Here is a 288,358-nt window from a genome sequence, read left to right on the forward strand (position 1 = left end):
GATGAGAGCTTTTGCATTGTGGGCCAGAATGACCTTACCCACTAAATTTTGGATAGTGGGCAACACTAATTCTCTCTCACACACACATGATGGGCAGGGGAGGTATAAAAATCAAGACACCAACCCCCTCTCCTGTATAATCTTTTTTAAAAAGTTCATGTTTGGGGTGTCTGATTTATGATCTCTCGAGGGGGGTCCAACTCAGGATGTTTGATCTCTTGAGGTTGGCAATACTATACTTCTTCTTATTGCCAGATTACTATCTTTCAAATACCTCTTAAAAATGTTTCCATAAAGCTAGTAATCTGGACCATAATCATTATGTGATTGATCCAGTGCTTTCCTGAATAGTTGGTTAAGGGTTTTTATGACAACTGCTCCCACACAGCAAACTTAAGACGACCTAGTGTAACAGAAAACCAAGTCCATGATGTTTACAGCTGCAGGCTACAAACTTCTTAAAATCCTTATCAGGACCCCCTTCAAACAAAATCCTTAACCAAAATGGCTTCATTTTACACCTCATATGCAATGGGTAGAAGGTCAGTGTGGGAGGTTGGCAGATTAAGGTTTTTAGGTGATCATTGCTGTGTATTTCCATGCTTAATGGAGCTCTTTTCTTTTTCTTTGAGCATAAACGTTGAACTTCCAGGCTTTTCAAGGGTTTGTGTTTTGTAGACTAGGACAATGGGCTCTGAGTACATTTCTTATTGACACATATTTCCGGGCTTACCTCTAGAATCACAGAAAGTTTTGGCTGAGGATTGTGTATTTTTGGTTGGCGAGGCAATGAAAGCACTTTGAGATGAACTCTTATGTGTAGTTTCAGAGTAGCAGCCGTGTTAGTCTGTACTCGCAAAAAGAAAAGGGGGACTTGTGGCACCTTAGAGACTAACGCATTTATTGGAGCCTAAGCTTTCGTGAGCTACAGCTCACTTCATCGGGTGGGGTTGTGGGAGGCAGGCTCAGTGTGGTGCACACCCCCCCCCCCGCCCACCACACACACACACACACACACACACACACACAAAAAGAAAAGGAGTACTTGTGGCACCTTAGAGACTAACAAATTTATTAGAGCATAAGCTTTCGTGAGCTACAGCTCACTTCATCGGATGGGGTTGTGGGAGGCAGGCTCAGTGTGGTGCACACCCCCCCCCCCGCCCACCACACACACACACACACACACACACACAAAAAGAAAAGGAGGACTTGTGGCACCTTAGAGACTAACAAATTTATTAGAGCATAAGCTTTCGTGAGCTACAGCTCACTTCATCGGATGCATCCACACACACACACACACACTGTAGCTGACCCGAAAGCTTATGCTCAAATACATGCGTTAGTCTCTAAGGTGCCACAAGTCCTCCTTTCCTTCTTATGTGTAGGTTTCTGTAGTTGGGAGCGATTATTATTATTCATTACACTTTGCGGGGCCGGCTTGTGTCAGACAGCAAGAGAGAGACGGTGTGTGTGTGTGTGTGTGTGTGATGGAGTGGCTGCAGTGAGCCGGCTCCACTCATTGGCCAGGTCCCTGCCCCAAGGGGGCGGGCAGTCTCTTGGATCGGGGGTCCTGGGATGGCCAGGGACGGAGTGAAGCTGGCACGCTGCTCCTCGCTTCCCCACAGGCTGCGGGAGGGGCGGGGGCGAAGAACCGCCCTCGCCCACCCCGGCGCAGGCAGCGAGCCGAGAGCGAACGCCAGAGTGCAGGCGCGGGGGAGCCGGGAAGGGGCTGCGGAGCGGGCAGCGTTGGGAAGGAGTAGCGGGGAAGCCGGGAAAGGAGGAGACAGCGCAGGGGGCAAGGGTGGGCGCCAGTAACATGAAAGAGCCGAGCCGTGCGGGGTCGGCCCAGCCGGGGGGCGGCGGCGGCGGCGGCTGCTGAAGCGGGCGGGGGCTCCGCGGCGGGGCGCCCCCGGAGTGAGCCATGCGGGTTGCGAAGTGGCTGGCGGGTCTGCTGTGCCCGCTCTCCCTTCTCATCACCAAGTCCTGGGAAGTCCGGTTTCACCCCTCGCAAGGTAAACAGGCGGCAACAAAGAAGGCTGGGCTCGGCCGCGAGCGGCGGGGCGTCCCCGGGCAGCTGGGGGTGACACCGCGGCGCGGCGCTTTCGAGGAACGCGGCGCCTCGGGGGGCGGCGGCGGGGCGAAATCCTGGCTCCCTGGAAGGCGCTGGGAAGGGTGCCGCTGATGTCAGGGGGGCCGGGGTTTCACCCCCCGTTTGTGCAGGGAAGGAGGGAGGGGGGGGGTGTTCCGCACGTGCCAGGGTCCCGGGGCTTGTGGGGGGGGGGCGGCCCTGCGTGTGAGTGCGGAGCGCATATTCGTGTGCGTTTGTGCGGTGTGTGTAACTGGAGTTGGGGCGTGTGTGTGTGTGTGTGTGTGTGAAAAAGAGGGGTTGTGTGTGCCCTGAATGTGAGGGGTGCAAAACGGAGTGGGAGTGAATGTGTAGTACCTCATGTCAGTGGGGGGCATCTGTGGGGAGGCTGTGGTGCCTAGGTTGGCGGGGTGGGTGAATAGGGGCTGTGTGGCATAGGGTATGTGAGTGGGGTTGTGGGAGGCAAGCTGAGTGTGGTGCATTGCCCCCCCCCCACTCCCACCCCCATACTGTATGTGAAGGGCACTGACTTGCACTTCTGCTTTGACCGTGGGCATGCCAATGGAAAGGAGGCACACAGGGCAGTCTTCAGCCTCCTGCTAAGCGTGCTGGGGGAGGCGGGGGGGGGAGAGACACACAGTGTGTGGGGGTGTTTGGGGCTGTGTAGGCGGCTGGTCGTGTGTACGGCAGTGGGAGCAGGTACTTACAGTATGTACGAGTGTTTGGAGTGTGTATGCACTGATAGTGTATGTCTCCTGGAGAGGAGACACAGGAGGGATTCCTTTGGAGACCCAAAGTCTCCTTCCTGACCCATGCCTCCTCAAGTAAAGCAGCTGCATGTTAGTGGGCAAATCTGGGATAAAAGTATGGCTCATTTCCACACTATTTGGTAAGGATGGCTCTCTTTCTTCCTGTTGCAGAGACCTTAGTGAAGGAACTCTCTTCCTACGAGATAGTCACACCCACCCGAGTGAATGAATTTGGAGACGTTTTCCCTCACACACATCACTTCAGGAGGAGGAAAAGGAGCTTGGAGGCACCAGGGGAGCCTGCTGCTTTCAGGACACATTACCAGCTCCATGCTTATGGGCAGCTCTTCCAACTGAACTTGAGCACTGATGCAGGATTCATTGCTGCTCATTATAAAGTGATGCATGTGGGGTCCTCACAGGAGCAGCCCTCCTCTGACTTGCGCCACTGCTTCTACCGGGGGCATGTCAATGCACAGGAGACACATACGGCTGTCTTCAGCCTCTGTGGTGGCCTGGTAAGCATGCTGGTTATTGCTTCCTATTCTCCTTCATTCATTTCTTTCCCTGTTTGAAAGAGGCTCCTTTGCAGCAGAGCTCAGTCTGAAATTCTCAAGCACTATTTGAGTTAGCTGGTCATGCCAGGAGTAAGTGTAGGTGTTGGCATTGGCATTGTGCTGTATTGATGATTCTTTTTTCGTGAGCTATACACATGCCATTTTCATAAGATCTGCTACTGGCATATTATAGGATTATTTGGTATGGCATTTTAACACAGAAAAAACTCTGCCTTAGAAACACAGTAAACCAGTGTTTTGATTAAGTGATGCTGTAAATCAGCATTAGACGTTATATATGTACAGACGGGTAAGAAGTCAGGACTAGTGATGTGGTGTCCTGGGATAGCCAGAGAAAGGCTAGTGCCTGTACTATTTCTTCCTCTGCTTCCACAAATGCTGTAGGATGAGAAGATGGAGAAGAGAAGCTCCCAGTGTTCCCTGTGCCACAATCATCCAAATCTTCTGCATTGAAGCAAAAAAAACCTTCTGTTGGCTTCAGTGAGAACAGAATTAGGCCATGTATATACTGAGCTAGTGACAGCCATAAAGCTAAGTAGATTTGTTTTATTTACTCTTCTGACTCCCACCGTGGGCTACAAAATATGAGAACTGGCCTTTTCCTCTTTATTTACAAAACACAAACTACCCAACACTCTTTGAAGATGTATACTGGCTTCTTCTTTTCCCACTTTTATCAATTTCTTGTTTTTTCAGTGTGATAATACTGCTTCATATTAAAACGAGGATGACATTATAAAGCAGTTATTTAAGTTATCCTGTCTAACATTTGATATTTTATAGATCAAGCATTCTAAACTTCTAATGATAAAATTGTATCTCAGAACTGTTTAATATCATGAAGTACGTATTGACACAGAGTATATTTTCGTTTTAGTTAAACCAAATCAAAACAAAAAAAAACACTTAAAACATATTGCAGATGTGGTAAAGGAGTAAGATATACGGTTTATCTACACTTAAAACACTACAGTGGCATGCTGCTCTTCAGTGAAGACACTATCTATGCCGACGAGAGGGATTCTCTCATCAGCACAGGTATTCCACCTCCCCGAGAGGCGGTTTAATTGAGATGTTATGGGGTCTGGATTTTTTTACACCTCTGAGTGATGTAGTTATACCAACCTAATTTTCAAGTGTAGACTAGGTCATAGAGTGAAGGCTGTTATGTTCATTAGACCTGCCATCCAAGCACAATGTTATAAAACATTTCCCTTTAAAAATATTATTGTGTAATTGTTGCTATGTTAATGTAGGACTAGATTGTGTACAGGCCTAGTCCGTGCAGCCATGCATGCAAGTAAAAGGAGTAAGGCTTTTAGGTCTGGGCATTGGGGGCACAAGGGCTGCATATACTATACTCTTCCCTATGAGCACTTGACCAAGGAAGATGCAGAAAATAGAGCAGAGCTAGCTGGATGTGAGTGGGAGGATTATGCAGCAACTTACAAAAGGCTGACAAATAGCATACTTCCTTCTGTGACAGTGTTAAAAGGGGAGCCACAGAGGAAATTGTACTTCAGAGGGGTGTCTTTGCTCAGTTCCTTCCATGTGCTCCTTTTGGGATGGTGTAACTATGTGCTATTGTATACTCAGACCTGAGCCTGCAGACTCAGTCTATCCCTAAAACATTGACTATTTGAGCTGAAAAAGTAAACAGTCCAGACCAGAGACTGTTTTAATGTGCATATCCAATCTTGCTTTTGAAGCATCCCTAATGTACATCATAAAAAATGAAAAAACAACTCTACCCAAAACCCTACCAAAACAAAACACTATACTGCACATACAATTCTCCCCCTTGGGAGAGGATGAGAAGTTCATCATGTTTAATGTTTTATTGAAAGGTGCTCAGATTAGATTGGTATAATAAGGTGCAGCAAATAAATCTTTCTCCTTTTACAGTTTTCATTATCTAGGAACTCCCATCCCATGTAAAGCAGTTTTTCACTACTTGAAGGGACATCATTAACCTAAAAGGCACAACTATCTGAAATTTTTGTACTTATTGTATTTATAAATAATATGTAAGCTTATTGGAACTAAAAGAAGTTAGTGAAAAATATTTTTCTAAGTTTTTTAGTTTATTTGCCTTGTATATTCAACAGCCAGTCTTTGTCATGTATAGTTTTAAATGGGACTAATCATGGAGAAAGTAGTACTGTGAGTAAAGACAGTAGAATCTAGCCCTTAGTTATTTTATAACCCTTTATTGTAATTATATTGGGGCAAATCCCGTCTCTTAGTGGGACCCATTTTCTCCCTGTTAAATCCAGTTACTTGAGCCTGGCATGTGGAAGTGAAGGGTGGGGGAGGATTTCCCTCATTGCAATTCCCAAGAAATCAGAAGTGAGTGAAGTTTGAGAGGCTGTTTTGAGCCAAGTGATGACAGTTATGTTCTCCAGTTTCATATGCTTCAGGGGAACTGCTATGGACCAATGCTGTAAAAGTTAAGGGGAAAAAACAGGACTTAAAAATGCTACAGGAAAATTAAAAATAATGTTTTAAAAATTGCTCTGGAGATGTATACAATGTACCCGAGAGTGATCAGAAGTTTAGTTGGTAAACCAAGTATTCAATACCCACTTAATCTCTTTGGCGTCTTTCTCCACTTCCCTGACTTCATCCACATCCTTCACTACTGCCTCCTAAGTTCCTAGCCTCTTCCTGTTTGCATCCCTGACTCCAGTCACCCTTGCAAGCTTCTGCTGCTCTCTCTGACCTCAGTGTAAGCTGCTCCCAAGAGCATATATGGCTGCACAGTATCCAGGGAACATTGCTTAAAGGCTGTTGACAAATTGTATGCACTTTTGATGTGTTACATGGCAGAGCTTTCACTAGGTTCAGGGATGTAAATGGCAGGGGGAGGTTAAGAGGTTATTAGGGAGCTTGTAATAATTGCAGGAGGGAATCTATAATTAGGAAAGTTGGGGATGCAGTCAAAGGCAGGAGGTTAAGTGGGCTCACAGTTGGATTTCTGATCACTTGCAAGCAGACAATTTACATCTTTTGAGTGATTTCTAAAATTTCAAACTTTTTTTCGTAAGTTCTATTTGTTTTTGTTTTTACTTTTACTGCATTAGTCAATTTTAGCTTCCTACAAGAGTGGGAAACAAGGTCTCCTGTGGATGTCACTGGCTGCATGTGGACCAAAGTGGCCTCTCAAACATTATCCAGACAGGAAAAAACAAAAGAGGTAAAACATTCATTTAATTTTACAAGCTGATTGAGAAATACAGGGAAATACTATTGAAAAGAATATTTCAATATAGTAGATGACACAGTTATTTAATAATCAGGATTGAATTGAAGACTCACTCCAGTCATATCTAAAGAAAAAGTGAGAATTAAAAAAAAATTAAAACTATTTAATGCTGTAGAAACAATAGGCTCAGGCCCTTGAGGAGCATTGTGTTGTTCTTGAGACAGACACAGGGATATGTTGTTGGACTCTAGAGAGATATAAACCATTTTCCGCAGCTGGAAGGATGGGTTGGCCAAATGTTATCCCCTTCTTTCATTGCTGCAGAGCACTCCAAATCTAGCATGGTTCTATTGTGGGGTTGCATGTGTGGGAAGGGAGTATGTGTAGGGATACGTGGAGCCTTTTTGCAGGTGCAGTCCTTGTAGGTAGTACAGATCCTAGCTTGTCTCTGTTCAGCAGAGTTTGGGTGTAGCATGAAGCCACTGGATCTTCTGTTACATGAAGCACAGAAAAACAGAAGTGGTAAAGACTAAAGCAGTGTCAGGAGTGCAATAGTCTTCAGAGTAACTTAATTGTCACCTCTGTCGCTTAAGCAGAGAATTTTTTTCAGACCCTTTTGGTAACGCCCCTCTTCTCCACACTAAACCTGGCTATTCTGATTTTGGGAGAGTGGGCAGAATTTGGGCCTAAGCGTTGATCTCCAGAACTTCCTCAGTGCAAGAGGTTTTGTTTTAATATGGGGTTACTGGATCACCTTTCTGGGGATTCTGAAAACAATTGTGTCTGCTATTAAGTAGGAGTGTAGTAGCTTCTTTTCAAGAAAAGTAAACAGTCCTGGAATTTGTTTTACTGAAGTGTTATTTTTAATTATATTTGATTAAAAATTGGATGGCCGTCAGAAAATGGTACTAATATATGCCAATGGTTAGACTCATCTGGAATTACATTATACAGATAACAGCCCACTGGTATTTGTTTTTGCCCTCTTTAATGTAGTTAAAGTACAGCAGTACTAGTGAGTTGGAATAAATTGGGGTTTCAAAGAAAACTTTTACAGTGCTTGTCACTGGATGCTAAATTTTCCTTTTAGGTAACATTTAATTTTAACTAACAGGCTAGGCTGTCTGTTGAAAATAGTTACTTCCTAACTCTGAAGAAGAGATCAGTGTGCAGAAGCTCAGTTAAGCATATAACGTACATAAGCATCAGTATTATATCATGTAACCCTTCTACCCATCAGAGTTGGCAGCAACAAGGGCCGGGTTCAGTATCTAGGGGTTCCTTCCAATAACACAATGCAAAACTGGCTCGAGCCCCCACCCAGTGACCTGGGACAAATATATACCACCCCTGCTGGGCGCCTCCAAGAGGCAATACTTCCCCTCTCGCAAGTACAGAGTCTGAGTGTAGCAAAAGCCTTTTAATAACAGAGAGAAACAATGTGGCATTATGTTGGGGAAACACCATCAACAGGATTCATAACACAACCCAGGAGCAAAAAAATCCACCCCAAGCAAATTGGGGTGTGTCCTTTCCCTTTGGTTCTTGAGTCCTGCAAAGTCACCCAGAGTCCCAGAAGTCCAACAACCCAAAAGTCTCTGTCCCTTGTCAATGCAGCCCCAGAGTTCAAAAGTTTATCTGCAGAGTTTTACCTCCTGACCTGGGTGGAGATGGGGGGGGGGTGGTACGGGGCACCTTTCGGGGTCCAAAGCCGATTGCCCCACCTCTCCATGGGGCTCTGCTCCACCCCGCCAGCCATTCCACAAATTGCTCCGCTCTGCCAGCCACTCCCATGAGCTGCTCCAGCCATCCCACAAACCGCTCCACTCCACCAGCTGCTCTGCTCTGCCTGCCGTCCCATGAGCCACTCCAGCTGACCCGCAAACTGCTCCGCAATATATCTTCAGGCTCCCCCACTACTTAACACTACATTCAGTGATTTCAGCTCTTAGTAAGTTTAGCTTTTTTGTGATTTCAACTTGTAGTAGCGGAGCCTCAGTGCTGGTGCACCATTAGCCCAAAGCAAATTCAGCTCAGTAGCCTGTAACTAGACTGCTAATAGAATCAAAATTAGCTCTGATATTCTACAGTGGAGAGAGGACAAAGTGCAATTAGCATGTAAGGCTCTCACCATGGGGCCAATACCACCAGATATTAATACCTATCCCCAGCCTCTCACAATTCACTGAGTTTTGGGACCCATGTCCCTTGCCTAGCGAGTGCTACGTAGTTGATGGCAAGTCCCTCCATCATAACAAAAGGCCAAGTATAGTTCCACTGTCCTTGATTCACATAATCAGGATAATAATTTATTCTTCCTGCCCCAATAACAGAGAAACTGGGGATCCCACAGCAGCCAGAGTGACCATTTGGGCAGCTATGGGCTCAAGCTAGGCGGGGTGGGTGTGCCTATGCAAATGAGATCAGCCCCTGATGTTCTTTTCTACAACTTGCCACAACTCACCACCAGATGTCAGGGTGGAGCTCATCGTGACTCTGCTTACAATCAGATGGGGAAAAGATAGGAAAAATGTTACAAACTGTCAACAATTGACAAACAAACAATCACTCTTTGGACAAATTTAATTGCTGCTGACAAACACTTAAACATTCTGGGTTCATTAGGATAGATGGTAGGATTCTGGTAGATGAAGCTGTAACCCCAAATCTCCATAATATGTCACTGAAATACTTCAGTACTACTAGTATTATCACCCCTCACCAACACAAATTGGCATAAGAGACAAGAATTTACTCACTGAGTAAAACTTAAGTATTGTTATGCTTATATGTAAGCAATAAAGACAGGACAGGAATCTGTTCAAACTCTCCAGACACTCAGTGCAATGAGAGAGAACTGGGAGCTGAATGCTTTATTTTTTCACTTGGATTTTTCAGTTGATTTTTTTCTCTGCTACTTTCTCCCTGACTCTCATGGTTTTGTCTTTTGTGTTCTCGCTTTTCCTTTCTTCAGCATGATTTCTCACTGACACTACTTCTCACATACTCTGGCCCGCTTCCTGTTAACTTTCCCTCACTGTCCATTCTTGTATACCAGGCCAATCTCTAATTAAATGGGTTTTGCATATGTCACACTTGAACAGGCATTTGTAACTAAAAGAATATTTTATTGACAACACAGTTGTCTCAAGGCTCCTCAGTCTCACTTTGCCTGTCATAGAATGAACAGCAAAAATGTTTAAGCTCTTGGTTTTGCTTTACAATCTTTTGTTAGGCTTCCCCCCCATCCCCCCCAAGTTTAGTCAGGCATTCTACCTAAGGGGACATTTTAAATGTGTGAAATAGAAGAGTAGGAAAATTATTTAGTGCTCTTTATGACCATATCATGTGAGCATGTCTAACAGGATCTCTCTGCCTCTCATGGCAAAACTCAGTCATTGTGTATGATGGCTTCTGAGTGATCAAAGGTATCTGCCTCAACTGAAATCAAGGAAGAGCAGCCATCAACAGCTGAAGAACCAACAACTCATATGAACCTGGGACTCTAAAGTGAGACATGCCCTTAGAGCAGGGGTGGGCAAACTTTTTGGGCCGAGGGCCACATCTGGGTGGGGAAATTGTATGCAGGGCTGGGGCAGGGGGTTGGGGTGCGGGAGGGAGTGCGGGGTGTGGGAGGGGATGCGGTGTGCAGGAATGGGCTCAGGGCAAGGGATTGGGACAGAGGAGGAGTGCGGGGTGTATGAGGGGGCTCAGGGAAGGGGGTTGTGCAGGAGGGGGTTCAGCGCAGGGGTGCAGGAGGGGTGTGGACTGCAGGAGGGAGCTCAGGGCAGGGGGTTGTGATGCAGGAGGGGTGCAGGGTGCTACAGGGGGCTCAGAGTGGGGAGTTGGGGTGCAGGGTGCAGCAGGGGGCTCAGGACAGGGGGTTGGGGTGCAGGAGGGCTGCAGGGTGCAGGAGGGGGCTCGGCGGGGGTTGGGGTGCAGGAGGGCTGCAGGGTGCAGCAGGGGGCTTAGGGCAGGGAGTTGGGGGGCAGGGTGTAGAAGGCGTTTGGGCTCCAGCCTGGCACCGCTTACCTAAAGCAGCTCCGGGGTGGCAGCGGTGCGCACAGGAGCTGGGGCAGGCTCCCTGCATGCTTGCCCTGGCCCTACACCGCACCACTTCGGGAAGTGGCCGGCACCACGTCCCTGCGCAGCCCCTGGGGAAGTGTGGGGCACAGGGCTCTGCGCTCTGTCCTTGCTGCGCCTCCAAGTACCTCCCCCGAAGCTCCCATTGGCCGTGGTTCCCTGTTCCCGGCCAATGGGAGCTGCGGGGTGCAATGCCTGGAGGCAAGGGCAACGCATGGAGCCCTCTGCCCCTCTTCCCCCCCCCCCCCCCCCGGGCCGCAGGGACCTGCGGCACCACAAGGGGCAATCCCACGGGCCAGATCCAAAGCCCTGACGGGCCGGATCCAGCCTGCGGGACGTAGTTTGCCCACCCCGCCTTAGAAGCATGACTTTCTCCTCTTTTTCTCCCAGAGTTGTCTTTGATAGTTCAAGCCTTTGGTGCCCAGAATGCAGGTGAGCTATCTCTTCTCCCTCACAAACAAGAAAAAGATTTATTGTTAAAGCCACATCAGTCTTGCTAGTCAAAGCTAAAATAGTGCCCACTCCTGTCCTATATCTTCTTAAATAACATAGGTCTCACTTCCAACTACTCATTTCAGAGAAGCTAGGCATCTGTTATCCAAGTTATTTAAGATAAACCTCATGTGTCCCCAAATGCTTCATGTAATATGGATTTATCTGAACCTGATTTCTTTGAAGAGGACTCCTGTCCAGATTAGGTATTTTTCCCCATCAAAATATACCTATCTTATACGAAAATATCTCTAAATTCTTAGTACAATGAATTCTTAGGACAAAATTTTACTTGATAATAGGTGGGCTGCATCTAATTCTTGTTTCACCCTCAGGGATATAAGCTAACATTTTAGAAAGTAAAGTTGTGGACTCCTTACCATAAAGTAGATGCCATAGTTGCAAATTGCTCTCAAAAATTCTCTCTCTTCTGATTGAGGGGAATGTCACACTCCAAACTCTCTAGGACAAACATGGACATATTCTCTGCAGAGATCCTATTAATTTTACTGTCGCTGTCTATTCACCAGTTTTATGCAACCACAACCTTGACTATGTATTGTTGAGCTTTCACCTCTGTATGTGACCCCTCTGAAAGTACACAGAGGGATTTCCACATACGTCTTGTATTGTGACACTTACATGATATACGTATTTATTTGGATTTGGACACCTATCCCAGGCTCTGAGTGCATTGACAAATCATTGTATACACAGTTCATAATAAAAACAACAAGAGCAGAACAGCAGCAAACCTCATCAGCCAGTCACCAGGAAACAAAACTTCCACACTTCAGTTTTCCCCAAACTCCACACACCTTCTGCTCTCCCTGGACACGTATGCAAATAGATAGGCTTTTAAGCATGCCCCAAAGGTCAGCAAATTCTGGCAGCTATTATTATTTCAAACCACGAGGTGTGTGTGGGAGAGTGAATTCTACATCTGAGGGTCCCTCACAGAAAATGACCTGTCTGCAGCCCTGCTCTCTTACAAACCAAAGGGATTTCAGCCTGAGTGCTACAGGTGATCTCAACTGCAGCATTTTCACACAGGAGAGACGCTGGCTCTCATACAGGCAGGTCCCAAACCTTGTAAGGCTTATAGGACTAAACTAACACGTTAAGTTTCACCTGCAAACCAACTAGTAGCCAATGGAGAACATAGAGGGTTGGTCTCGTGTGCTCTTGGGGAGAGAGCCGCTTATTAAGCGGTCTATAACACATACTTCACTCACTTTAGTTTCCAATTGATTTTAGATGTAGCCTTATGTAAAGTGTATTGCAGCAGACTGGATTATGGTAGCAAGGTCTGTAACTGTGAGAAGAGGTCATAATCTCCGGACTCACTGTATATTGAAAAAAGCAGTCCTAGTCACCACTGCTGTTTGATCATCTAAAAACAACTGAAAAGCTACTAGGACCTCAGAATTATGTACTGGAGTGGCACGGGGTGGATTCACATCCTATCTCTCATCCCTAGCAAAAGGATCAATATAATCTTTGTCAAATCTTCTGGTTACTTTGCCAAGTTTATCATCGTCGTCATCTCAATTTTATTAGTTTTGAACCACAACCAATTTGTGCTCCGTGACACAATCTCTACCAGATACTGGGGGGAGATACTTAATCATACCCTATGGGTCTCACAAACTGGAGATATAAAACTGGTTGTGATCAGCATAATAAGACTTTAGAATCCAGTTCTTCTCACTAACTCTCCTAATAGTCCCATACACACAGGAGAAAGCTCTCCAACGGTTAGCCATCAGGATAGGGCTGTGTTTCTGTATTCATCTTCCTCTAGTGAGAATGTGAAGTGCCTCCACACAGATCCAGGAAGTTCTTGTTAAACAGTATTTGGGATATTTGAGTTGGTGACAGTTTATTAAATATTTTTGAAGGACAGAAGTCAGGGGTATAAGTTCCACCAAAACATAAGAACATAAGAATGGCCATACTGGGTCAGACTAAAGGTCCATCCAGCCCAGTATCCCGTCTACTGACAGTGGCCAATGCCAGGTGCCCCGGAGGGAGTGAACCTAACAGGTAATGATCAAGTGATCTTTCTCCTGCCATCCACCTCCACCATCTGACAAACAGAGGCTAGGGACACCATTCCTTGCCAATCCTGGCTAATAGCCATTAATGAACTTAACCTCCATGAATTTATCCAGTTCTCTTTTAAACCTTATTATAGTCCTAGCTTTCACAACCTCCTCAGGCTCAGAGTTCCACAGGTTGACTGTGCGCTGTGTGAAGAACTTCCTTTTATTTGTTTTAAACCTGCTGCCCATTAATTTCATTTAGTGGCCCCCAGTTCTTATATTATGGGAACAAATAAATAACTTTTCCTTATTCACTTTCTCCACACCACTCATGATTTTATATACCTCTATCATATCCCCCCTTAGTCTCCTCTTTTCCAAGCTGAACAGTCCTAGCCTCTTTAATCTCTCCTCATATGGGACCCGTTCCAAACCCTTAATAATTTTAGTTGCCCTTTTCTGAACTTTTTCTAATGCCAGTATATCTTTTTTGAGATGAGGGGACCACATCTGTACGCAGTATTCAAGATGGGGGCGTGCCATGGATTTATATAAGGGCAATAAGATATTTTCAGTCTTATTCTCTATCCCTTTTTTAATGATTCCTAACATCCCGTTTGCTTTTTTGACTGCTGCTGCACACTGCGTGGACGTCATCAGAAAACTATCCATGATGACTCCAAGATCTTTCTCCTGATTAGTTGTAGTTAAATTAGTCCCTATCATATTGTATGTATAGTTGGGGTTATTTTTTCCAATGTGCATTACTTTACATTTATCCACATTAAATTAACATGTTGTTGAAATGGATCAGAATGTGTATCAGTGATTTTATAAGGTTTCTTTTGGGTTTATGGCTCATTCCACATGAAGCAGCACCACCTCCTGATGTGGGAGAGAAAAATAATCTCATGGTTTGTATCTTGTTATATTTGACACACAAGTGCATCTGAACTAAGACTGAAAATGGAAACTGATCTCCATTTGCTTGTAAATGCCACTGAATAGCAAAAGAACTACCTGATTTGCTGTCAGGCTTACTACTTTGATATTTTCTTGCTCTGGTTTGAGTTGGGCAGTTGTGTCCCATACTGTACTTTGGAAAGTTTGGGGAAGAAGGTGATTATATGTGTGTACTCACCGAAGTGCTATATGGGTCATTAACCATGCCTATCACTCTTCTTCAGGTGTTTAAACTTTCCTTGTGTCTTTGCTGGCCTATCCCAACTTCCTTTCAGAACCATTTTGTGGAAGAGACCCTGGGTTTCCTCACTTTTCACAGACTGCTGCAGTAGTTCTCTTCTGTCTCAGCCTTCCTTAGGATCTTAAGAGAGTTTTGTTCATCTTGTATCTAACAGTGCTTGTTTACAAGCAAACCGTTATCTATCACCATTCCAGATATCTTAAACAGAACAAATTTTATTTGGCATGGAATTAAAAATAAATAAAAAATCAAAATAATAAAAGGTAAGTCCATACAAAATATTGAAATAATTAGGCTAATACTATTGTAGAACTCGTTAGCTAGGCTCTGCATTTAAATACAAAATATGAGTTAAGCCAGTAGTTTTCACCCTGTGGTTTGTGGACCCTTACAGTGAAACTAAACTTAGACTATGTTTAGGTCCGCACCTTCATTAAAATTTTTTTAGGTGTCCACAAATGAAAAAAGGTTGAAAACTACTGAGTTAAGCTACATAAAAACCTTATGTGCTAATAAGACCTTTCATCTTTGCTTCCAAGCTGATAGCTTCCTCAGAGGCCTATCCTGTCCTTTTCTTTGCAAGTTTGTATGATATGATGCAGCAAAATGTATGCAAGATCAAAATCAAGATCAAGATCGATGGATCGATCAATCTCTCTCTCTCTCTGTAGTTGGTATATCTTTGAGCCCATTTATATTGCAAATGCAACCAATTTACAAAACCTGATTACACTGCTTTTGATTTCCAACCTAGTTACAGTGTGGTTGCTATTTATACTGTAGATGTGTTAAAACTTCAGACATGTAAAAGGTTATGTTAACTGTTTCATATCCCAAGCTTTAGCAAGATTGTGCAATATGGTTATCATCTACACTGCTAATTGCAACAGTGTTGTAACTAGGTTGTCTGAATTGGCTGTATTTGAAGTGTAAATAGATCCTTTGTGTAACTAGCATCCCTTTGTTGATAGTCTTTGTGGCTTTATATCTGTATGGTAAGAATCCAAGTGTTAAACATTAGCATATTGATCACTACCTCATCAATTAGCTTAATACTTAATATACATTGAGTTAACTCAAACTTAGTTTAAACACTGTATTGTGAAGTGTTAACATATTTGATTATATATGATTATATTGTTTATTCTTTGTTTCTTGATACACCAACTTATAAGGGCTCCTAATTTGCATGGTTCTGTTTATATATTGTTTCATTTAATTATATATTATTTCAAAAGGAGTTTGTCTGTTTCAGGCATGAAAACTCCCAGTTAACTCAGTAAGATTTAAGCTTGTGTAAATATGGGGAGAATTTGACTCCATGGTATGTCATTGGGTTTGAGGCAATCATTGATAGAATCTAGTCAATTGCTATACAGAGATATTTGGCAGATTCAGTTTGTTTCAAAATTAAATTGAAGTCTTATGTTAAACAAGTTTATTATTTTTGTTTTTATGTAGTATTTAGTAGTCTTTACCATTCCATTGGGAAGTGCTGAGAAACATAGTAATTAATAAGTAATAATGTTGAAATCCCATTTAAAATAAAGAAATTGTTCAGAATAGGATGAGTATTAGGAAAATGACTTACTGTATGCTATTTTGGTTAGACTGAAAAATATGCAGTTTCCTTAAATATTTTAAGGAGTTTTTATAGGTTATTCAGGTATTGGTATATATTACTGTGAATTTCCCATGCCTTATTTCTATTTAATGTGGAAGGTGTTTATTCATGTGCATTGTAATGCACAGCAATATTGATCTTTGTGATAATTCATATGAGCTGACACTTGAGTTGTCCGCTTCGATTTAGTTGACATAATATATAAACAACTTTGTTCAGACAATTGGACTTGTAGATGAGATTATCTGTTTAATGGTCATATTTAAGGAAAGCTTAATGCTGTTTAAACTAAGTTAAATCAGTGTTTAATCAGCAGTTAAATTAAATTTTCCTCTCCTGTCCAATCATATTCACATTTCCAAGCGCGCACAATATCTTGGATATAGAACTTTAAAACTGTTTATACATTAATGGGAATAATCACCGGTTGCATAATGTGACCAAATAACTTTTTATCTTTGTGCGTTGAGTGGTCCTTACTAGACTTCTAAATATTGTCATATTTGTGTGTGGCTCATTCTCAGGTAGCAACAAATAGAGCTGGTCAAAAAGAGGAGAGGGGAAATTTTGGAAAAAAAAATCCCCCTTTTTTCAAATTTCAATATTTAAATGAAATTTTAAAACAGTTTGAACAGGTTTATAGTTGATCAAAAAGGGAAAAATGAGTGGAAAAATTTGTTGAAGCATATTCTGTTTGATTTTTAAAATTCAAAATTTCATCAGTCTTGAAATTCAAAATTTTTTTGCCATCTCTAGTAACAAGGGACAGAAACTTATGTAGCAAACTTTTTTTCTTGTTTCTCAGAGTTGAACTAACCTGGGTGTAGGCAGTTTCAAATTAGAGTGACGGAGGGGTAGAAATATAGATTCTTAGCTTTTATTTATTTCACTGGGTTTTAAGAACAAATAAGACAAGCTCCCTGTCCTATAAAGTCTTATAGACTCAATTTACAATGAAAATGTGCTATAGTGTACAGTACATCTTCCCGTGTAACACACATGAATATTGTTTTCCCTCATAAACTAAATATCACAACTTTCTATCAACACAAGATGCAAATCGCATATTAAGTTGTAATTTCTGAATTCCACAATTGCATAACAGGCATTCCTGTTAGGATATGTTTGTTATTCTTTTGTACGCGTTCTGGTACTTTTGGTAAGATTGGAACATTTGGACATGTTTCCAATGTATTTCACCAGTTGAGTGGGAACTTTCTGTGGCAGTTACAGTACCTGAGAGACTAGTCAATTCAGTACAAGTCAGCTTTCCAAAGATATAGCATTAATATCTCATAATGAAGATTCACAAAAGTTGGACATGTTAGATCATCAAGCCCATCTTGCAAATGAAAGATTGTTCCTTGTAGTATAGTTTTAGTGTTTTGTCCAGTTCATTTTTAACATTCAAAATGGATGGCTTCCATCAGTTCTCCTAATATCCCCATTAGATTGTTTTAGCAATTTGAGCTATTGATGAATATCGGTTTAGGGACTTAGTACTATCTTTTGATATTAACATTCTCCACATGTTGTTGTTAGAAGTACACGGAACTGTCTGCTTTATCTTGTGCATTGTTCTTAGGCGGAATTCATTTGCCTATCCAGAGTCCATTTTGGTAGGCCTGTTCACTTTTGAAAGCAGATAGAAGCAGCACAAATTTTTTCTTTGCTGGATGCAAGGATGTTTTGCTGTGAAACAGCTCCATGATGTGGGACAGTCCATTATCTCTCTTGAGAGCAACATCCATATTCTTCACAACAGTAGCCATGTGGAGATTTTCTAAATTTGAGGATTCTGCTTTTCTTGCCTTCCTGTCTCTCCAGCCTTACTAGTTACTCCCACCCACCACCCCCATTTGCCTCAAGATAAAAACTGCAAAATTGGAACCTGCCAGCTGGATCGCCTCTCATTGGATCACTAAATGTCTGTGCCTAAGCTGTCTTTCCCTTTTTCTGTATTCCTCCGAGTCAAGCTATTAACTTTTTACCAGCAGGGCCTTCCTGCCAGTGCAGATTACTAATGATAATGGCAGAGTGGTGGTGTTAATAATTATAGAGAATCAAAAAGGGTACTCATCATTTGTCAGGCACCATGCATCCTGAAGTCAGGCCTGTAGGGTTGCCAAGCAGGAGCCTTATTCTTTGCACCACCTTGCTGCAAGGCTATATAGGGAAACTGCAACTGATATCTTGCAAGCAGAGTTTATACCCACTGACACAGAGGAATCAGTTGACTAGCAGCCAGCTGCTGATTGGTCCCTCCTACCATGAAGCTTCCTGTTTCTTCACCCCATCCTGTGAGGCCCCCACCTGGGTGGAGCGGAGATGGGAAGAGGAGGAGTCTTGAGGGAAGAGTATGAGGAGGAGCCAGGTGGAGCGCTGACAGGGCTACAGCTGGGGTGCCCACCCTTTTGGTGGCAGTGCTCCAAAGGTGTCGGGCCAGCTGTTTGGGGAGGCTTAGTCTTCCCTGGCCTCTTATACCGGCCACCTATATTGCCATGTCCTTAGGTAAGTTGTTCCTAATTGCCTTCACTGTTAAAGACTTGTGCCTTATTTCTAGTCTCAATTTATTTAGCTTCAGCTTTCAGCCACTGGATTTTGTTTTTTTCTGCTAGATTAAAGAGCCATCTACTGTCAGAAATCTCTGTTCTATGCAGATATTTGTGGGTTACGATCAGGTCACCTCTTAATCTTCTCGGATAAACTAAATACATTCAGCTTCTTAAGTCCAAGGTATGTCTTCCCAAACTCCTATTCTTGTAGCTCTTTTCTGAACCCTTTTCAATTTGGAAACTTAGGTTAATTTCATGCTTCTGTAGCCTCTGCTGCTATACTTGCCCATGTGTTGTTCAAAGGTGCCATTAAACACCAGGTTGTAACTTGTGTATTCTTGTATACCTCATCCATAAATTCTGTAAGGTTTTCTTAATTTCTTCCATTACTCTTGTAGGGTAGCAAGTATGTTAGTTAAGCCTAATGAAATTTTAAACTATTCAAACAGGCTCCATATAGTAGACAGAATTGTTCATCCATATAACCTAAATTTATTTTTCTTTTGATCTAATACAGACAATTGCCTAACTCATGCAGAACATCTTTGATCCATGGAATGGGTTGTTTGTCTGATGTGGATTTTTTGTTTAATTCACTCTAGTCTAGTGGGTAGGTGAGGTTCCGTGGCCTGCAATGTGCAGGAGGTCAGAGTAGATGATCATGAAGGTCCTTTCTGACCTTAAAGTCTATGAGAATCACAGAGCTATGTGTTAGAGAAGGTGACTTTGATTTTGTAATCTTTTTCTACTTATGAGATCTGCTTATAAGATCTATCTACTTTTGATATGCCTTTACTTCTTATGGAAGTGTTTTAGACAGATTTCTGCTTATATGATTTGACATATATCTGCAGAATTTGAGTCAAGCAAATTCCATCTTCATCTCTTGGAAAAGGCTTGAACTTCTATTTCAACATGTATTTGGCAACTTGTCTGTGTATATCTGCTAAGTGACTTGGGTTTTATTGGTTTTCTGCTATTCTTTTTCATTTACTGTGCTTGGAAAATGCTGTGTTTTTCTTTGGGCTAGTCCATTATCTACAATTACATCATATCTCTTGTAACATTTATGTCTCCTACAGGAATCTCGCTGTCTGGCAATGCACTGGAATTTCATATTTAATCTATTATAAACTTTGCAGTAAAGTTTTTGCATGTCAGGATGATATGATGTTTTTATGGATTATTGAGTTTGCCATTTATCTGATATAACATTCTGATTCAAGCATTTTGACTAATGTTGTCAGTTGTGGGAAATGAACTAAAAGTCTGTTTGTTTTTTTGCAAAGCAGAATGTTCCAGTGAAGTCTAAAATAAATTTTCATATTCATAATCACGCTGTATGGAGTTCTTCATGACCACGAGTGCCAACCTTAGGGCAGACAGTTGGAAAAGCAGGACAGATGTCCCCAGATGGATGGTTGTTCTATAATTTAGACTCCACCAACCCAGTAACAAATGTGAACTTCTGAAGCACAATAACAATCTTACCATGGAGTCACAGGCAGTCCCCTTGGGCATGCCAGTCTATATTGTCACCCAGACAAGTTGGACTTATTGATAAATCATTATGTACAATAAAGACCACAAAAAATTCAGGTTGCTTCCAGTCTCAAGAGACTAGTCAGTTAACCCAGTTCATTTTGTACCTCAGATTTCACACCAAAGATAATCATAGGGTTAGAAGGGACGGCATCAGTCATCTAGTCTAACTCTCTCTAAGAGGCAGGATTTGTTGTGTCTAAACCATCCAAAACAGATGGCTCTCCAGCGTCCTTTTGAAAATCTCCAGTGAAGAAACTTCCACAACCTCCGGAGGCAGTCTGTTCCATTGTCCTACTGTTCTTACAGTTAGGAAGTTTTTCTTGAGATTTAATCTAAATCTGCTATGCTGTAGGTTGAATCCATTGCCTCTTGTCCTACCTTCTGTGGCAAAAGAGAACAACTTTTCTCCATCATTTTTGTGGCAGCCTTTCAAGTATCTGAAGACCGTTATCATATCCCCCTTTAATCTCCTTTTTTCCAAACTAAACATACCCAGTTCCTTCAACCTTTGCTCATATGGCTTTTATTCCATCCCTTTGATCATCTCTGTCACTTGCCTCTGGATCATTTCCAGTTTCTCAACTTCCTGTCTATACATTGGTGACCAAAATTGGACACAGTACTCAAGCTGAGGCCTAATCAGCACCGATTAGAGCGGTGCTATCACCTCCCGGGATTTGCATGCTATACCTCCGTTAATGCAACCTAAAATTGCATTTGCTTTTTTTGCAGCAGCATTGCATTGCTGACTCCAACTGAGATCCTTCTAAGCAGTGTTGCCAAGCCAGTTCCCCCCCACTCTATATGTGTGCATTTAGTTTTTCTTCCCTACGTGTAGGACCTAACATTTGTCCTTGTTAGGTGCTACACTTTGTCTTTGTTGAATTTCATTTTGTTGTCTATAGCCCAGTTCTCCAATTTATCATGATCCCTCTGAATTTTAGCTCTATCCTCCAAAGTATTGGTAACCCCCACAGCTTTCTGTCAACTGCAAACTTGATCAGTATGCTTTCTATACTTATCATGTCATTAATAAAGATGGTAAACAACACTGGACCCAGAGCAGATGCCTGTGGAACCCCAGTTGAGACCTCCCACAATCTGACATAATTCCATTAATAGTTACGCTTTGTTTGCAGTTGTTTAACCTATTTTGTATCCACTTAATGGTGGTTCAGTCAAGCCCACATTTCTTCAGCTTATTTATCAGAATGTCATGTGGGACTGACATAATACTATGAGCCAATCCTAAAGCAAACTAACTAAGGATTTATTAACTAGCAAAAAGAAATGAGTTATTTATAGATTAAAGCAAGCAACTTGCATACACATATGAGTTATAGTCTGTGGTTTCAAAAGGTGACCGAGTTGTAATAATCTGTCAGCACTGAATGTCTTTTAAGGCTTACGCAGGATGACTGTGGATCTCTGCTTTTGTTTTCTAGTTCCAACCCTGTGAGACTCCAAACAGCAAAGAGATGATGAATTTTCATGTCAGATATATTTATTTCCTTCTTCCAGAATTCACATTAATGGGACAGGTTTCAGAGTAGCAGCCGTGTTAGTCTGTATTAGTAAAAAGAAAAGGAGTACTTGTGGCACCTTAGAGACTAACAAATTTATTAGAGCATAAACTTTCGTGAGCTACAGCTCACTTCATCGGATGCATCCGATGAAGTGAGCTGTAGCTCACGAAAGCTTATGCTCTAATAAATTTGTTAGTCTCTAAGGTGCCACAAGTACTCCTTTTCTTTTTACTAATGGGACAAGCTTTCTTGCATGCAGCACATTTAGAGGTGTGAGAGGGCCATCAGCTGAGTCGCTGTATTGTGATGCTTTACAATGGCCCATTTACTTGTAATAGTTCTTCTTAATGGGCAGGGGAACCATTCCTCCTGCCTGAGTTTGCAAGTTCAGAGCAGGCATTTTTACAGTTATAAAGCAAATCTTACAAATTACACTATAGTATGGGATACAGACATTACAAGTAAGATTAATGCATGCAGCAACTTACGAGCATTTTGTAGAGTCTAAAACACTAAGCATATCCTTACAAGTGTAACACCTATAAGAACATAAGAATGGCCATATTGGATCAGACCAAAGGTCCATCCAGCCCAGTATGCTGTCTACCGACAGTGGCCAATGCCAGGTGTCCCAGAGGAAGTGAACCTAACAGGTAATGATCAAGTGATCTCTCTCCTGCCATCCATCTCCACTCTCTGACAAACAGAGGCTAGGGACACCATTCCTTACCCATCCTGGCTAATAGCCATTAATGGACTTAAGCTCCATGAATTTATCCAGTTCTCTTTTAAACCCTGATATAGTCCTATCCTTCACAACCTCCTCACGCAAGAAGTTCCACAGGTTGACTGTGCACTGTGTAAAGAAGAATTTCCTTTTATTTGTTTTAAGCCTATCCTGAACAATACTAACATGCAGGTGAGCTGGTCAGGTTTTCAGCTATGAATTTGTCAGTGCTAAGCTGACACCGACAGTGTTGGCAAGAGTTTGCATCTGGTTCACCAGTGTCACATTCATAAATTTGGGCGGCGGGGGGGAAGAGGCGGGAAGCATGGGTTGGTGGTAATGAGGGATATATTCAGAGGACTCTAGAGAAGCAGCTTTTGAATCAGGAATACACATTGTGAACTGGAAGACTGGATTTTGATATATGAGCAAGTTAAATCTCTATCAATAAATACATAGGGTGATAATTTTAATATTGAAAAATAAATAATATTTTACTTAAAAACAAATAGTCTATATAACTTAATTTAGAAACTCTGAACTAATTGTTGCATATGGCTTGGAAAGACAAAGAATTGTCAACTTTTGGTGGAAAATTTTGGTTTATTTAACCCAGATATTTCCATTTGAAATAATTTATCTGTTATAATCAGACATCAAAGAAAATCTTATGGAAGTAGCATTGACAACAGCAAAAATATGCATAATAAGATATTGGACAAAGGAATTTTACCCTCAGTGTTGGGTTTATGTGTGTTAATGCGTATAGTCCATTTTTTTTACTACAATTTTTTTACTAATTCAGTGGTCACCCAAAGACATGAAAGAAGATATGGAACTGGAATTTGAATTTAGATTTGATATACTTTCATATGTAAATATGGTACATTGTTTTAATGCTTACATTCTAGTTCAGCGGTTTTCAGACTTCATTGCACCAGGGCCCCCTTCTGAGAACAAAAATTACTTCATGACCCCAGGAGGGGTGACCGAAGCCTGAGCCCTGCAGCCTCCAGTGGGGTGGGTGGGTGGGAGGGGGTGTGTGTGTGTGTGTGCGTGCAAAGCCCAAGGATTGCAGCACCAGGCAGGGGGCTGTAACCTAATCCCTGGTGCCCAGGGTTGAAGCTCTCAGGCTTCAGCTTTGGCCCCAGGTGGTGGGGCTTGGGCTTCGGCCCTCGGCCTCAGCAAGTCTAACACCAGTCTGGGTGACCCCATTAAAATGGGGTCGCAACTCACTGTGGGGTCCTGGCCCACAGTTTGAGAACTGCTGTGCTAGTTAATTTTAGGATACTTATTTGAATTGCTTAACTGTAAATGTTTCTTTTTCATTCCATATTTTAATGTATTGAAAAAGTGCAGGGGGTGTTTACAAGAACCTCCTTTTCCACCCCGCATTACAGCATGCTATACGCTTCATGTTGTGGTGCTACCTCATTTCATATTGGTGACACTGTACTATTGATTGGTTATCCCATTTGATAAGGGCTGGAGCTTGCAGCTCTTTTGCTTTATGTGAATAATCCTTACTCATATGAGTAGTTCCACTGGAATTAATGGGCTACATACAGAGTAAGGATTACTTCCATGAATAAAGGATTGCAAGACTGGCTACAGTATTAAAACCTATGATCAAATTCTCTTTAGATGGACTGACAAGTATAAGAACCTAACAGTCTAAATCAGGGGTTCTCAACCTTTTTCGTTCTGAGACCCCCCCGCCACATGCTATAAAAACTCCACAGCCCAGCTGTGCCACAGCAACTGCCAGGGCCTACATTAGGGGGTAGCAAGGAGGGCAACTGCATGGGACCCCACGCACAGGGGGCCATGTGAAGCTAAGTTGCTCAGGCTTCAGCTTTAGCCCTGGTTGGTGGGGCACAGGGCAGCGTGGCTTTGGCATTCTGCCCTGGGCCTCAATGAGTATAATGCAAGCCCTGCTTGGAGGACCCCCTGAAACCTGCTCACAGCCCCCCAGTGGGCCTCGGACCCCTGTTTGAGAACTGCTGGTCTAAATGATGTCACCACTTGCAACTAATGAAACCCAGACTTCAGTCTTTGTTAGGGATTTGAACTGTACTGGTGGCTTCAAATCCGAGACTTTTTTCCACTCCAATAACTCTGGTCAAGCTTTCTTGGGTTACGTCTCCACTATGAGCTAGGGGTGTGATTCCCGCTTGCATATACATACTGGTGCTAGTTTGGTGAGAGCTAGCACAAATATAAATAGTGTGGCTATGGTACCATTGGCTGCAGCAGTAGAAGCACAGCTTAGCTGTGCCAAGTACATACCTACAGGGTTCAGGTGGGTTTGTACTCTTCTTGGCTAAGCTCTGCTGCTGCTGCCCATGCAACATAGCTACACTAAAATTTATATTTGCCTTACTCACACTAGCTTGGTGAGGGCTACGTGTATATGAGCTTGAAATCAAACTCCTACCATGTAGCGTAGATGTAGTCTAAGACCTGTGTTTGAGAGATTAATTTCCTACCCATTAACTTGACACTCTGCACACCATCTGCTTTTCTGTCCCCTAAAGCTGGGATTTTTACTTTAACAGCACACTTATGAATTTCTTTCATTGCCATTTGGATATTCTGGGGTCTGCGTGGGCATTAAATGACAAATGCAGGTTCTTTCTGTTAAACTAGAAGAGTGTTTTTATTCTTGCCCGTTCTCTTTTGTGATTCTCATGCATGATATTGAGGTTTTATTTAACCTGGACTCTGGAGAGGATCTATTATGTGAATTACCTTATTGGTGAAATTTTCACTTTGGGACTCCTCTTGGGCTCATAGAGGTAATCTTCGGCTCATATCCCTCTTTTTTTTTTTTTTTTCTTGAGTAATCCTTTTGGCATGACATCTAGACAGGTAGTAGTGTTTGCTTCTTCATATGTAATGGGGGTCACAATTACTGTCTTTTCCAAATTCCTACAACTAACATACTTCTCTCTTTCTTAAAGCCTTGTCTTCCTTTCTCCTCAGACCACAAGCTCTGGCACGTTACAAAATACTGGGTCTTAACTCATGATTGTCACAAGCTTTACTAAAATACATTTTTCAGTATGTTTGCTATGTTGTTGACTGTTAACTTTAATTATTTCACAAGAACTTTTATACTGCAGATTACTTTCCCAGCAAAGGTTAGAGATAATTTCAATCCATGCTGTTGCTTATATCACAGACAGTTTATTTTCCAGATTCAATGGGAAATATAAGAGTCCTATTAAATGGAGAAAATATCTGTCAAAGGGAAAAATAGCAGATAACATCCAACATTCTTTCCTTTTAACTTATTTGGGTCATTGAAACATCTTTTGAATGTAGAAAAAGGAACTATTTTATGAAATCAAACTCAAATGTATCAGAGATGTAACCACATTGGCCACTCAAATATAAACTTTGTTTTGTTTAACTAGAGAACTTTATAATTTACATAATTCACATTTGGTAATAAAAATATTGATTATTCTGATTCCTGGTGTGCTTCCTCTCCACACTTCAATTATGGCATAATTGTAATAGTCCATAGTTCCATATTCCCCTGCAGTTAAGAATTCAGATTCTAACCTTTTCAAGTGGTGTACATCATTTGTACTAGCTGTTTTCAAGACAACAGTGATTAAATTTGGTTAGAAATTAAACGGGGAATAGAGGCAATTTGGTAATAGGAACAATGTGATGAAACGGTCTGATATTCAGAGCAAATATACAAAGCAGAAATTTCTAACTTTCCAATGGTATAATTGCAAGTATTCTGGCCTTGATGGTTTGTGAGATATTGTATTTTAAAAAGCTCACTGAGCAGGGACCACTCCAATTTTGTTCCAAATATTATTATTTAATATTTATGTTATAGTAGATCTTATAGGCCTCAGCCACGTCCAGGTCCCTTTGTAATAAGCACTATATAAACATATAGTAAATGACAGTCCCTGTCCCAAAGATGTTGCAGTCTAAAAGAAAAGACATAACATGTGAATTAGACAAACATATAGGCAGTGGAGAGGGGATTGAAGATGGGGTAGGTAACTCAAATAATTGGATATTTCATCATAGATTAACTGTAGATACAATTCTTAGCTACCAGTGGTAGTAGTCACTACTTGTCTCCTTTCTATCCTTTACCAGTTGGTAGTTTTCTGTGTGTGTGACAGCAGAGTAGAGTTTTAAGGTGAGATTGAAAGAAGGATAAAATGGTGGCTTTATGGATTTTGTTTGAGAGTTTTTCCCATATATTAGATATGTTGTATTGGAGAAAGCATGAAAGTGTTTATGGGGAAAAAAGCAGACAAGAAGAATGGAATTCAGGTAGTCAAGGTAGTGGGCATCAAGGTCGATCTTGAATATATTGTGTGGCAAGAAGCAGCAAGATTTAGTTGTTGTCTGGATGTGTGGGTCAAAAGAGAAGGCCAAATCAAACATGAAGATGAAATGAGATTATGGGTCTGAGCAACATGGAGGATTGTGGTGTTGTCCACTTTGATAATAGAGATAGTAGAAGTGAGGGCTTTGGTGGAGAGATCAGGAGCTCAGTTTTGCCCATGTTAAATTTTAGTTGAGAGCTGGTCATCATGTTGAAATGTCAGGAAGACAAGCTGAGTTTTTCTTATGAATAGAGGAAGACAGATCTGGAGCAGAGAGGAAGGTTTGTGAGTCTACAGCATAAAGCTGATAGCTAAAGTAACATTTACAGAGAAGATCACTCAGAGACAGGATGGAATGTTTTAAATCTAGGCAAGTTAAATTATTTATTTAAATCACTTGATTTTTTTTAAACAAAATAATTGATTTAAATTAGATTGAGGATTTGTAAAACTGATTTGAAAACATGTGCTATTGTAATTATAAATTGAAATATATAATTACCTAAATTGTAAATGTTGCTGTTTGTTGTTTGGTTTTTAAACTCCACTAGAGGCAAGGTATCTTATTTGAAATTTACAAAACTGGCAGACAAAATCCTTAATATTAAAAATGAAGGCTCTGATGATACAAAAATTTTACGTTAGCTGTATAACGTTTCCCACACCACTTGTCTCATTGACTTCAGTAGAACTACTTAAACCAAAAGTTAAGCATGTACATAAGTGCTTGCAGCATCAGGAGCTTAAACTCTCTATTTTTTTATTAATAAAATCTGCTAATTCAAAAGAAAATAGCTTCAATGTTAACAATGGAATGCTATTTTGATTTTGAATACATTAATAAAGTTACTGTGAACTTTGCTATACACAAGCCAAAATTTTTAAAAATATAAGCCTAATATTAGGCTCTTCAGGGGAACCCATATATATAACAGGTTTCAGAGTAGCAGCCGTGTTTTGTAATCTCAAAAAGAAAAGGAGTACTTGTGGCACCTTCGAGACTAACAAATTTATTTGAACATAAGCTTTTGTGAGCTACAGTCTCTAAGGTGCCACAAGTACTCCTTTTCTTTTTGCATATATAGAATATGCACCTAAGAATGGAATTTTCAAAATTGTTTAAGTGACTTAAGAACACACCTCCTATTGGTTTCAAAAAGCAAACTCTGATGGAGGAATATAGCCTGGTCCAGGCCTTTCAGTTTTCTCGACTTTTGAAAGTTCAATATATTGCAAGATGTTGGTTACAAATATATCACAAGCTGTTTGCTTATCAACTGAATTCTGTGTTTGAGTTTGTGTTCTTACTGTAAGATATTAAGGAGACACATGACTGGGCTTATCTTTTTGGCATAGACAAGCATTTTAAGTGTGAAACTTCTTAGTAGAAAACATTTCTATGTAAAATCTTAAATTCTGTTGTCAACTGGAAAACTAATTAAAGAAACAATTACAAATTATCCACTCAGGTAATTTGAAACTATAAAATGGGAAGAAAGAAAAATAGTAGCAACATGTAAATAAAAAATCTGGTTTACATTTAAAATGTTGATTTTTATAATTTTTGTCTTTCCTGCCCAGAGGTAAGGTGTAGAGTGTAAAGAGAAGGGGCCACAGAATGAATTAATGAATAAATAAAGACTGTACACACTGCATAAAGTCAATCTTACCCCTTTCTTAGGGTTGACTGTATTGGTAATTCAAATAATGAAATAATATAAATCTTAACAAAAGCTTTCTTCCTTAAGTCTGAGTGACAGGACCTCCCTCTCTCTGCCCCTAGGACTTTTGGACCAGAAGGTCATGCCCACTCCAGGCTGTCTCTGACAGGCTGTAGAACTTCTGGTTGCCGGGAATCCCAGCTTCTGAGCTGCTCTTCCCGGCCCCTTCCCCACTCCCCCAGGGACGCAGATAGAGTTTTCACTGTTCCCTCAAAAACCACACAGCACAAAAGTAATGAAAGTTGAGCTGAGCGTATGCTGTGCCACATAGACCTGAAGGCTGCTTGTGTGCCCAGGCCTTGCCAAGAATTTAGATCTACCTGACACCAAGAAAATCCTACCTCTGCAGAGTGAGGCATAAGAGGAAGCAGTGGTGGGGAAATGGATGTATCAATTATGGGGGGTGTTTTGTCTTTTGCTCTTTACACAACATACATAATATGAAAGCATCAAACAGGCACAGTGGACTCAGGTAACTGTGTTTACTTACATCACATTCAAGGCTTAGTTACATGTGGTGACATAGGGTAGGTCTATACTGCAATTAAAAACCTGCAGCTGGCCTGTGCTGGCTGACTTGGGCTCGCAGGGATCGGGCTAAGGGGCAGTATAGATGTCACTTCATATGATTAAAAAATATGACCATGCGTAGATCATTGTTGCTACCACCGTTACAGAATTGCAACAAATCTTGTACAAAGTATGTCATGTAAGGTGTCAAAGGAAAAGTTATGATTTGCTGAATGATTATCCTATTTGTATGCAAGTATCATTTTTGTATCTTAAGTTATGAATATTGACTATATACCTGTATTTCAAATGTGTTCGCTCCTGTGGTCACACTCACAAGGCAGACTTGTAGTCTAGCCAGCACATTGTGAAGGGACTATTCAAGTTGAATTGCCCATCAAAGAACACTTAACTCACAATGGACTATATGTAATCGGGGGAATAGTCCCACTATTGTGGGGAACTTTCCTGGCTTCTGTACTACCCCGGTGAAGTGGGCTAGTGAAAGGATCTGAGTCCTCGCTCCCACTTCCTTTACCCAGTGGCCTCCCTGCCCTTGAGGACTCCCCTTCCACTCTCCTGTCTGGCAGAGTCCTCATAACCGCAACAAGGCTGGGCCCAGGATTCCTGGGGGGCTCGACCCCCAACCCTGCTGTGGTCACCTAGGACAGGAGCTAGGGTGTCCCCACTCTGGGGTACTCTCTCTGCGCTAAGCACCTCTCTGACCATTACATACAAGTTAAAGCAAATGCAAGTTATTTAATCAACAATTAATTTTAAAAAGAATAAGGAAAAATGGGAATGGTTAAAGGAAACACATCAGCCCACTTGGTGGCAGGGAACATCACAAACAGTGTCTCTTCAATGTCAGGGCAGTTCAGTCCGTTCCTTGTAAGTCTCAGGCCTTCTTTTCAGGCCCTGGCTGTGCTGTAGGGATGCTGTGGGTTGAACGTGTTGGCCACACACACTCAGGGTCTAAGTGGTAGGACCCTTCGCCCCCGACCTGTTGGGGTTACGATCCAAGCCTGGCCTGCAGAGGCTCCTGGCAGAGGCGTCTCCCTGTGCTGGGCCTGCTGCCGAGGGTCCCCGTCGCTCTCCCCAGCTGCTCACCTCACCCAGCTCCAGACTGCTCCAGTCCCAGCTCCACAAATCTGTCTCTGCACTGCTGCTGAGGCTGCTCTGCCTCCAGCTCCCTGGGCGCTTCTTTAGCCCCTCTGCCTCTGGTTGCTGCAGCTCTGCTCCCAGGAAAGGTCTGCTCTGCAGGCTGCTTCTGTGACTCTGCTTCCAGCACTGACCTGCTTCCTAGGCTGCTTTTCTGGCCCTTCTGGCTCTGGTTGCTGCAGCTCTGCTCCCAGGTCAAGTCTGCTCTCTCTGGGCTGTGCCTCTGGCTTTGGGGTTGCAGCTCTGCTCCCAGGACAGGGTCTGCTCTCTCTGGGCTGTTTTTCTGGTCCCTCTGGATCTGACAAAGCTCTGCTCCCCAGCTTAGTTTGGGCCCTTGCTTTCTCCTTAGCTCAGCCCCACTCTGTCTGACCCAGGCAAATCCAGCTCACACAGAGGATGGGACCTCCCTGGCCTCCTGACTCTCTGATTAGCCTGCCCACCCTGTCATTCAGGCTGACCTGGAGCTTGGCCTCTCCCCATTGTTCCTGGGGACTGTCGGGCTCAGGGTCCTGATTCCCCATCAACCCTTCCCCCTTTTTAGTACTGGGAGCTAGCAAGTAAAACACCCCCACTGAATGTTAGTAAGGAGGCAACAGTCCCCTTACATAAAGAAGAGGTATATACCTACCTGATAAACCTTCCTGTGAATGCTGTAACTAGAATATGGGCAATGGCCTCTGCTATGACTTTTTTTCAAAGCATGCAAGGGCATGTGATGAGACCATGTGGTTCTAAACTCCATGTTGTTACCTGTATTTTTCTACAAGCTGTGCTGAGGGCTTTGTTTGGAACAATGGGTTTCCCTCCACATTGGCAGAAGCTATAAAAGGCCCTGTAAACATCTCCATTTTCCCTCTTTCCTGCTCTGATCTCTGGACTATGGACTTATACTAAAGAGAGCATTCTAGCCAAGGGACTGAGGACTTTCCAATTATTTGGGAGCAATCAGAGACGTAACCAGTTAGCAGTTTATGCCATCACTACTTTGTCTGATCCGAGAATTTTGCAATTGTATGTGTTTGATTCCTTTAACCAATTCTAACTCTCATCTTTCTTTTTATAAATAAACCTTTATATATTAAAGGATTGGCAATAGTGTGATTATTGGGTAAGATCTGAGTTATATATTGACGTGGGTATGTGGCTGGTGCTTTGGGATCTGGAGAACCTTTTGGTTGATGAAATTGGTTTTAAATAACCACTGATCATTAAATCTGGTGTCTGGGTGTTGAATTGAGGACTGGAATACCTAAGGAGGCTGCATTTCTGATTTGTTCTGTTTCACCACACTGGCTAACAAGTTTACTTTTGTCCTGAATTTGGTATTCTCAGTTGTCATTCTACATCAGTGGGTCACAACAGACATTTGGGCTTGCACTGGAGCCCATGCTCAAGGGTCCTGTGAGTTAGAAAAGCCCCAGAGCTCAGGCTTCAGCCAGAGCCTGAACATCTACACCGCAATTAAACAGCCCCGCAGCCTGAGTCCTGCGACCCTGAGTCAGCTGGCATGAGCCAGCCTGGGTGTTTAACAGCAGTGTAGACATAACCATAAAATATGCGGCTACTCTAACAGATTACTAGACATAGTATGTTGATCACCACTAGAGGGCTCACCTAATATTCGAAAGGATACTACCCAATTCCTGTTCACCTGATCTTCCCAACGAATAGGTGTAACTTTCAGGAGGGTCACAAAAGGCAATCAGGGGAATTGTAACGTGTTGAAAATTTTATTATAATATAAAGCAAAGAAAATCTTACTCCTTGCATATCGTTACCCTTCAAGGCCAAGTATTCTCTGTCAACCTCTCTAAACATACACAAAAATAACTCATATTGGCTTATCATTATTATCACTGTTACATATTCTGTAGAACCTCAGAGATATGAACATCAGAGTTACGGACTGACTGGTCAACCGGACACCATGTGAAACTGGAAGTAACCAATCGTGCAGCAGCAGAGACCAATAAAAAAAGAAAAAGCAAATACTGTACTGTAACTGTATTGCATCTAAAAGTAGGCACATCTGGGCTGCCTGTTTCCATTCCCACCCCCACCCCACATGGGGGCAGCCACTTACAGCTTGGAGATGAAGATACTGGGGCTGCTAGCCCAAGGCAGCTGGAGCCAGCAGAGCAGGAGCAGCACCAGGGTCTGCACTGCTTTCACCCTGCGGGGAGGGGGATTGTTTTTACCTGCCCTTCCTCCTGCTGGGAGGGGGATGCGCTGTTTACACAGATGGGAGAGGGACAAGCTTGCAAACTCAGTGCGATCCAGGGAAGGAAGCTGCCTGTGTTGAGGGAGCTTAGCTGCTACTGAAGCCTGGCCTGGAGTGTCAGCTGATGGATCTGGAGCCTGAACTGTGTTTTGTTCAGAGCAGGGGTTGGCAACCTTTCAGAAGTGGTGTGCCGAGTCTTCATTTATTCACTCTAATTTAAGGTTTTGCATCCCAGTAGACCATTTTAATGTTTTTAGAAGGTCTCTTTCTATAAGTCTATAATATATAACTAAACTATTGTTGTATGTAAAGTAAATAAGGTTTTTATAATGTTTAAGAAGCTTCATTTAATATTAAATTAAAATGCAGAGCCCCTGGACCAGTGGCTAGGACCTGGGCAGTGTGAGTGCCACTGAAGATCAGCTTGTGTGCCACCTTTGACACGCATGCAATAGGTTACCTACCCCTTGTTATGGACACACTCCATACCCAAGGTATCAGTAACTCTGAGGTTCTACTGTATTACAGAAGAGTAAAAAAGTAAGGGGGGGGGAGGTTCATGGAAATGTTTGACTGTGAAAAAGGGGTTTCCAACCTGAAAATTTTGAGAAAAATTGCTGTACACTACCAGAAACAGTAGTGGTAAGATCTGGAGGGGGAAGTCAGTGTCCTTGTTTTCCTGACTATCAGTTATTTTCACTGCTGCCACCTACAGGGTGTTTACCCAGGCCCCCCTCTTCTACTGCTTCATACTGCTCCTATATAGGGGCTTTCTTCTATGTTCCCCACCTTTCAGCTGCCTTTGTGAAGCTCTGATTGGAGCTTTCCTGTGGACCTCCTTTCCAGGCCATTCTAGGCTCTCTCTGAGAGGGGCTTTCTCTGGGGCCTCATTCCTGGCTGTTGCTGACTGGGACCTCTTAGCTGTTATGTTCTGCCCTTTCTTGCGTTTCCTCTGAGGTGTTCTTCTCCTGCCTGCTTTTTCTGTCCTGTCCTATGGATTATGCAGAGGGTCCCTGAATGCTGCTGCTTCATGCTGCCTAGTGCTTCCATTTCTTGTTCTTGAAACTGTCTTCCCTCTCAGCCAGCCAATCCCTTGTTCCTGTCTTCTGTCAACACCTAGCCAGTCTGGCCTGTGACTCCATGGTAAGAATGTTTTAGTGCTTTAGGGGTTCATGCTTGTTACTGCATTGGTGAATTCTCATTAAAGAACATACAACTAGTTTGAGGTTTTTGCCCTGCTTTTTGATGGTCTGTCCTGAGGTTGGCACTCATGGTCATGAGCCACTTCAGACAGCATGATATTTGGTGTAATCTTGGCAGGATTCACATGCCACAGATCAATTGGATTAATAGATCATAATCCAGCATAGATTTTTAGAGGGTCCATTGAATCTCTCCACCAGACCATTTGTCTCTGGGTGACAGGGGACAGCTCTTATTTGTTTCAACCCACACAACTTCCATAACTCACTGAAAAGCTGAGACATGAAATTTGACTTCATGTAAGACAAAATCTCTTTAGGGAAACCCACTCTGCTAAAAATAGTGAAAAGGACTTTTGTCACAGAATGAGTCTCTGTTTATTAGAGCAACTGCTTCAGGATATTGAATGGCAAAATCCACTATCACCAGGATATATTTCTTCCCCCTTTCGGTAGAACATGGCTTAGGGCCCATAATGTCCACTGTTAACCTATAAAATGCCTGTTGTATCACAGGCAAGGGATGTAGGAGAACTTTCTGAGACCCTGTAGGTCTTTTCCTTTTGGCATAATGCACAAGACCTGCAATAATTTTTCACATCATTCTATATCCCTGGCCAATAGAAATTTTTCTTTAATCCCTCATAGGTTTTCTATGCCCACAAGTGACTAGCAAAAGGACAATCATATGCTAGCAACATTGATTCCCCACAATGTTCGGCAGGAACAAACAACTGCTTGTGGGGTTTTCCAGGGCTCTCTGTCCCAAAGGACCAGTCACTTACCCCAAGTCATTTCTACTCAGATCTCAAACCAAAAGCAACTCCTGTTGCCAATCCTGTAATAAATTAACTAGAGATTTATTAACTAAGAAAAGAAATAAGTTATTTACTAGATTAAAGCAGAAAACTTACACACATGAGTTACAGTCTCAGATTTAAGAAGGCAACACTTTTGTGATGACCCATGCCAAGCAACATGGGGATCTCTTACTTCTGTTTAGGAATCTCTGCCCCTCAGAGTCCAGAGAGCATAAAGAAATGGAGTTTCTCCTTGTCAGTGATTTTTATCCCCTTCAACTCAGAATCCAAGTTGATGGGATGAGTTCATGCATAGGTCTCGCCTTCCTGGAGGGAGTTAGGAATGCAATCAACAAGGTTTGTGTCCTTGGATGCTACACAATGCCTCATTTGCCTTCAGTGGGACATCTTGTGTGCAGGATGAGCACTTTACCTTATTTAATGCTTTCCCTCTGCCATACAGGAGTTGGCTTCAGCCCCTCCCACACCTGGAAACAGACTAATTTCTTCTGCTGCAGTGGAGGTGGAGGGTCCTTCCCCTCCCCACTTAGCAGTTTCTGGCTCTTTATCATTTCTCATTGGGATCCCAGCACAATGTTTGTTTTTACTACAGGTTACAACATGAACAGGCTTAGTCATATGCAAAATATTGCCTACCAGCATTTCCATGGGTATACTGTGTAGTACCCCCATTTTCAGGTCATGCTCTAAACTTCCGAATTCCAAATGAACCTTAGCCAAAAGCATAAGAATATTGTGTTTCCCCACTGCCAGAAGCTCTACCTTCGGGTGTATACCTTCCTTATGTGCATTTACTTTTATAAAATAAAATAACCAAAAAGTTACAGTTATAATTATAAGAAGGGTAGAAGAGGAAAGATGCTGTATAAGGTGTCTCAGTTGAAGGGTCGGCAGGGGACTTTTTTTTTTTTTTGCTTACTTTTGTGCATGTCTCTGATTCCCCTATATGCTCAGTCACTTTCCTCTGTTGTTTGTTTGGTTCTTCCATTCAGCAAAAGGACAGAAAACCATTATAAGAAAATGTATTAAAACCTTATTTTAAATAAATTTTTGAAGTAGATTAGTTTTCAAGAAAAGTGTCGCTTTACTATACCGTAAAATTGAAATTTTAAGAGAAAATAGTTATATCTGCAAAAAACAATGGGCAACAGCTCAATACAGAAATGCGACATGCTGATAAAACCCTGTAGTTAAGATTGCCCTGCTCCCCAAATCTGAGCTGACCTGGGAGCAGAATATTCCAAACTTCAGCCCCAGTCTGGAAGTCAGTGGGACTCTGAGTGGGCTCAAGGGTCTGCATATGTGGAAGTACTTGCAAGATTGGGGCCATAGAGACTGAGGGTGGAGGGTGGTGGTATAGATTTGTGTATAATACACAATTCAAAAAAAGCCCAGAAACTTCAATGACAGCATAATAGAGCATATAGTACATTTTCATTTGTAGTTAATTTTGAGTACTTCATACAAATTTTACTGCACATATAAAATCACTGGTGTAAAATATAATTTTCAGAGGAAAATACATTGACTGCCTCTGTCTTATTTTCAGATGGGCACCTTTAAAGCACATGATGGTGAATATTTTTTAGAACCTTTGATGAAGGCAGATGGAGATGAACATGAAGATGATTATAACAAACCACATCTTATATACAGACATGAAGATTTAAAAAATGACATTTATCAGAAATCCCATAAACCTTGTGAAGTTTCAGGTATAGTTATACTTTAAATTCTGATGTCTATGTCTGTTCATTATGGTTTTTAGTGTTTTAACAAATTGTATGTTTAAAAAATGTTTTTCCATAGTGGTATTAATGACTATCGCTGTCATTGAGGCCTTAGAATTTATTTTATTTATTTGTTTCACATAGACCTAATAAACATTGGTGAAAAACAAATGTCCCACTTTAAATGTAAGAATAAATTAGCTTGCAAAAATATGCATCAGTCTTTCAAACACTTATATACATGCTTTATTTTTCACAATGATTGTTCCATAGATTAAATTTTTCAGCATCAGGAACATATTTTCAATTTTTGTGTAGATTCACAAAATAAATGAAATTTATTGCAAATAAATCTAAACAGTAATACATTAAATCTTCCTGTCCTATAATATACTGTATTATCTAATATTTACTATTAGTGTAGGTACTGTTCTAACGATATACATTTTTAAAATATTATATTCACATTATATTAATACAGTAACATTGAGAAACAGAAAAAGGGGTACTTGAGGAACATAGAATTAGGATATGTCACAACACATTGGCAGTAATTTTCAAAGCTTCACAGTTTAGGAGATGATTCACTTGAATATGAAAAAAAAACACTACTAATAGCATAAGGACAAATAATGGATGTAGCGCAGTGCTTTAAAACAGTTATATTTTCATAAAATTGTAAGACTAGAAGGGACCTCGAGAGGTCTTCTAGTCCAGTCCCATGCACTCAAGGCAGGACTAAGTATTATCTAGACCAGTGCTACTCAAAGTGGTGGTCCGTGGACTGGTGTCGGTCCACAAGCTATTGGCTGTTGGTCTGCGCGCACATTGGGAAAAAAATTGCCGGTCCCCCACATCACACAGCTTGAGAAGTACTGATCTAGACCATCCCTGACAGGTGTTTGTCTAACCTGCTCTTAAATCTCCAATGACCGAGATTCCACAATCTCCCTAGGCAGTTTATTCCAGTGCTTAACCACCCTGACAATTAGGAAGTTTTTCATAAAGTCCAACCTAGACCACCCTTGATGCAATTTAAGCCCATTGTTTCTTGTCCTATCCTCAGAGATTAAAGACAATTTCTTTCCCTCTTCCTTGCAACAATCTTTTATGTACTTGAAAACTGCTATCATGTCCCCCGCAGTCCTCTCTTCTCCAGACTAAACAAACCCATTTTTTCAATCTTCTGTCATAGATCATATTTTCTAGACCTTTAATTATTTTTGTTGCTTTTCTATGGACTTGCTTCAGTTTGCCCACATCTTCCCTGAAATGTGGTGCCCAGAACTGGACACAATACTCCAGTTGAGGCCTAATCAGCGTGGAGTAGAGCAGAGGAATTACTACTTGTGTCTTGCTTACAACATTCCTGCTAATACATCCCAGAATATTTGATTTTTTTTGCAATAGTGTTACACTGTTGACTCATATTTAGCTTGTGATCTACTATGAACCCCCTGCCTTTCTGCAGTATGCCTTCCTAGGCAGTCATTTTCCATTTTGTATGTATGGCACTGATTGTTCTTTCCTAAGTAGAATACTTTGCATTTGTCTTTATTGAATTTCATCCTGTTTCCTTCAGACCATTTCTCCAGTTTGTCCAGATCATTTTGATTTTTAATCCTATCCTCCAAAGCACTTGCAACCCTTCCCAGCTTGGTATCGTCTACAAACATTATAAGTGTACTCTCTATGCCATAATATAAATCATTGATGAAGATATTGAACAGAACCAGACCAGAACTGATCCCTGCAGGACCCTACTTGATATGCCCTTCCAGCTTGATGGTGAACCACTGATAATTACTCTCTAGGAATGCTTTTCCCACCAGTTATGCACCCACCTTATAGTAGCCCCACCTAGGTTGTATTTCCCTAGTTTGTTTATGAGAAGGTCATGCGAAACAGTATCAAAAGCCTTACTTTTAGTAAAGTCAAGATATACCACATCTACTGCTTCCCCTCTACCCTGTCAAAGAAAGCTATCAGGTTGGTTTGACACTATTTGTTCTTGACAAATCCATGCTGACTGTTACTTATCACTAGGGTCCTACCAAAATCATGGTCCATTTTGGTCAGTTTCATGGTCATCGGATTTTAAAAATAGTTAATTTCATGATTTCAACTATTTAAATCTGAAATTTCATGGTGTTGTAATTGTAGGGATCCTGACCCAAAAAGGAGGTGTGTGTGTGGGCGGGGGGGGGGGGTTGCAAAGTTATTGTAGGGTGGGTTGCGGTACTTCTACCCTTACTTCTGCACTGCTGCTGCCAGCGGTGCTGCCTTCAGATCTGGGCAGCTGGAGAGCAGTGACTGCTAGCTGGGAGCCCAGTTCTGAAGGCAGAGCCACCGCCAGCAACAGCACAGAAGTAAGGGTGGCATGGTGTGGTATTGCCACCCTTACTTCTGTGCTGCTGCTGGTGGGGTGCTGCCTTCAGAGCTGGGCGCCTGGCCAACCGCCACCACTCTTTGGCCACCCACCTCTGAAGGCAGCGCAGAAGTAAGGGTGGCAGTACCGCAACCACCCTAAAATAACCTTGCAACCCCCATGCAACTCCCTTTTGGGTCAGGACCCCCAGTTTGAGAAATTCTGGTCTCCCCTGTGAAATCTGTATAGTATAGGATAAAAGCACATAAAAGACCAGATTTCACCAAGGGAAGACCAGATTTCATGGTTCATGATGCATTTTTCACGGCCGTGAATTTAGCAGGGCCCTACTTATCATCTTCTAGGTGCCTGCAAATTGATTGCTTAAGTATTTGCTCCATTATCTTTCTGGGTACTGAGGTTAAGCTGACTGGTCTGTAATTCTGAGTTGTGCTTTTGTAGTGTACTGTACATTTTTCAACAGTTGTGTGCGTAGACATGCATGCATCTTAATGGTTTATTGAAGACGGCAACATGATGTAACAGGGGGAAAAAGACATCTGCAGCTACCCTCAAAGTTCAACATCTAGACCAAGGAGTGGGTTTAGAAATAATTTATTTGAGATTCTAGGAGTCCATCAACTTTAGTTCCAAACAGTAGGATATCAATTTACTATTATAAGAGTGCCATTTTAGAATTCCTCATTGTGTCTAAGTGTTTTACACCTATTAACATAATAGATGCCTTTCTTGTGCTTTTAATATGAGCATAAGGGCTTTGTTTATATGACTTCAAAGAAAACACAAATGTGTGCAGCTTCATAGTAGAAAACTGGAGAAAGTAGTTTATGATGTTTGGTTTGACCTGGCATTGAGAAGCATCCTGTTTAATGTATTCTTTAGCTTTGAGATTAAAAACAATGTGTGCTCATTCTGAATGTACATGCATTTCATGAATGTTTATGCAACACTGAAAATTCACAATTACCATCTTTTCTCAGGAGGATAGTGGTCAAAAGAAAGTCAGACTGTACCCTTTCCTCTTAAGGAATATATGATTAAATATTTGAAAATATCAATTCCCTGAAAATATGTAGTGGTGTGGTTTTAGTAGTTTGCGCTTGTGATTTTAATCTTGGAAAACGCTAATCACATACTAGTAGTTGAAAGCCCATCCTCTCACATGGGTTTAATTAGTAAGACCAGGTGTTTGTAAAAATATAACAATCCTAAAATGGCTCAGAACTTAAAAATTGGACGGTAACAGACCACAGATATTGCTGTTGTGTGGGTGGTTGTGTTGATTTATGTTTGAGGTTGTGTTGGGAGACTTGTGCTGGTGATGAATGGGACGTGTGCTGCAGTAAGGAGCTATGTGTGGGGTTATTCTGTGTGCTGGTTGTGTTGTGTGTGGGTTGTAGTGTTCTAGGAAAGTTATGTTTCAGAGTAGCAGCCGTGTTAGTCTGTATTCGCAAAAAGAAAAGGAGTACTTGTGGCACCTTAGAGACTAACAAATTTATTAGAGCATAAGCTTTTGTGAGCTACAGCTCACTTCATCGAATGCATCCGATGAAGTGAGCTGTAGCTCACGAAAGCTTATGCTCTAATAAATTTGTTAGTCTCTAAGGTGCCATAAGTACTCCTTTTCTTTTTAGGAAAGTTATGTGGATTTATATGAGTGGCAAATGAGGGCGGTGTGCTGCGGTAAGGAGCTATGTGTGTTTGGGGTTATTGTGTATAGTGGTTGGGTGATTGTGTTGATTTAAGTCTAGGGGTGTTGTGCTGGGAGGGATGTGTGGGTGGCAGTTGGGCGCATAGGTGTGGCAGTTGAGCCAAGTAATCTACCATCTATGCAGTTTCCCCCATACAGTCAATGAAATTGTAAATAGATTAGCTGTGGAGGAAGGGTGGTGATTAGTTGAGTTACCTCTAATCTGACAGTGATCCAGGACTCTTGGCATGGCATAGATACATGCCTTACTATAACTGTACATCTCACCAGTATAATTCATAAAGTCAAAATGTTGTAGTCATAAAGTCATAATGTAAAAATTGTATGGTAACAGACTGCAAAACTGAGTAATGATTCAAGTTGGTTATACTCTGAACAAAAAGAACTCTCAGTCATGCTTGTAGCTGCTTCCATCACCTCACACTGACTCAGAAGACATTTTAGGCTTCAGAGTGACACAGTGACATTCCTAGAATCTTGTTAGGTGGATTTTAAACTTGGAAGCAGTAAGCATAAGGTAAAAACTCTGTGTATTCATAGATTTTAAGGGCACAAATGGACCATTATGATCATACAGTCTAATCTCGTGCATTACAAATGCCATAGAAATTATATTTCTATATATGTATTTTGTTGAAGGTTACTTTAAAATTATGGTGATATCCATTGATTGGTATTGTCTATCGGGTAGTTTGTACTTTATTTGAAAATCACGGAAATATCAGTCCTCAGATTATTCCTTGTATAAAAAAAAAGTTTCAGTCAAATTCATGTAAATATTACATCGCCAGTTATAATTTTTGAGTTCTGATCTGAAATTGTCTTTTATATTTCTGTTCAATGTCTGCTCTTGCACTAGGTTTGTATAAGGCCCCATTCTTGGTTAGTTTTAGGTGCTACTGTAATAAACAAAATTAATAATAATTGCACTTTTTAAAAAAACTACACATTAACCTTTATCCAAATCATGGTCATTGCCATTTCACTGGTCTGTCAGATTTTGCAGTTTTTCTAATCAAATCCAAAAGAAAACTCATTTCATTCTCTACCCATTCCATCATATCCACAAAATGAACGATTCTGGGAAACTAGCTTTGTAAAAGTAATTGTGAGAGTGCTCTGAGAATCAACAGCTGAGCCAGCACTCTAGTCACTTAAACACCAATTAAATCCCCCCAGGATGGACCTGATGGAGGCCTAATTAGTGGGTTAGAATGGGCTGGGGGAGGATTAACGAACAAATTGGCCCATTAACACAGAAGGAATAAGAAGGCAGAGGAAGCAAGTGCAGGGGAGAGAGAGGGAGTCTAGCAGGGTCAGAATCAGGAACATTCTCTGGGTTGCGAGCTCTTCCATCTTCTCAGCAGAGAAGAGCGGTGAAACTGTTAATAAGTTATGGTGTATGGATCAGTAAGGTGGTGGAAAGAGCCAATGTAAATAAACTGAAGTGGGGTGTTTAATGGCTGAAGCTCCCTGTGTAGACAGACAGAGCAGAATATAGGAGCAGACTAGTTCACTGTCACATTAATTATTTCACTTAAATCAGAGATTCTACAGGGCCTTGTCTGCACACAAACTTGCTCCCCCGTCTCCATAAAGGCTTTGGTTGATGTCTGTCCTTCCAACCTCATCTAAGGATTGGAGCTCTCCCATTGGACAGAAGGTTCTGTTTGCTGGATTAGAAAAAAATCCCTGAGTCAGTTTAAACTAAAGTTATTTATCCAAAAGTTCTTTCTTTGTCTGTTGACCTCTTGAAAATCCAATCTGAACTAGTACAGGCAAGCCTCCTCAGGAGGTGGTACCGCTCTGTAGATATTAAAATCTGAGTGAATTTGCCTAATCACCCCCCACTGTTCTTAGTTCTTGGAGGACTGTAGTTACCTTCTCCCATGGAATTACATAAAATTCCTGGCCCACAATGATGCATAAACTTAATATAGTAAGATCTCCAAAAGAGATTGCAGGAAACTGCCATATCTGTTACAAATATATTCATTATTTTTCTTGAATTGTAATTCGGTAGCATTGTATGACATAGCACTATTGAACAATTCCTTGAAATGCCAAAAAAAAAAAAAAAGAGAGAACGTTGAATCATAAAGAGCAATATTGTTAGTGAATGGATATGAATTAACATGAGCATAAATGAGATCAAAATCTGATTTTTTCATGAACATTTATATATGTGCAGCTGTGAACAAGTATCCCACATCATAACTGTGTCTCCAGTTTAAAATAAAGTTTTTCAAAGCATTCATACTCCAAAACTTAAATTTGCCCTAGATTTTCAAAGATTAAACACTTAGGCATGGTAAGCCTCTCATGATATGTCTACACTGCCACAAAACCCTCATGGCAATAAGTCTCAGAGCCCAGGTCAACTGCCTGGGGCTCATGGGGCCTGTTCTATAGGTCTAAAAATAGTAGTGTAGACATTCCTGCTGGGTTAGCGCCCAGGCTCTGAAACCTGGGGGTCTTAGAGCCCAGGCTTCAGCCCAAGCAGAAACGTCTACGCTGCTATTTATAGCCTGTCATTTGACCCGGGCTCTGAGACTCTCTACTACTTTTTGTAATGTAGACATACCTTCACAGATCAGATCCATCGACAGCTTAACTTGATAATTGTAAGTTTTCTGAAAGCTGCCAGATTCTAATTTTAATAGTTCTTTGTTGATATTGTTCATTGTATCCCAATCCCCATCCTCTTGTAAGCTCTTCCTGGTTCTGAAGGCAGGACAACATATGGCAACACATAGTGGAGATACTGTGACCTCCTGAAGGCACATTACTGGACATTGTCCAGTGACTGGTATACCAATTCAATTACATACTATTTCACCAGCTTGTTTTCTCTGGAGTGTAATGCTCTCGAAAATGATACCTTTGTTATCACAATCAAGTGAATTATGATACTAAAACCCAGTTAAGCCCCCTTACATGTAGCCATGTGGCTGTGCATGGGAAATGGTATGGTAATTTTTCTTTTAACTGTGGGCATATAGCCCACATCCATCCAGCCCAGTATCCTGTCTGCCGACAGTGGCCAGTGCCAGGTGCCCCAGAGGGAGTGAACCTAACAGGCAATGATCAAGTGATCTCTTTCCTGCCATCCATCTCTACCCTCTGACAAATAGAGGCTAGGGACACCATTCCTTGCCTGTCCTGGCTAATAGCCATTTACAAGTAGATTCACAGCTTTTGTATTCTGTAGAAGATGCCTTCGGAAAATTGCTGTTGGATGCCTCTCCTCATTTACATTGATTTTTATATCAGAATAACTCCACTGACTTCAACAGAGTTAATCCACTGTTAGCTTCTGACAGGCAAATCAGACTTTGGATTATTTATTTTGTTTGGTTTGCTTTAGACACCCAGAGTGGGAGTCACAAGGGGAACTAGGAGTCTTGGTGCTACTTTAGCACCTAAATCCAGCACTTAGGCCCTACTGGCATTTTCAAAACCCCTGTTCAGGGGCCTCCTAATTATGCAGGGGCCTGAAGTCCCAAGGTACTTAAGGTTCTGCTGCTGAGCATGCGCAAAGTTGCCTCAGTCCTGACAGCACACAGCAGCTCAGCACCTCACTCACTGATAATTCCGAGTAGGATTCAAAACATAGGCGTTTTCCACCTATATTGCATTTGGGGCCTGATCCGGTAGACGTTCTCAAAGCACGTCTAAACCAACACAAAACAGCTGGAGGACAGAAGGGAGGAAGAGTAGCAGCAGTTCCTCCCTTATGACTCGGCAATTAGGGCACTCACCTAGGATGTGGGAGACCAAGTTCAATTCCTGCCTCTGCCTAATGTGAGATGGGATTTGACGCAAGTCTCCCACTTCCCAGGAGAATACCCTAACTACCAGGCTATGGGGATATTCTGTAGCAGGGCTCCCTGTCTCTTCTGTTGGAACTGTTCCACTGTGTATAAATGCATAGATATTACGGTCAGAAGGGACCATTATGATCATCTAGTCTGACCTCCAGCACAATGCAGGGCCACAGAAGCTCACCCACCCACTCCTGCAATAAACCTCTCAACTATGTCTGAGCTTATTGAAGTCCTCAAATCATAGTTTAAAGAATTCAAGGAGCAGAGAATCCTCCAGCAAGTGACCCATGCCCCATGCTACAGAGGAAAGTGAAAAACCTCCAGGGCCTCTTTCAATCTGCCCTGGAGGAAAATTCCTTCCCGACCCCAAATATGGCGATCAGCTGAACTCTGAGCATATGGGCAAGATTCGCGAGCCAGATACCCAGGAAAGAATTTTCTGTAGTAACTCAGATCCCACGCCATCTAACATCCCATCAGAGGCCATTGGGTGTATTTACCATGAATAGTAAAAGATCAATTAATTGCTAAAATCATGTTATCCCATCATACCATCTCCTCCATAAACTTATCGAGTTTAATCTTAAAGCCAGATAGGTCATTTGCCAGATAGTTCATATGCATTGGGCTAGAGCAGGAACAAGAATGACACCAGCCCAGACTTAGGTGCTGAGTCTCTTTGAAGGCAAGGCTTAGGCCAAGTTCCTCTCTTTGGTATTTCCTTCTGGCTAGCTAGGCAGCTCCTTGGTCAGTGTGCTGGCTTTTGTGAATCCCATTCTCTGGGGCCTAACTCTCCCCAGGTATTGTATAGGGAGTCTGGGTGACTTAGGGTATGTGTGAACTTCAAGCTGGGAGTGTAATCCCATTTGAGGAGATATACCTGCCCTAGCGCTGATCAAGCTAGTGTGCTAAAAATAGTGGGTAGCCCTGGCGACACAAGTGATGGATGGGGCTAGCATGTACCCATAGGAGACTCTTGGGACATAGTCAGGGTGGCATGCCCCTCCTGGAGCTTGTGCCGCTAAGGCTGTGCTCTATCAGAGCTAGCACAGGTATGTCTCCTCAAATTGGGCCTGGGGGTTTTGGGTGCACAAAGAATTCAAGCCCTTAATTAATTAAATACAAAAAATTATGTTTAAATGACAGTAAGGACATAAAAGTGTAAACAAAACAAAATCCCTGTAATGACCTGAGTTAAGTCTTCAGTGTCAGCCTTGTTTATAAACTTCCTGGCTTTTGTTGGTTTGTGTCACAATTTTACTATTGAAATGTAATTTTTTGTATTTAATGTCCCTGTTTTATTTTAAAGAAAAACAATTACAACCCTTTCATGGAAGATTATAAAACATACATTATTTACCTGAAGAGACCAGAACTGGTACCTTTCCAGTCTTTCAGGTAAACACAGACTTAAGCAACATTATTGCTAACGTATTATACATTTTTATTTATCTAAAGTTGTGTTATTTATTTGATTGTACAAGAACAGTTTCTTCTGAGTTGTTTGAATATTTGGTAAACATTGATTGTAAATGTTTTAAATGTGTATGTTATTTGCTCACTAGATGATAAATGCCCATTATTGTCATGAAAATACACTGCTCATTTTGACATTTAATAAAGCTTATGAAATATATGTGAAAAGCAGCACCTGTACATCCGTAAGACTTTTCTATGCTTAACGTATCAATTACTGTAGCGGTAACTTTTTGTTTTGTGCTATAGTATCAAAATCATTCAGATCATATTATGGGCTAAAGAACATTGGGGGTGGGAGGGGGGAAAAATTGATGGCAAAGGCATGTCAGAAGGAATCCTGGCTGTGGCTAGCTATGTGCTGCAATGGCACTGCAGTTCCATCACCCTTTGGAAGTACAGATCATGAGTTCCTCCTCCCTGTGCTGGCTCAGCTTAGTTGGCTGAGGGGGGCAGAAAGGAAGGGCAATGGCCCCGACTTCATTCTGTCTTTCCTACCTCCCTTGATGAGACTAGTGGAGTTAGCTTGGAGCAGGCCTTGTAATTGAGGAGCACAAACTGGGGAGACTCCACAACCTGGCCCTTGATTATGTATTCCTTTGTCCTCTCTTTTTCTTTCTCCTCTGTGTGTCAAATTTCTTGCTTCTTTGACTCCTACACATACATTTAATGCAATTCATCTGTGTCCTTGCAGAACCCCTTTGAACATGTGCAGTCAGAGTCTGGGCAGAAACAGCAATTGGGTAGCAGTTCTGAGATCTTTCTTTTATGTGTTATTTCCATGTTTCGTGTAAGCCTTGATGGTGAGTGTAGCTATTACAATGAGTTGTTGTCTCGTCTACAACTGCATTGTATCAGATTTCCCCCCTTAAACTGAGGTTCATGCAGGTGGACATCACACTGCTCTTGTCCTTCCAGCTTGTCAGTTTGAATTTTAAAATGATTTGCATTCTAAAAGGTATGTAATAAGTCTCTTTCCCCTGTTTGGGACAAGAATAATGTTTTTGCTCTGTGTTTGTACAGCACCTAGCACAATAGGGTCCTGGTCCACATTGACTAGGGCACTTAGGCACTATGGTAATACAAATGTCATTTCTTACAATGACACCATATATGGGACAGCTGTATAATAGTGTACTGTAAATATCCAATTTGATATTCCTGTTTCAGGCTTCCCTATCTAATGTTTTGTGCTTACATTGATTCATTTTGGAAGCAGATTGTAAATATTACAGCTTTCTCACTTTATTTTGTGCAATCTTTTTCCTTACTCTCTTTAAGTTTAGAAACTGCATGCTATGGTAACTGGTTTTTTTTATCTTACAGAAAAAGAGATGAAGAAAATCACTTTACCATTTCCAGACTACGGCAGTTTAAATGAAAACCTAAATATTTTACAAAATGCCACAGTTTTAGAGTATGCTTTTAAAAATCTATCAATAGAGGATGATAGAAGCAATCCACATTCCCGGAAAAAACGTTTTCTTTCCTATCCAAGATATGTAGAGGTGATGGTTACAGCTGATACCAAAATGGTTCGCCACCATGGACGGAGCTTGCAGCACTATATATTAACACTTATGTCAATAGTAAGTAACCCTAAGTGATGTTGCCAATAGTAAGTGAATTTATTACTGTTCTGGTATTTTCCCTTTAAATTTTACACCCTTTAAGTCTACTGGACCATCTGCATCCAGTCAGATGGAATTCTGTATTGAAACAAGGAACTTCTGTAAACATAGAAGATCGGGGCCAGAACCTTAGCTGGTAGCTCTGTTGACTTCAGTGCAATAAGGTGCTACTTACCATAAGTGAATGTGGTAAAATCTAGCCCTTAATTTGAAAAAACATTAAAAAAAATTAGTAATAGGTGGTAATTCACTGTAATATTTAAGTAAAATGAATACATTTACAAAGCAGTGCTGTTTTTGAAAACATATTAAGAACATGTAGCTGTTGTGAAACAAAATGCCCAGGTTATTTTATATTGGTGCTTGTAGCATTTTCAAAATAATAATCAGATTCTCAGATGGCTTCAGCTAATGGAACTACTTCAGTTGTAAACTGTTTGTGTCAGGGACTGTGATCTTCATTCTGTGTTTGTACAGCACCTAGCACAATAGGGTCCAGGTTTGTGTTGACTAAGGTTCTGAGGCATTATGGTAATAAACAACAGTAATAATAATAATAATTAATAATAGTAATACATAATTAACACCAGCTGAGGATCTGGAGGGAAGAGAAGACTCAAATGCTAGAGCAGCTTAGGGATAGTGTCTCTGTATCTGCTCGTCATCACAAAAGGGATGAGGAGGAGGTGGAGGTTTGGTTCTGGTCCTGCTCCTCCTCTCCTGCACACTGACCCTCTGGTCAGCTGCAGACAGAAGCACGTGCTGCTACTTTTGAAGGAATGGTGCAGTGGTTGCACACCCTAGAACTTTGAGATCTGAGAGATATTGAATTCCTCCTACAGCCCACTCTAGTATGTCCCTTAATGAAAGAATTTGTTCCTTAGCATACTCAACCCGTTTGCACTGAAGGAAAACCAACTGGTGCTGAGCATTCAGATTGGACAAAAAGAGATCTGTGAGTGACATCAGTAATATAAAGGTAACTTTATATTGACCTGGGGCAGATATAGGTGGAGATCAGAGGTATGTTCCAGCAACATAACAGGGTGTCAGATAAGACTTAAATAAAAATAGGCAAATGTTCAAAATAAAATACTGTACACCAGATCCTCAGCTGGTGTAAATTGGCAAAGCTCCATTCCAGTCCCAAGAAGGAAGCAAGTAAGACCACAGGCTTTCTTCAGTCAGTGTCCCTCTGCACAGTACGTTGTCAGCCTCCGAGTTGCCAAGACAGAGAGGTTCCACTGACAACGACTCTCCACCTCTTCCTTTGTTGCTGCAAAGTCTGCATCCTCTACTAGGAAGCGGTTTTATACTGGTGTCAAGAGCCTGACAGCCTCTCAAGGTTCACTTCCTTTCACCCCCCTTCATCAACTAACTCTTACTTTTTGGAAGCCTAGACTCAGATGACCTTGGGCCACTGGGTCCTCGAAATTGTCAACAAAGGCTGTTTTAAGGAAAGAAGGGATTCAGTTCTGTCCATACCTAGATGACTAGTTCATCTGAGGAAGATCACCCCAATAGTCTCCAAATAACATTAAAGGTACTCGCCACTCTGAGCCTCAAAGTCAATAGAGAAAAATCCACACTTTCTCTGACTCAAACAGAGAGTTCATAGGAGCTGTGTTAGATTCCAGGTCAGTGAGAGCCTACCTTTGTCAAGATAGAATCTCCTCAACCAACTTCAAACTCAATCAAAGACATCAGTGAATATGCCTCAGGCTCGTGAACATATGACCTCATGCACCTATGTGATACAGTTTGCCAGACTTCACCTGTACACTAGACGGGGTGGTTGAAATCAATGCATCTACACAGCAGTCATCACATAGACATAATGGACACAGTCCAATACCACAACTACGCTTTATGTCAGCAGACAGGGAGGAACCAGATCATCTCCACTCTGCCAGAAAGCCATTTGGATCTAGATTTGTGCATTCATCACTGGATCATGCCACTGGCCTTGCATCTTGCATGTATGCAGGACTCACTAGTAGATCACCACAACAGACAATTCAGACAACCATGGGTGGTTGCTCAAGGACCCAGTGCTGAAGATCATCATTTGCAAATGGGGATAGCCATCAATGGAATTATTTCTCACAGACCAGAACAATTATGCCAAGTTTTCTGATCTAGATGGTGCTTCAGTTCAGGCTCCCTGAAGTTGTTTTTTTCATCCCCTCAATATTGGGACTGAGGTCTGATGATACTGAGGATCCTGAGACAAGAGGCAGAGATGATGATCATGATGGTCCCGGTCTGGGACCCAGGCAGTTCTGGTATTCAGATCTAGTGAACCTCTCAGTGCAGCCTCTGATCACTTTACCTCCTTTGCCTGATACAACCTCACAGAACAATGGTAAGATCCTAATCTAGACTCATCATTGTTACATCTGACAGCCTGGCTGCTGACTGGATGACATCCACCAAAAGAAGCTGTTCAGCTGAAGTTCAGAACATTCTGTTCCAAAATGGGAAATCCGCAACTAGACTGATTTATAAAGCTAAGTGAATAAGGTTTTTATTTGGATGTCTCAGCACCAGCTGTCTCCCTTGAGGACACCTATTTCATTGATATTGGGCTATTTACTAGGCCCGCAACAATTTGGGCTTTCGGTTAGTTCCAAAGGGAACTAGCAGCAATAGCTGCACATTACCCTCTTATCCAGGAGCACACTGTATTTTCTCACCCTACAGTGCCTGGATTTCTTAAGGGCCTCAGTCATGTTTTTTCTGCAGTTCAGCAGCTACCTCCCTCTTAGGACCTCTATAGTATGAACAGGATTCATGTGTCTCCCCTTTGAACCCTTAATAACATCTTCACTTTACTACCTATCAGTGAAGACTACCTTTTTAGTAGCCATCACATCAGCTCAAAGGTGGGGAGGGGAGAGATTCATCCCCATATTATGAATCCCCCTTATACAGTATTTCAGAAGGCTAGAGTTACTCTCAGGCCTCACCTCAAGCTCCTGCCAAAAGTAGTTTGAGTTCCATAAGAACCAATTTATTCATCTCACAGTTTTCTTCCCCAAGTCTCACCCAATCCCAGCGGAAGCTAAACTTCATACATTTGATGTGGTAAGGGCATTGTCATACTACCTTACCAAGACACAATTATTTAGAAACACACCTAGACTGGCCCAGATCCTCAGAGGTATCTAGATTTTTAACTTCCATTGGTTTCACTGGAAGTTAGGAGCCTAAATGCCTTTTGAAGATCTTGGTTTTTGTGGCCTTTGCTGATAGGGTTAAATATCAGGCAGTATCTTCACAGAAATCTATCAAAATGGGTGTCCAACTACATAAGAACATGTTATGAGCTGCCCAAGTTGGATCCACTTGGAAACATTGTATCTCATTCCACTAGAGGTCAGGCAACCTCTGTGTATTTGAAGAATGCCTCTATTCCTGAGACTTGTAAGGCAAATACATTAAGCTTGGTCCTCACATTTACGAGACTCTAATCTTTTGGTCAAAGCTTCCAAACAGGATGCCCATGTTGGTAGGGCTGTCCTGCAATCATTGTTTAGGCAGGACTCTTAGTACCCATCTCCAAGCAATCAGACTACTGCTTGTTAGTCAGCAAGAATTGAATCCATGTGGACAATCACTTGAAGAAAAAAGAATGGTTACTGAAGTACCATAGAATAAATGTCATTCTTTAAGAAGTGTTGTCCACATGGATGCCACAACCCACCCTCCTTTCCTGCTACTATATATTCCTTCCCACATCGGGGTTGGGTATTGGTGAAGGAACTGAAAATGGTTGGGCCTGCCTCTTTATACTGGGGTGGTGTGGGGTGGGAGGGAGGATGGGATGGTATCTAGGGCACAGGTGCAGCTCCGATGGACACTTCTGTCCAAAAGAAGCCAGTCTAATACACATGGGATGTACATACACAAAGAGTGGCATCCATGTAGACAACACATCTTGAAGAGGAACAGTTTAGGGACGGGGTGTTGGCAGTCAGGCCTAGTGGTCAGAATCAGGGTCAGAAGCCAGCAGTCAGAGTCAGAGCCAGAGACAGGGTCAGGATCATACCAAGGGTTGGGGCCAGAGTGGGGGGATCAGGACTCATGCTGAGGGTCAGGACTGGAGTCAGATAGCCATGCCCAGGGTTAAGTCAGAGTCAGGAACCAGGGAACAGTGCTGGGGGTGAAGCCAAAATCAGAATTAGTAGCAGTATCAAGGATCAAACTGGAGTCAGGTAACAATGCCAGGATCAAACCAGAGTCGGGGCTTTGGATCCTGTAGTCCGCTGATTAGCAGTTCATTCAGTTGCTTAGACCCCAACTTCCTGTGCCTCCTTCTGGCTTAGGTAGTGTGGGCCAATCGGTAGGGCTGGATGTCCGCTCCAATCAGGAGCTTCATAGGCAGAGCATCTGGTGGGCCAGAGTTCTGCTAGCACCTATCCCTAATGATTCTGGAGAGCTGTCTTGTGACAGGTGTGGTCTGGGCACTGCTTGGAGACTTATAGGTCTGTGTTTGAGACCTGCGATTCCTCACACACAGTTACTTTTCTACATGAAGGGTAAGCTTTCAATATGGCTTCACCCTGGTCCATGGGTTTAGCCAGTGAGCGCTGTGGTCTAGCTACCTGATTTATGTGCAGAAATGCCTCTTTGCTTATGCAAATGTAGGTTTTGCATGTGCAGAAAATATCTTTTGCAAAATATTTGGTGCAGTTTTGAAGCATGCTGTGAAACTAGTCTCTTAAAGCTTGGTTCTGCTCTCACTAAAGTCAGTGGCAAAGCTTCCATTCCCCTTAATGGTGTGTCTCAGTCCCTGCTGTATTATTCCCTGGTCTTTCAAAGGGATCTATGTAGGCTGACTGTTATATTGGAATTTGGGAAAGATTTCTTTCAGGGTACCACACCCTAAAAGAAATCTTTCCCAAACTTCCTCCTCTGGCCTTCAAATAACCCCCCAAACTCACCAAGATCATCATCCAAAGCAAGATCCCCATAGACCAGGACACACCAACTCAAAGCAGCACCAGACACTGCCAGAACAATAGATGCAAAACTTGCAGACATATCTTCACTGCTTTGATGATCAGTACCCCCACAACACACCTTTCAAGATTTATGAGTCCTTCACACACTTGTGATGTACCTTATCCAATGCATCAAATGCCCCAAAAACAACTGTGTGAGTGAAATGGAACAATCACTACACTCTCGAAGGAACTTGCACAGAAAAATGATAAAAGACAAACATCACCTGTGGGTGAACCTTTTCCACTGAATGCATCTGATGAAGTGAGCTGTAGCTCATGAAAGCTTATGCTCAAATAAATTTGTTAGTCTCTAAGGTGCCACAAGTACTCCTTTACTTTTCACAAAGTGATCACTCCATATCTGATCTTGCAATACTTATCCTCAGGGGAAACCTGCACAACACCTTCAAAAGGCGAACTTGGGAATTTTAATTCATAACTCTGCTAGACACCAAAAGCCATGAACTTAACAGAGACACAGGTTTTCTGGTTCATTACAACAATTTGTAACACACCAGAATGCCTGGTGCCCTAAATTGCCCATTTCAGACCCTCTGTGCGTAATAATCTAATGCCCAATTTCCCAATTCATTTCAAGTGACTGCCTCCAACATGTTAACCCTTCTGCTTAACAGTCTGTTCCAACTTATATTTAGCTCAAACACTATTCTTCCTTTGCCAAACCTAAAGAAGCGCTCTGTGTAGCTTGAAAGCTTGTACTTTCCATCTACAGAAGTCAGTCCAGTACCTACCTTGTCTCTGTCATATCTGTGGAGAGTCCGTTTGACCTTAGTCTTATTCAGTGTTAATCATTGTTATAGTAAACAAGTATATTCAGTTACAGTGAACAAATGACAGATTGTAAAAGGTGTAACTGAGTATAATCTGTCCATCTTCTGGTAACCAATGTGGTATTTGAATGCTTATAACTGAATATAAAAATTTAACTAAATAACTGAGTATGAAAATACTAAGAGATCTCAAGTTTGCCATATTGTTTTAGCAGTCTAATCCTATTACCTTTTTCTCTCTAGGTTGCAGCAATCTACAAAGACTCAAGTATTGGAAATCTCATAAATATAATGATTGTAAAACTAATTGTAATTCACAATGAACAGGTAAGAAAAATATATTGATTAATAGGATATTTTCCAGCAGATTAGGCACAAAAGATTTGTTTGCAGGCTAATGTTTAAAAATAAAATAATTTCAACAAAAGCAGTTTATTTTTTAAATGTTAAGGTCAGTTATACTTATCTTTACTATGACCATCACTTTGTTGATATAAAAACAAACCCTTCAAACAAAAGCTCCTCCACCAAAACCAAACAAAACAGAGAAAGAATGTAGGTGTCAGGGTTAACTATAGCCCCAAGTGGAATTAGTTTACACACACAGAGAGGTTTAGTGCAGAGCCTTTTATTTTTATTGTGGAACTCCTCCCATCCTTTCTTTTAGGAATTCCCATTGACTTAAATGGCCTTTAAGTAAGACCCTCATAAGGGCTTATAGGGCAGCTACTTGCAGGATAAGTCTCCTGGGCGCAGCTTCATTAATACCATGTTGCCAGAGGAATGAGGGAGTTCCGTAAGGGGTCATGCAACAGGGTGGCAGTATGGAGGCCCTAGCTGCTTATGGATCCCCTGAGATCTTTTGTTTTGCAGGGTTCATGGGAGATGGTATTCCCTCCCCTCATACAATCTGCTGAAAATGCCACGAAGTGAATCTTACAAACAGTTCCTCCTTCCCTAGTTGTCAACTGTGGTCTGCCAGTAGCACAAGATAATCTGGCCTCAATTATAGCAGCATTGCAACATAATGAGAAGGAGGAAATTATATTTACCATAAGACCCATGTGTTTCATTGTCCAAACTTTAGTGAAATTAAAAAAATAAACACGAAAAATTAGATGTTATAAATTATATTAGTCCAATATAGTGTGCATAACATGGATCTGAATTTTTAAAAACTATTTTTATGTTGATTTATTTTGTTATAAATATTTTTCTAACAGTGTCTTTATAATCAGTATATGACACAGGGTTATACTTACTGATTTAAAAGACTGGTTACGTTACTGTCTGTCTGATTACTGTCCACGTTACGGCTCAGATCCTGCAAATTAATCTGTGTGGGTGGACTCCTGCATAGAGCCCTATTGATTCCCCGCCTGCTGTTCACCCACACAGATCAGCTTGCAGAATTGGATACCACATGACTGAAATACTGCAAGTGAATGAGTCTTTGTTGTGTCTTGGCAATTTCCTATACAGGAAGGACCAGCCATCAGTTTTAATGCAGCTACCACTCTTCGTAATTTTTGTTTATGGCAACAAACACAGAACATTCTGGATGATACTCACCCTTCTCATCATGATACTGCTGTTCTCATTACAAGGTACAGCCTCTGAAATAATCATGTTTATTGAACTATGTCAGACAAGTAACAGTTTGTTTCTGACATTTTTAACTGTTGCACTGAAATATTTCAAAGTTAATTAAAGTAAATGAAGAAATCAATAGTGGAATAAAATTAGATGTTTTGTACTCCAAAGATACATCTACGCTTGAGTTGAAGGTGTAGTTTCCAACTCAGGTAGATGTATACACGCTAGTTTGAGTGAGCTAGCATGCTAAAAATAGAAGTGTATCCGTGGTGGTGCAGGTGGTAGGGTTGGCTAGCTGCCCAAGTACAGTCTTGCCAGGGACTCTCAATACTTACTCTGATGGCTAGCCCATCCCACTGCCTGCACCTCTGCGGCTATGCTTCCATTTTTAGCATGGTAGCTCAATCAGAGTTAGCGTGCATATATTTATCTGAGCTGGATACTATCTTCAGCTCAAGTGTAGTTGTATCCTGAGACCACAGAGAAACAATTCATGAAAAATTACAGTGACAATGTTGTGTTGGTAACAGACCAGCTGATCGAGTTCCCATTAAAGTCAGTGGGAGCAGGATCACCGCTGAAATTGTGATCTGGTGAAATGAAGGTTCTATCCATTCTACCAATACAGTTTAGTCAGTGCTAGGGTGCTGTACCAAAGCAATAACGCTAATGGAATCCATTGCACTGACTTAATGATGGTCTACTTTTGAACAGCAGTTTACAAAATTAATACTTTACAGGGGGGAAAGCATTAGATTTAATATATATTCCTCCTGTCTCCACTTCTCTCAGTCTTTCTGGTGTTCAAGCATAAGATATACCCTCCCTAATTGTTCTTTCTCTTTCAGTTTCTCTGATATTTAAACCTTGTTTTATATCCACTGGGAAAAAAGAATAAGCTGCATTTAGATCTTGTCCTGAATTTTATTTTCTTAATTTCAGCAGTGTTGTTGGTTCCTCTGCTTAGGGCAGTTTCAAATTTCCAGAACAATACTGCACAATTTTCAGCAGCATTTCTATGCTTGCTGTGCATTGTGAAACCGCCAGGGAAATAGCATAAGCTGAGATCCACAAAAGGGACTTAAGCATTGTGATGCTGAGTGTCATGACACCTAACTTTTAGCTCCCTAGAAAACCACAGGAGCAACACTGTGATCCATAGAACTGGAGTTAGGCCCCTAGCCTCCTATACAATGAATGGGAATCTAAGGATAGGCACCTTAGAATGTGATCCACAAAGCCAGCATGCTAGATGGAGAACTGCCTAACCCAGTGAATGGGAGACCCAAGAAGAAGGAGGTGTATTAAGACCCACCCTGCCCATCTTATGGAGTTCAGTGTCTCAATTTGGGCTGCAGAGAGGTGCCTAGCTCTGCTAGCAATCCACAAAATGGGGGAAAATAGGCATTAGGGTTGCCAACATTTTAATCCCACAAAACTGAACACCCTAGCCCCGCTCCTTCCCAGAGGCTTCGCCCCCTGTCCTGCCCTTTCCCTGAGGCCCTGCCCCCCGCTCACTACATTCCCTCTCCCTCGATGGCTCTCTTTCCCCTACCCTCAGTCACTTTCACTGCCCTGGGGCAGGCGGTTGGGGTGCGGGAGAGGGTGAGGTCTCTAACTGGGGGTGTGGGCTCTGGGGTGGGGCCAGAAATGAGAGGTTCAGGGTGTGGGAGGGGGTATGGGCTCTGGCTGGGGGTATAGGCTCTGGGGTGGGGCTGGGGATGAGAGGTTCAGGGTGCGGGAGGGGGCTGTGAGTTGAGACAGGGGGTTGCGGTGCGGGGGGTAAGGGCTCCATGTGGGGGTGCGGGCTCTGGGGTGGGGCCATGAATGAGGGGTTTGGGGTGCAGGAGGAGGCTCCAGGCTGGGGGTGGGGAAGAGGGTTTCAGGGTGTGGGAGGGGGCTCTGGGCTGAAGCAGGGGTTGGGGTGCAGGAGGGGTCAGGGCTCTGGGCTGGGGTGCAAGCTCTGGTGTGGGGCATGGGATGAGGGGCTTGGGGTGTAGGAGGGGGCTTCAGGTTTGTGGGGGGGTTTCAGAGCTGGGGCTTGGGGTTGGGCGCGGACTTACCTCCGGTGGCTTCTGGTCAGTGGCGCAGCAGGTGGGGCTAAGGCAGGCTTCCTGCCTGTCCTGGCACCACAGACTGCACTGTGCCCCGGAAGGAGCCAGGAGGTTCGGCTCCTAGGTGGAGGCACTGTAGGCAGCTCTGCACGCTGCTCTCACCTGCAGGCACCGCCCCCGCAGCTCCCATTGGCCATGGTTCCTGGCGAAAACCAGACAGTTAGTCACCCTAATAGGTGCTCTTCTGCCTAAGTTGTATGTGGAGCCCAGTCCAGTAGGTATACTCAGAGGCTGCCTAATTCCACACAAAACAACTGGGAGGAAACTCTCATAACTTTTATCCCAGTGGTTAGCGCATTCACCCGGAATGTGTGAGATCACTAGCTCAATTCCTCCCTCTGCCTGATAAGGGGAAGAGATTTGAACAGGAGTCTCTTATTTTTCAGGTGAGTGGCCTAATCACTTGTCCATAGAATATTCTGGTGTGGGTTTCCCTCAATCTGTCCTATTGAAGTTGTTCCACTTTAATTAAATAATTGAATAATTAAATGTTATCTGGGGGCAAAGACAGAGTGGGGATGACTTTATAGCCCACTAATTAAGACACTCACTTGAGAGGTAGAAGATTCTGTTCAAATTCCTCCCTGTCAGCTGGGTGGGGAGGACTTGAACTGGTTGTTTCCCAAATCCTAGTGAATTCTTTTACTACTGGGCTAAAGATTATAAGGCAGATCCACCTTCTGTCTCCCCCCCCCTCCTGCAAGTTGTTTTGTGTGCAGTTAGGTGGCCTCTAAGCCTGCCTACTGGACTGGGTCCACATGCAAACTTAGGCAGGTGACCACCTGTCTTTCCCCAACTCGTGGATTGCTCTGGCACTTAGGCAGGAGGTGGGCGCCCACTTAGGCAGGAGGTGGGTGCCCAGAGGCCTAGAGTGAGGCTGCAATGCGCAAGCTCAGAGGCAGGAATGTAGGCACCTAGGGAACTTTTACTACAAAAACTTAGGCACTGAGTGAGTTTTGATGCCTACAGGGTAAGGTGGCAGCCAAACAATGGGAATTCTGTGGGTTGCAGTAGCACCTAAAAACAGGATTCAATTACCTAAGTATCTTTGGGGATCTGGTATGTAGCATTTAGGCTTCTTGTTCAATGCAAGTTTGAGAGACAGTGATAGTGTGGGCTAAGTCTGTTGAGTTTAAATTAACTTGTTCACAAGAATTTAAAACTGCTCTGTACATTTAAATATTAAAAATTATGCCACAAATCCATATCTGGTTTAAATCAGTGTAGCTCAATTGAAGTCAATACAGTTACATCAGTTTATACCAGCATGAGATCTGGTCCTCTGTGTTTTTTGTTGTTTGGAATACAATTTTGGATTCTCTTTTGGATATTATAATAGTTTCAAATAACATCTTTTTCTTCAAGGGAAGATATCTGCAGAGCTAGAGAGAAGTGTGATACTCTAGGTAAGCTACTTTGTTAAATCAGTACAATATTTTTAAGAGAACTTGTAAGAGAATTGTATTACAGATATGAGGAAATCATACTGTAAATGTAAAGTTTACAATGTGCATCTTAGAAAGTCAACCTTTATGGTATTGCATCCTTGGTAATGTAACCTTGCCTTGGTATATATTCTGGGAATGATTTTCTGGATCAAGGTAGGTGCTTAATTTGTGTGCCTCTGGCTATCCGTTAGGCCTCACTTTGAACATGTACCCCCTTAATATTAATTTATATAGTCAATACTTCTACATGAATATTTTACTGTTAGGCTTTTATATAAAAATTCATTTTTCCAGGCTTAGCGGAATTAGGTACAATGTGTGACCCACTGCGCAGCTGTTCTATAAGTGAAGAAAATGGATTAAGTGCTGCATTTACTATAGCACATGAACTTGGGCATGTGTAAGTATATATTTTCCAACGGAATAAATGTTTTGATTTTTTTATATATATAATGTCCCATTTCCCCTGGTGTTCCCTCTTGCTCTGTGAGGAAGTAATCTGCTAAAGCCCTTTACAGGACACAACATTCTCCCTGCCCCCTTGCATCTTGCCACCTCTGCTGGCCAACAGGTAGGGGTAATAGATTCATAGTTTAAGACCAGAGGGGACCATGATATCATATTGTGTGACTTCCTGTATGTTACTGTCCATTAAATTTCACCCAGTTACCCCTGTATTAAGACCAGTACCTTGTGTTTGACTGAAGCACGTCTTCCAGAATAAAACTGTGGCTCTGTCACTCCCCATCCACCTGCTCACAGTGGGCGTGGGGAGCATTGGCTGCAAAAGCCCCTGTTTGTTCCTTGTGCCCAGAATTGTGATCGGAACAGATCAAACACTGCATTCAGGGAGCTTGGGATGGGTACCGCCTGCATCCACCCACCTCCCAGGGTAGCCATATTACCCTAACCACAATCTAGCTTTAATAAATAACCTCAGTTTAAATAAATACCAAGTTGTTAATATAACTTAGAAATATTCTTAAGTGTGTTCGCCATTTTAGAGCACCATAGGAATACACAACCAAATAAAAATATCTTATTAAAAATATGAGAGGAAGACAAGGACAACACATGGTAAATGGCATGCCTATCATTGAAGTAAAAGGCGTGTCATGCTCTGGGTCTGTGAGGCATGCCATAGTTTAGGTGATGATGGCATTTCACAGCCTAGAAGCCAGCTTGTGAATTGGATATGCCTTTCATGTTCACTTAGATGCATGCTACATGTAACAATGCTTCAACTCAAAGAGCAAAATATTGCACTTTGCTGGTTGCATAAATTTAATAATGCTGGGCTTTATGTAATTTGTGTATTTAGTAGTCACAATTAAGGTGTGTGTATGGGAGCATATATTATGTGTATCCTATTTATTAATGTATAGTACAGTATGTTGGATAAACCATTTGTCTAAAACTACATGTTCCAAAGAGGCTGACATTTTCAAAGGCAAGTAGGGTGTTTAGCCACATAGCTTATAGTGAAATTAATCCCCATTTAGCAGGGGTGCTGGAACAATTTGCATAGTGGGGGTGCTGAGAGCCATTGAACCAAACTGTAAACCTTGTATGTGATGGAAACCATTTCAAGCCAGAGGTTACGGCAGCATCCCTAGTTCAAGCACTTATGCCAGTTAGCCTTGAAAATCTGAGTGGTTCTTTCTCTGAAAATGTAGTACTAATCTCTATAACTAATTTTATCTACATGTATATTATACATAGTGTAAAAAAAACCTAGTAAGACTACATTGGACTGAATATTCAGAATAATTCTCATTGCAGATAAAAATGAATTAATAGACTCATACTTGATCGTAAGTATAAGTGAAAAACTGAAAATATAGGTGGAAGATGAATGCATAGTGAAACCCCACTCATAAGAAGATTTTTATACACTTTTATGTTAAAACAAATAGAGCAATACAAGGTGTAAGTTTTGGTGTGTTTTTAGTAAGACAGCTGAAGCCTTATTTGAATATTTAAAGGTAGAATTTGGTCATAGTGTGAAAATATACACCTACATTTTTTTAGATATTCATTTTTTCCGAACAATTGTAAGAATTAATATATTTTAGGATCCTTTTGGATGAAAGATGCTACAGAATCTGTCTAAGGCATTTCTAGGGCATCTATCACCATATTAGCAGAGAGCCACAATTACAGATGAGTCCTGTTATACACGAAAGGCATTTTGAAACTTTAGACTTGAACTTTTGGTGATGTAATAAAGTAAATTTAAAATGAATTTTTACTGAATTTGTTTCGGAGTGTGTTTGTTTGTCGTTTAGATTTAATATACCACATGATGATAGTTTTAAGTGTAAAGAAGCTGGAATAAAATATCAGTACCATGTAATGGCCCCAACTTTAAATTATCACACAAGTCCATGGACCTGGTCAAAATGCAGTCAAAAATATATCACTGAGTTTCTTGAGTAAGTATCAATATAATGTAGTCTGTTTTTTCAATTGTAGTCTCTTGAAACTATTTACAAAACATTGCTTAAATATAACTGTATGCTATTTTAAAAGCACTTTGTGTTCCTTTGTATTTGTCATATGCTATATTGCCATGGATTTGCTTTTCAATTACTGAACAGTTTAATATTTTAATATTCATTCTTAGAAAAGTAGTTCTCAGTCCTCCAAAGACTGATGTAGGTGCTTACCTTTACTTACTGTGAGTAGTCTCATGACTTCAATTGAACTACTCACAATGTGTTAAGTTAAGGACATGCTTCAATCTTTTCAGGATCAGAGCCTTGGCAACACAATCAAGTACATCAATATATTTAACATTGTGTATTTAGATCAAAATGCACACCCTCTTCTTTTTATGAAAAGCTTCTTTTTAAAATGAGGAATGCTGGTTATAATTAGATTTTTCCTGAGTCAAGACCTTCTGATCATTTCCTTTGCTATGACAATTTTTTCAATTCTCATTTTCTCAAAAATTCACAAAAGAGAGCATTGTTGATGAATTAATTGTAAGATAATCTTAAGAAGAATCAAAAAGGGGAATTTTTCATCCATGCCTGTAATTTTCATTTTAATATGCAGACTTGTAGATCAGCATCTAAAATATCAATTACTCTAAACAGTTTGCATGAAACAGTTGAAAATAAATAGAAACTTCTATAATTTTATTTTATATTACAAAAAATGCATATTGCTTTGCTGCATACTTATAGTGGGGATTGTCCTAAAATCGTAACAGCTGTCTATCCCTTATGGTTTATTTTGGAAGTTTTATGTTTGTTGTTGCTCTGATGTGGTATTTTAGAAAGGCAATTGTGAAGCTAAATATATGTGCAAACCCAAAGCTTACTTTGTTGGGAGTTATGCATACGTAAATACTGTAATCTGCCCCCACAATCAATTAATTTGTGTTTTACATTTTGTAATATAATCACAAAGTGGGATTATCTCCAAAGTTCAATAAAAACAATTTATTTACATTTTGTTAATTTTATAACAGTACTGGTTACGGGGAATGCCTTCTTGACAAACCAAATGGAAGAATATATGATCTTTCATCACAGCTGCCTGGATCAATGTATGATGTCAACAAGCAGTGTGAACTTATGTTTGGTCCTGGGTCACAAGTATGCCCCTATCTGGTAAGCCTCACAACACAGGAAAACATCTTTAACATTTATTTAACAATTTTTGAAAAATATTATTTGCAGTTTCTTCAAAATTGAAATGAAATCCCACAGACTCTTTATCCTTAAAAAATGTTTTTTTTCCCTTGAGCATGTGGAAGAGTTTAAAAAATCAGCATGGTAGAGGACAAGAAACTTCAGTGGAAAGCTTGGTAGTTCAAGGTGCTAGGAGAGTTTTATGTGGCGTTGAAGAGTAAGTGGAATAAGGTGATTTACATCTGTGCATTTATGCATGAGGTGATTGTTGCTGGAAACCTGAATTTATACAGATGTATTCTGACTTCAGTATTTTTCTCTTATTGTCTTACAAATGTATTCAATAATTATTCATTTTTACATTATCCATACAATAACCTAGTCACTACACAGTTTTTAATTAATTTTAAAAGTGTTCTTAATTGTGAGTTTGGTTTTAAAAAGTAGGCTTAATTTTTACATTAAATAAGTAATTCATATACATGCTGAAATGAATGAGAAGGGGTTCTTTTCTTTATTTTATAACTCATGCCTGTTAGAATTGCAGTGCTTAGAATAGCTTTCATGATAAGCTTAACCTACAGGTCAAGGTCAGCAGTTTCTTAGTAGCAGAACAGTGAACTGGAAACAAAGCTATACACAGCTTGATAAATAAAAAAATGGAATTTTGGTTGTTGGATTTCTGTACAACTTTAAAATGTCATTATGGATTCATTCAGTGCTAATAATTAAAGAGCAAGCACTGCCAATATGGCATAAAGGCTCTGCTTGCACCTGCAGAAGAAAATTTTATTAGCATTACCTGTTGGAACTAATTAGATATGACAATTAACATAGGATCTGATTTAGGCAAACTTCAGTGGGAATATTTTTGGAGTAAATTGCTATTCATTGTAAGGCAGGGAATCAGAATCTGGCCCATAGTGAGTGTGGAATAATTTAAGAGGTCAGGATTTGTATACTCAAAGGTAGTGATGTTCAACAGTGATTGTCCGGTGATTTTGATATATTCATCTAAGTTGTCAGTACAGCTGGAGAATATAACTTTTATACTATGCAGTAGTAATTAGGAAGACAGACTCTTTCTATTATTATTATTTTTTAGATGAACTATTGGTTAATTCTTAGAACAGTCAGTTTTACTGACAGAATTAGGGTATTCAGTTTCCTTTCTATTGCCCTGATCCAAATCCTACTGAAATCAATGGAAGTCTTTCCATGGACATCCTGGGATTTTGGACAGCAAGTGTGAAAAATCGGGACGGAGGTGGGGGGGTAATAGAAGCCTATATAATAAATACTGGGACTGTCCCTATAAAATCGGGACATCTGGTCACCCTAATTTTGGATCAGGTTCTATGTTTCACATACCCAAACAGATCTGTGAGGTGGAAAGTCTAGAAACTTGAAACCCTCTTTTGCAGTATAGTATAGTATAGAATATTAATTTTAAAAAATCTTATAACTTCTATTTAACTATATTTAATCTATAAAATTAAACACCCAATAACCATTTAATTTTTAGGCTTTCTCATTCACAAATGTATAGTGTGACTCATGTACTCTCTTACTGTGAAAACCACTCAATATTTTTTAATACTCAACGCCAAATGTGCAATAACTTCATTGTAATCAATGATAATTTACACCTGAGGTTGAATTAGATTGAGGAGCCATAAATGTGGTTAAAGCCATCTTTTCCTGTTCATCCCCTTGGGGACAACTAACCCTAGTCTGGTGGCAGTTGAGGATTGAGTCTGCAGTTTTGACAGAACTATTACAGTACTGTATATTGCATCTGTGAAATCACATTGAATAAAGTTTTCAAAAGTGCCTTCGTGATTTTCAGTGGGATTTAGGCTCACTGAGGCACTTTTGAAATTTGACCCCTTGTCAATACATTGGTACCACTATGTGGAAATAGTAGTTAATGGCTTTACATGGTGATTATATTCAGACCTTATGATATGTAGTAAATAACCTGAACCTCTAATTTTTTTTATAAAATATCAAGTTATGATATGAAGTTGACTGATTTTGCTAATCCAGTGAGTTCAATCAAAATATTCCATATTACTTGTTTTTCCTTTTCTTATTTTATAAGGAGTATCATTTGTGAAAAATATTTTTATGATAGCTTTTAGAATTCTCCTATTTGCAAATATTACAAGGTGCATGTGGTAAGAGAAATGTAATTAATATGTAGGCCATTGAACAAAATGATGTTACAGGTGTAGCAAAGGAAATGAAATATTTTGTTTTCTTTTCAGAAACAATGCAAACGCTTATGGTGCACAAGTGCTGAAGGAATTCACAAGGGCTGTCGTACTCAGCATATGCCATTGGCTGATGGAACGGAATGTGGTCTTGGAATGGTAAGATTTAACCTTTGCTATTTCTCAGTACTTACACTAGTAAAATCATGGAAGTAGTTGACAAGAAAGTCAACTACAGTGGCTATGTCTACACTATAAAGCATAGGTGTGGGAAGTAAGGATGCAGGGGGTGTGCAGCACCCCCAGGTTTTATGTGGTGTCTCGGCTGCCAGTTGCGCACGTGGGGTCCCAGCTGCCAGACCCGCTCCCGGCTGCACATGTGGGATCCCAGCTGCTGGCCCCATGCCTGGGGTTCTGCTCCTGGCCCTGCACGCGGGGTCCCGGCTGCTGGTACCACACCCAGCTGCTCACGCGTGATCCCAGCTGCTGGTCTCGCGCCCAGCCCCACACGCAGAGTCCTGGCTGCCGGCCCCATATCTGGCCATACATGCAGGGTCCCAGCTGCTGGTCCTACATGCTGGGCTCTGCTACTGGCCCTGTGCCTGCCCCCAGCTGTGGCCCTAGCCTTGGCTCCCTTATCCCTGTTCATGTCCCCCCCCATCCTGGAGACATAGCCCTGCTCCCAGCCTCAGCTCTGGGAGGCAGAAGGGGGGCATAAGGTAAAAAGTTTGGGGATAGTTTTGCTGGCTTTCAGCGACACTGCTACAAAGTTAAGTTGACTTAAGTTACACTGATGTACAGCCACTGCTGTAATGAATCTGCTGTTTCATGTTCACGCTATGCTCCTTGTGTTGGTGGAACGCATCCACAGTAGCAGCTCTTGCATCAGCACAGAGAGCAGTGCACTGTGGATAGCTATTCCACTGTGCAACTGGACTACTGGGTGATTTGGGAAGGGTTTACAATGGAGGCAGGTTCAGCATCACATGATGCAGGTTTCTCATCATTCCAGCTGCTTTTCAAGTGCCCTGGTAACTTGTGAACCAGCCATCTCTGTCAGAAAGCAGGGATCCTGCACTGCTCTTCAGTATTGTGCTTTGCATTATGAACACAAGGCTATAAGAGGAACTTAACAGAGGGGCTCTTCAGCGGAGAGAAGCCCTGAAGGAGCATTTTAACAAATGAGCCACAGTAACGTGTGTTGCTATAGTGTGCTGACCCTAGCATTGTTTGTTTGCACCATGCTCTGAACCTTGAAATGATTGCTCTGTGTGCCCGACTATAGCAATGCACATGCACCTATTGTTGGTGAAATTAGCAGCAGCCACTCTATGATGGAGAATTTGAAGATAAATTCAGTTTCCATAAGTAGATTTTTATTCCACAACCATGGAAACATACCTATGTAATGCTGAGGTAACCTTCATACATGCAGGGGAAAGTATCTTTAAAGGGGAAGGAACAGGGAATTCACAAGTACATACACCAATGAGGTTCTCACAGCTGGGTGTATGTGCGGCTGTTGTGTTTAATCTCCTACGGAGTGGAGTGCCTTGGGTACTGCTCCGGCCCCAGAAGATACATAGAATAGGGGTGGGGAGAGTGTAAGGAGGTCCTGGAAAGCTTTTTCTTTTCTAATTAAGCTTTGTATTATTGGAGAAGATTTCAGCCACAATTAAAACAAACCTCAAACATATGATTAACTTATAGAGTCATAGATTCATAGATACTAAGGTCAGAAGGGACCATTTTGATCATCTAGTCTGACATCTTGCACAACGCAGGCCACAGAATCTCACCCACCCACTCCTGAGAAAAATGTATCACCTATGCCTGAGCTATTGAAGTCCTCAAATCATGGTTTAAAGATTTCAAGGAGCAGAGAATCCTCTAGCAAGTGATCCGTGCTCCATGCTACAGAGGAAGGCAAAAAACCTCCAGGGCCTCTTCCAATCTGCCCTGGAGGAAAATTCCTTCCCGACCCCAAATATGGCGATTAGCTGAACCCTGAGCATATGGGCAAGATTCACCAGCCAGATACCCAGGAAAGAATTTTCTGTAGTAACTCAGATCCCATCCCATCAGAGGCCATTGGGCTTATTTACAATGAATAGTTAAAGATCAATTAATTGCCAAAATCATGTTATCCCATCATACCATCTCCTCCATAAACTTATTGAGTTTAATCTCAAAGCCAGATAGGTCTTTTGCCCCCACTGCTTCCCTTGGAAGGCTATTCCAAAACTTCACTCCTCTGATGGTTAGAAACCTTCGTGTAATTTCAAATCTAAACTTCCCATTGACCAGTTTATATCCATTTGTTCTTGTGTCCACATTGGTACTGAGCTTAAATAATTCCTCTCCCTCTCCGGTATTTATTATATATCCCTCTGATATATTTATAGAGAGCAATCATATGTCCCCATAACCTTATTTTAGTTAGGCTAAACAAGCCAAGCTCCTTGAGTCTCCTTTCATAAGACAGGTTTTCCATTCCTCGGATCATCCTAGTAGCCCTTCTCTGTACCTGTTCCAATTTGAATTCATCCTTCTTAAACATGGGAGACCAGAACTGCACACAGTATTCCAGGTGAGGTCTCACCAGTGCCTTATATAACGGTACTAAAACCTCCTTATCCCTACTGGAAATCCCTCACCTTGTTTCAGATAGAGATTATTTACATTTTTATCTAATGATTTGTTGCAGTGTGCTGTAGCTCACATGCAGCACACTCACATGCAGCACAGTATGAGGTGTACAGAAAACTCCCTTGTGATTCTCTCCCTCTGCCTCCCTACAGTGATTTCTGTTTATATCAGGACTTGTGCACCTGTGAAAAGAGGAGAGGATTTGATCCTCTTTGCTTCTGATTTTTCTGCAGCTACTAGCTCTTATGAATTCTGTTAAATACATGTCAATACTACCACTTCAATACAGAATTGAGGCAATAAATTCAAAAGAGCATATCAGAGCAAAAATAACTACAGGTGAAGTGGAAAGGCAGAGATTCTTGTAATTGGAGGCACTGGTCCAGTTTTTTTCTGAAAACTGATTGTTTTTGAGACACCTCCCTCCTTCCTTCAACAGAGGTGAGAGTGAAAAGTATACCACTGTGCATCTGTGATCACAGTGGAGGTAGAGACCCAAATCATATTGCCCAGATAACAGAAGTTCATTCCAATTCTGAATATGTGCAATGTAATGGAAATACAGTATTGGTCCATATGACACTGACTCGCTTTTAATAATACTATACAGAGCCTGTAATGCTGCAATTTATGTTAACTTAATGTATTTACTAAAGTAAAGATGTCTTGAAAACTGGGATTTATTTTAATACAAAAACCTTCCTCAGGAAAAGTAAATCTCTTCTCTTTAATGAATAATCTACAATAGGTGTACAAAAATTTTACCAATTTCCCATCCTCCATCAATAATTTAACCCTGCACAGTTTACATCTATATGAAAAAGTGAATGGCAGTGGTGTCTGTTTTTACTTATCCAGGGAAAGATTTAATTCTATTTCTTTTCATTCTTCTTTAAAACCCTGGCCTTTTTTCCCCACAACCTGAGGCTAAGCACCCTGATCCCCACGTGCTCCCTCGCCCAGTCCTCTACCCATATACCACCATCCTGACCCCACCCTCCACCTTCCCCCACAGCCTCCATCCTGACTGCTTCTCCCACCCATATACCCACACCCTCCCTTGCCCCAGCTCCCATATTCCCCCACAGCCTCCAGCCTGCCTGCTTCCCTGACCAGCCCCCCACCCATATACCACCACCCTGCCCCCAGCCCCCTCCTGGTAGAAGTGATATATCCTCCCTTTCTTTCTGCTATGCCTGCCTCAGCTCTTTTATTTTTTACACAGCACTGCTGCATGTCCCTATCATAGCTCTTGTCCTTCATACCCCAAGCAAGTTCCTGCATTTGGAGCTGAGCTGTGCCTGCACAGCGTCCTCTCCCCACAGAGCCAGGAGATCCACCATGGCCTGTGTACTCCAGGCAGAAGCGCATTTGCTGCATAGAGCTGGCATGCTCAGCTAGGCAAATGCTATGTGAGCTCTCCATGCCAAGCAAACAGGAAGAGCAATTTCAAAACTTCCGGGGCTTTAAAAGCGGGGGGTGCATGCCTGTGTACCTGGCTGTAAGGCAGCAGAGTTCAAACTGGTGACAAGAGCCGTCACGCTGCACATTGTGGGACAACTTCTGTCTAGGGTGATATAAGCAACTGAAACTATATTGCTCCAACGGTGTCACCCTAAGTGCTACACCTCTTGTCGAGGTGTTTTTATTATGTCATTATAGCAGGAGAGTAAAACCAGCAGAAGGAGCACTGCAGTGTGTACACCTCGATAGTTAAGTCAACGTAAGCTCTCTTATGTTGATTTAACTTTGTAGTGTGGACAAGCCCAGCGTCTTTAATTGGATAGAGCATAATGAAGCTGTTACAAGATCCATGCCGCAGTTCTTCTGAGTATTGACAAATCCTTAGAAGTTGCACTAGTTTAGTTTAAATCCAAAACTGAATTAGTTAAACCAATGAAAACTTCTGTGTGGACACTCATAAATCAGGTTTAAACTGATATAAATCTTTTGTCTTACATCAAGCACAAGCTAAACCAATGTAAGTCAGGCTTACACTGTCCAAAGGGTGTCCACATGCAAAATTGTATTGGTTTAAAATTCTACCTTTAGTTAACCTGGTGCAAGTTTTGTGTGGACCAGGCCTAAACGAACTTCAGAGCCATGCCAAATTAGATTTACATGAATTGAAATGTAGATGCCTGCATTTGTTTTTATTTCTTTAAATTTTGTGTACTAAAAAAAATTGTTAAAAAATATCTATCAGAAAGAAACATTGTTATGCAGACTTTAAAAGTATGAAAAATACAGGTAAGGTTTGATTTCATTTTACAACTGGTCAGGAATTTTCTGTTGAAATGTTTTTTTCAATGAAAAAGATGCTTTCCTCAAAATCAAAATTTGCTTTGGGAAAATTTAAGTTTTCCTAATTTTTTTTTCAATTTTCTGTTGGGAAAATCTAAACAAAGTATTTTACTATTGTCTTGAATCAAAACACTTCAGTTGGTTGAACCAAATCAATATAGTCTGAGATAGTCTGATAAGAGAGCCTGCCCATGGATGAGAATGAAGGTATGAGGTGCCCAAACCACAGCTTCAGTGAAGCATAGTGGCAAATCAAGTGTGTGCATTTTAATGTTGAACTGAGCATAAACAAAACATTTTGATTCAGGAATGTCTAAATGTTTTGTTGAGATCAAATATGTAAAAACAAAAAGTTTCAAGTATATGGAACTTTCATTCTACAATAATTTAGACATTTCTATATTTTGTTCCACTTTGGGATAAAAACAAATTTTGAAATATTGGAATTTCCAATGGGACATATATTTCATTTTTGAACAGGTCTACTTAATTTTTAATTAGTTTGGATGTTCGTAAGTGGTGGTGTGCTCTGGGGGAAGATGCATGATATAGCATATGCCATGTGGCAAAATGTGGTGATTTTGGGATGGATGATGGCCTACATTTTTGTTGTTGTTGTTGTTTTGGGCCCCAACCCTACATATTGGTGTGCATATGTGGAGTGTTACACTTCCACAAATCACCAATGGATTCAGCACCATGGAATTTTCAAAAAAATAAACATTATATATATACATATAAAATGTAGAAAATTTTATTTGTTATTGACTAAACTTACTGCAACATTACAGTATTGTTATTTGGTTGGTGCCTTTGTTTGGTTCAGCTATCCTCAAACTTCTGAAAACTCAGAAATGAAGAATTAAGGTACATGTCACCTCCACAATGGAACCTTAACTCTGCCTCTTGGAGCTGGCAGTAGCCACTGAGAATGATTCAGTAAGTGTGGTGAGATTTATATCAGTTTCTACTAAAAAAGTTCAGTTTCTAAGTAGAAATGGGGAAGGACTAAGAGAATGTGCTGCTGTTTGTGTTGCGTTTTGTTCCACAGATTTGAATTCCAGCATTCACTCCAACTGCCTTTGTAGCATTAGGTTTAGCTGCACTGAATGCTGGAGGGATTAGTTGGAGCAGGTTGGCATAGTTGTTACTGTGATATAATGAGAGATGGCTGTATACTTCAAAGCAGAACAATAGTGGATACAACTTCATTGAAGAAACTATTAAAAACCTCAGATGTGAACAGGTGTTTACCACTCTTTGTGGGGAGAAATAATCTTGATGTAGACATAGGATTTCTATGTGCAACTTTTCAGAAATCTCCCATGAAGTTATTGTAGCCCTTGTTGTTTTCTTTTTAAATTTTGGCTTAGGCTATGCTGTCAGATATCTGTAACAGTTGTACAGTAAAAATTTCATATTTGAATAAAGTACTTTTTTAAAAAAAAAATAGGAGCTAGAATTTTCAATCCACTGTATTCATATTTGATTTCTGGTCATCCTATTGGCAAATTCTGCACATACAGGAGCTTTGTTTCTTCATATTCCCATTTGAGGTCTCTGACAGTATCATCACATTTTCATAATTTGGAGGTACTAGAAGACTGGGCTACGAAGATGGAATTGGACCCAAAAGACATCAGATATAAAATGAATATTTGTACACTATAATAGACACCACAGCAAGAAAGTGATATGCACAATACAGATATCTATGGAAATAAATATGCTGTCATGTCCTGCCACACTGAGAAACAGAAAGCCACTAAAGAATGAGTTCTGATGAAAATGGTAACTTTTTTAGAAGGGCCATGCATTGAACAGTGTCAAGGGGGGCATTTTCCACCATCCTTGCTAGTGGGGTTAGGAAGGCTTACTTCTTTACCACTCAAGGATATGAGTAGGTGGGATGGAACAGCTTATGGTACTCTAGTATCTTTTGTGGTTGTTTCATTTGTTACAATGATTATATCAATACCAAGGTGACCTGTGAGGATGATACAGAGGGAAGGAATGTTCAAGAGCCAGTTTTTCAATAGCTATCATCATCATAATGTCCTTCTAGGCCATTGACATAATCCAACAACTCAATAGTCATATCCTTTAGTGTACTGAAAATGTATTAGGTCCATCATTTTGTGAGATCGGACTAATGAAGTAGGTCCTTTAGTCCTTTTAATTTAATGTTAATCTAGGTTTTGATCCTAATAAGGGGGTGATGGTCTGACTATAAAATTGCTACACTCTCTGTATCCAGTCCTAAGCTAAGATAAAATCCAGCATGTGCTCTTCTGTTTGTAGGCCAAAATCTACCTTGAGTAGACCCGTCCTCCCATGTTCTGGAGGATCCATTGGACTGATAGGATCCACAGGATCCAATGCTCAAAATATACCATCAGTGAGCACATTGAGATGACCCAGGGCAAAAAATTTAGAGAATTTCAACCAGATAAGAGATCAGTCAGCATTCAATATGGAGAATCTGATTAGTGAATAAGTTCCAATATCCAGAGCAAAATGTTTATTAAACATGTGATGTATTCGGTATTGGCTGACTAACAAAAAGGGTAATTTTCAAGATCCATTTTGTGTTGTATATGTGGATAATAAACCCATAGCATAAACCTGTGTTGGATGTGATATATTTAGTTCTATTGAGGAAGACTGGGCCCATTGTTTCTATCCATTCTGCAATAGTTATTTTAATTGCTAGATCTCCAGAGCCAATCTAGAACCTTCCCTACCATGCTGACTTGGGAATTTTTATATAGTATTATCGTTAGTTGCATTCTTTGTGGTCCAATGAGGCAATCACTGGGAGTCCTAGTGTAGGATTGATGCTATGCCCATATGTAGAGACCAAATGTGGGCTGGGATTTTAAAGAAATTAGTCCCCCAGTTCCCATAGTTAGTCGATAGGAGTAGGGCTCCTATCTCCCTTAAGTGCTTTTAGAAAAATCTCACCCATGCACAAAATCCTGAGGTCCTTACTCAGTTTTTAATAATTGCTTTTTCAGGAAAATTCCTAGTGACTTCAGTAGGGCTACTCATGTGCAGGATTGGGAGGTTAGATTGTACACTCTTAGAAGTAGTAATACTGTCTCTCACTTGTCTGGAATGTACCATGCGCATTCATGGCTTGTATTAACAATAATATGTTAGTTACAGTTATAAGGTGCCAAATCTAATAACTGCAGTGGCCCTAACAGAATATACAGTAATTGTGTTATCTCTATCTTAATGTAACCCCCAGCAGCTAACATAAAAGTTGTACTTTATGCCATAGCTGAATTTGGCCAGTTCCATTCGCAGTATTTTTTGCCAGTCACTCTCATCTGCAAGTCTTCAGGCCCATGCACACATCAGATCTAGAGTGTCATAAAAATGATATCTGAGATTTCGCTGTGACTCTCTACCTTTCCCAGACCTGAGGAAGATCTCTGTGTAGATCTCTCAAAAGCTTGTCTGTCTCACCATCAGAAGTTGCCCATCTTGTCTCTCTAATATCCTGGGACCAGCATGGTACAAGAACACTGCATACATCATAATGAAATCAAATTGTTCTCAATGTTACTTAATATTTCCTTTAGCTTTGTTTGCTTTTGTAGAATACTTAAAACACTTTGAATTTCTTGGTGGCTTGGTAACATGGTGGAATTTTTAGGTTTGCTTTTCATTATGAATTTTCAAGGCAAACAGAAGGGAACTTATAAGATGAAGACTGCTGCGGATCTAAATCTAAAGTTTGTGTGTAAAATATCAGTAAGCATTTAGGGTCAGAATTTCAAAAGAACTTGGCTCCCATTTTGGTGCCTAAATGAAATGGCCATCTTTTCAAAAGTTCTCATTAGCTTTTGTGGTTCTCAATGCAAGCTGTTGGTTGCAAAACACTCTTGAAATTTTGGCACTTCATTTACGTTCCTAAAATGGAAGCTGAGCCGTTTGGAAAATCTGATGTTAACCATTGGTGCTGAGCCTTAATTTTGTGTGGTTTTTTTTTAATAAGATTTTTTCTCTTTTGTTTCTGTGATACAGTAACCTTGCAATAATAAACTTGGTTGATTTCCATTAATCTTGTCTCACAATATCTTTTTTTATATATATAATTTTTCTACTATTTCCATTTTGGTTTTCAGATTTTAAGCACACACAGCTAACTTTTAAATTTTATTTTTGTCAACTGAACAGCACTGTTACCATGGGATTTGTGTAAGCAAAGAAATGGAAACACGTCCTGTAGATGGAGAATGGGGACCTTGGGGACCTTATAATTCATGTTCAAGAACCTGTGGAGGTGGTATCAAAAGCACAACCAGGCTGTGTAATCGACCTGAGTATGTTGTTTGTTTGTTTATATCAACATGTTTTTGATATTGTTGTATCCCAGCAAGTTAGTTCAAGGCAATAGCAAAATAAATAGCCATTTCAATCATTTCTAAAGCTAGAGAAAATCAGTCTATAATCTCTGATATTTAGAAGATTTCTGAGTTAATTTTATAATTTCTCTCAGTTGAATTATATGTGTTTTTCAGATATTTTAAAATTGCATGTATAGACTTGTCAATGTGACTTGCCTCTTCCAGTGGTAATGAAACGGATGTTAAAACTTTGGAGAATAATGCTTTAGGGCTTGAGTCTGCCTCCTTTACTGCAAGTAACTTCATTAGAATGAGGTTCCTCAGAGCAAGGACTCTCTCTCACTATATGGTTGTACAGCACTTAATAAAATGGGCCTCTGATCCTGATTGTGGCCCCTAGGCACTACTGCAGTGTAAAACTAATTACTAATTCTTGCAGAGTAAATTACTGCAGCTAATAAGGGTAATAAATTGTGGTTCTTACAAATTATTAGATGTTCATGTTATTCAGATTATTATAGATTTGAAAGGCCTGTTTCTAAAATGTTAGTATTATACACCCACTTTGCATTCATTATTCACTGCACAAAGTAGTGGAGAATCAGGTCTTAATATCAACGTATGAGGGAAAAACAATGCTGAATGGTTATGATAAAAGACTGTTTTGAAGTTTTGCCATTAGAATCAACTGCTTGTTTTAGAAACAAATGATGGAAATGATGTTGATCCTGTATACTTTACTTTGAATCATTTTGATTAGGCCGAGAAATGGAGGGAAATACTGTGTGGGTCGCAGGATGAAATTTCGATCATGTAGTACTGATTCATGTCCAAAGGGCAAACAAGATTTTCGAGAGCAACAGTGCTCTGATTTCAATGGTAAACATTTCAATATCAATGGTCTTACATCTGCTGTACGCTGGCTTCCAAAATACAGTGGCAGTAAGTAAATACAGATTTTCTTTGCTAACTAAATAAAAATGTTCATTTACTTAAAGCTTTACAACAGACAAAAATCATGCTGGATTTTCTTTGCAGTTTCTATGAAAGATCGCTGTAAACTTTTTTGCCGAGTGTCTGGAACAACTTCCTACTACCAGCTGAAAGACAGAGTTGCCGATGGTACTCCCTGTGGAACTGAAACCAATGACATATGCGTTCAAGGCTTATGCAGGGTATTTAAACTTAACTTGGATATTATAACACTGATATATGTACAATGTATTAACATACTAAAAATATTTATCACATATATATGTATACTATATATATTTTATATAATATACTATAGTATATACTACATACAGTTTTTATAGCACAGGGGTTCTCAAGCTGGGGGTCGGGCCCCTCAGGGGGTCACAAGGTTCTTATATGGGGGATTGAGAGCTGTCAGCCTCCACTATAAACCCCGCTTTGCCTCCAGCATTTATAATGGTGTTAAATACATAAATAAGTGGTTTTAATTTATAAGGGAGGTTGGACTCAGAGGCTTGCTACGTGAAAGGGGTCACCAGTACAAAAGTTGGAGAACCACTGTTCTAGCATTTGCAATGCTTGAAGAGCCCCCTGACAGCAGCGTCACCAGCATAATGAAGGGCCCTACAGCCATCATGAAGTCTGTTTAGTTGACACATATTGACAACATGCGCCATAGACTGACAGAGACCACACTGACAAAGTGGGTCATACGTAGATCCTTCTTGTAGAGGTTGGCTGTGCATATTCCTTGGCCAGTTTGGAACCTGTTGAACAGAGTCCAAAGATGATGTGGCAGGTCAAATCCCTGCAGTTGAACGGTTAGATCAGTGACAATGAAACTGTTCCAGATCTCTTTAGCTGACCACTTATTGCACCAGAGGGTTGCTGCTGAAAAATTCTGATCTGGCAATTAAGACCATGATGAACGTGAATCATGCTCTGTGGTGACTGAAGATCTCTGTGTACAGTGGTAGTCCTGGATTGGCATGTAGCTTTTCCACCAGTTTGGCTGTTGATTGTCTGTGATGAATGTGTGGAGGAGCTAAGTTGCTCAGAACTGGTAGCCATGGGAATAGGAGTCAGGCATAGGGTGCCTGTGATGATGTGCATGGTTGAGTTCAATTCGGCATCAGCCAATTTACTGTGAGATGAATAACACCAAACGGGTACTGTAGTCTGCTGAGGAATAGCACAGTGCCAGAGCTGATGTGCGAAGTCTTCTGTGCACCTGTGCCCGTGTCAAACTGGCTAATTTGCTGATTTGATTGTTCCTGGTCCTGACTTTGGCAGCAATCTGTTTTAGATGCTGTGGTAAATCAAATAGCAGTCTAGTGTGACACCAAGGTAGACTGGTTTGCCTCGTGTTTCATTCGTTATCCAGTGAGAAAGATGTCTAACTTATATTTAGCCCTTGCATTGTGGAGGTGGAAGACACTGAAAACTGGCTTGGTCACACTTCATTGGAGGCGCCAAGTGCTACAGTAGTCTGCCATCTTGGGCAGGTTGGCATCAAACAACAACCTTGTTCTTGTCCGTGACCGAAAACAATGGGGTACATTTCACTCAGCCAGATGGTCACGTGACTGCTCATGTGACCTCTGCTGGGTGACATCACTAGTTGGTCATCTCCAACCAGCATCATATGTTTGTCCTGGACAGCTTTCCACACAATCAACACAGACAAGCACTTAACCATGTCAGCCTTCAGCTGCCCATTGTTAGAAACTTAGACAAAAGAAGATGCAATTTCAGGAAACCTAATTGGGAGAAATTTAGCTAAATCCTGGAATGAAGTATCATTACTATCCAATCATGCTTCATGCCAGTCATTGAAACCTACAATCATTTCCATGGAACCATCTTGAAAGCAGCGTGAGAATCCATTCCACAAGGCTATTGCTGTGTCTACATTCCTTGTTTTGATACCATATGTTCAGAACTATTTATGCAGTATGAATTGTCTGGAGATCCAGATCTTGCTGACCATTTAATAAAGTCCTTAGCTGCTGTGATATAAACAAGATGGGAGGAAACAACAAGGGATATGAATTTCATCCATTCCAGCAAGAACCCTGGAACCTTTTTGTGTTGACTTGGCACAGCAAGTGCTGCCCCATGCTCCTGTCACTCCAAACCAAGTTGCTAGCCACTTGTTTCAGGTTGCAAAAAAGCTTGTAAAAAGGCAGATTTGTGATTAATGGCGGCAATTCAGATGATGTGATCTGCTTTGTTAGTGCATAGCACAATTCACAAACACAGAACTAGACACTGTACTGTGCAACATCAAATCTGGACTTTCACCAGAATTCCTGAATCATCTTGGAACCAATGCTTATCAATGATTATCCAAATTCCTGATGCGAGTGTCGGTAACCTGTCAAGGATTTGGAGAATGTCAAAAGTAATTATCCTTTTAAAACCTGAAAAAGACCCACACAATGCAGCAAGCTACCAACTGATCTCACTGCTATCTGTCAGATTCAAAGATTTGGAGTGGCTTATCCTCCAGCATATATCTCCAGAGGTGGTGGCAATTCTCAGTGTTGACTGAGCTGGCTTCCAGAAGGGTCTAAGCACACGTGACCAACTCCTAGTTCTCACTACATATATAGAAAACAGGTTTCAACAGAACTTGAAGACTGGAGCTGTTTTCTTTGACCTGACAGCAGCCTACGATACAGGATGGCACACTGGTCTTCTGGTAAAACTGTCAAGAGCTCGCCCAGCATGAGTGATGGACATTGCTGAACTTCTACTTCCTGACAGGCATTTTCATGAGATGGAACAAGTGAATGGAGAAGACAATCCAACATCTTACCCCAACACTATGTGCTTGCGTCCACCTTGTTCAGTCTGTACACAAACGACCTGCTACTGACTCAGTCCGCAAATTCATCTATGCAGATGACTTCTGCTGTGGTACCCAATTGTGCTCTTTCATTTTATATATAGTATGTATACCTTATATTATATAGTATATGCTATAGTATACTACATATTATTATATACATACTATACACTACACACACAGTCTCTCTCTCTGTGTCTCTGTTTCTGTCTCTCTCTCTAAATATAAAAATATACGGCAAAGCAAATCCTCTTGAAAACTACTAAAGCAAAGTTGTTTGAACCGATTTTAATGAAGTTCTGATCCCAGTCAGCTTAGTGACCTTTAGATAGAGCTCACATAAAATAGAAGCCCCAGATTTGAATCATAAGAGCCTAATTCTTCTCTCATTTAAACAGGTGTAAATTAGGGGTAACTCTATTGAAGTCAGTGGAGATACACTGATGTAAAATTGGAGTAATGGGAAGTGAATCAGGCTCTGAATGTGTGTTTTCATCCCCAGTCAAATATCAGAGAAAAGGCTATTACCTCTATGGAGAGAAGGTTTTACATCACATTTCTCAAAATCAGGAGGCAATTTAGCTCTGAAAGGGATTATTTCAGTTTTCTTAGATGGATGAAAATTATGGTAATGCCACAGGCCTTTTTATAGGGAGAGGGAAGCTAAAACCACCCAGAACTTTGAGCCAGATTTTGCTTTCCATCCCCAGGCAACCTTACTGTTGGCAGTGGGTTGCATAATTTGAAAGTAGAGGTAAAATTTGACCCTTTATTAGGGTAAACCACAGGGAGGAATGCCAGAGAGCAACTGTACTTATGTGGAGGAGGGAAAGGGAATGGTGTGAGTTAACAATTTAAAAATTAAAATAGTGATCTTGGGTTTTATTATTCTTAGTATCTTAGCTAAAGGTCATATAAATACTCAGTAAATCATATCACAACTATAGAGTTTAAAAGAATTGATGTTCATGTGCACATAATACTAAAGGAATTGATTCATTTTAACATTACAGAGATTTTTGAACAAATTGTCTTTAAAATTTATAGTGAACATTCAATATTGTAGATAGAAAAGCTTTATAAAATGTTAATGCATCAAGAAATGTAGAAATATTAAATAGATTTGTATTGTTCTTTTTTAGAATAACAGAACTATTATACTTTGTCCTTACATCACAGCACCTAAGATCATATAAAAGACTGTGATTTGCCAATGAAGATGAAGATAGTCCATTGATATATATGTATTGAATAAAATCTTTTTGAGGAAAAATCTTAAAATGTGCCATTTTCACTGTTTTCTACTGAGCTGAATGACTTATTACAGTATATTCAACACAGATTTATTGTATTTCTTGTAGCAAGCTGGCTGTGATCATGTGTTAAATTCCAAGGCAAGGAGAGATAAGTGTGGAATCTGTGGCGGTGATAATTCTTCATGTAAGACACTTGCAGGTACTTTCAACAGTGCTCATTATGGTATGTTTTTCTCTTATTTTACATTTAAGTTGTGTTTAAAGTATGATTTCAGTGAATGTTCTTTAGGGCCTCTGCCAACAGAAAATATCCATTATTTGAGTCACAACAGCTCTTTCAAGGATACAGAGACAAACACTGTGGTATGCTGACCTATTTAGGAAAAAGTCAGTTGCTGAGTAAAATCAAAGCAAAAAAGAGGGGGGAAATGGTGTGGTGAAAAGTTGCAGAGCTATCTCTGGAAAAGAGTGCTTCCTGCCTCCTGCACTTTGTGATCAGTCTGTGCTGAAACTACACAGCCCATGGGGCTCCAGCATCTCCTGCTGGGCCCATGAGGAGAGAGAGGGATGAATCCCAGGTATGAGCTCCTAGCTGATTTTCTTTCTTTTATTAAAATGACAAATATAGACCCATAAAATGTGATGCCCTCTCTTATCCCAGATTACCAGAAGATGTATGTCCTTCTGATCAACAACAATTAGTGGGAAAACCTCTTACACAGAGAATCTATTACCTCAGTTTCTTCATTAACACTATCTGTAATTCTTACATCAGTGTGTAGGAGGGTTTGAGAGACTAGTATGTATATATAAATAGAAACTCTTGTCAAGCATAGCATACAGAACCATAGCTTCGTAGTAAGAGCATGGGACAGAGGGTCAGGAGACCATGGACATCAGTTTTCCAGTGGCCCCTTTAGGCTGTTCCACTAGTTTAAATGGGCAGCAAACTGGGTGGAGATGATCCTTGGTAAAAAGGGGAGATTCTTGGCCAATGTAGAGTTGCCAGAAAGGTTCTATGCTGGCACCTTTCCCATTCTCCAGGGGACAAGGGGAAGGGTATGTCCAAAATGCTGCTGGACTTCGGCTATTTTTTGCCTGGCAGATGGTCTGTGCTCATCCCAGGGAATGAGGCAAAAACATCAGAAGGCGTAAAAGTGGCACACAGTCAGTCTCCCCTCTCTCCCTTCCCTCCCACATGTGTATATACACACAATCCCCTCTTGTTTCTGTGCTGATGGATGATCAAAGGCACAGTAAGTGCCTATTATTAAATCAGAAACAATATGAATTTGTAAATGTACATTTAAAATTGTAACAGTGAAAGGATGTAAGAATTTGATAAAACTGTAAAGGAACTGTGGGCTTTTTTATCACCATTAATGATCATGTACTGTACGGTTAGCACATGAATTGAATTAAGAATGTGTCTGATACCAGTCTTCAAATTCTGATAAAAATGGCATTAATGCCATTGTCAGCAAGGCTAGTTAGTATATCTGTTACCACTTTGCATATTTTTGAGTCAGTTTGCTCTTTATTAAAAGCAAACATGCTCAAGCATGGAATTTTCCATTTAAAAATAGGTTTTCTTTTTTAATAAAATTTAAAAATTAAATTGTTAATTTAGTCATTTTTATTTTAAGTCTGGTCTTGAAAATTAGTAAATTATGAAAAATAATGAAGTTTGTAGCTTCAGGCACTTTTTTCTTTCTATGGTGGAAGTAAAAAAGGGGGTTTTTTTGGATGTTTTTTCATTTTCAGCTGACAGGTTGCAGGACTTCGTATTTTGAAGAAATAACACAATTAAGACCTAATCATTTTGGTTAGGAAAACAAATCTGTGCATATGCCTGAAGGGCTAGGGCATGGCAGTTATTTCAGTGCCATCCATAGTTGTGGTGCAGTGCCTTGTGCACAGGGTGTGTGCACTTTGAACAACCATTTATATATACTGCTATAGATTGTTTTCCCTGTGTTTACTGCACCCCCCTTCCATGAGCCTATGTAAAAGGGCTTACTATAAATGAGAATAAGACCCATTATGCTTTGTACCTCCCATTAGGCTTCTCTCAACAACACAACATGGTATGATGTAGTCTTAGGGCCAAATTCTACTACCCTTACTTATTTGACTAATTCTCTGACTTTGCTGGGCTTGCAGAGGGTGTTGGTCAAGGCAGAATTTGACATGGCAAGATTATAAAGCTTCTTTTGGGGGAAGTAAAATTGGTTCTTTTCTTCTATTTTACAGTTAACTGTAAAATTTAAATTGTGTTTTAATTATTAAGCCCCTAAATCATCATACATCCTATGTGACTACACTAGGTTTTCCAGAAGACTAAATGTGTGGTGGCAAGTAGTGAGGCAACTACCTGCTGCATGCACGATCAAAGGGAATAGTCCATGGCTGTCACTAGCTCTGCCCACTGTTACTATGACATGGCTTGGCTCTGTAAGAAAATGGGGGTGGAGTCACTCAAAATGGGCAGGGTTATGCATATGAGGGCATGTCTACAGACCCTAAACCAGTATCAGGTAGTAGCACATATGCCACAGATATTCTAGCCTGCACTGCCCGCACAGCTCTAACAGTTTGACAGTCATGTTCAAGCAGGAATGCGACAGCCCGCACAGAATGTGATGTTCAATTCATCCGTAGCATCTTCCTAGAAACAGAGAGATGACCCCAAAGATACCACTAGCACATCTCCAGTCACACTGATGAGATAAGTTTCAGAGTAGCAGCCGTGTTAGTCTGTAACGCGATGCTCTCTCAAGGCTGTATTGTACAAGCAAATTGATTTTACCAGGAAGTTTGGTATGTGTAGGCTTCATCAGCTTGTGATGCAATACTCTGTCTCTTTGATATTCTCAGGGATGTGCAGTAGTCACTCTCACTCCTTATGTACCCAGGGACCAATTTGAGATTTGGCTTATGCTACTGCAGGAGCAGCCTGTGTGATCACTCATTGTAGCAGTGCTCTGCATGCCATGTAATGTTAAGTTATAGTTTTGCCCTGTATATTTAAATGTTAATAAAATAGTCATCAGCAATTCATTGCAACTAAATGCAAATGTACTGGCATCCTGGTTTGAGGAGACAGCTACCTTTAATTACTTACACTTGGTATTTTAACTGTCTTTCTATTATATTGCACTTTTAACTGAAGTATCTGAGTACTTGACAAAGAATTGTCCCTTCACCCATAAAAGTCAGAGATGTAATTTTCCAATTACTTGTCTCATGTCAGCATGCTAAATGGCAATGTTTCTGTTATTTTAAAATTTCTTTCCTCCCAATTTTGTCTTCTCTCCTCTCTCCTCCAACTACCTCTTTCTCTTTCCTCTCTCCCTTTTTAGCTTCTCTTGGGTGTGAATGATAGGGGGCTTTTTGGGTGTTTGTTGTTTATTCCATATTGGAAAGATATATTGTGTAATTGACTAAAGATATATTGTGTATTGACTAAAGATGTGCAAATTGTAACAGTTTGCAATTACCATGCTGCCCCCAAGTGGTAGACATAATAAATCTGTGCTAACACTAAGCTGTTTGTGTTATACACATTGATTATTATGTGATTAATACAATACTGTACAATTAGTGGATAATGAAATTGAGGGGGAGAGTATTATAGTTATATTTTAGCTTATTACCCATGGATGCGGGCTAGCCAGTTGAAGCTTAGTGCTAATAATAATCCTGAGGTAATGTTAGTGGATAGAGAAGCAATTGGAGGAGTTATCAAGAATTATATTCTTCTGACTGATTGTGCTACCATGTGCTAAGCAGGTTCACAATATAGGGTTCTTAGATTGTGTGGTGCTCCTGGATGTTCAGGTAGCAGCTGTGAATAAGCATTTTAACTGTACATGTGAGAAGAGTGTGACTGTTTCTCTCAAATGTGGATCTGGCTATCTATTATTTTGTTACCTCAAAACTATGCTGCTTCAATACCTATTATTTGGGACTAGCTGGAATAATTGTGGAATGTGGTGACTCGTTTATGAAGAATTGCTTCTTGAAGGGAGCACATTAAACCTGTTCTCTAATGAGTAGCCCAACTCACATCTGGAAGATTGCAGATCCAACACGACTAATTTATCTAATGTATATAACTTACTTACCTGCCTGGCCTTCAGACTGTACTATCTGAGCACCTAGCAGTCATTAATGGATTTTCACCTCACAGCACCCCTTTAAAATAGGGAAGTATTATCTCCGTTTTACAGATGGAGGGCTGGGGCACAGGGTAGATTAAGTGACTTGTCCAAGCTCTCACAGAAAGTTTGAAGCCAGGTCCTCCTGAGTTCCACTATATGTCCTATTCAGTAGACATGTATATGGAAAGGATTTTATTAATAGAGTCCACTAACATCATTCAGTTTTCATAAAACCAGAAAAAATAATTTTCTTTGTTACATATGAAATCAATAAGTATTATAACAGTTCAGTTTGACTAGATTTTATATAGCTTAATTTCTGTGTTTTAAAAGAAGCTACCAGATTTTCCTTCCTGCCAAAAAATGAGTTGGTTTAATAGCAGGCCGTCCCTCACTGGTTGTCAAAGTATGGGAAGAAAGCTGATTAAACAAATGTTCAGAAACTTACTTTTTACAAGTATATGAATGTTTGTGGTGGTTAGAAAGACCTAATTTATGTACAATTATATTCCAGGTTATAATGTTGTAGTAAAAATTCCCATGGGAGCAACAAACATTGACATTCGTCAGCACAGTTATTCAGGAAAACCAGAAGATGACAACTACCTTGGTAAAGGTTTCCAGTAAACAACAACTTATAGATGGTTTGTGTGTACTTTCCCAAAGGTCTACTGCAGACATAAAATATAAGAAGTCCGATAAAGTCCTCAGAGCAATTGTGTAATTATAATTTACCATCACCTGGGTTGCCTGGTTCCCTCTGCAGAAGTTACACAAGTGTAATTTCATCTGGAAAAAAACCAAGAACTTTAATAGGTTTTCGGGATTCAGAGATTCTCTTTCTGGAAGGGACCACTGTGATAATCTAGTCTGATCTGAATAACACAGGCCATAGAACTTCCCCAAAATAATTCCTAGATCATATCTTTTAGGAAAACAGTTTTGATTTAAAAATTGTTGGTGAAGGAGAATCCACCATGACCATTGGTAAATTGTTCCAGTGGTTAATTACCCTCACTGTCAAAAATTTATGCCTTATTTGCTGTCTGAATTTGTCTAGTTTTTCACTTCCAGGCAGTGGATTGTGTTATGTTTTTCTCTGCTAGAATGAAGAGAGCTTTATTAAATACCCATTCCTCATGTAGGTACTTATACACTGTAATCAAGTCACCCATGAACATTTTCTTCTTTAAGCTAAATAGTTTGAGCTCCTTGAGTCTATCACTGTAAGACATGCTTTCTAGTCCTTTGGTCATTCTTGTGGCTCTTCTCTGAACCCTCTCCAATTTATCAGCTTTCTTCTTGAATTGTGGACCCCAGAACTAGATAAAGTATCCTAGCACTAGTTGTACCAGTACCAAATGCAGAGGTAAAATAACCTTTCTACTCCTTCTTGAGATTCTCCTGTTTATGCATTCCAGGGTTGCATTAGCTCTTTTGATGACAGCTTCGCACCGGGAGCTCACATTCAGCTAATTATCCACTATGACCTCCAAATCTTTTTTCAGAGTCATTGCTTTCCAAGAGAAAGTCCTGCATCCTATAAGTATAGCCTACATACTTTACTCCTAGGTGTATGCATTTACAGTTAGACATATTAAAATGCATATTGTTTGCTTGCATCCAGTTTACCAAGTGATCCAATTTGCTATGAATCAGTGACCTGTCCTCTTCATTATTTAACATTCCCCCAATTTATGTCACCTGCAGACTTTATCAGTGATTATTTTATGTTTTTGTCTAGGTCATTGGTAAAAATGTTAAATAGTGTAGGGCCAAGAACATATACCTGTGGGACTCACTGGAACAAACCCGCTCAATGACGATTCCCTGTTTATACTTGCATTTTGAGACCTACCAGTTAGACAGTTTGTAATTAATTTTATGTGTGTCATGTTAATTTTATATTATTCTGGGTTTTTTTAATCAAAATGTTGTTTAGTACCAAATCAAATTAGAGCAGGTATTGGGATTTTTTAAAACGCATATTTGTTGAAAACATACCATTTATTTATAAGTTGAAATCTGTTATATCCAAACTACATAGTTATTTAATATGATGTAAAGTGGAAGAACGAGATTTGGACAGAGTAGAATTGTTGTAGAAAACATTTATTTTCAATTGTGTTATGACATTTTGCAGTTAAATGTTTCATTAATTTTAGAGAGACAAAGTAGCTGAGGTAATATCTTTTATTTGACCAACTTCTGTTGATGAAAGAGACAAGCTTTTGAGCTTACACATTTCAAGCACATTTCAGAGCTTTTTGTCAGAATGTTAAGCATGCACAGAGAGCAAGCTCAGATGGTCACCTATACATACATTACACATACATTCTATCCATGAATGAAAACTACTAGGAGAAAAGAAGGATAGTTTTCTAAAAGCCTATCTTACAATATTAAAATATATCATGTAATGCTAGAATGCACATTTCAGTCTTGCCAATGAAGGCCTAGGACTTACCCAATTTTAACCATGTTACTGAATAGAACTATAGCCCTGTAGAATACAAGACTGTAGAACAATTCAGTAATACAAACTGTTCCCAGGTATACTGACAGGACCAAATCATTTTTAAAATATTTCTGGTATTACTACGCTGTTGTAATCAGGTCCCCCAAATTTTAATAAAAAGAAAAGGAGTACTTGTGGCACCTTAGAGACTAACAAATTTATTAGAGCATAAGCTTTCGTGAGCTACAGCTCACTTCATCGGATGCATTTGGTGGAGAAAGCAGAGGAGAGATTTATATACACCATCATACATCATTTATATACATCGGAATGCATCCAATGAAGTGAGCTGTAGCTCACGAAAGCTTATGCTCTAATAAATTTGTTAGTCTCTAAGGTGCCACAAAATGCATCCGATGAAGTGAGCTGTAGCTCACGAAAGCTTATGCTCTAATAAATTTGTTAGTCTCTAAGGTGCCACAAGGTGTATATAAATCTCTCCTCTGCTTTTTCCACCAAATGCATCCGATGAAGTGAGCTGTAGCTCACGAAAGCTTATGCTCTAATAAATTTGTTAGTCTCTAAGGTGCCACAAGGTGTATATAAATCTCTCCTCTGCTTTTTCCACCAAATGCATCCGATGAAGTGAGCTGTAGCTCACGAAAGCTTATGCTCTAATAAATTTGTTAGTCTCTAAGGTGCCACAAGTACTCCTTTTCTTTTTGCGAATACAGACTAACACGGCTGCTACTCTGAAACCAAATTTTAATGATGTAGATAGATCCTACTGAATAGAAGTATGTTACTAATGGTATCAGTTCTTACTGATGTTTCCAAAGATGTTTGTCATAAATAAAAAAATACCAATTATCATAATGAATAACAAATGCAAACAAAATATAAAAATAGTATTAATGTTTATTATACCTTTTAATTGGGATAGATGTTTATTCCCAAATTTTTACTTTTAGCATTATCTGATACTCACGGGAATTTTATCCTGAATGGAAATTTTGTTGTAAGCATGTCTAAAAAAGAAATCGGTATACAAGGAGCCATTTTTGAGTACAGTGGTTCAAACAACACTGTAGAGCGAATTAACAGCACTGATCGACTAGAAGAAGAGTTAATTTTGCAGGTGAATTTTTTATGTTTTAATAAGTTTGTAAAGTTTATGTGTTTATATTTTTATAGTCGGGCCAATTTATTGAAAAAAGTATTATTTTTATATCTTTAAAGGTATTGTGTGTAGGGAATTTGTACAATCCTGATGTGCGTTATTCATTCAGTATCCCTATAGAAGAGAGAAGTGATCTGTTTACCTGGGAGCCATATGGTCCCTGGCAAGAGTGCAGCAAAATGTGCCAAGGTATTGTGAATTCTTTTTGAAATCAGAATTCTGTTTATGATGTTATTTCATGTGATGTTATATGCAAATTCAGAAGTATTTAATATCATGTCACATCATGCATCTCAACCTGTGTATGCCCAAATGTGGCACGTAATTTGGGATAAAGTCCTGAAAACCAGGTACACCAATAAATGCAGGAAACTTTAAATGGTGAGGGATTCATTTCGTTGGTGTAAATAGAGTTCTGTATCTTCTATTCTGGATTCTGAAAATAATTTAAATGTAATGTCAATAATTTTCAACTGTACAAGTGTAAAATTTGCATTAAATTATAGGTAATTTAAATTTAGAGATTAAAATGAGAGATACTGAAATTAAGGTACATGTAAGATATGTGTCATCCAGAAAAGTGTGACAACATGGATTGGGTTCATCAAGGGATTATTTCTATTAGTCCTATTTAGTTTAAAATTTTATATAGAGAGAAAGGTATTTTATTTTATTTTAACATTTTCACAATAGTTCTAGCAGTAATAATTGAATTTCTATATTTATGGAAGCAGTTTGACTCAAAAATGGTTACATTATATAATCTCATAAAAGACTAGCCACTTGCCTTACAAGAATCTGATTGATACGGCTAGTGCTCTTGCTTGACATGAACTAAGCCAGAGCGCCAACAAAAGGAGCCATTTGTATGTTTTCTAAACCTTAGCTGAATCTCCTAAAAGTCAGAGAAAGCTCAGTAAAATTTTTCAGTTGAAGAAACCTATCACAGTGGATTAAGCTTCATCTCCAAGCTTGTTATGAATAATCAGGAGGTCCACACAATAGACATTGCAGAGGATAACAAAAAGCTATGTTTCATCTGCATATGCATGGCATTTGAATCCATGATGTCTCGCTGCTGCGTGTAGATGTTGCATAGAACTAAAGAGAGAATTGATCCCTTTGGATATGGCTACACTGTAAAGAAAAACCCGCAGCAACGAGTCTCAGAGCCCAGGTCAGGCTGCAGCTCAGGCTGTGGGGCTAAAAATAGCCGTGTACATGTTCTTGCTGGAGCCCAGGCTCTGAGACCTTACCCCCTCACTATGTGTCAGAGCCCAGGCCCTTAACCTAAGCAGGAATGTCTACATTGCTATTTGTAACCCAACAGTTAAGCACAAGTCTGAGTCAATTGACTGGGCTGTGAGACTCATCACTGTGGGTTTTAATTTGCAGTGTAGATGTATGTCATGGCTAAGGCTACAATTTAGTCATAGGTATTCTTAGTAAAAGTCATGGATAGGTCATGGGCAATAAACAAAAATTCATGGCCCATGACCTGCCCATGACTTGAACGAAAAATACCCCTAACTAAATCTTAGCTGCTGCGCCCCACTCCCCCCCACAGCTGTTCCCGCTGTGACTTCCGCGACCTCCTTGAAAAGACACGGAGCCCTAATCATGGCACTTCACAGGTGGAGAGGCAGTTTCTCATTGCTACCCTTTGGGTGATTCCCTCCAGGAATTGCATTCTCCTAGACTCCTGCTTCCTCTTTTAGGCAGGACAGCAGGTTCACATGATTGATAGTACTGCTGTAGAGATCCAGGAGTATGAGATTGGATGTCTGCCTTCCATCTGTTGACATCAAGAGATAATCCATCAGTGCCATTAATGCTGTTTCCATTTCATGTCCTGGCCTCTATCCAGATTATGCTATGTCTAGGATGTTGGCTGCAGCTAGATGAGTTTGAAAGCCGCTTTTGGGTAGCTTCTCTGTGAGCTTTCTCAGGAGTGGAAAGTTTGATATGGTGTGGTAGTTAGTCAGTTCTGAGATACTGCCACGTGGATTTCTTCATTATCAGTATGACTGTTGTATGTCTGAAAGAATAAGGGACATTGGTCCTTTCAGTCAGGAGGGGTATTAGTTGCTTGTGACTCTTTTTCACGAACCAGGAAGGGCCTGGATTAGACTCACAAGTTTTTGGCTGAGTCTCCTTCAGAATGTTCTATAGTTGTGGAGTGAATGGGCTGAATTTAAGGAGCAGAAGTGCTGTTTACTGTCTGGCAAAGAGATATTAGCTACATGAAGCCTAAGAGACTTCCTGAATATGTGTGATCTTTTTATGAAGTGTTTGGTGCTAAGTTCTGCTTTGGACTGTAGGTGGTCAGAATTGATGGTGCCGTTTACCACCTTGAATACCTCATTTGGGTGAAATTTGGCAGCTTCTGCAGAGATAAAAAGAAAAGTTCTCTTGGCCTTTTGGCAATTTGGGGGCCAGAATGTTGATAGCTGTCCTCATGCTATAGTTATCATACCTCTCCAGATTCTCAACTCCTTGCCTGTAGGTGGAGTACTGTGGTCTTTTAACATACTTTGGAATTTGATAGGGTTGATCAGCTAGGATTGTGGGTATTTCTAGTTGCCTGGAAGTAAGCAGTGCTCTGGCCACTGCCTTAATCAGGTGATGCTGATGCAGTAGCTGGATTGTGTTGTCTTCTACATCAAGATAAGAACTGATAGGGAATTTTTTTGACTAAGCATTTTTGTCAGAAAATGCTGATTTGTCAAAACCTAAGCTTCTTATGGAACTGTGGCTGTTTCAATGAAACTGTCTTTGGGAAGGCTTCTCAGGTCCAGGCTGGAGTTTTTGGTCAAAAGGAGAGAGTGAGCAACTCCAGATAGGTACCTGGGAACCAGTTTCAGGAGCTTGAAGCTGGGTCTTCCATATCTCAGGTGAGTTCCCTAACTACTGGAGTATTGGTTATTCCGGGCTAAGGAGTTCTCTCTCGCTCTCTCTGTTCCTCTCTCAGGTTGTTCCCTTTTTTTTGTGAAAAAAAATTCAGGTTTGTTCTGATGAGAAACAAAAGTAAATTCTGAAACCTCAAAATTTCTCACAAAATGGAATTCTTGTTTGTTGGCCAACCCTAATCAACATCTTTTGAACACCAGCTTTAGGGTGTGACCAGCTGTGTGGGTTGGACCAGCGATGACTTGTGAGACTCCTAGGGAGGCAAATGGAGAGAGATGAATTTTTGTCTCATGTATGTTAGCTTTCCTATTCTGTGTAATTATTTTGAGAAACACAAATGAATATTTAATTAGAGAAAATATGTAGCTAATTTTAAAATAAACAAAAATGGCAATAAATAATCAAAAACACTTTTTTCTTAGCTCTTTAAACTTTTCCAAATGTTTTGTTCAAGGTCTTCGTAGAAGAAAAGTTACATGCATACGTAAGAGCGATCACTTGGTAGTGTCTGACCAAAGATGTGAAAATATACCTCCTCTACCAGCAGTCTCTGAAAAGTGCAATACAGAGTGTGAATTAAGGTAAAAAGATGTTTTTATGAAAAGGCTCTTTTAACACTTAACTATTTTGTAACTGTAGATCTAAACAAAGTATTATACACAGGTGAGCTTCCAGCCTTTTAAAAAAAGAGAATGAGTTGATTGCATGGAGTCACACTCTGGATTTACACTTGTGAAACTAAGAAATATTGTATTTATTTTGGTTCTTGGTTGAGGGCCTGAATTTCACCTCCCCAGCATCCAAAATACTCTGACTTTACTGAATTTCACCAAGAATTATACTCTCAATAGGAAATCATTTGGGGCCCAGTCTTCTATTGCTGGTGCACCAGGAATACCCAGGTTGCAGTATTCAAATAATACAGGGTTAGAATCATGGATTGAGATTTTCAAAATCACCCAAGGGATTTAGACACAAGTTTTGTTAATTAAAAAAACAGTCTAGAAGTCTTTCGGGGTATGTCTATACAGCATTATGGAGCAAGCAGGAGTGAGCCTGCCAGTCTGGGTCAATAAACTTGGGCTAGCAGGGCTAGTACTAACGCTCTAAAAAGAGCTGTACAGAGATAGCACTTTGACGTTGTGGCTTGGGCTGGAGCTCAAGCTCGGAAGTCCATCCTTCTCCCTAGACTTCAGCGGCTGAGCTCCAGCCCGAGCCACAATGTGTAAAACGCTGTCTATGCAGCTATTTTTAGAGCACTAGTACAATCCCTGCTAGACGGAGTCTGTCAACCTGGGCTGGGAGGCTCTCTCCCGCTCATTCCAAAATGCTGTGTAAGCAAACCCTCAGTTTGTGTGTTTAAATCCCCATGACAGTTTTGAAAATTTCAATCCTTATGTTTACTTCCAATTTATTTAATCTGTTGCCTAAAATCGATTTTATGCTGCATTCCTCACTATAGTATCTGAGTGCTTAATGCATTTATTTTGTATTTATTAAAATATATTTAGTTTTATATAACAGTTTATACTTGTAGGTGGCATAATATTGGCAAAAGTGAGTGCACATCACGGTGTGGCCCAGGGTATCGGTCTTTAGACATCCACTGCATGAAGTACTCTGTTTCAAAAGGACTGAGTGTTCCAGTGGATGATAAATACTGCGCTGATCAGCAGAAACCACCAATCAGAGAACCCTGTCATGGTGACTGTCTGTTAACAAGCTGGCACTACACGGAATGGTCAGAGGTACAAATTCAAACCCTTGTGATTGTACGATTGCAGTTCTTCTGATTAGTGCTCATACTAGATTTTGATTTTTTTCTGGTAGTAATTTGCTCTGATTTTTAAGTAACCGAAAGAAAAATATCTTCGGAAAATCTGAGTTGTTATAGGGGAACTGGTAGCAAACCCTATCTTTAGGTTTCCTAACACTGTCTATTTTAAAAGATTATTGAAACTTTTTTTAATAGAAGTTCTAACACCTTGATTGTTTGAAGCTGACCTTTGAAATTCAGCAGAAAGAAGAGCATTTTCTTTGTCCCAGTTTCATTTCCATTCTGGTTTAGTTGAGTTATAAACAGTTTAAAAATTGCCATTTTGCTTCTCTTGCTTTCATTCTTCAGGAAAATCGTGGCAGGATGCCAAATCACTGAACACAACCGCATCATCACAGCACCAGCACAAACTACATTAGAAACAAGTGGGAGCTGCCAGAGCAGCTGTAGTGCTGGAGTCTTCCCAATCCATACCCAATGAATGTGATACATAGCCCCAGTGTCACATCCTCCTCTAAGCAGGCATCACAAAGGGCAAGAGCTCCCCTAGCTCCCAATGCAGGTGGGGGCGGGGGAAAGAGCTGGACTGATCTTCATCTGTAACCCCTCTGAACCCAGCATATGGCTTCAGAAACCCATCCTCCCCATCCCCTAGGGCAGGTGCTGCTCACTTCCTCTGGAGAGAGAGGCAAGAGAGAGAGCCAGACCAGGCCAGTCTCCCGTAAGAACTCCTTAGACCTACCCTAGGCTAGGCTTCTCCAATAACTCCTTTAGTATGAGTGATACTTTAACATTACCAGTAAATGAACTCTCATTTATATTCACATTTTTGTTGCTGGAGAAACACTAATGAATCATTGGACTGGCATATCCTTGAATTGGGCATTGGTTAGAAAACAAGAAGAAGAAAAAAAGACCTACCACATGACATCAGTAATTTATTTCCCCTTCTGGGATAACAGCCTTCTCCTTCTGCCAGCTAATGTAATTAGTTTTGTAGCTCAAGTGCTAACAGTTTGTGATATAGCGATGCTGAATGTTCAGTATTCAAACCCTGCTGATGATGTAGAGTGGCAGGGGTGTTGTTATACTCATGTAAGATTATTTTTTTTAACTTTTTACATTTTAAAAATACTTTAGAAATTACACACACAAATTATGTTTAAAGAAAATTATTTTGATGGCAAAGTCATGCACTTGAAAGTTAGGAAATGCCAGAATTAAGGTTGTCCTTGCAACTGTAATTCTGCCTCCTTGTGTATATGCATTATGTTAGTCTTTAATTGCATGATCATATACTATTTTTTCCACAGAATCCCTGCATCATTCAATACACAGGATGGATGCAAGAGGTTGGGACAATCATAAATCTGGCATTTCCTAACTTGGAAGTGCTTTATTTTGTAACTTAAATTGCTTTCTATTAACATAATGTTTTATATGTATTTTAAGAAGATAAGGTATAAAGTTGCAGCCTTTTTGATTAGTTTATGAACTATATCATGGAGCTAAACAGCAAAGGAACAAATTTATCTCTGAGATATTTATTGGAAGTCTATAGAGTTACACCAGGGATAAATTTGGCCAAATGGATCTATTTTTAATGTAGCTTGAATTGGTCTTTGTTACAGTATATTTCTTGTGCTCTGTTTTACTTTTTTCTATATTCCAGTGTTCCAGGAGCTGTGAGAGAGGCATAAGAACGAGAGAAGCTTTTTGTATGAACAACTTTGGTCGTCGGCTAGCTGATAGAGAATGTCATGAGCTTCCAAGGATTGTAACGCAGAACTGTAATGAGTTTTTATGTCCAAACTGGGCTACTAGTGATTGGAGTGAGGTAACACTAATCACGCAAAACTTCAGGCTCCTTTGATATTATTATACTACTTTAAAAATTACTTTAAATGTAAGCAGTACTTTTTAAATGTTCACAGTTTTGGCTTTACTAGTTATTTTCATTGTACATTAAATATAGCATATTCTAATGCTAGAATTTTGCAAAGCTCTCCTGATAGCTTGCTTGATGTCTTGTGAAAAACTTACCAGTAATTCAGTTTTTCCTGGAAATATTATTGCAAGACTGAGGGTTCTTACAGGGATATTATCTAATATCTTACCACTAATTTTTGTGAAGTAATAAAAACTATGCAATCAAGCAAAGAACATTTATTATTTATATTTTCATGTAGATTATACTGGCTTTCTCTGAATTAGGAATGGGCTAAACATGTTTCCTCTGGAAGTTAAGGCATATATTTTTCATAATTTTGATAAGTATACGTTTTATGATACTTTAATTTAATATTAATGAGTAAATTAACTTTAATTTGTATTCACATTTTTATAGCTGGGGAAATGTTTATAGATCATTGGACTGGTATATCCTTGAACTGGAAACTGGTTAGCAAGCAAGAAAATAAAGAATTGGTTGTATTAAACTATAAAAATGTTTTTGTGATTAGCTGTATATTAACTGAAGTCCAACAAATAACTGGAAAAGATGAAACTATTCATTGATATTTCATACTTTTTATCAGCTGACAAATTTAATGTTATCACTCTGCAGTGTCCTGTGACATGTGGGAAGGGAATGAGGCATCGACAAGTATGGTGTCAACTGAATGATGAAAAACTGAGAGAGAACTTCTGTAATCCAAACTCTAGACCAGAATCAGTAAGATCATGTGAACTTCATGAATGTGCATCTTGGCAAGTAGGACCATGGGGATCAGTGAGTACATATGCATTTTTGCTTTTTTCATCTATTCCAGACTTTTGAATGATCATGCAACAACAAAGTTTTAAAATATTTTCTGTTGGAATATAATTGCTAAGGTTGTAAGATTCTGTCACACTTCAGCATGTTTTATGTGTGTTGAGTAAAAAGTGTTGCTAACCTAAAATTAATGAAAGTAGGTGCAATTCCCAGAGCAATCATATTGGTGGTAAATGTCTAGCCAGTCATTTCTAGACAAATCTGTACTTCTAGAGGCAGCCTTGATTTAAAATATAAGACTATATATGCCAAGCTAATGATACTGTTAAGAATCTCTGGCTGCTTAATATAATATAGAATCTTTAGGAAAAATGCACAGTTTATTTATTTTAATTAAAATAAGTGTATTTACAATTCAGGAGTGTGCTTTGTTTCTAAAGGCATATATCCGGTATACATCCAATATACCGCAAAATTCCAAAATAGGATGTATTCGTTTGAAAGAGGGATATTTCTAGTAAAGTAGTTGAAAAATAGTTCAAAAGAAGATTCCTTAATTTGATGGAGCCCTGTCTGAATAATCAAACCAGCATTGTTTTCAGGTTATTCACAAGAAGTCTCTGATATTCAGTGAGAACTTGCAGCTAGGGAGCTGGAAAACATATGATAATATTTCTTTTACCTGTAAGATGCAGAGACCTTGTGGAGAAGAGGCCTATAAGCACATTCTTGAATTATACTTTTCACTTCTATAGAACTTTTCATCAATCTAATCTATCTAATCTCTCTCCATCCAAGGAAGAATTCCTCAAATTTAGTGTAGTGCTGGGAGTCTGCAGAGCAATTGCTAATGATCTGTCACCGGTGCTGGTTTCTCTTCATTTCCAGAAGCTAAATTGCATTAAAATGAGCTCAAAATCCATTAAATACTTTCATAATATTACTTTTCCATGTAAGCAGTTGCTGTACTTGGCATTTCTGATACAACACCTACAAGAAATTTGCCAAATTAGAAATCCATGAAATAACAACAAAACAAAACTCTCCATCCTTATTACTCCAAATTCCATGCATTGGCATCTACTGATAAACTGCAATTTTTACTGTCAACTTCTTACTTAACAACATGTGCATATTTCTTAGAATACAGGATTTTTTTTTGATAACTCAGAGTCCTGAAAGCGTAGATAATGAAATAAAAACTTTGAGCAAAAGAACAGCTTTAATAGCCTCTACAACAGTGGTGGGCAACCTGCAGCCCATCAGGTAATCCATTGGCAGGCCGCGAGACAATTTGTTTACATTGACCTTCTGCAGGCACAGCCTCCCGCAGCTCCCAGTGGCCATGGTTCACCGTTCCCGGCCAATGGGAGCTGCGGAAAGCATGTGGGCTGCAGGTTGCCCACCACTGATCTATACTGATTTGACTTTTCACTTCAATCCCTACAATGTTTATCACACTGGAAGCTTATTTCACTGGACAGTTTATTCCTAGTACAGCAAGTTAATACTGCTTGGTGTACAATGGATCTTAAACAAAAATTTTGAAGCTATAAAAACCCAAATGTTTTGATATGATCCTGAAATAATTTCTTGGGACACTAGATGAAAAACCACAATGTATGGTCACTCTGCCTAAGGCCAGCATAGACAGCCCTGGAGGATTCCTAGGGGTATGCTTGGGGTGGCATATATCCATTGTGGCTTTTAAATGACGAGGACATCCCTGTGTCTTGTAATCTCTGAATGCTGTAATGGCCTCTGGAGCTGCTGCCTGCCTGTGTAAATTAGAACATCCTGAGGGCTGCTCTGATCTATGTCTGGAGCAGTCTGAAGCCTGGATGTTATCAGGATTAGAGAAGCACAAAGGGTGTTTTTGCATATTCTAATACCGCTGCTTTTCTTTTTTGTCCTAGAGAGAGAGGTTGGGGTTGGATGGGTGAGGTTTGATATCCAGTGGGATCTCAAAGGGGCACTTCCTGTGACTTGAGTAATGTTTGGAGGGGACATGATTGTAGATAAAGATGGTTATCAGGGATATAAATTTACTGTATTTGCATTAGCCATAGTTGTTGAGCAGGCCAATTGCTGTAAAATGATTTTCAGAGTTTTAGACAAGCAGTTCTCTGAAAATAGATTAAATAATGCTAATTGTGCATAAAATGGCAAGTTATGTGTAACTTTCCATTTGTAGATGCATTGAATACAATTATTGGTATGTTTCAGAGTAGCAGCCGTGTTAGTCTGTATTCGCAAAAAGAAAAGGAGTACCCGTGGCACCTTAGAGACTAACAAATTTATTAGAGCATAAGCTTTCGTGAGCTACAGCTCACTTCATCGGATGCATTTGGTGGAAAAAACAGAGGAGAGATTTATATATACACACACACACACAGAGAACATGAAACAATGGGTTTATCATACACACTGTAAGGAGAGTGATCACTTAAGATAAGCCATCACCAGCAGCAGGGGGGGGAAGGAGGGAAAACCTTTCATGGTGACAAGCAAGGTAGGCTAATTCCAGCAGTTATCAAGAATATCAGAGGAAGAGTGGGGGGTGAGGTGGGGTGGGGGGGAGAAATACCATGGGGAAATAGTTTTACTTTGTGTAATGACTCATCCATTCCCAGTCCCTATTCAAGCCTAAGTTAATTGTATCCAGTTTGCAAATTAATTCCAATTCAGCAGTCTCTCGTTGGAGTCTGTTTTTGAAGCTTTTTTGTTGAAGGATAGCCATTCTTAGGTCTGTAATCGAGTGACCAGAGAGATTGAAGTGTTCTCCAACTGGTTTTTGAATGTTATAATTCTTGACGTCTGATTTGTGTCCATTCATTCTTTTACGTAGAGACTGTCCAGTTTGGCCAATGTACATGGCAGAGGGGCATTGCTGGCACATGATGGCATATATCACATTGGTAGATGTGCAGGTGAACGAGCCTCTGATAGTGTGGCTGATGTGATTAGACCCTATGATGGTGTCCCCTGAATAGATATGTGGACAGAGTTGGCAACGGGCTTTGTTGCAAGGATAGGTTCCTGGGTTAGTGGTTCTGTTGTGTGGTGTGTGGTTGCTGGTGAGTATTTGCTTCAGATTGGGGGGCTGTCTGTAAGCAAGGACTGGCCTGTCTCCCAAGATCTGTGAGAGTGATGGGTCGTCCTTCAGGATAGGTTGTAGATCCCTGATGATGCGTTGGAGTGGTTTTAGTTGGGGGCTGAAGGTGATGGCTAGTGGCGTTCTGTTGTTTTCTTTGTTGGGCCTGTCCTGTAGTAGGTGACTTCTGGGTACTCTTCTGGCTCTGTCAATCTGTTTCTTCACTTCAGCAGGTGGGTATTGTAGTTGTAGGAATGCATGATAGAGATCTTGTAGGTGTTTGTCTCTGTCTGAGGGGTTGGAGCAAATGCGGTTATATCGTAGAGCTTGGCTGTAGACAATGGATCGTGTGGTATGATCTGGATGAAAGCTAGAGGCATGTAGGTAGGAATAGCGGTCAGTAGGTTTCCGATATAGGGTGGTGTTTATGTGACCATCGCTTATTAGCACCGTAGTGTCCAGGAAGTGGATCTCTTGTGTGGACTGGTCCAGGCTGAGGTTGATGGTGGGATGGAAATTGTTGAAATCATGGTGGAATTCCTCAAGGGCTTCTTTTCCATGGGTCCAGATGATGAAGATGTCATCAATGTAGCGCAAGTAGAGTAGGGGCAGTAGGGGACGAGAGCTGAGGAAGCGTTGTTCTAAGTCAGCCATAAAAATGTTGGCATACTGTGGGGCCATGCGGGTACCCATCGCAGTGCCGCTGATTTGAAGGTATACATTGTTCCCAAATGTGAAATAGTTATGGGTGAGGACAAAGTCACAAAGTTCAGCCACCAGGTTAGCCGTGACATTATCGGGGATACTGTTCCTGACGGCTTGTAGTCCATCTTTGTGTGGAATGTTGGTGTAGAGGGCTTCTGCATCCATAGTGGCTAGGATGGTGTTTTTAGGAAGATCACCAATGGACTGTAGTTTCCTCCAGAAGTCAGTGGTGTCTCGAAGATAGCTGAGAGTGCTGGTAATGTAGGGCCTGAGGAGGGAGTCTACATAGCCAGACAATCCTGCTGTCAGGGTGCCAATGCATCAACCTCAGCCTGGACCACCCCCTGCTGCTGGTGATGGCTTATCTTAAGTGATCACTCTCCTTACAGTGTGTATGATAAACCCATTGTTTCATGTTCTCTGTGTGTGTATATCAATCTCCCCTCTGTTTTTTCCACCAAATGCATCCGATGAAGTGAGCTGTAGCTCACGAAAGCTTATGCTCTAATAAATTTGTTAATCTCTAAGGTGCCATAAGTACTCCTTTAATTATTGGTATGGTAATTAAGCATGTAAATTAGCTCCTGTGCAGTAATTATTCAGAATTATTATTCAATATTAAAGTTATTCCACCTGTTAAATTATCATTAGAATATTTTTAGAGCGAGAATAAATTTAAATTTATAAAAGGACTGTGCAAAAAAATTTTTCTAGATTATTACGTTCCTGTTCTTGTTACATGGATGTTGTTTAAAAATAGAAATTTTATCATTTTAAAATGATGACCAAGTTTTAAACTATTTGAAGCAACTAAAATTGTTGTCTTTAACAGTGTGCTGTGACATGTGGACGTGGATACCAAATGCGTGCAGTCAAATGTGTTACTGGTACTTATGGAGTTATTTTAGAGGATGACAGAGAGTGTAATGCTGCTACCCGTCCTAGAGACAGTCAAGTAAGTCAAACAAATGCATTTCAAGCGAACAATTGTTTGTTTTTTTATTTAAATAAACCCAATTATATAAATGTAGCCTCATTGCCATTTGCGGGGAGGGGCCTTCAGAGAAGCATCTCACAGTAGCCTAGAGCTGGGAATATTATACTGAAACCAAGTGTTCATACTGTGTACTTCAAATCTGGATAGTGGAGGCTGAGCAAAAGAAAAGGCATTACGGGGCAGGAGCCTGACAGACATTCCTGGACAGCCAACCGCTCCCTGAATAGCCTGCACATGACTGGGACTGCCCAGACTTTTGCAGACAGTCAAAAGTACCTTTGATTAATAATAAAACGCTCCAGTGCATGGAGCAATATGCATAGGCTGACCACCTGCAGGCTGGGGCCAGACTCTGTTGTGGGATTCTGATCATGTTTAGTTAATAGAGGGGGAATATGACTACTTGTGGGAGGAATCTCTGAGGTTAATATATTTTAGTTGTATAAGCTGGTATAACTTGATTCACTGCCCTTTCCTTTTATTCCAGATTCCTATCCTTCCCTTTCTTTTAATTTTAATCCTATCCTTTCCCCTAATAAAGTGTTTCTTTGTTACACTCAATTGTTCTTTGATTACTTTTCATAATATAATGCAAATGTTCTGGAGTCCATAGGGGTTGTCTATTCATATGTACATCCAGCCACTGGATTAAGTACCCAGTACAGCTCCAGAACACCAGCAAGCTCCTAGGGCTGAGTCCAATCATCAGCCCATGGAACACAAAGAACATAGGGCTGATTGATTGTAACGTTGGCGAAAGAGTTTTTTAAGAGGAATCAGTGAATTAATTTGACTGCTGTTGGGGATCAGGCTGCTCCAGAAGAGGGCTACTTAAACAAGCCTTGCAAATGTATAAGCATGTAATAAGTGATTGAAATGTGGAAATAAAACTGCTGCTTCAAGTAATTGTCCCCACAGATTCAACTGTTGGTGCACATGCACCACATACAAAGGAGATCAGATTCTTCTGAATAATAGTGTCCGCTGAGACCATGCCTGTGCCCTGTAGCTGAGGGCATAAAGGACAGGGCAGCCACAACTCGTACTCGGTTTCTTCTTATTGCCCATGGTTGTGAGATAGATCATGTCTGCCTTCCTTCGTCTGAGCAAGTTAGCTAATACAGTTCTAACTACTAATAATGGAGAAGTTACTGCTAGTTACTTCATTATTAATTCATTGTTAATTAAGTGTTAGCCTTAAATAAGTTGTCTTTGTCCATAGGCTCAAAATAAACAAAACAAAAATCTACAGACTAAGGACTGTGTAGAGATAGGTTTTCCCCTTCCCCTCTCTACAAGGGTCATTGGAGTAGGAGGATTAGATCCTGGGTCTTCCACCTCTCAGAAGAATGCCCTACCCATCAGCTATGGAGTTTTTCTCTCTTTCAGGCCCAATGACTATTTAATATTTTATCCAAATTGTAATAGCTTCAGCAGGAGAATTGAAGGAGACCTGCACCAGAATATCCCATAGGCTAGTGATTAGGGCACTTATCTGAGAGGTAGCAACTCCTTATTCAGATCTTGTCTCATCAGGCAGAGTGGGGACTTGAGCTGGTGGTCTCCCATATCCTGCATGATCACCCTCACAGCTAGGCTAAAAAATATCAAAAGCTCCTGCTCCTAAAAGAAGCTCCTGCTCCTCCTCCTCCTGGCTGTTTTGTATGGAGTTAGGTGGTCTCTGAGCATGCCTACCAGATCAAGCCCCAGAGATGAGTTAGCGCCTGTCTTCCCCTAGTTCGTGGATCATGCTATTGCTTAGGCACCCAGATGCCAATAAGGCAGAGAAATAGGCACGTAGGGAACTTGTACTGCAAAAACTTAGGCAGCAGCTGAATGGAGGTTTTGTGAATACTAATGGTGCCTAAATCTGGTACTTTATGAATCTATCCTCAAAAGTGGAATCTGTATGGACAACACATCTTGAAGAACCATAATTAATATGGGGTAAATGTTATTTTAAACACCATTGAATAAGGCTATGGAAAAGTAGAGAACAGTGTTACTGAAAAATAGTGTTACCATAATATAATGGTGATTTGCTTTGCTTTTTACAGTTCTGAAAAATATGTTTAAAGTTTACATTGTTCTTTTTTGCAAAGGACTGTGAACTGCCTCCTTGTCTAGAAACCGAAAAATTATGGACGACATCGCTTCCTGTCATAGGGAAGGTGACTCAGTGGAGATATGGATCATGGACCCCAGTATGTAATATATTACAGTGGGCATAGTAGCTAATTATATAGTTAAGAAAGTTCCCATTCTGTCCCATTTTTCAGTGCTTAGAACTTAAAATTTTACCTTTTTGTCTGAAATTTTCTAGCTGAGTTCTCTCAAAAGAACTTTTGGGGGCAGTTGTGCAAAAATGATTCACCAGTTTTTAAGCATAGGGAGAGTGAAAATATATATTTTTCCCATTATAAAAGGATTATTGATGCCTTTGGTTTAAACAGCTGTACTGCTGAACAGTGGTGCGGTTAAAGTTGTAATTTTCCATATAAATAAACTTCATTGCAAAGAAGTGTCTGAGTACTCTGGTAAAAATTGGCTTTGATTTATCTGAGATATGAGCATTTGAAAAGATGCACTGATCCTGTGTATTTTTTTGTAAGTTCATAAAGTGTATAACTGAGACATGCTTGCACGTCTAATTTAGCTGTGCAGCGAAAAGTGTACTGAAATTGAGACCGGATTGAGATGATGCCTACTCAAAAAGCCTTTGACTCAATTCTTGGATAGTTTTTGAGATATGAACACATCAGGGAGGGCCTGATAGATTTATGCTGGTGTCAAAAACAGAGTAATGACATTGTAAATCAGTCCCTAAATATACTTTATCATTGTCAATGAAATTAGTCTTAGTATAAAATAATTGAAAAGTGTAGGAAGAAGCTACCTATAGATATCTAAACTGTAGAAAATAATAATAATAATTACGTGATAATGCAATCATATATTTTACAGACTACATCTTAACACATACACTCATGTGAAACAGTTAAGGTTGCACATCCAAACCCCATAGCCCTTCTGTGAGCTGCGCATGTCAGGCCCATCTACCAGTACTCTATCCTTCGTTCCCCAATAGCACAGCTCTGGCTCTTTGTGTTTAATTTATGGATTAAAACCTATATTAAATCATGTTAGTACTAAATATGCTTATGTTTGGAAGTTAATTTTGGATTTTTTGATCTAATAAAATATGATTAACATATATTGTTCTGCTTCATAGTGCTCTGCATCTTGTGGAAAAGGTAACCGTGCTCGCTATGTGAGTTGTAGGGATGCTCATGGTGGAGTTGCTGATGAATCACTCTGTACACACTTACCCAGACCAGCTGAGATTTCAAACTGTTTTAGTCCATGTGGAGAGTGGCAAGCTGGAAGTTGGTCACCCGTAAGTATTATTTTTGTTGTTGCTGGTGCATATTTATATTATGTTAGTGCCCAAAGGCTCTGATTAGAATTGGGTCTTCATTGTGCTAAGAGCTATGTAGAGGTATATGAAGAGATTATCCGTGCCCTGAAAAAAATAATTATACGTTTATTAATTTCAAAAGTAAATATGAATATCTTTAGTTATTGTTTTTTTTATGTTATGTTGTATCACAAGTGTTGGGTTAATTTTTGGTCAGTGCACAGTTACATGTGATAATGGAATAGCAACAAGACAAGTTGTCTGTGTCAACTACCATCAACAAATTGACGAGAATTACTGTGATCCTGAAAGCCGTCCTTCCAAAGAACAAGAGTGTAACATGCCACCATGCCTTCCAGTTTATCGTCATATTCCTAAAATGCATGACCATCCAAGCCATTTTCCAGAACTAGATTACCCTCCAATACACAGGGGCCATCACCCACCAGATAATGTAAATCAATGGAGTCATCCTTCTGTAGGAGGAAACCAGTGGAGAACAGGACCATGGGGAGCAGTAAGCAAACTACTAAAATGTATTTACTATGTTCATCATTCTGCATGCATTAGAGTTCTCTCTTATCTTTTTTAACATTTCTGAAAATGACATTGTAGTACAGTATCTATTTGGTAAGCTTAAATATACCTTTTTATTTGAAAAGCAATATGTTTAATCAAAAACAACTTATTTTGATTTTAAAATTTAGAACGTTTAGAACTTTAACAAAATTGTTTTTTGGGATTTGAAATTTATAGTTCAGTGCCAATTTCCAACTTTCTTATTTTCAAGTTCATTTAAGCAATATATTGTACATTGCAGTGTCTTCACAAGTAACAAAGATGTATATTTGCCTTTTGTTTTACTAGTGCTCTAGTACTTGTGCAGGTGGATTCCAGCGTCGGGTTGTAGTGTGTCAAGATGTGGATGGAATAAGTGCTAGTTATTGTGATGAGGCAACAAAGCCACCAGAGTCAAGACGCTGTGATTCTGGACACTGTCCTCGATGGAACTATGGGAGCTGGGGAGAAGTAAGATTATTTCACAATTTAAAAAAATATATTTGTGAACCTTTTAAGCATTTTTTTTAAAAAGTTAAAATAATTATTTAAGTATGTATGCAACAGAAACTCTTTTTTACTCGGTCTCAAAAGGATCAAACATTTTCAAACTCAAACAATTTTTATCTACCACTGTCTTCACAATGAATAAGCAATTTATTTGTTGAATGATTAATCCAGCCTCTGTGATACAGATTGCCTATAAAAGGGCATGTTGTTTCTCTTGATTACTGGCATCTGGTCACAATATCTATAAGCAGTAGATCAGTGAGGTCTCGCTAGTGGTTATAGCTTTGTCATGCTGCCTGACTCATGGCAATTATTCATTAGTCTAATTAGGAGTTATTGTAAAATTTCCTTAATTCAGTGCTCCACTCTAGTAGTGTCTTGAACCAGGAGAGCTTTAAGATTTTTTTTTTTTTCTAAAAAGATGTGTTGGGTGGGATAAGGGTTTACTCCAAAAATCATTGTCTAACACAGTTGTTCTCAAACTTTTACATTGGTGACCCCTTTCACACAGGAGACCTCTGAGTGTGACCCTCCTCCCCCTTATAAATTAAAAACACATTTTGATATTTATCTCTATTATAAATGCTGGAGGAGAAGTGGGGTTTGGGGGTGGAGACTGATAGCTCACAAACCCCATAATAACATAGCGACCCCCAGTTTGAAAACTCCTGGTCTAACAGCCACCATAAGAAAAGTGAATACAAGAAGGTGAAATAAAAGATTAATAGACTGTAAAGCCAGAAAGGGTCTCGTGATCATCTAGTCCGGCCGCCTGTATATCGTGGGCCATAGGACTTCCTTGAATTATCTCCTGTTTAAACTAGAGTACGGTAACTCCTTACTTAAAGTCATCCCGGTTAACGTTGTTTCATTGTTACATTGCTGATCAATTAGGGAACATGCTCATTTAAAGTTGTGCAATGCTCCCTTATAACATTGTTTGGCAGCCACCTGCTTTGTCCACTGCTTGCAGAAAGAGCAGCCCATTAGACCTAGCTGGTGGGGAACCAGGGTGGACCCAGCTCCGCTATCAGCTCCCCGCTCCCCTAAGTTCCCTGTGCAGCAGACGCCCAACAGGCTATCAATTGCCAGCAGTTCACCTGTCCCTTCCCACACTGCCATGTGCTGCTCCTGCCCTCTGCCTTGGAGCTGCTCTCCAGAGCCTCCTGCTTGCTAGGAGGGGGGAAGGAGAGGGAGGCTAATGTCAGGGTGTCCCCCTCCCCACTGCTGCTGCATCCTGCTTACCCCATCTCCATAGAGCAGGGGGACACATGACAGAGCTCAGGAGGGAGGGAGCTTCCTGGCAGCAGCTGCTGCAGCCTCAGCTTGCTGATTAACTTAACAAGGTACTGTACTTAAGAGTGGTGTCAGTGTACTTAAAGGGGAAATGCGCATCTCTCTCTCTCTCTCACAAGGTGTGTGTGTCTCTGTCTCTGTCTGCCATGCTGTCTCCCCTCCCTCCATTCCTGCTGCCTTGAAGAGTGTGAGGCTACATAAACGAGTTAACCCTTGAGGGCTCAGCCAATTGCTAGTTCATCATTTAGCAGGAAGGCATCCCCTGGGAAATATCCCACCCTCTGACTCCACCACCTCAGCCAAGCTTCACAATCATCATCGCTGTGTACAGTATTAAATTGTTTGTTTAAAACTTATACTGTTTGTGTGTGTGTATGTGTGTGTGTAGTCTTTTGTTGGCAAAAAAAAAATTTCCCTGGAACCTAACCCTCCCCCCATTTACATTAATTCTTATGGGGAAATTGGATTAGCTTAAAATCGTTTCGCTTAAAGTCACATTTTTCAGGAACATAACTACAACATTAAGTGAGGAGTTACTGTATATCTTTTCGAAAAAACATTGTATCTTCATTTAAAAATGTCCAGTGATCGAGAATCCATCATAACTCTTCATAAATTGTTCCAGTGGTTAATTATCCTCACTGTTAAAAATGTGCACCTTGTTTTTAGTCTGAATTTATCTAGTTTTAATTTCCAGGCATTGGGTCTGGTTATACCTTTTTCTGATAAACTAAAGAGCCCTCTATTTTAATCAAATTTCTGTTCTTCAAGTAGCTACTTATAGACTGTAATCAAGTCAACCCTTAATCTTCTCTTTGTTAAGATAAACAGATTGAGCTCTTTGATTCACTATAAAGCATGTTTTCCAATCCTTTAATCATGCATATGGCTCTTCTCTAAACCCTCTCCAATTTGTCAAAATCCTTCTCAAATTGTGGACACCAGAACTGGACATAGTATTCCACTAGTAGTTGCACTAGTGCCAAATACAGAGTTAATAGAGTTAATATAACCTCCCTACTACTACTTGATATTCCCTGTTTATACATGTAAGGATTGTGTTAGCCCTTTTGACCACAAGTCATTTTAGAGTGATTGCTTCCCAGGAGAGAGTCCCGCATTCTGTAAGAATGACCTACATTCTTTGTGCCTAGATGTAGAACTTTATATTTGGCCATATTAAAATGCGTATCATTTGCTTGCATACAGCTTATCAAGTGATTCCAGATCACTGTGTAACAGTGACCTGTCCTCTTCATTATTTATTACTCCCCCAATCTTTGTGCCATCTGCAGACTTTATCAGTAATGATTTTATTTTCTTCTATGTCACTCATAGAAATGTTAAATAGCATAGCACCACATCCATGTAGGACCCTAATAGAAACACATCAGCTTGATAATAATTGCTGAGTTATAATTGTATTTTGAACCTGTCAGTTAGCCAGTTTTTAATCCGTTTAATATGTCCATTTTTAATTTTTGCATCATTCTAATTTCTTAAACTATTGTGTGGTACCAAAACAAATGCCTTACAGAAGTCTATAATACATCAGGACTACTACTTTATCAGTCAGACTTGTAATCTCCCCAAAAACTGATATCAAGTTTGTTCGAAATTATCTATTTTCCATAAACCCATGTTGATTGGCATTAATTATATCACCCTACTTTCATTCTTTACTTATCAAGTCCTGTATCAGCCAGTCCATTTCTATTGCCTGGGATGGATGTCAGGATGACAGACCAGTAGCATTCTTTCCATCCTTTGGAACTTCCTCAATTTTCCAAGACTTATTGAAAATCAGCATTAATGGTCCAGAGAGCTCTTCAGGCAGTTCTTTTAAAACTCTTGAATGCAAGTTATCTGGACCTGCTGATTTAAAAATGTTTAGCTCTAGTATCTGCTTTCTAACATCCTTCTGGGTTACTGTTGGATTGGAAAGTATTAAATCATCATCATATGATATGATTACATCACCAGGCTTTTTTCCCAAATACAGAACAAAAATATTTTTGAATACTTCTGCCTTTCGTGCATTATCATTGGTAGTTCTACCATTTCTGTCTAGTAATGGCTAATTATCATTATAAGAAGCCCTTTTATTTCCAATATGTTTTTTTTAAAACCCTCCTTCCTATAGTCCTTAACTGTTCTGGCTATGAAGTTCTCCTTGTGTCCGTTTGCTTTCCTCGTCAATTTTCTACAGTTTGAAGCTTCTGATTAATATTCATTACTATAAACCTCCCCTTTTTTCTATTTGTTATACAGTATACATATATATTTATTTTTAAGCAGTGTGGGCCTTTTCAATATGGAATTTTGGGGTTGGAGACATCTACTAAAATGATCTTAAACAGTTCCCAATTATCATTCCCTTTTTTCTGTTTAACTTCTTTCTCCCAACCGATTTGTCACATAATTATTTTCAGCTTTGTAAAATTGGCCTTATTAAAGCACCAAGTACATATATTACTCAATTGGATTTTATTCTGCTTGCACATTGTAAATGTAATCAAATCATGATCACTTGAACCTAAGCTATCACTAATTTTTGGTTCTGTGATCAATTCCTTGCGGTCTGTCAAGATGAGTCTAACATAGAATTATCCCAAGTTGACTGCAAAACATTTTGAGTTAGGAAATTGCCATTTTCAAATTTTAGACATTCCAAGGATGTTTTTATACTGTCAGCATGTGACCTCCAGATACTGGAACAAATTATTAAACAATCGGTTTATAAGCACCTAGAAGATAATAGCTTAATAAGAACAAATCATGCTAAACCAACCTAATGTCCTTCTTTGACAGTGTTGCTGGCTTAGTGGATGGGGGAAGCAGTAAATGTCATATATTTTGATTTTAGTAAATCTTTTGACACAGTCACAATCGTTTTCATAAGCAAACTAGGGGAATATGTCTAGACGAAATTACTGTGAGTGCACAACTGGTTTAACCAACTGTACTCAAAGGCTGGTTATCAATGGTTCGCTGTCAAAGTGGGGAGATCTATCTAGTGGGGCCCTTCAGAGTCCTCGGTTCAGTTTCATTAATGACTTGGATAATGGAGCGGAGAGTATGCTTATAAAATTTGTGGATGACACCAAGCTGGGAGGGCCTATAAGCACTTTGGTGGACAGGATGGGAATTCAAAACAACCTTGATGAATGGGAGAGTTGGTCTCAAATCAACAAGATGAAATTCAATAGAGACACTTAAGAGCGATAAACATCAAATGCACAACTACAAAATGGAGAATAACTGGCTACGCAGTAGTACTGCAGAAAAAGTTTTGGGAGCTATAGTGGATCACAAATTATACACAAATTTTCAATGTAATGCAGTTGCAAAAATGTTAATAGCGTCCTGGCGTATATTGACAAGAGTGTTTGTATGTAAGACACAAGAGATAATTGTCTTGCTCTGCTTGACACTGGTGAGACTTCAGCTGGAATACTGTGTCCTGTTTTTGGTGCCACACTTTGGGAACAATGTGGACAAATTGGAGAGTCCAGAAGAGAGAAACAAAAATGATAAAAAGTTTAGAAAACGTGACCTATGCGGAAAGATTTTATTTTAAATCTTAAATCTGGGCATGTATAGTCTTGAGAAAAGAAGACAGTGGAGGGGAAAAGGACCTGATAACAGTCTTCAATTATGCTGTTATAAGGAGGATGGTGATCAGTTGTTTTCCATGTCCACTGAAATTAGGACAAGAAGTAATGGGCTTAATCTGTGCTGAGGGAGTTTAGGTTAGGTATTAGGAAAATCTTTCTAACTATGAGGATAGTAAGTACTGGAATAGGTTACTAAGGGAGATTGCGGAATCCCCTTCACTGGAGGAAGTTTTTAAGAGCTGATTAGACAAACACCTGTCAAGGATGGTCTATATTTGCTTAGTCCTGCTGCAGGACCAGGGGATGAACTAGATGACCTTTGAGGTCACATCCAGCCTACATTTCTATAATTCTATGATTCCATGTCACTCAGATTGAAGTCCCCCATGATAACACAGATATTTTTTTCCTACCCATTACAGATAGGCACTTAAGAGTCAGTCATTTGTTCTCTTGTGTGATTTGGTGGTCTGTAGCGGACACCAGTATTCTATATTGTGCTGTATCTTTTATGACATTGATTCATAAACATTCAAGAACACTTGTTTCTGAGTTGTCAATGTCTTTGAAGCAAGTAATGCCATTTTTTACAGAGTGCTACTCCCCTCCCCCTTTGCGCACTCAATCCTTCCTAAATAGGTTATAACCATTGATTTTAATATCCAACTCTTCCCACCAGGTTTCAGAAATACCACCTCAGTTGAATTTATGCTCATAAGTGAGCATTTCATATTCCTGTTGTTTAGTACCTAGTCTCTTAGCAAGTGAAAAATTTTCTCAGAAGCTGAAGCTTACTGTACAGCTGACTAGAAGTGTTGCAAGAATTACTGTTCTCAGGCATGTGGAGAACGCGGTAGATGGAGAAAGAACTGGATTGTAGCTGTAAATTAATACCACAGAAAATGGTAACCTTCTTTGAAAGGGAGATCATGTATTTGAAAAGTGAGCAAAGGAGATAGCTAAAACATTTCAAAGAGACAAATAAGATGACCTGTGGAAGATACAGACATTTTAAGTCAAGAGAATCTTAACTCCCCTTCTTTAATTGTGATGGTTTGTATGAACTGTTTTCAATTATGAAAGTAAGAAAGGGATTCTCTATTGCATGTATGAGCAAACTTTGACCATAGATTCTGTGCCTAAGACTACATGTACAGTTAAAACAAATATTTTCAGTTTATTCTGACCTAGGTTCTCACTTGCATCACCTCCTACATATTGAATTCCATGTACCTCAATAACTAGTAGATAATTTTTTGAATTTTATGAGTAAAAATGGAAAATTCAGCATCTGATTTTTTTCATGTTATTCACCAGGTCTAGTAACTTTGTTCCCTAGGCCTAGTCTGTGCATCATGGCATTTTCTCTGTTAATACCTGCACACTAAGGAATTTGCTTTGTACAATATATACAGCCCTCCTTTGGTTTAGTATTTTTAATAAAGAATCAGAGTATACAACAATAAAGGAGTAGGACATACTGTTTCCTCATCAGATTATAATTTATTTCTAATAGTTTATTATAAATAAGCAATGTTTTCCTTGAAGAATGGATTAAGTTAACTAGGAGTGAGCTTGGGCTAGAGTGAACGCAAACTAGCTTTTCCATTTGTTTTAGCAGTACATGTAATGTTTAACAGAACTTCTGGCTAAAGTTTGTTTCTCTCTTTTTGTTTCTGTTCTACAAAATAATAATTTTAAATTTTGAAAAATAAATATGTAGTGTGTATTTCAGGAGACACCTATGTCTACAAAACAAATGACCTTTAAGAATCAGAATATGAACATCAGGATGGGTAGTGTACTTTGTTGCCCAGTGTTCCTGGGGGTTCTCTTATTAAAACAGGAAACTCAGTTTCATGCCCAATTTCCATTTGCCCTTATCACAGAAAAAGGGGTACATGCTACACTGACTCTGGGTGCTAACCCTGAAGAATGACTAGTTTCTCTTAATTTTTTTTCTCTCACACTAGTGTTAACTTCTGCCTGAAGGAGAAGATTGTCTTCTATCTTCTTGTCTTTTGTAGACAAATATTAATTAAATATAAAAATGTAGTTTTGTAAGCTCTTTGGGGCACAAACAGCCTTTTCATTATGTATGGGTGGAGTACCTAGTAAATGGGACCAAGATTTTTGCCTGAGGCATCTGGGCAGTAGCACAATAAAAATATTAAATAGTAATAACCGTTTACTGATTATACAAATATCTGTTTAGTATATGAAGACTGTTGATGAGACCCCTGAACTATATCTTTTTAATTTTTTAGTGTACTCATACATGTGGAGATGGAATAAAGACAAGATTAGTGATTTGTCAGCTTCCTAATGGCCAAATGTTGAATGATCAAAGCTGTGAAATTCTAGACAAGCCACCTAATATGGCACAATGTAATGTGCGTTCTTGCCCTGGCGATGTTTCATGGCAACGGGGACCATGGAAATCGGTATGATAGTATTCACTATTTCCTCCCTCTTTTTCTCTTTCCCTCTCTCTCTCTCTTTTCTTTTATAAATTGTATATAGTATTTTTGTTTGATCACAGGGAGACAAAACTGTGTGGAATGTACCCATTGTAGCTTTATTAAGCATCTGCTCCTGCTCCCATTTAATTAAATGGCAAACTTTCATTGACTTGTCTGGAAGTAGGATGTAAACCATCATAAGACACATTTTAAATTTTATTGCTGTTCATCCTGGATTATAGTGCTGATTAACAGTTTATTCTGTTCTGCAGGAGGAGGAATCAATTTGGGATTTTACTTTTTAAAAAATACTGTAATTTGTACTATAGTATTAATTAAATATTTATATCTATATTTGTATGTAGATATCTAATGCATAACATTCTAATCAAAGATACATCTAAGTACCTCACACACATGTATATTTTGTTTTCCCTGTAATCAGTCAGTACTGTACTCTGCATCTTATGTACAATTGTGTATAAAGGTTTACGTTTGTGGATATAACAATGACTAATTAAAGGTGTCTGTATAATTGTATAAGTAATTATAATAGAGCTCCTATCTATATGTCACTATCTATTATTATGTAAAAACAAATACAGTGATCACCATTAAAATCTGTACAGTTCCCACTTCCAGATAATTTACATTCCTGAAATAATCATAGTAGACCCTATGATAAGGTACTTGGTAATATTCCCTATGCTGTGAATGCCACAGTAACATTTATTAGACAATGTGCAAAAATTGTAAAAAGTTCAATGGCAACCACTAGAGGGTCTGGATCCAGCTCCACTGAAGTAAGTGGCAAAAATCCCATTCACTTCATTGGGAGCAGGACCAGGATCACAATTTTATTAAACATTACTTATATTAACAAGCTGATTTAATTTAGTGTTTTTGATCAAGGAATGTGGAAATATTATATTAAGTGAACTTCAGATTTCAATTTTAAAATATTTTTAAATAATCTAGTGTTATAACCTAAATTTGGTACAAATATAAATTGAAATAGATGTTTTAATTAATAATTTATAATAGTATCTCTTTCTTCCACTGTGCAATCAGAGTTTCAGTCTTACGCTGGTGCCTGCATGTCTTAAGCAAATCTTGTTTAGCCATTTGCCGAATGTTAACTGGCGACTTGCAAACACTTACTAATATATGCTTTTGTTTTGTTTTATTTAACTGTAGAATTACATGTTGAAAGGGTAAGCAGAACTTTCAGCATATCACTGACAATAAGCTCAATGTCTATTCCTTTTCGATCTCCTGAAATCACTTATTGCCAGTTTGTTCTCTGAGTGATGCTGCAGATTGCACTGCAATATGTGGATGCCCTCACAGTCATAAGTGGGATGGTAACCTGGTGGAGCATATAGCCAATCTGTTGAGGAAGTGGGGTCCAGGTAAATGCCCTTTTAATTAAACCATATGTGATGTAGGTTTGCAAAGATTTTCATATTTTATATCCCAAGTGATATAAAGTGCATTTTATATCTTTCAGAACTAAGCCACATGGTTCAAAATGGCACTTTTTAGCACCCACTAGGACCCTCTCTTGACTCCATGCCCTAGTGGAGTTCTGTGGTGGTGATAATATCACCAACATATTGCTTATTGGGTGTCACTCTGAGAGGGAGCTGGTCATCAAAACCAGTAGGGGAACCTAAGATGAAAGTATATTCCAGTGCTACATGTATTGACTATGCTTCTTAATCTTACTATTGGGAGTATTCAGCACATAAAACTATAATGTTCATTTTAAAAAAATATTTCAAATCACCTTGTAAGTAGGGCTTAGATCAAGGCACATTGTCTGGAATTATTGATCATTAAGGGCTAGATTGTGTGTATTTGACACAACCCTTAGTTGGAGTGGTGCAAAGTCTCAGAGCCCTGGAGGAGTACCAGAGGCGTTCTGTCTCAGAAGCAGAAAGCCTACTCTGAGCTCCCCAGTGCATTGTGGTGTGCACTGCTGCAAATTGCTACACTTAGAATATTTCTTCGCTCCCACCTCACTTTGTCTACTGATCAGTGTGTATGGAAGGATAGGGAGAAGCCATGACTCTGCCTTCGATGTGTCATTTTGTAGTGCTGGGCAACCTTGGATGAGTTTCTGGTAGCCACCCTGTAATCTCCGGAGCTCTTTGATTCTGCCTTATCTTCACCTTGCCCCTCCCATTCTCTACCACCCACTTAAAGGCTCTGTAGGAACTAGGTAGAATCTAGTTCTGCATTCTTAAATAAAAATGTTATTGGATAACAAGTATGAGTCTGGGTAAGAGCACATTATATATATTATATAAAATTGTGTATCCTATGTTATCTGTATTCTAGTAAAGAGGTGAGGCTAGAACTTGATGGAGTACAGCTAGGAACTGAAAGTCAAACAAAAAAGGGTCCCATTCAGTTACATCACATGAAGGCAGACAACTAAATATTGACAAATTCTATGAGTGCTTTTATATAAATACTAGAAGTCTAAATACTAAGATGGCTGAAATTGAGTGCCTGGTGTTAAATGATAATATTAATGTAATAGGCATCACAGAAACGTGGTGAAACTATGGTAGTCAATGGGACATGGTAATACCAGGGTACAAAATATATAGGAATGACAGAGTAGGTCACACTGGTGGGAGAGTGGAACTATATGTGAAAGAATGCATAAAGTTGTATATAGTAAAAATCTTAAATGAATCAAAATGTACCACAGAATCTCTATGAATAGAAATTCCATGCTTGAATAAAAAGAGTATAGCAGTAGGAATATACTTCCAACCACCTGACCAAGATGGTGATTGTGAAATGCTCAGGGAGATTAGAGAGACTACAAAAATAGAACATTCAATAATAATGGTGAATTTCAACTATCCCCATATTGACTTGGTTCATGTCAGCTCAGGATGGGATGCAGAGATAATATTTCTAGACACCATTAATGACTGCTTCTTGGAGCAGCTAGTCCTGGAACCCACAAGGGGAGAGGCAATTCTTCATTTAGTCATAAGTGGCGCACAGGATCTGGTCCAAGAGGTGAATATAGCTGAACTGCTTGGTAATAGCAACCATAACATAATTAAATTCAATATGCTTGTAGGGAGAAAAATGCCAAAGGAACCCAGCATACTAGCATTTAACTTCAAAGGGAGGAACTACCTAAAAATAAAGAAGCTAGTTAAATGAAAATTAAAAAGAAAAGTCACAAGAATGAAATGCCTGCAAGCTGCATGGAAACTTTTTAAAAACACTATAATAGAGACTCAAACTAACAGTATCCCCCAAATAAAAAAAACAGTAAGAGGACCAAAAAAATAAAATAAAGCTACCATGGCTAAACAACAGTAAAAGAAGCAGTTAGAGACAAAAAGACATCCTTTAAAAATTGGAGGTCAAATCCTAGTGACGAAAATAGAAAGGAGCGTAAATTCTGGCAAGCCAATTGTAAAAGTATAATTAGGCAGGCCAAAAACGAATTTGAAGAACAACTAGAAAAAGACACAAAAACGGGATATTTTTTTTTAAGTACATCAGAAGCAGGAAGCCTGCCAAACAATCGCTGAGGCCACTGGACAATCAAGGTGCTAAAGGTGCACTAAAGGCAGACAAGGCTGTTGTGGAGAAGCTAAATCAATTCTTTGCATTGGCCTTCACTGCAGTGGTTGTGAGGTGTCAGTACAGGAGGTTTTGGAACACACTGATATATTAAACAGTGAAAAGTTACCAGGACCAGATGTCATTCACCCAGGAGTTCTGAAGGACCTCAGATATGAAATTGCAGAACTACTAACTGTGGCATGTAACTTATCACTTAAATTACTCTTGTACCAAGGGTAGTGAATGTGACACCAACTTTTAAAAAAGGCTCTGGAGGCTATTCTGGCAATTACAGGGGTAAGCCTAACTTCAGTAGCAGGCAAAATGATTTAAATTATAATAAAGAACAGAATTATCAGAGACATAGATAAACAAAATATGGTGGGAATAGTCAACACGGGTTTTGTAAAGGGAAACCATGCCACACCAGTCTAGAATTCTTTGAGGGCGTCAACAAACATGGACCGGGGGATCCAGTGGATACAGTGTACCTGGACTTTCAGAAAGCCTTTGACAAGGTCCCACGCCAAAGGATCTTAAGCAAAGTAAGGAATCGTGGGATAAGAGGAAAGATCCTTTCATGGATCAGGTTTCAGAGTAGCAGCCGTGTTAGTCTGTATTCGCAAAAAGAAAAGGAGTACTTGTGGCACCTTAGAGACTAACAAATTTATTAGAGCATAAGCTTTCGTGCATCCGATGAAGTGAGCTGTAGCTCACGAAAGCTTATGCTCTAATAAATGCGTTAGTCTCTAAGGTGCCACAAGTACTCCTTTTCTTTTCATGGATCAGTAACTGGTTAAAAGAAACCAAAGGATAGGAATAAATGGTCAGTTTTCACAGTGGAAAGAGGTAAATAGTGGGGTCTGCTGAGGATCAGTACTGGGGCCAGTGCTGTTCAACATGTTCATAAATGATCTGGAAAAAGGGGAAACAGTGAGGTGGCAAAGTCGCAGATGATACAAATTCAAGATAGTTAAATCCAAAGCAGACTGCGAAGAGTTACATAGAGATCTCACAAAACTGGGTGACTGGGCAAAAACATGGCAAATGAAATTAAATGTTGATAGATGCAAAGTAATGCACATTGGAAAACATGATACCAACTATACATACACGATGATGGGGTCTAAATTAGCAGAATACCATTCAAGTAAGAGATCTCAGAGCTCTTCAAATAGATGCAGCCATGTATTCCATCGAGGTGTGTGCACGCCCAGCTAGAGTTGGAGCATTTTGCCTAGCAGTATCTGTTGAGGCAGTGCTCGTGCCTTGGGCTGTAACCTTACCCTTGGCCTGTGTTCCCTCTAAGCTGCACACCTGTGCGGCTGCACAAGAGGCCATCAAAGGCTGCACACCTGATTAGTACAGCTGCACAGACATGCAAACAGCACACACGGGGGTAGCCACAGGTGGGCCTGGAGGATGTGTGGGGTGAGGTGGGGAATAGGGTGTGGGTGGGGGCAGTGGAATGAGGTGGGTGGTGGTGATGGGGGAATTTGTGGCATGCAGGCTTACGGTGGGGAAAGAGGGCTCTCTCCCAGCTCCAGGGCTGCGGCGGGGAGAGACGCCTCTCTCCCAGATCTGGGGCTGTGGCGGGGAGAGACGCCTCTCCCCGAGCCCCAGGGCTGTGGCAGGGAAAGAGGATTACTGAACATTTTGCAGTGTTAATTTTCTTTTTATTTGATTTCATATTAAATAAACATTTTAAGCAGTGCACCTTGTTAATTATCCCTTGTTTTAATATTCTTTCTTCTTCTTCCATACCTACGGTAACTTTTTAAAATTATCTAGGTTTTATAGGTTATATCTAGGTTTTTTGTTTCTATGGGTGGTGCACATCCACACGTTACCTTGATATTGGTGCTGCACATAATAAAATTCATTCCGTATTAGAGGGAACATTGCAGCCCTGGCTATATGAGGCAGCTCTGCCCTGACCCCCACCCTCTACCCCCAGTTCCTTCTCATTGCCCGTGGCTGAAGCTGGAGCTCTCTATGGTTATCAGCTCACATTCTGTGTCTCAGTTTTCTGAGTTTGTCTCTTCATGTATATACTTTTTAGTGAGCTGTAGCTCACGAAAGCTTATGCTCTAATAAATTTGTTAGTCTCTAAGGTGCCACCGGTACTCCTTTTCTTTTTCCTAATACCCTAGATAGTGTTAGCTAAGTTAGTTAGTTAGGATACTTATTGCCCTGTGTGAAGCTTTCATCAGGGTTCAAGCACTGCTCATCATGTGGGTGGACAATTCCTAATAGTGATCCCCACATGAGATGCTTGCCATGTTTAGGGGGACACACTGAGGAGCAGTACTCTATTTGTAAACAATTTACCAGAAGAAACCAGGTGGCCAGAGACTTACACTTGGAACAGCACCTTCTCAAGCAGGCCATGAGGCCTGTTTCGCTACCAAGGCCCCAGATCAGCTGTTGCCTTCGGACTTGGTAAGTGAGGCTGCTGCACACTCCAGTGCTGGTACCTCCCCCAAGAGACAAAGGAGCCATTCACCCGCCTTTGGATCAGTGAGGAAGAAGTCCCATAAAACTAAATGGGACCATCCCAGGGCTCATGGAGACTCTTTCTCCTCCTCTAAAAAGAGTATGGACCGGCACCATACCACTTCTGGCATGCAGGATGGAGTAGGTCTGTTAAACCACTTCCAGGTACTGAGCTGAGAACACAGAGAGCCCCAACCATCTCCAAGTTGGTGGCATACTAGGAGGCAGCAGATTTACTCTCCCTATTTTTTCCGGATTCTCCACTTATCCAGGATGTTACCAGGGCAACAGCCTCCTCCGCCTTGGTAACCCTCTTTGATCGTGTTGCAGAGACAAAGGGTCAGTCGGCACAGCAGCCTGGTCCTTCTGCACCACAGACTGTAGAATTGAGGCCAGTGTTGGGCCTGGCACTGAGGACTTCCTCAGCACTGGCGCACTCCTCGGCACCAACATTGTCTTGGCAGCAGTTTCCGCCTTCTACTTCGGGTACCAATGCCTTCCCTGGCACCGGAAGTGGGTGTCAGATATTTGGTACCGGCTATGCCGATTCCTCATTCCTCATCAGCACCAGTACCACTTTCCTGTTGGGCTGCGGATGAGTCTAACCATCTGCTTGCACCATTGGGACTGGCTTCACTGCTTTCACCAGAAACATGGGAGGACTCGGTATCCAGGTCAGGGTCCTACTCCCAGCCTTCATCGCTTGATTGGCGCCAGGGACTATTCTTGGAGCAGTATTGATACTGAAATCAGCACTCTCCGTGTAGTCAGGACCTGGGCTCCTGGCTTGGTGCCTACTGGCCACCAGTGCCTTATCTGTACTCACAGAGGCCTCCTTGGAATCCCTCGGATGCTCCTCAGTCCCAGAGATTGTATTCTTCAGCCAGCTCCAGAGTGAAATCACGGGTCCTGTTGGTGGCTAATGTTGTTGCTGATCCACCACAAACTCAGTCAACTGTTGTCTTCTTCAGGGCCTCCAGCTTGTCTCATCTGGGTCCAGTTATTCAGGAACAGAATACATCCCTGGTGTACTTGGCTGCTTCTGCATCATCTCCTGATGATTCAGTGATACCAGGTTCCTCTTCTCCCTCAATGCCTGAGAATTCGAAGGCATACCAGGACCTTTAGCAGCATGTGGCTGCTTCCTTGGGCATCCATGCAGAGTTTTTACAGAAGAATATGCACAAGTTCCTCTACATTTTCCAACCATCTGCTCTAGGGAGAGTAGGTCTCCCTATTAATGACACTCTCCTGGAACCTGCAAAGACCCTCTGGAGCACTCCGGCTTCAGTGCTGCCTACAGTGAAGCAGTACATAGGTGCCATTATGATGGCCAGCAGCAATTGAGTGCCTCTCTCAATGCTTCATTGGGCAATCCTTCTTTTTGCAAGGCAGCAGGAGTACCCCAGGAAGTGTTACCCTAAATATTAGATGCCAATTAAATTAGGCTACGATAGCACTTCTTATTTAACAAAAGGGTAATAAGATTGTGGCCCACCCTAAAGGAATTGCTAGGGTGTTACCCAGGGGCTTGTCTCTGACCCACAGAGGGCTCTCCAGAGGAAGCTAGTCTTGCTAACCCCTGAAAGGACACGGATACAGCATTTCGCTCAAGGATTAACACACATAAGCAGAAATTCTTCGAAAACAAAATATTTATTAATTTAACAGAAATAAAAGTTACAGTGAGTTTAATAAAGCAAAAAAAGATACATAGGATATAGTAAAACACAATAGAATCACATTTAAGAATTATACAGTAAAGTGTCATAGCAAAATAAAAGAGACAGACTGCATAAAATACCTAACATATATAGAGACTATAGTAGTTCCAATGTAACAAGCATATAAAGATCCCGCATAAACAAAGGCTTTAGTCTTAGTTTTACAATCTAATCCTTTACTTAATACAATGTAGTATATGCAGCCTTTATATACACATATGAGAAACCATTATCATATTCACAGATTAAAAAGAAAACATTTACTTAACACTAACATTAAACACTTAACATTTAATATCTGATGTTTAATATTTAACATCCTGTGAGTGATGATCAGCCAGTCACAGGATGGGCGGGGGAGATCTCCCCAGAAACATGCATCCATCTATTAATAGACACACACAGGCACCCTTAAATGATAGGTAGAAAGAAGATCAGACTTACACTTGTACTGTACCCAAATTCCCTCTGTATCGTCTTATTGGTCCTTCTGATCTCTCTGTGTTTGAGGTTTCCACAGCCGCAGTCTTCTTGCTACTGCTCCTTCAGCTGTGGATGTAGCAGTGGTTGCTGCTGGCCATTGCTGCTGGCAGGCAGATGCTCTGAAGTCTATTGCCAAGGCAACCTCAGAGTTCTGCTGCTGCTCTCAGGAAAGTTCCGCCTTTGCTGCTGCTTTCCTTCTTCGTTTCTTTCCAGGTAGCATTCTCTTCCTCAGGTGTCTTCCCGATTCTGCTCTTCCAGAAACCCAAAACCCACTACACTCGGCCTGCTGGCTGTCAGCCTTATATAGGGTTGCTCTCCCACGGTCAGCTCATCTCAGCCAATCAGCTTCCAGATATTAGCATAATTCTAGATCTTTCCTATTATGTCATTCCTATTTTTAGATTGCTAAGCTCCTCCTTCTGACGCCATCTTGGGTAAAAGTTCCTCCCTCTGACCTATTGTTAGATAGCAGAGCTCCTCCCTCTGAGTTCCTGGAACCTTCTGGAATTTTCCACTCTCTAAATTTAAAATATGTCATCCCTGTCTCCGCCATTTTGATCCACCATGTTGGATTTTCTAAATGTAAACTGTCATTATTTTCTACTTATTTAGAGCCTTAATCTTAAAATTAATTATTGTTTTATGCAAATCAAAGTGTTCTGATACTGCCACCACCTTAATTATGTCAATTGGGAGAAGTGAATTTTTCGGTGTTTTAAACCCCCTCCGAGGTTTTCCTGCAAGCCTCTGTTAAGGTGCTGCAACATATTTCAGAACATTCAAAGCAAAGTCTCTTGTTACAGAAGGTTCATATTTCCTGGAGGCAAAAACCTTCTGGTTCTGGTTTCAGCCAGTCGACATGACCCCTGGCATTTATAAAGAAGCCCATTTTGGCTTCTGTGTCTGGGGCAATGACCCTGTAGTGATTTCTACATTTGCGTCCCCACTGTTCAGGAACAGGCTGTGTCGCTTTTATAATGTTTGGGACCTAGGACAGCTGGATCCTAAGCAGTGTCAGATCAGGTTATGTCATCCAGTTCCTTTCCACCTCTCTTCCCCACACCTCTTCAGGGGCCCCTCTCACAACACACTGCTCCTTAAACAGGTTCAGTCTCTCTCTGCTCGCTTTGGGAGCTGTGAGGGAGGTTCCCCTGCAGTGATGAATTCTGAGGTTTTATTCCTGGTACTTTCTGGTTTCCAAATCTAAGGAAAGGGTGAGACCTATTCTCAACCTCTGAAGCCTCAACAAATATATCAGATATGGTGAGTCACCTTAACAGCTATCATCCCCATGTTAAATCGTAATGACTGGTTTGCTGCCCTGGACCTTCAGAATACTTATTTCCATGTAGCAATTCTCCTGGTTGTCTTGGCGAACTGGCACTATCAATACACCTTACTCCCTTTTGATCAATCCTCTGCTCCTCAGGTCTTTACCAAATGTATAGTTGTGGTGGTGGCATACCTCAGGAAGAAGAGAATTCATATCTTCCCATATGTGGATGGTTGGTTACTGAGAGGCAAGTCCAGAGAAGAAGTCCTCTCATGTACATGTCACACTACACTTGCTCAATTGCCTAGGTCTCATCTGAAACAATAGGAAGTCAACATTGGTCCCCACTTGAAAAATCAAGTTAATTGATTAGGGCATTGGGACCTTAATAGATTCTACAAGTTTGAGAGCATTTTTGCCAACTAACCCTTTTCAGGCAATTCGGCACCTTTTTCAGGAGCTGCAGTCTCAACCCTCTGACACAGCTTCACTGTGCCTGAGGATGCTGGGTTACATGGCCTTATGCACACACGTGGTCCATTTTGCCAGACTGTCTTCTCCTTCTCCAAATATGGCTGAAGTCAGTCTTTCATCTGACTCATCATCACTTGCACAGACTGGTCCGACTTTCTCCATTGTTCCTGGTCTCCTTATGGTGGTAGACAGTTCAGGATAACATATGCCAGGGTGTTCCTTGCTCAGCCCCAGCCAATCAGGACTGTTGTGGGGAGCACATCTGGGGTTGCTGAAAGTTCAGGGCTTGTGGCCAGAACAGGAAGCATCACTGAATATCAATATCCTGGAGCTTCATGCCTACCTACATGCCTGTCACACTTTTTCTCATCATACACACTTTCCAAGATCATATCAAGGACTCAGTGGTTCATGTACTAACTGATAATACTACTGCAATGTATTATGTGAACAGACAAGGGGGAGCACATTCAAGTGTTCTGTGTCAGGATCAGGCTCTCGCAGTTTTGCATGGGAAGAGTATTATTCCAGTAGCCGATCATTTACCTAGGCTTCAAAATTAACTCATAGATTACCTTAGCAAGAATTTTTCCCTGAATCATGAGTGGTCCCTGAAGCCCAGTATCTGAAGTCCGTCTTTGCAGCAACCTGTTCACTATGAGAGACAGCAAGAAATGCCATCTGTTTTGCTCTCGAGGGGGGCTTGATCCAGGCTCCCTGACTGATAACTTTTACCTGGATTGGGAACCAGCACTCCTGTATGCATTCTCCACTGATTCCAGTCATCCTGCAGATGATTTTCAAACTGAAATTGGACCATGCCAAGGTCATCTTCATTGCTCCAGCATGGCTGAGGCACGGTTGGTTCTCTGGCCTTCTCCTGTCATCAGTTTGGCCTCCCATATGCCTTCCTCTTCATTCCGACCTCCGGACTCAGCATCACAGTCAGACTTTGCATCCTGTGCTCAGCTCTCTGCATCTCATGACATGGCTGTCCACAGGTTACGTCTTCAGTCATAAGGTCTTCTACTTAGCTCATTGAGGATGCATTTGGTGGCAAGTTTGGTGTTCCTCCACCCATCCACAGAAGGTCAGTATTTTCAAATACCTTGGTAACAAGGTTCTTGAAAGGGATACTTTATCTCCACCCACCAGTGAGAGAGCCTTTTCCTTTGTGGGACCTTAATATGGTCTTAGTGGCTCTGATCAGACCTGCAATCAAGCCTTTGATATCTTCTTCTTTTTCTCTTTTGTGTCAAACTGTATTCCTGGTGGCAATGACATCTACGAGGAAAGTGTGTGAGCTACAGACTTCGATAGCAGAACCTCCTTACACACAATTTTCCAAAGACAAAGTGACCTTGTGGCCGCACCCTAAGTTGTTATCTGAAGTGGTTTCTCAACTTCATTTGAATCTGGCGGTATATATACCTGTATTCTTTTCTAAGCAGCATTCAACCCTGGGCAAGCAGCATCTTCACACATTGGACATCAGCTATGTCTAGCCTTTTACCTGGGCAGCACTAAACTCTCATGCTTTGCCTCATCTGTTTGTGTCATATGCAGACTGAATGAAGAGACAAGCAATCTCTTTGCAGATGATCTCTAGGTGGGTAACTTCCTGTATCAAGACAGAATACGAAATAACTCTTATTATGCCCCCTCAAAGGATGTGATCTTATTCTAGGAGAGCACAGGCTATGTTGATGGTATTAAGTGATATTTAAATATAGGACTTCAACTAATGGATCATTACGCCATTTCTGCAGCATCCATAGCAGATGCAAACTTTGGGAATGCATCTCTGCATCCTTTTTTAAATAAACTCCGAGCCTTACTTCTTGAAACTACTGCTTGTGAGTTACCTATATGGAATACGCAGCTGCATCTACTCAAAGAAAAAAAAACAGTTACCTGTACTGTAACTGTTCTTTGAGATATGATGTATTCCACAACTCATCCTCCTTCCCCTCTGCATTGGACTCTATGCTCTTGGCATTCAGTGCGAAGGAACTGAGGGGACTGGGACACGGCCACCTCATATAGGAGGGAGAAGGGCCACAGCCACAAGGAGCAAGCACCACCTCTATAGGTACTATTAGGCAAAATTCCCTGGCTCCAGTGCACTGTGCATGCACACACCTATGTGGAATACACATTTGCACACACTTCAAAGAACAACAGTTATGAGTAAGTACCGTTTTTCATCATGGGTAGTTCTCTGAAAACATCTGCTCAGTGTGCAGCGGCAGTCAAAAAAGCAAACAGAATGTTAGGAACAATTAGGAAAGGGTTAGATAGTAAGACAGAAAATATCAAAATGCCACTGTATAAATCCATGGTATGCCCAGACCTTGGATACTGCATGCAGTTCTGGATGCCCCATCTCAAAAAAGATGTATTCGAATTGGGAAAAGTACAGAGAAGAGTAACAAAAATGATTAGGAGTATTTAACAGCTTCCATATGAGAAGAAATTAAAAAGACTGAAACTATTCAATTTAATAAAGAGAGGATTAAAGGAGGAGTGGGTGTAGAGCATAAATGGTGTGGAGAAAGTGAATAAAAATGTTATTACCCCTTCACGTAACACAAGAACCAGAGTCACCCAATGAAATAAACAGTATCAGATTTAAACTGATTTATAAGGAACTACTTCTTCACACAACACACAGTGTGGAACCTGTGGAACTTGCTGTCAGGGGATGCTGTGAAGGCCAAAAATATAAGTGGGTTCAAAAAGAATTAGATAAGTTCATGGAGGATAGGTCCATCAAAGGCTGTTAGCCAAGATGGTCAGGGATACAACCCCATCCTCTGAGTGTCCCTAAACCCCTGCCTGATAGAAGCTGGGACTGGATGAGAAGGGATGGATGTTTCTATTAAATTATCCTGTTCTGTTCATTCTTTCTGAAGCATCTGGCACCGGCCACTGTCGGAAGACAGGATACTGGGCTAGAAAGACATTTGTCTAAACCAGTGTGGCCATTCTTATGTTCTATAACCTTGCAGCAATATTGATAACATTACTGCATAATATATCTGCACGTTTTTATAGTTTTCTTTACAACAGGTGTGGAGGTTAGTAATATGAGGTCATATTCTCAGTTGGTGCAAATTGACATAGCACCATTGATTTCATTGGAGCTACTCCAAGTGACACCATCTGACAAGCTGTCTCATCCACTTCAATAATAAAAAGTTAATAAAAATTGTGTAATAGAAATTTGTAGTTAAAAGAATACTGAAGCAAATTCTCTTTCCTGTTTCATTGCTTTGCCCACCTCTGGTGGTGCAAAGCAGCCATAAACCTTATGCACCTGGCTCCAGAAGGATTCCGTCTTTGTCGGGAAATCTGCAATTACTTCAGAGTTGTCATAATGTGTTGTATACAATCTTCTGCTCCTTGCCAACTGCATGAGGGAGAGGGGAGGACTGGGGAAAGGAGACACAGATTCAGCATCACTATGCCCCATCAATCCCTGGCTTTGGAATGGCCTTTGAGGGAACACAGAGTGGCACATAAATTAGAGCAGCCCTGAAGTTACTTTTAATTTACAGTGTGAGCTGGCCCAGGCCCTACTGAGGTTTGAGGAAGTGTATAGGTGCCAAGTTTCTAATCTGCCAGAAGTGCTGCCCCGTGCTCCATCCAGGCCCCGCCCTGCCTCTTCTCTGCCCAGTTCTTCCCCCTCCCACCACACTGCCTCCTGACACTGCAAAATAACTGATATGCGGCATGCGGTAGGCATTGGTAGGGAAGGGGAGGCACTGATCGGTGGGGCCTGCCAGTGGGCAGGAGGCGCTGCGGGGAGAGGGAGGTTCTGCTAGGGGGGCTGCCAGTGTGTGCTAAGCACCCACCGTTTTTTCCCTATGGGTGCTTCCCAGACCACCCACAGAGTCGGCTCCTATGAGGAAGTGTAAAGTTTGCTTTGTCCCTGTTCAAATCTGTCTCTGACTACTTCTCAGCTGGACCAGAAGCTCTGGCTCATTGATTCTGCAAAAGTACTAGTTGAAGTAGATCCTCCTCTTGGGTTCTAGCCCCAGGCATAAGATGATGGAGAAGAAGACTAATTGAGCTAAAGAATTTAGAATCCTCAGGACAGGCAATAAGTGTGATACAAGAGTTAGAAAGGTTTCAGAGTAGCAGCTGTGTTAGTCTGTATTCACAAAAAGAAAAGGAGTACTTGTGGCACCTTAGAGACTAACAAATTTATTAGAGCATAAGCTTTCGTGAGCTATAGCTCACTTCATCGGATGCATTTGGTGGAAAATACAGTGGGGAGATTTATATACACACACAGAGAACTTGAAACAATGGGTTTTATCATACACACTGTAAGGAGAGTGATCACTTAAGATGAGCCATCACCAGCAGCAGGGCGGGGGGAAGAAGGAAAACCTTTCATGGTGACAAGCAAGGTAGGCTATTTCCAGCAGTTAACAAGAATGTCTGAGGAACAGTGGGGGGTGGGGTGGGGGGGAGAAATACCATGGGGAAATAGTTTTACTTTGTGTAATGACTCATCCATTCCCAGTCTCTATTCAAGCCTAAGTTAATTGTATCCAGTTTGCAAATTAATTCCAATTCAGCAGTCTCTCGTTGGAGTCTGTTTTTGAAGTTTTTTTGTTGAAGGATAGCCACTCTCAGGTCTGTAATCGACTCGATATTGGTGATGTCAGAGCCAGAGATGTTAGTTCCAGGTTGAACTTGCAGGGTGGCAATTGAAAATACATCCCTTTACTTATAAATTGAATACACTTGGTATGGAAGTCTCTGAGAGACAAAGAATAGGGGATCTCAGGAGGGCCATTTTACAATCACTTTTCAAAGTATAAATGCCTTCCCCCCAACCCTTTGAATTGTACAAAAGTTTCTGAGTGAACTTTCTTTACCAAGAGATGAATCATGGTCTTTATTTTTAAAGTCTTTATTTGCAGGACAAAAAAGGAAACAGGGTGGGTTCATCTGCATATCAACTGGTAATGGTCAGGTGACTATCCTAGATTAATACATCTTTCAGGGACTCTGAATGATTTCAGTTATTCTTGTGGGGATACAAATCAATCCAAAATAATACATTTGTCACATTCTTGAAATAAAGTAAGATTATTAATATAATTAATCTATTAAATCTCTGGCAGTCGCATGTGTACAAAAAACCTGTAAGTCAAATTTGTAGATACAGTCTTTCAGGCTAACTGCTGCATACTTGAGTACAATATCTCTTGTTGATACATTCAGTGCACTATAGTACATGGGTTAAATTAACCTTTCATATAACTAATTATTTCAGTGGAATTACACCAGGAAAATATTCTGCCCCGTATGTCTAGGATGTTTTCCTTTAAGTCTTCCCTGGTTTTATGTGTGAAAGGGTTGAGCCAACCATTCAAAACTCTGTGGAAGAATTAAAAAAAAAACTTAAAACAGAAAATATATGGAGACCATATGCCACACTGTAAAATATCAAGAGAAAATTCCATAGTATTTTATCAGTTTGCTAAGAGTACATATTTATTCATGATTTATATTTTATTCTTTCCTTCTTTCATTATGCTGTGTTGGGTTCTTGTCCGTAGTGCATGAAGTAAGACATTTTGACTTACTTCTGGAAACTTTTAGTAAGGCATTCCAGATTGCCTTTATTCTCTTGAGAACAGGAGGTTGGATTCTGTGCTGCTCCCCCTGGAGGCACTGCACAGAACGTGGCTTTAACTTGTGGCAGCCTCCCTTCTGTTGCTTACATCTTCCGGTGCAAACCAAAATAGCCATAGTACATACAGCTATGGTCCTACCTATTGCCATTGCCTTTCTTGGGTGGAGACCCACATCTGTCTCTCTCCCAGTAGGGGTATTTCGAGGCTGACCAGTTTCCTGCCTTCACTGTGTTATTCCCAGCAAAAGACAATCTGCCTAAGCAGACTTGCTTCACTTCTCTCCTCAGAAATGGCACACAATTTAATTGCTAAAGCTACTGCACCGTTTTTTCTAAGCAGGCATATTTTTCTTAAGGTAAAAGCACTAGAAAGCACTACAGAGAAAACAGACATACTAATAAGCTTACCAGAGATCATCCTCTCCCCCCAACAAGTCCTTCAACCCCCATCCAGAGGTTTTCCTGTGATTTCAGGTTGATCACACCCTTTGCTCCAAACAGGAACATAGTTTTATGGGACCTCTGTAGGCCAAAGTCCTTCCAATCCTTCCCTAAGGATTGGGGCCTTCCATGTACCAGAGATCCTATCAATTTGCTAGCTCAGGAAGAAGGCCCTGAGTCAGTTTAAACTCTGATTATGTATTCAAAAGTCCTTTCTTTGTCTGTTGATTCCTCGAGAATCAGTTTTGGTCTTTGAAATGTCCTCATATAATAGGTGATCAGCATACCTAAGGACCTCCCCTCAGGGTGACGCTTCAAAGGCTGACTTTGTAGTTGGGGTTTTGCAATCCTTTCTGTTCCAGTACTTTCCAGGAATTCCACTTCACGTATATCATCCCAAAAAGATTAGTCATGTTTGCTACCTTGTTCAACACAGTCTTTTGAAGTTCATGATACTTGGAAGATATTGCATTAATCCTGTTTTCATACAATCCCACAATAGTATATAAACATTTGCATTTTTAATACAATGGGCTCCTAAAATACTTAAACTTAATTCAGTAAGATTTAACTTCATTCAGTAAGATTTGTCCAGGGTATTGCAGGAAATTTCCATCTGTCACAATATTTTTCAGACAACATGAAATATTATTATTCAATAATTGTTTAGTTTTTCATTGAGGATTCTTATAGTCAAATTGTGAAATTAAATAGTAATATATGGTTATTTTCTGAGGGCTGACAGTGTGTTAGATTTTACATTGTAAAAGACAAATGAAAGGCTGTTACTTCATTTAGAGCGCTGGGTGAGCACAGTCTGCAGACATCAGATAGTTGTTCCAGAATTTATGCTTTTTTTAAAAAAAACAATAGAATTTACTAGGAGGTGGATTGGCTGGCCACTAGTACGGGGTCAGGAAGGGATTTTAACCCCGCCCTTCCCCCCCAATGTATTCTGGGAGGTTTAAAAAAATATTCCTTCCTCTGAAGCATCAGAGATGGCCACAGCTGGAGATTGGATACTGGACAGGGTGTGCCAAGGCTCTGTAGTGGCACTGACCATTCTCGTTCTCAGGTGCTTGACTGGCTGGTTCTTCCTCACATGCTTAGAGTCTAACTGATGGTTGTATGTGGGTTCGGGAAGGAATTTCCCCCAGGTCAGATTGGTAGTGACCTTGGAGGGGGGCGAGGCTTGCCTTCATCTGAAGTGTGTGCAAGTGGGTCATTGGCCAGGATTATCTGGGTATATTTCATTTAATCATTTCCCTGCCTTTCGGGGGCCTCGGGCACTGGTGCATGTTAGTCCCTTCTATTCTCTCCCTGTAGTACATAATAGTCTAATGTCCCATGGGCTGTAATATTTTGATCTCATTTCAGTTGTTGGGTTTAGTGTGCAGGTGTCAATGGCCTGTGATAGAAGGAGGTCAGACTAGATGACCTAGTGGTTGCTTCTAATAACAGAGTATTATGGAATGGAATAACAGAGACTTGGTGGGATAACTCACATGACTGGAGTACAGTCATGGATGGTTATAAACTGTTCAGGAAGGACAGGCAGGGCAGAAAAGGTGGGGGAGTAGCACTGTATGTAAGGGAGCAGTATGACTGCTCAGAGCTCCGGTACGAAACTGTGGAAAAACCTGAGTGTCTCTGGATTAAGTTTAGAAGTGTGTGCAACAAGAGTGATGTCATGGTGGGAGTCTGCTATAGACCACCGGACCAGGGGGATGAGGTGGATGAGGCTTTCTTCCGGCAACTCACGGAAGCTACTAGATCGCATGCCCTGATTCTCATGGGTGACTTTAATTTTCCTGATATCTGCTGGGAGAGCAATACAGCGGTGCATAGACAATCCAGGAAGTTTTTGGAAAGCGTAGGGGACAATTTCCTGGTGCAAGTGCTAGGGGAGCCAACTAGGGGGAGCGCTTTTCTTGACCTGCTGCTCACAAACCGGGTAGAATTAGTGGGGGAAGCAAAAGTGGATGGGAATCTGGGAGGCAGTGACCATGAGTTGGTTGAGTTCAGGATCCTGACGCAGGGAAGAAAGGTAAGCAGCAGGATACGGACCCTGGACTTCAGGAAAGCAGACTTTGACTCCCTCAGGGAACAGATGGCCAGGATCCCCTGGGGGACTAACATGAAAGGGAAGGGAGTCCAGGAGAGCTGGCTGTATTTCAAGGAATCCCTGTTGAGGTTACAGGGACAAACCATCCCGATGAGTCGAAAGAATAGTAAATATGGCAGGCGACCAGCTTGGCTTAATGGTGAAATCCTAGCGGATCTTAAACATAAAAAAGAAGCTTACAAGAAGTGGAAGCTTGGACATATGACCAGGGAAGAGTATAAAAATATTGCTCGGGCATGTAGGAAAGATATCAGGAGGGCCAAATCGCACCTGGAGCTGCAGCTAGCAAGAGATGTCAAGAGTAACAAGAAGGGTTTCTTCAGGTATGTTGGCAACAAGAAGAAAGCCAAGGAAAGTGTGGGCCCCTTACTGAATGAGGGAGGCAAGCTAGTGACAGAGGATGTGGAAAAAGCTAATGTACTCAATGCTTTTTTTGCCTCTGTTTTCACTAACAAGGTCAGCTCCCAGACTGCTGTGCTGGGCAACACAAAATGGGGAAGAGATGGCCAGCCCTCTGTAGAGATAGAGGTGGTTAGGGACTATTTAGAAAAGCTGGACGTGCACAAGTCCATGGGGCCGGACGAATTGCATCCGAGAGTGCTGAAGGAATTGGCGGCTGTGATTGCAGAGCCCTTGGCCATTATCTTTGAAAACTCGTGGCGAACGGGGGAAGTCCCGGATGACTGGAAAAAGGCTAATGTAGTGCCCATCTTTAAAAAAGGGAAGAAGGAGGATCCTGGGAACTACAGGCCGGTCAGCCTAACCTCAGTCCCTGGAAAAATCATGGAGCAGGTCCTCAAAGAATCAATCCTGAAGCACTTAGAGGAGAGGAAAGTGATCAGGAACAGTCAGCATGGATTCACCAAGGGAAGGTCATGCCTGACTAATCTAATCGCCTTTTATGATGAGATTACTGGTTCTGTGGATGAAGGGAAAGCAGTGGATGTATTGTTTCTTGACTTTAGCAAAGCTTTTGACACGGTCTCCCACAGCATTCTTGTCAGCAAGTTAAGGAAGTATGGGCTGGATGAATGCACTATAAGGTGGGTAGAAAGCTGGCTAGATTGTCGGGCTCAACGGGTAGTGATCAATGGCTCCATGTCTAGTTGGCAGCCGGTGTCAAGTGGAGTGCCCCAGGGGTCGGTCCTGGGGCCCGTTTTGTTCAATATCTTCATAAATGATCTGGAGGATGGTGTGGATTGCACTCTCAGCAAATTTGCGGATGATACTAAACTGGGAGGAGTGGTAGATACGCTGGAGGGGAGGGATAGGATACAGAAGGACCTAGACAAATTGGAGGATTGGGCCAAAAGAAATCTAATGAGGTTCAATAAGGATAAATGCAGGGTCCTGCACTTAGGATGGAAGAATCCAATGCACCGCTACAGACTAGGGACCGAATGGCTCGGCAGCAGTTCTGCGGAAAAGGACCTAGGGGTGACAGTGGACGAGAAGCTGGATATGAGTCAGCAGTGTGCCCTTGTTGCCAAGAAGGCCAATGGCATTTTGGGTTGTATAAGTAGGGGCATAGCGAGCAGATCGAGGGACGTGATCGTTCCCCTCTATTCGACACTGGTGAGGCCTCATCTGGAGTACTGTGTCCAGTTTTGGGCCCCACACTACAGGAAGGATGTGGATAAATTGGAAAGAGTACAACGAAGGGCAACGAAAATGATTAGGGGTCTAGAGCACATGACTTATGAGGAGAGGCTGAGGGAGCTGGGATTGTTTAGTCTGCAGAAGAGAAGAATGAGGGGGGATTTGATAGCTGCTTTCAACTACCTGAAAGGGGGTTTCAAAGAGGATGGCTCTAGACTGTTCTCAATGGTAGCAGATGACAGAACGAGGAGTAATGGTCTCAAGTTGCAATGGGGGAGGTTTAGATTGGATATTAGGAAAAACTTTTTCACTAAGAGGGTGGTGAAACACTGGAATGCGTTACCTAGGGAGGTGGTAGAATCTCCTTCCTTAGAGGTTTTTAAGGTCAGGCTTGACAAAGCCCTAGCTGGGATGATTTAACTGGGACTTGGTCCTGCTTTGAGCAGGGGGTTGGACTAGATGACCTTCTGGGGTCCCTTCCAACCCTGATATTCTATGATTCTATGATTCTATGATTCTAGCCTTAAAGTCTATGTAAACTATGTACGTTTTCACAGAACAAGTTTGTCTTGAGGAAGGATTTGAAAGAGAGTAGCGTAGATGCTCCTGCATTTCTCAAAGTATTTTTAATAATTACATAAAAAGTTCAGGAAGGATATTTCATCACAATATGAAGTTTACTAATTTAGGTTCCAGTTTAAGAATATACTTAGATGTTTAAGTCCATCCCTATTCAGTATAGCACATATTTATATGCTTAACATTGACTTCAATGGGACTTAAATGTGAACTTAAGTGCTGCCTGAATACGGATGCTTTCCTGAATCAGGGTTTTCGCATGGAATACCAAAGCAAAAACTGAAAAATGGCATACATCGTTAGGATGCAGACAGGTGTGTCTCTCTGCACTCTGTTTCAAGTAGCAACATCCAGGTCTTCAGGCAAGTGTAGAATAGCCAACAGCCTAGTGGTTAGGGCACTCCGCTGGGATATAGGAAACCCAGGTTTGAATATTTGCTTTGCATGGTTTGGAATAGGAACCTGAACCCAAGTCTCCATCACCGGACTATATAGCCCCTCTCTGACCTAATGAATATTTAATTATTTATAAAAACTGGAACAGCTCCAACATGACAGATTGAGAGAAACCCACCCTAGAATTAAATTAAGTATTAATTTAAGTGCTCAGGTAATTTTAAATGAGAAAGAGTGTGATACATCAACATTTACTATTGGAGCTAAGAATTAGGAAGCTTCATTTTAAGAATGCTAACTGTCGGGCATATCTGGGAGCCATCTGCAGCTGGTCCGTGTTCAGGTATCTTTCTTAGCAATGGATTCATGTATAGACCAGAGCTGAATCAGGTATTTCTCTGGTCCTTAAATAAAGACAAAATTATAGTTCTGTTTTTAGAATAAAGTATATTGTTAGGATATTTATACAGATCAGATAAGGTACCTCTTCTAGAGGCATATTCAACATACCAGTGGCATATTATGTGTTTTTTCTTCTATTGTTGGGCAAATATTGATACGTGCAACTGTCACTAGTATTACCAGTGCATAGAGGATGAACTCCTCTCTCTAGTTAGTTTTATGTTTTAAAGATTTTTAATGGCATCACTTACTATCATTCAGTCACGTATTTTAAAGCTCTGAGACAAATGTCGCTGATTTCTTTAGTGTTCAAGATTTTCCCTTTAGTCATTAACTCCAGAATTACTTCACTGAAGAACTCTGTCTTTGCACTAGTGGAAGAAATGTAATTTTTATTTTATTTTTATGAATGGAAGTAATTTTTTAAAAAACTGAGGTTCCAGTCCTGTCCCAGTGAAGTCAATGCCAATTTCCCATTGACTTCTCTAGGAGCAGGAGCAGGGTGCATAAGTAGAAATGGTGCATAAGTAGAAATATTTATTTGCTTTCATTTTAATGCAAAGATCCTATTATGTTTCTTAAAAGTGCCTGCATTCACTTCTATAGTATATACAGAGTATTTATATCCTTAAAGCTAACCTTTTATATTAAAAGGAAATTCAGGATCAGAAATCATGGTTTTCAAAACCAGCTACATTCTTATACCTCTACCACTGCTGCTGCATATTGTCAAATTTCAGAATACCTCATTACTGATACAACATGTTTAATGTCCCTTTGACTGAAATCTTTAATGGTAGCATATGCTGTTCATTCTTTAAAACTTTGAGAGAAAGGAATGCCTTTTCAGAGATCAACTGATAATGTATGCCACTTTTCAGGGATCAACTTATAATGTCTGCCACTATCCAGACTATGTCGTAAAATGGACTTGGAATAGTAGACTATTAACTATACCATAATTTTGATTAAAATGGATCAAAATAGCTATTTCCAAAATTTCAGAAAGAAGATTCGTATGTGTTGGTTTTATTAAATTTAGAATAAATTCATCCATTTTGATACTATATTGTCTGTGTAGTTTAAAAAAATAAATAATTTATAATTTATGTCTGATAATTTATTATGTCGATGTGACTTGGTGTCTATGTGAAATACAGTTGCATTTTAACCCTTATTTGTTTGACACTTGTTTTGTGGCTTTGTCTGTGTTTATATTTAATTTGTGCTTTATTAATGCATCCTAATATTTGGGCTTCTTTTAAAAAAATGTTGGAATTAACCACTATTTTGGGAAAAGTTTTGTTACCATTGAGGGATCTTTGTATTGTAATGAATTTTCTATGGTTTTTCAGTAGCATTATTTTCACAGGGGAAAAATGTTAAGGATTTCTTTTGTAAAATATTAAAGGTTGTTATATTATAGAACTTGTCATGACTTTTATACCTGAACCTAAAATGAATTACTCTGACTAATCATTGTTGCCACCAGAAAGCTTACTTAGGCACAACAACAGCAATTAATGAAGTTGGGCAGATTGGCATGAAATACCCAGGTTGATGCATGATCTTTGGAGATAAAATTAAAGGATATTGGTGGCAGTCCTCCTTGTACTGTAGCTGTAACTTTAGGCTCCGATCCTGCTCCCACTAACATCAGTGGAAGATAATACAAAACAATATTGATAATATTTTAATGCTATTTATTATGTTAATTGATGGTACACCTTCAACTGCATCACTGTTTATTATTATCACACCATGTCAAAAAAGATATATCAGAAATAGGAGAGAGAGATGGGCAATTAAATTTGTTATATCACTGGAAAGACTTCCATATGAGGAGAGTTTGAAAAGATTAGGACTGTTTCATTTAGAGAAGAGACAAGAAAGAGAGGACATAATAGAAGTCAATGCAATAATAAATGTCATAGAGAACAAAAAGCAAGTACTTTTGTTTACCATTCCTAATAATACAAAAGCAATGGAATATTCACTGAAAATGAAAAGCAAAAAAAAAACCAAAAAAACCCTAATTTTAAAAATTACTTTTTTTTAGAGAAGCTAGGATTTTCAGAGAAGCCTAAGGGAATTAGGTACCCATCTCTGAATAGGAGTTTGAAGCTGGACACGTAACTCCCTATTGCACCTTGAAAATCCAGCTACAATCCATAATAAGCTTGTGGAACTCATTGCCACAACATATCATTGAGTCCAAGAAGTTCAACAAGATTCAAAAAAGTATTAGATATCTGTGGTTATCTTAGCTATGTTTAAAATATATAAAGGATGTAAACACTCATGCTTCAGGTTATAAGGTGACCACTGACTTACAGGGGTTAGCAAATGGGCCAGTTCCATAATTGTCCATTATGAGGGTCCTTGCTTTTTTCTCTGAGGATTCTAGTAATGACCATTATCAGGCTACTGTACAAACAGACAACTAGTCTGATTGGTGTGGCTATTCCTACGTTTCTTGAGGTTTTTCCTGCTGAAGCACCCTAAGTCCCAAATCTCCAAACACTTACATGCATGGTTACATTTAAGCATATGAGTAGTCTCAGTGCATAAACTTGTGCATAAGTGTTTGCAGGTTTGGGGCTTAAATACAGAAGAATGTAATAGGTTGAAAAGAAAATGGAAGATGACATAAAGAGGTGGGTAAAATATTGTATTTCTCATGACTCAGACTACACAAAAATATATTTTGTTACTTTTATTTAACATTTAAAAACAAAAAAATTACCCTATTTCCCTATTTCTTAAATTCATATAGAATTTTTTAAAACACTGCATAAAAATGAAACTATTTTGCAAGTTTATGAATACTGAACTACTGCCTTTTTATCATCACTTAATTCTTATTCAGTTTGATTGGGAGGGGGGTTGAGTTAGTACTTTGCAGCAGTAAGTGTCTTAAGACTATGACTTAATATAGTATAAACACAAAAGTGTCTATTTAAAATGCTCTTTTATTATGATTCAGTGGGATTTCATAGAGGAAAGTTTGTAAATTACGTTGACATTTTTATATAAAAGGTGCTATTTAAATGCAAAATATTATTGTAATACCTGGGTATAATGAACTAAGATAAACTGGTACAGTTTATACATTAGTATAGATGGGCCTGCTCTGAACATCTGCAAATATTGTGAGGCCTGGAATCGAGATGCAGATACAAATTTGAGAGATGGCTGGTGTTTCTGGATCTGAATACCACTGAACTTCGGGAAGGCCAGACCAGGATCTAAATACTACAGTTGGGTTTCATCTCTAAATTATACAGAAGTAGAATAAAACTCATGATTGTTTTGATATGTTGTAATGTGTAAATAGCAGTTTTGACTGTAGCAGACATTAGATTCTTCAAGTGATTGTCCACATGGAGTCCACTCCTAGTGCATATGTGCCCTATACACACAAGATCAAGTTCTTTTAGCCAGCAGTGCCTGTTGCAGCCACGCCTGCACCTTAGATGTCCCACATCCCCCATCTGAGGGCATAAAGGTTGGAGTTAGGCCCAGATCCTTAAAAATATTTAACTGTCTAACTTACATTGATTTCAACAGCTTTCAACCTACCTTTGAAGACCTGGGCCTTAGTTCTTTGTCCATTGACTTTATAAAAATAAAATGAAACAAATGTGACAGATTGCTTAATGCACTACTGGGAGATGCTCAGATACTACAGAAGTGAATGCAATATAAGTACCTATATAGAATAGAAATGGAATTCAAACTCAGGGCCTGTCCCCTTAGGGAGGTCATCAGATATTTATAAGAATGGGTGTCCAACTGCATAAGAACATAGAAATCATGGAAACATTGCATTAAAAGGAGTCATCCAGCCTAGCCCCTGCACTGAGACAGGATGAGGTATCAGAGTAGCAGCCGTGTTAGTCTGTATTCGCAAAAAGAAAAGGAGTACTTGTGGCACCTTAGAGACTAACAAATTTATTAGAGCATAAGCTTTCGTGAGCTACAGCTCACTTCATCGGATGCATTTGGTGGAAAAAACAGAGGAGAGATTTATATACACACACAGAGAACATGAAACAATGGTTTATCATACACACTGTAAGGAGAGTGATCACTTAAGATAAGCCATCACCAGCAGCAGGGGGGGGAAAGGAGGAAAACCTTTCATGGTGACAAGCAAGGTAGGCTAATTCCAGCAGTTAACAAGAATATCAGAGGAACAGTGGGGGGTGGGGTGGGGGGGAGAAATACCATGGGGAAATAGTTTTACTTTGTGTAATGACTCATCCATTCCCAGTCTCTATTCAAGCCTAAGTTAATTGTATCCAGTTTGCAAATTAATTCCAATTCAGCAGTCTCTCTTTGGAGTCTGTTTTTGAAGCTTTTTTGTTGAAGTATAGCCACTCTTAGGTCTGTGATCGAGTGACCAGAGAGATTGAAGTGTTCTCCAACTGGTTTTTGAATGTTATAATTCTTGACGTCTGATTTGTGTCCATTCATTCTTTTACGTAGAGACTGTCCAGTTTGGCCAATGTACATGGCAGAGGGGCATTGCTGGCACATGATGGCATATATCACATTGGTAGATGCGCAGGTGAACGAGCCTCTGATAGTGTGGCTGATGTGATTAGGCCCTATGATGGTATCCCCTGAATAGATATGTGGACAGAGTTGGCAACGGGCTTTGTTGCAAGGATAGGTTCCTGGGTTAGTGGTTCTGTTGTGTGGTGTGTGGTTGCTGGTGAGTATTTGCTTCAGATTGGGGGGCTGTCTGTAAGCAAGGACTGGTCTGTCTCCCAAGATCTGTGAGAGTGCTGGGTCGTCCTTCAGGATAGGTTGTAGATCCTTGATGATGCGTTGGAGAGGTTTTAGTTGGGGGCTGAAAGTGATGGCTAGTGGCGTTCTGTTGTTTTCTTTGTTGGGCCTGTCCTGTAGTAAGTGACTTCTGGGTACTCTTCTGGCTCTGTCAATCTGTTTCTTCACTTCAGCAGGTGGGTATTGTAGTTGTAGGAATTCATGATAGAGATCTTGTAGGTGTTTGTCTCTGTCTGAGGGGTTGGAGCAAATGCGGTTATATCGTAGCGCTTGGCTGTAGACAATGGATCGAGTGGTATGATCTGGATGAAAGCTAGAGGCATGTAGGTAGGAATAGCGGTCAGTAGGTTTCCGATATAGGGTGGTGTTTATGTGACCATCGCTTATTAGCACCGTAGTGTCCAGGAAGTGGATCTCTTGTGTGGACTGGTCCAGGCTGAGGTTGATGGTGGGATGGAAATTGTTGAAATCATGATGGAATTCCTCAAGAGCTTCTTTTCCATGGGTCCAGATGACGAAGATGTCATCAATGTAGCGCAAGTAGAGTAGGGGCATTAGGGGATACTCTCATAAAGAACCAACCTTCCACACAAACTTCCTCGTGGCTGGACTTTACAAAAACTAGACAAGCCATTTACAAAACACACTTTGCTTCTCTACAAAAGAAAAAGGACTCTAAGCTATCTAAACTACTATATGCCACAAGGGGCCACAACAATGGTTCCCGTAACCCACCCAGCAATATTGTTAATCTATCCAACTATACTCTTAGCCCAGCAGAAGAATCTGTCCTATCTCGGGGCCTCTCCTTTTGCCCCTCCACCCCCACGAACATGATACAGTTCTGTGGTGACCTAGAATCCTATTTTGGACGTCTCAGACTCAAGGAATATTTCCAACACAACTCTGACAAACATATTAACCCACAGAGACCTTCCTGCCAACACTACAAAAAGAAGGATTCTGGGTGGACTCCTCCTGAAGGTCGAAACAGCAGCCTGGATTTCTACATAGAGTGCTTCCGCCGACGTGCACGAGCTGAAATTGTGGAAAAGCAGCATCGCTTACCCCATAACCTCAGCCATGCAGAACACAGTGCCATCCACAGCCTCAGAAACAACTCTGACATCATAATCAAAAAGGCTGACAAAGGAGGTGCTGTCGTCATCATGAATAGGTCGGAGTATGAACAAGAGGCTACTAGGCAGCTCTCCAACACCACTTTCTACAAGCCATTACCCTCTGATCCCACTGAGAGTTACCAAAAGAAACTACAGCATTTGCTCAAGAAACTCCCTGAAAAAGCACAAGAACAAATCCGCACAGACACACCCCTGGAGCCCCGACCTGGGGTATTCTATCTGCTACCCAAGATCCATAAACCTGGAAATCCTGGACGCCCCATCATCTCAGGCATTGGCACCCTGACAGCAGGATTGTCTGGCTATGTAGACTCCCTCCTCAGGCCCTTCATTACCAGCACTCCCAGCTATCTTCGAGACACCACTGACTTCCTGAGGAAACTACAGTCCATTGGTGATCTTCCTAAAAACACCATCCTAGCCACTATGAATGTAGAAGCCCTCTACACCAACATTCCACACAAAGATGGACTACAAGCCGTCAGGAACAGTATCCCCAATACTGTCACGGCTAACCTGGTGGCTGAACTTTGTGACTTTGTCCTGACCCATAACTATTTCACATTTGGTGACAATGTATACCTTCAAATCCGCGGCACTGCGATGGGTACCCGCATGGCCCCACAGTATGCCAACATTTTTATGGCTGACTTAGAACAACGCTTCCTCAGCTCTCGTCCCCTAATGCCCCTACTCTACTTGCGCTACATTGATGACATCTTCGTCATCTGGACCCATGGAAAAGAAGCTCTTGAGGAATTCCACCATGATTTCAACAATTTCCATCCCACCATCAACCTCAGCCTGGACCAGTCCACACAAGAGATCCACTTCCTGGACACTACGGTGCTAATAAGCGATGGTCACATAAACACCACCCTATATCGGAAACCTACTGACCGCTATTCCTACCTACATGCCTCTAGCTTTCATCCAGATCATACCACTCGATCCATTGTCTACAGCCAAGCACTACGATATAACCGCATTTGCTCCAACCCCTCAGACAGAGACAAACACCTACAAGATCTCTATCATGCATTCCTACAACTACAATACCCACCTGCTGAAGTGAAGAAACAGATTGACAGAGCCAGAAGAGTACCCAGAAGTCACCTACTACAGGACAGGCCCAACAAAGAAAACAACAGAACGCCACTAGCCATCACCTTCAGCCCCCAACTAAAACCTCTCCAACGCATCATCAAGGATCTACAACCTATCCTGAAGGACGACCCATCACTCTCACAGATCTTGGGAGACAGGCCAGTCCTTGCTTACAGACAGCCCCCCAATCTGAAGCAAATACTCACCAGCAACCACACACCACACAACAGAACCACTAACCCAGGAACCTATCCTTGCAACAAAGCCCGTTGCCAACTCTGTCCACATATCTATTCAGGGGATACCATCATAGGGCCTAATCACATCAGCCACACTATCAGAGGCTCGTTCACCTGCGCATCTACCAATGTGATATATGCCATCATGTGCCAGCAATGCCCCTCTGCCATGTACATTGGCCAAACTGGACAGTCTCTACGTAAAAGAATGAATGGACACAAATCAGACGTCAAGAATTATAACATTCAAAAACCAGTTGGAGAACACTTCAATCTCTCTGGTCACTCAATCACAGACCTAAGAGTGGCTATACTTCAACAAAAAAGCTTCAAAAACAGACTCCAACGAGAGACTGCTGAATTGGAATTAATTTGCAAACTGGATACAATTAACTTAGGCTTGAATAGAGACTGGGAATGGATGAGTCATTACACAAAGTAAAACTATTTCCCCATGGTATTTCTCCCTCCCACCCCACCCCCCACTGTTCCTCTGATATTCTTGTTAACTGCTGGAATTAGCCTACCTTGCTTGTCACCATGAAAGGTTTTCCTCCTTCCCCCCCCTGCTGCTGGTGATGGCTTATCTTAAGTGATCACTCTCCTTACAGTGTGTATGATAAACCCATTGTTTCATGTTCTCTGTGTGTGTGTATATAAATCTCTCCTCTGTTTTTTCCAGCAAATGCATCCGATGAAGTGAGCTGTAGCTCACGAAAGCTTATGCTCTAATAAATTTGTTAGTCTATAAGGTGCCACAAGGATGAGGTATGTCTCTACTATCCCTGACAGGTGTTTGTGTAACCTGTTCTTAAAAACCTACAATGACAGAGATTTCACAACCTCCCTTTGAAGTCTATTGCTGTGCTCAACTAGCTTTATAGTTAGAAAATTTCTTCCTAATAGCTAACCTAAATCTCCCTTGCTGCAGATTAATCCTATTACTTCTTTTCCTACCTTCAGTGTACATGGAGAATAATCAATCACTGTCCTTTTTATAACAGCCCTCAACTTATTTGTAGGCTGTTTACAAGTCCCCCTTCAGTTCTTTTGTGAAAACTAAACATGCCCCATTTTTCGGCACTCTCTCTAAGTTGTCTACATCTTTCTTAAAATGTGGTGCCAAAAACTGGATACAGCTGACTCCACTCCAGCTGACTTCACCAACACCAAGTACATTGGAACAATTACCTCCGGGGTCTTACATACTACATTCCTGTTAGTAACCCCAGAATGTTAACCTTTTTAGCAACTGCATCACATTGTTGACTTGTATTCAGTTTGTGTCCCACTGTAAGACCCAGAATCTTTTCAGCAGCACTACTGCCCAGCCAGTTATTCCCCATTTTGTAGTTGTGCATTTGATTTTTTTCTTCCTATATGTACTATTTTGCACTTGCTTGTACTGAATTTCATCTAGTTGATTTCAGATCAATTCTCCAATTTGTTAAGATGTTTTTGAATTCTAGTCCTGTCCTCCAAATTACTAGTAACCCCTCTCAGCTTGGTGACATCCACAGATTTTATAAGCATACTTTCCACTCCATTGTCCAAATTATTAATGAATGGTACGGAAGCCAAGACAGACTCCTGCAGGACCTCACTAGATATGTTCCCCCCCCACCCCAGTTATAAACATGTTATGAACTAACCAAGTTAGAGCCACCAACGCATGTGAGAGCTCATTCCATTAGAGCTCAGGCTTCCTGTTTGAAGAACGTCCCTGTTTCTCAAGTCTGTAGGGAAGCTGTATGGAATTTGGTCCATAGATTTTCAAGATACCGTTCTTTTGGTAAAGGCTTCCACATAGGACGTCCATTTTGATATGAAGTGAGCTGTAGCTCACAAAAGCTTATGCTCAAATAAATTCGTTAGTTTCTAAGGTGCCACAAGTACTGCGTTTCTTTTTGCGAATACAGACTAACACGGCTGCTACTCTGAAACCTGTCATTTTGATAGGGCTATGCTGAAGTCATTGCTTGGAGATGGGTACCAAGAGTCCTGCTCAAACAATCAAAAAACTGCTTTTTAGTCTCCAGGAGTGGAATCCATGTGGACAATCACTTGGGAAGAAAGAGCGGTTACTTACCTTACATTTACTGTGGTTCTTAGAGATGTATTGTCCATATAGATTTCCCACCCACACACCTTCTACGCTACTACAGATTCCTACTTCTCTGGGATAATGTATTGGCTAAAGGACTGAGGGATGGTTGGCGCGCTCTGCCATTTATACCCTGGGGGACACGAGGACATCTAGGATGTAAGTGCTGCCCCAACAGACACTGCTGGCCAAAAGAATCATATCTAAAGTGCATGAGGCACATGTGCACCAAGAGTGGAATCCAGGTGGATAACATGTCTCAAAGAGCCACAATTACTGAAGGGTAAGTAGCTGTTCTTTTGAGGTTCTGATGCTATGCTACTGAAGTCCATGACAAAGACCCATTGACTATAGTGGAGCAGGATCAGACCCATAGTGAAGTGTTCTGTGGAAAAAAGCTAGTTCCCTAGTTGAGTGTTCCACATTGTTCCACATTATGAGCAAAATCACCTACACTTTTCAAGATCATTAAAACACTCCCACCACCACATGCTTAGATAATATGTCTCTGTTGTGTGTCTGTGAAGATCTCAAACCTAACCAGAAAAAGAAAATATAAAATAAGAATTGAACTGAGTGCCTGGGTATTTCTTAATCTTTGTCATATTATGCAAATTTTCTACACCTATATTTGAATAAATTCCTATTATTACCATACAACCCCAAAGACCCAGTCAGGATTGGGTCCCTTTTGTATGCAGTGCAATCTCTATAGACCTTACAGTGTAAGACCCTGATCTTGCAAACACTTCTACATTCACTTAACTTTAAGCATATGAGTGGGTATTGACTCCAGTGGAACTGCTCATGAGCTTTAAAGTTACGCAAGATGGAGGCCTATATTAATAATATAACAAACAATAGGAGGAAAGGGTGTGGGGTGAAAAGATAACAAAATGTTTTGAATGAGGTACAATTACATATTTGCTGTCATTGAAATTTTCAGCACTTTATAAATAAATAGTGCTATTGTTATTCTGCATGCAGATTTAAGTAATAAATATGCAATAGTTGAAGACTCTAACAATTCTATCTAGTAGAATTGAGGCTTTCCCCAAACACAAACCTAGTTTTTAACAGTATAAAATATATGAAAGTTTACATTTGGGGAGGTGAGAGTGGAGGTGTTTACAGATGTGTGTTTGATATGGCATTTACTTTCTGGGTCATCACTGTGTTTCTGCTAACATTATTAAAAATGACAGTGTGTAGATTGCAGTTGGTAAGAATCATAGGACTGGAATCAATTGTAGGACTGGAAGGGACCTTGAGAAGTCTTCTAGTTCAGTCCTCTGCACTTAAGGCAGGATTAAGTATTATCAAGACCATGCCTGACAGGTGTATGTCTAACTTGCTCTTAAAAATTATTTCAGTGCTTAACTACCCTGACAGTTATGAAGTTTTTCCTAATGTCCAACTTAGGCCATCATTGCTGCAGTTTAAGCCCATTGCTTCTTGTCCTATCCTCAGAGGATAAGGAGAAATTTTTTTTCCCTCTTCTTTGTAACAACCTTTTATGTACTTGAAAACTGTTGTCCTGTCTCCTCTCAGTCTTCTCTTCTCCAGATGATACAAACCCAATTTTTTCAATCTTCCCTCATAGGTCATGTGTTCTAGACCTTTAATTGTTTTTGTTGCTCTTCTCTGGATTTTCTCCAATTTGTCTACATCTTTCCTGAAATGTAATGCCCAGAACTGGACACAATACTCCAGTTGATGCCTAATCAGCACAGAGTAGAGCAGAAGAATTACTTTTCATATATTGCTTACAACACTCCTACGAATACATTCCAGAATGATGTTTGCTTTTTTGACAACAGTGTTCCACTCTTGACTCGCATTTAGCTTGTGAGCCATTATGATCCCCAGATCCCTTTTTGCAGTACTCCTTCCTATGCAGTCATTTCCCATTTTGTATGTGTGCAACTGATTGTTCATTCCTAAGTGGAGTACTTTGCATTTGTCCTTATTAAATTTCATCCTATTTACTTCAGACTATTTCTCCAGTTTGCCCAGATCATTTGAATTTTAATCGTATCCTCCAAAGCACTTGCAACCTCTCCCAGCTTGGTATCATCCACAAATTTTGTAAGTGTACTCTTTATGCCATTATCTAAATTATTGATGAAGATATTGAACATATTGAAACTGATCCTTGCGGGAACTCACTTGATATGCCTTTTCCAGCTTGACTGTGAACTACTCTCTGAGAATGGTTTTCCAACCAGTTATGCACCCACCTTATAGTAGCTCCATCTAGGTTGTATTTCCCTAGCTTCTGTATATGAGAAGGTCATGCAAGACAGTATCAAAAGCTTTACTAAAGTCAATATATATACTCCACATCTACTGCTTCCCCCCTACTCTGTCAAAGAAAGCTATTAGGTTGGTTTGACACAATTTGTTCTTGACAAATCTATGCTGACTTGTTACTTATCACCTTATTATCTTCTAGGTGTCTGCAAATTGATTACTTAATTATTTGCTTCATTAACTTTCCGGGCTCTGAAGTTAAGCTGATTGGTTTGTAATTCCCAGGGTTGTCCTTATGCCTGTTTTTATAGATTGGCACTATATTTGCCCTTTTCCAGTCCTCTGGAATCTCACTCCTCTTCCATGACTTTTTGAAGATAATCGCTAATGGCTCAGATGTCTCTTCAGTCAGCTCCTTGAGCATTCTAGGATGTATTTCATCACGCCCTGGTGACTTGAAAACATCTTACTGGTCTAAGTAATTTTTAACTTGTTCTTTCCCTATTTGAGCCTGTGATCCTACCCCATTTTCACTGAGACAATATAAATTATTTCCTTGTGTTCATATTTAATTTTCATACACACACAGCTAAACTCTGCTAGTCTGCCATTTTGTGAATGACTAGTCTGTATATATTTTTGCATTTTAGGTTAATTGAATGGAGCCCATTTCTGTTAAGAAAAAGAAAGATCCATATAATTTTTAAAATTGAGGAAAGCACATAAATTAAATCCTTAAATTTCAGTTGGCTCATACAGTTAAAGGGGCTCTGTCAAGTTAAAATAATGGTCCAAACTGTATTGTAGAGATCCACATATGCAAGGCACTCTTTAAATGCAGATCATCCCTTTTTCATGTGCAGTGGCGGTGTATCATCTCTGTGGTACCATCTGCCCTTCTTTAACAACACATATATTCCTTAGGAGGGGTTGGAGCAGAAGATAATCTGCTCTCTCTGACATAATCTGACATAATCCACTGCTCTGTGTCCAGAGGCAATAATGGATCTTCTCTAAATTTATTATTGTTTTTCATGCACAACTGTGGTGGAGGTTGTGAGCACAGTGAACAGTGCAAGAATGTCTATTTCCCCTCTTTTGAAAGGTATCCCTGAGTGTATTTGTTCGTTGTTTGTTGCAACAGCAATAGACCCATATCGTGTTTCTTTTTCTACCCTTTGTTACTTAGAGGCCTCAAACTTCCAGTTCTGGTTCTTACACAGTTTCTTTTCTTTTCTGCTCCATCTGTCATTTGTGTCTGATGGCACCTTTCTCCCATAGTGAAATCTTGCCCTATACATGTGTGGAGTGATGGAGAGGAAATGGGGGGGCTTGTTGATGATTAGTGAAGTCAGTAAATTTGAGGTCCACTGTGACAGTAGAGATACCAAATGTAGAGTATAGTATATACCTGGCATTACCTGGAGATGGAGCCAAAAAGCAGGACTAAATGTAGAACTTCATGACAGAAAGTTTATACTCCTAGCGTGAGATTTTCAAAAGTGCCAGCATGGGACTAACTCTTCTCATTGAAGTCTTACCATTTTTTGCCATTGATTTCAAAAAGTGATTGTTTTTGAATATCCCACTGGTTGGATATTTTCTAAATTATTTACTTGCCTTCAGATATCTGTCTCCATGTTATATATATTACTAAACAAAATAGTGATAAAGAATTAGGCACATGTACTAGACTTGTGGTAAAATGATACTGATTGAGCAATGCTGTTAAATTATTTTTCCAGCAAATTAATAAACTGATTGTCCCCTTACAATTTTTTAATATCTATTATAATAAATTTCAATGGGAGTTTTGCCTAAATAAGGGTTGAAGGTAAAAAATAGCACAGAGTGGCAAGATCCTCCAGATCACTTAAGCTCAGCATTTTGGGCTGCACATGAGGGAGAAGAGTCCATGAGCAAAGTGATGGCAGAAGAAAGGCATACATGTTGTTTGTCTAATTCTCAGCTGGTAACCAGATGCCATGAATTCAAGTCAAGAGTGAGTAAGGCAGGGATAATAGGGAGATGAAATGGAATATAAAAAAGGAATGTTAAATGAGGTGGCAAACGTAGCAGACATTGCTGTTAAAAATCATTTGTCATTCACTCAGGATATAGTAACTGCTCTCTTAAATATTAAAAGCAATCAAAAAAATCTAGCACAGTTAAAAATTTTGTGCCAACACACAGTTCTGTTTAGATAGCTCAAGCCTTGTTTAGGCATTTCAATTATAGAACCTTAGAGACTATTACTATTTACCCTCTATATAACATAGGGCCATCCCTAGTTCTGCCAGTGCTAGCTGGTTCCCCAGTGGATTACTCTGGTCTCCATTTGAGTACCTCTTCCAGAATGGCAAAAACCTGGAAGAAAGTAGTTTCTGGAGGACAGGTCTCAGATTCATATTTGGTTTTGGATTTTGAGTACAGCATTCATATCTGTATACAACAAATAAGAATATTGCCTCTGTAGGCTTTTTTTTCTATTTTGTATTCTGTCCTATATCTGAGCCATTTTCATTATTTTCTCTTCTGATAATCTCTCTTCTGCCCTTTCTTCTATCTTTGCCTGTCTTGTGTTCATCTTATATCCTGCTGTCGTTTTCTTCTCTTACTGTCTGCCACACAATTTTCCATCTGGAACTCTCTTAATGAATGCTTCACCATGCTTATGAAATGGTGCTATCACAACATGGAATACCACAAATTTTTTTGCCTTCGGGTATTTTGCAGAATATGGTTACTGGAAATACAGTGGGAATGGCTGTCTCTTCTGTGGGTTTTGTGTTGATTTGTATTCAGCTTGGGACAAATTCCAAAATTTGAGTTAAATTCAATTTTATATTATGAAATTTGGATTTGAATGTTGTGTACATCCCCTCTTCCCTTCTGGGAATTAGAATAATGAGGACTTTGGGGTTTAGCTTGGACTTCTGTGAAAGGCTGCTATTTATCCTTCATTATTCCTCTATCTCTCTCAACCACACAATCTTACCCAACCTCATCAGTTTTCACTCTATAGTCACTCTCAACCAAGGCAGAACCATCACTCTTCAGCTGAAAGAGCACACACAAAACTTCATCTAGAAAGTGGAACCTAATCTTTTCACCAGAAGCAGCTACTGGTAAGCATGGCAAATCCCTTCCTATCCCAAGGAGGTGGGAATGAGCATCTGAGTTTGTGTGGTCTGTATTTGACACTCCTGCATGCTAGACATTCTGTGCTCTCAATGGACCACGGGGATAACATCAGCCCATTTTTAGGGACTTATCATTTATATAAGGCTGAAACTCTGCCATTGTTTTCAGTATGGACACAGATACTTATAATTTAAAAAATCAATTCATTGACTTACATTTATTAAGAGAATAGTAAACAATATATTATTTCATCAGTTTTAGATGGGCTATTATCCCTTGTTCAAAATATCAAATTACGTAATTTTCAAAAATAGCATTTTTGCATGCTGTTAATCCATAGGAAGAACACGGGCATTTGGGGGCTTGATTCTCCCCTGGCCTACTTTGGTGTTATTCCATTGACTTCAGTGGAGTGACTCCAGACTTACAACACTGTCAGGCCTTTGCTGTTTTGAAAAGCACTTGGTTCACCATAGTTCTGTTGGTTTAAGAAAATGCACTTTAATATGCTTCACAATAGCTTCACCTCATAATTAATTTGGGACCTATTAGTATTACGGGTCTATGCCTGCCCCTATTCAAGTCAATGGCAAAGCTCCCATTGACTTTGGTGGATTAGTCACCTTGTACTGGAGCCATTCGGTGCCTGTCTCCCTCAATGCAAGTTACATCAGTTGGAGATTGACAGGTTGCAGATACATCTCATTATACCTCATTTCCCTTGTCCTTGCTCCCTGTGTTGGGGGATATATTAACTCTATGCTACCCAATGATTGCCCTTCCTGTGGGAATTCTGCAAAGACCAGATAAACTGAATTCAGAAACATTTTACACTGATAGAGTGATCCTAGAGAATCAGACTCAAAATGATTGCACAGGTATGAGTGAAGGCATAATTTGACCAGAATCCTTTTCACAATTGACAGTGTGTAAGAAAGAATTAATTCAGCTTGATTTTCGGAGTCCAAGCTGGGTTTGCAGGAGCAGCAGTTAGAAAGCATATTTTTACTTGTAAAATGGGCATGTTAATATTGCAAATCAGTTTAAAAATGAGACACAATAAGCATGGTGCCCCGGAATGTCATGCCATACCACATCCATTTTACCTCAGAGCACAAGGCAGAAATAGAATCTCTAATTCATTCAGGAAGCTTACAGATTTCCTCAGAGCCACAGATAGAATTTTCAGGGCCCACAAAAAGAGGTAGTAAAAGGTTCTGACTTCATACTCCTGTGTTCTGCACCCATACTGGAGATCTCAAGGGTATAAATAACCCTTCTCACACATCTCTTGATTGTTGCAACTTTGTATTACAAATATAATTATTTTTGTAACCTTGTCATCTCAAGTATTGAAGGGAGGAAGGAGGGATAGATAAGGACGGCAGCAACAGTATCATTTTTTTATTGAAGTAAATGGCAATTTGGATGAGGCAAACAACAAAGATAAATGTTTTCATGCTTACAGTCATTGCAGCAGAAACATACTGCATATTGTCACACGCATGCAATGTGTCCAAAGTGTACTTGACACCAGCTGTACTTCCATTTCCTCATCTGTAAAATGAGGCTAACAACACCTTTGTAGAGTGCTTTGAGCACTACAAAGAAAATCTCATATAGGCGCAAAGTTATGTTCTTCTGCACACAGAAGAAGAGGAGCAATGTAAATAAAATTACTGGTCTTAGGTCTCCTTTTAAATAATGAAGATTAATCAATTACTGTATTTTAAATTTTCTAAGGAGCAAAGAATACAATCTAGAACTTCACAAGAAAATACTGTGCATATATAGAAAGCAAGATGGTTATTCATTTGCAAAAAAAAAAAAGTATCAGTCCAATTTAAAAGGAGGACACTGCTTAAAAAGCTACTATGAAAATATTTCCAAATACTGTATTATTAATTTCTAATATCAGATGCACTCTAATACAATGAACGTACCCTTAAAAAAATGTGGATGTAGTTGAATCTCCCAAAAGAAACTGTGGTACTATATAATGGAAAAACATTAATTATAAAATTTGCTTGAATTAAGTTTAAACTATTTTGGCTGCCAAATAAATGGAAGCCTAATATCTCTTTAAAATTCAACTTGACAGAAAAAGCTAAATTCTATAGACAAGCATTTTAACTCTCTTAAGTGTTTAACTTTCCAAACGAGTTCACATTTTATTTCAAACAATTGCAGAAGGAGATACTTAAGTTTCTCATGCACCTAAGTGAGATATAACTGCTGCTCTGCTTAGGCAGGAATTTTCCCCACTAACTCCTTGATGCGCGATATGTTCATCTGAAAATGTCTGCAGATTTTTAGTATGACAGTGAGGGGAGCTATAATCACAGAAGGTCCTTCTTTTCCATGGGAAATGTAGATATGTCTAGCGCACCAGATTGCCCCAGGAGAGCTGATATGGAATCAAGGCTTAGGAGCAGCTGCACAGGAAGAGAGAATTCACCAAAGGGCAGGGAAATCAGGTTGTTGGCCAGCCTTGCCCCTGCTGGGGTCTAGCTGCTCTGACCGTGTCTTCATCTTAAACTAGTTTGTTATCTGGAAATTTCTTTGTTTTTTAAAATGACTAAAAATATCACATATGAACACTATACAAGAAACCCAACCCAAATGCATATCTTCACATCGTTTGTCAACCTGAGATATTTATTTATTTATTTATGTATTTTCAATTTCAGGAGTAGATTTATAGCTGTACTCTGGATGCTTTATGTCATTTTGGAGCAGCATAAAAAGTCAGAGCAGACAGGACAGTTAAGTCTGGTTTTGAGCTGCTTTGCATCACCAGAGCAGCATATATAACAGGGAATGTAGACATCTACATCCCAGTTTTCATTTTTTGTTCTCTACATTTCCCTGCACACAGAGCCTCAGTTGTCTCCCTCCTGCCTTCCACACTTCCATTCACATGTATTGTGTGCACACACACTTTCCCTATATGCCCTTCCTGTTGAATAGATATGATGCAACAAGTAGGTTTGAAAATAAATATTTGGATTAAGAGCCATTTTTTGTCATTATTCTTCATAATAGAAGGTTTCTCTTTCAGCAGAGGGATGACACATAAAATCTTCAACAAAGAAACTCAGTGAATGGGAAAGATGGTCCAGTGGCTAGCGCTCTGGGCTAGGAGCATGGAGAGCTTCATTCAGTTCCTTGCTTCAGCAAGGACTTTCTGTGTGATCTTATGCAAGTTGCTTATTGTCTCTGTGCCTCAGTTCCCCATCTGTGAAATGGAGCTATTATTGCTTCATTACCTCATAGGGGTATTGGTGAATTGGTACATTAAAGATTAAGTGCTTTGAGACCTATGATAAAAAGTGCTATATAAGAAATAGGCGTTATTATTCACACAGGCTTGTCCTCTTTTAAAATGGGCCACCATTACCCAGTTCTTTTTAATGGGACTAAGGCACATATGCTGTGCATGGTTAAGATGGCCGTCTCAAAATAGCCACCATCTCCCACTGCTCTCAATGAGACTGACGCCACAGGCTGACCTTAGCAAAAATGGTCAATGACTCCCATTGTTTCCAAACTGGCCTAGGAAAGATGATTGCCCTATGCTTTCAAAAGGTAGAGCAGAGCACTCCAAGGAGCAAGAGAATGAAGGTGATAGCTATCTTTAGTAAGGTATCCTGTGGCTTTAGTACCATTAAGAACAGTAGGGGAGGGCAGCCATTTTGGTAAAGGGCCATTCTTCACGAGTTTCCCTGAAGATTCTATAAGCCAGCTTCTGCTGAAAGAGTAATTTTCAATTATGAAGGATAAAAGGGAAACTGACTTTTAACCCTAAATATTTATTTTAAAAAACTACCCATTGTACCAGATTTACCTCTGCCAATTTTAGTATAAATAGGTAATAACTGAGCTGAGATCACTGGGGACAAAAACCATGGTCTTACTCAGGGTTTTCAATTAATGAAAGGGCCCATTTTAAAATAATTTTTAACTCATTCTAATGGTTTTATTGAAATGATCAGAAAATTCATTTTGTATTCAAAGTGTAAGTGCTGTAATTTTGAGGATGCACTGTATTCTTCATACATAACAAATAGATTGAATGCCTACTTTTAGTATGAAGTTCAAAACAACCTTAATTATGGAGTGATGACATGTGCCTCCATAATAATGGAACAAGTATTAGTAGGAAAACAAAATCACTAAAGTTTGAAAATTACAATCTTATATTTTTGTGGGAAAATAACTCAAAGCACATATGATATGCTCTATGAGGGGGTGAGAAATGTGGGAAAAGGTAACATCAAGATACTTGGAGTGAAGGGTGACAATTGACAGCAAATTAGACATGAAATTGCAATGTAAAATGGCAGCAAAAGAGACCACTGTAATATTTGGGCACCATTTGTGTCCACATCCCTTTCTTTGGGTCAGTTTTTGCCATTCTTACTTGCACTGAGTTGTACCTTATGCTGTAGTCTCATGTGTTTCAATGTAACTACTCATGGAGTAAGATATTGCTCAGCTTGAATAAAGCTGGCAAAATCCAGCCCTAAATGGTTGTGATTCAACTTACCGTATCTGAAATATTGAGTTCAGTTGAAAGGGCTGCCTTACTAGAAAAATACATTAGAGAGAGTTCAGAAAAAAAGCAACAAAAATTGTCAAGGAACAACAGGGATTGTTTTATGAGGAAAAATGAAATAATTATCTTGGCTGAAAGACAGCAAAGGGGGTTATGTTACTGGAAGAGTGGAAACAATAAAGAGGAGAGAAATTAAGGTCCTAGATGGTATAAATTGAAATAATGAATCAGAAAGTTTAAGTGAATGTTTAGACTGTATTCTAGTAAAGTAAAAATAAGATTTATTAGGGTTTAATAGTCTCCCAAGGCAAGTGGTAGACATCACAATACTTGAAACATTTAAAACTAAACTGGACAGAACACTAGAAAATGTATTCAAGGGAATATTCTCTATTGACAAGAAGTCATGGCACACTGGACCAATACTTTTCTACTCTATGAATGACATAGGTCTAATTTTGCCCTGCCTTGCAACTTGTGAAAAATGACTGCGGTCAAAGGGGCTGTATTGGATATAAAACAGGGCAGAATTTCATCCTTTTAAATTCTACGACCAGTTTCATAGCTGGTTTTTAGGTGGGTATAATTTTTCCTTCAATGTGTGTCTGCTGCTGCCATTTAAATATTATTTATTTGTATTGCAGAGAGCCTAGGGGCCCCTGTCAGAAATCAGAGCCCCATTGTGTTAGGCACTGTACACACATAATAAAAGATGGTCCTTATGCAAAAGAGCTTACAGGTTCAGTATTAAAAAAAAAGTTGGATATAACAGATTGGGGGAGCACAAGGTAACAATGAGACAATGCTAATTAACATGATAAGCAGTAGGCATTGCACAATAGCTGCCAAACCATTGTCAAGTATTTTGTAGGCATTCAGCAGAGGAGACTTTTAAGGAGGGGTTAGGAAGGATTTTACAATTGATGGAATTAATTGGAACGTTGTAGCCACAATGCAAAGCCTACTTCTCCAAGGGCTGACTCAAAAGTCCCCAGGAAGTAACATAGATAAAGTACAAAAAATATTTCTTACTAATAAAATACTATAACATGCTATTTCTTTAAAAAAACAAATGGATTTTATTTTCAATGTCAATAAATAAACATACTCTATTATTGACAGCACAAGAAACCTGATTTAATAAATGTAAACAGCCATCTGGGTTTATTTTCATCTAGGAATATATAATTTTACAGTGGCATAGTAATGAGTGTGTATAATTTCTTTGCTGCTTTCGGTACAAAGGTTCATGAAAAATGTTATCCATTGTGCAATCAGTACTTTAGAAAATTGTCTGGGCAATATACAAATCAGAGTGAGTATTTGGAACAAATGAAAGTTATTAAATTCAGTAGTCACCGTATTTCTTATATAAAAACAAAACACTTTTAACACACATGATATGACAGTCACTGTTCCTGATACGGAACCTTTCTCATATTTTGTTGTGTAGAAATCTGGTTGCATCAGTTGCGAATGAGATATATAATTGAGTGTCATCACCATACTTCTGGCAGCTGAGCCCAGAGTATCTTACTAGCTCTCCCAGTAGGCTCATGTAGATATTGAAGAGTGTTATATGGATCTCTGCAGGAGCCCATAGGTGAGGGCGTTCAGGGAGGAGAAGCAGTTACCCATCACACCTCTGTGCGTTCAGCTGGAGAGGAATGATTGGAGCCACTGTAGTGTTGGGCCATCTATTCCTGTTCTGTCATGTAATTGTGTTAGCAGTGTCTTGCAGTCCACTGAGTCAAAGATCCAGCAGGCTGAGCATGGAGATCTTACCTATGTCCAGGACACAAAGAGGTGATCTTGTACTGCTACTAGAGCCATCTTTGTTGTTGTGTCCTGATCTGAATCCTGACTTTGAGGAGTCCAGCATTCTGGCTTATGGAGCATGCTGTTGAAGCTTGTTGGCTGCTACTTTCTCACCCCCACATTGCAACCCACAATGAGTGAGCCTGCACGTAACAGTAAGGGGGCACTTTATAGCCCTTTACCCTGTTTTCTAACACCATGGTAAGAGGAATATGGGGAATACAACCATGAACTAACTGAAGATGGGCAAGGTAGGATGAAATGATAGAAAATCATTGCAATGACTATATATAATATACATACCTACGATAAGCTCCGCTGCCTCAGCACTGCTGGTTTCTCTGGTCTTTTATGTCTGTCACCTTCTCTTTTAGTGCTTGTGTATTACAGTAATTTGTGTTGTAAAGAACTCACTTTATTTTAATAAAGAGTTAGTAACTTACAAATCAGAAATGACAGAGGCCCAATTCTAGAGTCTGATATGGCCTCCTTGCAATGCTCCACAACTACAAAGGGGAGTTAAACCCTGTGAATTTCTCCAGCTGAGAATTCCTTCAGCAGAGAGGGAATGCATGTTTGGTACAGAATTGATGTAACAACTCTATACCACCACTTCTAACCCTCCAGCATGGGGGAGGCATGCCAACTGAAAGGGGACATGAAGAGAGCCTGCTCTAACTAATGTCAGAGGCTGAAGTAGCTCCCAGCTGGCCCCTGAAGTGGGCACAGTTGGGCTAAGAAGCCATTAAAAGAATCACCATCCTGCAGTTAACCAAGAACCATTACAGTCCTTGCATAGTTTTAGAGCAGCTTAAACTACTCCCTCTTGCCTATGGCCCTAGGAGTCAGTGTGCCAACCAAAGATCATTAGAGTGCAAGTCATTGTAGTGCTGTCTCCTCCCTTCTCTAACATGCCTCCTGGATCGCAACAGGAAATCCACCATTTTTCCAATCCTTGTTACCTCACTGGAATCCCTGTTACCTCACTTAGAATAGGTTCTGGACTGAGCCTTAGAATTTGAAAGTCTCTAGTCCAGTTTCTTGCAATTTGTATGAGTTTGTAATCTTTGAATATGCTGGCTCTGTACAGTCACACAATCACACCTAAAAGGCTTTTCTTTTTTTATTTACAGTGGTAAATATATTATTCTCTTTAGATACTACTTTTCCCGTCTTGACCACAGCCTTACAACTTTTATGCCATTCACTTGCTAACAAAAGCACAAGCAGGAGCTGTTTATATCCTTTTCACTTGCTAAGCTGTTTTCAAAGTGGAGACTGGAAAATCCCATTTGGCTTGGTTAGAGTATGGACACAAAATGTTCCCTTGAAAAGAAGTTAAAATAAATGTAGACTAAAATCCCAAGAAAAATCCAACTGCTTAGTTTTTTTTCAAAGTATCTATAAAAAAGATACATCTAAAACCTGCCAGTAAAGCTTTATTTATTGCAACTGCTCAGAATTATATTTAAGCTGTTTCAAAAAAGAGCCTTAATTTGCTTGCAATTGATTATGCTCCTTCTGCATAAAATTAACTTGTACACTTCGGAGAGTGCCAGCAGCTGCATTAGGCTGATCCTCATAAAATTTTAATACTAAAAAAAGACTTAACCAATGACTCCTAGTTACCAGGGTTACAGAATGACATTGAACGATATTAATCAACTCCAGCTTTTCACTGCATTTTATAATATTTTTTTAAAGGATCTGCAATATGGGAAATATTATCTTAACCCATGTTGAGACAAATGCTAAAATTTCAGGAAAAAAAACTTGTGGATTATTTTTCAACTTGTATATGTTTTAAGAAAAATGTTCATATTTCTTCCGAGATATAAAGTTCTTGTGGAACTGTTGTAAGCTTTTGAAAGAACAACCATAATATTTTGTTCAGAGTTATGAACATTTCAAAGTTGTGAACAACCTGCATTCCCGAGGTGTTCGTAACTCTGAGGTTCTACTATATGCTAATTAACAAAGATCTGATCTAAGCCCTACTTGAAGTCAGTGAGAGTCTTTCCATTGATCAGAGTGGACTTTGAATCAGTCCCTAAAGGTCCAATTCTGCCACTCTTACACGTTGAGCAGTACCTGCATTGTTTGGGGTTCTTTTTGATTTGTTAGTCTGTTTGGTTTTAAATAATTTTGTAGAGATTGAGGTTTACAAATTGAATGACAACAGTAAACTATGCTAAATAAGAATTTAAAATGCAGTAAATGTTTATCATCAGTATATTTTTTTTTATTACTGGTATATTAAGGATTGTTCTTCCTTCTATAGGTGGTATGAGCACTGAAACAACAAAAGTACATTAAACAAGTCAATCAGATTTTCATGTTTTTAGTAACCACTAAAATGTTGGTGAATTAAAACATTCTATCGGAACATAAATAATATAGCCTACACAGTGAAGCTAAAAATCTGTGTCCTGATCCCTATAATGAATGGGAGTTTTGGGTGTGCAGGAATTCAAGATCAGGTCCTTAATTTGAGATACACGTAACAGAGAAAAGGATACAAAATCTATAGCTCCTGTGTGTAGGTTTTCCAGAAAGGTTATACTTAAAGTATGAGGTCTTATTGCATTTTGAAATTTTTTAAAACATAATCCCAAACTATTCTGATTTATTTAGTTATTTCAGCAGGCATGAGATAAGCATGGAGTAAAAATAACCTTTACATTAAAAATAAAATCATTGTTGCAACTATCATTTCTCAGGTTTCAGAGTGGTAGCCGTGTTAGTCTGTATCAGCAAAAAGAACGAGGAGTATTTGTTGCACCTTAGAGACTAACAAATTTATTTGAGCATAACCTTTTATGGGATAAAACCCACTTCATTGGATGCATGCAGTGGAAAATACAGTAGGAAGATTTATATACACACAGAGAACATGAAAAAATGGGTGTTGCCATACACACTATAATGAGAGTGATCAATTAAGGTGAGCTATTATCAGCAGGAGAAAAAAAAACTTTTGTAGTGATAATCAGGATGGCCCATTTCCAACAGTTGACAAGAAGATGAGGGTAACAGTAGGCAGGGGTGAGGGGGAATAAGCACGGGGAAATAGTTTTACTTAGTGTAATGACCCATCCACTCCCAGTCTTTATTCAAGCCTAATTTAATGGTGTCCAGTTTGCAAATTAATTCCAATTCAGCAGTCTCTCGTTGGAGTCTGTTTTTGAAGTTTTTTTGTTGTAATCTTGCCACTTTTAGGTCTGTAATCAAGTGACCAGGGAGATTGAAGTGTTATCTGACTGTTTTTTTAATGTTATAATTCTTGACATCTGATTTGTGTCCATTTTTTCCTTTTACGTAGAGACTGTCTGCTTTGGCCAATGTACAATCTATTCAGGGGACACCATCATAGGACCTAATCTCATCAGCCACACTATCAGAGCCTTGTTCACCTGCACGTCTACCAATGTGATATATGCCATCATGTGCCAGCAATGCCCCTCTGCCTTGGACATTGGCCAAACCGGACAGTCTCTACGTAAAAGAATAAATGGACACAAATCAGACGTCAAGAATTATAACAGCATATTTATGAGATCAGGTGTATTGACGGCTGATCTCATATATTTACATATTACTGATTAAATGAACAATTAACTGATTGTTGGCCAGGATGTGAACAATAAGTACTGTTCATTATGAAACAACTTCTATAGTAACTTCAAAGTAGACATGTACAGTAGATATTGCACAATATAAAACCGTTATTGTTTATTTGTATTATGGCATATACTAAGTGGTTGCTCTTTGTTTTTTTCATCTTCTTTTAAAATTCTAATAAAGAAAAAGGAATAAAGCAAATCTATTTCTTCTTTTCCAGTGTTCTGTTTCCTGTGGAAAGGGTATAAAGTATCGTGATGTACATTGTGTGAACAGCATCCAAATTAAATTAGAGGAAGAAAACTGTAGACATTTAAAGAAGCCTCGAACCCACAAAATTTGTAGAGCTGTCAGATGTCCTGCATGGAAGGCCAACAGGTGGAAGGAGGTATGTAAAATGTATTGTAATTATATACCACTCTTCCTTCTAAGCATAGCATAAAAGGCCATATTAATGCCATACTGCTTCAATTAAAGTGCTAGACAGAAGTTGTTCTTTATGTGCTGCACACATGCTATACTTTGTCAAACCAAAGGTCCATCTAGCCCAGTATCCTGTTTTCTGACAAGGGCCAATTCTAGGTGCTTGAGAGGGAATGAAAGGAACAGGTAATCATCAAGTGATCCATCCTCTGTTGCTCATTCCCAGCTTCTGGCAAACAGAGGTTAGGATCATCATCCCTGCCCATCCTGGCTAATAGCCATAGATAGATCTATCCTCCATGAACTTATCTACTTCTTTTTTTAACCCTGTTATAGTCTTGGCCTTCACAACATCCTCTGGCAAAGAGTTCCACAGGTTGACTGTGTGCTGTATGAAGAAATACTTCCTTTTGTTTATTTTTTAAACCTGCTGCCTATTAATTTCATTTGGTGACCTTTAGTTCTTCTGTTATGAGAAGGGGTAAATAACACTTCCTTATTTACTTTCTCTACACCAGTCATGATTTTATAGACCTCTGTTGTATCCCCCCTTCGTCATCTCTTTTCCAAGCTGAAAAGTCCAAGTCTTCATATGGAAGATGTTTCATACCCACACTAATTATATCTACAGTTTAAACTGAAGTGGCTCACTCTAAGGTCTTGCTTTTATCTTTAAACTAAATCACAGAAACGACTGACAAATTTGCAAGTGAAAATGCAAATCTATTTGATAATATTCATCTGTTGCTGATTAATAGTTTGGGGCTTTCCTCTCACAGAGCAGCCTGTTCTTGAAGGGAAGCTAGCCTAATATGTATATTCAAGATGAAATTGTTAAGATAAACATTTACATTTTGTGATTTTTTTTTAAACAGAACTTCAAATCTTTTGAGGTTTTCTTATCAGTGTGTAATAATGTATTGTGTCATAATTCATCACATTGCAGTACTTTGCTTTTAACTTGCTCTTTAAGGGTAAACTTTTCAAAAACGTCTTAGCACCAAGGACTCTGAATTCCATTGTGTCCTACATGCTTTTGAAAATGTTGTCCATCATCTATAAACAATAGAATATACACTAACATTTGCAAGCTATGGTATTATCATAATATGTATAATAATGTATTCATCAGCAATATTGCAGGTTGCTGTCATTCTTCTGTGTATATATGGGACAGATTAGTTTACCTGTTTAACTGAATAGTGTCACACACACTCTTCAGTCCCCTGGAATTGAAGGGGAAGAACTCAGACAAATGGCCGGCCAAAAGCTGGGTTTCTTCCCATCCTTTTTTTGTCTCTTTAGGGATCCCTGACTTTGGAGAACTTGATGGGGGTGGGGGGCGGGGGACAGGTAGAAGCTCCATTCTTTTCCTCCAAACCCCTCCCTCCCCCGCTACAAAGACCCTCCCAGGATGCTTCCTTGTTGTTTAAGAGTCTCTCTCGCGTTGGGAGCCTGATATTATGGAGGTTCCTTACCCTGTCTCCATTGTGTTACTCAGGCCGTGCAAAGAGAGGGAGATCCTAGTGGAGGGGGGGGGTGGAGAAGTGTGGAGGTACATGAAGGAGTGTGCCTGCAGCATGATGTACTTTGGCAGTCACTAGCTGACAAATGGTCCTTTCGTTACCACAGCCAGCTGGCACAGGTTAGTTAACCAGGTTGCTCTGACCTATGCCTAATAGTACATGGAGAATCAGGAAGTTATAACCAGTGCCCTGACAGTTGCATCTCTCTGCCACACCGAGAGGAAGTGACCACAGCCGAAAAACTGACCCAATCTATGAAAGCCTATGTCTATGGTACAAATAGATAATGAATGGTACTTACCAATCCTCCCCTTTAACTCCTTTTTCCTTAATTGCTGTAACATTCTATTTCTCCAACTCTTCCCCATCTGTCAACTCTTTTTCTTACAATTTTCCTTTCTAAGGAGAACAGTGAGCAGTGCAATTAGGCGTCAGCTTCGCTAAAGCCAGAAGAAGAAAACAGTGTTCCCCAGTGAATGGGGAAAAAAACTTGAGTTTAATTTGTTTTGACTTCCCAATATCAGCCTCTCAATGTAAAGTCTATTTAACCTAAAGAGAAAATGGCAGTTGCCTCTACTCCCCAGTTTGTTCTAGAAAGAACATGGCTCTGTGAATTGGTCAGTCAGTCCCTGACAATTGCTACTAGTAGGCCTGGGGCAACCTTGCTGGAGCTAGTTTACAGAATCACCAGTGTGGCAATTACTCAAAGAAAAAGAGGCAGTAAGGGTTTGGTAAAAGACATCTAGTACAGCACTGGAAGCGGAGATTGTGTGGAAGTTTGTGTATGTGCTCCAGCATTACACACTCAGAAACATTTTGTTGTATTAACATTAATAGATGTTTTGTTTTGCACCTTAAATTTGTTTTGTCTGAGTCATCTTTGGCAAGTCTACCCCAGTCATGTATCTGGGTGACAGTATGTTGAGACTGAATTATAACATTTCTACAGTATAATCATGCATCATAAATAATTGCATTTCAGTACTTTTTTCCTATTAAAATATAATTGAAAGTATGATCCTTATAGTTTCATAAACTGCAACCAAAGACGTGTCCTGGAGAATTATAGCGAATTCTTCATTTCAGCACCTTGATTTTTTATTGTTGTTTTGAAATTCACAGTTTATATAACAATCCAGATGACACAGGCATGTACTTGTGATGAAGAATACTACATGAAAACAAAAATGCATATACAGAGTCTATTGTCTCTTTTACACTCACATGTAGACACCTGGAAAGTTAATGACTATGTTACAAATGTGTCTGGAGAATAAAACCTCCATCCTTGCATCTGGGATCTTCAAATGAAATGAAAAAAAAAGTTGTAGTATATATCTTTCCTATTCAAATTGTATCAGATAATTTATTCTGTCTCTTAAAAAGGTGCACGCTTTAGGCACTTTGCCAATTATGTGTTTAGGGTAGACTGTGTATCCTAAAAGGAAACAAAGATGTAGAGAAAGGGGGAAGAACTGTTTCATATGATTTGGTGGTTGCTGAAGTCTTAAAAATATTGGATGGAAATGGTAAGATGAAGCTGCACAAAGAACATTTGTTTGTGTGTGTGAGCGAGAGCTATTTAGATTAGCATGTGAATAGTTAAGGTGGATCTCTTTCCTCCCATATGTCAAGAATATATAGGGGCAACAATAATAGAAAATGTATGTGCAGAAACTTTTCAATTGCTTTTCTGCTTCTTATTGTAACAATGAGAATTCCAATGCCTATATCTGACACTGAGGTGGAACAGCAATATCTGATCCACTACTCTTAGCATTTTTCCTGTTATGACTGACCCCTACGGTGGCACTGCCTGACTAAGCAGTGCAATCTTCATCAGCTCAGCAGCAAGAGAAGACTATTCCTATACTGTTAACTCCTGAAGCATATGTTGCTGAGTCTCTCAGCAGTGGTTTTGCTGGTAGTGCAAGAACCTTCTCACCTGGTACCAATGATTGCTAGTCAAAATTTGCCATCTATGGTGATTCAGTGTCTGATACTTTAGGCACCACATTTGGTTCCATTGAGAGGCAAATTGACAATGATCTCACCAATGCCGCCTTCTTTTCTTGTCCCCAGCAGTCACACTGGTATGCTTTGTGTATGCCCCACAACCAGAACCAGGCTAGAAACAGGAGCAGAAGTTATAGGAGACCAGCCTCTCTTACTTCATCAGTGGCTATCAGCTCATCCAGACAGCCTGGGAACTCCAGATAGCCATTTTGACGTGTTAGAGGAGAGATCATGATGAAGTTCTCCTTTAAGGAGTTGATTTCTCTGATTGGGAGCCATAGAGGAAGTTTTCCATTTCACAGAGGGAAGGGGTTTTATTCTCACTACTTCCTTATCCCAAAAGCAAAAGAAGGTCTCAGAGCTACATTAGACCTGCAACAGCTCAAAAAACACCTAAAGAAAATAAAGTTTTCCATGATCACGCTGGCTTCCATTATTCCTTCCCTGGATCCTGGCAACTGGTATGCTACCCTTGATTTAAAGGATGCATGTTTCCATGTGGCAATATATCAAAGCTACAGGAAATTCCTCAGGTTGTTCACCATTCACTCTCACTACCAGTTTACAGTCCTGTCTTTGGCCTGTCCACAGCATCATGTGCGTTCACAAAGTACATGGCAGTGGTGGCGGCATTTCTGAGGAAATCAGGAGTTCAAGTGTTGGTGAGAAGTTGTGTCAAAGACCAAGTGCTGTCTAGGATGGCCATGGTTCAATTAATTTTTGGTGTGCTAGGATTGCTCTTCAATGAGGAATAGCCAATTCTGTCACCTGTACAAGGGATAGAATGCATAGGAGCAGTCTTGGACTCTATGGAAGCCAGAGCCTTCCTCCGTCAGGCCAGGTTCCAGATGACGCAGGCCATTTCTTTAAACCTGAAGGCCCATTCTACCACAACAGTACGAAATTGCTGCAGACTTCTGGGGCATATGGCCTCATATATTTATGTGGTTCAACATGCCAGCCTTCATCTCAGGAAGCTGCAAAAATGGCTGAGCTTGGTGGTTCGGGTACACACTCAAATCTTGGCCTCTCTGGACAAGAGGACAGACCCATCCAATGTGTGTGTGTCATTCCATTTGCCCGTCTTCAATTTACTTTGACCTTAGTTATGGACACTTCTATCCTAGGTTGGGAGACTCACATGGGATTACTGCACCCTCAAGGTCTGTGGTCTGCCCAGGATTTAACTCTCCACTTAAATGTAAGAGAACTGAAAGTCATTTGATTAGCTTGTTACTCTTTTCTTCACCATATCACCAGAAGAAATTTGCTAGTAGTTATGGGTAATACAGTAGCCATGTTTTATGTGAACAGGCAAGGAAGGGCCCAGTTGACTCTTCTCTGCAAGAGGCAATGCTATTGTGGGATTTTTTGTGTCACCAACTCAATCCACCTCAAAGCATCCCACCTTCCAGTTGTCCACAACACTGTGGCAGATCATAGATTCATAGAATATTAGGGTTGGAAGATACCTTAGGAGGTCATCTAATCCAATCCCCTGCTCAAAGAAATACCAACACCCACTAAATCATCCCAGCCAGGGCTTTGTCAAGCTGGGCCTTAAAAACCTCTAAGGATGGAGATTCCACCACCTCCCTAGGTAGAGCAGCTGAGCAGGTCTTTCTCCAGCCACCATGAGTGGTCTCTCTGTCTAGATGTAGCCAGTTTCATTTTCTGACTGTGGTGCACTAGACAAACAAGCTTCTGTACACATTGCTTCCTATTCCACTCCTGCTCAGGGTGGTGTTGAAAATCAACCAGTACTATGCATTAGTAATACTAATAGCATCAGCACGGTCTCACCAACACTGGTTTTCCATTCTGTTGATCCTCCCAGTTAGGGCTCCTTTGACTCTCTTCTGCTGGACCCAGACTTGATCTTACGAGACCATGGTCACCTCCTCTATCCTGACCTAGAGGCTCTTCACGAGACAGTCTGGAAGTTCTGTGATTGACACCTCAGAAGGAGATCTGTTTCACGGCAGTGCAAGACATACTCTTAAACCATAGAAAACCATCTAGTATGTATATTTACCTGGTGAAGTGGAGGAGACTGTACTTGTGGACCCAATAGAAAGGGGTCTCCTCAGTCCAGGCTTCAATATGTCGTGTGCTGGATTATTTGTTATACCTGAACCAGCAAGCCCTGGCCATTAGTTCCATCAGAGCCCACCTAGCAGCTGTCTCAGCTTTCCATCCTCTGACTGATAATTGTTATCTTTTTTCCAATCCCACAACAATCAGATTTTTGAAAGGTCTGGAAGGATTGTATCCCCAAGTAGAGAATCCTATTCCCTCTTGGGACTTAAATCTGGTATTGACAAAGATAATGGGTCCTCCATTTGGATTATCTGTTCCTTATTCCATCTCTCAGTGAAGGTAACCATTTTGGTAGTGATCACTTTGGCCATGAGAGTGTGTGAGTTACGAGGTCTAGTATCTGTTCCTCCGTATATAGCATTCCATAAGGACAAGGTAAACCTACATCCTCACCCAAATTTCTCACCACAGTGGAGTCCCATTTCCACATCAATCAAGCAATATATTTACCAACTTTCTTCCCTAAGCCTCATGCTCACAGGGATGAGAAGAGACTCCAGATGTTAGGAGAGCATTAGCATTTCATTTGGAAAAGACTAAGCCATTTAAACTGAACCATAAACTAAATCATCACAGTTGTTCAGGGTAATTGCAGACATGATTAAAAGACTTCTGGTCTCTTCTCAAAGAATCTCATAGTGGATTTCTTCCTATATACATTTGTGCTATGACTTGATCGATGTATCTCCACTCAAAAGGGAACTACTGAACACATTCAGTGAGATCACACTCAGCCTCTGCAGCCTTTTTAGCTCAAATGCCTATTCTAGACATTTGTAGAGCAGCAACTTGGTCTTCAATGCCTACCCTTACATCATATTATGCCATCTCTTAGCAATCTGGAGATGATGCCAGATTTGGACATGTGGCCCTTCAATCGTTATTCAGATGCATTCTGATCCCACATTCAGATTGAAAAGCTTGGGAGTCACCTACAGTGGAATGGATGTGTGCAATCACTCAAAGAAGAAGAAACTATTTCTAACCTGTTCTGTAACTATTGATGTTTGCGATGTGTTGCATATGTCCATTCCGTGACCTACCCACTTCCTCTTTATATCAAAATCTGTCCATTTAGAAGGAACCAATGGGATTTGGGGTCGGCTTTCCCCTTTATACCATTTCACAGCAGCATGAGGAGGCAGAGGGTGCATGCACTGCCTCGACCGATACCACTGAGGCAAAACTCTCCAACAGCAGAGCACCGGGCACGCACACACTCACATAGAATGGACATGTGTAACACATCTCAAAGAACAATAATTATGGAACGGGTTGGTAACCATTTCTTCTCCTTAATTTACCAATTTGGAAACATTAAAAAAGAAGTTCTGTCTCTCCAGTGACAGTCTCATTCTGTTCACCTATGGCCATATTCACTGCTTGATTTGCCTCAGGAAGAGCCACATACTGAACTAGTGTTCTGTCTGCCATTTGTTCTCCTTATGGACATGTAAGTCTCAAGACACTCATCTCAAGCTCTGTCTTTTGGAAAAATTGATGAGAGTCACCTCTGAGCCTGAGGAGATTGGTGCTTCTAGCTGTCTGATCAGGCACCAAAGAAGTGATCTTTGACAAAAGCCCCCATCACCAGGCATGCTACGCCAAGACATAGCACCAAGGGGAAAAAAACATGTAGAAAAAGGACTCAGCAATGATGAGCCCACACTGACAACTCTGACACTGAAGATTGGTACTCCAAGACAAGGCTGATCATAGAGCAGACAGATGCTCCAGAGACCACTTGGTGTTGTTTCATAAGGAAAGTTCCAAACACTGACCCTCCACACCACAACACCATCATGGACACCATCTGCAAAATAGATACAGACGTTAGTGCCAGCTTCCAAGACCATTTTGGTACTGAAGCATATACTAGTAGAGGAGTCTACATCATTGGCCCCAAGACCTTCTTCAGAACTGGTGTACACCATCATCCTGGCACTGAGATCGCCTTATGCCTCAGCACCATCCCTTGAAAAGATATACTCTTCTTCCCCATCCAAAGGCACGCTGTCATCAATGGGGAAATCCTGTGATATGGTTATTTTCCTTGAAGAACAATAAAAAATGGTATAAGGAACACTCTGCAAGGCTAGAGCCTTTTGTTCCAAAAGAGGTATGAGCCTGGCTTGCTAGTAGACAGCTTCCTCATACCATGGTTTTTGGGACTCATGTATGTTTTCCCGCCCATTCCCAAGTCAAGGGTTCATATGCAAGATCAGGTAGGACAAAGCCAAGGTAATTCTGATAGCTCCATATTGCTTGAGACAATTCTGGCTAATGGGCCTTCTTTGGATACCATCCAGTCTCCCAGACTATCTGGACATAATATTGCAGAACCAATGTCAAATACTTCATCCAGACCCACGGTTACTGTATCTGACAGCCTGGGTGTTGGCTAGTTGAGTGGTACTGACAGACTGTTTCTTTCAGGTGCAAGAAATCCTCCTGCAAAACAAGAAGCATTCCACAAAGAAAACTTATTTCTCTAAATGGAAAAGATTCTCAGTATGGACAACACAATGCAAACTTAACACAATGGAGGAGCCCATACTAAAGATCCTGGAGAATCTCTTGCATTTAAAAGACCATTTAGCTCCATTAACATTAATCTAGCAGCCATTTCAGCCTGTCACCACCTGTCTAATCCTGTTCCATCTTTTCACATCCCACAGTGATTATCTATCAGTCTAGGAACTCCCTCTGGTGTGGGATTTCAACATTGGCCTTGCAAACCTCATGGAGGCCCACTTCAAGCCTTTTGCAGAGTGTTCCTTATACCATCTTATCCTTAAAATGGTCTTAATTGCAATTACTTCAGCCAGGTAGATCAGCGAGCTGCAAGCTTATATGAGTGACCCTCTTGCACAACATTTCACAGAGACAGGGTGATGCTGAGAACTCATCCTAAGGTGGTCTTCAAAGTTTCACTTAAATTAGAGGTTGACAGGTTTCAGAGTAGCAGCCGTGTTAGTCTGTATCCTCAAAAAGAAAAGGAGTACTTGTGGCACCTTAGAGACTAACAAATTTGTTAGTGCCACAAGTACTCCTTTTCTTTTCACTTAAATTAGTACACCAACCTGCCTGTTTTCTTCCACAATCCTCATTCTGCACTGGAAGAGAAGAAACTTCACACTTTGGATGTTTTAAGATTTTTATTGTATTATGTGGACAGAACAAAGCCCTTCAAGTTTTCATTCTATCACTTTGTTGCCATTTTGGGCCTTCAAAGGGTCAAGCCATCTCCTGAAGAGAATATCTCAATCGATCATGTAGTGCATTTCAATCTACTACCAGACAGCTGATGTGCCACTTCCTCTGAATGTGAAAACTCACTCATCTAGAGGTCAAGACTTCCTCCTGTTCCAGGAACATTCCTATATCACAAATACCTGAGGCAGTAAATGGGAGTATACCAGTGGTCTTTGTTAAACACTATGCCCTCGATCTATCTGCAAGGACAGATACTAGCTTCAGGAGAGCAGTATTACAATCACGGTTTGCTTAGACAATCAGGACTCCTCTGTCCCATCTTGTCAGTCACCTAGAGTGGGATCCACATTGACACATATTTGAAGAAGGTTACTTACCTGACAGTAAATGTGCGTTGTCAGCATGGATCCCATATCATGCCCTCTATCCCTTTTTGTCAGAATTCTTCGTATCTGGAATTCTGAATACTTAGAATAATAAATCAGTGTGGAATCTCAAGTATTGTTATGTTGTGATTGTACTGGTGATAACTGTGTGGTTTTTAATTTAACATTTTCTTTGGGAAGAATATAACATAGCTAATATGATATATACCCACACAATACACAAGCTTTAAAAGAATAGGTTATATCTTATCACATAGAATTGTAATATAAGTAAATGTTAGTGTACTTAATTAAAAGATTAAAACCAAAAAAATTTCAAATGTCTTCCTTGGTGGTTTGCTCCATAAGTAGCTGATTGGTCTTCTGTAATCTTTCAGAGCTGCTATTATAGTTCTTTCATTTAACCACAACAGTTAACAGTGATCTTTAATGAATGCAGCAGAGTTAAGCTTTCTCCTTGAAGAGGAATGTATAAACTACGTTCTGCCCATTACATTCAAATGAAACCAACTTAGTCAATGTTCCTTAGGATCTTGATGTAACTTCATGGAATTACACATGCTTTTTATCTTGTAGACTGGCACAGAAAATATCTCTAGCTAACCAGCAATACTGACAATTGTTTCTTTCTCTTTAACCAGAATATGCCACTTTCAGAGTGAGCTAATATACTGACCATAATATTTTTACCCCTTAAGACCACATATAATTCTGCCTATCATTTCTTAATTTAGCAAAGTGAATAGAGCCCTGCAAATCCTTGGCTATCTGCTTACATCTATGGACCATTTTTGTGGATCACAGCTCAGATGCAGATACAAATTTTATATGTGTGCAGGGCTCTGCAGCACACATTCACCCAAATGGAGTGGCTGTTACCCAGCCCTCAGGCTCCAGCTCGGCTTTCTGAATCAGGCAGCTGCAGCTTGTGACATGTGGAAATAGCCCGCTGGGCATTCTGGGTGTTGTAGTCCCCAGCTAGCTCTGATGGAGAAGGTAAACTACAACTCGCAGAAGGGAGTGAGCCAAGCGGCATTTTGAAGGAGGTCTGAATTATACTTTAAACTAGTGGGTGGCAACAGTAAGGCTGTGAAGAGAGTAGTTGTCACTGCTGTCTGTTCCGGCTGGATCTGTGTGCGTTAGAGCTGCCAAGGGTTGTGTAAGCATGTCCGAGCCCCCACTGGAAGGGTGGCGCTGCATATAAGGATTGTAGCCTCCCTGCCTGGAGTGGGGAAGGAGGCCCAATGGGGGCGGAGGTCTCTGGAGAGAAGTGGTGGGTGGTTGGGTGTTGGGGGCTTGGCCCAGCCCTGCGTCACTGGTGTGTGGTGACCCATAGAGCTGTTAAAAGAGCCCTGCAAATCTGCAAATATCTGCAGACAGTTTTTGTGGATCGCGGATCAGATGCAGATACACATTTTGGAGTCCTGTGCAGGGCTCTAAAACTGAACAAACTCTATTTTATACTACTAAGATTTCAGCTGTATAGGCCTGATCCTGCAAAGCCTGTGCATGTGCTTAATTTTACATATGTGAATAGCCACTATTCCCGTCGAGACTTAAGTTAAACATGTTGCCAGATGTCTTCGCAGGATCATGGTCCTTATTCTGTAGTATATATTTAACCTCACCTGTTGAAGGGGTATTTTTTCTGTTGTAATTTGACATTTTCATCCTAAATCTCTTCTGACAAAACTGTAGAAAATTGAAGTAAACACCTGAACTATGTTAACAAACAGTAGAAAACAGAGGTGTGTTAGTGTAATAAGTGCATTGTAAAAGAGTAATATGCAAGCACCTTGGTTTATGAATGACATGCGATAATGGAAATGACACCATATTTGGTGAGAGGTTTCAGAGGGGTAGCCGTGTTAGTCTGTATCAGCAAAAACAGTGAGAAGTCCTTGTGGCACCTTAGAGACTAACACATTTATTTGGACATAAGCTTTCGTGAAAGTGGGTTCTAGCCCAAGAAAGCTTATGCCCAAATAAATCTGTTAGTCTCTAAGGTGCCACAAGGACTCCTCGTTGTTTTTACATTCTTTGGTGGCTACCTTTTTCATATTCTTTCTTTATGTATGTATGTATTTTCTGTAGTGCTCGGTGACCTGTGGAGTGGGGATTCAACAACGGGATGTTTACTGTCGGCTGAAAGGCTGGGGTCGAGTGAATGAAGCAATGTGCAATCATGATGCCCAGCCCCCTAGTCAGAAGCCCTGTTGGCTGCCTGCCTGCGTGCCGTACCAATGGCTGACAGATGAATGGCAAGATGTAAGTATGGTCTTTCAACTAATTTGATGTAACTGGCCTGCAAAAGTGAACAGGCCTGCAAAATTCAAAAGCTGTGGCATAAAATTTTAAAGGCACTTTTTCTTTCTAATAAAGAACTTGTTTGTAGGCAGAAATAGTGCAGGAAGTATTAGCAGGTCCCTAATGGGGGAGTTTTAAAACTAATTTTAATGTAATAGTTCTCGTTCTCCAATCTCATGTAACCTGTATGCATGTAGTGTAGAAAATGTGTAATGGTGGGGGCCTCAGAAATCAGAAACTATAAAAGAATCACCTTTTAAGAATTGAAAAAAACTGACAGGAATGTCAGGGAAGATGAAATATTTCATAGAAACTCCAAGGATAAAATCCTTTTGGGAACATTTCTTTCCACAATGGGAAGTTCTACAATGGGAATATTTGCCTTTAAAAATAATAATAATAAAAAAACCATGGCATACCTGTTTAAGAAAAATCAAAAGGCACAGAACTGTAGATGGTTTTGACATTATGGTTTTGACAGTAACAGGAAAAAATAAAGAAGTAAAAATGTGAAGCAAGTATTGCAGATAATTTTTTTTTAAAAAAAGCATAGCCAGGAAGATGCACAGGTAGCGTAGCTGTTATGTAATGTTAATTTATAGCCTGATCCTCAGGGATGCTGCCTCTTAGAATCAGGCTCCTAGAGGAACAAAGTCCCAGATTTGGGTATGATGATTTTTAAATGTAAATGGTGCAATATTTATACTGTAAAAGTATAGTCCTCTTGACTTGCTATTAACATACATGCCATAAACCACAGATAATCCACAGATCACTTGCTTGTGGTTTGCAAAGAGCTGGGTGTTGGTCACATGATTAGGGCATATTTTCCTCTGCTAAATCAATTGCAAGAAAGTTGAAGATATATAAATACATTCCTACTGCCACTTTCTCATGTAAGCAACTGCAGCATTTGTCAGAGGGACATTATGTGATCAAAAATGGGTGTGTCCACATGACTGAGATTGGGAGGGAGGTGTCCTAGAGACAATCTCTATTAAGCTGTGAACCACATTATAATAGAGTTTGAGAAATCTCGGTTTATGAAATGTGAGTGACTGTAATCATTGAAGTACTATGATGTTAGCAGAACAGAGGGGAGGAACCAAACTTTACACACCCAGAACATCCTTGTGGTACCAGCCATCAGTGCTAGCATCTCAAGAATGTTTTGCACATAATGCATGTGAGCATCTCGCCTGATGATGTTAATGCTGAACCCTGGCTTTATGGGGAGTTCTGCACATGCACCTTTCCAGGTCCATCCCAGTGAAGGCTGTTTTTCTTTAAGGGAATTATTTATTTCATTTTCCTTTTCAAAAAAATCCTCTTAAAATGTTTATCTGAACTGAGAATTGAAAATTCTATTTTAATTACTTTTTTTAAAAAAAATTCATCATCATCATGCTCACACATGTATTCCTTTGCCATTTTCTAGTCTTTATGCTTCAGCTTCTCTGTATGGTGCTTTCAATGTCCCTCTTCTACCCTTGTGTGTCTCTGCTCCTCATTGGCTGCCTCTTCCTCTTATCCTCCCCCCATCCCAACAAGCACAGTGCTGCCATCTTTCCTTCTCAGCCCTCACCAAAGACAAAGGAAGTGGCACTAACTTGACAAAGAAGTCCTGAGGCACCCACTGTTGGAGTATTGGGAGTGCTGTGGTACTGGCATACTGGGGATGAATATTAGCCAAGACAAACATAAACATGATGTGCTAGCCAGTTGTGCAGAGATTCGCTAGACTGTTCAGAAATGTTTAGGATAATGAGTTTTATAACAGAAAATGCAAATTTTCAAGAATAAGTATGGATTTTCCCTTTTCTCCAAATGCTTGTATTTTTTATCTAGAAATGCAGAGCTCTGAACTGGAAACATAAATGCATTTTGCTTTGCTGTCTCTTCTTGGTAACTCATTTCATGTTTGTTACTCTTTGTGTGAAACTCCTTTGTTCACTTTCTCCCTGCCCCTTCTTTCACAGTTATATCCAATATTAATGGTTACTAATATAGAGTTTGGATTCATTGTATCAAAACTCCTTTATAACTTAACATTTGCAAGATGTTCACTTTCTAAAGACCAAGTTACCCAGCCTACATTAATTGAATGCTTATTGTTTCTTATCCTTTCACACAGAAGAGTCATTTTGATCCAGCCCCTTATCCTGTCCTGACATTTTCTTCATTTTAACCTCTGGCTCACCTCACATGTTACACAGTCATATATGAAACAATAAGGGTGTATAATTACAAGTGCTGGTATCCGAGCTTTGAGAACAAAGTGAAAAGTTTGGACACACTGGGTGTTTTGTACTGAAATAGATAACAGGTTTCACTAGATCTTTGTTTCAAAGTTTTACTTGTGAATAGCAACCACCAGATAGATTTGTTGTATAAATAACCATTTTAAATGGAAAAGCTGTAATTTGTTTATGTCCTACTCAGTGCTCAGCATCATGTAGGAAAAAGGAAACACGCCGGAAGGTCAAGTGTGTGGATGAAAACAAGATCCAAGTAAATGAAAGTTCCTGTGATCCTGTCACAAAGCCTCCAACGATCAAAAAATGCAGGATTACTCCCTGTAAATATGCTGTGGTTACAGGAGACTTGTCACAGGTAAATTAATCATGTTGCTAACCAAATTTTCTTTTTGATGTTGTATATAAGAGAATATTAATATAAATTGTACATTCTGTGTAAAAAAATAATAATTTACTTTTTCCGCATGGGACATTCACACCAACCATGATTTCTTGTTGTGACTCCAATACCACAATCTTCTGTGGTTGTGTTCCACAATCCATTGCAGTTCTGGGAGGGAGGAGTACTGATGGGTAGGTATTTTCTGATACCTGTGGGTGGGGGCAACAGGAGCAGTACTTAAGCTCTTCTCCTCCTCCCACTGCATTTGTGCTGCACTGAGCCTGGGGACAAGGCTGAGAACTGTGAGTGCTGGAGGGCACTTGGTCTAGATCGTTAGCGTCTCACCATCTTTAAGTGACTTCTCTGAAGCAGAGTACAGGGGGTGAAGGAATAGGAGGAACTGTAATGGGGTGAAGTGGCATCAGCAGGAAGATAAAGGGAGGTTCTTCCCTCCTATCAGTTTTCTCCCCCTTGGTTGCAGCAGCCACCATGTTTTAGAGATTTTTCCATGATCTATTAGGCACACCTCATGACCCACCAGTTAGAGAACAGCTGCTCCTCTTGGTCCTTACCACCAAATTTCTTTTCTGTGTACTGAAGAACCGCTCCTGGGGCCTCATCCAAAGCCCCACTGAAGTCAGTGGGAGTCTTTCCACTTAGTTCAGTAGGCTTTACATCAGGCTCCTGGTCCCTTGGGCCTTTCTTGCCTGCATTGTGTGGAGGTAACTGCAGAGCCAGGTTTCTGCCTTGGGACGGCATGAGCTCCCACCTCCAAAGGCTCCATAGGTCTTGAGGCATAGTTATTATAGAGCTCCATTTCTGTACTCTGCCAGATCATTACTAAAATCTGCTGGCCAGCATACGTGGGAATAATGTCTACTATGCCCCATACTCTCACTGAAGAGAGGATCAGGACTCACTAACTATATTCTGATGCTGCAAATATCATTGAAAATAATGCTTTTTGTTATTATTTCAGTGTTCAGCCAGCTGTGGGCTTGATTACCAACAAAGGATCACATACTGTGTTGGAATCCACACTATTCGGACTAATCGTGCCTATGGTCTTCGCTCGGTAGCATATCGAGATTGCCCAATAGTGCCTTCCCCACACATTTACAAATGTAATATCAGGGGATGCTTACAAGCAGCTACTTGGAAGGTGGGGAAATGGAGCAAAGTGAGTATAAATGTGCAAGCCAAAACTTTACAGTTGCCTCAAACACAAAAAAGTTTACCAAAATTTATTTGCTGACAATATTAGTGATTTATTTTCTTCTGAACTTCTGGTTGTTATCTGTGTGTAGTGCTCAGTAGCTTGTGGAGTGGGAATAAAGGAAAGAAGAGTAGAATGCATGACTGAAAATGGTTTATCCAGTAGCTTGTGCCTGTCACGTTTAAAACCAGCAGCCAGAAAGATCTGTCATGCAAAAGAATGTAAGTAATTGACAGTGATGATTATGTACTGTACCAAATGCTTTCTTGGGATATATATGTAAAAACTGTAAAATAAATATCTTTGCAACACAAATATACACAATTAGCTGTTCAGATTCAATTCTCAGCTCATGAAATATTGATATGGTTCAATCACTCATTTTTAAGGTGAAGCTTTCACCAGCTGCAAAGAAATCCAGAGTAAAAAAAGGATTAGAAAGGATGGTGAATATTTACTGAACGTTAAAGGAAGATTGATAAAGGTACTATTAACATTTCTATCAAAGGGGTGGGTTGTGAAATAAAACGTGTATTTAATAATAAGGGTTATATTTTTGCTTGTAGATTTATTGTTCGGGGATGCAGTTTGAGAATCCCAGAGAATATTTAACATTGGTTAAAGGTGAAGCAGACAACTTTTCTGAAGTATATGGATACAGGTATAAAATCAGTGGGGTTCTTACTTTATGAAATGTATTTGGTAGTTTGAAACTATAAAGCAGAGTTTTCCTTTATGGGATCATATGCATAGAAATATATTGGGGCCCAATTTTCAAAGGTGTCGGCACACAAATGAACATTACTAATGTAAATATATTTCCATACTGAATTTGTGTGTACCTGCAGTAACTGACCTTACAGATGGCCTTTTATTATTTCAGTGGAAATGGTACCCAGTTATACCAGTGCTGCTGTTGGCCAAGTGTATAAAGGTCCTACAGTAACTCCTCACTTAATATCGTCCCAATTAATGGTGTTTCGTTATTACGTTGCTGATCTATTAGGGAACATGCTCATTTAAAATTGTGCAATGCTCCCTTATAATGTTGTTTGGCAGCTGCCTGCTTTGTCCACTGCTTGCAGGAAGAGCAACCTGTTGGAACTAGCTGTTGGGGGCTTGGAACCAGGGTGGACAGCAGCCCCCCTATCAGCTCCACACTTCCCTAAGCTCCCGGTGTGGCAGCTGCCCTGCAGGCTATCAATTGCCAGGCAGTTCAGCTGTCCCTCCCCCCACTGCCATGTGCTGCTCCTGCCCTCTGCCTTGGAGCTGCTCCAAAGAGCCTCTTGCTTGCTGTGCAAAGGAGGGGGGGGGGGGAAGAGGGGTGCTAATGTCAGGGTGTCCCCCTTTCCCCCACTCCTGTACCTACTCTCCACAGAGCATGAGAGGACATGACAGGGCTCAGGATGAGGGGAGCTTGCTGGCAGCAGCTGCTGTCTCAACATTGCTGATCTATTGAAAAAAGGCAGTGTACTTAAGATGGGGTCAGCATACTTAAAGGGGCAGTGTGTGTCTCTGTCTGTTTCTCTCTGCCATTCTGTCTCCCCTCCCTCTATTAGTGCTGCCTAGTAAAGTGTGAGGCTACATTAACAACAATGTGTTAACCCTTAAGGGCTCAGCAGAATGCTAGTTCATCATTTAGCAGTAAGGCATCCCCTGGAAAATATCCCATCCTCTTACTTCACCACTTAATCAAGCTTCACAATCATCATTGCTGTGTACAGGATTAAATTGTTTGTTTAAAACTTATACTGTGTATATATATATATATATATATATATATATATATATATGTATATGTATATGTGTATGTGTATGTATGTATGTATGATGTCTCTTGTCTGGTGAAAAAAAATTTCCCTGGAAACCTAACTCTCCCCCCCCATTTACATTAATTCTTATGGGGAAATTGGATTTGCTTAACATCGTTTTGCGTAAAGTAGCATTTTTCAGGAACATAATTATAATGTTAAGCGTGGAGTTACTGTACTATTCAGTATTTGTAAGATATTCTGTGTGTAGCATAAAATGATTTGATTGTTTTTCAGTGTGATACTACTTTAGAAAACATATGAAAATAGAAACCAAATGTGCTATTACAGGTTACAAAATCCATATGAATGTCCTTTCAATGGAAGCAGAAGGCAAGACTGTGCATGCAGAAATGACTACCTTGCTGCTGGACATACTAGTTTTAGCAAAATAAGAATTGATATAATCTCTATGCAAATTGAAAGTAAGTGTTTATACATTATTATAGAATTCTGTGTAATGACCCTTCTGTTGGAATTTTAAAGTGACTACTATAAATGCAAATTTAGGACCCAATTGCATCATTTCTATGCAAACAAAACTCTTAACTTCAATGACACTTCCATGAATGAAACTTCACAGGTTCAAACCTTAAGCTTTCATGGGTGTCTCATAACTTTAATACACATGCATAATCCGATATATGTGTTTCAAGAGCAGAACAGAGTGGTTTGAGCATTGGCTTGCTAAACCCAGGGTTGTGAGTTCAATTGTTATACAGACAAAACTGCACAGGATCATTTCAGGGGACAAGACGTCATGTTTATTATAATAACACAATTTAAGACCAATAACTAATATCCAATACCTGTGTGTGTGTGTGTGTGTGTGTGTGTGTGTGTGTGTGTATACACACACACCCATACACATCCACCCACACCCCAAATGTTCTGTAACTGCTGTATAGTTACCAGTTCTGAATATAGCTTGAGTTTGTGGCTTGGATTCATAGTTTGTGGCAGCTAACTGGCCAAGAAAGCCAGGCACAAGGAAGAACTGGGTGTCTGTTGGGCATGCACCGATGCCCTTCCATGTTGGCAGTAGAATGTTACCCTCCAAAGTCTTCCATCTCACCCATTCTTTTTGTAGGCTTTAGTTTGAATCCAGAGTCTGTAGGTCTTGCTGTGTCATGCCGCCTCTAGGTTCAGTGTGATTGATCACCAGTCAATTGCAGACATGACTTTCAGCCTAGGACCTGGCTTTGATGTTTCTTCAATTGTACTTTTGTTCTTTTCTTTTGAGGGTGGACTCTTCTTGCTTTGTCAGGGCTGTTGTCTGCATCTTCAGCCATTGGTATTTACACTTTATTTCATCAGGACAGGCTGGGGCTGGAGGTTGATTCCATCATCCATACATACCTCATTCACACATCTAAACTAAACTAATAAGATTACAGCAGGGTTTTGCAAAAATGAAGTGAGCATTTTAAAATGGAGTTTGGGACAAGTTAAAATGGAGTTTGGGTTGCAACATGGACAAGTGTAAGGAATGGCAAACAGTGAACAGAAGTTACAATGTTGAAGCAGTGCAAGTTTCAGTGATTCAAGCAGCAATTGGATTGAAAGTGAAACTCAATTACCCAGTTATTGGGGTAACTGGTTTTATTAATGAATGTTGTTTTATTCATAAAACTTTGCTTATGAAGTTATAATAAAGTGAACAATTAAAAACAATTTCATTGATCAGTTCTACACAATCCTTGAGGGGGCCATTTAGGGATCTGGGTCAAAAAGTGGGGATTGGTCCTGCTTTGAGCAGGGGGGTTGGACTATATGACCTCCTGAAGTCCCTTCCAACCCTGATATTCTATGAAGTAAGCCTTTTCCTACAGCAGATTATACCATAGCGCCGACTTCCCCTCTGCTTGGTGGGTGCTTGACCCCTCGCCCTGCCTCTGGTCCTGCTCCTGCACTGCCCTCACTCCACCCTTTCCCCAAATTCCCTGACCCACCTGCTTTTGCTACTTTCTGCATATTGCTTGTCTACTAATAAGTTTTTAAAGTAACAATTCCAGTGCTAAATAATTGTCATATCTGTTTATTAGCTACAGACCTTCTCTTTGCTCAGACTGTATTTGGGAGAGCTATTCCTTTTGCTACAGCTGGAGATTGCTATAGTGCTGCCAGATGCCCACAGGTATTTACAATTTTTTTTCATGAAATTAACACTTAAGAAAAAGACCATTTTACTAGAGGTCATAGTAGGGACATGCAATAGACTAATATACACTCAATATTCTGTACAAAAATACAGTACATTAATAAGTAATTGCTTCTTGCTCCCCTCTTTTTTTATTCCATCATCCCTTACATTTGCTCCCTGAAATTGTTTTCCCCACAGCTCTCTCTTTTGCTGTCCCTCATGTTCCTGCTCCATGTATAAGTATCCAATCGGCTATTGATCTCTTGTGTTCCTGCCTCTTGCACTGGTGTTCTTCTGATGTGCAATACCCCTTAAATTTTTTGTATGTCCTTCTAATCCCTCTTTCCAGCTCTCCTCCCTTGCTATGGCCCCATCAAATTTCTCTTTTCCTCTCCATCCCTTTCCATTTCCCCTTCATTGGATCCCTATCAGCTGACTCCTTCTCTCTGTATTTTTGTCTGGTTTTTCTGCTCCCACGATGTATATGGCATGAGACATTCATTCGCATAAAGAGTGGAGGAGCTGAAAGACAGTACTTAAAAATCATAGAATTCTCATTGCTCAGCAGCAAAAGAATACTTCCCAGCATGTGTTGTGAGTTGCCTTAATGATCTATCGCCTGGGACTTCATGAAACATGTTGGAATACTTGTGTGGAGAAAGAGCAGAGGTCTGATACATGCAGATACAATAGGGCATCCCAAGTAGCCAAATGTCATCCACTGGCCTAAGACTAGGATCAGAATACAGTAACCAGAAAATTAAACCACTAACAAACAAAAATCCTCACAAGTGCTTCAGAGCACTGGATACTGGGAAAAAAAAAAATCATAGGGTCAAATCCACTACTGACCTAAGTGGTCACAGCTCTGTTGAACTGCATCTCTTCACACCAGTGGTGAACATAACCTTTAATAACTAATGATAATGGATTCCGCTAATTGGGGATATATCTCTGCACTGAAGTGTTCACACCTCAGGAGATGCCTTGAAGGAGTGCTGCTGGTCTCTGTCCAGACCAATTGCACCACTTCCTTCACTCTCGAAGTTTTTCAGATCTGCTCCCAAGCCTGAATATTATACGTGACAGGCAACTGCTGTGCCATCCGTATAATTGCACATATGCAACGTTCATTTATTTCTGCAACATGACATTATGGATGAAGTTACTTCATGAAATACTATGGGCCTATGATTATGGAATAAGCTGCACTCCATTTGCATTAATTTTCTCCAGATGCTGTATGCCATAAAATTAATACATTCCGCTTCTTTGATACTCAAAGAACCACCTTACCTGTGTAAAACATCAGCTTGTGCCAGTAAACTCAGGGGTCTGAGTCCTAAAAAATAAAAAGAGCAACTGGACATGAAAATATACACAAAATAAGTTATACCAAACTCCAATATGAGACTGATGTTTTCAGCATCTATATGAATCACAAGAGTGAAGCCTGAATGGTGTATATGCATCACTAGAACCCTGAAATAAAAATAAACTCTTCATACAGTACCTGCAGTCCTTTGTATGTAGTTTATTTTTGATAAAGTTTGGGTACTATCAAAATACAGGCATCTCATGAACACCTTAACATTTATACCTTTAAACTGGGCTTGGAAGGATTAGATTTCAGTAAAAATTGGTAAATGTTGATTTCACTATGTACCACAAACTGAGAAAAAAGTATTTCCATTGATGATCATTGAAATTTACAGATAGGCAAAATAAGAAAAAATACTGTTTGAAGACTTTGAGTCAAAATCAGTCTTTAGATTTAAGAATTACGCTTGTTAAAATGGACTAGTGGAATCAATAGGAAAACCAGGTATGATTTGTTGATTTTAAGGATATTCACTTTGTATATTTTACATGTGATGTTGACAATTTGTGTTTTAATATTTATAAAGCTTTAACTTTTTGAATCTCAATATATGTCATTAAATAATTCTGACCCCTCAATTTCACAATTGTGAAAATTTAGATAAAAATTTTAAAAAAATGCTTAAAAATATTGATATCTGTCAAAATTGTAAAAAAAATTAATCGAAATTCTGCCAAGCCTAGATGAAACCACCCAACAGTAAGTAGTACATATATTTACCATGTTGGATTTTGGCAAAAGAATAAAACAGTAAAATGGGAAAGAATCTTTCATGAAGTATAACTGGAGTTGGAGATTTCGATTGCATAATACTAATCGCATACCCCTTGTCACTTTACAAAATTTAAAACAAGCACATTCAGGACAGGCTTGATTCAGTTTTCATTAAAGTCAATGGCAAAATCCTCATTGGCTACTAAGGGGAGCAAGTTTTATCACTATCTTTACGTACAGTGCATATACACACACACACACACACACACAGTGTATTTACTGACATGTTTGTTTAAAAGCTCAACCACGATATTGCATGAATGTAGTTTATTCAATTTCTGCAGCTTGTCTTGTGTCATTTATTTTCTAAAGTGGAAAAAATTAGTGGAAAAAGTGTAGTATAGTTTCTAGTTCCGAACATGTTGTCTGTTCTAAAGTGTATTTCAAGTCCATCTGTGATTTTGATTTTTAAATACAGGTTTGCATATGAAAGGGCTCTGGAATATATGCAATTTTCTGAAATTGTGTTTATTGTACAACTTTGTATTTAGTAGTGAATTTAATTTAAATATTTGTATCTGTATTGATTGCTTTTGTTAATAGGCATATTAAGTATTATGTAAGCATGGAAGAGTGAGCAATCACTTTCAGAATACGGTGAGGCATTTGATTGGAAACTACTTGAAAAAGGCTGAGAGCTGTGAGTAGCAAAGAAGGATTTGTCCATAGTTGCCAGAGTGTGGCAGACCCTGCCTATGTAGCTCCAAAAAGTTCAAACAGTTTAAAATATTTATCTTTTGAGAAATGGTTGTTTTGGGTGTTGTTGTAGCCATCTTGGTCCCAGGGTATGAGAGAGACTAGGTGAGCGACATAATATCCTTTACTGAACCAACATCTGTTGGTGAGAGAGACAAGCTTTTGAGCTCCATAGAGTTCTTCTTCAAAGTTTCAGAAGTTTGTTTCTTTCACCCACAGAATTTAGTCCAAAAGATGATATTACCTCACCCACTTTGTCTATTTTTAAGAAAGCAGCCTCATTCTGGCAGGTCTCACATTTAACACACTAATTAAAATAAAATCTGATTTCAATTAGGAATAATAAGCAATCCACTTCAGATAAAATATGAATCAAACCCAAAACATGAACCAATCCAAAAAGTTTGAGGTTTTCAGAAATTCAGATAATTTTTAAAAGTATTTTTGAAATTTGTTGTTGATCTTTCGAAATGTCTGGCTTTTGACCAGAATTGTAATTTGATTATTAAGATAACTGATGTTATGTTATATGGTATTGTAATTATGCCAATGATCTAATAATTGGTATTATTCAGCATTATTTCCCACCACCAGCAAACCAGAAATGACTGCAAGGATCACACAAAAAACTATTTGTACCAGAATTCCAGCAGTGTCTCTTGATGATCCCCTCTATTCGACACTGGTGAGGCCTCATCTGGAGTACTGTGTCCAGTTTTGGGCCCCACACTACAGGAAGGATGTGGATAAATTGGAAAGAGTACAACGAAGGGCAACGAAAATGATTAGGGGTCTAGAGCACATGACTTATGAGGAGAGGCTGAGGGAGCTGGGATTGTTTAGTCTGCAGAAGAGAAGAATGAGGGGGGATTTGATAGCTGCTTTCAACTACCTGAAAGGGGGTTTCAAAGAGGATGGCTCTAGACTGTTCTCAATGGTAGCAGATGACAGAACGAGGAGTAATGGTCTCAAGTTGCAATGGGGGAGGTTTAGATTGGATATTAGGAAAAACTTTTTCACTAAGAGGGTGGTGAAACACTGGAATGCGTTACCTAGGGAGGTGGTAGAATCTCCTTCCTTAGAGGTTTTTAAGGTCAGGCTTGACAAAGCCCTAGCTGGGATGATTTAACTGGGACTTGGTCCTGCTTTGAGCAGGGGGTTGGACTAGATGACCTTCTGGGGTCCCTTCCAACCCTGATATTCTATGATTCTATGAAAATGCTTGTTTATGTTTCAAATAAATATCAGCACTTTTGGATGTTTCTCTAATCTAAACTGAACTCCTGATCATTATGTTTTTGTCCATAATTAATTCCTTTGCAAAAACTATCTGGAAACATCATAAAATGTCTGAGTATTTGATGTAACCTAATTTTTTATTATAATAGGAGAGAAAAATATTAAAATAATTTACTCTCAGGTATAAGAGATGGCGAGTGAGCTAAATACAGTAAAAGGCTTGTGTGTGCCAACATAGAGGTTTCTAGGCTTTTTGACTTTAGAAATACAAAGTTCAGTATGCATCCGATGAAGTGAGCTGTAGCTCACGAAAGCTTATGCTCTAATAAATTTGTTAGTCTCTAAGGTGCCACAAGTACTCCTTTTCTTTTTGCGAAAGTTCAGTATGTAACCATAAGGTTACAATACAATATTCTAAGTAGTATTTGCCAATGTTAAGTGTCTCAAAGTTTGTACATAAGCTCTGTGCTTTGATTTTTTTTTTTTTTTTTGATAGGGGCAGTTCAGCATTAATTTGACAGGCACTGGCCTGAGGCTATCCAACACAGCTAGATGGATTGCTCAGGGCAATTATGCAACTGTTGATATACACAAATCCCAAGTAAGTAATGTTGCTTATTCTTTGTCCATTCTTGATTTGGAAGACACTTCCACAGATACTTTATGAATTTATGAACTAGTCTACTTGGTAGGACAGTGCCCGGCCAGAGGGCTGTAAATTGTAGAACGCTCCAAAGGATTGTGCTCTAACTACCCTGCATAGACCCAGCGGACCCAGTCTAATAGGCATAGGCACTGACTCCATGGGTGCTCCAGCTCTGGAGCACCCACAGAAAAAAATTAGTAGATGCTTAGCACCCACCGACAGTCAGCTCCTTCTCCGCCCCCAGTGCCTCCTGCTCATCGTGATCAGCTATTCTGCAGCATGCAGAATGCACTGGGGGAGGACGACGAGTGGGGATGGGGCACGCTCAGGGAAGGGGACGGGAAGAGGTAGGGTGGGGGCGGAGCATTGGTGGAGATGAGGCCTGGGGCAGAAGCAGGAAAAAGCAGGGCAGGATGGGGGCTTGAGGGAAGGGGTGGAGTGGGGTTGGGGGTGGGACCTGGAGTTGAGCACCCCTGGAATAAGTAGGAAGCTGGCACCTGTGTTAATAGGTACCTATTGCCCATTGACATAGTCCTGTCTGAAACAGTTCTAAGTTAACACATGCTAGGAACCTTTTAGAGGGCATTAGCAAGGTGTACACAGGGCAGTTAGAGTGCAACACTTCGAGTGTCTACAATTTACAGCCCTCTGGTACACGCTGCTACAATGTATAGACAAACCCAGTGTATTCAAGTTAATGTGATCTTGTCTTCCAGATACAGTAGTCTTCAGTGGGATGTGTCAAAGGTTCTGATGAGTCAACTTATTAAACTATTGTGTGTAACTATGGCTTTGGTAGTTTCTCATGACTGAGTTCTTGCTATTTTTGCCTCTCTAATTTCCAGGATGGTACTAAAATATATGGAAGATGTGGAGGGTTCTGTGGGAAATGTATTCCTAACACAAGTATTGGTCTCCAACTTCAAATACAGTAAAACCCTGAAGTGGTAAGAACATCAAAAGCAGGAAAAATCTGTCTTTAAGGTGCAAATTCTAGGTGCTATTATTTTTTTCAGTCTTTCATCTCTGAAATGTTAATTTACTACTAAGAATTCCTTCCCATTTTCTTCAGTGTTCAGGGATGCATATCATTGTTTAATCATTTAGCGATGGGCTAACAGGTGCATAAACCACAATCATAAACCCTCAGGTTTTAATAAAGAGGTATTCATTCAATGTACAGTATATACAAGCAAATAAAATAAACTGCACTGATGTTACTACTGGTAACACCTTAAACTGGACCATAATTGTAATACTGTACCTGCAACTAATCAGTGCACATCATTGTACAATGTACAGTAAAATGCATATACTGTGATTTTCTGGATCAACTATATTAAAATGTAGAAAGAAAAGAAGGACACCAACTAATAATTTCAACTACTTTCAGCTTTATGAAACCTGTTGGGAATTATGTTTTGTCAACAATTTACATCAGAAGAGTGCATCATCAATATACTTTTTCCTGATACAGTTTCCAAAGGTTTTATCCCCCCCCTCATTTCTGTCATTAAATTGATTTTTCCTCTCTTTGTGGTGCTCAAACAGTAATATTAGTTTGGGAAAGTGTGGTTTAACCTCTGTAGTCTCCATGAAAAATGTTAAACATCAAAACACTGTTTTGTTGTGGGTACAAGAAAATAAAGAAAAACATCATAGTTTGAAAATCTAGTTTTAAAACCCTACCTCTCACACAACTTTGTATACTGTAAGAGCAATATATTGTGTATGTTGTACAATTTAGTATGTGGTTATGTAACTATACATATTTACTTAACCTCTGCCCAGATACTCCAGATATTTTATTTGTTGGAAGTGGCCAACAGCATATTAACAAAAGCCCTATCTTGTCTCACTTCCACACCCAGAATTCCCATTGACCTCACTGAAAGTTCTGGGTTCAACAACGGAAGGCAGGATTAGGTCAAAGTGTGCATAGTGCACGTTTTTGAGAAGTACAGTTTAATTTTTCAGAGGGCAATAAAATGCAACTGTAATGCACACTATTAAGTGCTTCATCCTAGAAAAATTAAATGTATAGGAGGAAACATTTCAATTTCAGACATGATCTAGCTGTTTGATTTGTTGTTTAGAATTAGTACAAGTCCAGAAGTGCAGAAATAAGTACAGCATAAAGATTACTGTTTCAGGTAAATTCTCAGGTATTCAAAATAAGATTTTCTATGTGCATAAAAACCACACATTATGTACTACATAATTATAGGCATTTTTCAACTCTAAACCAAATATCAGCTAACTATTTATATGCCAGTGAGAACTGGTAGGTCATATGGCAGCTATATCTTACTTTTACCCACAAAGTGTTAGCCAAGTTAGGAATACATTTTAATGAAAGGTTATATTGCACCACACATCCAAAAAGCAACTGCTTAAACGTAACACATGTAGATGACTATTTTGTTATCTCTGTATCAGAAAAGTATTTTTGCACTATGTGCCTTATACTAGTTGTAAACGTGTATAAGAAATATATAACACTATTTTCCTAGAAATGTTTACATTTATAATTAAAATGTTCTAATTTATAAAATATTTATATAATAAATATGCTTGTGTGATTAACACTTGAGTACTTTAGTATATTTTTTTACACAGTGAAGTATAGTGTTCCAAAAATAATGAAGCGGTTGTATACCTTCAGAATAGTTAAAACTCCTAGCATCATTTGAGCAAAATGCAATATACAGTTTAATTATTGAAATAATTGCCACACAATCAGTTGTATTCACTATACAGGCAAACAGAAATCAGTGTGTAGAGCGATGCTTTTTTAAAATATTTTATTTAAAAAACTCCTTTGTATCTAGAATTGTATTCATGTCTCATGAATTTAAGGCCTAATCCTGCAAATCTTGTGCACTTAAAACTCACAGGTGAGTTTGGGGAGTGCAAATAACATAGTATCAGAGGTACAGGAAACTTTAATGTTGGAAAGATTTTACAGTACTTTGTTCTGTAGAAGAAAGAATTAATATTGTGGTGTTAGGATTATGCTAAGTAAGGACCCAATCCTGCAACAGGCTATTATGCTGTTTTATTAATGAGTCCTCCATGTAGAGGTCTTTGGTTGATTAAGATTAATCACAGGAGTCTAGACAGCTTTACAGAGGAAGTGGCTGTTCAGATTATGGACCACTACATTCAATAAAGAAACATTGAAAAGATGCAGATGATATCAGCTACTATGTAACTCACTTTTTAAAGCATTTTAGTGAATGCCTTTTTGGGATAATCTTAGTAAGCTTTATCCTTTTTTAAATGATTTGGAATAATGACTGTTGAATTATTATAATTGGCCATTTCAATCAAGAACTATAAAGGATACAGCTTCCATATAGGATTCTTTGTCACAAAAATCACAAAATGAATGATGCTTGTTCTCATTCCAAAACTGTTTTATGATCAAGAAAATCCAGATCCTCCCGGTTCATTATCATGCAGAGAAAGTTTGGGCTAGATTCATGAAGGGTAGGTGTTACGTTGCGGAGTGTCACAGTATCTAGCTTTTAAGCATGTAGAAAACCACTGGGATTCACAAAGCCTGAGTTAGGAACATAGGATCCTTATACAGTGAAAGGAGGGAGATGGGCACCTAAGAATGGGCTTCACAACAGCCAACACGCTGAGCGGGGAGCTGCCTAAGCTAGCCACAGGGAGATGCCAAGGAGAGGGTGTGTCCCAAGCCCTACCCCCTCAGGGAGTTGAGTGTCTAAATCCAGACTGGAGGGAGAAACCTACCTCTGCTTGGGATTCTCAGCTGCGAATCCTCTTCTGGAGTCAGGTGCCTACGGCATTTCTTGCAAGAAGCCAGGCGGGAGCAGGAAGTGTGAGAATGACTTTGTAGCCTAATGGGTAGGGCACTTACCTCAGAGGTGGGAGTCCCAGTAGCCAATGGCTATTTATTTATTTATCCAAAGTAGAACAGCTTTGCCAGGAGACACTGAGGCACCCTCACATCAGAATATCCCATAGGCCAATGGTTAGGGTACTTGCCCAAGAGGTGGCAGCTCCAACTTCAAATCCCTTTTCAGCAGGCAGATGGGGGACTTGAATGGGGGTCTCCCACACCCTGTGCACATATCCTAACCACTGGGCTAAAGGTTATATGGGAGCTCCTCTGGCTGCCTGTTTTGTGTGGAGTTAGGCAGCCTCTGAGTGTGCCTACTGGATAGGGCCCTGCATGTGAGTTAGGCAGAGGAGTGTCTATCTTCCCCCAGTTTGTGAATCATTCTGGGGCTTAAGCCAGCCAGATGGCTAGAGGGGGGCTACAGTGCACATGCTGAGAGGCAGAAATACAGGCGGCAAGGGAACTTTTACTGCCAACATTTAGGCTCTGAGCAACTTTAGGCACCTACAGGATTAGAAGGCAGCTGAGTGAGGGTTCTGTGAATCCAAGTGGTGCCCTTTGTGAATCCAGCCCTTAGTGCTTAACATCGGGGAATCATGCTAGTGTATTAATATCACCCATACATACATACATAATGGCAGATTTTGCCTCCTGACCTTCATGAAGAGGGGACCCTCTACATGCAGACCTGACTCTTCCAGTGCAGGCAGGGAGACAGTCAGCTCCCTCAGTGGCAATCTGTCCCCCTCCCCAGGACTCCAAGGAAGTTGTTCTCAGGACAGGGATCCACAAGAAAAGGACTGGGACTGGGTAGGGTGGGAGCAGAAATTAGGCAGTGTCAGTCTGGGAGTGGGCAATAGCCACTAAAAACAGCCAGATGGTAGAAGGCATATAAAGTGGAATTCGACTTCTGAAATGCTCCCGGTTTCAATAAGTTACAATCAAGTCATGTTGCTAACTTTGGAAAGTGCCCCATTAGCTGATACTAGCATTGGCAGTGCTCCAGAGTTTTTCAATATAGGTATGTTGTCCATCATACCCCACTACCATGGTCACCATTAAGTATCGATTTGCCAACAGTTGCCACACCATGGTATGAGATACTGCAGTTTTCCAATGCACTTAATGATGGGACATAAAATCAAAACTATTACATTTACTGTGCAGATTGAAATTTTACTCAAGTAACATCACAACCTCAAGCTATTTTCTAATTTATGGGATAAAATCAGCATTGCACCCTGACCACATTACACAGGAGGAAGCTTTCTCAGGCTGGATACTGCTGCATCATTCAACGTGTACTTTGTAGTGTACGGGGTATTCTGTGGGCAGGTCAGAGGGGAAGAGATTTACTGGAGCATACAAATTAGAGCAACCTTAGGACTGCTCTAATTTAGGTGGGGGAATGGAGCAGAAAAGTGGCTTAAATGTTCTTTTGCCCTTCACACTCTAACCTTGTGTTCCAGTTCCTGGTGCAGGAATAACAGAAGATGCTCTCTGTCTCAGTAGGAAGGGGGGTTGACTGGATTTGCAGTTGATGGCCACCCCAAATCTTTGAAAGGTGCTAGGCTGCAGCCAGCCATGCGCCAACCTTGGGAATGCATCTCCTTCCCTTCCCCACATTCTAGGGGCAGGGCTTTGCAACATGCTCTCTGGCCTGTTATTGGCCAGAATATGGGAGGGAGGTAGTTGGTTGTCTCCCCTGGCCTTGCCCTTTCAGGAATAAAAAACTCCTTCTGGGTGCTGGGCAGTTTTCGGATCTCTAAGTGCAGAGTCTTATATTTTTTACTAAACGAACATTGTTTGTTTAGACTTTTAAAATTAAAGTCACAACAAAATAGCAGAGTTTTAGTGTGGTTACTGTAGTGACATTGAATAAATAGCTCTTTGTCTAAAAACCTGTGGACCAAAGTCAACCTCTACTTATGCCAGCTGGGGCTGAATTTATTCCTTTTCCTCTTTCCATTGAAAATACTTTTATAATAAATTCTTCAGTGGAGCATGACGTCTGCCTGAGTTTCAGCACCAATGTTAGGGCGAATGTACTTCACTGTTCTGTCATTTCATGAATTCCCCACTTTAGGATTTTGATTTGTTTGGGAGGGGAAGGGGTTTTCAATCAATCATTCTGTGCAAACTCACTAATTTTTAATCTAAAGGCTATTTAAAGGACACATGCCGGTTAGTGAATAGTGCTGATAAATTTGGCTACTTGATACTGTTGACATATTTGCTCCTATTTGAAATCTCATGTACTAAATGAAAACTATGGATCGTTCCTATAATATTATGTTTTCATTTCCTTTAATTGACATCACACAAAATTTATACCACAATCTGAAACTGGATCTGTGCTCCATATGATGAACCTTCCTAATGTTGTGTGCAGAGCTCCATCTTGTGGCTGTTACACATGATAAACTACACTATGTCAACTGGAAAACTAGTCAGTTTTGGTTTACACTTAGGGTATGTCTACACTGCAATTAAAAACCTGCAGCTGGCCTGTGCCAGCTGACTCAGGCTTGGGCTGTAGGGCTGTTTAATTGTGATGCAAACGTTCAGTTTGAGGCTGGAGCCCGGGTTCTAGGACCCTGCGAGGTGAGAGAGTCCCAGAGCTCAGGCTGCAGCCAGAGCTGGAATATCTACACCACGATTCAACAGCCCCAAAGCCTGAGCTTCGGGAACCCAAGTCAGCTGGCACAGGCCAGCCAGAGATGATCAACCACAGTGTAGACATACCCATAGTAAGTGAATAGTGGACAAATACCTGTATATTACTTTGTCATTTTATTTTATACATGTCTCTTTTGGTGCTAAGGTTAAATTATACAAATTGTCCGAACACTAATAAAAATACAGAATTGTAAAGTTTAGAAAGTATTTTGATAATTTTTTCCCTAAATCACCAAATAAAATGTAAAATATATATACACTTACACACACACACACACACACACACACACACATTATACGAAAACACTAGCTGATGTATGGTAAGCACAGAGACTATTTCTGAGGTGCTAGCCTCTTGCTCCCAAAACAATGCTCCAAAAAGGAGACAGGAAGGGATGAGGACTACATGGAGTCACAGCTCCATTGCCCACGTGCAGTCTAGCAGAGCTGACTGGCCACATAAAAAGGGACGAAAGTTGCTCCTCTTAAAGCTGTGGTACTTCCAGCACTCTCCGAGCACCGCTTGGGAAGTCAAGTGGCTTCATGCCCTCAGACAAGGCCATGGCTAAATGCCACACGTGACCCCTAGTGAATAGGCATCATTTAAAATGCAAGAATATTGTGTGACCTACATGTACTTCGTACTTTGGCAAGTCTCTCTCAGATTTTATTTATAATAATTCTTCCTCCTGTCTCCTGTAAATGGGCTGCCACATTTTTGTAACAAAAAGGTCATGCTTATAAGAGGGCACCTCATTACAGTATCACCTATTAAGCCTTTCCTGAGAGAAAGACAGACTTTTTTCATATTGCTTATTAGAGGTCATATCCAACTCCCATTGAAATCAACAGAAAAAAACGTATTGACTTCATTGTGAGCTGGATCTGGCCCTAAATGCACAGGTTCAGCAAGCTCTAACGTGCTTCAAGAGTATAAATGGATTATAAAGAAGATCAATACTAAACCTTCAGAGACATTTGCAACCCCTTTTCTACAGCCACAACAGAAACAAAAAACAATTGGTATGCAGGAGTGTGTGAGTACACACACACGCTAACCTAAGAAGGACTGGAGGATTGAGCTCCTCATATTGAAAATATGGGCCCAGATTCTTTGCTTCATTGAGTTTCCAGTACAAGTAAAATTAGGGGAAAGAAGATCTTGTGGCTAATGGAAAGTGCTAGGATTCAGGACTACTGGGTTCCAGTCCCAACTCTACAACTAATTTGCTGAGTGACCTTGGGAAAGTAGTCTTATATCCCTGCATCTCAGTTTACCCATTGGGAAAATGGGGACAATAATACTAAACAATCTCCAACGTGGTGAACCCCCCCTCCTTATGCAGCTATGAAATATTGGCTCTGGTGGAAGTATTAGCATTCATTTCTTATTGTTAGATATGGGGAGGCAGACTGAATTGGAAAAGGCTTGCCTTTCACACACTCAACAGCAAATGTCACTCAAGTCACTAGTTAGAAACCAGGAGGTAGGTTGTCTGGGGACTGCTCTAACCAGCACTATCTGGCAACAGTCCCCAAAAGACTGTATGTCAGGTGGGGATAACTATGGTTTAGAGCCCTTCTTCCCCCCCACCCCCACCCACATCCTGCAGCCATATGCGACAGGTAGTACAGGAGCTGCCCTTGCATCTGTGTAAGCGGAGGGCATCTCAACTTGCATGAATTCACATCTGGCCAGATCAGTCTGTTTTCCAGCCACTTTGTGCCACCAAAGCAGTGCAAAAATAGCACAATGTACCTGAGAATCTGATCCAGGATACTGTAGTTTTACAAGTCACATTTAACTCACCAATGCAGCTCCTCCTGCTGGCTGTCCTGGGAATTAACTCAGGGTTGCCAGTGTGCCCTCCTCAGGTGGTGTTTCACCCGTCATCACCCTCGCCTCCACGGCATCCTCTTCTGGACACAGCCCTCTGGCTGTGCCCCACTCAGTTCTCTCCCCCATTCCGGGGGACCCGGCACGTCCAGCCACTTGCCTCTGTGGCAAACTGCAGTCCATGCACTGGCCACTCCACTCAGTGGCAAGTGGGGGGGGAGCAAAAGGGGGGTGGGGACCTGGGCCCACCCTCTACTCCAGGTGGCCATCAACTGCCAGGGTGGCCATGTACTGCCTCTCCTCCTACCCCACTGTCTGTTACCCTGGGCCACTTCCCCACAGCCCTAGCACCTTCTCCGCCCCTGTATCAGGGCCTCAGTCTGGCAGCCGTCAGGCTGGAGCTCGCGCTCGCGCTCGCCCTCGCCCTCACCCTCGCCCTCACCCTCGCCCTCGCCCTCGCCCCTGCCCCTGCCCCTGCCCCTGCCCCGCACTGCTCAATCCATGGTGCTGTCTCTCTCAACCTTCCTACAGGGCAGCCAGTCCTCCTCCCTTGGCCTCAGCAGGCCTTCTTATATGGGCCAGCGTGGCCCAGACTGGCTGCTTCACTAAGCCTTCTCCCTATTGGCTGGCTCAATACGCCCTCTTCTAATTGGCTGGGTTCTGCGCAGCCTCCCCAAAGCTGCTTTAACCCTTCTTCCGCCTGTGTGGGGCAGCCACCCCACCACATATAGGTACAGGACACAATAAGCCAGATCAAAGGTTCTGCAGAGAATACCTTTAGTATGTTAATATATGGGTGGGAGTACATGCACATGTGTGTTAATTTTTTTATGTGGCTTTATCTAACTTAAAGGCTATAATATCCAAGATGAGCTTTTAAACACAGTGGAGGGGTTTTTTTTCACTCCATAGATCTTGAATGTTTTAGCCTAGCTTCTCCATTTTATTTAAGGAGTTAAGCAAAAAGCTCTTTACACTTTAGAACTTACGTAAATAAAGTATAGAGTTGTTATTATTAATTATTTGTATTATGGTAGTGCCTGGGAGCCCCAGTCATGGGCCAGGACCTTATTTGGCAAGCTGCTAAACAAACACAGAATAAAAGGATGGTCTCCGGCTCAAGAAGTTTACAATCTAAGCAAAGAGTATTTTTCATTTATTCATTTCTAGATTTTAAAGCCAGAAGGAACCATTGTGATCATCTAGTCTGACCTCCTTTATAACACAGGCCAAAACTAATTCCTAGAGAATATCTTTTAGAAAAACATCCTATCTTGTCAGCGAGGACTCTTGATAAATTGTTCCTGTGGTTAATTACTCACATTGTTAACAATGTACACCTTATTTCCAATCTAAATTAGTCTAGCTTCAACTTCTAGCCTCTTGATCCTGTTATACCTTTCTCCGCTAGAGTGAAGAGCCCATTATTAAATATTTGTTCCCATGTTGGTACTTATAGTGTTACTGTCCTACAAGCATCTTCTGTATCTCATGTCTTTTTAAAAAAAATCCAAATCTCCTTTATAGTCTTATTTAAAGGTTCTCCATGGAAAGAAGACTCTCTCCCTAAAGTGGTGTCCAGTTAACAAAACAAAACACAAACAAACAAAAAAACCAACCTGAAATATTCTCATATATTTTAACAATTTAATTTTTAAGTTAAAACCAATCAGAGAACATTAAAAAAGGAATAGGTAGCAGAAAAATAAAGATCACTTGGGTTGAGAAATCCTATCTCATAAATGGGATTGTTTCAAACAGGACTGTGTATGCCATAAACAACAATGTCACAGTAGAGGTGTTGCTGTAATCTTCTTTTGGAGTATTTCCAAGGCTTCTCTACAGTTTTGTTTGACCTTTATAAATAAATGACACCACTTTCCACTTGCATTCCAGCGAAGGATACCAAAGTATTTGTTAAAAATTAACTCTCACAACATAGTAGTTTACTTATTCCCATTTTATAGATGAGGAAATTGAGCCATGACAAGTTGAAAGCCAGATTCTGATATCCTTACTCAGGTTGTGTAGTACTTTACTGACTTGGCTCAAATAAAAATACTACTCATTGTGATTAAGGGTGGCAGAATTTGGCCCTAAATTACTTGCTCTAGATCACAAGTTGCAAACCTGGGAAAAGGTCCGGTTTCCCGACTGCCTGCCCATAACCTCACTTGTAGGCCGGCTTTGCTCTTTTCTGGTACGTCTCCACATTTTCTTGCGCCTTTGTGATTCTCAAGATGGACCTCACTGTACATGTGAATTAAACAAGCAGGAACTCATTTTTCTCCATGTCTTAATTAGTCAGGCTCTCTTACTGGTGTGCTTTGGACACAAGCCAAACTAATCATAGAGAAAGTAGGATTTTGCTGTTAAAAAGAGCTATTTCCTGGAAATATTAGCTTCAGTTCAGACAGACAAGCGACAGTGATAATGGCAGTCAGGAGGGAAAAAAGCACCACCCTCTGCCTTTCATTCAACAGAAGCGTTATCTGATGTGGGCGAAATATTTGACATTGAATCATCTCATATAAATAAGATGGTTTTCTTTTGCACAATGAGATTTATTTTACATGTCCATGACTTGAGAGATTCTTATTGGTTTTGTTTATCCTGGCTGTGGAGAAAGGCGTCTGTGCTCTGTTTCTGATACATTTCGCCTTGTGTTCACTTATGACAGATATGCCTTTGAATCTAGTTTATAAAAATATTGTAGCACCAAAGCTAAGCATTCTGGCCATATTTATGTCTGTATTCTGTCCTTAAACATGAACAGCTGTGCATACAGCAAGCTGTCTCATATTTGATTCTGCACAGCAGTCCAGAACCTTTTCTTTGTAATACACAAACATTTCCTTTTTTGTGGCTCATCGCTGTTCCCATAATATGAGTTTTTTTAGCCCATATGTATTTTTTCAAAGCTTATTTGTACAATTAAAAAAAATACCATGAGTTCAAGCTGTAAGGGGGATAATTCTGTAGGAGTTACTAAGGGGGAGGGGGGGTATTACAGAGTGAGTGAAATAAAATAAGTTATTTATTTCATGCAACCCATTTATTTCATGCAAACCATTGTTGTTTTATTCTGGAAAAATATCCTGAATTTCCGAATACAGAAAGGCTCTTTTTGAAAGGTTCTAATTTACAATTTTTTTACAGTCTGATTTACACAAGGAAGGGACATTCAAAGAAAGTTTGTGAATTTTCCATATGCAAAAAACTACAGTGATTTTTCGTAGGAGTGTCTATTGATGCCTTATGAGACAAAACCATATTTGAATTTGAGTCATCTCTTGCACAGTTCATTGATTATGATAATGACATTCAGGGCCATTTTATCGTCCTGAATTGTTTGATGTTCCTCTAAAACTAGAAATCATTAAAACTAACTGTCTGGTACACAAATTGGAATTTATGCCTATAAAATCCAAGGCAGAACGTTTTTATTTTTTTTCTTTTGTTTTATTTTTAAATGCCTTGCAGAAAAACTTCTCTGTAAGATCTATTTAACACTTCATGAAAAGAAAACAGAAGCCCCAGTTGTTCTTTTGAATATCTAGGAAGGCCTCCATCTTATTTGAACATCAAACAAGCTGCTATTGGTATCACCTTTAACCAATGTTTGATAGTATTTAGCAAGGGCCTTTTTTCCTTCTATTATCATCTTCTTCTTCTTCTGTCTTAAATTTATTATTCTTTTTGCAATAACAATTTGCATTAACTCCAACTGCCCCTCAATTTAATTCCTGCTTGTAACATGTGAGATAAAGAAGAAAATTAGAGCAATTTTCACACTTTACCCTTCAAACTAGTAACATGAGGTGTTCAGCCTTATACTGCAGGTAACTTTGAGAGGAAGGTGGTTTTTAAGAACATAAGAATGGCCATACTGGATGAGACCAATGGTCCATCTAGCCCAGTATCCTGTCTTCTGACCGTGGCTAAAGCCAGGTGCTTCAGCAGGAATGAACAGAACAGGTAATCATCAAGTGATCCATCCCTTGTTGCCCATTCCCAGCTTCTGGCAAATAGAGGCGAGGGACACCATCCCTGCCCATCCTGGCTAATAACCATTGATGGATCTATCCTCCAAGAACTTATTTAGTTCTTTTTTGAACCCTGGTATAGTCTTGGCCTTCACAACATCCTCTGGCAAAGAGTTCCACAGGTTCATTGTGCATTGTGTGTAAAGAAATACCTTGCCTATTAATTTCATTTGGTGACCCCTAATTCTTGTGTTATGAAAAGAAGTAAATAACACTTCCTTAATTATTTTCCCCATGCCAATCATGATTTTATAGACCTCTATCATATTCTCCTTCAGTCGTCTCTCTTCCAAGCTGAAAAGTCCCAGTCTGATTGATCTCACCTCTTATGATTATACCCCTAATCATTTTTGTTGTCCTTTTCTGTACCTTTTCCAATTCCAATATATCTTTTTTGAGATGGGGTGACCAGATCTGCATGCAATATTCAAGATGTGGGCATACCATGGATTTATATAGAAGCAATATGATATTATCTGTCTTATTATCTAACCGTTTCTTGATAATTCCCAACATTCTGTTAGCTTGTTCGACTGATGCTGCACATTGAGTGGATGTTTTCAGAGAACTATCCACAATGACTCCAAGATGTCTTTCTTGAGCGGTATCAGCGAGTTCAGTGAGATCCCGTTGTAATGCTTCTCAGTCTGCTTTGGACTTAATTATATTGAGTAATTTTGTATCATCTGTAAATTTTGCCACCTCATTGTTTACCCCTTTTTCCAAATTCTTTATGAATATGTTGAATAGTACCAATCCCAGTAAAGATCCCTCGGGGACACTTCTATCCATTCTGAAAACTGACCATTTATTCCTACCCTTTGTTTCCTATCTTTTAAAGGAGGTAGAAAAGAGTGACTTAAAAGACAGACTGCTTTTCACTAACTTTCCATCTTCATGTCAGGATTAGAAATGCACAGACACTTCTTGTTCTAGGGTCAGTTTGTGCATTTGGGATCGTATTTGTGTATAAATGCTCTGAGGGATTATTTGGAGAAGGATCTATGAGAATGTAGTGAGGCAGACGTAAAATTAAAGCAGGAAAAGCTTGTCTGAAACACCGCTCCCTGCAGCAATGCATTTGTCTAGCCAGTTGGCGCCAGTGTTGCTACACATGAAATTCATGCTTCAGAATATTTCCAACATGGAAAAGAAACCATAGCTGTCATTCTTAATGTTAATATGCTTAATATTAACTCACACACCTCTCTAAGCAGAGGCAAAAAGAGGACTTTAACCTTGGTGAAGGAAAGACATTTCCAGCCTGCCCACCTAACCTGACACGCACCAGTGAAACGGAAAATTAGCTTTAGTATTAGTGCAATGTTATTATTGCCATAATAAAACAATAGTGTACAAATTACTCCCATCCAAGTATCTTGCACTTGGAATGAAATTGTCATCTAGAGGAGCACGTGAGCATTGCATGCTATCTTGCATTGCAGGCCATGATAATCCATTCAAACGAGACTTATGCTTTGCCAAATGAAGGAAGATTTTTTCTCAGCAGATCCCTCAAATCCTTTAAGTTTTTCTTCTTAAATACACTACAGTAATGACCTAAAGCATTTTAACTTTCTGGCACCACACATGTACACACAATGCCCTCTGAAGTCAATGGCATTTTCATGTGCCTATCTAAGGGAAGACTTTGGCACAATACTGTAAGATATAAGACCAAATTTGCAGCTGGTGCAAGCTTTAGTGTAACTTTAATAGAGCTGTGCCCATTTACACTGGGTCTGAGCATGGCCAATAATGATTTGAACCACTACTGTCTAATGCAACAGAAGGCTTTTAGGCCCTGATCCCACAGTTGGCTCCACACAGGTGGACCCAGATGCCTACATGGAATCTTGCTGCAGTTAATGAAGCTTCATGTAGGTGCAGATCCAATTTCATGATCAAGGCCTAAGGTTGTAAATTGTTTGTATTAGGCAATGTGTCTTCCTCTGTTGTTTTATGCAGCACAGAGCACAAGGCTGAGGCTCAGTGAATAAATAAATAATACTAATTCAGGGTTTTTTTTAAAAAGGCTGAGCTTTTTGCTCATTGCCTGAGAGTTCTGAGATGCCTGTAGCCCCTCCCCCAAGGTATTGCTTAAGCCTCCTCCTTGGTGCTTGCCAGTCAGAGTGGCTTCTTTCCCTCCTTGCCTAAGTTAGGTCCTGGGAACAGTTGCCAACTTTCATGCGGTAAATAAGCACCCCGCCTTTCACAATAAGCCAAAAATCAAGCTAATCCCATTTCAAAACGAGGCCAAAACAAGCCAATCCCTAAGAACCCCAACACTCTATGTGAGTAGATCCCCCCCGCATGCAATCTCGGACTGTGTAGGCCTGCTGTGCACCCCTGATTCTCTCCCGCCCATGCTCCGCTTGCCTCTTGCCCTGCATGGCAGGAACTGATCAAAAAAAACCGAAGCAATAAGCTACAAGCCAAAAACTAGTCAACAAGCAACTCACAAACCAGTTAAGACAAAACCAAGCCCAATTATTTCTGCGTTTTTGGCATATCTGGTCCTGGGATATCTGTCGTGATTCCTAGTGCTTCCACCTAAAGTGACTCCTCATTGTTCATGGGACACAAGGGAGCTGTCCCTTGGGAAAATAACTCACTAGTAATCTTAAAAAGGAGTATAAAACAGTACACAAGAAATAGAATACACTAATATAAACCCCAACAAATGAAATGCCACATTCCAAAACAACCCTATAACAAAGGGACAGTGGCTCTAGGGAATAAAAGGGTTAAGGTTAATTTAAAAATGCTAAAACATTAATAATACAATGAACTCCCCATCTCCCAACATTAGCAACTGTATTCTAGTGCTCTCCCTGTGACTGGGCACTGACTGAAATTATCAAGTTCGCTATCTCTCAAGAAACAGTGCACCGGCTTGTTTGGTTCAACTAAGAATTCATATTTTGTTTAACAGCAAAGCGCTGAAATCTACTTATGATAAAACAAAGAAGTCTGTAAGTGTACTGAGTAAAGATAGTGGAAACAATTGGTTATAAATAAAACAAAGTTATAACATGCTATTAAGAGACTAAATCTAATTTTAGCAGGCTACATGTCTTTGTCTCAAACAGTTTCTCACCCTCAGAGTCCTGTTCAGAGCTTCCTGATATTTGGTCTAATCAGGCTCCATGTTTTTCATGAATCATTCCCTTCCACCAAGAGTATTCCTCAGTGAAGTGGTTAACCAGAGTGTCTTTCGCCTTATATTTCCCCAGAACTCAGTGTCTTTGTTTTCTGGGGTTTAGACTCCACTGTCTGCTCATGCTGATTTCACATTCCCCCAGTCAACCTGGCGTTTCCTGTTGACTTAATGCAAATGCACTCCCATTGTATTTGGCTTATTTTAACTGCTTAATTTACATCAGTGATCTAGCAGACAGGTAAATCAGCATTTCTTTGTGTGGGAAAAATCTTGTTTAATCAACCCTTCTTGGTTTTATGGTTTAAACATATTTTTAATAAATATATATGACCTCTTGCATGACACCCATACATACATCTCACAATGCTTAGGATGAGCAGTATGATTATAAGCTTTTGTTTGATATTTTACATTATATTCTTCATAGATAAATAGTATGGCAGCAGTGTGTTTGTGTTTGTCAGGCCTGACAAGAGTTGCTGACACAGAGTAGTGAACCACCAGTGGGCTGCTGTGTCACAGGGCTTATACAGGAAAAATTAGAAGACCAAATTCTACATAGATATATGAGTGCAACTCACCATGAAGTGTAAATTTCATGTGAATTTCTGATGACAGATTACGTTGTCTCTGAGAAACAAGCTACCATAGTATCCAGCATGCCATGCTGCTCATTGTCTAATCAAATCAAAGAACAGCTGCCTTTTTTTTCATACCTAGATCAGTTAGGGATGTAAGGGAAGCAGCATATTTCTGACTAATGTGCACCTTTGTGTATCACTTTTTATACACAAAATGAGGGACTCTCACTTGGGAAGCAGTGACTCTGAAAAAGCCTTAAGGTCCATGTGGGATAATCAGCTGAACATGAACTCCAGAGTGACCCTGTAGCTAAAAGGGCTATTGCCATCCTTGGATGTATAAATGGGAATATGAAGTAGGAGTAGAGAGGTTATATTATCTGTATTAGGCACTGGTGCAACTGCTATTGGAATACTGTCCACAGTTGAAGAAGGATGCTGAAAAATTGTTCAGAGGAGAGCCACGATAAAGATTAGAGGATTGGAAAACATGCCTTATCATGAGAGAGTTCAGGAGCTCAATCTATTTAGCTTACTAAAAAGAAGGTTAAGAGGTACTTGAGCACAATCTATAAGTACCTACATGAGAAACGTACATTTGGTAATAGCGGGATCTTCAACCTAGCAAACAAATGTAATACAAGACCCAATGGCTGGAAGTTGAATGTAGACAAATTTAGCTTGTAAATAAGGTGCACATTTTTAAGAGTGAGCTTAATTAACCATTGGAACAACTTACCAAGGGTTGTGGTAGATTCTCCATCCCTGGAAAGTTTTAAATCAAGATTGGATGTTTTTCTAAAAGCTATTCTCTCACTTGAACAGGAATTCATTTCAGAAAGCCCAATAGCCTATGTCAGTGGTTCTCAAACTGAGACTCATGACCCCATTTTAATGGGGTCACCAGGGCTGGCTTAGACTTGCTGGGGCCCAGGGCTGAAGCCAAAACCCCACCACCTGGGGCCAAGGCCCGAGGGCTGGGTGGCAGAGCTCGTGTTACAGCCCCCCCTGCCTTGGGCTTCAGCTTTTGCCCTTCCCTGTGGGGGTGGAGAGATGGGAGCTTGGGCGGGCTCAGGCTTCTGTCTCTTCTCCTGGGGTTGTGTATTAATTTTTGTTGTCAGAAGGGGGTCAGCCCCAGCTCCACTCTGCCCACTGCTCCACCTCCAGCCCAGCTCTGCCTTCAGTCCCTCTCTTCCCCCAGACCAGCTCCGCCTCTAGCCCCAGTGCCTCCCCCAATCTCAGTTCTGCCCCCAGCTCCGCTTCAGCCCAAGCTCTGCTGCTGAGGAAGCCTTGGCTGTGCAGTAACAGCATGGGTGCAGCATGAACAGATTCTGTTAATGGTAAGTGGCAAGGAGCTGCACTCAGGGCTCCAGAGTGCTAAACACTGTGCAAACACTTAGCTGGAGACAGTTTCTGTTCAGAAAACAGCCAAGATAGACAAAGGGTGGGAGGGGAAACAGAGATCCAGCAAGCTGGTGACTTTCCCAAGTTTCCACGGCCGGTCAATGGCTGAGCTGGGAATAGAATCTGTGTCTTTTTAACTCTCAGTCCAGTGCCCTATCTACTGGATCATGCTGCCTCCCTTTGGGATGAAAGACAATTTATAAATGTAAGCTATGGCTAACGGTGAAAATAGAGAATTGTTAGTAGGCCTCTGTCACGCTGTCTGGAGTGGGTCATGAACATGAATGCCAACTGCAGGGCAGACTGTGAAGGGCAGGGCACAAACCCCAAATTGGTTGTAAGTTCTATATTTTTCACTAACCAAGTATCAAGTGTGAACTCCTCTATAACGGCCTTAACATAGAGTCACAAGCAGCCCCCAGGGGTACTCTGATCTATCCTGCCATCTGGGCAACCTGCCTTTGTGATAACTGGCCCTTTACACTAAAAATCACAACAATATTCAGATTATGCTCAGTCCCAAGGGACCAGTCACTTATTCCAAGTTCATTGTAGCTCAGATCTCACACCAATGACAATGCCTGTAGCCAATCCTATAATAAACAAACTAAAGAGTTATTACCTAGGAAAAAGAAATGAGAGTTATTTACAGCATTAAAGCAGATAAACATACACATACACATACGAGTTACAGTCTGAGGTTCCAAAAGGTAATAAAAGCTGCTGTAATGTGCAAGGTGCATAAATCCTCTCAGGCTAACCGAGGCCAAACAGCTGGGTGATCTCTTGCTTATGCTTACAAATCGTCGCTCCTCAGAGTTCAAGCAGCATAGACACACTGGTCCTTCTTCTTATTCCCTGTCCCCAGAGTTCAAGCTGATGGAATGAGTCCACCTGCACATCTCCTCTTCATAGGTGTGTGGTGAGCAATCAACAAAGTCTTTTGTCCTATGATGTTCCACTCTGGCTTGTCTGGTGTCTATGGGCCTTCTTTTGTTGGAGCGAAGATGATGCCTCTTGTGGAAAACTAGTCTTTCACACTTGGTAATGCTTCTCTCCTGACTGTGGGGGTTCACAGTTTCAGAGCAAACACATGAATATTACCTTATAACATGGATTAAGGCATGCAGCGACTCACAAGCATTTCAAAAAGTCTAAATGCAAAACACATTTTTTACAAATCTAATACCTATTTTAACAATACTAGCACACTGGTGTGGCAGACTGGTTCCTAGCTATGCATTTGTCACTATTCAGTGAGGCCTAGGGCCTTGGCATAAGCTTGCACTTGATCTGCCAGTGTGACAACCGCCCAATTTATTTAGTGAAATATGGCTTTATCAATCCGAACCAAGTCTATATAGGCCCAAACACTTAGCCGGCTTATGTGGGTGCATTAAGGCCAAAACCAACAGATACGTAAGAATTTCCTCTGTAACGGTAGCCCAAGCTATAGACAATTTAAGCAGAGAGACTCCACACCCATTCACGCTCTATGAAGGAGAGCTTTGTGTTGAGTCTTCCAGTGCACCACATGCCTACAGTGGTGCACATACCATACCCCACATGGCCCAGTTCTGGCATGGAGAGCAGTATGTACTGAATAGTTGCTGCCTCCCAGAGTTCCACTGGGAACCTCACAGTGCCAATCTAATTAACCTGGCATGTGCTTATATGCAATGCTCATGGGTGCCAGTACAAAACCCTGATGCAGACAGTCAATTAGATGGCCAAGAAACTACTTGAGGCCCAGCTGTGCAGATGCTCTAGCCCTTCCTTTCATTTTGGAGCTTGAAATTCTACCCCTTCTGGTCTTCTTTTTGTACAGTCTGTGCTCATGTTCTCAGGCTTCGGATGACTGTAAATAACTATAGCTCTCTGCCATCTAAAGCCTTAATAACAATAGTAAATGCTATAAAGAGGTGATTTAGTGAGAAGAAACCTGACTGATAGTATACTCTATTTCATTTAAAGCAGTTGTGCTGTTTCATCACATAACTCCCTCATTGTATCACCTGTGAAGTATGTTAAAATCTGCGTCAATAATGCTCTGTAGGTGCATTTCAAACAATGAAGGTGTTAGTTTGAAATACATCTTCAGTTTCGGAGAAATTGCAATAGAGTTCTGGTGGGTTTTAAGGCAGAGGAAATTTGTGGTTTTGAATAATATCAAGTGGCTCCAGCTCCTCTCTGCATTGTTTCCATGGGAAATTTTATTAACAGAGTTGGGAAATAAAATCTGACTCCAAATTTTTCTATCATAGCACTTTCAGATATGAATCCTTTGGCTGCAGCATGAGGCCTTTCTGCTAAGCATTCATAAGCAGAGCTCACAAAGAGATTATAGTAAGGAACTCAGGCAGACTTGGTACATTTGTTAAAAGCACACAGAAGGGGCTGTTTGTCCATTACAAATCTGTTTTACTGTGCAGTGCACCATACAATGCTTCTGAAAAGAAAACACTTAATATCTGGGGGGCACTGGGTTCTTTGCAGTAGACAACCGTGATCACTGCATCCGCAAAAGAAAAGTTGGCAGACCAGCAAGAGAAGTCAGCAGCATCATGTTAATTAGTCTCCATTTGGACCTGGGCATTGGAGGAGAATAACTGGACAGAAGTAAGACCTTGAAACTAGAGAGGCATTGACCTGAGTGTTTACAGTCCCCTTAATTCTTTGCAGCTCCAAGAATAACTAACACTGCATCAGTGCAGAAATATGGCATGAAGTTCCCCAAGTTACTGAGTATTTAGGAACACTTTGTTCACATTTACCCAGCAAAAGTTTGAAATCAGAAACCAACTGCTTGAACTGGTATAGCCAGGGAGTGAATTTCTCAAGCATCTTCAGAGCTAAGGCCAGTTTTCTAAACTTGGTGTAATAAAAAAGGCCATAGGGAAGCTTTGAAATCAAAGGGTTTGAATAGGGAAATTAGCTGAAAAGATGCAAGTGTTATGTTAAATGTTTTCCTTTTTAGTGCCAAATTTTGTAAGAGCCTGTATAATATTTGGGAGATGAGAGACTATCTGATACACAGTTTGGAAAGGTCTCTCAACAACACAGTGGAAATAAAACCACTCTAAAATTGTATCAGCCTTTTTTAGTTTCAGCACTCAAATATTTGTTCACCTTGTGGGGTCACAAACAGCACCACTGCTACTGACATTTGAGACAATTCCTCCCTCAACAGCTGTTTTTTCAAAAACAGATTGGGACCATACCCTGAATTCCAGAAATATTGCAGTTGTAACTCTAATGTCCCACATGAGGATGACAAAATTATTCTAGGAGCACTTTCATTTCCACTAGCAACACATTCAAAGACTCCAAACAATCTTCTAAATTCTGCTGTCATGACATATTTGTAGTATATTTTAATAGTTTATTAACTATTGTAGGTTCAAAAGAGAAAGTCTATAAAATGGTGGTCAGTCCAGTTTTAATGCATGGTGTTGAGTTTTGGGCAACAAAGAAGAAACATGAAAATACATTTACATATAAGGCAAACAAAGCCATCTATCGAACTAACAGAGGAAGGTGTTTAGTGAGTTCACTGAGGGACAGAATCTGCACACCAGGACACCTTCCTGGCTCCTGAGGGAGAGACAATAGACTTTGGGTAATATAAGGGGAGCAAAGGGACATTATAAGGTTCCATCCTTTATGGAGCAGAAAGAACAGCACCCTATGAGCCTGTGAAGGTCAGATCCTCTTGGTCTGAAGGGCAGGAGCTGCTCACAACTTGCTGTAAGTGAGAAACTGTTGTATGCAAAGACATAAGCTAGAATTAAGTATTCCATCACTAGAAAGTGTGTTTTGTTTGTAACCAGACATCTCTTTTTCTCTTGCTTAGTATCACTTAAATCTTTGTTCTTTATTAATAAAGACCAACTTGTTTTACTGCAAACCCATCTCAGTGCCGTGAAGTGAGAGTCTCCAGCTGACATACCAAGCTGGTGTGTACTCTGTCTCTTTGGAGACAGTGAACTTAATTTCTGACTGACACAGTGAGAGGGACTGGACACTGTACGGAGATGTTTCTGGGAACTCGGGAACTGAGGTTCACTGATTGTTACCTGAAAGGCAATGTTTAGATTGGCATGGTGGAAGCGTTTGCTGGCAAGGCAGACAGACTGGTGTGTCAGAGAGCTGACACTCAATTTAGCAGCAGTGAAGCTCTCGCTGAGGCAGAGTGGTAACACAGTGGCTTACAATTCTGGGTGTCCTGAGCAGAGCGTCTAAGGGGCATAATCTAGTGCAGGATTTACACACAACTTGCTGGTTGACAGAGGTTCACACTTCAAACACTGGTAAAACTAGATTTTTAAGTCATTCTGAGTGAGAAGGCTGGGAACAGTCTAAAAAGGTCACTGATTGTTGTTTTCTCTTTATTTTGAGTGAGGAAATAGAACAAAAACAGCAGCAAAACATCTATGAAATTAGGAACAGCCAGATTGTTGGCTGAAAGAAAGAAAAGATCATGAACCTCAGAGATGGGAGGCTGAAATGAGAGCCAAAGAGCCGGATGCAGAAAAACAACAAGCAGCCCACTAATGGACCATGGCACTGAAAGAAAAGGAAGCCCAAGAAAAAGAGAAGGGAAAGTAATATAACCTGAGGGGGAGGGATAGCTCAGTGGTTTGAGCATTGGCCTGCTAAACCAAGGGTTTTGAGTTCAATCCTTGAGGGGGCCATTTAGGGATCTGGGGCAAAAATTGGGATGGTCCTGCTTTGAGCAGGGGGTTGGACTCCTGAGGTCCCTTCCAACCCTGATATTCTATGAAAAGCATGGACAGATCTGACAGCTCCCAGGCATTCCCTGGTTCAAGGAACACCCAGTTGGTTCAAGCTATGCCCAGCATACAAAGAAAGAGTTTGTGATTTGCATAAAATTCCAGAAGACAAGAAAGTGCTCATACTGGTTGCAAAGCTCTCAGGTAAAGCATTAACCACTTTGGGAAGACAGGTTTCAGAGTAGCAGCCGTGTTAGTCTGTATTCACAAAAAGAAAAGGAGTACTTGTGGCACCTTAGAGACTAACAAATTTATTAGAGCATAAGCTTTCGTGAGCTACAGCTCACTTCATCGGATGCTGTAGCTCACGAAAGCTTATGCTCTAATAAATTTGTTAGTCTATTGGGAAGACAGAAGCAGTTAAGGGGGGAGGAGACATTCCCAGCCTAGCCTAGAAGATTGAGGCAATGTGTCTCCAGGGACAAAGAGGGAGCTGCCCTTCCCAGTGGCTCTCAGAGCTGACAGCAGGCAGGAATATGCAGCAGAACAGAGAGCCGACCCATCTCTAAAACACATCAGACGAATCATCTTTGATGGTTCCCCAGTTAGGGGAAATAGGGAAAGGTTTTTTGGAAGAAGAGGGATGATTGTGCAGGGAACCTCCTGTGTGGGAAGATAGAGGCTCTGGAAGCCTTACAAGCAACTTCGTGTGCCTGTTAAGCATCACTGGAAGGTAATGAAGTGACCCCTGTGATTATCCTTTTGTGGGTCACTAAGGGACTCAGAGGACTTATGAAAGGTCACAAAGGAATTGTTGTTGGTCAGATATGCAACTGAGAGACTATTGCAGGTCCTGTGAGAGAAGCTGAAGAGGCCGTTAAGATCTCACAAAGCTCCCATCAGCCTATACCTGTAATCAAAGAAGCATTTTTTAGGGTGGCAATGGATATTGTGGTATCGCTGCTTCAGCCAACCCAGAGGGTGTCTAAATATGGATTTATTCTTTGGCACCCAAGTCTACACATTTTGGCTCTGTTTCTAAGCAGTTGTCTTCATTATCCAGAGAGGCAGAAACACAGGAAACAAGGCTGATCCAGCTGCTGAAGTAGCTATGGGAAAACAACAAGGCCAAGTGCAGGAAAACCAACCAGAGTGAACTGATGGGAAAGAGGAGGAAAACACATAGAGTCTGGAGGAGTCAGACAGAACAGAGGAGTTAGGCACAGTGGAGTTCACATATGAACCACGGGGATGGGAAAATGTAAAGCAGAATTAAATTTGTGGAAGGTTAAAAAATAAGAGAAGTAACAATTAAAAGTTGCAGAAGCTGGATTTGGGAGAAATGCAGGATTTAAGACATGAAAGTATTTAGAAGGAAACACTATCTTGGTTAACGTGAAGAAGTAATGAAAGAAAATCTACAGTAAATCAGCCAGTAAGCTGGTAGGGTTTGTCTAGTGTCAGATTCAGTTTTAAATGAACTGGCTGAGGAACTCTCTGGACAGTTAATGTTGATTTTTAATAACTCTTGGACAGCTGGGAACATTCCAGAGGACTGAAAGAAAGCCAATGTTGTACCAATATTTAAAAAAAGTAAATGGGGCGACCCAAGTAACTATAGGCCTGTGAACCTAACATCACTCCCAAGCAAAATTATGGAACAGCTTATATATGACTCAGAAAGAATTAAAGGACGGTAATATAATTAATTCCAATCAACATGGGTGAATGTAAAATAGATTTTACCAAACTAACTTGATATCATTTTTGATAAGATTAAAAGGTTGGTTGATAAAGGTAGTGATATTGATATAATATGCTTAGACTTCTGTGAGGCATTTGACTTGGTACTGCACAACATTTTGATTAAGAAACTAGAACAATACAAAATCAACATGGTCTACATAAAATGGATTAAAAATTAGCTAACAGAGAGGTCTCAAAATATAACTGTAAATAGGGAATCATTGTGTGTGTGTGTGTGTTTCCAGTGGAGTCCTGCACCGATCAGTTCTTGGTCCTACACTATTTAATATTTTTATCAATAACATAGAAGAAAACGTAAAGTCATTACTGATCAAATGTGCAAATAGCACAACGATTGGAGGAGTGCTAAATAATAAATAGGACAGATCACTAATACAGAGTGATGTGGATTGATTGGTAAACTGAGCACAGGCTAAGAATCACTGCTGTAAGGGGATACTGGATAACCACCCTGGGGGTGATTGTGGGAAACAGCTAAAAAAAGGGAGAGCACAAAGAAAAAGGAATCTCAGCGTTCAACAAAGTGGGATGGTGTGTGACAGAGTGCTGGAAGCTATCAGATGAGCCAGCTTAGGCACCAATCAGTTCCCCTGGAGAAGGCTGATTGGGGGTATGCAGCTAATTAGATTATCAGGCTGGGAAGGCTGATGAACCAATTAGTCATCAGTTGAAGAGTATAAAGGAAGACACAGGAAGGAAGCCAGGATGGATGACCTGGGTTAGTAGAACCAGTATGTACTGTGATCACAAGGAAGGGAGATCTCTGTCCCTCCTAGACCCCTGTGGGAAACAGCCTGATAGCCAGAAACACTGTCAATACTTTGCTGAACAAGACTGCCCGGGTGTTGGTGATGGGAATATAAATAAATTCATATGAAAGTGCTACCTGCTGCCAGAGTCTGAGAGGTTTCTGGGGCACCAGAGGATGGGGATGGAGTGTGCCCATTACACCTGTGCTTCATCCCATCCTGAAACTGCAAAATGTTTTAGCATTTGGGAATATGCAGAGGAAAAGAGTTCAAGGTTTGATTCATGCCAGTTTTGGCAAAAGATGAAATGCAACAGTATCACACACAAACAGAAAGGGCTTCTCACGGGCAAAATCATTTACAGTTCATGTCTATTTTGCACAATAGGAAATTGAGTTTAGAACCATCTCTTCTGGAACAGAAACCCAGCAAGGTCCTCAGTTTGTATAAATCAGCATAGCCCTAAGCAATTTCAAAAATGAATGAATAAGGCAAACATATTATATGCACATACACAGTGAATATTCATTTGTATTTTTAATTGAATTTCCTTCAGTCTTATTTACACCTTGTGTTTTTCCTTCCTCTAATCATTGCTATGATAGAGTTTTACTGGTGAAAATGCTAGCTTAATACATTCCAAAATTGCAATTATTCAAGGAAACTGTATTTTAAATTCACACACAAGACTTTTTGCAAGAAGTGTTTCCACACTCATTCAGGCCAGAAACAGAAATAATACCAGCTACAACCAACAGTCCAGAGTGAACTTTTTTGATTTTGTTTTGGTTTATGGTTTGTTTGGGTTTTTTTACTAGAACCTAATTTTTTAGGACTTAATTCAGTATTCAGTGACACTGATGAAAATCTGGAATAAAACTATTATTCTGACAGATATGGAGCTGCTCTGTAATAATTTAGGAATACCCAATGTGGATCTGGTTATTGAGATGTTTGCTGTATGGTACATCAGGTTAAATATTGGGAGGTTTACTGCATGAATATATTGGTTGAGTTTAAGAGAGAATTGTAAAAAAAAAAGCAGGAAGTGAAAGCAATGGCTCAAGATAAGCCATCCCTGGTAAACACTTTTGGATAGTTAAGAGATAATGCTTGAACTATTAGCTGTGAAGATCCTGTCTTCTGGCTTCAGCCAAATTACAAAACTTGTTTGGGGCCAACAGAGTAAAAGGACTATAAATAGATTAGTTGTAGTCATCTTGGTCCCAGGATATTAAAGAGACAAGGTGGGTGAGGTACTCAGAGTACCTTTCCCAAACCTGAAGAAGAGTTTTGTGTGGCTCGGAAGCTTGTCTCTCTCTTTCACCAACAGAAATTGGTCCAATAAAAGATAGTACTTCACCCACCTTGTCTCTATAAATAATTTAAAAGACACTCTCTGTCCAGCCATCAGCCAGTTGTTGCTGGGATGCTGTTCAGACTGACACATGCAGATACCCACTGTGGTGTTTGAAGAAGTTAGGCCTTCATAGGCTTCTAGCAGGGGATGCTAAGCCTTGAGGTAAGGCAGACATGTGTACAGGCTGTCTTAAATTCCTTTCTCTAAATGTTTTATTCCCACTATTAAGATTAAACAATACTTTGATTTGAGAAGGCTGTCTGGTCACTCTTTTCACCACTGCTCACAGACTCCTTAATGGAAGAACCACAGGTGCTGAACCCAGTTGGACCAGTTGGGTAAGCATGGTGGATCCACAGTGTGCTGTAGCCCAATGCCCGGTCTAAGTGTGGGAGAGTTGCATAATTCTACTTCACGAGAGATAAAGGCACGAGGCCTGACACCTGAAAGGGTGCACTCATGGAGCCCAGAGTGAGGACAGAGGTGCAGGTAGCCCTGCAACTGTGGCAATTATGAATAATTATTTGTAATACGGTAGCAGGTAGAGGTCCCAGCTGAGATTAGGGCCTCATTATGCTAGGCACTGTGCATGCTCATTTAAGAGACAGTCCCTCCTCTGAAGAACTTAAATTCTAAAGAGACAAGACAAGTGGCAAAAGGGGAAACGGAAGCATAGGCAGATTAAGTGATTTTTCCAAAGTCACACAGCAGGTTAGTGTGAGCATGAGGAAGAGAATTCAGCGCTGCAGCATCACAGTCTAATGCCCTTGTTACTAAACCACAATAGTTGTTGAATAAATTCAACTAATTTGAAGAAATCACAATCTGTTCACAGATATTAAAAAGAGAGAGAGAGAGATTAAATGCATCAAATAAATTATTCACTGTGAATTAGTCACTCAGCTCTAAGTACAAACTGGGGTTTGCAAAGGTGCATGGGAAGGGCAAAACAAAAACAAAAACAAACAAACAAAATGCACAAACACAATTGGAATTCCTTGCTTAAATATTCCATCATCAGTCAGTGTTATTTTTCAAGCAGAATTCTGAGAGAAAGTATATTATTACAGTCAATTATCTGAACACTAGCATCCATGAAATCATTACCATTAAGATAGTACATAAGTTTGACTTTATTAGACCATTATTCCTGAATCACAGGAGAAAGTTACTGTAAGGGCTTCAGTGCTCTTATAGCATGTGGTGTGAGCATGCTCTTTGAGTATCCTGTGAATGCACTACAATCTCTGAGGTTTATAATCCATAGATTATTGACAAGATAAATTTAATAGTAGTTAGCCTATATAGTGCTCTTCCTCAGTAGATCTCAAAATACTTCACAGTCTTTAAAGTATTTATCCTCATAACACCTCTGTGAGGTAGGGAAATGCTATTATCCCCATTTTACAGATGGGAAACTGAGGTGCAGAGAGGCTAACTGACTTGCTGCAGGTCACACAGGAAGTCTGTGGTACAGTAAAGAATTGAACTTCTGTCCCCCAATGCCTGGACAAGTGCCCTAACCACTAGACCATCCTTCCTCCTTTGTTAACATTAAATTCAACTGTGTCAGTACAGCTTTAAGGAGCACTCAAGAGCTCTAACAGCTCATTCAAAGTTTTATTTGAATATCCTGTCCAGGATCCTGTATCTTATGTGGCACCTTAGACCTAATGAAGCAGGTAGCCCAGAATTGCCATTTTATTCTCTCCCCCTCTTCCTAGCATGGTCTTGTCCAATCATGACAGTACCCCTTGTTGTTTATTTATTTTGACATTAAACTTCATTTATTTTACACCTCTCTCAAATTTTCCATTGTGAGCATGCTGCAGATTTTTGCAATGAACACACACAATTGCCTTGTAGAGATTGTGAGAGAAATACTGCTCCTCCCTTTGACTACACTCCTACCAACTACTCTAGCAGGAGTAACTTGGTGGCTGTAAAGTAGTGCTCTTCTTAATGTAAGATTGGATCTCCTGGGATCACTGTTCTTTTCATCATTTTTTGCCTTGCACTTACATTCATTGCACTCTGCACCGATAGGATCAAGCTTTCTGAATAATTTCCTCTTTAAAAATCAGTGTTTTCCAAAAAGAGTTCTAAAGTGCTTTGTGAAACATCTGAGAATTCTTTAGCAGATTCTAAACTTATTTGAATCCATTTAGGTCTTCATCTTTTTACCCTATGTTGAAGGAGTATCCATCAGCATATCGAAAGAAGTCAAGCTTTCAGCCTAGCCTGCAGAGGTGTGTTAAGTGGAAATACTAGCCCTATTAAATTCTACCATGGTTAAAAGCAAGGTATCCCACAGTTAGGGGAGAGAACACCCAATCATTAGTAGGACCATTTGACATCTATGGGGAATTTTTGCCAAAATCTGTTAAGATTTTCTTCAATTCTACTGAATTTTGGGAGGGAGATTTGGCTTTTATTTTCTATTCTCCCATGATCTTTGATTTTAATCTGAGATATTATTGTAAGGCATTTATTACTTAATTAACTAATGAGCCTTAATTAAGGTTTAGGACCAAGTTTTATCAAAAACCTACAAAATTCTACTCCCCAGGAACCCAACAGCTTTTTAGCTGGTAACCATTTTAGGAACAGAAACAAGAATCTCAGCTATACAGATCGATGGCCTTAGAGAATATTCCTCTACTTATATATTCAAACTATTCAAGATTGTTCCATCAGAACATCCTTTCAATCAATGAAGATCATAATGGGGGAGGGCAGGTGCAGGTATCTCTTTCTGACTGGATGATCAGCAGTGAAAGGATTAACACATTTAAGTAGCCATAACTCTGGAGATGCCAGGGTTAATGACATTAACACAAATCAATAATGTTCTCACTAGTTTAAATGTTATTGGTCCAGATGATCTTTTGTGTCCTTGCCCCTTTACATTGCTTAGCTATGTGTGGGGTCCAGGAAGCTAGCAGAAATAGCTAAAATGTCCCCCCTTTCCCCTGCAGGAAAACTCCCTTATGTAAGGGAGTTCCTTGGGTAGCATAGAGCTGCCAGACTGGCACTCTGCCTCTTCCTATGGTCCTGGATATATGGGGTGAGCCAAGAGAAGGGGGCATGGGCAGAGCACTTTGTGCACTGGTTGTTCTTTATTGTAGATAGCCCCTGCTGCAATAGCCCCTTCACTGCAAAGCTAACTCCTCTCAAATTAGCTTAGCTCCAGTGAGAGTGGCCACACTGCAAAATAATATGAGCTGTAATTGGATTACTGCATGAAGTGATTGTATTAGCAGCTTCATGGCTGTCCGAACTCCAGCTGTAGCCTAGATCCCCTGACAGGCCAGCTAAATGGAATTAAGCCACCATTGCCATCAAGTTATGGACATGTGTGTGCAGCTAGGATTCAACTTTGGAGAAACACTTGAGTTAATTCTTCAGTGGAGACAAGTCTTGAGTGTAAATTAGAGGCTTAAACCCTTCTTTGCAACTCTCAAAATCTGGGACAATAATTTGAGCCACTAGTCTGATTGCACTAAAGAAGATTTTAGTGTTGCTTGTAAATAAATTTAATCTTTTACTGTATTCCAAGCATATATATGTTTAAATTCTAGTGTTAGGTTATGTGCCTCATTCTGTAGCCCATTTGCATGGAAAACTCCTATCAGATGATTTTGTATATAGCATGGATGCAGAACTGGGCCCCATGAATACTGAACAAAGATTGCAAGTTTCCTTGATTATTGGGAAGAAAGAGTGACATGGAAGCAAGTAAAAAAATTCTATTAAACGTAACCTTCTATGGGTTCCCCTTCTGGACTCTATTCTTGGGCAATACATTTTAAAATACCACTGATGGGTCTGTCCTCTCTAACCAGAATTATCAGGACAGGCCAAGTCTGCAAACTGTTGAGGAACTTTGTCAACATGTTTTAGGATTAGTCACCAGAGGAGTCAAGCCAAGGAAGAATTTGCAAGGCTTACATTGGTTCAAATTTACAACAGGTATTTAAAGTCTTTTCTGGTTTTTGAAATAAATATATATTTATATACGTGTTTCAAATTATCCTTAAAAATGCCACCTTTGTGTACCCTTTTTGATGTGATGGGGAGGAGGGAGACTGGTAACAGATTAGTAGCTTGGAAAGATTATTAGAGAAACAGATTGAGGAATATGCAGATGAAGAATTAAAGGGGAAAATCCTCTGAATTTTCTTATACTGTTGTTCTGAATATTGTGTACCATGTTGTGGAAAATGTTTAGCCATCTGTCTAATGGATATCAGTAAAGGGGAGGCTGTGTTAAAAAATAAACTACCAGTTTGTCCTTTGCAAAAAGTTAATAAAAAGAAGGAAGTGAAAGACTGCTCATTATTTTTAATGACTTTGCTTTCCAGCAGAGTGCCTGTATCTCCCTTCCTTTACATTCTGCCTTATTTCAGTTCATTATGGCACATTAAACCGCTCAGAAGAATGATGGCTTTGTTCTAAAGCATTGAATTTATCAAGAGGCCCACAGTCCCAGCCTGACCACGCTGTTAATCACAACTCCTGGGCCAAGGTGATGATGCAGAGAAGAGCCCAATACATTGTCCACTCAACAGTGACCAAATAATGGAACAGCCTTGCAGTTCTTTCATTATACAGAATAGTGTTCTTCACTAAAGTTGCTGAACATGATGCACAAAACCATAATTGTGTTTGATACGCTGGCACTCATCAATGCCTTTATGTTTTCTGCATGCAAGTGTCTACTTTTTTCTCCGTTACTGGCTAATTAGACATGAACATCACACTTCCTGTCAAGCAATATTGGCTCCATTAACTTTAAAATATCCTACATGTTTTGTAATTCATAATATGAAACTGCATAAATGTATACACAGATACAAGTTCTAGTATAGGATTTAATATAAGTTACAGTAGTGCCCAACTTATTAAACATTTGCAAGTATAATATTTAGGCTTATTGCAGATCAGACGTGCAGATCAGCTAAAAACTGGTTTTAGTCACAAGTTTGAGGATTAATAACATCTACTTCTGAGGGAATTCTGCACCACTGCGTACGTGCAGATTTCCCCTGCAGATTTCTTTGCTTCCCTGCAGAAAAAATTACTCTCTGATGGGAAAGCAAAGGGAAACCACAAGAGCAGTCATGAGACCCTCCACAGCAGTAGGTTTTGGGTGCTTGGGGCAGCCGACAGAGGGGTAAATCACTGTGGGGCAGGGGGCAGGACTGGGGAAGACCGGGCTGGTGGCTCCTACCCTGTGCCAGACTCAGCTGCTAGTCCCGGCTGGACTGGGGAGGACAGGACTTCCTCTTCCCCTCCACAGCATCCAGGGCAGTGTCAGACCCACCTCCCCTGGTTGTAGGCAGCTCCATAATCTCCCCCCCCCCACCCCGTGCATGCTTCCTGCACCCATCACTCCACAGCTGCAGGAGGAGGGATCACTGCCCAACCCCCATTCATCCAGATCCCCTCATACCCAGACCCTCCCATTGAGCTTCACCCCCTCACACCAGAACCCCCTCGACAAGCTCCACTCCCCCTGCACCTGGACCACCCCAAAGAGCCACCTGCACCTGAATCCCCACCCTACCGAGCCCAAACCAACTGCATCTGGATCCTTACCTCACTGAGCCCCACTCCCCCAGCATCTGGACTCCCCCACTAGGTCCCCCACGCCAAGACCCCCCTGCTGAGCTCTATTCCCCCAACACCCAGACCCCCACTGCTGATCCCCAATCACCTTCACTGGACCCCTCTGCAGAGTCCCATTACCATTGCATACAGAACCCCCAACAAGCCCCTGTGCATCCAGATTCCCCCCACTCCTAGAGTCCCCCATTGAGCCACCCACACCCAGATTTCCCCACACAGAGTCTATGTCCTGGGGAGGGGAGAGCTTCACAGTGATCTCCCACCTCTGTGCAGTCAGTGGCCAATGCAGAATTTTGCAGAATTTTAAAACATAGTGCACAGAATTTTTAATTTTTTGGCACAGAATGCCCTCAGGAGTAAATTCTCTCAAGTGCCCTGCTGTAATTTTACATATAGGTAAGGTTGCTGCCTTAATCTAAACTTCAGATGATAGGCTTTTTGACCAAAACAAGACCAGCTCTAGACATGCTATACCCTGGTCTTTACAGCACCACACTTACAATTAGCTCTGCCTGGAAAAACAAAACTTACTCCCTTTTCAGTTCTCAAGGGAATAATTAGAAGTGGATCATTGTAACTTCCTGGCTCTTGGTAGTTCCAGGCAGTTTTGCTACAGCAACTAACCGAACAAAATGGTTTGCAAATTAAATTTTTAATCCTGTCCCTGCTTCTCTTGCTTGCTGCTTGAAGACTTTGGTGCCTGAAATTCTCCAATTCAGCAAAAACCAAATCCTGGACCCAGGACACAACCTCAGTAAACAGGCTGTACAATATGGAAGTCTGTAGGGGTTGGGGCTGCAGAGCACAGCAACAGCAGAAGTGATCCAGTGCAGGGGTTCTCAACCTTTTTCTTTCTGAGGCCCCCCCACCACCATGCTACCAAAACTCCAGGGCCCAGCAGGGGTGGACTCAAGGCAGGGACCTTGGGCATAGGCGTAGTTTGACTTCTATGGGGGAGGGGGGGACAGTATGGCTTAAGCCAGCTCCACATGGTAGGGTCCAGGGAGGAAATGCCACCTCCACCCCCAACTCACCTCATCACGCCACCCAGACTGTCTAGGTTGGGCAGGGAAGGGGGTAGGGTGGGGGGACCAAAAATTATAACTCAAAAGAGGGTGGGGGTTCAGCTCAAAAAGTTTGAAAATGGCTGGGGGTGCAGGGAGGAGGTAGTTATGGACTCTGTGCAGATAGGGGGTAGCTCAGAGTGCAGGGAGGGGGTGACTAGGGGCTGTGTGTGGATATGGGGTAGCTCAGATATCAGAGAGAGGGGTAGCTAGGGGCTGTGTGTGCACAGGGGGTAGCTCAGGTAGGTGCAGGGAGGGGGTAACGAGGGGCTGGGTTCTGGGAGGGCTCCCTTGCAGTCCCTGCTCCCAGAGGGCTTTGCCAGCCATAGAGCTGGGTACCTCCACCCAGGCAGCTCTTAGCGGCTGCCTCTGTGGGAGCAAAGGGGGCTGGCAGCTGAAGAGCAGCTTCAGCCCTTGGCACCAGCAGCAGCAGGAGATGAGGGAACACTGTGGCTGCCTGCTCCATGGCACCAACCAGAGCAGCAGCTGCCCTGCACTGCCCAGCTCTGGCTTCCTGCCTCTGACCAGGCCAGGGGGCGGGGAGCTGTCCCTGGGACTGCTCTGCTCTTGAGCTGCAGTTTGGAGGTGGGGGGATACAACGTCCTCCATACCCCCAAATTCTGCTCATGGCCTCAGGGCTTCTGCCTCACAGGGAGCACCAGGGCTTGGGGCTCCAGGATTCAGCCCTGCGCTTCCCGGATTCAGCCCTGGAGCAGGGGGGTGCAGCACCGGGGATCGGGGCTTCAGCCTCAGCTCCCAACTTCAGCCCCACAGGGGGTGCTCGGGCTCTATGTTTCAGCTGTGGGGTGCCACAGCCCCACTGAAAAGGCTTGTGGACTAAGTTCTCTCTAAGCTGCATGGCCACGCAGCCATTCAGCTGCCTATTAAGCCCCGCAGCAGGGCTCAGGGCTGTGGCAGGGAGAGGTGCCTCTCCCCGCTGGCCCCACCACAGACCTGCCCCGGATTTGCCGTGGCCAGGGGAGAGGAGCCCCTCCCTCAGCCCAGCCCAGCCCCACCAGAGCTGCTGCAGCTGGGAAGAGGCGCATCTCTCCCAGCCCCGAGCTGCTGCGGCGAGACAGGGCTGGGGGGAGTCCTCTCTCCCTACCATAGCCCCTGGGCAGCCTGCACCCTGAACCCTCATCCCCGACCCCACCCCAGAGCCTGCACCCACAGCCAGAGCCCTCATCCCCCCAACCTCAACCCTCTGCCCCATCCCTGAGCCCCCTCCCACACTCTGAACCCCTCGGCCCCACCCCCAGCACATGAATTTTGTTATGTGCACCAATATGAAGTCACTATCACCTCCATACTGGTGCACATAACAAACTTCATTCCACATATGGACATAAGAAATTAGAGGGAACGCTACTTGTGGACCCCCATAGGGTTGCAGACTCCTGGTTGAGAACTGTTGATCTAGAGACACTATTACTACCTCAGAATTGGAGTAGCCCTTGTGTATTCTGCCCCGTCTTTCTCACACGCAAGGGCATGCATTAGTCAGTAGATCCTGCAACTGTGGATCCAGTGGCACAGCTTCTAGTCCTCAAACCCCATCTCTCAGCGGTTAAGGAAAGTACTGTGGAGCTGTGCGCTGCGGTGCTAAGTCTGTACAGATCCCCAAGCACCCAGTAATACCCACGTTGGCTCTACTTTGTTCAAGATCAGCTCTGCCCCTGGAAGGGGAGCAGTGTTTTTTCCATGCGGAATCAGGGGACGACGACACATTGAAAGGTGTTTGAATGTATATTCTTTAAATGCCAGGGAATTGTAGGTTCAGCAGGCTGTTTAAATGCTTTAGATTTACTCCTTTTGCACAGAATAATGCCAAAAGGCATCCCAGCAGAAGAGAATTCGAACTGTCAAAACATATTCCTCTGCCTATATTAATCCAGGAAATGAAACACTTGACTAGAAATGTATTCTCTTTATCTAAGAACTGACATGCTGTTGGTTAAAAAAAATTACTTCACCATGGTTCCTCTAAGTTAACTGAAGAATGAAAGGAGACAACCAATCAGGTTAAAAAAAAAAAAAGGTCACATGCTTATTTTCTACAAAACCCAGCACAGAATCAGTAAGAGCTATTTTTTACCTCTACCACAATACAGCAACGCACAGCTGGTTGATCTGTTTTGCTGATGAGAGAAGCGTTTGATAAAGTACCTCTCAGAAAGCTAATTAGGAAAGAAAAGGCTCATTGGATTGCAGGAAAAACAACAAAATGGACAAAGAAAAGAAAGCAATTGTTCAGAGCTATCATCAGCTGTACTCTTAGTGGGAGGGAGGGAGTTGCCAATGTCATTTCCCAGGGGCCTAGTCCTGCTCTAATTGACTAACTATTGTTCGAATACAAATCAAAACAGTCCAGCGTGACCATGACAACACGCTGCAAGAAATAAATGATACAGTGGTACTGGTAAGATTCACTAGGGCTTAGACAATACATCGCAGTGAAGTGTGAAGGGATAGATGATGACATTCATCACCTCTAGATCTAAATTAGCCAGGCTACATTATATTACTAATTGGGAATACTGGCGTACTGGGCTATGGAAATGGAGAGTTAACTTCCCTGCGCCTTGTTGTTTTAACTCAGTGGTAACAAACAACTTGGTGTTACAGGAGCAAAGGTGATTTCCCTGTAGGCTGAGGAGCCAGACGGCGACCTCCACCATCCATTACAGGAAGCACAATGTTTTTAGTGACTGCTTTGCTCTGTTTCAGAGTAGCAGCCGTGAATGCATCCGATGAAGTGAGCTGTAGCTCACGAAAGCTTATGCTCTAATAAATTTGTTAGTCTCTAAGGTGCCACAAGTACTCCTTTTCTTTTTGCTTTGCTCTGGGCTCTGAAGAGTATACTGTATATTTTTGAGCAAACCCTGTGCAACAAGACCCCTTGTGTTGAAACTGTGTAGGAGCCTCCAAAGAGGAAGGATGAAGAGCCATGATTTACCAAAACCTGGTCCCATGCAATAAGAGCAGGAGATAGGCAAGGACTAGAGAGATTTACATTTTACAGCAGTGGGGAGCTCTATTGTGATTTCCCATCTACTCTGTGAAAATTGTTCACGGGGTCCTAATTTGCATAATGAAAGAACATAGCTAGACAGGAATTCAAATTTTGGGTTAAACTGCATGAAGTGTTCAGTTTTGATCTTTTGCTTGTCAAGGTATTTAGGTATTAGAAAAGCAATTAAGATATACTATTACTTAAATAAGAACTATTATGAAATGCCTAGAGAATATAATTCATTATCCAGACAAACTTTCAAATACATAGACATATATGCATACTAAATTAAAATCAAATTCCTGTGGAATTACATTTATTACCTATATCTTCTACATTAAGGCCGAATGAGTTCACTCTGATTAATGTTATTACAGTGGATACCACAGTTCTGTGGCACAGAAGGTTCAGAGAAGATATGGTGAGATTTAGACATGGTTAGATAATTGGAGCCTACAGTGAAAAACTGTAACTAAACTTACCTTTGTTGTTTTATCTATTTCATACCAACACCAATTTTCCCTTGACAGTGTCCTTTTGTTGCAGCAGACGGAGGAATCTCTCTCTGCCTAGAGCACCAAATGGGTACTGTTTAGATGAACTAAAACAGTTTGGACTGAACAAAGGTAAATGATCTTGCCTGTGCCAGCCAATATAGTTCCTGATCTGAAGTATCCCCCACTATTCCAGTTCTGCACTCCCACACCTTCTTCCAACTCGGTCAAAGCACCTATTTCCTGACCGACAGTTTCGTTTGTGGACTCATTTCAACCAATGGGATTGAAATATGCAAATGAACTGGAGTGAGTGACTGAGTTACTTCTGATGTCACAGTGCTCCTCTATCTGCCACAACAAATGGACACTGTGTGGAAATCAGACTTTCCTGGTGTTTTGGTTTTCCAGTTGTCACCAAACTCAATACGATTCTTCCCACTGATTCGTAGAACATCCCCTGAAATTCTGGAATTGATTGAATGTGGTCTTCAAAAGTTAACACATTACAGACAAACAGAAAATCCCTCAAGTTGTGTATTGGGCCTCACTTCGCTTGGCCAGTGGGTCCTACCTTTCAATCAACAAGAATCTGTGTTGGAGAGATGGATCTCTAGAAAAAAGTGGGGGAAACCAAATGCTTTCCCTCTGACCAGGCATATTTTGTATAAGTACCCAATTTACCCAAAGCTTTCGGTGAGCTGGGTTTCATGGGATCTCAGACTCAGGCAAAATGAAGCAATGTCTTTGAAGAGGGATGAAGATCAGTTGCTGATGAGGGGGTATTATGCATATGAGACATATCCATACTACCATATACTGAAATTTTAAAATGCATAAAAAAATCCATAGCACTCCAAAAACTTGTTGACCTTTATTTAAAAGCTTTTTCATTTGGAAGAACTGCCTGCTGCATCAATGATATAAAATCAGAAAAAATACAGCTCATAGATGCAATGCACAAAATCAAAATAAGATTGCTACACTTCTCTCAGGAGCTTTCCTTGATTTTAAACGTAATTTATTCTGTTTCAGCTGCACAGTTCCTGCACATTTACTTTAAAATGTCTTTAGTTCTTGGTCTGACATGGATCTAAAGCTATTAAATATAATCTCAGCTGGGAACAGTATATAAGAAAAGTGAAAATATCTCAAAGCGATATTAAAAAAGTAATAATAATGCTGGCAGAATTTAGAGGCTTGGATACAAAGCCTCCTATCTCCAGGTCACTTGTTCAAATCTGGACCAGGTCAGAAATGACTGAATTTCATTATCATCTAATAGCTATTCATTGGCCTAAGTGAAATAAAATGGTTATATCAGTCCAGTTCTACTACACAGGTATGCACATCACAAAAATATACCATCCCAGGCTGCACTAATTGTCAGGTTGGAAATAGAGTTGAACAGCATATGTCCAACCAAAAATTTTATAACGTTAGGCTTTTATGGTTTATGAAGCTCTTGCTGATCATTGTAGATTTCTGCAAGTTAATTCAGTTTTTGTAAGTATTCACCGAATAGTTGGAATTTTAAAATTTTAGGATATTTGCAAATATTGTGGATAGGAGGAAGGATAGTTTAGTGCATAGGAGATGGGCTATGGCCCATGGCCTCTAGAACACTGGATTCAATTCCTGGCTCAGCCAGACTTCCTTGCTGATCTTTGGAAAGTCACTTTACACAATTCCCGATCTGTAAAATGGGGATAATATACCCATTCCTCACAGGACAGTTGTGTGGATAAAGATAGTAAGGCATCAGGGTACTACTGCGATGAGGGTCATATGAGTAACTATACTAACAGATAGATATATTCATTAGTTGCTATCTGTTTACAGTTGGTCAAGTGGTGATTTGCTTCCCACTTGGACTACTGTGACTTTTTAACAGGAGAATAATAAATGATGCAAATTGAAGAGCAAGAAACACATTTCTGGTACTAACATGGCACATTTTCAAGATACACAAATGTTTTGCAATTACTAGCAATTGTAGAAATATTTATGAATAACTAATATTTTGGCCCCGCAAACAGCAGCAAATAGTATGCAAGTTCTTGATTTTCAAATGTATATATACTAATCTATTTTTCTATTATTCGAGCAGCTCTAATTGGCAGTCTCAGAAAGGACTCTGGGCTGAATGAAAATGGACACTGAACATCTGGGTGTTTCCTCCAGAAGAGGGGTTGAGGCAATTTGAGTGGTATAGCACATGCCGTGCATGCCTTCTATTATCTGGATAAATTACGACCTTCAGTCTTTACAACTGAGAGACAAGGTGAATGAGGTAATATCTTTTATTGGATCAACTCAAAGATATTACCTCACTCACCTTTCTCTCTAATACCCTGGGACCAATAAGGCTACAACACTACATGCTCTTTACAGCTCAGTTTGGCATCTTTCATAAGCACTGTATTCACATTAGCTTTTTTTTTAATTGCCCTCTGAACTCAACAGATTCTTCTTCCTATTTCTAAGTATAGTTTACAAAATAAAGTCTCCAGTATTTCATGGGGTGCCTTCTAAATGAGCTAACAAAAAGGCATACAATCTTGCAAGACAGATTTCACATGACATTTTTGTAGACTTCTTTATTTAGGAATAAATTTTAAGCACCGGATTTTTCATATAATAAGATGCTCTTTGTTTTTGTCAAATTGCAAGAGCTAACTGCTTTATTCCACTCTTTTCCAGAGGCAACCCACCCACTGAACAATCAAGGAAAGTTATTGAGCAATGCACGGAACCAGGGATTCTTCAATGTTTTGGCTGATTGTTTTTGCTAATTTAGGGAAAAATCTCACTTTTTTTTTAAACATGGAGGTATTGTCCATATTATAAATGGTATTATAAACTGATTTTACAATAAACCCCTTTCCACCCTCATCTCCTATTCAAACATCCAAAACAAAGCCCTGTCTGTTTTGCAAACTTCCTGAAGATGACAGTACAGTTACAGTAATGTTAGGGATGCCTCCTCTAACATAAATTGAAAGCTGGTACATTCTTTTGTGCAACATCCATCTACTATATGCATTCTTACTAGTTACTAGATTTCAAATAGCATATGTATTTGTAATATTTTTTCTCAATTATTCAAGAGGGACTGCAAGTGAGAATGTTAATATTCATAGGTCTGACTATCTGGGAAATCAGACTTCTTAATAACAGAGCGTAACCATGTTTCAGATCCTATCTCTAGGAAAAGTGAATCCCATGGTTCAAGCAGGACTAGGAAAAAAGAATATTTTATTAGATCTGATTTCTCTGATCAAAGTGATACCAAAGAGAAAGTCTCTCTACACAGATACAACCATGATGAGTGTAATAGTAGAGACAGAAAGAAAATAATACTAACTCCATCTTATATTAATGTGTATGTGCATGTTTGCATATTTGTATATAAAATCTCTTACACACAATCTGAATGTGTACATGTGCAGCTATAGTTCTACGTTTTATCGTAAGCTATAACAAAAGTGAATTTGTCTATTTTATTCCACTTCACCCTGTAAGTAAATATAGAATAATTGATAAATAGAAGTGACTTGATTCTATTCTCCCTCTGGGAAAAAGAAGCAGCTGAATTGTTTTACTTTACACTGGACAAAAGGGGGCACTCATGTATTTCTGACATTATTGTTCATCGATTATATCAGCTGGTAGAGAATGTAGCTGTGACAATAGTTGCAAAAGGAGGTTGCAGAAAAATACCAAATTAGTATAATACTGTAGAGAGCGAGAGAGTCTGTCAAAAGAGAGAGAGAGAGAATGTTGGAAGATATTCTAGCCCAAAGCAGTTGAAGGGCTTGAGTCTGCAAATCCTGTGTGGTGCACAGCAAGGCGTGTGAAGTTATGCAGCAGCGCAGCTGGGAGCTGAGCCCACACAGCGATGAATACAGTAGGGCCTGAGCCTTAATCTCATGTTCAGCACCGAGCAGAAACTGCTCTCAAGCCCCTTGCAAGTGCAGAGTGCATGGCAAAAAAAGGGCGGATGTAGCTATCGAATGAGTGCATCTGAAGAGACACAGGTTTTAGTACAATCCTTATCTTGCACATCAGACAGTTACATGCTCTCCAGCCTTAGTCCTGCCAGGCAGAAGTCACTTGATGACTGTGCAGCAGTATTTTCACTGGTGCAGAATTGGGCTCCCTTTCACTCACGGTTCTACTGATTATAATTTACCATATCCTTATACACATTACCCTTTGTGCACAATCCAGCCTTAAGAAGGGAATCTAAGAAAACTTCAAATTAGTCATTTGTCAAAAAAACAAACAAACCTCAAAACCCAAATACTCCAAGCCAGTGGTGCCAATTAGGAGAGACTATGGGGGTGGGAGAGTGAACGACCTCTACCCAAGATTTTTGCACTCGCTCAATGTCCCATAGGCCATAGATCCGGTGAGGCCATAGCTCGACCACTTTTAAGCAGCGGTCCCATACTAAATCAGTGTGGCTGTTGCTGCTGTGGTTGGGAACATTACCCTGGCTGTGTAGTTGTAACACCACTGAAATTTGACCCAGCTGACCCTCCATACAGATGGAAAGTGACCAGGCAAAATTTCAGTGAATGGCATTATGACCTGGCTCACGGGATAGCAACAGCACTGAAATTTGTTCTGGATGCCCCTCCTCTAGATAGTGTTGCGATTTGGTGCATGGGGAGTCTGTTCCTGTACAGAGGAGCCCAGGGGAGTCTACTGAGAACTAAACTCCTGGCAACACTGGCTCATGCACTGTGTAGGTAAGAGAGAGGGGAGACTCCTTGGCCAAGGGAGACCCAGGGTCCCTGAGGAAGTGGATGGGGACTGGAAATTGTCCCGGCGCCCCCAAGAAATATCTGAACTGGTGCCACTGCTCCAAGACTCACCAACTGTTGACTAAAGCAAAATATATTTGGACAGCAAAGTAAATCAATATGTAGGGGAAAATTTCCAACTAAAGTTTCTTTTTTTTAAACCTTTGTATACAGTGCCATAGGAATCAAAGCCACTATCAGCTGGAAAAACACCACAACTATCATAGACATGGATAGTAGTATTAGTTGCAATAGAAAATTGCTGTAAAAAGCTGAAAGTATGGCATGTCATTCACAAAGGTTTCAATTGCTATGCATCATTTGCTCCACCAGCTGCTCGATCCTGCAAAGAACTCTGCATGGGTGGAGAAGCTGGAGTTTGTCCATGTTCCTCGCATATACTGTGCTGTTAGAGTCTAACTGAAAAATGTTGCCTGAAATACCAGTCAGTCTCTTAATTTACATTGAAACCATTTTGTTCGGTTAAGCTAAATGTCAGTCAATCAAGTGCTTTTTGCTGCATTAGAGGCATGATCAGCAAACTTCCCCTTCCTCTGTCAGAAACTCCAACTCTCTCTTTCCCTAGTCATTCAGCTGGCTACCATAGGCTTCTTTTTCGCATCGCCACAGATCATTGCATTGGCTATTCTTCCTCATTCTCCCAGGCTGTTCCAGGCTTCCCCCTCACCATTGCAGGCTTTTCTTTTGGTTTATTCCACTTTACAAATGAAGTGTTCCTCATATTATAGGTGGGAAACTGAAGCAAAGAGAAGATAAGTGATTTTCCTAAGGCCACACCATGAGTCTGTGGACACAAGTCTGTGCACTAAGGATCACCCCTTTCAAAAGACAATCCCATGTTTTAAGAAACTTTTTAAAATCCTCAAGATTTCTCATTATAGTTTTGCACAAGCATTTGTTAAAACCAAGTCCACCGCTGCAAAGCAAATGATTGTTGCTGGTCTTTTGGATGGTCACTTTAGAAAGCTTTCAAATTAGGTAAAGAACACTACGCAAGCACTGGAAATTAGATTAGAGAAGGAAAATCACAAAGAGTAAATTTGTCACTTCATTATATGGAATTTTATGAGTTGGGAATCCTTGATATTAAATGAAAGTCCGCAGTCAGGAGTTGTATCAAACTATTGGATTGGAAGTTAACATGGAAGGATAAGAAAAGGGTAGGGTTCCTAAAGATACTGATACCAAGAGCAAGACTGTGAATTTGCAGTTAAAACCTGTAGCCTTTTTTCTTGAAATTGAATTTCATAATTTCATATTAAACTACCATGGGTTTTGCTTCTGTTGCAACAGTTTCAAGCTCAGAGTGAAAATTACTTCTGGTACTTTTCTCAGACTTGGAGACTTTAGGAACACATGAAGTCCAAGGATAGTGACCACAGACACAATCACAAGTACTAAGTCTTATCTGTACTACACATTTTATTAATGCAATAAGTAAAGTTACAATTACCCATGCATACAGAAATCCTACATAAATCTATGCAATGACTAAGACTGTAATCATACTCGCATCCCTAAAGATATTCCAGGGTCTGATGGACCTCTCAACAGACAATCATTGATAGAAGGATGGTTCCTGCTGGGGTTTCTCATGGGATCTACCCTTGTGTCTTGCCACCAGGGATCTTCTTTTATATTGTTGTTCTGTGCACACCTAACACCTTCTGCATATGCATGAGGGTTTCAGCCCTCTTTTCCTTCTCTGAACCTTCAACACCCCATTAATATTGGGGTGCCCTGTTTTTCATAGGTTGTTCTTAGTCTCCTTTATTCTCATTTGCGTTTATGCACATATGTATCCTGCGGGCAGGACAGAATATTCCATGATATATTCAGGTCTCCTTTGATCTTGGACACTACATTGCAGTTTATTGCAATCTATTTTTTTTGTAACATCACCTGTTGGCACATCTTCTACATTAATCTTCTGACCTTACTGGCATGGGGTCATCCTTAGGTCACCCACTCATGTCAAGCATTTGTAAGTCTATGTCCTAGTAACATCTATTTAGCATACATCAATTACATATGAAGTAGCATATAAATTTACCATAACACAATGATAAATGAATGATAAAATGAACTAATTAGCTACAGGCCAATTGCAAATCTGTGCTAACTTTCCCAGGAGGAGTTTATGGTCTTCTTTATGAAAGAGAGGCCCTGACAAACTTGATTTGTCAAATTTCTCCCAACGAGGATTTGAAAGTTTAACTCTAACTTGAATTTTATTGCGTTTCCATTCTGCTCAGTAGAGACTGGATAAAGGTGATGAGAGGGGGCAGCAAGAAAGATAATCTAATGAAAAAATGAATACAGACAGCATATATACTGTATTTATGGCACTCACTTTTGCCAGCCTGTCTTTAGGGCTCTCCTTTAACCCTAGTACATAAACACTGGGTTCTCTTAATCAGAAAAGCATTTAGAGAAAAAGCGAACCATTGCTGGGAAAAACAACAACATTGGTTTAAAAATAATGACAAGATTGTTAAAGGCCTCCCAGTGGTTCAAGAGGTTCACAATACCTCAAATTCCATGATGTTCACCCATCCCAAGTCAAAAGGACAACTGATAACTAAGCAAGATGTGTTCAGTGAAGTTTTGTCTGGTCACATACTTGAAGTGACTTGTGAGTCAGTCTAATTACTGCCCAGGGTCTAGCGTCCCTATTTATAGCTGGAAGAAGCGCTTGTGCTCTGTGTGAGGCAGCATGTGAGCCCAAGCTATTGATAATTAATATACTACTAAGATATTATTGGCTATTTGGGTCCATATTCCCTTGAGGGGAAAAGTAGTTAGTATTTGGTATCTGAGGAAGTAATAAAGCACCTAGACAGGTTCAGAATAGCCTAGTGACTAATCTGAAGGACAAAACACTTCTGTTTATTTCTCTTCCAACTCATTCACATTTTGAATGATAAGCTGGTAAAAGGGTTCTAAAATACATAGAACCTGATAATCTCCTTGTGTTTGTGCAGTGTCTAGCATGAGGGGTCCCACACCTGGTGGAGACCTCTAGGCTCTGCCACAATGATAAATAATTATGATAAAGCGAGTTTGCCACCCTACCTCTGGACTTATTCTATATCCACTGTTGCATTGTCACTGTTGTAATCTGGCCTCACTTGCAAACATAGTGTAAATAATAATCAGTATAAACAAGACTTGCAGGAAAACAGCCTCTAAACTTTATTGATGAACATGCACGTACAATGCAGATAGCTTCCTCCGAGAGATACTACCAGAGTTCTCTCAGCAAAGTCACTTCTGGATTAAAAGGAGGACGCTCTCCAGCAAGCAATTAACATTAAAACCATCCTAACCTCTGGGTAGAACTTGTCAAAATCTTGATGGGAAGGTTGAAGATGAGACACATTTATCACACTGATAAAGTGGTCACAGACCAGGGCACAATACAACATTTAGGAAACTAGGTAACAGTTTTTGTAGAAGGAGGGGACTGAAGACTACTGTGAAAAATCAAAAGGATGAAGTTAAGAACAAAGCCAAAAAAATGTTAAGGCCTGCTGAACTGGGTTGAGTTTTCCTGTTCCTACAATCCCATCCAAACTCTGCTGTCTTGTATAGCTTATATTTTAGAAAATTGACAACAGAATCAGTTCAGTTTTAACAGAGGAATATATGTATAGGTTACAAAGGAGGAAGGCTTTAGAACTACTTCTAGCCCATAGAGACCTATCATGGAGAACACCCATGTATAGTTTATACTCCTCCCTCCAGCACATATCTAATTCAGATGCAGGTAAGAACTTACTCTTGCTTAGTAAGCAGTTAAACATAATTAATGGGTATTGCTGGGAGAGGAGAGGAGGAAGTAGCAATCATGAATAATCTTAGGAGTTTTGTCCCTATTAGAAAATTTGCATTGGTGTAACTAAAATTATTTTAATAGAATTATAGAAATGTAGAGCTGGAAGGGATCAAGTATACCTAGATCATCCCTCACAGGTGTTCGTCTAATTTGTTCTTAAAATCCTCTAATTGTAGGGATTCCACAAGTCCCTGAATAACCTATTCCAGTAGTTAACTATCCTTATAGTTAATTTTCCTTCTATATAACCTAAATTTCCCTTGCTGCAGATTAATCCAATTGCTTCTTGTCCTACCTTCTGTGGACATGGAGAGCAACTGATTATCATCCTCTTTGTACCAGACCTAAGTGTAGCAGTTTGCACTTCCCTTTATTGATTTTCACCTTGTTGATTTCAGAGCAATTCTCCAATTTATCAAGATCTCTTTGAATTCTAATTCTGTCTCCAAAGCGCTTGCAACGCCTCCCAGTTTTGTAGCATCTGCAAATTTTATAAGCCTACTCTCCACTCCTTTATCCAAGTCATTAATAAATTACTGAATAGTACTGGATTCATGAGAGCCCCTGGGGACTCCACTAGATACTTCCTCCAAGTTTGACAGTAAACATTGTTAACTACGCTTTGAGTATGGGATTTCAACCCACTTTATAGTAATTTCCTCTAGACCATGTTTCCTTACTTTGCTTATACAAATGTCAAGTAGGATGTGTCAAAAGCTTTACTAAACTCAAGACAAGTAATGTCTACTGCTTTCCCCTATCCATTAGGCCAGTAACCCTGTCAAAGAAGGAAATTAGGTTGTTTGACATGATTTGCTCTTGACAAAACCATGTTGGCTATTACTTACCAGACTACTATCTTCTAGGTGCTTACAAATTCAGGCCATGTCTACATTACCTGCCAGATCGGCAGGTAGTGATCGATCTATCAGGGATCGATTTATCGTGTCTTGTGTAGATGCGATAAATCGATCTCCAATCACTCTGCCATCGACTCTGGAACTCCACCACTGCAAGAGGCGGAAGCAGAGTCTACGGGAGAGTGGCGGCCATCGATCCTGCACTGCGAAGTAAGTGATTCTAAGTCGATCTAAGATATGTCGACTTCAGCTACACTATTCTCGTAGCTGAAGTTGCGTATCTTAGATTGATTCCCCCTGTCAGTGTAGACCAGGTCTCAGTGTATAATAATTTGTTCCAGTACCTTTCCAAATATTGAAGTTAAACTGACTGGTCTGTGATTCCCTGGGTTCTCTTTGTTCCCCTTTTCAAAGATAGCACTATGTTTGACTTCTCCAGTGGTCTAACCTCAGCAGTCCTGCATGAGTTCTCAAAGATAATTGCTAATGGTTCTGAGATTATATCAGCTAGTTCCTTAAATACCAAAAGATGAATTTCATCATAGATTCATAGATTCATAAATACTAAGGTCAGAAGGGACCATTCTGATCATCTAGTCCGACCTCCTGCACAGCTCAGGCCACAGAATCTTACCCACCCACTCCTACGAAAAACCTCACCTATGTCTGAGCTATTGAAGTCCTCAAATCGTGGTTTAAAGACTTCAAGAAGCAGAGAAGCCTCCCTCAAGTCACCCATGCCCCATGCTACAGAGGAAGGCGAAAAACCTCCAGGGCCTCTCCAATCTGCCCTGGAGGAAAATTCCTTCCTGACCCCAAATATGGCGATCAGCTAAACCCTGAGCATATGGGCAAGATTCACCAGCCAGATACTACAGAAAATTCTTTCCTGGGTAACTTAGATCCCATCCATCTGATATCCCATCTCAGGGGATTAGTCCTATTTACCCTGAATATTTAAAGATCAATTACTTACCAAAATCACATTATCCCATCATACCATCTCCTCCATAAACTTATCAAGTAGAATCTTAAAACCAGATAGATCTTTTGCCCCCACTGCTTCCCTTGGAAGGCTATTCCAAAACTTCACTCCTCTGATGGTTAGAAACCTACTGACATCAGGCCCTACCGACTTAAATACATCTAATTTATCTAGATAATTATTTGTATTCTTTAACCTGTTCTTTCCCTATTCTGGCTTGTGTTCCTTCCCCTTTGTTTTTAATATTAATTGTTTAAGCATCAGGTCACAATTAATTTTTTTTAGTGAAAAATAAAGCAAAATAGGCATAAAACAGATCAGCATTCTTGGTGTCACCAGTTTTAGCTCTCTTTCCCTGCCAAGTAATAGACCTATACTTTTATTTCTCTTTCTATTACTCCTACTATTTTTATAGCACCACTTCTTATTGTCTTTTATATGCATTACTGGGTTCAACGCATTTTGTGACTTTGCCTTTCTGATTTTGTCCCTATATTCTTGTGTTGTTCTTTTATACTGCTCCTTAGCAATTTGTCCATGTTTCCACTACTTTCTGTAGGATTATTTTTTGATTTTCAGGTCATTAAAGAGCTCCAGGTGCAGCCATATTGGCTTCTTACTATTCTTCCTATCTTTCCTTTGCATGGGGAAAGTTTTCTGTTGTGCCTTAAATATTGTCTCTTTGAGAACCTACCACCTCTCCCAAACTCCTTTTTCCCTTAGATTTTTTTCCCATGGGACCATTCCTACTAGTTCTTTCAGTTTGTTAAAATCTACTTATTTAAAATCTCTCTAGTTACACCATTGCAAACTCTTGTAGATGCACTTAAGCTGGTTTAAAGATCACTTAAATCAGTTTAAATGTAAATGCCTCTACATTTGAAGTATATTGGTGCAGCTTCCTAATGTACAGCAGTCTTTAGAGAGCCTGAACATGGTTCTCATGTGCTTTAACCCTTGTGTAGTCATTTACATTTGTGAGTTGTAAATAGAAGAGGCTATCAAATCAGAATGTATTACTCATTTGCACCAGTGCTAGTGCTTTACTCTCATTTTGCACAGGTGTAAATGACTATATAAGGTGTAAAAACCAAAGAATCAAGCTGTCTGTACACATCACTAAGAATCTTTGTTCTCCCCCTGCCATCAGACTCCACCCCCACCCCAGTTTTATGTTAGCATCTGGAGTTTTTCCATGTTCCTAACATATATTGTCCTGACACATTCTCACTCAAAAACATTACCTCCAATACCCTTCCATCTCTTAGGGTATATTTATGCCACCATAAAAGTGTGTTCTTAACCTGGGTCAGCTAACCTGTGTTAGCAAACATGGGTTAAAATAGGAGTGAAGACACAGCAACTTTGCTTTTAACTCAGGTTAGCAGCTCAGGGTACAGCCTATAAAAGAGTCTGGGGTTGGACACAAGCTGCTAACTCAAGTTAAACAGCAGAATTGGTGTGTCTCCATTTCCATTTTAACCTGAGTTAGCTAATGCAAGTTAAGAACACAACTTTTTTGGCAGCATAGACATACTCTTAAATTACATTAGATATATTTTTCTCTTAAGATGTCAGTCCACCCATGGTGCTGACTTTATTTTTTCCCAGGAGGTGTTCGATCCCTGCTCTGCCCCAAGCCCCACCCCCACTCCACCTCTTCCCCCATTCTCCCACCCCTGCCCCACCTTTTCCCACCCTGTTTGGCTCCCTTCCCCATGCATGCCCTGCCCTTTCTCCTCCCCTTCTCCCCCAGTGCCCCCTGCACACCCCTAAACAGCTGATCCATGGCAGGCGGGAGGTGCTGGGAAGGAGAGGGAGAAGCTGATTGATGGAGCCACCAGTGGGCAGGAGGCATTGGGAAAGAGGGGGAGGAGATGATAGGGGGGCTGCCAGTGGGTACTGAACACCCATTATTTTTCCCAATGGGTGCTCCAGCCCTGGAGCACCCAGAGAGTCGGCGCCTATGAATCCACCCATCTATCTTCTGGTCTGGGGACAGAATGACAGTGATGGATACAGAGAGTTTTCATTCAAACAACCACACCCTATGTTCACAAAAATAGCATTCACCTCCTGGATCGAATACCGCAGAAATAAGGCTGAAATACCACAGTTCACACAAGGCGGGTGAGTTAATATCTTTTATTTGCCCAACTTGTCGGTGAGAGAGATCTTTTCTGATACAGACACACATATGGCCTGCAGCCTAGTAGCATTCCCCAATTCCATGATCTCCTCTGAAACACTCACTAAGTTTCCTCTTCCAGTACCCCCAACTCCGAAGATACCTCCCAGGTATATAGCCACGTCCATGCCCACAGCACTTCCTGCTCACCCAGAGGTCTCTCCTCATCTTCTTCTGTAACTTTCCCCCATGGGAATGTCAACCTCTGTGTCCATAGCTCCCAATGTCTTCCAGGGGCCTGACCACTTCACCCCACATTGCTCTCCCTATCCCCTGGAGGCTTTCCCCATCGCCTTCAGGCTCCTCTTGTCCTCCTAGGAGCGCCATTCCTAGTGTCACTTAAACCTTATGGCTCCCCTAGGTCACTCAACCTCCCCCATCATGGGTTCCTCTGCTCCACTCTGACCTCTCCAGGACCCTTCCCTCTCCATTTCTCCTCTTTCCTACCCAAAGATCAAGCAGACCGCAGAGTGGGGTGAGGCAATTGCCCCCTGATAGATCTTCCCAATATAGAACAGGACGGCACAGAGGTGGAAAGACAGGTGCTGTCAAGGGGAGAGTGAAAGGAGAAGTAGTTACTGCACAGTGCCCAGTCAGTAGCTGCTATAGCACAGCACCCTTCAGCACCAGCAACCTGATACATCAGGATTTCTTTTTCTCTGACCCGGGACGAACCTGACCATAAGTGGAGATTGTGAGGCATGTCGAGGTGTCACCCCTCTTGCTTTGCTGTGGCAAAGTGCCTGTTCTCTCCCCCAATCTCCATCTTGCTCTCACCCCAATCTATTCAGAAAAAAACCTTGGGGGAAATGGATTTTTGCAGTGTGTCTTGAAGATCACCAAATGCAGACCCTGGTGCACAGCAAGTTCTAGAGCATAGGTCCCCTCAAAGAGGAGACTGTGGTAACATCCTCGTTCCATTCAACGTGCCACTGTTAGCTTGAGCACCTGGGATGAGTGCAACTGCAGCAGTATCACACGGAGAGAAGCGGTCACATGAGTTGGAGCTAAATGGTTTATAATTCTAGATGCACAAAGAGGCATTTGAAATCCTCTCTTTTTCCAGCACTCATTCAGATCATTTGAAAATAGTCAACTGGATATTTTTACATGCATATTTGGGGAAGTAGGAGACATACTTCAGACTGAAAATTATTTTTATTGTAATGCTGATGCAAGAATACACATGACTGGTTAGAGGATATTAATTTATTTCAATGATTAAGATAGAGGATGCTAAAGGACCCAATCCTGCAAAGTGCTGAGTAATCCTCAACTTCCCCTGTTTTCAGCAGGAGTTTAGCATTGCTCAGCTACCTTGGGATCAGGCCAGGAGAAGACCTTACAGCCTCCTGGGGTTTAAATCACTCCTACTTACTTTTGCACCACTTAACAAAAGTCCAATAAATTAAAACAGGAGGGAGAAGAAGGAAACTATTAATCCACTATGAATAAGACAAATGTCTCTCACAAAAAAATGCATATATATTTACTCATCATCAGCGTAATAAAATAACAGGAGGAAATTCTTAATGCTGAGTATAATGTTCTAAAATTGCTAGGAAAAGCACACTGGAAGGGCAGGGGTAGGACGTTCAATCTCCTTAAACAGCAGCTGAAGCATGCTCTAAATTAATCAGGTTCCTTAGAGAGGCTAATAAGAAGGGGGCTGATGAGACACAGCTGCACCCAATCCCTCTAAAAACCTTTAAAAAGAAAGGAATTAAATGATAATGTCAATGGAACAGAACGTCATTACAGGATGCTCTCCGGCTGCTACAAAAATGCCACAGCAAACCTGAACGGCAGGTTTCCAGTAGAAGAGATAATTTCTCTGTGTCTCTGTGTTGTGTTTCCATTTAGTGTACTTGATTCTTTTATTTCAAGTGAGTGGCACAAATTATCATTTTGGAGGATTTAAAATTGTATTGAACTTTAGCATGCAGTCCTCATATTTTTTTAAGTCTGCGTCAAATTTGTGCACAAAATGTCTGCGGTTCCCATGCAACCCCCGGATTTCAAGAAAGAAAGAGGAGTGTGAGTATTCACAAATTTTGTCTGTGCATTAGGTGTGGCTCATCTGGGCTGGAAAAGAGAGAGAAATAAAATAATCTCTCACCATAAGGAGCTGAACCCATTCAGTACAATGAATTTACAGCGCTACCTTGGTGAAGAAAGTGCCCAACAGTGTGAGGTGGGATGAGTCAGTGTGTTTCAGGAAACCCTTTGTGTATGTAGACAGACATCTGTGGTGCAGTAGATGGCACTGATTGAGGTTTAGTAGTATTCCAGGAAAAAAAATGTTTTCTCATTGTAATTAATGGTAAAGTACATTGATACTCTACAAGTACGTTACTTACTGCATTCTGTGGAAGAAAAGAAAGGAGCCTGTGAGTATGTTTACACAATACACTAAGCCTATGATCTGAATCAGATTTGAGCCCAAGCACCCCTTCCATCCACGTACAAATCAGTATGATTTGGGTCAGCAAGCACTCACAATCTAGGTCCTAGGACCCTGCTGGGAGGTGGGTGGATCAGAGCCAGAGTCCCGTTGTGACTTGGATCCAGCCCCGTCATTTTGCAGTGTGGATGCAGGTCAAACCCCAGGCCTGAGTCAGAAGGTTTGCCTAGTACTGTATGGATACGTTAGCATGGCTGTGAAACCCAAGTCCAGCAATTGTAAATTCAGGTTCACAATGCAGTATGGATGCTCAAGCACAATCTTGGAAACAGCAAGTCCTCAAGCCCAGGTCCCATGGGCTCAGGCTTAATGTGCAATGTAGGCAAACCCTGTCTGTCATGGTCCTTCCCAAGTACTACATTTGATTTTGCTAGAAACACCAGTAGAAGTTCATGTAGTTCATCAGAGAATTATCTTCATTCTGTGTCAAGCCACTGTAGGCTGCCTATCTCCCTCCTGAGTGAGCTATGCAGCCAACGGAGGTGGTATGTAGGTTTACCCTCAACACAAACAGGTTCCAGGATCCACAATTTTGGAACTGGATTTTCCTGTGTGTCTTCAAACTCCAGGATTTGGAGATCACCCCTCTTTGCAACTATGAATCCCAACCTATTGAGTTGTAATAAACTCTCAGGGTGGGCTAACCGAAGGCACTTAGGCACCTAAATCAAATTTTTAGGCACTACTGCGATGCAGAAAACTCCTGCTGAGCTATCGTCTACCTTTGTAGGTGTCTCTTGGAAAGTTTTTGTTGAAAAAGTTCACAGGGTGTCTAATTTCCTCAGAAACTGCCTCAATCTAGGTGTCTGGACACCTGAGTCCCACCTAAGCCCCAGAGAGATCCATGAACCGGGGACAGATGGGCTTTCCACTACTTAAGCTATGTGAGGGGCCTAATTCAGTAGATGTGCTCACAGGCTGCCTATCTCCACAAAACAGCCGGAAGGTGAGGAGGCTGACCTCCCTTATAACTTTTAGCCCAGTGTTTAGGTACTCACCCAGAATGTGCAAGACCCCTGGTTCAAGTCTCCCTCCTGCCTCCTGAGGAAAAGGGACTTGAACACAGACCAGCTCCTGCACGGCTGAGAGCTTTAACCACTGAGCTAGAGAGTCATTCTTGCTTGTTCTCTGACCTGATTAATATTTAATTAAAATAGAACAACTTTAATAGGCAAGACTAAGGGAATATACCATAGTCTGGTGGTTAAAGCACTTACCTGAGAAGTGGCAGTTCCTTGTTCAAATCCCTTCTCTACATCAGGCAAATGGGGGTCTACCACATCCTGGGTGAGTGCACTAACCACTGGGCTAACGGTTATAAGAGAGGTCATCCTACTTCTTCTCCCTGCCCCCAGATTGTTTTGTAGAGTTAGGTGGCCTTTGAACATGCCTACTGGATTGGGCCTGACACCCAACTAAGATGACCAAATGCCTGTCCTCCATGGCTTGTGGATTGCTAGTTGAGATAGGCACCACACTGCAGCCTGGACTTAGGTGTCAAACTCGAAGAGGAGCTGGGTCTTTGCACACATCCCTCTTCCTGGCATTTCCCATGGGCTTGCTTAGGTGGCTCCCCACCTAGCATGCTGACTTTGTGGATCACATCCATAGGCACCTGTCCCTCTCCATTTATTGTACAAGAAGCCTAAGCACCCAACTCAAGCTTTTAGGCTGACAGTGTTTTCCTGTGATTTTCTAGACCTAACTTTTAGGTGACGCAACAGAGGGTTGTGAGGCCTAACTCTCTTTTGTGAATCCAGCTCTCAGAGTCTGAGGTGTACTTTCTCTCCTCCAGTAGGCTTTTCCTAATCTTTGAGTGAGAAAAAACGGTTACTCATCTTCTTGTAACTGTTGTTCTTCGAGATGTATTGTTCATGTCCATTCCAATCAGGTGTGTGCGCACCGTGGGTATCCCAGGAGATTTTTCTCTAAGCAGCGTCTGTAGGGTTGGCCTGGGTGCCCCCTGGAGTCACGCCTTCATCGCACCCAATATAGGGCCCTGCCAATGCCCTACCCCCTCAGTCCCTTCTTGCCGGCTGCTCCGACAGAGGTGTATCAGAGTGGGTATTGGAATGGACATGAACAACACATCTCGAAGAACAACAGTTACAAGAAGGTGAGTAACCGTTTTTTCTTCTTTGAGTGCTTGTTCATGTCCATTCCAATCAGGTAACTCAAAAGCCAAAGTTCAGGAGGTGGGGTCGGAATCATCTACTGATTGGAGCACAGCTCGCCCAAAGGCCACGTGGTCTCTGGCCTGTTGAGTGATCAAGTAGCTTGCGGTGAAAGTGTGTATCGAGGACCACGTTGCTGCCCTGCAGATTTCCTGTATGGGGACCTCTGCCAGGAATGCTGCTGAAGAGGCCAGAGCCCTGATGGAGTGCACGGTTATCGGCAGAATGGGCACCTTTGCCAAGTTGTAACACTCCCAAATGCATGATGTGATCCATGATGAGATGCGTCTCAATGAGACAGGGAGGCCCTTCATTCTATCTGCCACCGTTACGAATAACTGGACAAACTTTTGGAATGGCTTTGTTTTCTCTATATAGAAGGCTAGCGCAGACATCCGGTGAGTGAAGCCTCTGCTCCCTGCCGCTGGAATGCGGCTTAGGATAGAATACTGGGAGGAAGATGTCCTGGTTGATGTGAAACCGGGAGACAACCTTAAGGAGAAAAGCCGGGTAGATCTGAGCTGAACCTTGTCCTTATGGAACACAGTGTAAGAGGGCTCAGATGTAAGGGCCCTGAGCTCTGACACTCTCCTAGCTGAGGTTATCACCACCAGAAATGCCACCTCGTATGAGAGATAAAGCAGGGAGCACATCGCCAGTGGCTCAAATGGTGGGCCCATAAATCTGGAAAGGACCAAATTAAGGTCCCAAGCAGGGATAGGCTGTCGTACTTGCAGGTATAGTCTGTTGAGACCTTTAAAGGAAATGGCTGACCATTGGGTTCACGAAGACTGAGTAGCCATCTGTGCCTGGATGGAAGGCGGAGATGGTGCCCAAGTGAACCCTTATTGATGACATGGATAGTGCTTGTTGCTTAAGAATGAGGAGGTAGTCCAATATAAATGGCACCAAGGCGGTGCTGCTCCGACCAGACGGAGAACCTCTTCCACTTGGCAAGGTATGTCGCCCTTGTGGAGGGCTTTCTACTGCCAAGGAGAACTTGCTTGACTTGATCAGAGCAGGACAGCTCCACCATGTTCAGCCATGGAGCTTCCACGCTGTGAGGTGGAGCGACTTGAGGATCGGATGCCGAAGGTGGCCATGATCCTGTGTGATTAGATCTGGGATGAGTGGTAGGGTGACCAGAGTTGCCACGGACAAGTCCAGGAGTGATGTGTATCAGTGCTGGCGTGCCCAGGCCAGAGCTATCAATATCACTAGGGCTCGGTCCCTGAGGATCTTGAGGAGAACCTAGTGAATGAGAGGAACCGGTGGGAATGCGTATAGGAGGTGGCCTCCCCACGGAAGCAGGAACACATCTGCAATGGAGCCTGGACTGTGCCTCAGGAAGGAACAGAATAGTTGCCGTGGTGTTGTTCATGAGGACTGATACACATTTCCCTGATATATAGACTCTAAAAGCCTGGCATGCCAGGTGCATTGCTCTAAGTTCTCTGACATTGATATGCAGAACTAGGTCCACCTGAGACCAGAGGCCTTGTGTCCTGAGGTCTCCCAAACGTGCTCCCCATCCTAGATCTGACGCATCTGTCACTAATGAGAGCAATGGCTGGGGACTGGTAAAGGGGGCTCCTGCACATACTACCTGTGGGTTGAGCCACCACAGGGCAGAGTCTAGTAAGGGACAAGGCAGGGTTACAATGCTGTCCAAAGCATCCTGAGCTGGTCGATATACTGACTCTAGTCACGACTGTAGTGGGCGAAGCCTGGGTCTGGCATGCTGTACTACATAGGTATAAGCGGCCATGTGCCCCAGAAGTTTCAGGCAATTCCTTGCTGTAGTGGTGGGGAACTGCCTGAGGCCCTGTATGATGTTGCCCAGTGACAGAAACATGGCTTCTGGGCGGTATGCCCTGGCTTAAGTCGAGTCTAGCACTGGCCTATAAACTCTATCCTCTGCACTGCGAACAGTGTCAATCTGGCCTCGTTTAGAAGGAGACCTAGTTTGTCAAACATCCTTCTTATGAAGCCGACCTGTGCTTCCACTTGAGGTCTGGAGTGGCCTTTGATCAGCCAGTTGTCAAGGTACGGGAACATATGTATGTGTCTCTTGCGCAGGAATGCCGCAACGACTTCCATGCACTTGGTGAACACCCAAGGTGCTGCTGACAGGCCAAATGGGAGGACAGGAAACTGATAGTGGCTGTTGTTCACCACAGACCTGAGGTATCTTCTGTGAGGTGGAATTATCGCTATGTGAAAGTATGCGCCCTTCAAGTCAAGGGTGGCGTACCACTCTCCTGGATCCAGTGAGGGGATAATCAAGAAGACCATGCAGAACCTGAGTTTCTTGATGAACTTGTTGAGTTCCCACAGGTCCAGGATGGGCCTGAGGCCACTCTTATCTTTCAGTATTAGGAAATACCGGGAGTACCCCTTTGCTCCTCAGGAACCTCTTCCACTACCTCTACCTAGAAAAGCGAGTGCACTTCCTGTATAAGAAGTTGCTCATGAGAGGGGTCCCTGAAGAGGGACAGGAAAGGGGGGTGGAAAGGTGGGAGGGCATAAAATTGGATGGAATATCCCCTCTCTACTGTGTGGAGCACCCAACGGTCCAAGGTGATATAGGGCCATGCACGGTAGAAAGGGGACAGTCAGGACGAAAAGGTAAGAGAGGTTGGATCCACTTGCAGTACTAGTGCGCTGTCCTCAATCACACCTTCAAAAGGGTGGTCTGGGGCCAGGCGCTGGCTTAGGTTGGCCTGAGCCCTGGCCTGAGGAGAGGTGCTGCCTCCTTCTACCGCTCCTATTCCTCCTATGAGGAGTATCTTGGCGGTTCTGAGGTTGGTAGAACCTGGAGGAAGGTTGTGGATGGAAATGCCTACATTGAGTGGCCGGCGTATGGAGCCCCAAAGATCTAACAGTGGCCCTTGAGTCTTTTAGACTATGGAGTCTTTTATCCGTCTTATTGGAAAAAATGGTCAGACCCTTGAAGGGGAGGTCCTGGATTGTTTGTTGGACCTCATGGAGCAGACTAGAGACCTGCAACCAGAAACCTCTCCTTATTACAACCCCTATGGCCATAGTATGTGAGGCTGCACCTGCTGTATCCAATGATGCCTGCAGGGAAGCTCAGGAGACCAGTTTTCCCTCCTCCACCAGTGCCGAGAACTCTGTACGAGAGTCCTGAGGCAGGAGCTCTGCAAACTTGGCCATTGCAGCACAGGTGTTGTATGCATATCTGCTTACAATGGCCTGTTGATTAACAATGCGGAGCTGTAGTCCCCCAGTGGAATAGACCTTCCTGCTGAAAAGGTCAAGTCTTTTTGTCTCCCTGTTTTTAGGGGAGGGTCCCTAGTAGCCCTGGTGCTTTCGCTGATTGGCTGTGTCAACCACCAGGGAGTTGGAGGGCTGGGGGGGTGTATTCATGTTTGTATCCCTTAGAAGGGACAAAGTACTGCCTCTCATTCCTCTTCGCTGTAGGGGCCAGAGATGCAGGGGTCTTCCATAGGGTCTTTGTTGTCTCTGAAATCGTCTTTATTAAAGGCAAGGTGACATGAGAGGGACCGGAGGATGTGAGGATGTCAACGACTGGATTGGATTCCTCCACGCCCTCTTCCACCTGTATGCCCAGGTTCTGGGCAGCACAACGTAAGAGCTGCTGGCGTACCCTGTTATCCTCCAGGCGTGGGGTCGTCGACATCCCTGCCACTGCTTCATCTGGGGAGGATGAGGAGAAGAGGCTTGGCAAGGGGCCCTGCACACTCCCTTCAGCGCCTCGTAGATCTCCTGGCACACGGTATTCCGGAGCTTGCAGTGCTGGGGCTGCTGGGGCCGGAAATATCGGTGCTGAGGCAGGCAGTGCCGAAGTTGTTGGTTCCAGCGGTGCTGATATCATCGATGCTGGGGATTCCTATGCTGCAGCCGCCAGTGGTGCTGCTGATGGGTGAGTCAATGCCGGAGGTGTAGGGGACAACAGCTGTGTCAGTGGTGCTTCTGTCTGCAGTGCCGCTGCTGGTGGAGCTGGCGATGCCTGCATGGGGACGAGGGACACCGAGAACACCAACACCGACTTGGACCTTGGGCCTGTCCCTGGTGATATGCCCAGGCTATCCAAAAGGGCCACTGTGTGGAGGGCTGCCATTGTGGAAGCCACGGTGCCGGGTAGGGCTGGTGTTCATAGTGGGATCTTGACCTCCTGCTCCTGGTCTTATTGGAATAATAGGAGTCTGCCTCTGACTCTGAGGTCTCCAAGTAGGAGGACTACGTAGGACCGGTGCCCTGGGCTGCCAGAGAGCGGTGCCAAGAGGTCACAGACTGGTGCAGCTCCCCTGCATGGGTGGGCCGTTCTGGGGACAGGTGCACCGGGGATGTGGATCGGCGCGCCATCATCGCTGGTATGCCCATTGATTGAAACTGGGGCCGCACAGTCCCTGGTGACTTGTCTCTCCTCTGCGGGGAGGACAGTGCCATGAGGCATATAAGGTCCCTGGCTGCTTCAAATGCCTCTGGTTTCGAGGGGAGCTGGAGGTGATCACCTTCGTGGTCCGGGGACCATTGAGGATTCGGGCTCGACTGAATCCCAAACAGGGTAGGAGTCAATGAGACCCTGGAAAGCTGGAGAGAAGAGATAGCCTGGCTTGAGATGTGCTTTGATGCCGCCGGTCCCTTGGTCTTTAAAGGGGGAGAGTGACCCCATCTGGCCTTTTATTCTTTTGTGGCACCAGGGATTCAGAACGGTGCTGAACTGAAGAGTGTTTCTTATGTACCGAGCCGAGGCAGTGCTGGGAGTCCTTAGAGTCCTTGCTTGGCACTGGCTCGGGCACTGTCGGCGCCGGAGCACTACGGACCGATGAGAAAGTGCTCGGCATGGGTTCTGCGGACCCCAGGTCAGAATGCGGTCAAAGTGCCACTTCCATTAGCAGGATCTTGAGTCTTTGATCCTTGTCTTTAAGGGTCCTAGGGTGAAAACCCTTGCAGATCCTGCACTTGTCCTTTTGGTGGCTCTCCCATAGACAAGAAGAGTGCGGGGTCACTCTTCAGCATAAACTTGCCACAGTCCTCACAGAGTTTGAACCCTGGGGACTGGGGCATACCTCAGAACTAGGGAAAACATTGTTGGGGGGAACCCCCAAGAATTACAGTGACTAACTATGATTAATAACTAACTATTTACAACTACTCAAAATGAAGATGGAAGAGAACACTGCCCAAAGCACTTGCAAAACAAGAGCAGCAGTTGTTCCAGCTAGCCATCACTATCAGGAAGAAGGAACTGAGGGAGTGGGGGGTCGGCAGGCCCTATATTGGGTGCCATGAAGGGCCCTGCAGACGCTGCTATGGGAAAAATCTTCCGGCTGGCATGTATGCTGCGCACACACACCTGATTGAAATGGACATGAACAAGCACTCAAAGAAGAACTCCTGGATTTGGGGCTCTTCCACTGACTTTGGAAGTCATGTAACGGCTCCGTGCCTCAGTTTCCCCATTTGTAAAATAGTTCTAATGCTAATTCTTACTTATCATACAAGGGGGTTAGGAGGTGCAATGGATTAATGTTTTAAAGATCCTCATATAAAATACTTTCTAAATGAAAGGTGCTGCTATTATTATTTCAGTGCTGCAACTGGTACAACTCTAAGTCAAGTTACCATGATAGAAAATAGCTCCTTAGCAGGAAAATTATACTGTGTATGTTTTTATAGGACCTTCAATATAATATACATCCAAAGAGCCCCATATACACTCATAAAGTCAATCAATTCTCCCAGAAGGAAATATATTCAAATTAGATCTCAAGCTCACTCTCAGTTATCTGCAAAATAAAAAGAAGTTGAGTGGCAAGACCTGCACTGAACAACAGTGCAGAAAAGAGTGCGGCGCCAGAAGCACTGCAGAGGGGGCCATCAAGCAGGTATTCACCCACATAATGATGTATTGTCACTGCCTCAGCATAAAGTCTAAACTCACTCTGCCTTCTGGTTTTGTACAATTCCCAAATCTATCATTTCACGGCACCATTGAATGTCAAACCCTGAAAAAATGTTTGATAATGCAAATGTATTTAGTAATGATGAGCCATTCGGAGGACTCTTACAGAGTCATAAACATGTTTGTTTTAATTGAGGTATGGTAGGATTTGTAGCATGATAGAATGATGAAAACAGCTCAGATTAATGACTCCTCTCATCTCCCGTTCTGACAGCCCCTTTTTCAAAGCACCAATATTACCCACTTAGAAAATGGATTTATGCCAACATTTAAAGCACTTCTTCTTCTTTCAGCACACCAGATGGTACTAAAAATTCAAAATATTTCTTACAACAGCTGTATCTTTGACAACAAAATTAATACAAGCCGAAATACCACTGCTGTGTGTAGGGCATAATGACCAGACTCTTCAGTTTTATGTCTAATGTAACAAGGCATTTTATAGTTAAAAAAAATAGATCTGATCAACTCAGCATTGCATGTCAATCATGTGACTCTGTCTGGTTTTCAAAACCAGATGTAAATCTCCATGCCTTTATAGTTTAACAGCTGGTCTGATAAGAACGTAAAATACACCTTTCCCTAGAGCTATAATAAATGTGTTAACACTTTCTTACAACCAGCTCTTTCCTACAGCTCATCATATTTTTGCTCCAAGCTCTGTCTTAATGTATTTGACGACATAAATCTTATAAGCAGGTTTTGACCAGAAGCCAACTCCCCACACCCTCCAAAGTCTGGACAATATTGGGTGGATTGTTTCCCTTCTTTAGTGTTTTAAACACTTATGGAAGGTGCTATGTAGATTTGGCTGTCCACAGAAATTCATTTCCATCATCAGACTACTCCATGATGGGATGACTGCCACCATATTGTGCAACGGCTCAGAGACTGAACCATTCACCATTCGCACTGGTGTCAAGCGGGGCTGTGTCATTGATCCAGCACTCTTCTCCATTTACCTCATTGTGATTCTGATTCTCATTCATGACCACCTTCCGATGGAATCGGGATTGAGTATTGTATGGATGGCCAACTCCTCAATCTTCGACATTTCCAAACAAAATCTAAGATCATGAAAATTGGCATCAGTGACCTTCAGTATGCAGATGACTGTGTCATTCCTGCAGTCACACAGAGGCTGACCTGCAAAGCACCTTAACTCTTTTTGCAGATGCGTATCACAGCCTGGGTCTCTCTCTCTCAACATCGGGAAAACCAAGGTACTCTACTAGCCTTCATCTGCACAAACTACTCTTCGTCCTCCACAAATAACCATCAGCAGCGAACCCCTGGAAAATGTGGACCATTTTCCGTACCTTCGCAGGCACCTCTCCCAAAAATCCAGTATTGACACAGAAATTGAATACAGGATCTGCTGTGCCAGCACATCTTTTAGAATCCCACTTCAAGGCCTCCAGGATTTTGGCTTGATTAGGGCTGTGAGTTGCTCATTAGATATGGGTTAGAGTCAAGGCTTAGACAGCTTTGTGAATGCCAACCAGTGATAATTTAGGTGCCTAGTTTCAGAGTAGCAGCCGTGTTAGTCTGTATCTACAAAAAGAAAAGGAGGACTTGTGGCACCTTAGAGACTAACAAATTTATTTGAGTATAAGCTTTCGTGAGCTACAGCTCACTTCATCGGATACATTCGGTGGAAAATACAGTGGGGAGATTTATATACACAGAGAATGTGAAACAATGGGTGTTACCATACACACTGTAACAAGAGTGATCAGGTAAGGTGAGCTATAACCAGCGGGGGGGGGGGGGGGAACACCTTTTGTAGTGATAATCAAGGTGGCCCATTTCCAGTCATTGACAAGAACATCTGAGGAACAGCGGCGGGGGGGGGGGGGGCGAGGGGGAGGGGAAGGGAATAAACATGGGGAAATAGTTTCCTTGATTATCACTACAAAAGGTTAGTCTCTAAGGTGCCACAAGTCCTCCTTTTCTTTTTAGGTGCCTAGGGGACTTAGGCAACAGTTCATTGGTGGTTTTGAAAATGTCACTGGTTCCTAAAATGGTGGATTTTGGTGTCTAAAAAAAGGCAGCTAGGCACATACATACCTTTGAGGACCTGGGCCTTAGTCTCTCTGTTCTTCAGTTCCCCATCTGTAAAATGGGGAAAATAGCACCTAACTATCTCAGAGGGTTATTGTGAGGATAAATACATTAAATTGTGAGGTGCCCAAACACTAGACTAATGGAATCCATATAAGTTTGAGGGCTAGTCTACACTGTGCTTTAATCCTCACCAGAGGGGTGTAAATTTTAGTCTGCAGTAGCATGTCATGCACTAACCGGCCTTAATGGATCCTGCTGGAATGCACTAAAAGTTCCCTCGTGCATATTAATGTAGTACTGTTAGATAGATACAGATGGGGAAGTGCAATTAAGTGACTTGCAAGAGGTCACAGAAGAAGTTTATGGCTGAGCTGGAAACTAATCCTAAAACTCCTCAGTCCCAGTCCAGAGTCTTATCAGCTAGACCCACCTCATGGTAGGTAAATATCTTCCCACCTACATTTGTTTGTTGTTTTCATCTCCCCCCACCAAATACAAAACACTGGACTCACCTGCCATACCTCCCTCCACAAATCAACTCTTTCACCTTTCCCTATACAATTCCAATCCTCATCTCCTTATTGTGCCCCTGTCAACATTCAAACTCCTCCTTCAACATGAATGAGCAGTTCCCTCAAGACACAAATGATAACGCCTTCCTCACATTAATGCTTTAGCATTAGAGATGATGAGTGAATGGCTGTTTTCTGTGAATAGAACAATAGTGATTTTTTTGTTGTTCCTTCTGCACAGCTGCCTCTCTGACATATCAGTTTCAAGATAATTCCTTGCACTTGACCTCTTAGGGTATATCTACAATGCAATCAAAGACCCACAGCACATGCCCAGATCTGCTGACTCATGATTGTGCTGCAGGCCTATAAAATTGCAGGGTAGATGTTTGTGCTCGGGATGGAACCCAAGCTCTGAGAATCCACAGGGGAGGGAGAGGTCAGGTCAGGTACCAGAGCCTGGAATTGTGCTTGAGCCCAAATATCTACACAACAATTTTATAGCTGACAACCCAATTCCTGTGAGCCCGAGGCAGCTGACTCAGGCCAGCCACGACTGTGCCATGAGTCTTTTATCAGTATACTTTTATTCATACACTTCAGTAAAATTTAACTAGTTACCTTAAGAAGTAGATTCATAAATGTAAAGACCAGAAATGACCATCTCTCTCTGAGAAGGATATCCACTCTTGATTTACACACTTCAAGGAATGGAAATCAACCATGTACCAAGTTGTTCAAATATGCTAACTATGAAAAAATTGTGCCTTATTTTTAGTTATTTGTCTAGCTTCAGCTTCCAATTGCTGGAACTTGTTATGCCTTTTTCTGCTAGATTAAAGGGCTGCCTACTATCATATCTTTTCCCCATGTAGGTACTTGTAGACCATGATCAAGTCACCTTTTAATTTTCTCTTGGATACACTAAATAGAATGAACTACTGGAGTTTCTCAGAATAAGGCATGTTTTCCAGACCATGGTGCAAGACTCCTCCAGTGTTTTATATGTTTTTATGGTAGCAACTTTCCTTGCTTAGAAATAATAAATAATCAGCATTAATAATAAATAAAAGCCCAGGCTCTAAATGCAGCAAATTTGACCATCCAGCTCCTATAGCAGTACATTACAGTGGTGTTGTTTGGTCTCCGGGAGCAGCTGTATGGGGAAAGAAACCTTGCATAGAACTCCTTCAATCCTGCTCACAAAGCCACAGAACAAAACTACCAGGTGCTTCAGAAGAAGTTGTAAGTACTCTAGGATGGTTTGAAATTTCTTACATGGAAAACCTGAAACCATTGAAAACATCGTCTTTTAACATGAATTTAGTGTGAAAATTTTCCACTTCAGAAATTTTTGCATTTTTTGGCAAAACTGTATTGTGAAAATAAGTATTTTATCAATATATTAATTGATTATTCATCAATATTTTTATCTTTGTTGTTCATTTTCTATATAGAAAATTGTCAAACGATTTTTTAAACTTAAAAAAATCTCAGCATGTGATTAAACTGATCGATCATCAAAAGTTACACACAAACACACACACATAAAGGGAAAACTGGGTTTTCATATTTTGTTTTTGCCTTCCCACCCTCCGCCTTTTTGTTTTGCTATTGGGTAACTTTTGATTGATCAACCTAATCATGTGTTGGGATTTTTTCTTTAAAGCTAAATTCAAAAACATCATTTTTGAAAATTTCCATTTTGAAAACAAAAAAATACTAAATGATGAAAAAAACCCATATAAATTTTTAAAGATAAAATTTTATTTAAAATATTTATATAAATTGTGAAAATTTTCAAAAAATGAAAAACTGATCAATTAAAAAATACTAATGAAACAAAAATGATTTTGAAATTTTCAGAAATTTTTATCATTTCAGTTTTCAACCTGCTCCAGGATACTCTGCTCTCAGCTGGACCAGAGGAGCATTACCAGCTGGCATTGAAATGAAGGATTATAAATAGGAGGGCAGCTGGAGAACTAAGACAGCTCACAAAGGGCCTGATCCTGAGCACCTCATATGGGGTCTTGAGTGCACAGAATTCCCAATGACCTTGCAGCATCACGCCAATGGTGAAGAAGTGGGCAACAGCTGTAATTGATGATTTAGGATGTTTTAGTAAGAAAAACAGATTAAGAAAGAGAAAATGGAAGATATTTTAATTTTCTTATTATGATTGTTAACACCTTCCTTTCCTCATTTAAGTCTAGCTGTACCAAGCCAATGATTTTTGCACTTTAAAAAAAAGTGTACTGTCAGAACCTCTTACTAAAGTGATGGTTGGAGAGTTCTGACTTTCTTGTATTCCCTTGGTTACTTCAGCTGTCAGCTGAGTAGCAGTATCTGATAAGTAAATGTGAAACTAGGAAACATGAATGAGTGACTTGTTACACAGCTGTAAAAATAAATATTATGGGGCCAAGTTGCTAATATGCTTTGCTACTTTCTGGTGGAAAGCAGCCCTACAGCAAGCTTACCCTGCTACTGGAGGATTCTCCGGGCGAAGGAAAATAATTGGGTGTCAAAGCCAGCGTAACATCAGGTTCCTGTTCCCTTTTCCCTATTACTGACACATGGGACATGACCAGCGAAATTGGCATGGCTGGAGGTCTACTGTGTCCTGATGATCCCCAGCTGCTGAAACAGGCTGCTTTGATCTGTGCTGGGGACTGACCTGGTGGATGGATGGGTCCCAGGATTGTTGGAGCCCAGAGATGGTTTAAAGTCACCTTTGTGCCCTCTTCCAGAGATAAACTGGGTGATAACTGCCTGCAGGCCAACATCTGGGCTACTCTAAAGACATTGAGCTCTTTTTAACTCAGGTGAGGTAATTCTGAAGCTAAATTTGGTGAATGATTCTGCAAACAATTTATTTCATTATGAAACCACAGATTCTCCCTTTGTACAATATTTTTAAAAATAATAAATTAATTATGCAATATTAGCAAATGAATGACCTGCACTATCTCAGCAGGAGATCTAATTTCTGAATATTCCTGATTCACCTTGCATGGAACTATGGTTACTTTATAATTATTTCCACTTCCATTTTATAATGAATAATTTGCAAGGTGATGACTCCATATCCAACAAATCTAAGATAATGAGATATTTTGTAGCTATATGGAGTCTAAGAAGCCAGTGCCACTGTTACAACATGATCCAGCATGTTGCTCAGCACCATTGACTGCACCTGGAGTCCAAGGTTGTGGGTTCTGAGAGATTCCCAAGAGATGCTCACACTTTGCAGAATCAAGCACTTAAAGATTATGTCGATTTCTAGGCTGCAATAGAATCACTATGTCTAAATGATTATTCCGTGAATGTGTGTGACCTCAACCTGTCAGATTTTACTAGTTTGTGTTATTGACATACAGTTCCAAGCTGAACACTTTTCAGCTGTAGGATAAAGGAGTCACAGAAATGGGGAACATTTAGTACACCTGCTTTCTATCCATCCGCCAAGAACATACTTTTTTCAGGCTCAAGACAGATTCAGAACAGACTTCCAGAGGTAAAAGGCAATGAATGAAGCACTCTGATATTTCTTGCGCTCTTATTTGTAGTATTAGATATTGTAGGTTCAAATGACAGCAGATACCAAGAGAAGGTTACACAACTATCCTGGGAAAGAGCTCAGGAAGAAGAAGTGAAAACTTTGCATCTACTTTTAGCAGATTTCTAGCTAAGCTCTGCACATCCAATAGAGTGTATGTCTTCAACAGAAAGGTTTATGATGTTTGATATCAGAATGGTGTTGCAAAGAGATGCTACAATGCTGACCGCATATGATGACACCATTGAAAAACTTTCTACTATAGATTATTGAGAAATCTTATACAAACACAGTATACAGGCAGGAGCCTCTTGAACAAACGTTTTATCTGAGTAGAATTATTTTGCAAATTTATAGGCACTGAATATATATTTTTTGTGTGTGGAGGCACTCATTTGTTTTGTGGTAGTGTCAAGAATAGCCAACCCCACTGGGCTATCTCTGTCCTCCTGAAGAGCTCACAATAATACTGTACTTCACTCTCTTGTTCTTTGGTCTATAAAGCTCAAATGCTCTAGGCTTCCTCTGTTCATGGGGCCTTCTCTTCTACTCATAAGATGGTGCTACTGTCCTCTAACTTGCTTTACAACTTAGGATGCTCCCATCCCCCCAGCAGTTCTCTGATGCTCTTTGGACAGATAATCATTATGCTGCTTTGCACTATGCTGTGCAAAGTCCTGGAATAACTAGCTGATGACAAAGTAAGCTGGAAAAGCATGTTATTTTAGCAACTCTGCTCATCGTTCACTGGCTACTTCAACATTTTGTGTGTGCACAAGGACTGTGAAAATACAATCTTCCGGGGGGCTTTATTACCGCTTACTGTAGAAGGGCTTGATCTTGTTGCCAACTAGATAAAGGCAGAGCCCCAACTGTCTTCAGTGGGAGCAGATTCAGGTATATGTAAAGCATGAAATACATTCAAATATAACTATTTTTCAGAGGAGTCATTATTAGATTTCTGTCTCTTTTCAAGAGCTTTTAGATCTGCACTACTTATTACGTATCTGGTAGAATTTAAAGTGAGACAAGGTATGAGGTAATAAATTTTGTTGGCCATCTGTTGGTGAGACAGACAAGCTTTCGAGCCACACAGAGCTCTTCTTCAGGTGTGGGAAAGGTACTCACAGTGTCACAGTGAAATACAAGGTGGAACAGATTTTTAGCATAACTAGTTAGCGCTTATTGTAAGGGACCACTCGAGGTTAACACTCTGCAGTCACTTAAAACCAACTTCACCAAAGAAGGACATTTCACCAGAGAAGTAGATCATCGCATCATGGAATGGGCCACTCAAATACCCTGAGAGAACCTGCTTCAATACAGAAATAAAACCCTGTCTGGCCACACACCTTAGTTGTCACCCACATTGAAACCCGTATAGGGTATCATCAAGCAATTACAACCTATAGTTGATGGGTACCCCATCCTCAAAGAAATCTTTCCTGAATCCTAATTTCTGGCCTTCAGATGCCAAACCTGCAGACACAGCTCCACTGGTACAATGATCAACACTGTCCAACATACCTTTCAAGAGCCAAGGATAAGGTTGCCAGGTGTCTGGTTTTTTACCAGAAAGTCCAGTCAAAAGGGGACCTGGTAGCATCCAGTCAGATATATTGACCGGACAGCAAAAGTCCAGTTACCACGGGGGAGGGGGGCGGGATGGCAAAGTGGCAGCCTCTTGCCCGGCCCTGAAGAGGCGGCTCCTGCGGCAGCACACATGCACTGGCTTGGGCAGTCCCTTTGAGGAGCATGGTTTGCGGCGCTGCAGTGGAGAACACGGTGTTGGGAGCCCATGTTTGTAAGGGTCGTTCAGCAGGCATGGCACGTTCCCGGGAAGGGAAGGAACATGAATTGCCCCGCCAGCCAGCACTTCCTGCAACCGTGCTCTCAGGCAGCTCCAGAGCGGGCAGGGCTCAAGCAGGTAGGGAAGAGGGCTGTTGGGTAGGCAGCACAGAGGGAGGTGGAAGGCTGTTGTGCAGGAGCAGCCAATGGGGCTGCCTGGCTGCTCCTGTGCAGCTGCAGCGCTCTTCTGACCTGCACTTCCAGGTGGCTTGCTGGAGCTGGAGTTTGCAAGTCCCTTGGGGTTGCTCACACTGGAGTTGAAGCGGGAGAGCAGAGAGCAACAGGGGGAGAGGAAGAGACGAGCAAGCGGGGACAGGGCCTTTAGGGAAGAGACAGAACAGAGAGGGGCCTTGGAGGGAAGAGAAGAGCAGGGGCTGGGCCTTGAGCAAAGAGGGGGAACAGGGGTGGGATCCTATGGCAGGATGTGGTGGAGCAGAGGGCAGGGCAATGGAGGGGTGGGAAAGAGATGCAGCAGGGGGTCCAGTTTTCAGAAAACTCTCCCATTGACATAGTGCTGTGCAAACAAGTGCTTATGCTGGCATAATTTATGTCGCTCAGGGGGACAGTTTATTTCCATCCCTGAGCGACATAAATTATGCTGGCATAAGCTGTACTGTAGCCGTAGCTGAAAGCTTGTCTCAGTTACAAACAGAAATTGGTTAAATAAAAGATATTACCTCACCCACCCTGTCTCTCTACTATTCTGGGACTGACATGGCTTCAACTAAACAGCACACAACAATGAAAGAAAAGGAGTACTTGTGGCACCTTAGAAACTAACAAATTTATTTGAGCATAAACTTTCATGAGCTACAGCTCACTTCATCGGATGCATTCAGTGGAAAATACAGTGGGGAGATTGATATACATAGAGAACATGAAACAATGGGTGTTACCATACACACTGTAACCAGAGTGATCACTTAAGGTGAGCTATTACCAGCAGGAGAGCAGGGGGAGGGGAACCTTTTGTAGTGATAATCAAGGTGGGCCATTTCCAGCAGTTGACAAGAACATCTGAGGAACAGTAGGAGGTGGCGGGGGGGAAATAAACAAGGGGAAATAGTTTTACTTTGTGTAATGACACATCCACTCCCAGTCTCTATTCAAGCCTAAGTTAATTGTATCCAGTTTGCAAATTAATTCCAATTAAGCAGTCTCTCATTGGAGTCTGTTTTTGAAGTTTTTTTGTTGAAGAATTGCAACTTTTAGGTCTGTAATCGAGTGACCAAAGAGATTGAAGTGCTCTCCAACTGGTTTTTGAAAGTTATAATTTTTGACTTCTGATTTATGTCCATTTATTCTTTTATGTAGAGACTGTCCAGTTAGACCAATGTACATGGCAGAGGGGTATTGCTGGCACATGATGGCATATATCACATTGGTAGAAGTGTCCAGGAAGTGGATCTCTTGTGTGGACTGGTCCAGGCTGAGGTTGATGGTGGGATGGAAATTGTTGAAATCATGGTGGAATTCCTCCAGGGCTTTTTTCCAGGGGTCCAGATGATGAAGATGTCATCAATGTAGCACAAGTAGAGTAGGGGCATTAGGGGACGAGAGCTGAGGAAGTGTTGTTCTAAGTCAGCCATAAAAATGTTGGCATACTGTGGGGCCATGCGGGTACCCATAGCAGTGCCACTGATTTGAAGGTATACATTGTCCCCAAATGTGAAATAGTTATGGGTGAGGAAAATTTTCATCCCACCATCAACCTCAGCCTGGACCAGTCCACACAAGAGATGCACTTCCTGAACACTATGGTGCTAATAAGCAATGGTCACATAAACACCACCCTATTCTGGAAACCTACTGACCACTATTCCTACCTACATGCCTCCAGCTTTCATCCAGACCACACCACACGATCCATTGCCTACAGCCAAGCTCCACGATAAAACTGCATTTGCTCCAACCCCTCAGACAGAGACAAACACCTACAAGATCTCTATCAAGCATTCTTACAACTACAATATCCACCTGCTGAAGTAAAGAAACAGATTGACAGAGCCAGAAGAGTACCCAGAAGTCACCTACTACAGGACAGGCCCGACAAAGAAAATAACAGAACGCCACTAGCCATCACCTTCAGCCCCCAACTAAAACCTCTCCAATGCATCATCAAGGATCTACAACCTCTCCTGAAGGACGACCCATCACTCTCACAGATCTTGGGAGGCAGGCCAGTCCTTGCTTACAGACAGCCCCCCAACCTGAAGCAAATACTCACCAGCAACCACAAACCACACAACAGAACCACTAACCCAGGAACCTATCCTTGCAACAAAGCCCGTTGCCAACTGTGTCCACATATCTATTCAGGGGACACCATCATAGGGCCTAATCACATCAGCCACACTATCAGAGGCTCATTCACCTGCACATCTACCAATGTGATATATGCCATCATGTGCCAGCAATGCCCCTCTGCCATGTACATTGGTCAAACTGGACAGTCTCTACGTAAAAGAATGAATGGACACAAATCAGACATCAAGAATTATGACATTCAAAAACCAGGCTTCAGAGTAGCAGCCATGTTAGTCTGTATTCGAAAAAAGAAAAGGAGTACTTGTGGCACCTTAGAGACTAACAAATTTATTTGAGCATAAGCTTTCATGAGCTACAGCTCACTTCACTTCAATCTCCCCACTGTATTTTCCACTGAATGCATCCGATGAAGTGAGCTATAGCTCACGAAAGCTTATGCTCAAATAAATTTGTTAGTCTCTAAGGTGCCACAAGTATTTCTTTTCTTTTGCGAATACAGACTAACACAGCTGCTACTCTGAAACAACAATGAAAGAATTGAAGGTGTCAGTTTTGACCAAGAGAGCCCTAATAGCTTGGGACCTAGTCATTCAAAACTCCCTCTTTGTCTCACTGCCATACTGACTCAGTCACACCAAGCAAAGACACTTCAGCTGGAGCTCTTCTTGTATAAGGCCCCTCGTCTTTGGAATCCACTCCCCACCCCCAGTCAACATCAGAGTAGGCTGCAAGGCACATTTGTTTTCCCTGGCTAGAATGGACACGGAGGGATTCTGACAAGATCAGAAACATGTTTTTAGCCACTGGGTTAATTACTGGGCAATGGGAGGCTCCTTGCTTGATTTTTTGTTTTTAAAATATATGAAGGAACATGAAGCAAAGGAGAGGCGCTCTTTTTGTTGAATGTATTGATAACTTGAAAGTACATAAATAAAAAAATAAATACTTGCAAATTCATTTGGTAATATCCTATAATTGAACACTTCTCCTCTTGACAACATGCCAAGGATTCCCACAGAAATATTTGACTTTAAATAAAATACACAAAACAGTTTTTTAGGAGTGTTGGACTTGCACATTTAAGTTTGTTTTTTGATGTAAATTTAGTAGCTGGATCTAAGTTTCACTTCATTACACCAACAACAAGAGCAACCATTCTGCTTCAGCTTTGCATGGGTAAAAATGGGGAGGACTGGAAGCTTAATTAGGATCTTATGATATGATGGAAACTAGGGACTGGCAATGGACAATTAGAACTGCTTCTCTACTGACACTCCAAGCTCTGGGGTTCAAACAAAAAAAAGAAGAAAAGTTTGGAAAACACTGAAGTAAAAACTTAAGCAAGACTACATTGTGTCAGTTGGCATCTTTGTGGCTTGCTGTAATTTAGCCTTTGCTGGCTTTTTGCCTTACTCATGAACTTGTTCTTGTTTCTATTGTTCATTTTATCACATTTTGTAACAAATATCTTGTGTTTGCTGCCTCCAAAAGCCAGGACTCATTTCTAGCCATAGGTAGAGCAAATAATTTCTATCGACATATGTCCAGCATAGAATTCCAAGGTAAAAAAAATTAACTATCTGCTGAAAATTATGTGCAAGCTGGGACAGGAAATAAGGTATGTATGGAGTCTGTCAAGAGCTGCTCAGCGAATACATTATAGGAGGACTGAAGTGAAGTAGCTGCAGTGCTGTGGATATTGCTTTTGGGAAAATATAAGAAAATTTTCCTGAGGCCCAAGTGAGAAGTGAAGCAGCGTAACAAGCTGTGCACCAGCTGTCTCTCCAGAAGAAACAAAGACAGTTGCATCTGGACGAACAAGTTAGTGACAGACTAGACTTAGACTCTCTAAAATGAGGAAGCAGCTTACCTCAGAGACCAGTTTGCTTCACCCATCAAAATGTTGTTAAGTCATCATGACAGATGTTCACACTCTTCAGCTTAACCTGCCTGCAATGTATTAGACTACAGAATTGCTTTTTGGCAGCTCAAATATTCTGTTGTTCTTGTACAGAGTATTACTCCCTTCCCTTTGTTTTCCTGTACTAACATTTGCGGGGTCAACTCTTGCTATAACTACTCATGTAGTCTGGTTATCCCATATTTCCTGGCCACCTCAGTGTAACTGACGTGAGAATATGGTGATTTGTCTGAATCCTCTATGAATCTTGTAATGTAGGGAAGCCACAGCACTGTCTTTTCAGCTGCCCTTAGCCTTTTATGGAGATTTCAGGCACTTGTAGATCCAACCTGAGAGTGGGCATGTATATGTCTTGGTACCTGTGACATATCTCTTCAGCCCAGGCTGGACCAGGACTCAGGAGATCTGGATTCTAGTCCCAACTCTAGTCCCAGTCCATTGACCTAATGAGTAACTTTGGGCAGGTCTTTTGACCTTTCTTTGCCTCAGTTTTCACATACATAAAAATGGAGATAATGTTTACCTCTTTTGTTAAGTGTTTTGAGATCTATGGATAAAAAGCACTACAAAGAGCCAAGTATTTCTTTAATTAGGTATGCTGGCATATATCCATGGAATAAGCATGATTGTAACTCAGTTGCTATAGCAATGGGCCTAGATGGCACAGAAGAGGGCTTGTGAGATCCTATCCCTGTCATTGGATGTTTTAAAGAACAGATCAGACAAAGACCTGCCAGGGATGGTCTAAGTGCACTTGGTCTTCCCTCAGCACAGGCGGTTGGACTAGATGACCTCTCAAGGTCCATTCTAGCCCTACATTTCTATGATTCTAAACTAATCTATGGGAAAGTATTTTATTTCATAAGAGATAAAAATGAAATGGCACAAGGGAAAATTCCCTGGAACTTCACTCTGTTACATCATGTTGCTATAAAGACACGATTTTCAGAAAGATTTTATGCCACTTTTTCCTGCTGTTGCAATCACTATTTCAACTCCTCCGGTATTAGTAATATTGGGTGTATTAGTAGAGAAGCACTAATAGCCCCCTCCAGTGTTTCGAGTATTTCATCATCTAATCAGTGAGAAAGAAAAACTGAATACATTGGAACAATACATTCTGTTATTTACAATGCTACCATGTCTGAGTGGCCTGAAAGCTTTTTGTAAACAGCACCTATAATATTCTATCAATGTACAAGAGGGAATTTGTGGAATTTTCCACTGATCACATGCCAATTTTAGCTTTTTTGAAATAGCACTGATGTTACCCTTTTTTTCCTTGTTTCAGTATTTCCTGCTATATTAGGAGATTCAATTTAACCCAGTTTAGAGCACATCTGTGAAATTTCCTTGTCATCATTTCTTTTAGACTGGTTATTTATGCTGCATGTTTGTTTTTGTTGTAATTCTAGCCCTGGGTTCACAAAAAAAGTTTTCCAGTTTTTAAAATCCTGAAAGATTAAATACATTGTGTATGAATATTGATGGCAGCTGGCTGACAATCTACACTAATGCTCTCTATACTGTTAAATTAGGATTAGCAATGGTGAGAATTTTTACAATATTGTGAAAATAGAGCCATTGAATTTAGGAAGCTGGTGATCAGTGGAAAATCATGGTAATTTAAAGCCCTGCCTTATTATTGGATAATCTTCAGCTGTGATGACACCTCAGAGGTGAAAGGTGCTACAAAGTAGAACCCAAAGAAGAGACATGCATTAAGAACCCAAGTAAAGGAAAGGATGAAATTAAGAAGTACTTCAAAAGGAACTTGGTTGGGGGAAATACTTCAAAAGGGAACCCTGGAGTGAGAAGTACTTCAAAAGGAGAAAACTTCCCTAGACAGCTTGTTGTAAATTATAGTAGGTCCTGCCATCAAACAGATATAATTAGTTTTACTCTTATTGCTATGTTCATAAAAAACATGCTCATTTGAAACAGACAAAACAGTTCATACAACATATGGGTACTTCCAAATGGTAAGTGCTACAGCTGCTTTTGGTTAGTCATTGTCTAACTTCCCAGCCACTATGCATTACTCGTGATTCAGGTGGCAGCTCCTGCTTTTGCAAACCAACACAAAGTCTGAATAAACTCCTCAGTCCTTTACAAGAGTAAGATAAGAAGGTTCTCCTACTTCCAGCACTTGGAACTCCAACTTGTGTAATGTACGTGAAAGAGCCTGCAGGAGCAAAAGTTCATTCACAGATATAACTATGTCAGCATGTGTGCTTTTCCGTGCATACGGTCTAGTCTAATTTGATCAATTTTAAAACTAAAATATGTTTCGTATGTTTCCCCACTTGCTCATTCCATATCCCGAGAGCAAACTGATTACTACTTCTCCCTGGTTCCCATGGCTATTGGACCCACCTCTCCTCTGTCAGTTTCCATGCTAGTTGCCCCCCCCTCGCCCCTTCAAGCAAAGATGTAATCTGCTCCCATTTACAAGTTCTTAGCTTCAGATTCAGGGAAGAAATTAACAGTGTGATACAAGAAGAGTCATATCAGGAGTTAAAGAAATATGTAGCCACAGAGGGTTGAGGCACATCAGGATTGTTAAGAGGAGTAATCTCCAATTGCCCCATCTGCTAACAGCTGGAAGCTTTCTCTAATTCCCAGCACAGTGTTACCTAGGACTCTTCCCCAAATCCCTAGAAATTAGACAGCTCGCAGGTGTCATCCACCTGTGAATTAACTAGTGCCCTAAAGGTTAAAATGAGCACCCTCCTTTGAATCAACTCCAGCATCAACAACTACTACCTCTATTGTGTAAAAAGCATGAACAGAATTCTTAAATTACTGCACCAAAGGACAAAAGTGGCTTCTGTGAGCCAATCTGATATATTATCCTAGTTATAGCTTCCTACTTACTCTGTTACTTGAAAAGTGACATCTGAAAGCAGAATGCACACAACTTGTGTTTACAAGCCACCCAGTTATAAATTAAGGTCTTGGTGATAGCAGCTTATGGAACATCCATATACAGTGTTGGCATTTGTAAGGAGATGCAATGGAATGAAGTCTATTGGTTATCTGAACTGCTCTTACTGTGCTATTTGCAAAATATGAAAATACCTATTAAAACTAAACCTGGAATTTATAATAGCTGATTTATGTCATGCTCAGGAACCAAAAAGGGTTATTTAGTCCTACACAGTCTTCGTTAAAACAAAGTTCACAGGATCAAAATGAGATATTTGAAATGCCATATTCCCTGAATTCAAGCTCTAAAGTCATTAAGAAATTACTTTGTATTTTAATATATTTTTAGAACACTGCAGAGGAGTACGATAAAGTAAATGGAGACTAACTGATGCAATTATTCTGTACTAGAAAGGAATAAAAGGTTATAAAGAAGTTTGCTCTGACCCTTTGCATTTCAGTCTCTCTATCGCTTACTAAACAAAGCTGGAAAATAAAGCAATAGAAGCAGCCAGGCAAGAAAAAGTGGCCTAGAGCAGACTATGTAGGTGATAACCCGGAACGCCACATATTATGGTAGTAAATTTATTGTTATTTATATGATCATAGAGCACTTGGTATTAAGAGTTCATAGGATTAGGCCGGCAGATCAGATACATAATACATTAGATGATGAGACAAAGGAGAAATCTCCATGTAGTCCAGATATATTTATCTGGTACTGTTAATTTATGTCAGCAGTCATGAGAAAGCAGCTTCCAGAATCCTTTCTGCTGATGCTACAGAATCTCTTTTAAAGCACTGATGCTGTCAATGCAAAGGATTCTCCCTTCTTCTGGGGAGCTAGAGGTGCCTATTGCACAACAGGGGAAACTTTTCTTGAGAAAGAAATTAAGCATATGAGGGTAGATTGCTGAGATAGGTTTACTGATGAGGCAGCAGCAATTAGTGACTGAGGAAGTGCCAAATCCCATTTTGCACCAGCCTTGCCAATTCGCTTCCATTCCTAGCAAACTTCATCTGGCAGGAGTCAATTGGCAAAATAGTCCCCTTTTCATTACATTACATTTTCCCATCCTGATGCCATCCTTTAGGTTGCCAAGATAATATACCCAAAATAGCCCCAAACATTTTTAACCCTTAAAAATAGAGTACAATTTTCTCTTCTTACAATACTAGTTCTTGTGATAGAGATGGATACCATCTCTTTTTTTTTTGCGCCTTTGATCTGCATGCAACTGTCATTGTGGTTCATTATCTCATCAAAGGAGCCTGCAATTATGGGTACTATTGCTTCAATATTTACTACTGCTGCATCTCATGATATTTAGCACATTTTGATGAGCAATGAAGATGATAGTAGAGAAGGGCAGGAGAGGGACTGGAAGATTGAGAGATTGTGTGGAGAACCTATGAAAATCTGCAATGCAAAGCACAGTTTCTCAGAGCTCAGAGAATCTGGAGAAACTGCCAAGAAATAGGAGATGTATATTATGGACACACTTAAAGTTCATTTCAGTTTTAGAGATAGTTAAGATTTTGGAAATATTCCCTATAATTAAAATATAATATACCACTAGAAATGGTATTATTTCTGGAGCTAGAATGATTTTTGTTTGCCTACTGTACTTGCATGATATGCTATTCCAATGAACTATTTATTAAAAAAATAATTTCTAATTTCTAATCTAAGGGCCAAATTATACCTGGCTATGGTGCAGATGTGTAAAGGAGTAGGAGGCAAGGAGTGTCCAATTGCATCCCCTGTGGTGGACTGAGGCACAATTGCAGTCCCTGCTGAACATGGCTGAGGGGGACGTGCCTGAGAAAGGCACCAGCACCTAGCACTCCCACTGAGCCCAGCTAGGAGGCTCCTGGAGCAGGGAAGAGAGACTGGGCTGGCAGAGCAGCTCTGCCAGAGGCAGCATGGGGAAGCCCTCTGAGTCCCATACCTTCCTCACCTGAAGCTGCAGTTACTGATGCTCGGCAGTAGGTGTCCAGAGCCCACTCCGGCCCATACTGTGCCTGCAGCAGGGAGGCGATGGGCGAAGTGGAGAAGGATTTGTGAGAAGAGTGGGGGCCAGGTGATGCTGGCTTGGAGTGGGTGAGAGAGGCACAAGGGCAGAGGCGACTGTGTGGGGCGGTCATATGCCTCACCAGAAACTTTAAATTGTGCAGACCCCAAGAGTTCCATGTTGCCTCTGTTCAGGAGAAAGGATGCTTACTTGAGCTACAATGCCGCCCAGAGCTCCCGCTGGGAGAGATAGTTCTGTACTGCCCCCACTGCAGGCCTAGCCACAAAATAGCAGTCTGGCATTAAGTAATGACAATTGCACAATCAGGCTCTAGATAAACTACGACCCCTCCCTCTCTATTTTAATCGATATCTTTTGAGATAACATCATGACGTCACTAATTTAGCTGGGTAGCGGGGAAATAGCATATCTGTTGTATAAATAAGGAGAGAGATATTAGGCTACAGCCAACAAGTGAACAAGCCAAAAAGCTCTTCCACTTCAGTTAGGGAGCAATGCGTGTCTGGATTATCCCTGTCAGCACCTTGACAGATTCATTACTGCTTATCAAGGGTGAGTTATGAAAACAGCCAGGACTTTAAAAGGATGAGGAGAAAAATCCCCCAGAACTCAGTTTGCTGTTGATGCCCAGCCAGTCAATTTATTTGATAGGAGCCCATGTTATGGTTGTTAATAGGGATGAACTCTGCTATTTAACACAGCTGCAACTCTAATAGACATGAACTTCAACTCTTCATGAAAGATGCTTGTGTAGATAATGAATTGCTCAATTTCTAGAGAGAGGGTTAATAGTATGGTTGGGAATCTACAGCCGGTCATGTCAGCTGAGAAGGCTAAAAAAACCTAATTTGTCAGTCAAATGCCAAAAAAGCTCCTCTAAAATTTCTAACGATGCACTTGAAAATAATGAACCATGTCTTCCGTATTAAAGCAGCAGGCAGGTTGCAAAATCATTCCCTTCTATCCCAAGAATGCTCCAGACATAAATATAGCAGAAACATATCACTTTCAAATGAATATTTTAAAGGAGAAATCAACATTAAAATACATATGGTATGATGGCTGATTAGAAAGGAGAAAATGAGTTCTTAAGAAAAATCACAGTTGAGAGTATTTAGCAATCAGTGTTTTTAGTTTATGATTTTGCTCCATTTCCACATAATCATTCACTTCAGTCCCTTCATACTGAGTGAAAGATCACATTTGGACTCCTTCTCCACTACTAAGAGTACAAGTTTGTGCTATATATCATGAGAAAGGCCATTTTCCCTAGATTTGCAATAAGATCTGGGAGTTTAGCTATAATATCAGTGTAACATGTTACTAAAGATCTCCATAGAGATAACATACAACCAAAGAAATGCATGTTTATTTAGAGATAGAATTGTTCAACTTTTATTCATTTACAAGGATGAAAGTATTTAATGAACCAAATGAATCTACACAATTTAAATGACTTACACTGAATAAATCAATACCTTGGATCGATAACTCCCTCAGTGCATGTATTCAGGTAGCTTCATCAGAAATTGAAGCATAGTTCATTTTCCCCCTCTTGAGGTTTAATGTACAAAGTGCCTAAGTCCATCTTACATCATGTTTCTTTGTTAGAAGACATTTGTATCTTTATAAATACATCTTCATAGGACTTCAAACAATCCCTTCCCACATTAACAATATAAAAGATAAGGCACTTATATGCTGAAGTACTTCTAAACACCTAACGAAATAAATTTTATACCCATAAAAATGCTCTTATTTAGACTTTGGATTTTGATTATTAAGGGATTTTTTTAATGTTCCCTTCTTATGCCCAGTGACATCAGATCATATGTGTAAAGAGCACAGATAAGTAAGTTCTCAATGTGAGATAGGCTGATAATGTACAGATGTTTTAAAAATTGTATGTGAAATTCAAAGTCTGGATTTTTTTATAAATATTATTTATTGCAAAACGTCCTGGGACTTACATGGAGGTGTAATGTTCTGCTAGCAATTGCTTTAACAGCTATCCAGAAAAAAAACACGAGGAATCACTTTATCTCCGGTTTGTATTTTATTAACTCTGTACAGTTATGTCATTTCTATCCATCATGTGTGTGTAAAGCTAATTTCACAGACTGGAACAATTACTTCATACAGCAGATACCTTTTGTCTGAAGCAAAAAGAAAAAAACAACCTTGAAACATTCATTTTTACTGAATACATGATTTTTCCACTCCAAATTTAAAAGGAGTAGTTTTGTAAAAGAAGCTGATTGTCTGTAATCTGCTGAGTTTTTTTTATTTGGCAGCAAAAGCTTAGATGAATTACAGAAATGCAGTTTCTTTGTTTTCACAGATCACACTATCTCACACTGCAAGCCAGCCTAAACCCAGCAGGGCAAAGAGAAGTGTGTTTTTCCCCATAGGTTCTTTTGTGAGCTAGAAACAAACAGGACATGAAAAGAAGAACGTGCAACATGTACTGTATCCTGATATCAAAACAAGAATACTGCAGAAAGTGCTTAGAAGATATTCTGTGTGCACTGGCTCTGTAATCTCCAGTTAAAGTTCTCTGAGGAAAAGGAAAACAGCAAACATCTTATTCTATCTATGTATGCGTTTTAAGAATATTTTTCCATCTTTGCAGCCGGAGAAGGTAAATACATCTGGGAGGTATAAGGATGCTGTTTTATGACAAGTGTATTAATGCCCACTTTGCTCTTCCTCATCATGTGGCTACACAGCTACTCCATTAATTATTTCACTAGTACTGTGACAAAAAAAAGTTAGTGTATTTCTGATGCTGAGTAATTACATGAAAGCAGAAATAATTTATTAACCAATGTGTGCATGCGCATCCTGGTGAGGAAGTCTGGGTTAAGTACAACATATTGCTCAAGAAGAGTTGTTCCATTAGCTGAATGCAGTTTGTAAACTGAATGCTCATAGTCTGATAGTAGTAGCAACTACTCCACATAATTCATTAGTTGCATCTCACAGTAAGAATCATTAATTAGCTACATTGTAATTGCTCTGAAGAAAGTAATTTTAGTCTCTTGTAACTTGTAAGCATCTTCAGTACATTATCTCAAAGTCCCATGTTATTACTCTTTTCTGGTGGAATTCAAGTAAAATATTGTATGCTATTTTGCCCCAAATCAACAAACAGCTTACCACAGTTAACAAATGGAGTGAAACCATCACTTCCACATTCTTAGTATCACAATTATTTTAGTTATGAAATGTTACGAGATCGAATAATAGCACAACTGAGATCAAAGTCTTGTGTTGAGCATTGAACAAATATGTAGTAGGAGAGAGTCTGTCTCAAAGGGCTTACAATCTAGACACACTAGACAGACAAAAGGTGGGAGAAAGCAAATTTTATTATCACTGAGGTACAGACAAAGTAAGGACCTGATTCATTAAAACACATAAGCACGTGCTTAAGTTCCCAGGGAGTAATTAAAGTTAAGTACATGCTGAAGTGCTTTGCTGAACTGGGACCTAAGTAACCTATCCAGGGTTGTACAGTCCTGGCAGAACCAATAATTCAACTGAGATTTCCTAAATCCCAGTTCAGTGCCTTACCACAAGACTATCCATTCTCCTGTTAATAGTGAAAAAATGAGAAGTTCTTACTGGCTGCTTTCCTCACGAACTGGCATAAGGAGAAGCAAACCATTGATACTGCACGGGTGGAGTCTAAGGCAAAGAAACAAATTAGTGGTCAGAAAATTCTTTCCTTTCATCAAAGGCTTGTGTTTTACTCGTGGATCTTAATACATTTGCCTGCCCAGATTCAACTTTTTCTTTTCTTTTCCTTTGTTACTCTTTTTTATACTGTGTTCTGGGCAGAGGTCAAATTGGGAGGGAAAGAAAGGTAATGGCTTTCTTCCAAGCTCCACCTATAAAATAAGTCCTATCCACAAAACATTGCTTGCACTAGATTGCGCAAGTCGTTGAAATATCACATGTGCTCCCTGGGCTTGGCTGCCACTCAGTGAGATTTGCATGGCTCACTGGGCTTCTTGAGTTTGGCTCACCCTGGACAGGGCTCAAATATTCTGTTTGGATCCTTTTCATTGGGGGTGGAAAAAAGCAGCAGTACTCTCTGCAGCCTACAGGCTAGTGGTGCAAAAGTGAACTATCACTCACAGTGGATCATGCAGTTCTTCAGGATGTGATCTTTCCTCTCCTTTTTTTACAAGTTCTGAGCAGTGAAATGGTTAAAAGAGTTAATGTTTAAAGAATTATCATTGGGCATCTGAAATGAATGGAGCAACTTATACCTCTCAGACCTGTTGTTTTAGGTTCTGCAAACACAGGCGGAGGTCACACCATTGGTCAGCTTCAAAAACATGCATGTAATATATCTCAGTAACCATAACAGCTAAATGGATACTTTAGTTACAGCTTCAACTTCGGAGAACAAGAATACAGCATGAAAGAGGAGCTGGTGTACTGGCCTAGTCTGAACCCCGATATTGAAGTGATATGGACCTACATACTTGTTTCTTCTCAAACAGGAATCTCCTTTTTTTTGTAGTCCTTTTGATACTAGTATCCAGTAGTGTCCCCCTTCCTTGGAAACCCTTATGTACTTTTCTGAGCTCAGCATTCAGTGTGGCAGTGGTGGTGAATATATTTGCCGTTCTGAGGGTTTATTATCACACATGTATGTGAAGTGTCTCTCGTTACATACTGAAACTTTTGTCTCTCTCTAGCGATCAGCGTTGCTGCTCCTGTGTTTGGTTTATGTCCTGTTGCTAAGGCGTATTTCCCTAGCTCGGAGCTGGCTAAGCTTTGCTGCTTTCAGGCATGTGTTGCTTTGCTTTTTATTTATGCATTAGTTAAGCAGGAAATTCCCTATTAAGATGTTATCTTCTGTTCAGCAGAGTCCTGGCGAGTAGAATGAGAGAAGAAATAGCACATATAGTCGTTTCTCCTCACATGCATCACCTCCACCATAAGGATTTAAAATACATAGGTTTCGTTGTTACACAAAACACCAGCCTTATACGTATCAGAACATGTGGCTCTCCTTCTTTCACCTTCCGCTTGCTAGGAAACGTCTCCCCTCCCCCAGCTAGAGTGATCCACATGTTCACACACACCCCCAGACTGAACTACTGTCACGTGTGTGTATGTGGGGTTAAAGGTGGATACTATGCTGTCGCTCAGCCCTGGCAGAGCTCCACCGGCAGGACACTCACCAGCCAGCCGAGTCTGGGCCTGTGTATTCTTAAGCTTCCCTTTTACAGACTAGGCTGCAGCGCTGTTTCTTTCCTTGGCCTCTCTAGCACAGTTTCTGGGCACAGGCTCTGTCTGTTACCTAGCAGCTCTAGGCATCATGACTAGCTCTGTTCTCCCGCATTCCTTAGAAGCTTATTAAAGACACCCTTTCCCAGAGTTCCACCTTGTGGGCACTCTGGGTATAGTTTAATTCTTTTGGGGCACATGATTGTGTCTTTCAGTTTCACCTGTTAAGCTTTGCAAGGGTTTCTAGCTATACTGTAATTACATATATAATTAGAATAGCACAGAAGATACATAGATCCAAACAAAACAAACACACCCATGCACATTTCCCTGCCTCACTTTCCTCACCATTCTGGAGCATTCTCTGGGTTTAGGACAGAGTGCTTTGGGTTGCCCAGGATCCTCCTCCTGCACACCATGGCTTTTTCTCTGAATTATGGAGTTTCTCTCCACTACAGGTCAGTTTCCTTTTACCTTGTTTGCCCTGCAGTTAACAGGATCCTTCCTGCTATGAAAGCCTGCCCTTCTTTTCCCCTCTCCTCCCCAAAGCTTCTTCTATATCTTGATGAGTCCCTTGACCACTAACACCTCATTCCTTTGTTCTCCTTCTAGGGAAATTGCACTGCTCCAAACCCCTATCCCTTCAGACAAATTTGGTCGAACTCGTTTCCCTAGTCTTCTGCCACCCCAATGTCCCAAGATGCTTCTACCTGAATGGGATCCATACAGGTTGAATGACCCTGCAATGTTCTTGGTCTGGAAGGGACATGCTACAGCTTTGAGGGCAGATGGCTGACTCCACATTCACTGAGGTATTCCATGATACAGCAATTACATAAAATCAACAAGAATTCACAAGTTGTTCAGAGACAGCTATTCCAAATCATGACACATGCAGAGTGTGCCAGAATGTGCAAAATGCAACAGCCAACCTCCTCACTGGCTGAGCCAATGTGTATGTATCATCCCTGTGGTCTAGCCACTCCACCGTTTCCCAAGTCCACTTCCATTGCCAGTGAGATTTTGGCCCTGAAAGCCACTGATGGGTCCAACTGCATCAGTGACTACATCTCCATTCATGGCCAACCTAGAAAGCTGCATTTCTCTGGAACAATGCAGTTAGTGAAGCCCAGGATGAAGTGTGTCAAAGCAGGAAGGAAACAGTTCTTGGCTGAGGGGATTCAGTTATGCAACGAGCTTCCACAGCAGATTACACTAGCAAAGGTCTGACTATCTAAAGGTCATGTTGTAATACCCTCCTTTTTGAGAAAGCTTTCCTGCATAATCACAAATAAGTCTGAAATTTATAGATAAATACACCCTAACCAGAACTTCCTAAAACCAGCCAAGTGAGAAGAGCAGGAGATTCCATGAAGTCCCTTAGGGACCTCACTGACAGACACTATAGAAGAAAACCATAAGAAATGTGTATCATTCTTTGCAATTACCAGCTATTAATGATAAAAGGAACCTAGGAAATTGACAATTAATTCACAAGTTCAGGAAGATTATTCTGGGGTCTAAGTAGCTCCATGAATGAGCAGAAAGTCTGTCTCTTCAGTTACCATCCTCCCCCACACCCCCCATTGCTGTCACCCAAGCAACATAGAGGAGGAAGCTGTCCGATTCAAATGCAAAGGGGACAAGAGTTGGACCTAGGACATTGGCTTAATGTCACTTAGGAACTCTGGCAGAGGCAAGGATAGATTCCAATTCTCCAGGGCAGTATTTAACTGCCTTAACCACGATACCATCATTTCGTTTCCTCCCTGCCTCATTCACTATACTTCTTCCAACTTCTACAATGAATGAAGCAGGACTTCTACAGACAATGGGACAAATTAGACCTTTTCCACTTGGTCTATCCAGAATACTTTCTTCAGTTCTCTGGAATCCAAAAACCTCAGTTCATCTCCAGCTTGTCACTCAGGTTACTTTATTAGTCATGTTACTGCTCTTTGCCAATGCTGGCCAGGCCCAGATGAAGGGGGTTTAGGTCCACGGTGATACCACAATTAAGACTCATGTCACATATCACACAGTTTATATACATCTTTCCTAGCCACTAACATCTATACTTCTTGCATGTAAAGACTAATTGCTTTGCAGATTGCATAAGACAAGCTTATCAATTCATGGTGTAACTGCCTACTTTGTTTACTATAAACATACCCAAAGTAGTTAGTTTAGGCCTCCTTATTTACTTTAAACATATTCACAATAGTTACTTGAGTCAGCAATTATTTGCTGGGACTTGTCTTGTCTCAGCTTGGACCTGCTAATGTCAATTCAGACAGCCCTTCAGTCTCCTTCACTTCACAACCCTGAATCATCCTCAAAACATCTCCATCCTGTGTACTATATGAAGCAGAGGTCCTGTGATAAAAATAGTTTAGAGTCAAATAATGAAATACTATATCATAATGCATATGCACAGGAGGTCCGAATTAAGGTTGCACAGGTAATGTTAATTCTGTCATTTCCTAACTTTTGGGCACTTGACTTTGCAACCTTAATCATATTCTCTTAACAATAATCGTGTGTGTGTGTGTGTGTGTGTGTGTGTGTGTAGATGTTTGATATTGTGGCAAAAGTGATTAAGGAATGATAGAGAGACAAGGTGGATGAAGTAATATCTTTTATTGGACCAACTTCTGTTGGTGAGAGAGACAGCTCTTCTTTCAGCCTGGGAAACTAAGGCCCTGTCTACACTGGCAAGTTTCTGCACTGTAACTCCTGAGGTGTACACACTGCCAAGCCACTTACTGCGCAGAAACTGCACAGTTGTAGTGCTTTAAAAAACCACCCCAATGAGAGTTGTACAGCTTTCTGCTCCAGGGCTACACCTCTGGGAGGTGGCCTCCAATGCCTGTTCTCGCCTCTCTGGTCATCGGTTTGAACTCTACTGCTTGTCTCCCACTGCATGCCTAATCTGAACAGTGGAACAGGCTGCCGATTGACTCCCTCACTTCACGGGAATCTCCCTTAGATCTCCATGATACTCATGGATATACTGGGCAATTCGCTGCCGCAGGTTCTTCGGCAGAACTGCTTTGTTCCTTGAGCCATTAACGGTAACTTTCCCGCGCCACTGTGCCGTCACGGGAGCAGGGGCCGGACCATTGCTGCACACAGGGAAGCAGCATAAGGGCCAAGCCAGACAGAAGCCGCAGTCTTGGAGAAGACAGTCCCTTGATTCCCTGCTCATCCTCAGCAGCGAGATACTTCCATAATGATCACATCCTGTGGAAAGTGTGGGGACAGGAATGATTTTCAGGCCCCCCCACACAGTGCTGGCTCTCCCCAAAAGCCACATGCCCAGTGTACAGCAGGGTCCAGGAAGAGTGATTTAACCTGCCCCTGCGGCTACTCACCATTTTGGGAGTCTTGTGGCTCGTGTGTGCTTGCCTGGGGTCAGCCAGTTAGTGACAGGTGAGAGAGTACTGGCTGTGTTTTAAATCACTAAAGCAGTGTTCTCTGTGTTGCAAATAATACTACTTCTGTAAAATGTTGCATTTACACTTCACAGAGTTGACTTTGGGAGCCCAGCTTCCCTCTTTGTTATCAGCAGCTGAACGTCTGTGCAAAATTAGAAAGCGACCAAGAAGAACTAAGGAGGACTTTCTGATTGATGTTATGATGCACTCCGCCGCCGAGAAACAGGAATTGAAGGAGTGGCAGGACAGCGAGAAGAGGGACTGAAAGGAGAACACAGCATGCCAGAATGAAGCAATGGAGTGGCTCTTAAAGTTTATGAAACGCCAAGCAGACACGCTCCAGGCGATACTAGCTCTTCAAACCGAGCAGTTCCGCAACTGCCCTTCCCTGCAGCCGCTGTCGCAAAAATCTTTCCCATGCTTTCCCCAGACATCGTCAACACATGCTCATCAACTGCTAGGCTCCAGTCTATACCCACGGCATTCCACTCCTCCCCCAAAGTTCAGCACTGCCAACTCCCACTACCCACTACACTTAACACCCATCCCTCTGCAGTTTGGCCCTGCTGAAGCGCAGTAGCTGCTGCATTGTACTCCAAAGGAGAAAGCTGGATATGATCCCTGGACATACACAAATCTTTAGCCATCTCGTGACCCCTCCTCCTCCTGGGACCTTCCCTTCCCCCATCCCTCTCACTGCTGATGGGGTTTTTTCGTTTTGACTCTCTCCTCTGGTTGTTGTCTTTTAATAAAATAATTGTGTTGGTTTGAAAGCAATCTTTATTCTATTAATTGAAAGCAAAAAGAGCCCTGCAAAGCAATATACAATTATGTTAAACTCACGTACTGCATCGTCTGCACCAATCTCCTGGCATTACAGGCACTGCACTCCCGAGCATATCAACAAATATTACAGGTTTCAGAGTAGCAGCCGTGTTAGTCTGTATTCGCAAAAAGAAAAGGAGTACTTGTGGCACCTTATAGACTAACAGTGGCTTTCAGCTTCACATTGCCACCTCAAGGCATCCTTGATCCTTATGGCTCCGCGGTGAGCCCCTCTAATAATCCTGGTCTCTGGCTGTTCAAACTCAGCCTCCAGCCACTGAGCCTCAGCATTCCAGCCCTGAGTGAAGCTTTCACTCTTCCCTTCATAAATATTATGGAGCGTATAGCATGTAGCTATAGGCATAGGAATATTGTCATCGGCCAGGTCCAGCTTCCCACAGAGGCAGCACCAGTGGACTTTTAAATGGCCAAAAGCACACTCAGTCATTCAGCACTTGCGCAGCCTTTTGTTGAACCACTCCTTGCTGCTGTCAAGTTGCCCTGTGTATGACTTCATAATCCATGGCATTAAGAGGTAGGCGGGATCTCCCAGGATCACAATGGGTATTTCGACTTCCCCTACAGTGATCTTCTGGTCCGGGATGAAAGTCCCTACTTGCAGTTTTCTGAACAGGCCAGCGTTCAGAAAGATGCGTGCGTCATGCAGCTTTCTGGACCAGCCTGTGTTAATTTCTGTGAAACACCCACAGTGATCCACAAGCACCTGGAGAATCATAGAGAAATACCCCTTGTGATTAATGTACTCAATAGCTAGGTGGTCTGGTGCCAGAATTGGAATATGCGTGCTATCTATGGCCCCTCGGGAAGCCCATTTGTGCAAAGCCATCTACAAGGTCATGCACATTGCCCAGAGTCATCTTTTGGAGCAGGATGCAATTAATGGCCTTGCAGACTTCCATCAACACAAGTCCAGTGATAGACTTTCCCACTCCAAACTGATTAGCGCCTGATCGGTAGCAGTCTGGAGTAGCCAACTGTGCAATTGCCCCATGCTTCTCCAACAGCAGGACAGCTCTCATTCTCGTGTCCATGCGCTGCAGGGGTGAGCTCATCACACAGTCCCATGAATGTGGCTTTCCTCATCCGAAAGTTCTGCAGCCACTGCTTGTCATCCCAGACGTGCATCACAATGTGATCCCACCACTCAGTGCTTTTTTCCTGAGCCCAAAACCGGCTTTCCACCGTGAATGCCACAAGCAATCTCATGTCGTAGCTACTATGTGTGGCGAGATCAGTGTAGCACTCCTCTTGCCTTTGTAGTTTAAGGAATAACTCCACTGCCACTCGTGTCGTGTTAGTGAGAGTGAGCAGCATATTGGTCAAGAGTTTGGGATCCATTCCTGAGGTCCGAAGAGGCAAGGTGCACAGTACACAAACTTTGAAAGATGGCGCCAAATGCAGATGGAAGCACAGGGATTGCTGGGATGTGAAGCAATGCATCATGGGGCATTGGGACAGGACCCCGGATGCTCGCAATCCGCTGCACCTTCCCACAACCCTTAGCGGCAGAAGAGGAAGAGATGCTCTGTGGGATAGTTGCCCAGAGTGCACTGCTCCGAATACCACTGCAATTGCCGCAAGTGTGAACATGCTATTGTGCAGGCAGCTGACAGTGTGAACACACAAAAGCAGTTTCCCTTCAGCGATCTCTGAGCGGTGCTGTAACTGCTGCGCTGTAACTCTGCCAGCGTAGACATGCCCTAACTCAGAGTGTCACAACTAAATACAAGGTGGAACAGATTGTTTAGCATAAATAAAAAGAAAAGGAGAACTTGTGGCACCTTAGAGACTAACAAATTTATTAGAGCATAAGCTTTCGTGAGCTATAGCTCACTTCATGCATCCAATGAAGTGAGCTGTGGCTCACAAAAGCTTATACTCTAATAAATTTGTTAGTCTCTAAGGTGCCACAAGTTCTCCTTTTCTTTTTACGGATACAGACTAACACGGCTGCTACTCTGAAACCTAGCATAAGTAGTTAACACATGTCAAGGGACCATTCAAGGTGAAGAGGCCCATTAACACCCCACCAATCATAGAGAGGAAAGGGGAGGGGAAGCAGCTGTGTGCAGTTGTTAGTGGGATATAGATTGTTGTAATAAGCAATAAATCCAGTGTCTCTGTTCAGTCCATGATTTTTAGTCTTGCAAAGTTACAAATTAAGCTCCCAGGCTCGTCTTTGAATGTGTTGTGCAGATTTCCTTTGAGGATGAGGGGGGCTGATAGGTCAGATATAGAGTGATTGCTTTGTGAAAAGTGTTCACCCACAGGTGCACATGCCAACTCTCAAACTGATTGTGAGAGACACAATTTCTGAATAAAATTAAGAATCATAGAATCATAGAATCATAGAATATCAGGGTTGGAAGGGACCCCAGAAGGTCATCTAGTCCAACCCCCTGCTCAAAGCAGGACCAAGTCCCAGTTAAATCATCCTAGCCAGGGCTTTGTCAAGCCTGACCTTAAAAACCTCTAAGGAAGGAGATTCTACCACCTCCCTAGGTAACGCATTCCAGTGTTTCACCACCCTCTTAGTGAAAAAGTTTTTCCTAATATCCAATCTAAACCTCCCCCATTGCAACTTGAGACCATTACTCCTCGTTCTGTCATCTGCTACCATTGAGAACAGTCTAGAGCCATCCTCTTTGAAACCCCCTTTCAGGTAGTTGAAAGCAGCTATCAAATCCCCCCTCATTCTTCTCTTCTCCAGACTAAACAATCCCAGCTCCCTCAGCCTCTCCTCATAAGTCATGTGCTCTAGACCCCTAATCATTTTTGTTGCCCTTCGCTGTACTCTTTCCAATTTATCCACATCCTTCTTGTAGTGTGGGGCCCAAAACTGGACACAGTACTCCAGATGAGGCCTCACCAGTGTCGAATAGAGGGGAACGATCACGTCCCTCGATCTGCTCGCTATGCCCCTACTTATACATCCCAAAATGCCATTGGCCTTCTTGGCAACAAGGGCACACTGCTGACTCATATCCAGCTTCTCGTCCACTGTCACCCCTAGGTCCTTTTCCGCAGAACTGCTGCCGAGCCATTCGGTCCCTAGTCTGTAGCGGTGCATTGGATTCTTCCATCCTAAGTGCAGGACCCTGCACTTATCCTTATTGAACCTCATTAGATTTCTTTTGGCCCAATCTTCCAATTTGTCTAGGTCCTTCTGTATCCTATCCCTCCCCTCCAGCGTATCTACCACTCCTCCCAGTTTAGTATCATCCGCAAATTTGCTGAGAGTGCAATCCACACCATCCTCCAGATCATTTATGAAGATATTGAACAAAACGGGCCCCAGGACCGACCCCTGGGGCACTCCACTTGACACCGGCTGCCAACTAGACATGGAGCCATTGATCACTACCCGTTGAGCCCGACAATCTAGCCAGCTTTCTACCCACCTTATAGTGCATTCATCCAGCCCATACTTCCTTAACTTGCTGACAAGAATGCTGTGGGAGACCGTGTCAAAAGCTTTGCTAAAGTCAAGAAACAATACATCCACTGCTTTCCCTTCATCCACAGAACCAGTAATCTCATCATAAAAGGCGATTAGATTAGTCAGGCATGACCTTCCCTTGGTGAATCCATGCTGACTGTTCCTGATCACTTTCCTCTCCTCTAAGTGCTTCAGGATTGATTCTTTGAGGACCTGCTCCATGATTTTTCCAGGGACTGAGGTGAGGCTGACCGGCCTGTAGTTCCCAGGATCCTCCTTCTTCCCTTTTTTAAAGATGGGCACTACATTAGCCTTTTTCCAGTCATCCGGGACTTCCCCCGTTCGCCACGAGTTTTCAAAGATAATGGCCAAGGGCTCTGCAATCACAGCCGCCAATTCCCTCAGCACTCTCGGATGCAATTCGTCTGGCCCCATGGACTTGTGCACGTCCAGCTTTTCTAAATAGTCCCTAACCACCTCTATCTCTACAGAGGGCTGGCCATCTCTTCCCCATTTTGTGATGCCCAGCACAGCAGTCTGGGAGCTGACCTTGTTAGTGAAAACAGAGGCAAAAAAAGCATTGAGTACATTAGCTTTTTCCACATCCTCTGTCACTAGCTTGCCTCCCTCATTCAGTAAGGGGCCCACACTTTCCTTGGCTTTCTTCTTGTTGCCAACATACCTGAAGAAACCCTTCTTGTTACTCTTGACATCTCTTGCTAGCTGCAGCTCCAGGTGCGATTTGGCCCTCCTGATATCTTTCCTACATGCCCGAGCAATATTTTTATACTCTTCCCTGGTCATATGTCCAACCTTCCACTTCTTGTAAGCTTCTTTTTTATGTTTAAGATCCGCTAGGATTTCACCATTAAGCCAAGCTGGTCGCCTGCCATATTTACTATTCTTTCGACTCATCGGGATGGTTTGTCCCTGTAACCTCAACAGGGATTCCTTGAAATACAGCCAGCTCTCCTGGACTCCCTTCCCTTTCATGTTAGTCTCCCAGGGGATCCTGGCCATCTGTTCCCTGAGGGAGTCAAAGTCTGCTTTCCTGAAGTCCAGGGTCCGTATCCTGCTGCTTACCTTTCTTCCCTGCGTCAGGATCCTGAACTCAACCAACTCATGGTCACTGCCTCCCAGATTCCCATCCACTTTTGCTTCCCCCACTAATTCTACCCGGTTTGTGAGCAGCAGGTCAAGAAAAGCGCTCCCCCTAGTTGGCTCCCCTAGCACTTGCACCAGGAAATTGTCCCCTACGCTTTCCAAAAACTTCCTGGATTGTCTATGCACCGCTGTATTGCTCTCCCAGCAGATATCAGGAAAATTAAAGTCACCCATGAGAATCAGGGCATGCGATCTAGTAGCTTCCGTGAGTTGCCGGAAGAAAGCCTCATCCACCTCATCCCCCTGGTCCGGTGGTCTATAGCAGACTCCCACCATGACATCACTCTTGTTGCACACACTTCTAAACTTAATCCAGAGACACTCAGGTTTTTCCACAGTTTCGTACCGGAGCTCTGAGCAGTCATACTGCTCCCTTACATACAGTGCTACTCCCCCACCTTTTCTGCCCTGCCTGTCCTTCCTGAACAGTTTATAACCATCCATGACTGTACTCCAGTCATGTGAGTTATCCCACCAAGTCTCTGTTATTCCAATCACGTCATAATTCCTTGACATCACCAGGACCTCCAGTTCTCCCTGCTTGTTTCCAAGGCTTTGTGCATTTGTATATAAGCACTTGAGATAACCTGTTGATCGCCCCTCATTCCCAGTATGAGGCAGGAGCCCTCCCCTCACAGACATTCCTGCCTGTGCTTCCTCCCGGTATCCCGCTTTCCCACTTACCTCAGGGCTTTGGTCTCCTTCCCCCGGTGAACCTAGTTTAAAGCCCTCCTCACTAGGTTAGCCAGCCTGCTGGCAAAGATGTTCTTCCCTCTCTCACTCAGCCTCACTCAGGATTTCGTGATAGAACTCTCAAATGTCAGGATATTTTTTTTCAGCTGCGTCTGAAAAAAAAAATCCTGAGATTTCAGAGTTCTAAAAGTGAGACTTAATTTTAGTTAGCAGTCCAGTCAGCCACCCCGGACATGGCGATGCCAGTCTCCTGCAATCAAGTGGAGGGGCCAGGCTCCTGCTATCAAGCCCCGGGCATGGGGTAGAGGGGCCAGGCTCCTGCTGTTCAGCCCCGGGCAGGCCAGCGGGGGGCAGAGGCACCTGAGCAGAGATAGGGGGTCAGAAGTCCCACTTTTTACCATCTGTAAGAGCATGTGATGGGGAAGGCAGAGAGGAGAGAGCAAGGAACAGAGTCTTGTGTGGGAAAGAAGGTGCGGGAGCGGGGTCTTTGGGCAAGAGGTGGCAAGAGGCAGGGCCTCAGGGGAAGGGGTGGTATGAGGGTGGGGCCTCGGGGGAAAGGGCTGGTATGGATGGGCAGGGCCATGGTTTGGACACCAGTGGTTCCCCACTTTTAGGGAACTTCTGCCACAGCTGACGGGTGTTCCACTGTCAAGTCCAGGGTGCAGTGGGGCCAGGCTCTCCCTGTCAAGCCCTGCACAGGGCAGTGGGGATCCTGCTGTCGGTCCACCACGTGGTTGGGTTCCCATTATCAGCCTGAGAAGTGGGAGAGGGGACCCCACTGCAGCCCTTCCAGGCCTGGGGAGGGTGAAGAACCCTAAGGAGCACGTGAGGCTGGGAGGGCTGAACTATGGCCTGGGGGGTTGCAGGGGGACTGAAGTGAGTAGGGTAAGGGCTGATGGAGTGGGTGCTGTATCAATGGTGGGTTCTGAGCAGATGGGGTGGGTGCTGGGAGAGTGAACTGAGGGAAGTAGGAGTCGATGGGGTGGAGGGGCTGAATTGAGAGGGGACAGAATTGATGGGAGGCTGTGAGACAGGATTAGTTGCTGGCAGGGTTAGGAGTGAGGGCTCCTGCAGCAGGGGACAAAATCACCTTGTCCAGTTCATGTGGGAGGGTGAGTAACACTAATTTTCACATGAACTCAACCTGGGGCTTGGCAGGGGGAGTTTAAAAACCAAGAGACTGACCAAACAATATAATCTTTTTTTTTTTAAAAAAAATCTCATGATTGTGGAATCTTGTGATTTTTGATCTCTTGAAGTTGGCAGTACTGCACTGGTGATGCGGCATTTTTGTCTTTTATCATTTTTCTGTGTGAGTTTAATCAAGCATAGTGCATATAAGGAATGATATTAATACAGTTATTGCTATAAGTTATATTTGGAATGGGAAGGAGACTCCCTGCAAAAATATCCAATTAAAACTACTCCAGGGAACCAGCCCAAATTACTAGTATTTGCGGGAAATATATGAGCAATTTAGAAAATTGTTCCGGGATAAGATGTTCAGAGCACATTTTTCCCATAGTTAGAATTTCCTTTGAAACACTAGATGTTAAAATGAGAGTATCCTTTTGAGATTCTGATGTAATCAGCCCTAGGGCCATCAGTGATGTTTAAACCCAAAACATCAGTACTAAATGCTTTGGCATCTACTGATTGAACTCAAGGACTAAATCCATTAGTTGGAAGCATTAACAAACGTATAACCTCTTACAGAGACACTCAAGTGATACAAAACTCTAATCAGCTAATGTGGGTTGCCCACATAATCCTTCCACTGGGCTACCAGTGCACCCTGTCTTCACCATTACACATTTTAAATGTAAGGTCTTCAGGCCATGGACAGCCTCCATATTGTGCTTTTTTTTTTCCCCCTACACTTGCTCTTTCGGCATTGGTTGCTAGATGTTATTCACCACACACCCTTCAGTTGCTCGACATAATTCTCCTTGGCCATTGTGCTTCTTATCCTTCTTCACTTAATCCTCCCCTTTATACCTCCCTCATCTCTGCTGCCAACTATGCCTTTCTCTCCATTACTTCAAACATGAGGGCCCACCAAAAAAAAACTTTAATACTATGCTTTTATATAATAAGACAATTGATATGGAAACATGGAAATAATATAAGGTATACCTGTCATCACTTGTATTACTTTGTATATTGTATCCCTTCCCCCACCCTTCATCTTTGCCTTTTTAGCTCATAAACCATTTGGAGCAGGGACTATGCCTCTTAATGTGCTTATACAGTGCTTAATACAATGGGGCCCTCATCCCAGAAGTGATACCACAACAGAATAAATAATAATAAAGCTAAGTCTAAAAAAACCAAAATCGCTATTGATTACATCTTGACAAAATTGGAGAAAATGTCCCCTGAGTTACAAAGAGAAATGTTGCTGAGACAATGAGGTCATCTATCAGACTTGTAAGAAAACAAGAAATATTGTAAGAAAACTACGCTTGCCAGGACCTATATAACAGATCTCATTGACTAAATGGTAAAAACAGCCATTTAAAAGACACCAGACCAATGTATTTCAGAGCAGCCCTGGTCTAACCTCTCTTTGATTACAAACACATTGGACACCATCCCACAAAAATTTTGCAAGCAAGGCTGGTTCATAAGCTAACGCTGCCTTGGGCAGCTCTGACTTACTCTATGTTCATTTTTAGGGGAGTCTAAAGTTTATATGATTCACTATTCAATTTTTAAAAGTACTTACCATAGCAATCTAACACCATGCATTGTGTGTTAATGGCTTCATCAGGGAATACACCACTGCGACAAAGTTGGCTCAAGAGATAGGAAAACACACTTTTTAAAAGTTGAACATCTTGTGGTTTTCATAAACCAGCATTTTTCCATTGTTGCATATTTCAGTATTTTTGACTGGTGAGTCGAGTTTGATTAAAAGATATCTTTACTTCTGAAAAAAATATTACACAGCATAGATCAGTTCAACAAGTTTGCTTTTTGCAACATTCTAGCTCTCTGCAATTCCTTTATTGTCATTTTATAAATGTTATTACATAGCCTTATTGTATTGAGACTTTGCATGTATTCTTAGTGACTCTACCACTGCAAGGTCTAACTCTTTAGATGGAAGGGGGTACAAGACCTGTGATACCAAATATATCTGAAAGTATATCATAGCACACTTAGTCATCATCTCCTGAAATCCATCAAAATAGTGCAGCAGACATTCACAAGGAAACCACAGACCACACTACATATTCAGGATCATGTGCAGGTCTGACTCCATGGAAAATTGTTTTTGGTGACAAGTAACTGTCCGTTCCTGTCCTAGCTTGAAGAGATCCAGCTGAACTGACCACATCTTCAAATAGCAAAAGCGGAAAGAGGTCTAACTGTAGTTCTGCAGAAGCATATTCCTGCTGTAAGGGAGAATTAGGCATCAGAAAAGACCTAACTGTAGGTTTACAAGGATAATGCCATATGTTATCGAACCAAAAATCACAGCAGATCTGGAACATCTAGTAAAGGCTCTTTCATCTGTCTCATATAACAAATAGAGAAATCCCATTATTTCAGAATTAATAGGTGGCATCATCATAATTCATGGCTATTTCAAAGTAACTGTAAGCAGGGTTTGAATGAACTCTCCCCTGACAGCTTGCTGGGAGCAGGAGAGACTTCAGGAGCAAACTGTATTTACATGCAAACTTACTTTACTTAGATATCCAACAGATAGAGCAGTGTTGATCAAAGTGATCAACTTTGGCTGGAGTTGGTTTACAAATCACATTAGTACTTAATGCAGGGGTAGTGAAATGCTGTTATCAGTGTTGTTGACTTCATTGTATGAATAAAGGGGAGCAGAACTGTGCTTAACCTGTCCCAAATGTGGGGGTCACCCTCAGCTGAAAGGACCTCATTAAGCCAGGGGCTCGAATGTCAGAGCCCTGTGAAAGTAAGAGAGGAGGGGACAGGTATCCCAGCCAGGAGGTGTGGACACTCCCTAAGGGTCCCCAGTCTGGTTTAACCTGTTCCTCCCCACTGTTCAAAGATAGAGCTAAATAGGTTCCACTAGGAGCCTTTGTTATTTTAACTGCTTAAAGGAGAGCTGAAATCTCTTGTGGTGGGACAGTATTTCTGCCCATCCTGCTAAAAGCTGACAATCACCAAGAGACTGACCTGCAGAGGTCAGAGCAGAAGGTAACTGATAGATGGCAGGAGCAGCAAGCAGTCGGCCAGTGGGAGCAACCAGCAGGGTGGCCAGCAGAGAGGAGCAGCGGAACAGCCAATGCTCAGATAGTTCAGCAAGCAAGCTGCCTTCTTTCCCGGCTGGGAGGTGAACTCACACAGATTCAGCTCTAAACCCTGGGTCATCACTGACCAAGGACAGCCACGGAGTGACATATGGTGAGGGAGCAGAGAGGGGCACAGTAAAGGAACTTTTGGTTGTAGAACTCAGGAACATGAGGAAGAAGGCACTGCCCCACGCACTCTGTAGTGGGTGTCCTGCTCACACTTTTACGATTATGAATCCTGCTTGTGGCATTTTACTTAATGTCGGGTGACTTCCCTCCTTTCATTAAAAATGTCTTTTCTACACTCAGACTCTGTTTGTGAGTGGGGAAGTATTGCCTCTCAGAGGCACCCAGGGTTGGTGTGTAATTTTCCCAGGTTACTGGGTGGGGGCTTGAGCCAGTTCTGCTTGTCTTGTTGAAAAGGAACCCCTAGATATTGAACCCGGCCCTGGCTGCTGGCTGCCCCTGGCAGAAGGGTTACATAACTATAAATCCGGTGTTAACGTATATGCAGAATCACCACTTCATTGCACTGAAGATCTCAACAACATCGACCTACTGAAAGCTTATTCACAAATGCAAATGGAGAAAAATCCCAAGAATTACTAAGAATAGTGACACATCATGAGGGTTTGTACTAATAACACTATTTACATTTTGATGATAAAATTGGCACCACCCATGGTCAGAAGAAAATGGTCTAGTAGGTTGATAAGAGTATAGTACTATCTAGATAACATTCTATTGACTTGCCAGAATGAAAGAAAATGCATCTCAAAAACCAAGATGCATCTCTGATGGATTATGGTCAGAGAACTCTCAAGGTAATGTGAATTTTCAAGCACTCCAAAACACCAGATAAAGTCAAGACCATAGTATCAGTTTCCAGGTCCTGAAAATATGAGTCAATTACATACATTTCAGAGGATTACTGAATTATGGGTGCTTCATTTGTCATCTGCCTATTGCACTGAATCCTCTTCAGAATTTAGAAGTGAAAAACTAAACTTAGATAAATGAATGTCAAAGGAGCATAAAATCCACTCCCTTTCTACACCCTCTTGTTGATTGCAATGTAAGTCCCACTTTCCTAGCTGTCCTTTTTTAGAAACAGCACCACCTAGTGACTTGCCTCCTATTAGCACAGATTCTAGTCAAGCTCATTTTGCACTTTTGACAGCCCTGGGGGGAAGGAACCACATCTTGTAAAATCATCATTTATGTTTACTGTATAGTGCTATATACACATTTAGATTATTCTTCATGTGGAAATTATAAATATTTTTAACTCAGTGACTATTTGATAATCTGTCTTGTCCCTTCCCTGATTGTCCCTGACTTCTCAGGGCTAAGCAGCAACAACATCCATAGGAGATGACTGCCCTGCTCCACTCAACTCTTTGGCAGGATTAGGATTTAAAGAACAGGTGGTTCTGAAGCTATATTACTGCCAAACATCTGAGTGAAACAGAACTGATAGCAGTGGCTTTTTGTTGAAGACTTGTTATTGTTGAACTGAAAAAAGGAACAGACATGAGGAGGAAGAAGCAAGAAAAGAAGAGGAGGCAGGAAGAGGACAAAATGTGGAGAGAAGAAAGCATTTTAAGACTTCACACACCTCATGCAGATACTATATTACATTTATCTGAAATTACTAGAGACTGCATAGACATAATTGAAGAATTCCAGGTTTGATGCACTACAGATCATTTAAAAACTTTTCTTACAGAGTTTGGTTTTGTCATGGGAAAAGCACACTGAGATACAAAATGTCAGTACAGCTGCCCAAGCATATCTCTTCATCTACAGTATGGTGAAAAAGACCTAGTCTTCTGTAGCTTATAGCTGTCTTCTCCTTTTGGCTATCAGGTCAGAGGCCCTAGGAGAACTCAGGGAATTGTGTATAACCAGAGCTGCAGCTTCCTTTTGTGGGAAATAAATTCCTATGTCCTCTCAAATCTCTGTCTCCAAATCCTAGGTTACCTATTACATCACTTTCCCAAGAAGATCAGACTAGTAAATCCAATTTATATCACCCATGCTTTTTGTAAACCACTACCTGCATAATTAGGAGATCATTATCTCCTTAAGTGTCCTTTTCATCTTGCATTAATGTTCTTCCAAAATTTTGAGATGGGCTCTTTGTTAGCAGGTTCTAGACCAGCTCCTTTCAGAACAACAACAACAACAACAACAAAGTGGATTTCCCTACCTTCACAAGTCTGTCAGATCCTTGAAAAGAAATCCTACAGGTAAGAGACATTTTGAGATCATGATTGTTCTCAACATCATAACATGTAAATCCAGGTACAGAATGTCACAGAATGTTCCACTCTGCATGATACATTACAATGCTTTTCTCTATAGATGCTCCATGTTAACTGTGTCCCATTTTCCAGCAGTTGCTGCTGTTGTGGCAGTGCAGAAGCAAGACTCCCTTTAACCCCTAAAGCACTTGTAAATATCTCAATCAGAAATGTGTCCTATGGGTACCAAGAAGAGCTGCCCTGTGCAGCCTTTTGAATTTCGTAAACTTCTGCAGCCTGTTGCTCAAATTTAGGGCAATGTTTATTTTTAAATTTGGCTATTTGTATGCGATGTTTCCTATGTAAGAACTTCCTGGAAATACTGGGGAGATTTTAAATATTTAGATCCTAATATTGGAGGAGTTTGCTCAAGTACTTGTTAGAGAAATTGAAACACAACAGTAAAAAAATCTTACTGTATTTTGGAGTCCAGTGCTTGGGGTTGAGAGGCAGTGTGATCCAGTGTTTCAAACTAGGATCTTGGAAGGTCCTGGATTCTTATAATCTGTATTTATCTATTGAAGCAGTTCTCAAACTGTGGGTCATGACCCCATTTTAATGGGATCACCAGGGCTGGCTTAGACTTGCAGGGACTTGGGCCAAAGCCCAAGCCCCACTTCCTGGGGCCCAAGCCCAGGGGACTCAGCCCTGGGTGGTGGGGCTCAGGTTACAGGCCCCCTGGCTGGGGCTGAAGCCTTTGGGCTTCAGCTTTGACCCCTTCCCCGCTTGAGGCAGTGGGGCTCCAGCTTTGGCTTCCCCCCAGCACCTGGGGCAGTGGGACTTGGGCGGGCTCAGGCTTTGGACCCCTCTCTTGGGGTAATGTAGTAATTTTTTTGTCAGAAGGGGGTCGTGGTGCAATGAAGTTTGAGAACCTCGGATCTATTGCATTAACTTAATAATCTATTGCATTAAGATAATCTTTCACAACTCACTTGAACTCAGTCAATGTAGCTATAAACTGAACAAGGTTGAAACTACATTTGGGATATATATACTGGATAAAAGAAAATGAGTACTTGTGGCACCTTTTCCTTTTCTTTTTGCGAATACAGACTAACACGGCTGCTACTCTGAAACTTGTCATATGCTGGATAAATACATCATAATAGTCTCCTTTCTCTCCTTCCAATCTGTAGCTGAGGCCTGGCCTGACATGAGAATTAACGCATGAAGGGAAGCCTCATTTCTTGGCGGATAGAAGTAGGGAAGTAAACATATCATTAGGCTTAAAACAGAATATTTGTTCTAAATGAGGTAAGTAAATAGGTCAATAGGTTAAAAAAAGACAGAATGTTTGAGCCAGCTAAGATAAGAGGGAGAACACCCACGGAACCATTTACTAACAAGAGATGAGATAAGTTAGGAATGTAAAGATGAGGTAAAGAGTTGATTGAGTATGGACAATGTATGCTGCACAAGGACTTGTTCCTGCAAGGTAACAAAGCTAATCCCAAAACACTTGATGTAATGTATAGTAAATGCAAGGTAGTATGCAAATGTATATAAACGATGAGGTTTTCTGTGTAACTTTGGCTTGATCAACTTGGCATAGATTTGCTGTATGCCAAATAAAGGAACCTGAGTGATGAAATCGGGAGTTGAACTGAGTTTTTTGAATTCCAAAGAACTAGTTGAAGCATTCTCTCAGAACTGGACAAGTTTTTCTGGATAAGCCAAGCGGAAAAGGTCTCAGAGGGAATCCCAACAATCAGACAAATAGTAGCTGATATCTTATAGGTCACATATCTAGAACAAAGACCATTCACCAGCTGACAATTTGGCTCAGAAAAATTTAAGAAGAAATTTCAATAACAAAAACTAGGTCATGGTCAATGCATCACAGAGCCAATAAAAAAAAGATAACGCTCATAATCCCAGTAAGTTACAATGCTCTTCCAATTATATAGATGGCATTTGTAACCTATAGGTATGGGTATCTGCTACACAAGGGTGGGCAAAAGTTAAGATAGTAATGTAATGAGCCTACAAGGCCTGTAAGACAATAGCTTAGATAAACAAGCATATGGCCTAAATGCCTTAACATAAGCAGCTAGCTAGGAGTAATGCTAGGATATCACAAGGTAGAATTCTGTAATGACTAAACTGCTGACAAGTAACCACAAGATGCTAGTTTATACCAACATGGGATATTTTAAGTTAGGAACATCAGCAGATGTCTGACCACAGGAGACCATGGTAACTAATTGACGTATATGCTAATAAGCTTGAAGTAAAAGGACTGTTAACCTATGGGAGAAGGGCGCCACAACATTAGTAGGATGAGGAAATACAAATAAAGAAAAGGAGAGAAATGCCTACAGAATATGCATCAGGCATAATGGTGTCAGTGTAACACATTATACAAGTTGTATCCTTTGAGAGGTAACTCTTGGGAGATTTCATGATGACCACCACTGGTGATGGGGATGAAAAAGGTGATGATGATGAGGAAGATAATGACTAACATTTCAGGTTGTTCTGCAAGGGATGGTGTGAGTTTATGGATGCTCAGATTCACATTATGTATTATCTCTATCTACCCTGCTGGGTTGAAATGTTACTAATTTTGCAAACTGTATTAATACAATAGACCCTCAAAAATATGAACACCAGAGTTGGGGACTTCCCGGTGAACTTGACACCCTGTGGAACTGGAAGTCCTCAATCATCAGCAGCATAGACCTAAAAAAATAGAAAGGGGCAAATTAAAGCCCCGAGGCTCAGGGCTTTAGCTGCAGGGGTGGAGGGTGTTAGGCCTCCAGACACAGGATGGGACTCAGGGCTTCTGACCCTCAGGAGCACTGGGCCTCAGGGCTTTAGATGGGGGAGCACTGGGGCTGGGACTTCAGCCTCACAGCTCTGTTCCCAGCTTCAGCCCTGCAGGGGGTGTTCAAGGCTTTAGCTACAAAGGGGGATGCTGATTTTAGCCCTAGCACTCCCTCCACCATAGCTAAAGACCCAAGCCCTGGTGCCCCCCTGCTGAAGCTGGGCGCAGAGCCATGGGGAGCACCAAGCCCCAGCGGGGCAGAAGCTGGGAGCGGAGCTAAGACCTAGCGTGCCCCCCGGTCTAAAGTGCTGAACCCTGGTGCTCCTATGGGGCAGAAGCCCTGAGCCTCCCACCCGGAGCCCTGGCACCCTGAGGGTCAGTAGTCCTGACTTCCCCCCCCCCCCCCCCGCCTGGAGCCTTCACATCCCTCCCTCTGTGCCTTTTGCCCCAACCCACCATGTGGCTGAAGTCTGTAACCTCTTCTTCCGAGTTACGGAACATTTCAGAGTTACAACCTCCATTCCCAAGGTGTCTATAACTCTGAGGTTCTACTGTACAACTACTACAGATACCAACGATTTTTCCTAAGTGTGAATGTTGCAATTGTGCACATCAGAGTCCCCAGCTGAACAATAATTTTAATAGTACTGGGCCTGTTCTTGGTACAAGAACTTACCGAACCTCTGAGTGATTATTGGGAATTCTTAAGTAATCAATATATTTAATACACAATCAATAGATCAGGCAATGCATTCGATATACATTCCTATTGATGTTCAGTCATCACCTATCCTCACAGTATTCAAACAGGAAATTCTACAGAATAATATAAGCAAGCATCTAGTCAAGACATATAGCATATTTATAAAATATGTTTTGGATTTTCATTTTTGGCAAATGATATGTATTTGTAAATCCTTTCTTAAGTCGACATAATTGTAAACAGGGTGTACAAGCTTAACTGAGATATTCCCTAAAAATGTCTAACAGATATACAATGAAAGAAAAAAAGGTTTTTTTCCCCTGTATTAAGGTTTTGCTCTGTCTACATTTAAATTCCATCTTTTCCTTTACTCACTGAACTATTATCCTCTCCCCATGAGTACTGCAGTATTATTTTTTCTTAACATTTATCTCATTCTGCTTTCTTCTTTGTTTTCCCAAAGGTTTATTTTTTTTTAACATAGTCTAATTTGGCCAGATCCACCTACATATGTTCAGCTTTCCAGTGATTCATTTCAGATGTTCCTTCTGCTTATTTCTAGTCAGCATTTGTTTCCATCATTCCCCATATGTCAACAGGTTATTTTGAATTCAGCTGTCTTCTCATTTAGGCACTTAAGGTTAGCCATGTTTTCCATGCCGTGGCAATGGGTATAGAAAAGAATATGAGAACTTGTTCCAGAATAAAGAGTTCCCAGAGTGCTCATCTGCCATTGGTTTATAATTCCAGTATATACAAGACGAAAACCATTTCCTGTTTTCCCCTTCTGCACAAATGATCATTCAGCAGCATACTTTTTTCTTCTTAGGCAAAATTTTCTTTTCTTCTTTCTCTGTTGATTTCTTATGTTAAATTAAAGGGTGATGTTGCATCATGTGTGAACACTGTCAAGTCCAAGTAAAAGCACATGCTAATTAAGTGTTCTTTATCATGCAGTTGTATAGTCCTGTCTTATACAAATTTTCTCCATTCAGTTTTATAGATTCCAGCTGCAGTAATTTATCTTCCTCCATGTTTCAAGGGCTACTGTTCAACATTTTTTTTTTGACAAATGAGGAAAAACACAAGCTCTTATTTTCCTTAGAGTAATTCCTAACATTTTCCCCATACAGGCAGATCATTGAGATTTAGAAATTTTTCTCTTCCTATCATTCTATTCTCTTTTACTGAGCAGTTAAGTCCTGCTGAAAATTCTAAAAAGATGGCAGGAACTAATATTTCATTGCATGGACAACCTTCAGTGGACTAAACTGCTCCCTTCCCCATGCATTATTCTGTACAAATAATTTTTCCAATTAGCCAGTTTATGGTGTTTCCGTGCAGCAGAAATTGTTTGTGGAATTCTTTCCTCACTTAACATTTTGTTTCAGTTTCAGAATGAAAACGAGTTGGAATTTTGAATAAAAATAATTAAAAAAAAAGCTGGCAACTATTACACTTTAAGTAGGGCTGTAAGTTGCATTGCTAAAAACTTTCAGTGCAAACATTACATCACCTTCAATTAAATCACATTTGCTTATTTATTTTTAAAGAATAACAAAAAAAGTATCTAATTTGTGGGCTATCCCTTTGGTCATGACCAGGTTCTGAACCCTGCATAAGTCAAACATTGTGCAGACAATAGATAAATAATGGAAGGCCTGTGTCCAACCTGAGAAATTTTCGATGCAGATTTTCCATTGTCCAGTTATCATTTCAGGTGCAGCTTGAAAATTCATTTTATGATTTTAGCTTTTTCAACTGTTTGTTAAAATCACACATCAAAAGAAATTTAATTAGTTATATTTATCTGGTGGATGGTACAATATTTTATAATAGCATACATTCTTTTACCTAACTGAATAATGCATTTCATATGATTTTTACAAACTGCCAAATTGATTCTTAAAAATATTATTTGGATCCAAGCCCAAAGTGATCAAAACTGATTTAATATGTGATACCACATAAGTGAAAACAAATGTTTTGTGACTTATTTTACATTTAACATCTGCATTATCAGTAAAAGTGTTTTATGCTAAGTTCAGAATGTGAAAAGTTTATTACAGGGTGAAAGACAGAATTACTGAGGAGCAAAATCCCATGCAAACAAGTGGCACATTTATACAAATCCAATTTGTGTAGTACTGAATAGGATTTTGAATGGCCTTTATCATCTACCCAGATCACAGATACGAGTTCATTTATAGGATCAACCTTTCTCCTCTCTTGAAGAAGTTGTAGCTAGCTATATTTTAACCTGTTTTCAGTGGTCTGATAAAACAGCCTTTTTGGTGTTCCATCAGGGGTTCTCAACCTCTCTTTTTGAGCTGTCCCTCTGCCCCTGCCCCCCGCACACAAACACTATAAAGACTCCATCTGTGCCACAATAACTTTTTCTGCATATAAAAGCCAGGTGTTAGGGGTTAAGAAGCAGGGGGGCCCCCATGAAGCTGAATTGCTCAGGCTTTGCCTTCAGCCCTGGCTGGCTGGGCTCAGGGTTGCAGGCTTCAGCCCCATGTCTTGGGGCTTAGTCTTTCTGTCCTGGGCCCCATTAAGTCTAATGCCAGCACTGCTTGGCGGACTCCCTGAAACCTGATTGCAGCCCCTGGGGGCCCAGACCTCTGGTTGAGAACCACTGTTCTACATTTTTTTAGAGCTGGATCAGCTCATAGCATAGAAGCATGAAGCTGCAATGCACCAGAAGCAGACCAGGGAGAGAACGGTGATTGAGAATCCTTCACATTCTGGGAGAGGAGGTGGAGAGAAGTAACCTGCTACTAGACTTAAGCAGTAGCACATTATCTTCCCCACCAACATCACCTCAACTGCATTGCCTGCAGCATTGGGGGTGGGCAGGAGAAGGGGTCAACAAGGTTCTACTCTGCAGCTGCCAAGCTAGCTCCACCCGCTAGCACAGTAGCTCCCTCAAAAACTCTAGCCTACACCATGGGTAGCCTGTGCAGAGGACTTAGGCTTTTACTTCCTTACTTCCCTGCACAGGCAGGTAGCTGCACTTGTGTTTAGCTGTGAGATAGCCATCTACATTAACTAATTCATATGTAGGGATAGTATGCCCCTCACCTTGTGCTGCATCATGTTGGCTCCATGAACACGCTGGTTTATAACTGGTTCTCAACCTGCTGTTTAAAACTGATTTACATGATGCAAAGTGATTGTCTATCTACTTAGTTTACACCAGTGAATACGAAAAGGAAATTGTGCTCATAAGCACATTCCTTAGCAAATGAAGCAATGTGTAAGATACCTTGCCTTACCATTTTCCACAATAAAGACCATGGACCAAATTCCCCTGTCAGTTACATCCATATGTAGTAACTCCATTGAACCCAATGGGATTGTAGCACTACAACTGACAGTAGATTTGGTCCCATGTATCTATTGCTAGTATCATATCAAAGAAAGCATACATGTGATAAAAACTGTTAAATGTTTAAATATTAGAAAGTCATGCCACATTATAATATACTGTCAAAACATAATTAAAATGATAATCTCAAGAAAAAAGAAAGGCACAGCATATGTCTTTATCAGTCACAGTCATGACTCACAGATGATCTCTTTTCCATAATGCAATCAATCCAACTGAATTTGCAGTTGGAGATCAACACACATCTGCATTTCTTAGTAAGCAGTGACAGAGGTAGAGAAATATCATGAAAAAAAAAAGCAATCTGAAGTGTTTGTTATCACATACATGATGGGATTGTGTAATGAAGCAATTTTCACTCTAAAAACATTCACAGTAGATATGCACAGCCTAAAGAATTGTGCATTTGTCTGCAGTTTCAATTTATACCACAAAGGCCCATAGAAAGTTTGATGGATTCTTAGGATGTGCCAGGTAGAATGAGAATACAGATAAACTACAATAAAGCTAGCACCATATTATTAGTGTTTCTAGGCCCATAAAAGTACATTCTACAGACAGCAGCAGCTATCACAATTTTTTCCCCACTATCTTCAGAAAAGCCCATGCTAAGAAACTGGATAAGAGAACTTAGCATGCAACACTATCCAGAAGGAAATGCACACTAATACTGTGGATTTGCATTTGGTACTAGATCTTTGAAACAAGTTGCATTACTTCTGTATCTCTCTCAGAAGAGATCTGTATGACTCGTCACACAAAAAACCCCAAACCAAGCTACAAACAACCCACAAACAGCAAGCTACATGTGGCAGGGTGTCCAGGGATGATGTGACTCAAAATCAAGCTCTTTTAGTCTCTTAAACTTCTTTAGTAAAAGTGCTCCTGGAACATTATTGAGTGCTCTGAGAATCTCAAGTCCTTTATTTTATCTCTATTTTTAGCTTTAGTTTACAGAAACTCTCCAGTTGCAGGCAGCGATAAAGGAATTTAAATAGAACATGAGTCACATACTGAGGTGCTCTTTCTAGTTAACCTGAGCCTGTCTGTAGCAATACCTAAATGAGTTATGTGTTGCTTTCATGTGCAGCTGGTTACAGCTAACATGAAAAGTGAGTCTCTTACTGAAGAAAGAAGTATAAATACCTCATGAATTAGCAAGCAATCCATTGTTTCAGTGCAGTTTAAAAAAGGCTGAAGTATTATAAGGGATTTATTTATGTTTATTGGATACCATTTAGTCCCAGTGTAACCCGTTCACTGGTATTGCATCAACACATTTTATTCAAAGTATTCTTTTATACTTTTGGAATGCTTTTAGAATAAAGTTCACAGTCTAAGATAGTTTTATACAATATAAGCGTGGTTTACTGTATTTACTGGGCCCAAATCTGCAAGCACTTGCCTAACTTCAATACGAGTCTCTAAGGTGCCACAAGTACTCCTTTTCTTCATGCACTTAAAGTTAGGCATGTGCGTAAACACCTTGCTGATCTGTGGCCTTGGTGACTAATATAGGCATAGAGATCACATTTTGAATAGTATATGTATTTCAGCTATCTACATGGTTTCATGGCTAGTGTACCTAAGAAAACGTATTTATCAGAAAAGCTAAATCACCCTCCCTTCCTCAATATGAAACTTCTGTAATAAAATGGTGACTAAAGCTTCAAACGCTGTTGATTCTTTTATGCAGAGTGGTAGCCACTGAAATTTTCCATGGAGCTGCTCTGCTTTGCAGGAGGGCTGCATCGATCTCTTGAAATCAAATGGGAATTTGTGAGGAAAATGTATCATAGCAATAAAACTCAGGGATAACTGAAGTCACCACTACACATATTCTTAGCTATGGCCAATTATACATAAGCATTCTCTCCTGAATGTAAAAAAGTACAGGAGAATCCCAGTGGAGAGTAGATAGTCATTAAAGATTAAGTGCAATACATCATTCCCATTAGACAATAGGACATTTTGAAAGTCTTTTTATTGACTAGCCACCAGCTTCTTTATAGATGAAGCTATTTTGAATAGTGGTATATAATTTCATGATCTGTATCATAGGTTAGAGGGGGGATATTCAGACTGAGGCTCACGAGCCACAAGTGACTCTTTAATGGGTCTTCTTTGGCTCTTTGCCGCACATGATAATAAAACACTGATTTAAAATTATTAACCAGGATGCTTTTACTATGTTATTAACCAATTGTAGTTGATAAAATACTACTACTTGGTCAGTCATTTTGTGAGAGAATAATATTATATATATTACCCGAAAGAGCCACTATAGATAGATAGATAGATAGATACAGAGAGAGAGAGAGAGAGAGAGAGACTGGCTCTTTTGGGTAATGTTGAGTGCTATTTTGGCTCCTGAACCACTGAAGTCTGAGTATCAATGGGTTAGAGGTTTCAGAGTAGTAGCCGTGTTAGTCTGTATTCGCAAAAAGA

The 288,358-nt window shown here is 41.1% G+C and overlaps 1 protein-coding gene across 4 annotated transcripts; it reads left to right on the plus strand.

Annotated features, from left to right (window-relative positions):
* Window positions 1–1,529: 1,529 nt before the first annotated feature.
* ADAMTS20 (ADAM metallopeptidase with thrombospondin type 1 motif 20) lies at window positions 1,530–183,394 on the plus strand. 4 transcript variants are annotated; one of them, XM_043494489.1, is made up of 39 exons: window positions 1,530–2,018; window positions 3,013–3,359; window positions 35,978–36,143; window positions 46,888–47,150; window positions 53,236–53,319; window positions 54,475–54,599; window positions 58,068–58,108; window positions 58,445–58,550; window positions 60,439–60,585; window positions 61,629–61,770; window positions 64,062–64,166; window positions 73,149–73,294; window positions 74,079–74,260; window positions 74,357–74,493; window positions 78,506–78,599; window positions 83,078–83,173; window positions 85,993–86,159; window positions 86,261–86,390; window positions 89,566–89,692; window positions 90,649–90,859; window positions 92,561–92,725; window positions 93,455–93,619; window positions 98,236–98,358; window positions 100,503–100,604; window positions 101,633–101,797; window positions 102,036–102,335; window positions 102,686–102,847; window positions 110,067–110,243; window positions 156,513–156,680; window positions 168,054–168,227; window positions 170,709–170,879; window positions 171,886–172,086; window positions 172,214–172,343; window positions 172,512–172,606; window positions 172,689–172,783; window positions 174,225–174,358; window positions 175,979–176,070; window positions 180,663–180,767; window positions 181,658–183,367. In XM_043494489.1, exons 1-39 carry the CDS (start codon window positions 1,928–1,930, stop codon window positions 181,745–181,747), a joined length of 5,721 nt encoding a protein of 1,906 aa, XP_043350424.1. In that variant the 5' UTR covers window positions 1,530–1,927; the 3' UTR covers window positions 181,748–183,367. The 4 variants fall into 4 exon arrangements, with proteins under 4 accessions (XP_043350424.1, XP_038235096.1, XP_038235081.1 ...); XM_038379145.2 differs by having other exon boundaries at window positions 1,531–2,018; window positions 78,506–78,623; window positions 181,658–183,394; XM_038379168.2 differs by lacking the exon at window positions 102,036–102,335 and having other exon boundaries at window positions 78,506–78,623.
* Window positions 183,395–288,358: the final 104,964 nt, after the last annotated feature.

Source organism: Dermochelys coriacea, chromosome 1 (assembly GCF_009764565.3).
Source record: "Dermochelys coriacea isolate rDerCor1 chromosome 1, rDerCor1.pri.v4, whole genome shotgun sequence".
Classification (NCBI taxonomy): Eukaryota; Metazoa; Chordata; order Testudines; family Dermochelyidae; genus Dermochelys; species Dermochelys coriacea.

Bases quoted from the DNA above. Each gene is read 5' to 3' on its own strand.
- ADAMTS20 (XM_038379145.2), top strand. From the start codon at position 1,928: ATGCGGGTTGCGAAGTGGCTGGCGGGTCTGCTGTGCCCGCTCTCCCTT. The intron at 74,494-78,505 runs GTATTTAAACTT...TATTTCTTGTAG, and splicing joins GCGTTCAAGGCTTATGCAGG to CAAGCTGGCTGTGATCATGT. The intron at 98,359-100,502 runs GTAAGTCAAACA...TTTTTTGCAAAG, and splicing joins CCCGTCCTAGAGACAGTCAA to GACTGTGAACTGCCTCCTTG.